We start from the raw sequence: 288358 nt of genomic DNA, 5'->3' as shown, positions 1-288358 counted from the left end.
GCTTCTGTCTATCAAAGCCTGAGCATCTCCTGTTTGGTGCTGGAACAGGGAGAGTTATTTATGTCAATTGAATTCTTTATGCTAATCCATGCATGCATGCATGTATGTGTGTGTGTATATGTGTGTACAAGGGTGGAGACAGCACTGAAGTCCAGTCTATGTCCTCTGAGTCAGGTGTTACCAGAGAGCCCTGCATTGGGTCTTTAGCTTATTCTATCTGATGCAGGCCAGACACTATGAAGAAATCTTAACACAGTACATTTTTCATAGTGCTTTCACATTGTGCAAAATTGAAGGTGGGAGCAAAAGAAGGAAGCAATGAAGAAGCAAAAGAAGAGATCTTTTGAGAGACATCTCAAAAAGTGATTTGGATGTTTGACAGTAATGGAAGAAGACACATTCCCCACGTCTGGGAAGGGCTAGCCTGAGGCTAAGTTGTCAAGTAGTTAGCCTGGTTGTCAGGGGCCTTCTTCCTGGCTCAGTCATCTAGTTGGCTAATCCTGTCTTTAGGCTGTTCAGATTCTTCGTGTTGTTTTTATTCTACTAGCTTTCAGTTTTGCATTTGTCCCCCAGACACATTCCTTGTTCACCATTAAGGTGAAATAAGTTCAATGTTTGAACACTAGTGTATTTGGAGGCAAGAACCTAATAAGATTAGGTCCCTCAGAAATGGTGTTCAGAGCATCGTGGGGAAGGGGAACAGGAATCCCTTTAGAATTGTTGGTCTGTGGGAAGTAGGGGAAGGAGGAAGGGAATGATTCTACAAGTTAGTTCCTTTCTGTTTATTGTAGATGAGAGGCTTCCAGGGTCTGAAATAGGGCCAAAAAAGTGGCTATGTGCTTAACATGGAGGAAGGTTCATATGGAGGAGAATATTAGCCTTCTCTGTGAAGGGAAATTAGGTCATGAGTGTGGACACGAGGGCAGTTGCCCATGTGGTATGACCTAAATGGTAGGAAAGGTCTTATTGAAAAATCATTCTCTTGCTGACCTACTGTGCTGCTGGGAATGCTCACCCTTGTGGATTTAGGTATATTTTGCAAAGCTTATGTATATAAACTCATGAACACATAGGAAATACGGGCTTGGGTTACTTGGTAGAACATGGTTACTTGTAGCTAAGCCTAGGGAATGGAACAGAGGTCTAGTCAATTTTGAGAGGCTAGTGTGTTGCCAGAGGGGGCACATGTGAATATTCTGGGGATGAAGAAGGGATGTGAGGGTTTTGGGTATTTCGAGAAGGAGGAGAGGGGAAAATCATAAAGGAAGAAATATATGAAATGAGGCACTGAAGATGATCTTTTCTAGCTTCACAATTTTCCCAACTTATTTTTTCTGTTGCTATTTTTTTTTTTTTGGCATTTAAATATTTGGGGAGTGGATCACCCTCTCATCCTAAAGGCGAGACTTTAACTAACTGCATGTTAGAATGTATTAGATTGCATTCTATTACATGCATTATATCTCAGGATTATAAAATACATCCATTCACAGTAATGAACTCTGGGCTGATTGTTTATATTAACCAAATGAATGAGATAATTGATAGATATCTTTAAAGTAACTTCATAATACCTAAGGCAAAAGAAAATGGCTCTTTATACTGTGGCCAAGGTTTTAGCCTGTCACATACTTTCTTGGCAAGAAGGAGGGGGTGATTTGTGTATCTTGTAAATTGCAGAATTAAGACGTTATCCATAGTCTCTTCTTAACATTTACTAGGATAAACAGGAATATCTCTGACCATCAGAGTGTTGAGTTAGAGAAATAAACATATTCCTTCTTTCTAATTAATCTGGCTAGTCCCTACAGCAACTTTAACAAGCCATGATACACAGAGAGATGAAACATTCCAATTATTTTTCTATAATGCTATAATCTTTTTACAAGTGCTTCCCTCTGATGTATAATCTCCTAAATCAGACACTAAAGAAGAAATAGCAGCTTTGATTTGACAAGGCTATCCCTCTCACTGAAGGGGGGTGAAAAACAACCCACCAAAACCTTGATTCTCTCAACAGTTGTTAAGTATTCCCTTCAGAGGGAAGTCTTTCTGCCGCTGAGTGCTGAGTACTCCTGCGCTTGATTTGTTTGCTGCAGGGGCCACCACTGATTATGGCATTTGGATTCAGTGACTGTTTTCTTTCTGATGAGCATGAACACAGCATGAAGTGAGTGGGAGTGGGCATGGGAGGAGGAAGCAGCAATGGTGAGGAAGAAAAGGGCAAAGAGAGGAGCAGGAAAGAGAAAAGGGCACCGAAAAGAGGAAGATGCTTGGCAAGGGACCAAACTTGATCAGACCAGCTCACAAAAAGAGAATGAGACAGCCCAGGAGGGGAAATCAGCTGGAGATGGAAACAGAAATCCCAACTTTGAATTCTGTGGGATTTGGGAACTGGTTTTGAGCCGCGGTCTCCTCTTTTCTGGCTGTGTGATTTTAATTGCCGCAATTACTGTTGTAAGATGTAAAAAGAAGAAAAAAAGTGAAAGAACCATGTGGGATCGAAGGCACCATACAAATATGAGTCGTTCTTAGTTATTTTATGGAGATGCCATTATATACGTATAGAGTTAGATTGAGAACAGGAGTGGTAAAGGTTACACTCATTTAGGAAAACTGCAGAGTATACATTATATGTGACGCATTTATCCAAGAGTCTCCACACACTGGGGGTATAAACAGGAAGTAGTTTTGTTTTACTAAACAAATGTTACCAGCTTGGCACTGTCCAACCTTTCTGCTTCGTAGCAAGATTCTTTATGCTCTCAGCCCGATTTCCTAATTTCTTAGACACTTTCTGTCAACAAAGCACTCTCAAGTAAATTGTGTGAGATCCTGTTTTGAGTTTTTTAAAACTTCATTCTCATGAATAAATCAAAGCCATCATCTTCCCCGGTACTTGAAGTTGGATCAGGGGTATGAGGTCCCTACTTCCACAATGATGTGACTATCCCTTGTGTGTCCATCCTTACCATTCACCTAAGTGTTTGCCTGTGGGCTAGTGTGATTATTGGCAGTGAGAGGTCTACACCAAAATTATTCCTTGTGCATAGGTGGTCCCTTCTGGCTGACCCTCATCTGGAGGCTTCCCAACAGAGTCTTCTGCTCAGAGTGTTTGCTTTGCGGCTGAAATCAGCAAGCACTTTGAGGAAATTGCTGCCCCTGAAAGTGTATTTTCTGAACTCAGAAGTGGGAAAAAAAATTTTTTTTCTTGGCTGTATCAATTGTCAAAACCAGGAAAATTGAAGAGAAGAGAAGTTAATTTCTCTGGAGTTTAATGTGTATAGTGGTATGTAAGTGTGTGTGTATATATATATATATATGTATTAGTGTACATATTAAACTCTAGCATCTATCATCTATCTATTTATCATCTATGTATCTATCGTCTATCATCATTTATCTATCATCTGTCTACAGTCTTCCATTTTTATATAAAGCCCAGCATAGAAAATCTTGAAACCCTTTCTTGAGTACAATTTTTTTTCCCCAAATTTCTTTATTTTGAAAAGTGGTAAATGTTTCCTCTCATTTTACGGAAAAAAATCACTTTCATGATGCACAGCTTCTCTTGTAAATTAAAACGTTTTTCCCAGTATTACTGAGATATAATCAACATATAGCACTGTGTAATTTTAAAGTGGACAATGTAATAATTTGATACGTATCATGAAATGGTTGCCACAATAAGGTTAATTAACCCATCCGTCACCTTTGCAGTGGTGGTAAGTTTTCCAGGTATCTTGAACTTAAATGTTTTCTAAGACTTTCTAAGGACCAGCCAATGAATGGAATGATCTCTTTCTGTCTTTCATGCTTTTAGAAGCTTTGAGCTGATGAAAGGGACCCCATGAAAGACTCATTTTTTCTGCTTCTTATCTTGATAGAACCTGCACCTCCACCCTACATGTGGCTATAGTATCAATAATGTATGTCCTCCTTATAAAGTCAAGGAATTAATGATTTCTTTGGAGCCTTGCAGGACAATAGATAACATCTGAGGAGTGAGCAGGCAAGGTTGTCATGCATGTTTTCCAAGACCACGGACTCCAGACACCTTGACGCCAAGACCCCAGGGCATAAGGGACTTATAGAAGACTTACAGAGTACCTGAGCACACGTCCTTGTTGGACCACTTCCTGGGTGTCTGAGAAGACACGTTCACCAGACCATTGTGTTCTGTACAAACCCCAGGCGCCAAGCAAAAGTGAGACTCTGTCTCCATTCCTTTCTGAGTCTTCCCGATATTGTCTGTACCTGCATTCTCTCTATACCTTCAATAAACTCTGCTCTCACTTCATCCTGGCTCCCATTTGATTTCTATCCTGCGTGGAACCAAGGACCCCGTTGGCTGGTCCTGTGGGATCCCTTCTGGGTCCTCGGGCCTCACCTTCCTGCATCAGCTTGGTCTTCCAAAATACAAGAACTGAAGCACTTTCTGTCCATAAAATTGTCTCCGATTTTAGGCTCAGCCAAGAGTTTAAAAAAAAATCTAGAAAAACTGCTTTGCTTTCTCAAGCCCTTACGAAGGCTCCCATTGTTGTGGACTCTCTCCTGCTGCCTCAGCAATGTCATCTTTTTTTCAGTTCAGAATGCCAGAGGCTCCCATTTAGGTGTGTGGCCAAATGTGCCCGACAGCTGCCTCCCCTAAATTGGGCTACAGCAGCTGAAAATCTGCCCAGAGAAGAACTGGGCAGATTTTTGGCTTTAGGGAAATCCTAGAGCAGTTCACAACTTTGCTTCCCCACATGTCTGCAACAGAAGGTGCATAGAATAATGATCAAGTGTTGCTTCCTAGGTGATTTTGCACCTTCTGGACCATGATCTGAGAGAAAGGCTTTTACAAAGTTTCCAAAAACATACATTGTTCTTAGTTTCTTGTAATGAACATCTTTCTGAGGCAAAGGAATCTCTCCAGAGGATGAAGAACCATGGCCTCTGGGCTTGGTTCCAAATATAACTGCAGAGCCATAGAGCAGGTATAGTGTCCTCACCTTTGGAAGATCTAAATCTGGTCCAAGTAGGTAATCTCACCTTCTGACCCTAGGTCCAAGCCTCCACATTTATTTCTAAATTCCTCTGATGTTAATGATTTGCCACCACACTTACAAACTTCTGGGGATAATGGAATGTTCCATCTCTCCCTGTCTAATAAGAAGGTAAAATGATGTTTTATTCTCTTATTAAAGAAGGTAGATCCAGAGTTCTGAAAATAGCACATTCCTGCTAATGGCATCAAGATTGGTCTCTTTTCTTAAAATGTAATGATGTTTTCTTAGGCAAGGATTCAGCATCAGGGATGGTTTTCAGAAACCGCTTCCCTTTGATCATTAAAGTTGAATAATTATTATATACATTCAAATGTTCTATTTATGCTAATGCATTGGTTATAGGGAATGACACAACTATTCAGATTTTGCTGGTTGCACTAAGAATGGAAAAAAGGCCACATTGTGGTAATTCCATTTCATTATTTTTGTAATTATTTCTTCCTCATTAATGCTCTCTGAAACTTCATATTCAAAGCTAGTGTTTATTGAACAAAATTGCTCTTACTAAGGCTACATCATTGTTCACAAAGCCCATAGACTGGGAAACGTTTGAGTATCAACCCACACTATGTTTGTAAGTTAAGATTAATTTCAGCTCTTGGTAAAAGAGACCCTAGCTAAAAAAGTTAGAAGTTTATTTCTCTCTGATGTGGAAATGTGGAGGATGAGACAGTCTAAGGCTGGAATTGTGCTTCTGTTCTACCAATTGTGAGCAGTTCAGGCTCCTTCCAGCATGTTCATCCACTTTTTGTGCCTTATATTCCTCATGTTAATCAATGGCCCAAGATGGTTGCACTGGCTTCAGCTATCAGGTTTACATTGCAGTCTACAAAAAGGGGGAAGGGCTGGGGCATGGGTACATGTCAACTGGCCTTTAAGAAAGCTCCCTGGGAGGTGCAGCACATCATTTTTGTTTAGATCTCATCAGCTAGAACATAGGCATATGGCTCCATATAATGGCAAAGGAGTCTGAGAATTAACACCCCCCCCCCCCTCCGTTTTTTTTCCTGGGAAGCCATGAACTGAGATTAAAAAAACAAAAACAAAAAATGAAAACAAAACAAAACAAAAGAAAACTCACAAAAAATCCAGGATTCTATTACAATGGAAGAGGGGAGAGTTTATTGGTAGTCAGCCAGCAGTCTCAGCCTCATTGTCCTCCAACCTTTGAATGAACCAGAGGGACATGGTTGGGGCTTCTTTGCAAAGTAATCTAAATGAGGCCAATGGAGGGTCATTCATTTTCTGCCCACATTGCTGTCCTGATGGGCAGTTCTTGGGTCTCTGGGGAAAGACATTTCTCCTTCTTAGCCTGAATTTATTATGGAACCCATTCATGCTCTTTAAGATGTTAAAGCTTTGGATAAAATGCAAATGCTCTCTGTGAATATTAATGGACTAACTGGCATGATGTAGTACAAAGAGCACAGATGTTAAAATCAGACAGAACCACATTTAATTCTGGGTCTGTCACTTAATAAATGAATGAATATGGGGGATAAATATGAATATCCTGGCCTCAGTTTTCTCATCTATAAAAGAAGGGTAATAATATCTTACATGTTTTATGTATGTGTGGAGTAAATTATATCATGTTTGCAAAGTTCAAAGCTGGTGATTAAAAATGATTCCTCATTTGCCTTTTCCTATTAGCCAAGAACATAACAACTCTAGTCAGATCCTTATATTACCATAGCACTAGGCTCCAAATGTAACTGATGATGGGTAAATTTTGATAGAGGATGGCCAGAATTATTCTGGGGATGAGGGTGAGCTTTCTGAAGCTTTCTCCATGAGTTGCTATGGTACGAGGTCCTGATCAACATTAGGCAGGATTAAAACTCCCAACTGAATCCAAGAGTGTGTTTATTTTGACATCTTGCTGTGATAGTTTAATCCAGTCATTTCAGCATGGGAACATTTTGATATAATCTGAAACATAAACCACTCGACTTTCACCTTTTAAAAATTGTCAGTCAGTAGCTGAAACTAGCATCTATCTGGAGTGAACCTCAGGACATGTTTGAACAATGGGGTGTGTGTCAGGGATGAAGGTGAGATTCAAGAGTGGAGTCATGGGCAGAGACAGCTCTTGCACACTTTTTTTTTAATAATAAAGAAAAATAGTGCCTTTATTTTTTATCTTGGCTACCGAAACACCAAAACCACCTCTTCAATGAGTCATGTCCAAAAGGTCCTGCTTCAAATGTAGTCTTAGTGCTGAATAAGCATAGTGTTATATCCTGCCTTGGAAAAAGACAGCAGTCTTAAAGAACTTCAGGAAATCATCAGGGAAATGCAAGTACCTGAAGATCCTTCAGAGGAACTTAGAGCAATCAGCATGCTGCATGCCCACTGAGTTCACTGGTAGTGTCCCTGCGCTTTTGAACTTGTGCATCAGCATGTGCTGTGATCTAGGGTGGAGTTGGCCATGGGTGGTTTTACCCCCAGGAAGGACTGTTGTGAAGGATCGCTCCCTTCTCCCTGGTTTACTGCTACCATCTCCGTGCTGTATGTGAGTGCACTGAAGCAATAATGCACTAACAATGCCTTTCAGAGCTGTGTAAATCCTTTCCTTGATAAACTAGGAGCATGTGGACAAGATAAATGCCCTAGAAGGGGGAAGCTATCCAGGGTCCTGAAAAGAAAAGCCCGCTATAAGTCATAATAGGCACGTAGAGAAATTCTGCTTGGAAGAATATTTTTTAGACTTCAGGATTTTGTGTCATATTATGTTTTGCTGTTTAAAAGCCTTCTGTCTGGCAATGCTAAAAATTTAAGAGGAAAGAAAAAAAAAGTCAGATAAATGTGGCTGTATATCCTATCTTTGTTATAATGCAGTGTCGGTTCTCTTTGTGTTGGCTTTGCTGTCCCTAAATAAGGATTTAAGGAGTAAAGTAAGGTAGCCATCACACAAAGAAATATGGCATATTTTTAAAATTACTGATACATGACACTACACTTATGGGGTTAGAACTGAGAAAGCAGTGAAGAGGTGATTTTGGGAAAGAAGTAAGTTAAACTGTCAGCTCTTACCTATGTGTGTTACAAATAGTTCTTAGATAAGATATATCACTTCCAGTGTTGTGTATCATAATTGTGAGGTGTAAATAAAACATCATGGTGGCAAAAAGTCATGTGTCTTTTATGTGGAGAAATAAAAATGACCTATTGTCTACTATAAATTGGGGTGTGGGCATCATATGAGGCAAATGTTAGGCCAAGAAATAAAATATGTGTAATATATGGCCATAATTTTCTAAGTTTTAAATCTCATATGGAAGTTGATCTTAAATGAAACTATAGATTGAATCTTGAACCCTTAAATTAACCATATGAATTTGTTGAATTTAAGAATGAATGCAACAGAAATAAAACCTGTTTTGTTTTTCTCTTTTTCTTTCCTTTGTTTGTTTTGTTTTAACCAGGGAAGCAGTTTGAACTGGATGGAGACTTAAATATATTCAAAATCCAAAGACAAAGAATAAAAAATACCTCTTAAGAGGGTCAAACCATCAAAGTGTTCTTATGAACAGATATCATTATTGAACAGTAGGACAGGAAGAAGCAAATTTCCCCCTCCCTTCTCTTCTTTTAAACCTTTGTAAGTTATTTTAACTATTACAGGTGCGTATTCATTTGCCTCTGGTACACCTGTCAGCATTTAGATTTTCATTCAATTGTCACATGGCACATTTTGCATCGTAAATATTTGCTTAACATGTAACAGATTTCTCATTTCTCTAATATTTGATTTCATCTTGGGCTGCCTTGTTGGTTTTAATTGAAAGTTTCATCGAGTAAATATGTTGGACTCCCAAGTCTAGATTCATCAGTTCCTGGAGGGCACAGCTTGCTTGTGCCCTGATATGCTGTGCTTATTGATTGACAAGCTGAGGATTTAGACAGGTGTTCTTGTAGAGTGAGGGTGGAGAAGATAGTTACAGGAAGAGAGAAATCTGGAAGTTGATGACGTGCCTCTCTTTATAAATGTTCGCATGTGTTGAAGAAATTGGCAATAGATTTGTTTTTTGTTTTTTTGTTTTTTGTTTTTTGTTTTTTTTAGCATGACTGATGTTCAGTTTGGCTTAGACAGAGGAGCCATGTACTGTCTCTGATTAATCACCAAAGTGACTTGCCATGAAAAACAGTCAGTGGGAAGTTGCTGGGTCGGGAGAATGATAACAGAAGAGACCCTTGCATGTCTGTGAAACCATTTTCCATGCGTTCAAACCTTGTCGGAGCCTGCCCTGTTTTTACACTGGGTGAACATTTCTTAGTATCTTCTCCCTCCCCAGGCTAACATTCCCACATTTATTTACAGGCTACTCAGTGCTTACTTACACTGGTGCGCCTCAGGGTTTGGTATTTGGTGCTACATTAGTTTTGTTTTATCTTCCCCTCAAATGCATTGAACTGAATCATAAAATACTGCTGTTAAGACACAGGCACACACAAAAGGAAGGAGCAGGCTTGGCACTGTGAAGCAGGAATGGGGTTTGCCCTGTGCTGGAGCTGGGTGTGCCCACACAGGCAAGCTTGGGCTTCCCCCCAAGGGAGTTGGAGGGAAACGAAGTACACCTGAAATAAAGACTAGAAACATTTTCTAAAACTCCTGGATGAAAGATGCCTAATCCATCTTCCAGCTTCATTTTGTTTCTGTTGGTTTCACTTTCATTTTGTTTTGTGTTTGGTGTGTATATCCCTAATGTGTGAGGCTATGATCAAGGACAAAGCAGTCCTTGCCCATCAGTGTTTTCCCCTGGTTATGCCCTGTGGAATCAGAATGCTGGGCTGATATGGCTACGGGCTTATCCTGGCAGGAAACTCTCCTGGTCTTTGTTAGAGAGAAATCTGTATTTTGTTATCCTCATGTTTCCATGGAAGGAGATGTCTACTTTCTCCCTGCAGAAAGGAGTTGTACTAGCATGACGGTTCTGCCTCTCCCTGGAGCCTCATTACTCAGGCCTCTGCCAAGGAAGAAGAATGACTTATTTTGCAGAGGAGATTGGTGAAAGGCTAACTTCTGTTGGACCTCATCACCTAGGCAACAAGGTGATGGGCTTTACCTGGCACTTTGGACTTTCATTTATGAGGTCGATGCTTTGATTCCCATCTTGTCATTAGTCTTTATATTTATGTCCTTACTCTAATATCTGGGAGAGGAGGGGAGTGATTGTTTTTTTCAGTGTGCCCACTTCCCAGGTGCTGGCCTGATGGCTGCCTAGGGCTGCCCCCTGTTGGTACTTTTCCAGGACTGACCTTCAGTGGCTCCCCGACCATGCTGATTATCAGAATTATCTGGGCTGCCTGTTAAGAACACATATTCCTTGTATCAACTCCAGAGCTAATGAATCAGACTCATGGAGTAAGGTATGAAATTCCCTATTTTGAACAAATCCTGTAGGTAACTATGGTGATCAGCCATGTTTGAGAAGCATCTCCTGAGACTGTTCCCAATATCCTCCTCTACAATTAAAACTTCACTTTACCTTGTCATATTCTTTCAGGTTGCTATTTAGGAACTGCTCAATGATTCGTGTTTGTAGGGACAATTGGTCTAACATATGACTGTTCCAAAAGAGGGTTATCTGTCTGTGTCAACAAAAGACCTTCTGGAGACAATGCTAGAATTGAAAGAAGGATGCCATTCCAGCCTCTGTGTCAGCCTGTGAGACAGGGTATGAGGGTAGCAGTGATAGGAGCCCAATGAGCAGTGTGCAGATCACACCTTACAGGTCACAGCCTCCTGCAGAACTCACACAGGCTCTCAGAGTGTATTTCAGGGTGACAGCCTTTTCTGCCCGTGCTGCTGGACTTGGAACCAGAGAGTAGATGAAATGCAAATTCAAGCACATTTGGGAATGAGCAGTTCGTTCTTTTGAATAGATTGGCATGGAGTAGAAGATGCAGGTGACAGGCCAGGAGCTGGTGACATTCATAAATTATCAGCTCCTAAAATTCACATTCTAACAGGATTATTTTAAAGAAGCTTAGCTCTCTTTGGGCGCATAATGTCTTATTCCTTCATCTTAAGCATTCATGTTTGATAAGAACGATCCCTCATGTAAATTCATTTATTGTAATTCAATCCTTCCTAAATTCCCTTGATATGGAGCTACAGAATGTTACTTTTCTTTTTCCTCTTGAGAAAGGTGCTAAAAATGCAATACTGCCTTATGGTATATGAATTCATCCAAAATTCTTGCAACAAATTCTCTTGCCTTTTAGAAACTCTGTCCCTCTCTAACTTTTTGTCTGCCAAACAAATTATTGTCCACTTTTGAGATTGTATATGTATGTGTGTGTATATATATATACACATATATATGTATATATATACATATATACATAACACATGCATATATGTGAATATAATATTACATATATATGAATTGGATTCAACTAAAGTTCTCCAATTGATCAATTTACTGCCTTCTCCTTGCCTGAATGAACTGACCTTCATGAGTTTGATGCTTTTCAGTCATTTTGTTCCTGCCCATGGGAGGAATGCACCTTCAGAGTGACCATTCTAGTTGACCCCATCCCCCTGCAAATCCAGAATTATGGCACTGACAAGGCTGCCAAGAGATGACCGATGTGAGGATTGATCACTCAACTGCCTGATGCTGACCTTAAAGTTAGAGAGGTATATTGTTATCTTGCCCTGGCAATTACAAGCTACAATTAACGATGATATGCCAGTTAGTATATTCTTGTATTTAGTTTATAGATTGAGAGTTAGGTAAATGTCTGCCAGGCATTTTGAGAGTCTAAGAGAGAGGAGTTCTGTGTGCTTTGCCTTGCTGCAGATAAAGAAGCAGAGGGACTTAATCTGCATGCGAAGTAGTTCTTTCTGTTCTGTTGCACAATTGATGCAATTCAATGTTCTACTTTGTCGATGGTTTATGCCTGGCAAATGGAGCTACTCAGCCTTGGGGCGAGCAATGCTGTATCTTACCAGTGACATGTCTGTAGGAGATAGACCTATTGAATTAGTAGTTGCTATGGGACAGTGAGTGAAGAATTCAGCTGCAAGAAGCAAGCCAAGCAGGAGGCCCTATGTTTGTTCTGACCTCTGCAATCTGATTTAGGACCCACAGAGAAATGCTTTGGTGTTCTAAATCCTAACCTTAGATATTCATTTCTTTGAGATAATATACTATGCTTCAAGGAATTCTGTGTTAACATGGAAAGTGTTTACTCTCTCTAGGGTGTCAAGTTATTGTTATTAACCCTCTCAAATGTATGCTGGTCCTTCACCAGGTGCTAACAGCATCCTGAGTGCTGGGCCAAAGGATCAGGAAGTCTGAGAGTAAGTAAGAGTAGGACACCATCTCTCATTGTATCCTAGAAAAGGCCCCTTGGTGCTTTGGAACGGTGGGCAGTAAGTTGCAGTAGGTGATGAAAGTAGTTGGTATCCAATCTGATGAGCAGATACTTAAAATGGAGTCCTGAAAGGTCTAGGGTTTGTGCTGGACTATTGCTGTTTATAAGTCATTCTCTTGGTTCTTGAGAACCCTGAGCTCGCCTCTGATGCATCCTAGGAAAGGGGTCCTGTGGGAAGGACCTCCATCCTTGCTCCTTGGATTCATGTTTCCTTTAAGCCAGCTTTACTCAGGGATTTTTCATATACCTTTGGATGTTACAGTAAATTGCCATCTGACCATCCTTAGGAATATGAGTTAAAATTTAAAATATCTGTATCTACACTTTTTTTTTACATTGAATATAACTACCTTTGGTGCTGCTCTTTAAATCATCATCATTTAAAATTTTTTTTAAGTTTATGTATTTATTTTGAGAGAACTAGAGAGTGCGTGCCTGTGAGCTGGGCAGAGGCAGAGACAGAATCCCAAGTAGGCTCCATACTGTCAGTGCAGAGCCCAACAGGGGGCTTGAACTCACATACTATGTATGACCTCAGCTGAGATCAAGAGTTGGGTGCTTAACTGACTGAGTCACCCAGGTGCCACTAAATCACACTCAGTTTTAAGTAAAGGGATAGATTAGCCAAAGAGATTGACTTCTAGGATTCACAGCTTACTGGTTTCTAAGGAAAAATTTACTTGTCCAACTACTTACACATATCCAGTTATTATTAAACAATTTTTTAATGTTTATTTATTTTTGAGAGAGAGAGAGACAGAGCACAAGCAGGGGAGGGGCAGAGAGAGAGAGAGGGAGACACAGAATCTGAAGCAGGCTCCAGGCTCCAAGCTGTCAGCACAGAGCCTGATGCAGGGCTCCAACTCACAAACCGTGAGATCATGACCTGAGCCAAAGTCAGACACTCAACCGACTGAGCCACTCAGGTGCCCCACCAGGAGTTATTATTTTATTGACTAATAAACTCTTTTACTTTCTACTGTCTTGTTTGTGGAAGAAGATGCAAACCTTGCTCTTAGGCATGTAGGACAATCTATGGATGCATTGTCCACTCATTCTTAATCCCAGATCTTACATCCAAAATCTTTGGGTCAGTGTACACCTAGCCATTCTGCTTAATGTTTTGTAATTTCATCCTTATAATCTGTATGAAAGGCAATTAAGGGTTTTATATTTCTTTTTATAAGTCTCACGGTAAACAGCAACAATGGATCTTTTCCAGATCATTGATATAATGATATATGCGTGTGTGTGTGTGTGTGTGTGTGTGTATGCATGTGTGTGTTCAATTCTATGCTATACTATAAAAAAGGTAAAAGAGATGGAGTGGAGCAACACAGAGGCTACAAATAGACAAGTCAGTTTTGCTATACACCTGAGAACGGCAAAGGCTCTAAGGACTGAAAATGTTTATACCCACAGTATATTATAAGAAACTCATAAAGTGGCTTCTCCCCAGGAGAAGTCAATTTTACTGAAATTAAATTCTCTATAGTCTGCACTTTGAATTTTTAAAATACGGCCATGTAGGCCTTCACAAATAAAATCACAAGTTCTCCAAAGCAGAAATTAGAAGCTTAGAATGTTACACTGTATGTTAAGTAACTGGAACTTAAATAAAAACTAAAAAAAAGAAAACATAAAATAAAATAAAATAAAATAAAATAAAATAAAATGCATTAATATTTGAAATAAGAGAGAACCTTTTAGATTCACCTAAAACAAAACAATACAAAAACAAAAGCTCATGAATATATGATTTAAAGGTAAATTAAGATGAGATTTATGAATCGCATACTACAAAAGGGGGATAAGAACCTTATGTATAAAAATTTATGGAATCAAGTCAAACTATTGTTCAAAGAAAAATTTATAGTTTTCCACTCATTTATTAGAAAACAAAAAAGATTGAAAACCGATGAGCTAAGATTTCAACTTAGGAAGCTAAAATAGGATAACAAAGTAAATCAAAAGAATGTGGAAGGAGAATATTGATGTAGAACCGTAAGTTCAAAGAAATCAGTATGGATGAATGTGTAGACAATACCAAAATAGAAAATAAAATGTAGGAGATGCTTAATCAGACTACACACTTTTCCTTAGAAATAATAAAATTGTCAAAACTTTCTCACCGTGATCAAACCAAAGAACAAATGGATGGTAAAAAAGATTAAGTACAAAAAAAGAGGATTTATCTGGAGGTAAAGAATATATAAAAAATATAGGAGAACAGGTTTTACTTTGGGTTGAGAGCATATGGAACTCTACAGTCACATCCCTCAGCAACATAAGGAAAGCCAGGGAAAACGATTAAAAAAAAGTTTAATGTCTCTGTGAATAATCTTATAGGCACACAACAAATGAAGAAATAGTTTATTTGAGAAAATCCACTAATACTTTAAAACACTGTGAGAGTTTGTGGCATTTGAACCACCGCCCTCTCTCTCATCACCCCTACCCAAGTTCAGCTAGACAAAGGCTCTATCTGGCTGGGGATGGCCAAGAAGATGGGGCATGTCCTTCCCTCAGCTGTCAATAAAAGCTTACCTGTCTCACTGAAAAGGGCAAATAATTACTATACCTCATCCCCTCTAACTCCAGGCTGAAGAGTTCAAGTTCCTGGTGATTGTGACCTAGGGGTCAGGGGCTCCTTTTTTCCATCTAGCCCCTAGTCACAGGATGGAGGCTCTAACTCAGGAGTAAAGAAATGACATCAGATGGTAACTCAAATGCACAGGAACAAACATGAATGAGAAAAGGTAAATAAAAAGGTAGATATAACAAACCCTGTAAATATATAATTATTCTCCTTTCTTTTCTCAATGTCTCAAGTAGGCATGAAATTATATAAAGTAAGAATTATAACCATATGTTGATGGGTTTGTAATGTATATAGATGTAGTATGTATAACAATAATAGCACAAAAAAGGATAAAAGAGAGTATGGCTATATAGGAGTAACATTTCTATATCTTACTGGAATTAAGTTAGTATAAATCTGAAGTAGATTTGGGAAGTTAAAATGTCTGTCATAAGCCCTGGATCAACCACTAAGAAAATGACTTGAAAAAAATCATTCAAGCAACGGTGCCTGGGTAGCTCAGTTGGTTGAATGTCCGGCTCTTGATTTCAGCTCAGGTCATAGTCCCAGGGTTGTGGGATCAAGCCTCGCCTTTGGCTCTGTGCTGATCCTGGGGCTTGCTTAAGATTCTCTCTTTCCCTTCCTCTCTGCCCCTCCCCCACTCAGAGTGCATGTGCATGTGCACTATCTCTTAAAATAAATAAGTAAACATAAAAAATTATTTATTAAAAAATCATTTGAAGTGCTTGGATGGTTCAATCAGTTAAGAGCGATTTCAGCTCAGGTCATGATCACGGTTTGTGAGATTAAGCCCCATGTTGGGCTTTGCACTGACAGTGTGGAGCCTGCTTGGGATTCTTTTTCTCCCTCTTTCTGGCCCACCCCCGCAGGTGCTTGCTCACTCTCTCTCTCAAAAATAAATAAATATTAAAAAAATTCACTCAAGGAATTAAAATATTCCACTAGAAAATATTCACTTGGGAAGGGACACAGTAAAGGAGAAACAGAGGAACAAAAAATGACCCAAGATACATAAAAAAACAAAAAGTAAAATGGCAGATATAAATCCAATTATAGCAGTAATAACAATAAATGTGAATGAATTAAACAATATGATTATAATGTAGAGATTGCCATCCTGGATAAATAAACATGATCCAACCATACATTATCTATAGCAGAAACGTTTTAGATTCAAAGATATAAATAGATTTAAAGCAAAAGGATGGAAAAGGATGTATGATACAAGCATCAACCATAAGTGAGCTAGAGTGCTTATACTAGCATCAGACAAAATAGAGTTTAAAATAAAAAAGAATGGGGTGCCTGGGTGGTTCAGCTGGTTAAGTGTCTGACTCTTTATTTCAGCTCAGGTCATGATCTCAGGGTCATGAGATTGATCCCTGTGTCAGGCTCTGCGCGGGGCATGGAGGCTGCTTAAGATTCTCTTCCCCTCTGCCTCCACCCCACCCGTGTGACGCACGTCCTCTTTTTCTCTAAAGAAAGCAAAAGAATGTTACCAGAGATAAACAGGACCATTTTATAATGATAAAAGGCAATCTATCAGGAAGTTATAATGATCATAAATGTGTATGCAGCTAACCAAATATGTGAAGCAAAAGCTAATTGAATTGAGTGAATAAATTGAGAATTTAACAATAATTATCAGAAATTTCAAGAACTTACTTCAATCATGAAGAGAAAACTAAATAGAAGATCAACAGTGAAGTGGAAAGCCTGGCAACACCACACACAAAGTAGACCTAACAGACATCTCTAGAGCACTCACCACCCACCTTGGAGTACACGTGTATCTCAAACACACATGGAACATTCTCTAGGATGGACCAAATGCTACACCATAAAACAAGTGTCAATGCATTTAAAAGGACTGCAATCACACAAAGTATATTCCCTGATCACAATGGATTGAATTTGAAAATCCATAACAGAAAAAAATCCTGGGAAATTCACAAATAGGTGGAAATGAACACACTACTAAATAACGAATGGGTCAGTGAAGAAATGTCAAGCTGAATTAGAAAACATATTGAGGGGTTGCCTGGGTGACTCAGTCGGTTGAGCATCCGACTTCGGCTCAGGTCATGATCTCACAGTCCGTGAGTTCGAGCCCCGCGTCGGGCTCTGTGCTGACAGCTCGGAGCATGGAGCCTGCTTCAGATTCTGTGTCTCCCTGTCTCTGACCCTCCCCCCATTCATGCTTTGTCTCTCTCTGTCTAAAAAATAAATAAACATTAAAAAAATTAAAAAAAAAGAAAACATATTGAGATGAATGAAAATGAAGACACAGCACACCAAAACTTATGGGCTATGGCTAACTAAAACAGTGCTTAGAGTGAAATTTATAGTGGCACATACCCATATATAAAAAGAAGAAAGGGGCACCTGGGTGGCTCAGTCAGTTAAGCATCTGACTTTGTTCAGTTCAGGTCATGATCTCGCAGTTGGTAAGTTCAAGCTCCGTGTCGGTCTCTGTGCTAACAGCTCAGAGTCTGGATTGGATTCTTGCTTTGAATTCTTTGTCTCCCTCTCTCTGCTCCTCCACTGCTCTCTCTCTCTCTCAAAAATAAATAAACATTTTTAAAAAATTAAAAAAAGAAGACATATCTAAAATCAATAAACTAATCTTCCTTCTTAAGAAAGTAGACAAAGAAGAGGAAATAAAACCCAAGTAAGCAGGAGAAAGAAAAATAGTGATTACAACAGAAATAAATGAAATAGGGAATAGAAAGACAATAGAGGACATTAACTAAACCAAAAGTTGGATTTTCAAAAAGAACAATAAAAAACACAAATCTTTTTCTAGGCTGTCCTATAAAAAAGTGAGGATGATCAAATTACTAAAATAAAAAATGAAAGAGGAAACATTACTACCAAAATTACTCAAGTATAAAGAATGACAGTGTATGCCAATGATTAGGTAAGTCAGAGATAATGGACAAATTCCTAGAAAGAAAGACACTACCTAAACTGGCCAGTAAGAAATGGAGAGTTTGAATCTAGAAAGAGATTGCAGCAGTGATAAAACCTTTCCCACAAATAAAAACCTGGAAGCAGATGACTTTACTGCCCCCAAACATTTAAAGAAGAATTAATACCAATTCTTCACAAACTCTACCAAAAAGAAGAGAAGGGAACAATTTGTAACTCATTCTATGAGGCTGCTATTACCCTGATATCAAAATCAGACAAAAACACAGAAAGAAAACTATAGACCAATATAACTTATGAATATAAACACAAAAATCTTAACAAAATACTAGCATCTGAGATTATGTGCCATGACCAAGTGGTCTAGAATATAGTCTATGCTGGAGAAACAGTAGGACTGTCCACCAAGAGTCTTATATCTAGCAAAACTACTGCTCACAAATGAACAAGAAATTGAGATTTGATGTTAAAAAAAACTTAGACAATTCATCAAGAGCAGACCAGCCTTACCAAAAATACTAAAGGAAATCCTTCAGGCTGAAATTAAAAAATACTAGGTGGTAACTTGAATCAACATGAAGAAATAAAAAGTACTTGGTGTCATTCACAGCTGGCTTCAGGTCCCAAGTCAGTCATTATTGACTATGCCAGCTGCATGGTGACTTACCCTCTCTCACCTCCTATCCCTTCATGGACAAAGAATAATCACACATGCAAATATGGAACATAACACATGTAAATCTGGGAAAATGCTTGGCACACAGTAGATGTCCAGTAACAAGTGTCAGTGTCTCATTTGTTTTTCTGCTTTTCATGGCGTTTGTGAGGGAGGGTATTTTTCTCCAAGTTCTTGCCTTTTCTCTCCTTCCTGAAGGGCAGGGAAGTTTTCCAGTCTTTGGGCATGTGATGTTTAATTTATTTCTGATGGAGCACAAGGAGATCCTCTGAGGACTGTTCTCTGGGCACTGGGGTCCTTCTTTGTCCTTTGCATGAGACAGGCACTCTCTGCAGCAGCCTCTTCCTCCCTCCACCTCCCGATGGTGTCACCCAGAAGCTGAGAAGCTGCAGCTGCTGTCCTTGGTCTCCCACTGCTCCCCACTCAATCACAGTGGCCTCAGGACCCAGGAGAGCATAGCTGGGCTGGCAGTTGTTAGTGCAATGGGGTCAGCTCCTTGTCTATTTCTCTACCTGTCCTTCAACCCTGCCTGCCTCAGGCGTGCCCTCCTGCACAGCCCCAGCTCCAGGTGGCAGCATTGGTCATCCCAAATCAGAAGACACCTGTCCACAGTGTAGGCTTTTTGGGTCCCTGGAAATTTTGCCTCTGTGATTCTGAAGAAAGATGAGTCTAATTGCACATTGCTTTTTAAAACTCATCTCTTTTCTATCCATACCCTACTGCTTCTTTCATGGTAAAATTTTCATGAATATTTAATGTCTGAGGAGTTCACACATGGCTGTGAGTTATCCAATCTCATTCTGTCTGGAGCTGAGGTTACACAGGAATTCCAAAATGCTCTGGCCTCTCACTGACAAGAGAGTATGAGTTGGGCCAACAGAAAATGGAAGGGCTCCTGCTGATTAACCCTCAACTGTTCGGGCCCCGTTAGAAAACATGTCTGTATGTAGCATCTGTCTAGAGATAAAGAAACGGGTTTGGTGTTTCCTTTCTTGCCAACGTCCTTCAAATTAACCTAAGCAAAGTAAGAGAATGGATCCCTCTGAAAAATTTTGTTATATAACACATTTCTTATTCCGTTGTTTTCACGCTGTTTTTCTCCTATCGGACTGTGAGCTATTCAAGGCCAGGAGCTTCCCTTCTTCTGTGTCTGCAGATGTGTCTTCAGATCTACCTAAAGCCAAAACCTCTCTTTTTTGCTAGACTGCTAGAAGGTTCTAATGAAAGCAGTGGTTTGCTTTGCTAAAAGCTAAGTTGAAAATCTTTTCTTTTTAGTGACTGTTGCAGGTGATAGGAGGACTTTGCTGCTTTATTGGATCTTTCCTAGAGAAACTGAGAGTGAAAATTCTCAGAGCCACTATTCTGAAGCTCACTTCTCTACGTTCAGGCCCCAGGAGGGAGCTGGGGCAGGTGTAAGCAGGATGGCAGAGAGAAGGCTTGAGGAGCTACTTTGCCATCCAGTGCCCACGGCAACCATCAATATTTTATCACTGAGCTCAGACATAGCCTTAGCATTCTTCCTGAGGGGGTGCTCCAGGCAGGCACTACCTGCTGATGGGAAATGGCAGTTGAGATGAAGTCTGCTTGCCAGCTTAGGTGGACTGAGCCGTAGATGTCCTCTAAATCTCCCTTTTTAACTAACTTCAGACTATTCACTCACATTTCTGAGATTAACTCCTTTTGCCGAAATAAATGGGGACCTCTCCAAATCTGAGCATAGTTAGCAGATGCTTTTCTTTAACGTGCATTTACTTTAAAGTGTTACTATTGACTTAATTGAATAATTGTTCAATTGTTATGCTTTGCACTGGTTGAGTTTAATGATCCAGGTCTCGGGGTAGAGAGTTTATTTTCCTTGTTTCAGGAAGTAACTGCACTCAAAAAATCCCAGACTTGCCTATCTCTAGGAGATACTGCCTCTTTGCCTGCAAAACCCCTTCTTTCTCCCCAGCTATCTATACCCCACATATTCTACAAGATCTAGAAGTTTCAAGCCTCACCCTCCTTTCTTGATTTCTCTCACTACCCCAGCTCTCATATGGCTCTCAGTTCTTCCTCCAAAGGGAGCCTGGAGGACCATGCTTGGTTGACCTCTTTGGGGGGAAAAAACTGTAGCTTTTAGTCATTGTATCTCCGGTAGTGCTGGGGATAGTATTTGGCACCTAGTGGGCTTCGAATAAATGCCTGTGAAGTGATTGGGCAGGTATGTATAGAGATTTAGTTTGTCAAATGTTCTTTCACACACATTATTTTCCTATTAAATCCTCAAAGTGTCTCTGTAGGGGAATTATTATTCTAGAAGAGAATTCTGAAGCTCAGAGAGATTAGGTAACTGGTCTGAAGATGCACAGCCAAGTAAGAGGTAGAACTGGGACTCAAATCTTCTAACTCTAAACTATCATTCCTTCTCCTACCTCCCCAATGTCATAGGGCTTCTTAGTTATGAGCTATCAAGCTGTTATATGTCATTCACAGCTATATTCTAGGTTCACATTGTCTGTACATCTAGATTACAAATTCCTTAAGGGTAAAGTAAATATCTTACTTTTATTCTCTCTGCACCTCTTCTCTCATTACTGTAATAGGTTGGAAATTCTAACAGCATGCATTCTGTATTGTCTGATCACTGGATGTCACAAATCACTGTAAGATTAATTTTTTAGACTTGCTTTGCCAAAAAACTGATTTGTCTAATGAGGTCATTAAAAAAAAGCATGAAATATATTCAAAAGAGTATGGAATTTTATGCTGTGATGGCAGTATCTGAGCTGCCTGAGCACATATAAAAAACCATTAAAGGAGCTGGTGTGCTTATTAAATCTTACAAAAAAATTTCCTTTAGTCATTGTAATTGAAAAGACTTCAATATAACACTTGCCTGCCAAGAATCACAGATGATCTAGTGGGACAGAGTCTAATAATAAATTCTGGCACTTAGAGATAGGTCCTGATTCTGTAAAGGTCTCTTGCCCCCTTTTCTGAATAAAAATTTTCCCGGCAAAGGAATAATGGTCAAGTAAACCTAGTATGTCCCCTTGAACTCATCCCCATTATGCAAATATATAAATATATATTCTAAAGTAAAGTTAGTGCTACTTTCTGGGTTACACAATAATTCCCATGATATCTAATGCTACTGGTTAGCTAACCTTTGGTGGTGATCTGGCCTAATTTTGTTATATATGATCTGAAATCATAATCCCATTCAGCAAGACCTGAGGGCAAACCACCCAATGGTTAGTTATTATAAAATCTTATATTTGGGAGGGGGACCAAGATGGTGGATCAGCATGGAATTTGTTTTGCATCTCTCATCTTGAAATGCAGCCAGATCAGCACTAAACCATCTTGCACACCTAGAAAACTGATTTGAGGATTAACACAACAATCTGCACAACCTGAACCACAGAACTTGGCAGGTATACAACGTGGAGAGGTGAACTGGGGGAGAGAGAAGCCATGGAGGGCAGGGAACTGTTTTTGCTTGCAGAGAGAGGACAGAGATGGGGGGAGAGTATGGGAAAAGCACTCTCCCCGCAAAAGCAGCTGGAGAGAAAGTGGAAAAGTGGAAACAGCTGCAGGGATTGAACAAAAAAGGGAGAAAGGAGAAAGGAGAGGGTTTAAATTGCACTAAGACTCTATAAACAGGAGGAGCACAGAGTCTGAAACTCTGCAGGTTAATACCTGGAGGTGCTCTGGTGGGAAGGGTGAATGCCCAGGAGCAGAGAGCAAGGTCTGAGGGGTCTGTGGGCCATACCAGGAGTTCCCCTGCTGGGAAGACATTTGGTAGAGACTGTGCAGCCACCTGACAGGCAAAAGGCCCAGTGGACCATGGAGAACAATCACATTCACTGGTGTTGGAACAAGGATGTTAAGGGTGCCAGATGTGTGTTGTGATTTTCCATAATTCCTGAAACGCTGCTGCTACAAGATGGCATGAACTTTTTCTGGGGGTGGGCTGGCACCCAGCTGGAGTCTCTGGGCATCAGCAGCAGCATGGTCCTGCAAACATTCCTCGGGGTGGTCTGGGACCAGGCCATTGCTCAGCCACACCCTGCCCCAGAAGGTCTGAGTGGGTCAAAGCTACCATCCCTCAGAAATAAGGGGTTGGGAAACACGGCTCCATTTGAGATAAAACTCAGGAGGGAGGTGCCACCTGGCAATCTGATGGCTTGGTCATGGACAGTGTAAAAGTGGGGCATGGACAGAAGCCAGAGACAAAGGAGGGGTGCTTGATTGATGGTCGGGGAGAGCACAGAGTTCCCATACTAGAGACTGGATAGCTGGATGATGCCATTTTCACCCCTCCCATGCATGTGCATACACGCCTAGACATGCCACAGCAATCCACCCCAGTAAGCTAAGCAGTGCCATCTAGTTGAGAACGGAGCCATTAAACTAAACTCTGCCCAACTGAGCCAACAGCATTCTTGACAAGCACAAGTCCCTCCACCTGCTTGATTTATGGACAATGAAGTGCTCATAGCTTGACTTTGGGAAACAAGATGTAATTTCGATCCTACTTCATTCTGTTTGCTGGTCCTTTTATTCAAATTTTTTTCATTTCTTTTCTTATTCTTGAATACAGAAAGAAAAAAAATTATTTTTATTTTCCATTTTTATTAAAAAGATTTCTCTTTAATTTTTCTACTATATTTTTATTTTTTGTAAATTTTTAAAATTCTATTTTACTTTCATCATTTCATTTTATTCTATTTTACTATATTCATTTTTTTCAAATTTTCAAACGTTTTCGTTTTTCCCCCTTTTCCTCCCTTTTTCTTTTGTCTTTTTTTCTTTTCTTATCTTTCCCTTTTTTCTCTAATCTATCAAGCTTCTTTCAACAACCAGACCAAAACACACCTAGGATCCAGCATCCTTTATTCAATTTCTTTGTGTTGTTTTTAATCTTTTAATTTTAAGTTTGTTTTTTTTTTACTTTATTAATTCCTTTTCTTCCTTTAAAATGATGAAATGAAGGAATTCACCCCAAAAGAAAGAACAGGAAGAAATGACAGTCAGGGACTTAATCAACACAGATAAAAGCAAGATGTCTGAACCAGAATTTAGAATCACAATAATAAGAATACTAGTTGATGTTGAAAACAGATTAGAATCCCTTTCTGTGGAGATAAAAGAAGTAAAAGGTAGTCAGGATGAAATAAAAAATGCTATAACTGAGCTGCAATCTCAAATGGATGCCACGGCGGCAAGGATGGATGAGACAAAGCAGTGATTCAGTGATATAGAGGACAAACTTATGGAGAATAATGAAGCAGAAAAAAAGAGGGAGACTAAGGTAAAAGAGCATGATTTAAGAATTAGAGAAATCAGTGACTCATTAAAAAGGAAGAACATCAGAATCACAGGGGTCCCAGAAGATGAAGAGAGAGAAAAAGGGGTAGAAGGATTATGTGAGCAAATCATAGCAGAAAACTTTCCTTACCTGGAGGAAGACACAGACATCAAAATCCAGGAAGGATGGAGGACTCCCATTAGATTCAACAAAAACTGACCATCAACAAGGTGTATCATAGTTAAATTCACAAAACACTCAGGCAAGGAGAGAATCATGAAAGCAGCAAGGAAAAAAAAGTCCTTAACCTACAAGGGAAGACAGATCAGGTTTGCAGCAGACCTATCCACAGAAACTTGGCAGGCAAGAAAGGAGTGGCAGGATATATTCAATGTGCTGAATCGGAAAAATATGCAGCCCAAAATTCTTTATCCAGCAAGGCTGTCATTCAAAATAGAAGAAGAGATTAAAAGTTTCCCAGACAAACAAAAATTGAAGTAGTTTGTGACCACTAAACCAGCCCTGCAAGAAATTTTAAGGGGGACTCTCTGAGGGGAGAAAAGATGAAAATAAAAAACAAAAAAGACCCAAAGCGACAAAGACTAGAAAGGACCAGAGAACACTACCAGAAACTCCAACTCTACAAGGAACATAATGGCAATAAACTCATAGCTTTCAGTACCCACTCTAAATGTCAATGGACTAAATGCTCCAATCAAAAGACATAGGGTAACAGAATGGATAAGAAAACAAGATCCATCTATATGCTGTTTACAAGAGACCCACTTTAGACCTAAAGACACCTTAGATTGAAAGGGGATGGAGAACCATCTATCATGCTAGTAGTCAACAAAAGAAAGCCAGAGTAGCCATACTTATATCAGATAATCTAGATTTTAAAATAAAAACTGTAACAAGAGATGAAGAAGGGCATTATATCATAATTAAGGAGTCTATCCACCAAGAAGACCTAACAATTGTAAAAATTTATGGTCCAAACGTGGAACACTCAAATATATAAATCAATTAGTCACAAACATAAAGAAACTAATTGATAATAATACTATAATAGTAGGGGACTTCAACACCCTACTTACAACAATGGACAGATCATCTAAACAGAAATCAACAAGGAAACAATGGCTTTGAAAGACACACTGGACTGGATGGACTTAACAGATATATTCAGAATATTTCATGCTAAAGCAGAATACACATTCTTCTTGAATGCACATAGAACATTCTCCAGAATAGACCACATACTGGGACACAAATCAGCCCTCAACAAGTGCAAAGAATCAAGATCATACTATGCATATTTTCAGACAACAATGCTATGAAACTCGAAATTGACCACAAGAAAAAATTTGGAAAAGATAACAAATACTTGGTGACTAAAGACCATCCTACTAAAGAATGAATGGACTAATCAAGACATTAAAGAGGAAATTAAAAAGTACATGGAAGCTAATGAAAATGATAACACCACAGCCCAAAACCTCTGGGACGCAGCAAAGGCAGTCATAGGAGAAAAGTATATAGCAATCCAGGTCTTCCTGAAGAAGGAAGAAAGGTTTGAGATACACAACCTAACCTTATACCTTAAAGAGTTGGAAAAAACACAGGAAATAAAACCCAAAACCAGCAGAAGACAAGAAAAAGTAAAGATTAGAGCAGAAAGATGTATTATAAAGCTGTAATAATCAAGACAGGATGGTACTGGCACAAAAACAGACACTCAGATCAATGTAACAGAATTGAGAACCCAGAAGTGAACCCACAAACATATGGCCAACTAATTTTGACAGAGAAGGAAAGGATAGCCAATGGAATAAAGATAGTCCCTTCAGCAAATGGTGCTGGGAAAGCTGGACAGCAACATGCAGAAAAATGAACCTAGACTACTCTCTAACACCATACATAAAAATAAACTCAAAATGGATGAAAGACCTAAATGTAAGACAGAAAGCCATCAAAATCCTAGAGGAGAAAGCAGGCAAAATCCTCTTTGACTTTGGCTGCAGCATCTTCTTACTCAACACGTCTCCAGAGGGAAGGGACACAAAAGCAAAAATGAACTATTGGGACCTCATCAAAATAAAAAGCTTCTTCACAGCAAAGGAAACAATCAGCAAAACCAAAAGGCAACCGATGGAATGGGAGAAGATATTTGCAAACGACATATCAGATAAAGGGTCAGTATCCAAAATCTATAAAGAACTTGTCAAACTGAACACCCGAAAAGCAAATAATCCAGTGAAGAAATGGCAAAAGACATGAATAGACACCTCTCCAAAGAAGACATCCAGATGGCTAACAGACACATGAAAAAATGCTCAACATCACTCATCATCAGGGAAAGACAAATCAAAACCACAATGAGATACCTCACACCTGTCAGAATGGCTAACATTAACAACTCAGGCAACAACAATTTTGGCAAGGATGCGGAGAAAGAGGGTCTCTTTTGCACTGCTGGTGGAAATGCAAACTGGTGCAGCCATTCTGGAAGACAGTACGGAGGTTCCTCAAAAAATTGAAGTAGAACTACCCTACGATCCAGCAATTGCACTACTAGGTATTTATCCAAGGGATATAGGTGTGCTGTTTCCAAGGGGCACATACACCCCAATGTTTATAGCCAAAGTATGGAAACAGCCCAAATGTCCATGGATGGATGAATGGATAAAGAAGAAGTGGTATATATATACAATGGAGTATTACTCGGCAATCAAAAAGAATGAAATCTTGCCGTTTGCAACTACATGGATGAAACTAGAAGGTGTTATGCCCAGTGAAATGAATCAGTCAAAGACAAATATCATATGACTTCACTAATATGAGGAATTTAAGATACAAAGCAGATGAACATAAGAGAAACAAGGCAAGAATAATATAAAAACAGGGAGGGGGACAAAAAATAAAAGACTCTTAAATATAGAGAGCAAACAGAGGGTTCCTGGAGGGATTGTGGGAGGGGGATGAACTAAATGGGTAAGGGGCATTAAGGAATCTACTCCTGAAATCATTGTTGCACCATATGCTAACTAACTTAGATGTATATTAAACAATAAATAAATTTAAAAAAATAAATAAAAAGAAAAGAAAAGAATAACATTAAAAAAATCTTATATTCAACCAAAATATTGCTATTTGTAACTTTAAATGTTTTGATTATTTTGTTGTTGTTGGAGAAACCTAAAGAAGCTCTTTTAAATCTATAATGAAACAATGAATCAATGAATATAAAATGCAGTTCAGGGGGGCTTTCATGGTTTCTTACGAGGTAGAGGCCATCAGGCTAGGGACACAGGTACAAGGGTGAGGGACACTCATTTCACCTTCAAGTAGCTTAGACTTGAGTATGGAGTTAAGACAAACACGTTTTAAAGATAAATTTTGCAAGAGATATTAAACTACAGGGCACTGTAAAGAGGGGAGAGAGATTACAGCCAGTTTAAATAATTAGGATAGACTTCATGAAGATAGAATTCAGACTGAGTCTTAAATGTGAAAGTGGATTTTAATGGCAAAAGAACACCATGAATGAAGCTATGACTTAGGGAGCAGCGAAAAATCCAGTTTACCCAGTCTCAGTATGTGCAGAGAAGTAGTGGTGAATAAGTGGAAATGTAGATGGGGTCATTTTGTGTGGCGAGTCATGATCAACCAGGACTTCGAATCTTTTTGTGTAGACTACGGGATCTTCACTGGACGGTTTTAAACCAAGGTACTGACAGGTGTTGGAAGTCTGGGTGTGATCATCAAAGGTGTTTAAAGAGGGACAATTAGAAGCTTATGGGTGAATAAATTTGGGATATGATTATATAAATTTCAAATATTGAAAGACAGCTTTCACGTCTGGTCAACAGTCAACTTTTGATCCTATGTGGATATTCTCTGTTGGTTCCTCAAATTTACCATTTACCCACTTTTTAATAAATTAAAAAAAATTAAGTTTGTTTATTCATTTTGGGAGAGACAGAGAGTGTGAGCAGGGGAGGGGCAGAGAGAGAGGGACAGAGAAAATCCCAAGCAGGCTCTGCACAGCCAGCGCAGAGCCTGACGCAGGCCTTGAAATCATGAAACGCGATATCATGACCTGAGCCGAAGCCAAGAGTTGGACATTTGGTCAACTAAGCCACCTAGGTGCCCCTACCCTGTACCCTTCCCCACTTGCTTATCCCTCCAGAAACTCACATATATGGCCTGGTGTTAGTGGGTTTGCTTGCTCTTCCATTTCTGGTGTGACCAGTGGAAGGTGTTGGGTGGAGTTCTGGGGCAAGGAGCTAGTGGTCATTGCATTTATTCCCCCTGGTTCCCTCCATGCCATGGCATGGCACAGGTTGGCAGTGGCCAGGTTCTTCCAGCTATAGGACTCATTGGGTTCTGGTAACTACCTCCCATCCCCCCTGCCCATCTTTCCCTTCAGTTCTAGCGTCACAGCATTGTGGGGATTTGCCTCCTTTGTCGGTTCCCTTACTTCTTTAGATTTTCCGTGCTCACCCATTCAGAGTGTGCCATGAGTTTCCCCTGAGACTACCTTTAACTGTTTGAGTGTATTTTGGTTTTAATAGTAACCAAGCTGGGGCAGTTTTCCAGCCTTCCTCAAAATGAGAATCCAAAATTATACACAGGACCTCAGCAGTCTAACTGATGCAGCAGAGTGTGGGGCCTCACTCCCATTAGCCTTTAAGCCAGGTTTCTATTAATGTGCAATTAATTTTCCTTTGAGAGGAATTGTTTGCAGCTAAATTATCAAAGTTTTGTGTCTACACACTGACCTGTGAAAATAGCTTTGGCGGCAAAAATTTCCTTTGTAAAAAGTTTGTTATAATCAGTTTTCTCTGACTTACCACAAAGCCAAGTCTGTCCTAGAAAACTCAAGCTGGACTTGGAGATTGGTGACACATTTGTAATGCAAGGTCAGCTCCACTGGGAAACTCACCTCATCTGTCAGGACAACCAGGGCCCCTCAGGATATGTTTGTGGGGATTTATAGAAGAGTTTGTCTTCATTGTTACCTCTGAATTTTCAAAAGTTTCAAAAGAAGCTTTTTTATTTTCTTTTTTATTTAACTTACATCATATCTCCATTAGGCACAGTAGAATATTGCCACTTGAGGTGTAAATTTTGCCTTTCCTGACCTCCTTTCCCCCTCATTTTGTTCTTGATGCTCCACCGAAAGCTCCTTTCCCACGGAGCTGAGATTTCACCACTTCTACAAAGTTTTCCTTCTGAGGAACATGTCCTACAGTCTTTTGATGTCCCCCATCCCTTGGAATGGAATAGGCCCTCAGTTATTACTTCTAGGCTGGTGGAAGGATATCAAAGTGGTTTGTTTCTTGGATAAAAATAATTTGAAGATGGGAACTCACATATGACTTACTTAATTGAAGAATTGCAGATAAAGTCTTTCAATTTAAGAACAGGAAATATTTCTATTTATATTTCTGTGTGAAATTTCTTTTTTTAAAGTTTATTTATTTTGAGAGAGATAGAGAGAGAAAGAGAGATCGTGAGCAACTGAAAGGCCAGGAGAGAGGGGGAGAGAGAGAGAGAATCCCAAGCAGGCTCTGTGCTGTCAGTGTGTAGCCCGATGTGGAACTCAAACTCACGAACCATGAGATCATGACCTGAGCCGAAACCAAGAGCTGGATGCTTAACTGACTGAGCCACCTAGGCACCCCTCTGTGTGACATTTCTTAGTTGACTCTTATTCAGAGCTCGTCTCCAGAGTATGCCTGGCCTTCATGGATATCTTGTGTCCTCACCCCACGTGAGCCAGGATTGAATGTCATTCCTCAGCATATTTAGACCATTTTGGTCATAAGATCAAATGTGCTGGTCTTGAGTTGAGTGCTGAGTTGACCTCAATTAGCTCCTGTTTTTTTCCCCTTTAAATTATAAACATCTTGAGGGAATGTACCATCTCTTTTTAATCTTGTATACTTGATGCTAAACACAGAGCCTGGCACATGATAGGTATATAACAAGAGCTAATTGAAAGCAGGAATTATGGGCTCTCTAGGATCTGAGTTTCAGTGTACACAAGAATAGCTGGGAAAGCTTGCAAAAACAAAACAAACAAACAAAAAATGGAAGAGCATACTCTTGTATCCTTCTGTGTCCCTTCTCCTCAGGAGATTTTGATTCATCAAGACTGAGGTAAAGCTCCAGAATGTAAATGTTTGAAAATACACACTAGCGGTTATGACAGAGGCAAAAGATAAGAATCATCGATCTGATTTCTCCTAGGAGAAGGAGGGATGCTGGCGAAGCTTGCCTCTGGAATCACGGAAAACTGCAGGAAGCTTCTAGCTTCAGAGGCTATTTTGTTATGAGTCGGTGTTTGGGAATCAAAAGAAAACCTAATTTTTCCCTTAATTTTTCCCAGTTTTAAATCAATCCTTTTGTGAGGACTTGATGAATTGGTCAGATGGCCTAGTATTACAAACACATTGAAAGAAGAAACTATGATAAGAATTAAATAGTTTTTTGGTGAAAATTTAAAATTCTTAAGAGGAACCCAGGAACCTTAAAAGGTTCAAGTTAAGATTTTCCATTTTTCTGGGAAAAGTGAAAATTCCCCCCTTAACTGTTGCTTTTAGTGAATTCTTGCCTTCATGAAGAATTTGCTTGTTCAAGTACCTGCGCCCTCTACATTACTAATTTTCTCATTTTCTGATGGATCTTTCCCAACAACAAAGATGTTAAAGTATCTTACATCTCTTTTTCAAAAGTTATAGTCTCCACTTTATCCTCAGTTAATATTCTATTTTTCTGCTTTCATTTATAGCCAAACTCTACGATAGAAATTTGAAGAACAGTATCTCTGGACTGAAGGGATTTAGCACTGGAGTCATAAACAAAAGAAGTGGGTTTTGGAAAGGGCTCAAAGAAGGGATATGAGTATTGTTTATGTAGGATAGCAGAGCAGCAGTCTAAAAATACTTATTGGACACACTCAGGACCTATAAGTGAGACTGGCAGACAGATCTAGCCATCAGTTGAAGAGAAGAGAGTAAAGAGAGGAAAGGAAGAGAGACAGTATGTCTGTGCTTTTTTCTAACAGCTTGCTTGTGAAGAGAAGGGAAGATAAAGAGACATGCTCAAGGTAACCAGCAGATCAATTTGCAAATTAAAGGGCATTCTCTAGCCTGGGTGAGGACTGGGCCATTGAACTATTTGGAACAAAATGATGTGGTTACTTAATTAAACTGGCTGCATTTGATTGTGTGAACTGCATTCCTATCTTAGTCTCATCGGTTGATTTTCCAATTTTTCTGTTTAGGAGTTGGAAGAGGGATCGTGTATATCTCAGAGAGATTCTCTTCTTATGTTAACAGAATAACATACAGCAACACTAAGCACCTGACATTGCCAAGTTCAAATGGGCCACCATGTGAGGTACTGAGTTGTCATGGTTGATTAAGGGACAGTGAACATTGGTAACCCCTGAGGTCAATTCTGTCAAGTGCATTCTCCTTCCAATGGGACTATAATACAAGAAATCCCACCATTTGAGCCAATTCGAAGAATGTGGTGTTAGCATATAGAATTGTATTAGCTTAGATTTGGAAGAGTTCCTTTAGTTAAGTTAAATCTGTGATCCAGTTTAGAAAACTATTTCACTATCACCGCAAAGCCTTAGTTTGAACTTGCCTATGGGATGCCTACTGATTTTCAATCTATCTTTCTTCATGAGAAGAACCAATTGCCATCTGAGTTAACCGGAGGAGCTTGATGTCACTTAACAAAGGGGAGGGTCCTCAGAAAATGGGGATCAGGCAGTAGGTATGGGAGCCTGGAAGGATTTCTAGAATGTTGTCCAGAGACAATCTACTTGAGTGAAGAATAAGAGTGAGGTGGGGGAGGGGACATTAGCTTTAGTGGTTGGAGAATCATTGAAAGAACACAAAACACACATGTATTTCTTTCATCACTTTGCCCACTTTTTGCTGTGAGTGACAGAGTGCCATGGCTGTGCATGGCGAAGTGCCTGGCACAAAGTAGATAATAAATATTTGATGATTAAGGAACATCTGTTCACAGCACTCCAGCTATTTAAGAATATGTTCCTTAGCATAAAAAAGTCGCAGATTCGATTGCTGGTTTCCTCTCAAGCTCGTTATTCCTGTTATCTCTCCAGCTCTCAGGTACTTTTCTGTGAAATGGATATACTGATCACATGTCATTGCGCATATGTAAATATATACACACCCATATGCATACACTCACTGGTATCTCTTTCTCTGTCCACCTTCTCTCTTTCTCTAATGAGTGATAAAATCATACTTGAGGTGTACTTCCATGAGACACTATTCTAAATATTTCCCATAAACTAACTTCTTTAATCTTCACAACAAGCTGTGTGTGAAGTAACTTCACATGTGAAGAAACAGCACAGAGAGGTTAAGTAACTTGCTCAGCTAGTAAGGAGAAAGCTGGGATTTGAAGTCAGGCAAAGTAACTCTTGAGTCTATACTCAACCACCCTTCCGCCTTTCTGAGTTAATGCATGTAAAATTGTGTAACATTGGGCCTGGCATGATTTCCCCTTTGCACTAATATTACTATCATCTTAGTCTGAGGTTAAACTCTTGTTAAGATCCCCGAAGCTGAGAGGCTGGGAGAGGATGATTCCCACCACCGAGGACACAGACAGCATGTTTTGGAAATAACCTCTGTCTGCTTCTCTAGCATTTGTTTGAGTTTTATTAAACATGTTTATATGACACACCCCCTAGGGAGAAACTCATTTCCTGGGGTTCTCAGTACAGCATCTAGCATAGTACACGCACTTGACAGTTTACTTCAAAGTGATTATCACACTTGTGTTAATCTATCAGCCAGCAAATGACCCCCAAAGATTCACGGAGACTGAACAATGCAATGTTAGATCAATATCATATTTCACTTTGTCGGCAATGGATGTCTGGGATAGCTGGGTAGGATGAGAGTTAAATGAGCTATCGGATTATTGAGCGGGTTCCCCCTGGAGTCATCCTGGGATTCATCAGATATTAACTAGAAGCCGAATTTTTGTTGACCATAGACCCAGAAGGAGATAAAAAGTCTTTTATTTGATAGCTGATAAAGTACAACTTAGGTGCATGTTGTAATTAATGAGAAGTCTTCTGGTGATAAAAAAAAAAAGAGTCCTTCTATATCATGGCAGTAATTGCTAATATGTTTATAACTCCCTCTAACTCTCTAAGCTTTTTGCATGCATTATAGTTCCATAAATCTTCCCTTCCACCTTGTATATTCACACTTGTTATTCTTCCCAGTATTTTTGGAGGAAAAATTAGTTTTCCTGGATAACTCCTCTCCCCTTCTTGCTTTTGGCATCAGATTAGGAAGGTCAGTTATTTAACAAATATTTACATATTCTTTTCTCTGGGTTCCACAGCAGATAGAGTCGAATGAGATACATTACCTATTATCACAGAGCTTGTAGTCAAACAGGGAGAGAGAAACACAAGGAAAGAAATAACTAAATATCTGGGAGCCAGATCTACTTTGTAAAATGACTGATGCTTCAAAAAGAGGAGAAGAGAATGTGAGGTGAAATGATTCACATTTAAATCATGAGGGGAATGTACGGAGGAGGCACTGGTTGGAAAAGAACCAGAGCATGTGTATGTGTATGCTATGTGTGTGTGTGTTGTGTGTGTGTGTGTGTGTGTGTGTGTGTGCCTTGTGTGTCCATCTGCTATGTGTGCCCTATGCCATGTGTGTGTGTGTGTATGGATCTTAGGGGTTCTATTCAATTAAAATGCCTAAGAACTGACTCATGGGCAGAGGGCTATTAGGATAGGACACACCTGCAGTGACAGCTCCCAAAGCTTCATTTTTATTACACCAAGTGACTTTTCTTGCTCACACTATTTGTCCCCTCAGGTCTGTTGTGGCTTCCACTGCAACATTTCCTTACTTTTGGACTCATATTTACAGAGTAGCCACCATCTTGAATGCTGTTATGTGAGAGGGAAAAGAGAGTGAGATTCTTGAACTGGACATTAGATGCTCAGTTGACCAGGAACAGTCATACTTCCCTGAAAAACCAGAAATTGGCTGGAAGTATAATATCACCATGTGCCCCTGAAGGTAGGGAGCTGGAAATATTTGGTTAACAGCGGAAGTAGCAAACTCAAAACTACCACAGAACCTGGAACAGAAAAGTCAGCTGCTAGTGACAGACATTTCAGGCTCTTTTCCCAGCACCAGAGAACAGCAGTGAGCAGTAGTGAAATGGACAGAGGAATAAGAAGCAGGACAACTGGATTCTAACCCCAAACCAGCAGCCTGACCAAGGACATGTCTCTAGGTCAGTTGCCTTATCAAAACCAGTTTTATAGGTTTATAGAATTACAGGATACTGATATTTTGTGGGTAATAAGGGTGAGGAAATGTGTGAGCAGACTTTAGGGTTTTCCTGTTTTCCTCTTCCCTGCTATCGTGAGTGTCTCTTGCCCTACCCATTCAGTTGTGGGTTGTGTTTTCTCCACAGGAAATGAATGAAAAGAGTTTGAGTATTTGTCTCAGGAAGTGGGCAGGCTTGAGTCTTGAGGGACAAGAAAGTATGAGGCTGAGTGAGAGGCCAGTTGGCAGTGGCTTTCATCCCAGGTGCCTTCTCTCCCCTGCCAGATGTGTTTGAACACGTGAGTGGGACATTTCAGATGTTCACAGTGACCGGGTGCACCGGTGGCATCTGGCAAGTGTTTAGTGGGGATGCTAATTGTCCTGCAATGCCCAGGACAATCCTGAACAGTAAAGGATGGTGCCATTCCAAATACCAATAGTTGAGAAACCCCAGTAGGAAAGAAGCAGCTGTCAGCACTGAGTACAGAAGTTCTGTGATTTGCGATAGCTGTCAGTTCCAGAGAGGCTTGCGGTCAGGTGGCCAGATTCTTGAGAACAGGTTTTAGACTTCTGTTTCTACTAGGTAGTGATGCACACAGTGATTGCTCAATTAAATATGTGGTGAGCAAATGCCCCAATTACTGTGTTCCTGGCTCTTGTCTAGCTTTTGCATGACAGTGTTTCTTAAGATAGCTAGAGACTTAAAAGGAAGGTTTAGGCAAATTCACAGATGCTATTCTAACACCTTAAAAAGGACAGATAGGGACAGCTGGGGCATGTCCCTAAACTTTTCTTTAAAAAAAAATTTTTTTTTTCAACGTTTAATTATTTGTGGGACAGAGAGAGACAGAGCATGAACGGGGGAGGGGCAGAGAGAGAGGGAGACACAGAATCGGAAACAGGCTCCAGGCTCTGAGCCATCAGCCCAGAGCCTGACGCGGGGCTCGAACCCACGGACCGCGAGATCGTGACCTGGCTGAAGTCGGACGCTTAACCGACTGCGCCACCCAGGCACCCCTGTCCCTAAACTTTTCAAGTCAGCTCAGGGCAGCTCATGATGCCTCTTGTTTGTGTGTTCCTTGATGCCTGACCCCTACCAGAGACAAGACTCTTCCAGAGGTACAGAGCCTGGTCCTAAGTTTGGGTTACTTTCTGGCTCATATTCTTTGGCTCTTTGCTTGTCTACTATTATCCATCTTCCCAAATCTACTCTTCTTCAATGTCAGGCTCAATTATATTTCAGCAGGGGAACATTGACAGGGCCCTAAATAAACCACAATCTCCTTTAAAATCCCACCTCATTTATCACTGGAAACATTTCTCTAGACTGCCTGTTTTCTTTCTTTTTTTCCCGAAGAGATCCTAAACAAAAGATGAGATTTGTGTTTAGGATAATTTATTCTGCAAGTGGAACGGAAGGTGATGAGAGATAAAAACTAAAAATGTTAGATACAGTCAGTTGTGCTATCACACCTGCTTTGAAAACACAAATTTGTTCCAACACGCTTGAAGTATTAGAGAATGGTTTGAGAACAGTGTAAACTTAGTGTTTGCTTATGCACAGTTCCGTCCACAGCAAACACTAGGTAAATATGGAAACTGCTGGTCTGAGCCCTGGAGGAATACACAGGATAGACACAAGCACACCACCTGGCTCCTACGTTCACTACCCGTGTTCCAAACCACATCTGTCCACACCTGGCCTTTCAATGCTTGGTGTGATTTTTTTTCTTTTTGAGAGAGAGAGAAGGTGCAAGTGAGCCAGAGGCAGAGAGAGGGAGAGAGGGAGAGGGAGAGAGAGAGAGAGAGAGAGAGGAGAGAGGGAGAGAGAGAGAGAGAGAGAGAGAGAGATTGAGAATCCAATGAAGGGCAGAGAGAGGGAGAGAGATAGAGAAGAGGGACTCACGTGGGGGTCGCGTTTTACCCAAAGCAGGGCTTGAGCTCATGAACCATGAGATCATGACCTGAGCCAAAGTCAGATGCTTAACGACTGAGCCACCCAGGTGTCCTCAATTCTTTTTCTCATTTCTGATAGCCTCCTTCTACCACTGCACAAGGACTCACAGTTACAACCCTCCCAACACCTGCATACACAGGCAAACTTCAGGGCTTTCTTAACCATTTAAGATATGTACAACTGTGTTGCCATTTTTGTTTCCTAGCTTCTGTTTATGTGTCACTGACAATGTTTTGGATTGTGGTGCCTCCAACCCCAATTTCTCCACAAGGCCTACAATTTTTATTATACAATATTGCATGGCATGGTGAATTTTAGGAATTCATATGTATATTACAGCAGAACTGACTGTACTTTTGCAATCTGAATTTTGGGATTCTTGGTCAAGGTTGCTTGCAAGGAGGAGAAGGCGGGGCACAACTTTTACTTGATTTGTCATTCCAGGCACCCACATGGCACAATAACAAATAAAGACTGTTATTAACAGAGAACAATAAAGGGAAGGTTTGAGGAAGAAAACCTATGCATCTGCACATGAAATAACTATGAAATTACTCTGTGTAACAGGTCCTCTCTTTATGGAACTTTTCCCTTCATTCCACATGGTGGGGAAAAGAGAGATGACGTTTTTTCTACTTCTACAGGCCTTTCACAAATTTCTCCGTGGAACATTCCCATGGTGAGTTCTTGATTACTTGTTTTATTTGTCTTCAAGATATAATTGGAGTTATAGGAAACAACAGATGTTGGCAAGGATGTGGAGAAAGAGGAACCCTTTTGCACTGCTGGTGGGAATACAAACTGGTGCAGCCACTCTGGAGAACAGTATGGAGGTTCCTCAAAAAATTAAAATAGAACTATCCTACAACCCAGCAATTGCACTAGTAGGTATGTATCCAAGATACAGGAATGCTGATTCTAAGGGGCACATGCACCCCAATATTTATAGCAGCACTGTCAATGATAGCAAAGTATGGAAAGAGCCCAAATGTCCATTGACTGATGAATGGGTAAAGAAGATGTATATACATACAATGGAATATTACTTGGTGATGAAAGAGAATGAAATCTTGCCATTTGCAATAAAGTGGATGGAACTAGAGGGTATTATGCTAAGCGAAATAAGTTAGTCAGAGAAAGAAAATATATGATTTTACTCGTATGTGGAATTTGAGAAACACAAAGATGAACATAGGGGAAAGAAGGAAAAATAAGATAAAAACAGATACGGAGGCAAACCATAAGAGAGTAAACTGAGGGTTGCTGTAGGGGAGGTGAGTGAGGGGATGAGTTAGATAGTGATGGGCATTAAGGAGGGCACTTTTTGGAATGAGCGCTGGGTGTTATATGTAAGTGATGAATCATTGGGTTCTACTTCTGAAGCTAAGACTACACTGTATATTAACTAGAATTTAAATTAAAAGAAAGATATAGTTGGAGTTTCTTTACATATATTTCATATATAACAAAATTCTAGAATAATAAGTGATGTTACAAATAGACTTTAAAAACATTAAGACAATAAATAATAAACACCCTTCTTAGTGTTGGAATAACACCCTAAACTCATATTTTCCTGAAATAATAAAAAAATGAAAGTTTTGGAATAAGCTTTGTTTTATAAATCAAATGAAATTGGGTCCCTTTAGAGAAAAACAGAAAAGTCTGAGAGCTAGAGGAGAGGACAGGGTTTATTTAGGGGTAAGGGATTCTTTCTTCCAGTTCTCTCTTTCTGCTACTCTTGGCTTCTCCTTCTTCTTTCTTGAGGGCTATCATTTATTTGAGCAGGCTGGGCCTTGTCTTCACAGACTGATAAAAAACTCTGTGATTAAAACAGAAATGGCATCAATCTTCCTAGGGAATTTATAATTTATAGATGATATTTAAAAACTAAAGAGCCTTCAAAATTCGAAGGATTGAATTTCTAATGGTAGAATTCCAGACATTGTAACAGGTGTTTCGGAGTCTTGTCTAAGGGTTGAGGGTTTACTAAAATTATAGTTGTTATTAGAGAATGATTCATGTCTTTAAGAAATCTGAAACATGTACAAAACTGGTCAATGGTATTCACTAGGTTAAAGAGGGCAAGTGGGGGGTCATTAAGTCCAAGCTTTTTGAACTCTGGGGATTTCCTTGGTGGGGTTGGATGTAGAGGAGTAGATGGCAAATAACCAGGTTTCAACTTAGATTCATGTGGATTTTACATAACATTTCTTTTGAGATAGTTAAGCTGCTTAAAAATATTTGCAAACCAGAGGCTTAGCCTCACTTTGGTTGGGCTCCTGGCTCAGTGCTTTCTCCATTAGTTGTCTTTTGGGCAATAAGTTCTTTTTAAATAAGAGGACTCAACTACTTAGCATCTAGGTGACTAAGAGAAAGGTTTAGTCTTCAAGAGAAGGAGAAGGAGCTAAGGAACTAATGTTTATTGATTGCTCAGGATAGGCAACTCACTGGGCTGGGAATACTTTCCATTTCATTGTTTCAGTAACATGAGAAAGCAGATGTTGTCATCCCCATTTTGTAGTTGAGTGAAACTGAGGCTCAGAGGTGGAGTGCTATGCCCCAGGTTTCAGGATTTGGGTTTGGCAGTTACAAAGCTTTCCTGGAGTCCTGGCCTTTTGTCTGAAAACAACAACATTTCTTTTACCCCTCACACTATGTTGAGTTGGGAGAAGTTTAGTAGAAGAGAGACAAGGTGTTACTTTGCTGCAAGCTGGCATGAGTCAGAGGCTAAGTTTATTCAGGGAGAGGGTCACTGTTTGAAAGTTCCCTTGGCTCTACCAGGCTCACGGGTGGTGTATCCCACTGCAGTATTATTGCCTCTGGTTTTCATCCCCATCTCTACATGCCATCAGTATTCACGCTGCCGTTTTTCTCCCTGTACAGTACAGACTCACATCTTAACTGTGAGTCAGGCTTGGCTCACTCATTTCCCACCTGAGTGCTTGAGGCTTTCCTTGCTTCTCCATTCCTAGAGAACAAGTCCCAGCATGACAGAGGAAGCAGGTGTCAAGCCTCACGAAGAGGAACTGGCCCCCACCTCTTGGTTTTGGCAGTTATCACCATTTTGTTTCCCTTTCTCCTGTTTTCTCTACCTTTCTTGCTGCTCCTACAGCATCAGATTGGGGTCTGTATCACTAAAGCTTCAACTTTAAGGGCATAAACAAGATCCCCTTTCATCTACAGATAGAAGAAAATGGACGCATGACTGAAATTTACAATGGCATGTTTGTGTAGAGATAGCTCATCTTAGAGAGTGGCTCTCCAAACCCACCTGTGGAGGGAAGGTGGTGCTATCACATGAGTACTGCCCCCATTTCATTGTTCATCTTGGACTAGGAACAGTCCTATGAGTTGTTTGTGGAAGCTTGGGGCTTCCAATGGGTTTTTTTGGGGGGGATGTGAGATGTTTGAAGTGAAGACAGAGTTAAAGAGGAAATTACTAGGATCCACTACTAGGCTGGTAGGATTATTTTCTTATTCCCACCATAGCACCAAGATTCCTTCTGTCACAGAGCCCTGCATCCTGGCCAGGGAGTGGAGAAAACCTTTTTGTACAAGATTTTTCATGGACTAGAGTTTCTGGTAATGAGGTTCATAAAAGCTGGGGACAGTCACTTCCCTTTTATCTTACCGCATTTTACAGCTTCATTTGTGTTAGTTGTTTAGAGATGGTATCCTTCATTTCCCCCATTTGGTAAGGAAATTGTTTTCCTGTGGTTTATTTAAATTTTTTTTTTCAATGTTTTATTTTATTTTTGGGACAGAGAGAGACAGAGCATGAACAGGGGAGGGGCAGAGAGAGAAGGAGACACAGAATCGGAAACAGGCTCCAGGCTCTGAGCCATCAGCCCAGAGCCCGACGTGGGGCTCGAACTCACGGACCGCGAGATCGTGACCTGGCTGAAGTCGGACGCTTAACCGACTGCGCCACCCAGGCGCCCCTCCTGTGGTTTATTTAAACTGGATGTGAAGCTACCAGGCTACAGAGAGTACATAGATAGATGTAAGTGATACATTAGATGTCAAGATGTTGAGGGTGACAGAGTATGTCTAGGGACTTTAAACAGTGCTCTCTGGCAAGTGCTATTTATTGAAAACTGCTAAGAATCTATAAGATGCAAATGGAGTCTCCCACAAAATAAACCTCAAAAGCTCCCTCCTTTTGCCTCTTTAAATTTTTCTAAAAATATTTATTTTTGACAGAGAGAGACAGAGAGACAGAGAGACAGAGCACAAGAGGGCAAGGGGCACAGAGATAGAGATATAGAATCCAAAGCAGGCTCCAGGCTCTGAGCTGTCAGCACAGAGAACGACACAGGGCTTGAACTCACGAGCTGTGAGAGTATGACCTGAGCCAAGTGGGATGCTTAACTGACTGAGCCATCCAGGCACCCCTCCCCTTTTGCCCCTTTTAATAAAGGTGCTAACAGTTTCTTCTGGACCATGAGTTGTACTGTTTACAATAGATACTCCCTGAGCTTTTGTTTGCAAAGAGAGAGTGAAGACATGGCTGACCCTCAGCTTTTGCTGGTCCTTTTGGGTCTCTCTACCACCTTCTCCAAGAGGATAAATGGCTCTCCCCTTGTCGACTAGCCCAGCTTCCTGTCCTTGATCTTCTCTACCCACAACTTTATCCCTAAGCTCACTATTTGTTTGATATGTAGGGAGTAGCTTTGGGAATTTGGAAAACAATTTGCTCCCTTGACACAGCTAGGATTTTAAGATTATTGTTTTACCCTTGATTCAAAACACCCAATTTGAAACTCAGCACTGAGCAATGACCCCTTTATTTTAGGTTGAGTCCTCCCTCCACTGGTTTGGTGTGGTGAGGAATGCTGGGCAATGACATTCACAGGGAATGGAGGACATTTCAGTTTAATATCTCAGTACAGTATTACTGAAACAGACTTTATGAGATAACCACATGCTAATTGGTTACCTCTCAGCTTTCTGAGAGAATCTATAGGCTTCTCTGAATCCCGAGGCGTCTTGCCCTCCAAAAAGGGCTATGCAGTGTTTCTGAAGCTGGAGTAATGTGTGACATGTTCCTGTTAGAGTGTTACTTAAACAGGTAAGGGCAAATTTCATGTGTTTATAGCTCTTGATACTAAAAGAACTAGGAAATGGAAAGAATGTATCAATGTCATACAAGTGATTCACTTGATATTCTAATAACATTCTGAAGAATACTACTAATTTAATATGGCTGATAATATTTTCCTGAAACTAATTCACTTATATGGTGAATATGGCACCGATGGCTGTAGTTTGGGTTGTTTGATATTTTGCATTTGGGAAGACTTTTCTACTGTGAGATGTGAAGATTTAATTCTCCCATTTATCTGGGTTTGAGCTACCAGTTTATAGAATCCATTGGGCCTCCACTTGGACCCAGTGCCTCCTTTTCACATCAAAACTGTTCTGTTCATTTTTTGTTAGCCTGAAACATCACAGGAACCTAAGTCACATTTGTCAAAAATAATAAATAATAATTAAAGGAGATACTAGAAACAAAATACTTTTAACAACATATTTGGTAGAGGATCTGAAAAGCAAAATTAACAATTGTGTAAGAATAAACAGTATTTCCAAAAGCAAAATGCCAACTTAGACTAACATAGGGTAGAAATTGTGTGAGCTTTGTAAGGGAGGATTGGAAGTATCCAGATTTTAGGAGAAGAGGAATCTTAGCCTGGTAACTCTGCACCTTGGTTTGCCTGGTATATAGCAGTTATATACTTTGGTATATGACAGTTTAACTGAGATAATCACTTACAGTGTCCTCTTTCACTCTTAAAATGGCCTGGTTTCAATGGTAAATTTTAATGTCTCTCCTCTTAGCAAATGTCTTAGAACTATCATGAAGCCTTTAGGGGACTAATTGCAAATGAGTATCAAAATCCTCACTCCCTAGAACAGCACTATTCAATACAAATACAAGTCATGTAAATAATTTTAAATTTTCTAGAAGTCTTATTAAGAAAAAGAAAAAGATAAAGTTAACTTAATTTAATTTTTTAATGTTTATTTATTTTTGAGAGAGAGAGACAGAGAGAGGAGAGAGAGAGAGATAGAGAGAGAGAGAGAGACACAAAGTGTGAGCAGGAGAGGGGTGGAGAGAGAGAGACACACAGAATCTGAAGCAGGCTCCAGGCTCAGAGCTGTCAGTTCAGAGACTAATGTGGGGTTCAAACTCATGAACTGTGAGTTCATTACCTGAGCAGAAGTTGGACGCTCAACTGACTGAACCACCCAGGTGTCCTGATGTTAACTTTAATAATACTATATTTGGGGCGCCTGGGTGGCGCAGTCGGTTGAGCGTCCGACTTCAGCCAGGTCACGATCTCGCGGTCCGTGAGTTCGAGCCCCGCGTCGGGCTCTGGGCTGATGGCTCAGAGCCTGGAGCCTGTTTCCAATTCTGTGTCTCCCTCTCTCTCTGCCCCTCCCCCGTTCATGCTCTGTCTCTCTCTGTCCCAAAAATAAATAAACGTTGAAAAAAAAAATTAAAAAAAAATAATACTATATTTAACGCAAGATATCAAAAACATTATCTTTTCAACATGTAGTCAACATAAAATTATTGAGACATTTTACATTCATTTTTTACATACTAAGATTTTGAAATTCAATGTCCATTTTTACTTGCAGTGCATCTCAATTTACCAGGCATATTTTAAGTGCGCAGTGGGTGCATTTGGCTAATAATTACTGTGTTAGCATAGCTATGGAATCTACAGTTTGTTGAACATAATTGTATTAACTGCGTAGTGAACTATCTGTAGCTTCTATTCTATAGTGTGGTTCAGTCATTCTTGAGTCATCTGTTGTTATTATAAAACCAGGTTAAAGAATCCCTCAGCATTAGGACTATTTCTTCATCTTTGGCTCTGCTTTACTTTAATTTAACTTTCAATCAGGCTCTTCTTTCCTAAAGGCAATATGGCTACTAGGAGTTCTAGACTTATTCTCTAGCAGAGTGAGAGTGGTTTCCTCTTTCTCAATAGTTCCGGCAGGTCTCTAAGCACTGAGTCTGATTCGGCCAACCTGCATCACATGCCCATCCCTGATACAGTCACTGGCCCAGAGGATGGGAAATTCTGACCGGTCACATACCTGCCCCTGGAGCTCTAGGGGAGGGGTTAAGTTCCATCCAAACATGATGACTTGTGAATAGGGAAAGCCCTTCCCAGTAGAACCCAGGTGCTATTACCAGAAAGGAAATGCATGCTGAGATGGAAAAACATGGCTATTTTGAGACCTCAAAAGGAACAGGTATAGCCTAGATGATCCAGGGGCATAGCCAGCTTTGGGTAGTTTTATAAGAGCAATCCCCTTCCCTCAACCACAAGAAGTTTGTTAGAGGCCGCCAATGAACCCCCTTCTCTATATTTCTCTAGCAATGGACTTTGGTTACTCATACAGATCATGACATGTGACTAAAATATCCAATGTCAAGGTCCAGTGGGAAGATTGTGATGAATACATTGATTTTGCCACCAAACCAAGGATTCGGAATCTCTGAGGCTGGAAGGGAAAACATCCACTATATCCAGGTTTCTTCGGGATCTCTCTCATATTTAATATAAACACTAATGTTCTGGAAGGACCAGGACATGTGACTATGGATGTTCAACAGTCCACACCTTAAGGAATGGAGACTAGAAGCATCCCTAGAGTCTAAAGGGCAATGGACCCCAGACCAGCCATAAGAATCTGATGGACTTTGGAGTGTGACATGTAGACTGTGACCACAGCTGGGGGTGCCGAAGGAGCTATCCACAGGAGGAGGGGAATTCCCGAGCATCGTGTATTCCAGGGGTTGGTTAGAACCATAACAGGATAGGATGAGCCTGGGCTAAGAAAGGAGTCTTCAGAGGGTCCCTATATGCTCTGTCTAACAAAGCTCTGGGATCCCCATTGTTTTGGTGCTACTTGAGGCCTCAGAGAGGAAGCCCAGCTTTGTGAGTGGCAATCCTGAAGAGGTAGGTACCCACAGGCTAGCAGGAAATCATTATGTCATCTGTTGGGATCGAGGACTTGACAAAACTATACCATTCATGGAGGTCAGCAGAGTTCAGTGCTTTGCATGCATCCTTCTAGAGAATGCCCCACTGATGATGAGAAGATAGTCACTGAAGAAGTTTTGTGCCATGTATACTCTTAATCATCACTGCCATGCAAAACTCCCTCAATAGTGAGTATAGCAGAAAGAACATGGGGCTGAAAAGCAGAGAGCCTGGGAAGGAATCCTGGCCCTGCCTCCTATTAGCTGTGTGATTCTGAGCAGGCCCTTAAAATGTCCTGCATCTCAGTTGTCTCGTCTGAGAAATAGACACAGTGATAATGCTGGTCTGACTTTACTATTCTTGTATCAGTTCATCTATTCATTCATACACTATTTATAGTATCTGCTATGTGTGTGGCACCGACTTAGGCACTGTGTATAAGACAAAAGCAGCTCCTGACCCGAGAGAGGATCAAATAAGATATTAGAGAACAACTATCCCATAAATTTTAAAATTTAATAAACATGTAAAGGGTAATCATGATGATCACATTATATTAATAATTCAACTTTTTATTTTCTCGGATAGCTGTTTATCTCCCAACCTCTCCCCATAAGCATGTTGAATATCCAACATCAGCAGTTTTCCTCCTTTGTAGCAGAGATTTCATTTTCTCTGTCAGTCTAGGCAAGCGCTGCAGTGTTTGTATTTATAATTGCCCCCACAGGCTCCCAGGGCCCCGGGGGGCCAGGCTTGTCAAGGTCGTTAAGAAGCAGCCTCTCTGGCTCTTGTCACTGCACAATCATCAGCCCCCAGAGCCACACAGGCAAATGTGTCATTGATGTGTAATTAATGAAGAGGGAGTCCAGCCCTACATTAACACAAACAAATAAAGGCCTTGTCAGCCATTGGGGTGTCAATGAGACTTTTGTTTTTGTAGCAATATTTATTGTTACAAAATGCTGCTCAGTCGAGCGGGAAGGGAGTGCTTTTGTGGCACTGGTGATGTGGCTGTTTGCAGCGAGCCACAGGGACAGGCATCAGCTGGATCCTTTGATTAATTCAAGGTTCCATGGGCTGAAGTGGAAGAGGGAGCTAGAGGGAACATTCTTCTATTTAAAATGTGTGTGCAGAGTTCCTGATTGTGAGTTGCCCTTGCTTTCTAGAAGCTTAGGGGCTTTTAAGAACTTTTGTTCATTCCAATGATAGGAATTTACTGAGCATTCCCTGTGTATAGGTGATAGAACAGGACGTGGACTGCAAGTTCAGGTAATTTACATGTAGTTGATGGGGACTGGAGTTCCCTGCAGCTCAGGCAATCAAAGATGGAAGGAGTCCTAGAGCTCCTGTTGTCCAACACTCTGGGCAGGAATCCCTTCCATGTGATGACTTCTGAATGCTTACTCATATTTTTCCTGCCTATTGTTAGACCAACAGAGCAATGAGTCACAGCATCTAATCCAAATTCCTCACTTTTGGAAAGAAGATAGAGAGGGGAGGGCAAAGAAAAGTGAAAGTGGAAAACTGACATCCTTCCTCCTCTCTGAAGGCTCGAAGAGAGCTAAAAGCATGAACACAACTGGCAAATCCAAAGTAGTCTTATACTGTATCTATAAACCAAGATCAACTTTAATTCATGGTCATCAGATCACACAGGGTGTGTTGTTTAGTTCTGGGGCATCTTTAGCACTGATCCATATCAAAAATTTTATGCGCAACTTAACCTGTCTCTGAACAAAAGTTCCTGTGTCTCCGGCCTTCCTTTCTGGAAGTCTCTGCTTCCTTTCTCTCATCACACATATTTTTCTACCTTACCTCTGTTCCCTCCTCCATCCCCCCAGTCATAGTTTTTCTGTCTTTCCTGGACTATGGTGTATTGCTTCAGTCACTGCCTTGCCATGAATGTGCCCAATTATCTCACTCCATGGGCCTTTTGCTGCAACTTCTCCATACATTTCCCACTTTTGATCAATTTGACCATCTGCTTCTCTGCTCCAGTTCCCAGATGGCTGGATGCTGTAGATAAGGGTACAGGTGTGGTTTTCAACTTTAGCTAGATTCTCAGTGCTGCTCTCTGATCTTCCTACAAGGTCCCAGTTGGTATCCTCATCTGTTCATCACAGCAGCTCTTATACAACTCCATTTACCCCTCAAATTTATTCTGTGAAAGTGGGCTTGCTTTCTCTTACCATGGAGGAAGTTAAGGCCATTAGGCATGAACTCTTCCATCCCCCTCCTCTTACTGTTACAGATTTATTCATCAGACTCATGTCACAAAGGTGTCTCTGGGTCCTCTCCAAATCAATGATTCTAGTGGGTGCAGTTTATTTGGGAGATGATCCCAGGAAACATCAGTAGGAGAGTGTGGAGTGGACGGAAAAGGAAGGCAACCAATAAAAGTTGTGTTATCAAGCAAGTTTCCTCTGTAAGTTACTGAAGTTCAGTCCTCCTGGGAATTCTGGGAGTCAGAATAGAACATGTGCTTTGAGTTATCCCATTGAGGAATGAAGGATATTTACCCAATCACATCCCATCATTTTTGACAAAAGCCTGCTCCAGGGATCATTAATTTTTCAGAACTCCTAGCCTGATGCAATTACATTCTCTTGGAAGGGTAAGCCCTTGTACCAACTGGTAAAACTTTGGAAACTTTGGGTGATCTACTTAGCTCTTAAATATTCTGTTTTCTCTTCTCAATGTATTATTTAAACAGAAATATTAGACCTTTTCCATGAGGTAATGGTTATTTAGTCCTTGAGAATGTTAGAATAATAAAAATGTCATCCTCAATCAAGCACCTGGTTCCTGCATTTGAAAGCACAGCTTTGGAGAGACTTGTGTGTGTGTGTGTGTGTGTGTGTGTGTGTATGTGTGTGCACACAAATTTGCACATGCTATACGTTTACAAAAGACTACCTATGGCTTGATCTTGTTATGTTATATCTTCTTTGAGGTAATTAGCCACATTCTTTTTTTTATTTTTTAAAATATTTTTATTTATTTTTGAGACAGAGAGAGACAGAGCATAAGCAGGGGAGGGGCAGATAGAGGGGGAGACACAGAATCCAAAGGAGGCTCCAGGCTGAGCTGTCAGCACAGAGCCCAATGCAGGGCTCAAACTCATGGAGTGTGAGATCATGACCTGAGCTGAAGTCGGACACTCAACCGACTGAGCCACCCAGGCACCCCAAACATTCTTTTGCTCTATATCTAATATTGGGGGGAGGCAAATTATGATGATGATAAAATATCCCTGAGAAATAAAAAATAAATTGGAAATATTTTAAAATATTATCTCCCCACATCTTATCTGTCAGTGTGCCCCCTAGTTGGCTGCCCATATTACAGACCATACTTCTGATGGCTGACGTCCACCAGCATCCCAACTAATGTCCAGAACTGAAGTCATTCATGTCTGGCTAAGTCCTTTCTGCTGAACCTGTTAGCACTGAAGCCACTCCATTTTTGAATTCTCCATATCTCTCAAGACTTTAGCATAACCACACTTTGCTTTTGTTTCTACCCTATATTTCCAGATTTTTGCCCTAAGAATTAGTCATGAACTCTTGTAGCTTACACTTACCCCTAAGCCTCTGGTTTCTTTAATGTCTCTAAAGTGTATCTTGTCATCCCCACATCCACTGGGGTAGAGTCCCATCATCTCCTGCCTGGCCCCAAACAGGGACATAAATAGTGAGGCTTGTCATACAAAACACTTTGCCCAGCCCTGGTGCATAGTATATGTTTACCGAGTGCTGCCCACTAAACTGAAGCTCATAATCAGTCTTCCTTCCATTCGCCACCCTGTTCTAAAGCCTGCTTGAGAATAATCTTTCCAAAAGGCTAAATAAATCGCAAAAAATTTTTCCATGCACCCCACTGCTTATATATAGTATAAAGGCCCAACTCCTAAGCACATGCCCGAGGCCTCCCATGAATTGGTTTTTGCCTTTGTCTCCAGCCTCATCTCCTGCAACCTCCTTTTTGCCTATTGTCTGAACACATGGACTCACTGAGGCATCTGGGCACACGCATCCACTGTGACTTCACTGTACTCCCTTCCCTTTGCTCCTTCTGCTCTGTATGCTCTTTCCTCTGCTGTATGCCCAGTGACTCCAAATTGCATTAGAAGCGTGGCTCAGTCACCTCTTCCCTGGAGCTCCTGTGCTCTTCCAGTAGAGGAGATCACTATGCCTTTTTCAGGCCCTCACATGTAAAAGGTGGATGAGGAGAGTATCAACCACATAGGTGGCTGTAGGGGATTAATGATAGAAAGTGATATAAAACATGTAACTCTTCCTGATGCCTAATCAATACTTGATGCATATTAGCTTTTTAAATTAGTACTTTAGAGATCTCTACCATGAAGATCGTAGCCTTTGGTTGTCATGAATGTGCACAGTCCCAAGTGCCTACCAGATATGAACTGTGTTTTACTCATCTTTGTGTCTCCAGTACTTAGTATTATGTTAAATAAGCGAATGAAGGAAACCTATCACTGCTATAAGCTAACACCTACAGATCTGTAGGTCAAAAAAAAATACCCCTTAATTATTTCACTTAATCCTTAAATCCTTGAATTAGGGCAGTGAAACTATTCTGTATGATATTATAATGGGGGATACATGATATTAGACATTTGTCAAAACTCAGACTACAACACAAAAGTGAACCCAAATGTAAACTATGGACATTAGTTAATAATAATGTGTCAATATTGATTCATTCATTGTAATAAATGTACTACACGAATGCAAGATGTTATTCACAGGTGAAACAGAGGGTGGAGGAAAGCAGGGGTATTGGGAACTCTACTTGTGGTTCTGTTTTTCTCTAAACCAACATTGTTCTGAAAAATAAACTCAACTAATTAAAAAAAATAGCTTCATGAAGCAGTGAGGTCCAGTGGATGGTATTACCCAAAGATCAGAGAAAGTGGTGCGAATGGCCCAAAGTCATGGAATGAAATCAGAGATGGGATTGAGGTTTTCTTATGCTGGTTTTCTTATGAGGTTTTCACCTTCCATAGTTAGTACAGGATGAATTTTAATCTCCATTCAACTTTGTATGTGCGTGTGTGTGTGTGTGTGTGTGTGAGAGAGAGAGAGAGAGAGAGATCAAGTAACTTCACCATTGATATTCTCCTTTCGGCACTTTTAGAAAGTAAGTCTTAGGTGGAGTGGAGTTTATTAGGGACTGTATGAGAATACCCTTCACAAGACTAATTTAGAGTCTTTATGACTCAGTAGAGGCTGTCAATCCTAAGTTATTTGACGTTTAATTCCTGCTGATGTAAATTTTATATGACAAATAGTTTCATTTAATTGTGTCACCTCTGGCTTATATACACCATAAAAGGTTTCAGTTTTAACAGCCAGCAACAAAAGAGCCCTGGGTGAGAGAAATAGTGTTGAGAAAACTTGCAAGGGCACGGCTGGCTGGAGAAGGCGGGTGGCTCTCTGGCTGGGGAGATCTCTGGAGGGAGGCTGGACTTGGGGCAGAGGTATACCTGTACCTGTGTGTGTGCTGAGCACCCGGAATGGTAAGGGTGCTACTTCCTCTTGAGATTTTGACTGAATACACTTTTCTTCCAGCAGTTAGTCCACACACCTGTCCCTCCTCTGGCTCATCCTTTCCACTGATGGATTTTACACAAAGGGTATTTGCTTTGTAAAAACTATGGCATGCATTAATAATAATTTCATAATGATTTCATGAAAATTCCCTAACTTTGTATCTTGGTTTCTCTGTATAAAATCACTGTACTTAGGGATGAAGGCATGACTGAATCCCATTAAATAGTAAGAAGCGCTGGCTTGTATCTATGTATCAACAAACTACTTATTGAACATCTACTGTATGCCAGGCTCTGTAGTAGATCCTGTGGAAAATGAGTGGTCTCTGTCCTGAAGGCATTTTCAGTTTATTGGGAAAATCTGACATACCTATATAATGAGATAATAGTAAAAAGCATATATGGGTGCAGGACTTTATGGTTTATTAAGGACTTTCATGTGTCCTTTGCAACAATACTCTCTAGGGGAGTAGAGAATATATCTTTCCCCTATTATTGGTGGTGACTGAGGCCCGTGGTGTGACAGCTGGACTTTCACTTTCCAGAACTGGTGCTCTGTTCTCATCACACTTTGTGCACATGCTTCTATACACACTCTACAGTCTCCCAATAAAATATGAGTTCTTCCAAGATGTTAATGACACAGAATATTACTCATACTCCTGTGTATGCCATTTTTGACAATGCCTTGGTCCTGACGGTGGGCATTTGTAAATTTCTAATTATAAGGAAATCAAAGTAGAGACTGGCTAATATAGGTTCATTCTACACAATAAAATACTTGTTAACATCCCTCGAACCAGACATGTATTTTATTAGGGTACCCTATATGTTAGATGTTTCTCCTTTTGCATGTAATATTCCTTCACAGTACCAACTTTTGCTTATTTAAAAATTTTATCCTCTACGTGAAAGAGGTGATTCCTGGAAAATCTTTGAGAATGACTGTCACTACTTATGCCAGATACCTCCCATGTACTCCACCTCATTCATTCTTCACACTCTTCTGTACTTTTTTACTCTGCCCTCTGCCTGGAGAGGCTGACCTGCATGAACTCTATCATTGGACATTCAGTGCCCTCAGGAGGAAGTGTCCTGTTGGATTTGGCCAAGGGGGATCTGGGTGGGAAATCAGAGGGAGGGAAGGGGGGTGGAGCACAGGTTCCAACTCTGTGAGATCATCTTGACCTGGCTCCACTGCTCCTCTGTAGGGTGGCCATCTCTCCTTCCTGAATCTTCTTATTCTCCTTGTCCCATTAAAACTAGGGGAAGAAACAACTATTTACACAGAAGACACTCCTATTGACAAAGGAAACACCTTATTTATAAACAGTCCCTTTACTCAACCCTTCTTAAATTATCCTAATCTAAGTGTGCCTTTTGTTTCCAATTGGGGCACTCTTTTCTATGGGGATCCTTAAAGAGTCTGAGCACCTTGAAAAGTCTGTGCTCCATACACCTGTGTCTCTCTGGCTTATCCTTTCTAATAATAGATGTTTGTTAAAGTAAAACCAAGCACAATGAATTTAGAAAGAAAACCCAGGCCACATAGAAAAAGCGTATGTGAGATGAATGATAGGGTGTGAGTGGAGGTGGGCAGAGCTGAAGATGAAAGAAAGGGCATCCTTCCAGTGAGAAGTCTCTGTTTCCTGTCTTTGAGTGACTTACAGTGTCCTTGTGGGTGTTTTGAGATACACAGAAAAAAATTTTCCTTGTGAAGGTATATTACTAAAATGCACGTTATATGTATATTGGGGAAATAGAATAGAGTGTAGTGGGAAGAGACCAGGAATAAATTTGTGATTCACTACTTACTAGATTCAATATCCGTTAACTTCTGGAGTTTGGTAGACTTATATGTTCATGACAAACAGGCCTCTCACACTGCTGCGGCTTCAGACAAAGTATAGAATAATCTGGAACACAGCAGAAGCTATAACTCTGGGCTAAAACTTGTCAGGAAATGTTCACTTGTTTTCATCAGCCACACCAAGAAAAAAAAATGGCCACAGACTAAACAGACAAACAAGAATGATAAACTAAGGAACCAATGGGTACTAAAAACAGAGGCTATTTTGGCAAAGCTCATAAGCTCACCTTATGGAGCGAAGCCCATCAAAACAGATGACACCCATATAAACTCCCACATAAAAGAGCAGAAAACCAAGATTAAGCCAAGACTGTGATGGGCACTTAGGGACTCCTGGGTTTTGTGAAAGGCAGAAGTTAGGCTGTACCCCCAGCTGCCTACCAGAAAGTCATGTTTGGGCTGAGTTCAAAAAGTCAGCCCAAAGATTTGGGAGATTTAGGAGGTCCATTCTTCCAGTAATCCCTGGGGCATTCTACAATTTTTTTTTTAAAGGGATTAGAGACCAGTCCTATATATCCCTCGTGAAAACACCAGCCTTCAGCCTGCTCCTCAGCAACATCCCTCTCATCCTTATGTAACACATCACAACTGCCCTTCCCACCAACAACATATGATAATAGCAACCAGAAAAAAAGTACCACCTCCTGTCATGACCATACAACCTTGCCACCAACAACAGTGGCTAACACTTATGAGCACTATGTTCCAGCCTCCATTCTGTTCTTGTTAAATGTAGCATCTCATTTAAACTCAGCAGCAGTCCTATTTTGCAGATTAGTGCCTATTTTTGAGGCAATCAAGGCAGAGAAAGGTGAAGTGCTTTGCCCAAAATCCAATGACTAATAAATAGAGAAGTCAGCCCTACTTTTAGCCAATAAGCTCCACTGGCTTCTGATACCCTACACAAGCTGATCTCAGCACTAATCCCTCCTCGTAGCCTCTTTCTCTATCCCATATGTCCTCTCCCCATATTCCCCTTTCCTCCAATGTTTTCCTTTTCCCCCAATATTTTTCAGAGATAACACACTATGCTAATGCTGTTATGGTGAAATAGTACCTTCACATTTTACTCGTTTGGGTGACAAAAATATTGTACAATCTTCTGCCTGATGTATGTAAATCAAGTCCTAATAAAATTAAGACTATGCAAGTTTGTGTCTGTAAATCAGTTCCTATTAAAATTCATACCACTTTACTTGGTGATTTGATTTTAATAAATCTATACTAAGCAAATAATTAGTCCCCTGAGTATTGTCCCCACCCCTCTAAATCTATTGAAATCTATACATCTATCAAGGCCCAGAACAATTTCCTCCATTTTTATGAAACTTTTAAGGTCACAAAGAGTTGTCTATCCTTTGAATTTCCCTCTCATGACTGGCATTGCTAGTTAGCAACGTGTTCAAATTAAGTGAGCCTTTATGATATCCACAGTGGACCTGGATCAATGTTAGCTGGGGAGACAAAGGCTAAGAAGACATGAACTATGATCTTGCTATGTCACCTATTATCCTTTCTCCCTGACTGGGCTGAGGTCTCTTTGAATGCAAGGACCATTACCGATTTATTTATTTATTTATTTATTTATTTATTTATATAATAATAATTACTACTATTTTTATTTTTATTTAAATTCAGGTTAGTTAACCTATAGTGTAGTATTGGTTTCAGGAGTAGAATTCAGTGGTTCATCACTTATACATAATATATAGTTTTTTCTTCTTGGTGTGGCCTGATGAAAATATGTGAACGTTTCCTGACAAGTTTTAGCCCAGAGTTGTAGCTTCTGCTATGTTTCAGATTATTCTATACTTTGGCTGAAGCTGCCTGTTTGTCATGATGATCCAGGCACTGGCCGAAAGGCTTCTACCCTTCGTGTGCCCAGAGACAGAAGTACCCAGAGAACCTATGTCTAGACTCAAGGTACACATGTCCATTGCAGAATGGGAAACGAGCTTCTCAACTTTGAGTTTTGGATAAAAGAGCCTTCATCCTTAGATGACATTAAGTTGTAGAATACATCAAACCATTATCTGGCTATCATCACCTCAGTCACAAGTTAGTTTATAACATTTACTCCCTTGTAGGTGTTTTAGCAAGACAGGCCACTTCTGACAAAGTGACAGGAGCCAGGAAAAGTCCTGGACCTGCCTACACGGGGAGAGTAAACTATACCACCACAGCTGGGGGCTCTGGAAAACTAAACAAAGTACCTCAACACTCCCTGTTTTGTGGTTCTGTCTGTGGTGGTGGTGGTTGGAAAAAAGAAGCTTGTAAAGGGGAAAATCATTACAGATCTTTGTTGACAATCTTGATCTTACGGCGTTGGGTTATTTATCAATACCAGCAAATCAGTGCAAGAGACTATGGAAAGAAACCCAGTGTGGAAGGGGCAGAGTGGAGATTCCTCATGAATATTCCTTTCATTACCAGGCCATCTGAGGGAAGGGAGTTCAGTGCGCGTGCGCACACACACACACACACACACACACAAATAAGACATATTGGTTGATACCATGATTCTTCCTTTCACAGAACAAAAATGAGTCTCTCATATCTTTCCATTAGTTGGTGAGTTGCCTCAAGTGTTGGTTCACAATTGTTGTTTTGTGGGCTCAGAGGATCTAGGAGTAGGATAAAAATTTATCTTCAGGTGGTAGAGGTATAACCCCTTTGAATATCAACAGAAGAGAAAAAAAAGATTTATTTCCTTTTTAAATATCCATGCTAACTAGACTAACCCTCTCACAGGCTTGAGAGCACTCTTGAAACACCTCTGATTCCAAATTTCTTTTGCCAGTTTTCCTTTCCTGTCTAATCTCACAAACACAAACCCAGCTCACATTCTGCCTTCTCTATCTTTTCTTCTTCTAAGCATACAAATTGATGCTCCTTCAGCTCTATCTTTTTCTGAGTATGTTCCAGTTTGCTCATTTCCTTCTTGAAGTGTTGATGCTCAAACTTAACACAGTGCATCAGATGTGGTCAAATCAATGTTAGCTAAAACTAAAACAATTATTTCCCAACTTTCAATATCATGTTTCTGTTGATGCCATTGAAGATGGCAGCCAAAATCCACAATTGGTTCTTTATTCCCTAAAACTTCTGGGTCTTTCTTCTCTAGCTGCTGCTGGGCCATATTCTTACCCAAGTCTGTTTGCACAGTAGACTATTTAGAGTCAACTCTAGGAATTTACATTTATCTTTGTAAAAGTGACATCTTGTAAGATGCAGCTCATCACCCTAGCCTGTTAAGAGACATTTGGAACTGGATTACAAGAAACTAATTTTCTTTTCATCCTCATGTCATTCATGTAGTTGAAGGCATGGCTGGAAACTCATAAAAATGTTGAAAAAAACATAACTGAAAACACACTCAAGTGCAGGATGGCTGTGCTGATTAGCAAGAGGCTCCTGTCCCAGGCCTAATTCAGGCCCACAGGAACCCGAGCATCACTGGGCACAGGTCTGCTCCCAACATTAAGCTTCCAGCACCTCCTCTACTTGAGCTTCTACTACTGCTGTCCATCCCGACCCTCTTTTCTGTTCTTCTCTGACCCTTTGCTCCTGGAAAGGACTGGAATGTCCCCTTTCTAAGCTGTACTTTTCCTTGTGGATGTCCACATGACTCAAGTCCCCATTAATGTCTTCTATTCCTGGACCACTCTTTGGCCCTGAATTTATATTTCTCATTACTAAAATAATTATTACACTAGCAATAGTTAACATTGCTTGAGCCTTTAATATATACCCTGTACTATGCTGAGTGTATTATATATATTATCTAATTTATCTTCACAGTACCTCTGTGCACTGTTATTATTGCCCCATTTTATAAATTTCAAATCTGAAGCTTAGAGAGTTTAAGTCACTTGTTCAAACTCACCTTGATGTGTTATGGCTTCAATATAGATTTCTCTGAGTCTTTAAAAAAAATTTTTTTTAAACATTTATTTATTTTTGAGACAGAGAGAGAGAAAGCATGAACAGGGGAGAGTCAGAGAAAGAGGGAGACACAGAATCTGAAACAGGCTCCAGGCTCTGAGCTGTCAGCACAGAGCCCGACGCGGGGCTCGAACCCATGGACCGCAAGATCATGACCTGAGCCGAAGTCGGATGCTTAACCGACTGAGCCACCCAGGCGCCCCTAGATCTCTCTGAGTCTTTACAGGTCTCCCCTTTTGGATTGTAAAGTCTTTGAGGGTGGAGAGTAGTTGTAAATTTCTCTATTTTCCTATCCAACAGAGATTCCTTACAGAGTATGACAGTGAACATACACTGGGGCTTAATATGTATGTATTGAATTAAAGAGTAACTTAATGAATGAAACAGATGTTCTACAGTATTCTTTTTCTTCCTGGGAGTATGCAAACATCTGGAGACTGTTTTCAAGGTAAGAGAGATGACAATATATACTTGTCTCAAATACTGCCTGTATTAATTTGCTGGAGCTGCTGTAAAGTACCACAGACTTGGCGGCTTAAACAACAGAAGTTTATTTTCTCATGATTCTGGAGGCTAGAAGTCCAAGATAAAAGTGTCAGCAGGACTAGTTTCTTTTGAGGCCTCTTTTCTTGGCTTGTAGATGCCTGTCTTCTCCCTGTGTTTTCATATGGTCTTTCTTCTGTGTGTGTCTGTGTCCTAATGTCCTCTTCTTATAATGACACTGGTCGCGTTGGATGAGCACCCAACCAATGACCTCATTTAACACTTATTGCCCTTTAAAAACCCTATTTACAAACATAGTGACATGATGAGGTTCTGGGGGTTAGAATTTCAACATATGAGTTTTGGGAGGACACAACTGAGCCCATAACACTGGCAAACAGAATTCAGTGAACATCATGAAGGTTCCAGGATGTGTATTCTTCTTGGAATCTTTCACCAAGTTAGTGCTAATGGATTTGCTATAAGCTAGAGGAAAGATCAATCTTCCCTTTTGACATATTTTTCTCAGCACTTTGATCTTTTCTTTTTAATCAAGTCAAAAGTATTTTAGATATTTGGGGGTCTTTGTTCCTTTTCTAAAAGTAAAATCAATGAAGTTAATAGGGTGAAATAGGGTAAGTCTATTGAATGAGAAGAATCTAATTAAGAGGTGAATTTTTTCATGCATATTGTCTCCTTAATTTGGCTCTCTTTGCATATTTTACTTAAAAGCATTTAAAGTTAACATTTGACAAAGTTGACATGTAAGATGTTGAAAAGTGATTTTGGGATAGGCATGCCTGGATTTTTATTGTTACTCTATTATCAGCTGCCAGGTTGAACCTTATTTCTTCTTAATCTGTCATTTGCCTATGCCAGTCACATATTCAGGACCTGTCAATGTTTCCTGATCTCAAGGGTGCCTAGGGAACAATGGTGGCTACCCTACTCTGAAACTCTAACCTGTTAGCTTAAGTTTCATTCCAGTTAAAGCACAAATTTCTGGGGAGGGTTATACTGAGTTGTTTACATTCTAACCTGACTGAAATCTCTAATTAGGGGAAGGAAATAGAATAACATGAGAATCACCAAAAATAGGCATAGGGGGCCCAGAAATGGGAAACGTGGGGCACAAAAGACAAACTCAGCCACCCTACTATATTGACTAGGGTCAACTCTTCATTAGGTAAGGCCTGTAATATAAGAATTATCACACTCCTCTCTGATGGGGAACAGTAGCTCCTTGAATTAGTTTCCCATTGCTATGTAAGAAATTTACAAATTTAGGGGCTTAGAACAGCCACTTATTATTTCACAGCCTGTCAGTCAGAAATCCAGATTCTCTGCTTATGGTCTCATGAAGTACTAAAGTCATGAGTTGGCTGGGTTGGGTTCTTTCTAGGAGTCTCTGGGAAGAATCCACTTCCAAGTTCTGTCAAACGTCGTGACTGTCAGTCTGAAGTTCTTGTCTTCTTGCTGGGTGTCAGCTGGGTTTTGTCTTCAGTTGTTGGAGGTTGTTCACTTTATGTGGCTCCATCTTCAAATCAGTAATGGTGCACTGAGTCCTCATGTTTGGAATCTGATTTCCCTCTGCCTTCCTTTTCTCTTGGCAACTGGAGAAAGCTCTGTGCTTTTAAAGGCTTATATGATCAGATTGGCTTTATCTGGAAAATTTCTATATTTTGAGGTCAGCTAACTCGGGACTTTAATTACAACTGCAGAAGTTTTTCACAGCAGTGCCTAGATAAATGTTTGAATAATTTGGGGACAGACATTTTGTTGGGGGGTGGGTGGCCTTCCATACTCCTCTTAGTCACACCTTGGCCTAGCAAATAGCATCCTAACCTCTACCTTATGCCTGCATTTACCAAGGAAAGAGAATTAATCTTAGGCTATTCATAGAGTTCTGCAATCTAGTCAGTTGTGCTTCTTGTGGTTTCTTCATGGCTAACATTGTGAACAGTTTGTAGTCACTTTATTTTCTCTTTTAAGACAACCACAGACTTATGGTTTATCACAGACTTTGATTTATCCTATGCCTTGGGACCATCCTGTTGACCAGGATGGGACTTGTGCATAGAAGGAGTTACTGTGTTTTGGAGGCTCCCCTGCATCTCTCCAATTTGTATCAGGCACTGCCCAACCCCTTCCCAGAGAAACTCTGAAAAATGGCAACTCAGACTCTTTTCCTGAGTTTCCAGCTTCCCACTACTCCATAAAGAAAGTCTTCCTACTTAGGTCAGATGCAGTCATTACAATATACTTAAATTGAGCCCAAAGATGTTTCCTGTTGGCCTCAGTTCTGGCACTATATAGAATAAACCATTCTAACAGCTTTTTTTTCCTTATTCTATTTTCTGTTTTGCTGTTTTTCTTTGCTGGGAAGCAGCATATGTCTCAGTCAGCTGAGATTCAGACCATGACCTCCCTTACAAACAAAAATAAATACTGCCTTTCTTAAACTTTTTCCTCCTTCACATCTGCCCTTGACATTCTTTTAATGTATATTTCAGATGGAGGACTGCACAGCCTGTGTGTTTGAGAAAGTGGCAGCTGATGCAGATCACAGACACCTGGAAACCTGCTCAGTGCACCAGGGAGAGTATGTTCTGCTGAGCTCAATGGATTTTCTGTTCACCTTTTGGAAATGGAGAATGCCATGGTTTGAGGGAGGCTATGAGGAATACACCTGGTGATATGTTCAGGATAGGCCTTGTGATTATCCAATATCTGCCTATAAAAAGGCATTGTTAATTAATGGCATAAACCCAGAGATCTTCATCATCAAGAAGCACAAACTTCCATTTTTATGTAGAATGAGGTGAATGGGTTAACCGTGAACCAGAGGCAGAGGTGACCTGGGAAATTTCAGTGCTTACCTGCATCTCAAACAGGCCTTGGAAATCTATCTATCTATCTATCTATCTATTTATCTATCTCTATCTATCTCTATATTATCTATATCTACATCTATCTATATCTAATTACTTTAAACTTATTGTAGTTAGAGTAAATGGCATGCATTTCAGATATGTTCAGGACTGCAGGGGAGGACAAAGATGTCATTCAAGAATATCATGCAGTTGTCAGCTGATGCCACCCTGAGCTTTGAGATGTGAGTAAAACTAACATCCCATTGAACATCCTGTAGGAAATGCAGAGCCCTCACCAAGATTTCTGACAATTCCTGGGAGCTCCCTTGTCATGGACACTCCTGAATCAGAGCACCTGTCCCCCTGAGCCTCCACCTTCCTTTAGTCTCATTTATCTGCTCCATTCCTCCTGCTTTATGCTCATCCAGCTCTAGAGCTCAGCACTTTCCCCTTATTCCCCCCCAAACCATCCACACAAAGCATTTAGAAATGTCACAGATTATGGAAGCACTGCAGAGCAGAGAAGATAAATCATAGTAATATTAATAAATTTAAGTGGGATATGAGATGTCCTTGTTGTTAAAGCTCCTCAGTTCCCCTGTCACTGAGAATTTCTGACTGGTCACTTCCCTGAGGAGTAAGCCATCTGCCATATTTCTTTGTCTTTCTCTCTTCCTTTCTCATGTCTCCTCTCCTCCCCTCTACAAGTTCCCCTAATTCCTGTTCATTTATCATATAAACCATCTAGCTATCATTTTGATCCACCATCATCTTCTAAACTATGGCCTCACCTACTATACCCAAAGGGGCTTTCCTACATAGTTCAGGCTGTCCATAGAATAAACCTAAACACAGGTAATTCCTTTATGGGAACTCTTTAAATCAAACTATCTTCATCCAGTAGACATTATTTATATCCTGAATGGTATTTATTGTAAAGTTGTGTGGCTTCTGGTGCTACAGTTATTGATATATTGGTCTCCCTCTAGACCAGGAGCTCTGTTAGGGTTGAGACCTACTGTGTCTTTGTGTGATTGTGCAGTCCCTCATGGGTCCCCAAGCAAAAGTGATGCTTTGGTACATTAAAACTGACTTGGGTATTATAGAATAGTTGAATCATTATATTGTACACCTGAAACTAATTTAATAATGTATATTAATTATACTTCAATTTAAAAAAGAAAAAATAATCTTGACTTGGTCAATGTTCTCTTTCTGGATCTGCATGGTGGTTATGCATGTGTGTTCACTTTGTAATAATTACTTGGGCTAGACACTTACAAGTTGTTCATTCTTTTGTTTGTGTTACATTTCAATAAATATGCTTTTTAAGGAGAGGCTTGCACAAGATGACCCAGGTGTAAAGGGACAGGCTTGAGTCTGTGGACTCCCCAGGAGGGACGTCCCCCTCAAACTGACTGGAGTGGGTTGGCTGCCTTCCCTAAGGAGGTGGGGCTCTTGGTGAAAGAAACAAAGTCTGTGTTGTCTCCCTAGATCTCTCCTCTATGTACACCCATATGACCATGTGAACCTTCTCTTCTGAGCCCCAGAACCTGGCACATTCTTTACCAACAAGACTCTGTTCACATCCAATTCTCCTTCAGCGAGCAGCATTCATTTAATTTCTTCTCTCAAGAACATTTTTTTTTGGTAGGAGTTTACTCTGCCCCAAGGACTATGGCAAGATAGGTTTAGAGTCTCTGGTTAGAAGTGCCAAGTATTGTGGACAGAATGCCATTTCCAGGGGTTACTGTCTGTTCTGCCTCAAACGGGGCTTCTCAACCTTGGCTGCACTTAAATCATCCAGGAAGTTTTAGAAATTGCAGAGCTTTGAGCCTCCATTTCTCCATTCCCTGAGAGTTTCTATTGTAATTGTCTGGGCACACCAATTTAAAATCTCCCCAAGTTATTCTATGCATAGCCAATGACGGTCTCAGCTGGAAATGGGGACAAAGATGCTGAGAGGTAGGATCCGATTTGTAGCTCTACCTGGGACAAATCCTCCCACTGACAATCAGAGATTCCTGCTCTATCGTGTCATAAATTATTTTACACCTTCTGTTGAATCCCCATCCATGGTCCATATTAGGCTGTGTAGCTAAGAGCAGAGTAGGCTTCTTGAGATGTAAACACTGATCCTCTTTGTCTTTTGCTACTTTGGTTTAAGCAACTTCTAGTCAGATTTTGGTTACTCACAGGTGAGCGGGCCAGGAAACTTGTCCCCATTGGGCTGGGTGAGAAGGGAAGGGTGTGGGGGTGAATGACACAAGGATGCCAGAAGAAATCAGCTGGGCTGCATAGGAAGGTCACAGTGATTCATCATGCCCTCTGGGGTCATTGCAGACTTGTCAGGAAAACATTGGTGTGTTTGTCTGAATTTTTCCAGTAGGTGCTTAGGCTTATCCACTGACCTGCCCCTTATAGCCTTCACTCAGCCATGTTAGCCCTCTCCCCCACTCCTGCAACTTGGCTTGTGGTAGTCTGTTGGACTTTCTCTTTTCTTTCCCTCACCCCACTCCCAAATCCTCATTCACACTCGGGAAGAACTATGCTTTTCCTCCTGAGACCAGCCTATAAACACTTCTTCCAAGAAGCCACTGCATATTCTCCTGGTGGCAATTGCCTTTCTCTCACACCGCTTCCCAGGGCAGACTGTTGGGTCTTCAGCATCCTACTTATTATAATCTGCTGGGAAGTCAGCAGTTAGTGGGCATTTAGGATATTACTCCCGTAACTATTAGTACTACAATGTTACTAATGTTGGTTATACTGTGCTAAACTATTTACTGCCTATTTGTCTCATTTATTTCCCTCAAACATTCTATCAGGTGGGTACTGTTTTAAGTCTTATTTTACAGATGAATAAACCGAGTTTTAAAGATTAAGTGGGTGCAGATATGGGATATCAATCCAGACAGTCTTCACTTGTCTACCTCACTGGCCTGGGAGGTCATAGAGTATAGGAATGTTTTATGAGATTCATGGGTATCTTTTTGTACCCATCACAGTACCTCTTGTTGCTGTTTTTGCATGGCACTATGACCCTGCTTCAAAATATGCATGTTTATTGGATTGTTTCATTTGACTTATGTAAATGAAATATGCAGACTTAGGAAAATATAGCCATCAATACCTGCAGTGAAAATTTTTGCTTGTTTAAATGTAAAATGTACCGTTTTGATCACTGGAAGCAAGGCTGCCTCTAGGGTGTATGGAGCTGAGCAAATATTGTTTTATGGGGTTCCTGTCTAGATAAACACTTTGAGTTGCCCCAAGTTAGCTCCGTTCTTGCAGGCCAGTCTTGTGCAATTCCATTAAAGGAAAACTACTTCAGAGAGCGGGAATACTCTGATCCAAAAGGGAACTGGAGTTCAGATGGGAGCCAGTTGGACTCTACCCCATGTAGCTGCCCTGATCTGGCCCTCACAGTCCCAGTCATCAGAAGGGGACTTAGAAAAGATAGAAGAAGAAGTTCCAAAGCAAGGGAATGCCCTGAGGGGGCAGGGCAGATCCTGCTGGTCTGGGTCAAAAGTGTGACACTGGCTGGAAATATACAATAGGCAAATAATGGTTAAGATAATTACAACAGAAGGCTTGATAGCCATATACCAAACTCTATACTTGGTAGGTACTTAATATATCTCAAGGTAACTTGGTATTATAACCGAATTTTATAGTCAATTTCTTGATTTCTTATAAACTCTGTGACTGGACAAGCAGCTAAGTTCTCCGAACCTGTTTCCTCATGAATATAATGGACAGTGATGGCACCCTGCCAGGGTCATGTGCAGAAGCGCTATTATAACTGTCATAGCCTGCATTTATTGAATCCTTATTGTGTGTCAGGTACTATCTTAGATGCATTGCATGGATTAGTTCATTTACACTTTACAACAACCCAGTGAGGTGTGTTCTTTTATTCTCTTTTTATAGACGAAAAAAATGAGTCAATGGAGAGGTACCCTATTTGGACCTGTGAGTCCAATGCCAGACCCTAAGCACATAACCATCACACCATATCACCTGGCTCAGCTCTTCTCAATGTATGATAGAATTGTTTGAGGAACCATGCCCAGGCACCCCCTTCCTAGCCTAAATTCCAGTTTAATTGGCCCTAAGTGGGGAGCAGGCATCAATTCTTTTTAAAGCTCCCCAGGCAATTCACATGGCAGCCAGTGCTGAGTACTCATAGAGAGCAGGTGTGCAGTGAACTTGTGTTGAGTCTCAGTCAGGGGGACTCAAACTTGACAACACCAGATGAGTAAATGTGCCTGAGTACATTTTAAAACTAAGTACTCCACACATATACAAAATTAGATTTGGTACTTATTAAGCTAATACTTGCCCAGGGTCGTCTTTGTTCATATTGCTGACTTGCTGACTAGAGAAACAAATATGTACAGAGCATCTTTTATTTTATTTTTTTCAACGTTTATTTATTTTTTGGGACAGGGAGAGACAGAGCATGAACGGGGGAGGGGCAGAGAGAGAGGGAGACACAGAATCGGAAACAGGCTCCAGGCTCTGAGCCATCAGCCCAGAGCCTGACGCGGGGCTCGAACTCACGGACCGCGAGATCGTGACCTGGCTGAAGTCGGACGCTTAACCGACTGCGCCACCCAGGCGCCCCGAACAGAGCATCTTTTAAACAGCAGCTGGAGTGGGCAAGGTTGGTGGGGGGCAGTGAGAAGGGGGGAGTGGTTTCTTCTTACCACCAACCACGTTAAGCACTGTGGGGGTGGGTGGGCATAGTGAGAATAGAAAGCTGATTGACTTTTTGTTGTTTTATTACTATTTAAGAATTTTCTCTTATCCTGCCCCATTCACATGTGACTTGGTATGTCACTGCTATTGCTTTTATGTATATCACCAAAATGATAAGCCAAGTATATAGAAAAATAAAATTATTTACTATTTGTATATGTAATGTTTACTATATAATGTTAAGATTATGTTTCTAAGTAGATCATCCATATACTTATACTAAATAAATATGTGAATAAAGTTATATAAATAAAAATATTTCTTGTAACAACCTTTTGAGAAAATGATTATAATCCCCATTATACAGATGAAGAACTTGAAACAGATTAAGTCACTTGCTAAATGCTAGGAAACTAGTAGTAAATAGAAGACATTAGCTGTACATTTACCGTGTGATTTACATATATTATTTCTTATAATTCTTTTTTTTTAAATTTTTTTTCAACGTTTGTTTATTTTTTTTGGGACAGAGAGAGACAGAGCATGAACGGGGGAGGGGCAGAGAGAGAGGGAGACACAGAATCGGAAACAGGCTCCAGGCTCTGAGCCATCAGCCCAGAGCCTGACGCGGGGCTCGAACTCACGGACCGTGAGATCATGACCTGGCTGAAGTCGGACGCTTAACCGACTGCGCCACCCGGCGCCCCATTTCTTATAATTCTTTTAACAATCCTATGAAGAGGTACTATTAGTCGTTTTCCTTTTTTTAATTTTAATTTTTTTAATGTTTATTTATTTTTGAGAAAGAGAGAGAGAGAGACAGAGCGTGAGCAGGGGAGGGGCAGAGAGAGAGGGAGACACAGAATCCGAAGCAGGCTCCAGGGTCTGAGTTGTAAGCACAGAGCTGTCACTACAGAGCCCGACAAGGGGCTTGAACTCATGAGCAGTGAGATCATGACCTGAGGTGAAGTTGGATGCTTAACCAACTGATCCACTCAGGCACCCCCCTTTTATTTTTTAATAAAAGGCATAGGAGAAAGAAAAAAAAATGAATCCGAGGCACAGGATGTCAAAGTAATTTTTTTTTAGCCTCTCCCAACTAGGAAGTGGCTGAGCAAAAACTTGGCCTCAGGCGGTCAGCATCTGACACTTATTCTTAATGCAAATGCCATACCACCTCTTATGAAAGGTAGTAGGAAGTGCAACTCAAGTATCTTTTCTCAGTATACTGCTTCCTCTTCTTTACCCTCTCTACTTTCCTCTTTGATTATTCCTGTCCCATCTTCAACTTCTAGATCTCTGTCAATTGAAGGAAACTAGAATATGCCACTCCAAAGTATGCCATTTTAGCATAAGGAGTATGTTGATCTGAAGGCAGTTGAGAAGGAGAAGATTCCAGAAAAGCTCCCTGCCCTCCTTCTATTTGCCTAAAAACAGGACATGCATTTTCAAAGGTGTCCCTCCTCCCCTCTCCACCAGGAAGGACAAAAGTTAATTACCTGAGGGGACAACTTTAGACTCTTACCAGTCTGGAGATGGGCAGCAGAAGAATCTACATAATGCACTTTCCTAACTTGCCTTTATTTACCATCAGTTTCCCATATATTTACCTCCCTACAGTTTGCCATCCTTGAAAGCCTAGAAACTCTTTCCTTTGTCTTGTCATTTCTCTACAAATTTATTATTTTTTGTTGAAGATGCTACATAAGCCTGAATTCTGAGCTGCCTCTTTGAGTTACTATCCTCTGAGTTTCTCCCAAGTATACATGAGATATACATGTTAATAGACTTGTTTGTTTTACTCTTGTTAATCTGTCTTTTATTACAGAGACCTAACCAAGAATCTATGGTGCATAGAGGAAAAATTTTTCCTCCCCTGTAGAAAATGATGCACACAGCTCATTGTGTTCCTCTTTGATTCTGCGACTTGAGCACTTTTTCCTGGTTCAACCATGGGTACCGCACTCAACATGTCTGAAAGTTGACTCCTGCACTTGCCCTGACATCTGCATTCCTCTTGTGTCAAGAGACTGGCTAATTACATTTGTATCCACCAGTCTGCCACATTAGACTCCCACTTCCCATCTGAGAATTGTTTTACCATCTCCTCAGGGAGGAACGTGGCTGCAGTGCACACATAGCTCGCATCCAAGCCCACCTCTCTCTATCTCCTGGGTGCTTCTTTGCTTCCACCACACTCCTGAATTCTTTCAAAAAAGACTGTCACACTGGAAAGAATTTGAAACTAAAGTTAGGGGCTGTCCTTGGAGAGGCTAGCAAATCTCCCTCTTAGATCCTTTCATCTGTAAATTGAGTGATGTTAAGATCCTGAAGGAGGTCATGAGGCAGAAAAGTATCACAGGCAAGCAATAACCATGAAGAGTATACACTTCCTTGCAGGAGAGGACAGGTGTATTTATTCTGCCTGTCTTTCTTTCTAGATTCAGAGTGAACTGGAGGCCTGGAATTTGGAAATCTCTTTCATTGCATCTGTGTTTGGAATTAAAAAGTTAATAATGATAACTGAAATGGACTAAATTGTGTCCCCCTAAATTGTGTTTATATGCTGCTAACTCCCAATGTGACTGTATGTGGAAACGCCTTTTAAAGAGGTAGCTAAGGTTAAATAAGGTCAGAAAGGTGGGACTCTAATCCAATAAGACTGGTATCCTTATAAGAACATGAATAGAGGGGCGCCTGGGTGGCGCAGTCGGTTAAGCGTCCGACTTCAGCCAGGTCACGATCTCGCGGTCCGTGAGTTCGAGCCCCGCGTCAGGCTCTGGGCTGATGGCTCAGAGCCTGGAGCCTGTTTCCGATTCTGTGTCTCCCTCTCTCTCTGCCCCTCCCCCATTCATACTCTGTCTCTCTCTGTCCCCCCCAAAAATAAATAAACGTTGAAAAAAAAAATTAAAAAAAAAAAAGAACATGAATAGACACTAAGAGTACATGTGCACCAAGAAAAGACCATGTGAGAACGCAGCCACAGGTAGCCATATGGCCTTTGGAGAGAAGGAGATTAGTTTCAGGAGGAAACCAAACCTATCGATGCTTTGGTTTTGAACTTCCAGCCCCCAGAGCTGTGAAAACATAAATTTCTGTTGTTTGAGCCGCCTAATCTATGGTGTTTTGTTACAGCAGTCCTAGTAAACTAATACAATCACTTCTGCACTATAAAACTTATTTAAAAGTGAATGTTTCCTATGTGTTCATTTGATCAAGGCCTCACAGCAGCATGTGTATGAGGAACATTCAAGGCTGGGCTTGGCTATCTGCAAAGCATCTTTCATTATTTCGTTATAAGAAAGAAATGATCACCTTAATTTGCATGCAAAGAATTTTATCACTAATGGCCCAAGCTGCATAAACAGCTTTCATCTTTCTGGAAAGAAAAAAAAATCAATTTTCTTTTTGTACAGCACTTATGGTCTTTTGTGTCTTCTAAGGGGCCTGACCCTTTAAAGAGACTTTGATGTTTGTCCCAATTTTATTTTTGTTATTAAACCTCTCTGCCTGGCAGGGATACTCAGTGGAGGTTTATGCCATACTCTCCCTCTTAATTGGACCTGGTATTGAGTGACAGATCAAATGATCTTAAATTAATAACAATGACAAATTGCCCTCAAATGGCACTTGTACATAAAAGGAAACACTTCCATTAAACAAATGTTATGTCATCAAGAAACCCATTAATAGCTCTGCCAGTGATCAGAGCTGTGTAATTTTTCTCATCAGTGTTAATAACCAGCAAAGTTATAATTGCATATGGAGCTTAATTAAAATTCTGTATCCTATTAATGAGTGTCCATGCTTCAGATCTCTCATCAAATGGAGTACAAAAGTTAGGCCATATTTCTTGAGGTCCAGGTTCTTAGAAGACATGAACAGGTATGGACAGAAATGGATTTGGATTATAAAATCTCAATATGCTGCACTTACAAAGTACTGGATATTAGAGGTGGAATTGGTCTTAAACATTATTTAAGCTAACTTCGGTATTTTATGCTGGTTTTTGTTCACCATATTTGTATCTTTTACAGACAACATAGTATAAATAATAAAGAAAAATTGTCTATCTTCTAAAATAAAACTTTTACTTAGCCAGTAAACCTACTCCCTAGTAAACGTACTCCTTCCGTTTTTACTTCCTCTTACTATCCATTCATATACATATTGTGGCACAGACTGGCCACGTGCTCAACTCATCTACCTTCTCTTCTTCCTGAGCACTCACCCGCATTACATCTTCCAGCCCCTTCATCCAGGTTTGGTCAGGGAACATGTAACTTGTTACTGCCAAAGTCCTTGAGCAGAAGCCATGTTTGTCACTCTTTTTTTTAATGTTTATTGAGAGAGAGAGAGAGAGAGAGAGAAAGAGAGAGAGAGAGAGAGACAGAGTGTGAGTGGCGGAGGGGCAGAGAGAGAGGGAGACACAGAATCTGAAGCAGGTTCCAGGCTCTGAGCTGTCAGCACAGAGCCCCACACGGGTCTTGAACCCACAGACGGCAAGATAATGGCCTGAGCCAAAGTTGGACACTTAACAGACTGAGCCACCCAGGCACCTCCATGTTTGTCACTTTCAAGTGGAGACAGTTAAGGGAGAGTAAGCCTTCTCCATGTCTCATTCCCTCAATCTGCCTTTCACATAAGGATGAGGATTCAAAAAGTGATGGATGCACTTGTTCTAAGTAACTGTGTGGAGTAGAGACCAGCCACCCACCACTGCCCACTGACTTAAATCAGACTGTGATGTTGGTGAGAAATTAAGCTTTATTAGTTTCAACTACTGAGATTTTGAGATTATTTTTTATAGCATGTAGCCTGCCCTAATACATATATTTTTCCTAATTTCAGAGGTAGTTATGATTTTCTTCCTACTTTAAACCATTTTGACTTTACTGGATATAGAGGTTTTTTTTTTTTATTAAAATTTATTTACTTTGAGAGAGAGACAGCAAGAGAGGGGCAGAGAGAGAGAATCCTAAGCAGGGTCTGCACTGACAGTGGCATAGGGCTTGATCTCAGAATGGTGAGATCATGACCTGAGCTAAATCAAGAGTCTGGATACTTAACCTATTGAGCCACCCAGGTGCCCGTGGATATAGAGTTTATACATAGTATACAGTCTTCCATGTGATATAGAATTGTGATTTCAATTACTGAATAATATTACATGTTAAGTGATGTGCCAAATTAACAACACCAATTTTTAAATATTGTGCGCATCATTTCTTGTGCTTTCATCTTTAGGGAATGTCCTCATACATATAACATATTTCCTTAGAATTATGTTGACAAATTAACTTTTTATAATCATGTGTCAGTTTTCATTGCCCCTAGCCATTATAAGAGTATAAGTATAATCAACCTTTCTAAAATTGAGAACATTTGTCCTTTAAAAATTTACTTGAGGGGTGCCTGGGTGGCTCAGTTGGTTAAGCGTCTGACTTTGGCTCAGGTCATGATCCCAGAGTTCGTGGGTTTGAGCCCCACGTCGGATTCTGTACTGACAGCTCGGAGCCTGGAGCCTGCTTCAGATTCTGTGTCTTCCTCTCTCTCTCTTTGCCCCTCCCCTGCTCACGCTCTGTCTCCCTCTCTCTCAAGTATGGATAATAAAACCTTAAAAAAAATAAAAAAAATTTACTTGACATTAAATAAGACTTTGTGTGTAAGTACATTGTATATAAAACATATATAAACACATGATACTTAAAGTCTTCGTATATAAAGTATATACATGTATATATATGTATATATATGTGTGTGTGTATACACACACTTTAGTCACTGTACATATATACTTATACACGTGTTTTATAATTTCTGCCTCTTTAATAACTGGTTGAGTTTTATACTTTCCTTATATGTTTGCGTACACAAACATATTAGCACCTTTTGCATGGAGAATGTAATCCTGTCTACTGGGGAGCTTATAACCCTTCAGCTTAGCAGATGACAGAACTGAGAATAGAGGGCATCATCGAAGAAAGGCAATGTTAAGATTACGACTGACTATCAGAATACAGATCTTATGATTTAAATACAGGGATTTTTCCATTACAGCAAAACCTCCAGGTTTATGAAATATGGTATGTCATTCTGGTCCTTATGACTGTCATCTTGGAAAGAATGATCATGACATAAATAAAACATGCATCTCACCCTGTATCTTTCCCTGTCACTTAATAGACAAGTTGAATTCAACAAAGGCCTCCAAGCACCCAGGGGTACTAGTCTTGGAAGCCAGAGATTATGGCTAAACCCACCCCCACCATCGACAGAACCAAGCCCAACAATGGATTTCAGAATCTAACCTCCTAGGTTTTGTCCCTGTGACATTCATTCAGGGATGGATGAATTCTAGATGAGTGACTTAGTATTAGTGATTGAGTATTAGAAATGGCAGGAAGAGGGGCAGAGGCATATGATATTTGAGCGGTAGTAGGTCATCCTGAAGAGTTTACTTAGGAGAGAAGCAGAAAGATAATGCTGGAAAGACAAGTTAGAGCTGGTATAACTGAATTCAGTAAGCAAATATTGAGTTCTTACTATGTGCCAGGTTCTGCCATAGGTACTGGGTAGATGAAAGGTACATCTGATAAAGGTCTTACCTGAAATACTAATCAAATAAGGGAAAGTACAGTTTAGTGAAGAAGTCAAGAGGTTTTGTAATTAGCCTGAAGTAGGAGACTTAACTCTACATTGTGTAAGTTTGGACAAACTACTTCATTGTAACTTTGCCCATCAGTAAATTCAAGATAACTAGAATATATAGGTTTGTTGGGAAGCAAATGTGGGATAATATATGCAAAGATTTTGATGCACTAGTTAGTGCAAATTGTGCCCACTAAAATGCTAGTTATTATTTTAAAAGTTTCACTAGCTGGGAAGATCTACTGTCAAAGTAGTTATAATACATCATGACTAAATGCAACAGTAAAAACACATACAAAATACAAAGTCAGCCTAGAAGAGACCTGGGGATATTGTTAATATGAAAGTAGATTGAGTTATTGATATGGATTCTCTACCTTTCTGTGACCATGGCCCTCGCCATGTAATTTATTCAGTTCCTGCCATAGTTAAATTAAAATAGTGTCTATTCCCCTGAAAGAAGAAAATCCATTATAGCAATAATTAAAATGAAAGATTTTTTGAAAGTGACAAAAAAATCACAAAATTAAACAGAGATAATTCTCATTAATTTTATGCCAAAATTATTTTTAAGCAGGTGAATGGTGGAATAGCCTGGGACTTTTTGCTTTTACCTACAAATCTTTATTAACAACCCCTCCTCCCCTTTCCACTTTATTATGTGTATGGTCAATGAGTTTCTCTCTTTCACTCTCTTAGGGCTCTTGAATAGATCTTCTTCCTTTTTAATTTAAATTATAGTGAATAGATCATTGCACTAGGAACCAGAATTCCTGGCTGTTGTCCTGCTCAGCCAATGATTTCTGTTGAGTCCTTGGGTAAGTTCTTTTATTGCTTTGGATAATCTTTAACATCCCATCCAGTATCGATATCCATGCATATATCCAACAAATATTTCTTGAGTCTCAACTACATGCCTAAAAATGTCCTGGATCTTGATCTCCTTTTGCAGGGAAAATACAGTCAATAAACAAATAAATTGATAAGTGAGAACATTGTCTGATGCTGTAAGTATTGTGCAAAAAATTAAAATATATTGTGGCATGACTGTGATATGGTTACTGTTTTACATTGGGGGGATGGTAAAATATGGTCTCCTCAAGGAGGTGACATTTCATTTGAGAAGAAAAAAATGAAAAAAAGTGGCCAGCCTTATCAGGATATTTATCAGTATATCAGATATCAGATATTTGTCAGTATATTTATCCTAAGGGACAACTTTCAAGAACTGCTGTAAATATAGGGGATGGTGGGACCAGATGGTGGTGGTGTAAAATCATCACTAAATTGTCAAATAGCTTCTATTACTGAAGTGACTGGTTAGTTCTAAGCTGACTGCTAAAAAGACCAAACAACTTGTACCCAGGCAGGAGGCATTGGGCACTGCAGACTAGCAGCACAGGAGGTCAAATTACAAAGTAGGGCTTGACACACGGAATGGAAGTGAGTATAAATTCTACCACTAGGGTGCAGCATAATCACTTTAAAATATAACTGGAGCATTAGAGAGTTTCTGGCCCAGCCTCTGTATTCTCAGATCAGGAAACTGAAGTTCAGAGAGATAGAGTGATTTGCCTAAAGTCACAAGGGTCTACTCTGCAAGTCATGTCTGGTTCTTAAGAATCACTAACTTAAGTAAATCATGAATCAAGTGTCCGATGGGACTTAGATTTGAGGTGGGGGAAGGAAAGGAGGCTCTAATATTGCAATAGCTGGCTGGAGAGTAAAGTTACCTGCTATTACTAAATTTCACTACTTTTCCATATTCAGGTTCCATCTGAATAGAGCAGAATTATTACAACATTGACACACCAATTGAGAGCCCTAAAACAAAACAAAACACAACAAAACAACAACAACAACAAAAGAGGTTGGGCTAATTAGTTACATGGTACAGCCTAATTCCCACTCGTTTATTCCAACAGATGCGAATCCTGGACCTGATGTGTGACTAATAGGGGCCTCTTACGTACCAGCAGAAAAATGCCAAACTTCTGGAATCATGGTCAGAAGTCCTGCGTTCATTCCCTATGGTCAACTTCAAATCTTTTATTCCCTAGCTTAGAAAATGACAATGTCATTTGTCCTGCTTACCTCATGTGATTATCAAGAGTTAAGAGACTTGGGGGTGGTATATTGTGTATTAAACAATAAATGTAAAAGGTGACTGGATGATATACTAACTTAAATGATTTATTAGCTGGATTGCTTCACTTCTGTGGGCCGCAGTAGTCCAGTCTTTTAAAAAAGAGGGAATTAGATCAAATAAATGCTCAGGCTCTTCCAGATCTAACAGCCTTTAATTTTTATGACAACATAGTAGCCTTACATCCTCGAAAAAGCATCCTCCAGATCTTTCATCTTTACTATGGAGTTTGCCACTGGCAACCCAACGTATCCTGTGGTATCAGAGGGAGGATTTCATCACTGGAAAGTTGCCTTAGTTCATACATATACGATATCATAAGGCACATTTGAATTGAAGCTAGAAAGGGTGTGAGACTTCATAGTATCCTTTTCTGGAGCTGACTGACATGGAACCACAATTTCTAAAGTTTGTGAGAAGTTGCCACAAGTTCACACACACAGCTAATCAGATAATTCCATGATGCCTCTTGCAAGGTTTTAAAATGACCAGCTGATGAACCATAAATCGGACTGGATTTATACTGCAGGACTAGAATCCTTTCTGAGTTCCTGGTCATAGATAACCTATTCTCATTTGGGTTCTCAGGGCAGGATTCTGTAAATCACGGAATAGAATAATTGCTCTGTGAATAGTAAACTCATTAGGAGCCCAAGAGAAATTAAGTCATTCTGAAGGGGGAGATGAATTGGCCAATTTCTAGATATTTCCAAACATCATGGGCACCCTGTCAGCCAGCAGCTCTTAAACTTTTTGTCAGATGTTCACTTATAAGAAACAAAATACAATAAAGACCTTTTTTTTTTTTCATTTGCTCCATTTCAAAAGAAGGAAAAAATCACCTATAAAGGAGTGTTACCATGCAAGTTAAATTGGGGGGAAATTATGTATCTATCTCTTAGCAATGGGAGGAAAGGTGATGCATAATATTTTACTTGCAAAATAGGCAGTAGTCCCCTCTTATCTGTGGTTTCACTCTCCATGGTTTCAGTTACCCACTGTCAATCATGATCTGGAAACAGATGATCCTTTTTCTGACATATTATATTGTCAGAAGGTTAACAGTAGCCTAATGCTATGTCACAATGCCTACATCATTCACCTCACTTCATCTGATCACGTGGCATTTTATCATCTCACGTCATCACAAGAAGGGTGAGTATAGTTCAATAAGATATTTTGAGAGAGAGGAAAGAGAGAGAGAGAGAGAGAGAGAGAGAGAGAGAGACCACCTGCACATAATTTTTACAGTATGTTGTTCTAATTGTTTTATTTTTTTAAAAAGTTTATTTATTTTGAGAGAGAGAGAGAGAATCCCAAACAGGAGAATCCCAAACAGGCTCTGTGCTGTCAGCATGGAGCCCCATGCGGGGCTCGATCTCATGAACAGTGACATCATGATCTGAACCAAAATCAAGAGCAGAAGGTTGAAACTAGACCACTTTCTCACACCATTCACAAAAATAAACTCAAAATGGATAAAGGACCTAAATGTGAGACAGGAAACCATCAAAACCTTAGAGGAGAAAGCAGGAAAAGACCTCTCTGACCTCAGCCGTAGCAATCTCTTACTCGACACATCCCCAAAGGCAAGGGAATTAAAAGCAAAAGTGAATTACTGGGACCTTATGAAGATAAAAAGCTTCTGCACAGCAAAGGAAACAACCAACAAAACTAAAAGGCAACCAACGGAATGGGAAAAGATATTCGCAAATGACATATCGGACAAAGGGCTAGTATCCAAAATCTATAAAGAGCTTACCAAACTCCACACCCGAAAAACAAATAACCCAGTGAAGAAATGGGCAGAAAACATGAATAGACACTTCTCTAAAGAAGACATCCGGATGGCCAACAGACACATGAAAAGATGTTCAGCGTCGCTCCTTATCAGGGAAATACAAATCAAAACCACACTCAGGTATCACCTCACGCCAGTCAGAGTGGCCAAAATGAACAAATCAGGAGACTATAGATGCTGGAGAGGATGTGGAGAAACGGGAACCCTCTTGCACTGTTGGTGGGAATGCAAATTGGTGCAGCCGCTCTGGAAAGCAGTGTGGAGGTTCCTCAGAAAATTAAAAATAGACCTACCCTATGACCCAGCAATAGCACTGCTAGGAATTTATCCAAGGGATACAGGAGCACTGATGCATAGGGCCACTTGTACCCCAATGTTCATAGCAGCACTCTCAACAATAGCCAAATTATGGAAAGAGCCTAAATGTCCATCAACTGATGAATGGATAAAGAAATTGTGGTTTATATACACAATGGAATATTACATGGCAATGAGAAAAAATGAAATATGGCCTTTTGTAGCAACGTGGATGGAACTGGAGAGTGTGATGCTAAGTGAAATAAGCCATACAGAGAAAGACAGATACCATATGGTCTCACTCTTATGTGGATCCTGAGAAACTTAACAGGAACCCATGGGGGAGGGGAAGGAAAAAAAAAAAAAAGAGGTTAGAAAGGGAGAGAGCCAAAGCATAAGAGACTGTTAAAAACTGAGAACAAACTGAGGGTTGATGGGGGGTGGGAGGGAGGAGAGGGTGGGTGATGGGTATTGAGGAGGGCACCTTTTGGGATGAGCACTGGGTGTTGTATGGAAACCAATTTGTCAATAAATTTCAGAAAAAAACAAAAAAAACAAAAAAAACAAAAAAAACAAAAAAAACAAAAAAAAAAAAAAAAAAAAAAGAGTCTAAACACTTAACTGACCAAGCCACCCAGGCACTCCCCTTATTGTTTCATTTTATTACCAGTTATTAGTTAAATCTCTTACTGTGACTGCTTTATAAATTAAAATTTATCATAGGTATGCACATATAGGAAAAAACAGTATATATTGTGTGTGGGTACTATCTGTGGTTTCAGGCATCCACTGGAGGCCTTGGAACATATGCCACGCAGATAAGGGAGGGGGGTAATGTATGTAACAGAAAGTCTAGTTATTTGGAAAATTTTAGTCAAGAATCCTGATAAACATGTTTATCAATTTGCATGACATTAAAAAATACCAATGATGATAGTATTGATAATTATAAAATAAAACTCATAGTATATCAAAATTGGAAAGCAAGAATGTTAGCAAATGAAAACTATGACCTACTGAAGACAGCACTGATGATGCATTGACAATTGTCTTCTAGTATTACTGAAGATATTCATGTATACATTGACATTAGGATCTCCATGGGATTGCCAAGAATTGTTGAGCAGACAGACTTAGCAGAATACTGAATTACAGTTGCTTATAAACTCTTGTAATACCCTAGTTCTTATTTGAATATCAAGTTCTACTAACCCTTAGTAACTACTTAAGAGGTCAGTAGTCATAAGTGTCCTTCACCACTGCAAACTTAAGTCTACTACAAGATTGCCCATCATTCACCTTGGAACTAAATAAAACTTATAGACCCAGGAGGAAAATATCATGGGTGCTGTAGTAGGCTACAGTACTTGATTAATAACTATACTTAATAGTACTGATATGTTTTTTATATGGATGCTTTGGTATTCTGTATAGGACTAAATTTTAGTATAAAATGAATCATATTCTCTCACTGAATCACCTAATTCTAGGAACTGGGGACTCAACTAAGTACTTACCAAAGATTATGTTTTCAATTTAGTAATTACCTGAGATAGAGGGGGGAAGGGACTATTAATAATTATGCTCTAAATGTTGGGAATTTAATAGATGTTTTACACATGCTATTGTGGTTTATGTTTTAAACAATTTTCTGTGATATTTATTATTTTTCATGATTTGTGGATTAGGAAGCAGAGACTCATAAAGTTAATTAAGTTGCTCAAGTCTATACAGCTAGTAAGTTGTGGAGTTTGGATTTGAACAAAATATCTTTTCATTTCAAAGCCTATTCTTTTCACATTATTGCACCACAAAGGTGACAGATATACTTCCCCGACATTAGGACACATGCTTTTCAAACTCTCTGCCATCAGTATGATAGATTAGTCCATAATGTTGCCCATAGTCTGGAGGCCACCATGAACTGTTGAACAACAATGAAAGGCCAGCATTCAAGTTTAGCACATGATGCGAGTTTCTTGAGAATGTTTTTGGAAACAAAATATACAATCCCAGCCTCTCCATGTAACAGAAGGGGGAAAAACCCCAAACAAACCATTTTTCCCCTCTGTCTTCTTTTTAAGAATCAAAGGAATAGAGAACTTGCTAAGTATCATCAACTAATTCTTTGAAAAGAAGCCCAATGAGAGGAACATTTAGTTTCCTGGGGATGTGATAAAAGTTCAAAGCCAGCAGTATCACATTTCATCTCCCCTAATCCCATAGGTCTAGCCCACCCAGAAATGCCACTGGAGAATTCTGTTGCTTTTGAGAGAAGAATATCAAAGAACAGGCAATGAATAAGTCAAAAAAGTGGGGAGAGTCTTTAGCCACTTTGCTTTTAGAGTATGGTGCTTCAGAGGAAGCTCTACAGTGAAGATAGGTGAAAATAAACATCTTGCTCCTATGAGCATAATACCAGGAGCCCTGCCAGATAAATTATGTGAGTAAGTGTCTATAATTACACATGTTCATACATATTCATTCCCATGCTCCTAATTTTGGAGAACAGAGAAGTGAATAAATTGATTAGTAATTTGATTGTATTTGATTCAGCTGGCTCTCTTAAGTGCCTTATAAAGGTCCCAGAATAAGTTTCCACTAATAGAGAATTCAGTTCAGGCTTGAGACCCTGGGGAGTAGTAGACTGACTGATGATGGGGTGATTGAGACATTCATTTATTCAAACTATTTATTTATTCATTCATTCAACATTTATGCCCTACTATACCCAGGTACTGTGCCAGGTACAGAGGACACCTCGTTTGATAAATTACTGGATCTGTAATGTTTATTGTCTATTTTTGTGGGGAAGACGGTCAAGTAATGAAGGCACTGATTATAGCACAATGTGGACAAGTGCTCAAGGCATCCAACATAGGCTGGGCTGGAGTTTTAGGAATGAGTTCCTAAAGATGGAGAAATCTGAGCTGCTTTTTGAAGAAGAACTAAGAGCCATCTGGATGATGAAGTATGGAAGGCATTCCAGTTGGAGGCATAGCAGTGAGAGGGGCTCTGGACCTTAAAGTTCCAGCAATTTTGTTCCATTTAGAAGGAAATGGGTAAAAAAGAGGCTCCACTTGGAGGGAGGAGTCAAACAGCTACTTGTGCTAAAAACTAGGGTGGGGCCTAAAAGGATTTGAAGACAAGGGGTAATATACTAGGTTTATATCTCAGAAAGTTCACTCAGGATTCTGCGTGGAGGGCAGACTAGACGTGGCACAGACTCTGGGCACAGGTGAGTTAGAAAGCTAATGGAGGAATTCACACAAGGAATGATGAAATTCAGAGCTTAATTCACAACAATAGAGACGATAGAAAGGAGGAGAAGACTTGATAGATATAAATAAGGTAAATTTCATAGAACTCAGGGATATATATAAAAAAAAGAATATAAAGGTAAACCATGTTCCTGTTAGGCAATTGGAGGATTACCATTCACGAGGAGAACACAATGGAAAGAACAGTTTTGAGGAAGAATGTGTATCAAATTAATTTAGAAACATGTTAAGTTTAAGAAGTCACAGAATTCATGGTGAGCTGGGACTTAGCCATGGTATCCAAGTGATATAGGACTAGTTTTACACCTCTGTTTTTTTTTGTTTTCACACCTCTGTTCTCTCTATTTGGAATGCTTCATCTTCCTCTTTTCCCCTCCTCCCCAGACAAGCTTATACTTCTGTTTTAAGGGTCAACTCAAATGGTGCTTTCTCTGTGAAGGCTTTTGTCCATTCACCCTCTCTCCACCATGGTTCACTCCACCCCAATCCTCGCTGCCCTGAAAGAGTTAAGTCCTATCTCTCTTTTTGTCCTTATCATAGTGAATTGTCATCATATGCACACGCACTGGTCTGTCTTGACATTTTGCAAGATCCTTGAGAGCAGGGATCCATAACCTGCTCAGTAACCTCAGTTCCTAACAGGGCCTGATACCTAAAGGACACCCAATAAGTGTCTGTTAGATTAAATTCTCTCTCACTCAACTTTTCTCTTTCCTTGAATCTTTTTCTTAATTGGCATTCTATTGTCCCATAAGATGCAGTCATAGCTTTCCAAGTGAGTCAAGAGGGAATTACACCTTGATTCTGATCATCTATTGATGGCTTTATCCCTGAGAAGTGGTGAAGCATGGTGGCACAGAGCTCACACCTGTTTCTCATAGAGGGTAGGAAGAATCCTAAGAGGAGTTTTAGGATAGAAAAAAACATTCTTCCAGTTCACTGGAATTCACTCCTCTGCTTCCAATTCCCTGGTGCAGTGTGCTTGTCAGGCACACATAGTGACAGAGCCCTCAGAAGCAGAGGGAGCTGGAGAGTTCATGGTTGTCATTCAAGGCCCCTCTCTGTACCTGGCCTAGGGAGACTCAGACTCTCAATATCTATGACTACATGGTTATAGCTTAGTGGTAGCCGTCCCCTTACAGAATTTTGACTAGAACTTCAGCGAACTATTAGATGGGAGTCCCAGTCTTCCCTAGCTCCACCTGGCTGCCATAAAGATCACCTGAAGAGGATCCCACTAAGCCCCCAAAGCAAAACAAACCCAACCTGACCCTAATGTTAGCAGCCATCGCAAGTTGTGTCTACACAAAGTCTAGTCTTGGATATTCTGTGCCTAATGATCAAAGACATATAAGTGTAAGTAGGCTCCAAACCTGCCCAGTCCCATAAAGGCATTGAGTCTGCCTAACCCTCTTCTTCTAGTTGGGTTTGAGCTTTTTGAAGATTAGACCATTAGCCAGCTCTGTCTTTCAATTTACCATAGAGGGTGCTGTAATTCTAGGGCTTTAATTTTAAGCTCAACTTGTTTTCTAGGTGGTCCCCAAATATACCTACTTCTTATACCTTGGCCTCATGGCTAAGATTTGTTTCTCATAACAAAGGTATTAATCATCCTAGACTAAACCCACTGACCTTATTTTCTCTTATTGTGATAACTACTTCAGCCTGGCACTCTTGATGTGTTTTTGCTTTCCTGTCTTTGCTTGAATGTTCTTAAGACTCTCACAATTTCCTAGGCTTATAAAAATTGATAATGCTTTTGTGACTTTATTCTTGACTTCAGCATCATTGTCTCCTGTCTTCCTACTCTTAAATTGTCTCACTTTCTTTCAACCACACCCTTGACAGGACTGTTCCTGGGGCTCTGTCAGATGACACCAGCCTCTATTTGCACTAGGACATATTCCCTGTTTACTTGCTCTTCACTATTGCAGGACCCTTTAGCAGGCTGAACCGTTAGTGTCAACACTGGCTTCTTTTCCTTATATATACAGAGGCCACCATTTGTTTCTGACTCATTTACTACCCTGGAGTGTGTGGAATAAAGGTATAAGAAGGAGCAGAGAGGGATTTGTTCTCGGAAGGAGGCAGGGAAGCTGGGTCTGTCACTTCCTCTCTCCCAAACCATGCTAGGCAGAAGCCAGAAGCCAAGCCACTTAGCTTAGGAGAAAGAGAGCATGTCCAAATGATGGACAAAGGCTCTGGAATTGCACTGCTGAGATCTAGTAGCTAGGGCTTCAGGAAGAGGAAGTGTGCAAAGACAACAAGAAAATGGAGAAAACAGCTGAACCTGAAGCAATATAGAGGAGGAGATATTCTGAGGGACAGACATGTGGGTTAACCTTACTTAAGAAGTATTTGCCAAGACCATGTTGAGAATCAGGGCATCACAAACTCACAGAACTTTAGAGCTGGAAAAATTGTGAGATTATGTTAGAGAAGTCCTTGGGGGTAAGGTGGGCAATGTAAAGACCTGAATAAGTAAGGATAATGGCATATGGTGACTGGTGACCCCTCCACACAGATAATTGGTATCATGCAGCAAGTTGGCCTAGTGCTCTAAGACCTTCACATTTTTCAAGAAAATCCAGAAATTCAAATATTATATGAAGAAAACATAGCAAAATCAAAGTATATCTATGGATGTACTCTCCATTTTAAATGGAGCCTGTATTTTAAAGGTGATAATAGCTGAAGCCCAAGGAAGTAGGTGGATTCCTTAAGATCCAGTAATTGTAGAAGGGGAAATAATTGGCTTAGTGTACTGCCTATTCTCCCTTTCTCTAATCCTCTCTCTCTCTCTCCAATCCAGTACAAAATCCAACACCTTGTGGAGATGTGGGGAACATGAGGCATTCTACCCTCTCTCCAACTGAAAACAGTGGAATGGGGACAAAGATCCTCTGTTGCTTCTTGACTTCCTGTTGGCTTGTTCCTGGCCTGAGAGGTTGACCTCCAGTTCAGTGCAGTGAGAGTGGACAGACTGGATCATGTTCTGGCCCTGGTTTAGCTACTAACCTTGCAACCTTGGAAACTTCTCTTCTCTTTGGACCTCATTCTCTTTATATATATAATGAAGCTGTCAGTCTGGTAACTTCCAAGTTCCCCAAGTGAACCCAAGTTTGCTTTAAATATCTTTCTCAATGCTCATTCTGTTGTACTTCCTTCTGCTCCATTCCCCCCTCCCCAGCATCCACACACATATCCTGAGTACCTGATACCCTCATGCTGCTCCTCAAAGCCTGAAACTTACTATTTAAATAAAATTATCCCAATGGCCTTCAGTGGCCTATATTATCTGACCCTTGTTATGGGACTTTCTTAAGTTCTACTCCTCCATTGCCCACTCTGGCCTCCTGGGTATTCCTCAAAGTTACCCTGAGTGTAAAATGTAAAATGGTGAGGCTGCTTGGAAAAGAAATTGACAGTTCTTCACAATGTCAAACAGAGTTACCATATGAGCCAACATACTCCTAGCTTTGCATCCAAGAGAAATTAAAACACAAGTCTACACAAAAACTTGTACACAGATATTCATAGCAGTACTGGTCATAACAGCAAAAAGCACAAACAACTCATGAATGGCTAAAGAAAATGTGTATATCCCTGGAAGGAATATGGTTAGATAATAAATTCGATATGAATGAAATACTAATACATGTTAGAACATGGATGAACCTTGAAAACTATCCTAAGGGAAAGGAGACATTCACAAAAGACCACATATTGTATAAATAAATTTATATGAAATGTTCAGAATGAAAAAAATCTCCAGAGATAGAAGGTAGATTAGTGATTGCCCAGAGCTGTATGTGTGTTGGGGGTGGTGGTGGTGGTGGAGGAGGAGAATGGGAGAATGACTGCTAATAGTTCTAGGGCTTTTTTGGGGATGATGAAAATCTTCTAAAATTAATCATGATGATGGTCATATTATAACCCTTGTGACTATACTAAAAATTACTAAACTGTGTACTTTAAATAGGCCAATTGTATATGTAAATGATATTTTAATAAAGCTGTTGAAAAAGGTAAAATGACAAGTGTTTACATAGGGCTTTTACTACATTATTTCATCGTTTTCTCGGCTGACCAGGAGAGTGCATGGTAGGAACACGGGATCACCTCCATTATGCAGAAGAGAAACCTAAGTTTCAAGTTTAGCTATGTATCCAAGGTCACTCCACTGGTGAATGAATCATCCAAAATGAGAATTTCTGGCTTCCCATTTTATTTTATCCCCTTTCCCGCATGATTTCTTACTTCTTTGCCCTTTTGATTTCTATTTTTAGATCTGGCTTTTGATTTACTTCTGATGAGCCCTTCATTCTCTGTTTGCATTTTCCTCACCACAGCCAGCATTTTATTAATTCATTTATTCATCCATCGCAAAACATGGAGACTTCTCTGTAAGCTGACTGCCAGACATATGAATTACTTCACATTCAAGAGTTTTGAAAATTTCAGAAGTGATGGTTCTTCATGAAAAATACCTTCTGTGCTCTCATTCCTTGTGGAATCAGGGCTATAGTTCTGTCAGCTAACCTATTTGTCAGGAGAGCTAACCTCATGTGGCTTTGTCTGGATGTACTCATTTCATTTCACAGTTTCTTTCCTGAAGTTTTATGTCAATGACACTGTCTAAGCTGGTGAGTTTCATAGTCTGTCATCCATATATCTCTAACACTCCAAAAAACAATCTTCCTTCCTTCCTTCCTTCCTTCCTTTGTCCCTTCCTTCCTTCCTTCCTTCCTCCCTCCCTCCCTCCCTTTTTTTTTTATCTTTTTCTTTGATTTTTATAATGAATATCTGAGGAATGAATAAATTAATAAATAAGTAAGCAAGTGCCAGGCACAAAGGAGTTTAAAAAGGGGACTGGCAAATCCAACTTTTTCATTTAGGAGATCATCTCTAGTGGCTGAGGGGAGGATTGGATATTGGGAAACCAGTTAGGAGCCCCTTAATATTAGTGCCAGCAGTTGTGATTATTTATTTTGATGATCAAAGGCCTTTCAAGATATCAAAGTGCCATTCAAAGCATCAGAAATTCAATTAAGTTTCTTATGGTTTGATTTCTAAGATCACTAACCTAGAAATTGGCCATAAATCACCCACTCACTCCCAGACCATACGAGATTCACTTGTTTATTCATTTATCAAGCAAATATTTGCGTAGCATCTACTCTGTTCTTGGCAGCATGAAACTGGGTATGCAGCAGTGAACAAAACAGGCAAGTTCTGGATACTACAGTCTAGTGACAAATTTTAGATAAGTCAGCAAATAAATATGAAAGTGGATATGTGAATGAACTTTAGTTATGTGGATGGAAACCAAAGGTCTGGATAAGGGAGTAATGGAAAATGAAATTAGCGAAATTAGGAAGGGCAGCCAAAGAAAGATAAACCTTAAATGCCAAATTGAGTCAATGGTGATGGTAATGAGGATGATGATGATGATGATCATGATCATGATAATGATGTGGATGCTAATGTTAATAGTAATGCTTTATCTTCAGGTAATGATGTGACATTTACAAAGTGGGTTTTTCTTTTTTTATACCTGTCTAATTCTTGCTCTTTTCTAAATGAAATGTGCGCAGTACAGTGAGTCATCTACTGTTCCAAAATTTCTAGTGGCAGAGGTGATGGTAGAACACCTCTGGTGATTCACTCTCTAAACAAGTGTCATTGTAGTGCCATTTGTTAACACAAAATCTTACACGGAAGCCTACTCCTCACCCTGATCCTACATGCACACTTCCTTCTAGTCTCTTCTGCCTCCCAAGGCATGGCCGACACAGTTTGGAAACTCTTGCTAAATTTCATGTTCTGCTATACTAGATACTAAGAAACGGATTTGTCATGTAATTCTAACAAATACACTAAATACTCTGGCCTATGTTCAACCTCCTAGTTTCCAACAAACCATTGCTAGAAAAATATAGTCTAAAGAATTTAATATTGTTTGGTCCCTATTGTATTGTGCTGTTAGGATGATTATGAGAAAGAAGGAATCTGAGGAGAACCATCAATACTTTCTCTGTGCTTGGTGAGATCTCACCCTGATCCAGTGATATTATCCTCGACCAAGCTCAGTAAATGCGCCAGCTTTCTCACTGTGCTCAGTAGCACCTCTTTTCTCTGGTTGCTGCATGTTGGCCTATAGTTCAACATTTTGAAATCAAAGTATTTCTTCCATTTATACTCTGCACCTCCTCTAAGAACTGAGTCTCCCACTGAAGGTTCTGGCAGAGGGTCCCCCACACTATTCCTTACATTCCCACAGACAGATGGGACTGTTCTGGCTAGACTTAACCTGATGAGGGAAAAGCAATCTTTTTTAGCCCTTTTCAGACTGGCTTCCCCTCCTGACCCTCTCCTTGTTTGATTCCTATGAACATCGTCTCTTTCTGTCTTTTGTAAAAGTGATTTCATGACATTATTTCCATTTAGGTTCAATGCCACACTCAGACCACTTTAGATGAACTATTCCCAAAGATATCTAGCTTTTCTATCTTTCTACACTGAGAACTCCCACCAGCCAGCAGCTCCTGAGCCCACTGCAAGCCTCCTATCCTCTTATGGCCATGGATATTTATGGCATCTTTGGAACAAGCATAAAACTCACAATTTGTAGAGGGGGTTTTATAGTGGGGACAAGGTTGCTGGTTGCCCACATGCTGTGGACATGTCCTCCATCCCAGTATGTCTGCTGGGTATCTATAAATGTTTGAGAATTACCCCAAAAGTTCTCTGTATTAGATTGAATAATGTCCCTCCCAAAGTTCATGTCCCCCTGGAATCTCAGAACGTGACCTTATTTGGAAATAGACCCTTGAAATGATTGTTTAGATAAGACCATACCAGATTAGGGTGAACCTTAAATTCAGTGACTTGTGTTTTATAAGAAGGACATGTGAAGACATAAAGACACATATATAGAAACAGTGACCAATGTGACAACTGAGGCAGAGATTGGAATGTTGCAGACCTAGGAGTGCCAAAGATTTCTGGCAACCATCAGAAGCTATGAAGCTATGAAGAGGCCTAAGAACCTTTGGAGGAAGCATGGCTCTGACAGCACCTTGATTTTAGACTTTTAAACTCCTGACCTCTGAGAGAATACATTTCTGTTGTTTTAAACCATGCAGTTGGTACTTTGTTATAGCAGCCCTAGGAAACTAATATGGTCTTTTATTCCTCAGAGGCCTTTTTGACCACTCCAAGTAGAGGTGAGAATTTTCTTCCGAAATTACTGGGCTGGTTATTTTACACCCATCCCCATTATTCCCCACTCTTCTATACTCTGTTCTATCCCTTGAGATGCCAACATCTACGAAGGGTATCATCTCCCAACTCCCTTGTTCTCTGGCTTCACTTGGGCTGGTCAGTGGGAGGCCTGAAAGGAGATCCAAGAAGGAGAAGAGAAAGGCATTGGGGTATTTATTCATCTGGCTCCCTTCTTGCTGCAATGAAGTTTTGACTATAGTTTCTTTCTTTACAACCGTAGGTTTTGTCAGTTGGCCCTTTGTCCATAGATCTAGCTCTCAGTTGGGTTCCAGTAATATTGTTACTTCCCCTTGACTCTCTCAACTATAGTGGTAACTGTTGCTAGTCCTGGGTCCTTCAACATTCCTTGTAGATGTTCTTAACCCTGTCCATAACTCTCAAATAGTTTCATCATTAGAAGTTCTAGTCACATATATTTCACAGGAGTGTGCTGACATAGGACCTCACTTTGCCCTCTGTCTAGTGCCTGGAGGACTTTAGAGCACTAACCTCTGCTCCCTCTCAAAGTCTCAAAGACTGTGAACCTTTAACTTATAGTTTCCAAATTTCTCACAGAGACTGTTCCATAGTAGGTGCTTAGTAAGTGAATCAATAAACAAATCCATGAGGATGGAGGCCCTTTCACATTCTGAAGGTATTTGATTTGGAAATTCATCTCATGGGCTCCTAGGAATGGCAGGCAGTGTTTTGAAGATAAATAGTAGAGTTCATTATCTAGATAATTAAAAATAATTACTGCATCCCATTACATTTACAGAGTGCTTATGTGTATATCATGACATTTGACCTTTACCACAGTCTTATGAGAAATAGAAAAAAGTCAGATATTATCCCTCTCCTCAAAACAGGTTGAGAGATTTTAAATAACTCACTCAAGGTCATACTCTTTGATTAATTAACACACTTTAAACATTTTCAGTGTAAGGAGAGATCTATAAACAAAAGCATTTTATTCTGAAACAAACATTGTCCTGTAGCTGGTAAAACAGAGAGCCATCTTTGAAGGGAGGTGTTAATGCTCCAGCATTCATTCATTTTCTATTCACTGGGAACTCAGCTTTTGCCCCCTGTGTTGAGCCCATGGAAGCAGTGGTAGGACACTAGATCATGGTTTCTGCCCTGTGGAGTTCATGCTCTTGTGGGAGAAACAGTGATCACTCAAATAACCACACGAGTAGACTGCAGTTACACTGAGAAGTGTGAGGAAGGAAAAGAACAGACCATTCGGAGCAGGACCTGTGATTCAATCAGGAATCCTATCTGAGAAAATGATGTTGAGTTTCAGTTGAAGAATAAGTAGAAGTTACTGAGTGAGGGGATTAAAAACTTGGATGAAGAGTATTCTAGGTGAGGAAATACCTCATTCCAAAGCTGAAAGGGAGATTAGCCCATCTGAGGAATCAAAACAAGCCTAGTGAGGCTGAAGTTTGATGAGGGCAGGGGAAAGGCATGACCTTGGGATTCTCACAAGCTCCATTCTACCTGGAGGCTCCCACCCTGCTAGCATGAGGTGGAGTGGAAATGATTATTCTCCTTTCTGAATGGAATCCATGCAATGAACTACTGTCAATAAAAAATTTGACAGAATTTCCAGTAAGGAAAAAAAAAGGCTTCAAATTTTCAACTATAGAACATTAGTTTTTATTGTATTGTTGACTCTTGGGGTGTTTAAAAATAAGACCAAGGGACTACACTGAAAATACTAGAAAATTTGTTATGGCTGATCATGTGTTTCATAACTAATTTTAATAAACATAGATGGAATTGGCATCTTAAATGAAAATATTACTGTATCATGTCAAAAAACAGTAGTATTGTAATGAGAAGAATTTGATGATCTAAGAAATATATGTGACATAATAGTTTCTATGTGGTCCAAAGTGGCACACATGTGGCAATGGAGATTAGCAGTTGTAGCAGTCAGGGTTCTGGGGGGAAACAGATTGCCCACTTGAAAGGCTAACTAGGAGTTTAATGAAAGGACTATTTATAGAGGTGTGCACAGGTTTAAGGGAACCCACAAGAGATGGGGAGATGGTGACACATCTAAGTACTCATGGGAACTTGGTGTCACCTGTAGACCTGAAGAGACACTTGTATGTTGATTATATTTTCTTATTTTCTGTATTCTTGATGTTCTGGCATGTGGGGCCTTGATCCTAGAGAGACTGCACCTCCAAGGGCTAATTTTTAGAGATAGTAAAAGAGTCTCCTGCCTTTGATATACAAACAAACCAATCCAGAGCTTGTATACAACAATCAACTCAAATTCTTACTTACTAAGCCAATCCTCTCCCCTAAATCTATCCCCCACCAGGGCCAGGTAATAAACAACTAAGGACCATCCCTATAGCCCAGAGCATGTTGAAATTCTTCAAACTCTCCAATTCTAAATTTACTCAGCATCACTACCTTGCCTCACCCCAACTTCCTGTGAAAACCTCAGTAAAGATTCTGGGCCATGTTCTGCTGTCACCCTCCTCTGCTCCTCATCTATCCTGGCTCTTTTCCCATGTGGCCCTGTGTGGTGTGCATTGCCTTCTGTTTCTAGGATCTGTGAGTGTAAACTTCTTGCATGACAATTATGCCATGTTCACATGTTTCACAATACCTGATTACAACAAGTTCCAAGCACATTTTTTTCAATATATGAAGTTTATTGTCAAATTGGTTTCCATACAACACCCAGTGCTCATCCCAAAAGGTGCCCTCCTCAATACCCATCACCCACACTCCCCTCCCTCCCACCCCCCATCAACCCTCAGTTTGTTCTCAGTTTTTAAGAGTCTCGTATGCTTTGGCTCTCTTCCACTCTAACCTCTTTTTTTTTTCCTTCCCCTCCCCCATGTGTTTCTGTTAACTTTCTCAGGATCCACATAAGAGTGAAACCATATGGTATCTGTCTTTCTCTGTACGGCTTATTTCACTTAGCATAACACTCTCCAGTTCCATCCATGTTGCTACAAAGGGCCATATTTCATTCTTTCTCATTGCCATGTAGTACTCCATTGTGTATATAAACCACAATTTCTTTATCCATTCATCCGTTGATGGACATTTAGGCTCTTTCCATAATTTGGCTATTGTTGAGAGTGCTGCTATAAACATTGGGGTACAAGTGCCCCTATGCATCAGTACTCCTGTATCCCTTGGGTAAATTCCTAGCAGTGCTATTGCTGGGTCATAGGGTAGGTCTATTTTTTATTTTTTGAGGAACCTCCACACTGTTTTCCAGAGTGGCTGCACCAATTTTCCAAGCACATTTTTAGCATGACTGGTAAGGAACTGTTCTTGGAATCCATGGAGAGTTATAGTCACTGAAGAGGGGCTGTTCAACAAGAGCCATGGATTTATGGAGGAGAATGCAGCTGCTGCCCAACCACAGACAGTCTTGAAAGTCAGGAGAATAAATACCCAACCTCTTTTTTCCTACTCTCTGATCTCCTGGCTGGGCCTCTTACAGACAAAAGTCAAATGAAAGCCAGGACCCAATGAAATCCAGATGACATAGACTTGTAGAGGTCTGTCTCCATGGCACAGAGCTGGACAGAGAACAATGGATAATGGATTAAGAAAGCATATGGGTGAAGAACCTGTCAGCAGCCATCTCATGAATTTCAGCTTTGAAGCCTGTTCCTGCTATATAGTAGTACCAAAAGGATTTTGACCATAGCATAGATTTGGCACATGGAAATGCAGTGAGAAGAACAAAACTCTTTATCAATCTGGATGAGCCCTAATGCTCCCTAGATCTCCATTAAAGAGCTAGCTATGTTCTGAAAAAGTCATGGACAGTCCAACTATTTCACCAGTATTTCCATTTCCAATTACTCATGTTTCTGATCCACATTGTTACCTTTCCAGAGCACATGTCAGATGATTGACTTACTTCTTCAAAAACTTTCAAGGGCTGCCCATTGCCTTGAGAAGCAAGACAGCTGAGGTTCTCCACCGGGCGTGGTCCTACACTCAAGTCTCATGTTTAGCCTTTCTGTCCCCTTCCATTCATTTTGTGTGTCCTTGCACATTGAACTCCTCCTTACTTCTTAAGTATGTTGAACCCTTTCAAAGTGAAGAATTCTGAACATTTGCATATGCTATGCCTTCTGTTCAACTTATCTTTTTCAATCTTTTCCAGACAAACTCCTTTCCTGACTCATCTCAAATACTGCCTTCCTTGTAACATCTCTACTCTCTTCCTTCACATAATAAAGAGTTACTCCCCTCTCCCACCCCCCCAACCCCATAGTACTTTGCTCAAACATCTATTAAGAGCACATACAACCTATTATTATTATTATTTAACAAAATTTTTTTAATGTTTATTTATTTTTGAGAGACAGAGTGTGAGTGGGGGAGGGGCAGAGAGAGAGAGAGAGAGAGAGAGAGAGAGAGAAAGACACAGAATCTGAAGAGGCTCCAGGCTCTAAGCTATCAGCACAGAGCCCTACACGGGGCTCAAACTCATAAGCCGTGAGATTATGACCTGAGCCGAAGTTGGATGCTTAACCGACAGAGCCACCCAGGCGCCCCAACAACCTAGTATTATTTAACTAATCAGTTTTTCATTTGTCATTTGTCAGGAAGTTTAAGCTTGTTTCATGATACCCAACAGTGCTCAAGAGTTATTTATTTGAATAGACAAGTGAATTAATAAGTGATTAAATTCACATCTACTTATGAAATATTACAGCTCCACTGAAGATATTAGAGATTTAGCTGGGGATTTGGAGGTCAAGAAGGAGGGAAAAGAGACAAGTAATTAAATATTGATAGACTGACATCCCTCAACATCCATGTGTTGGAAGGCCCTAGGGATTGAGGAAGGGTCAATTCAGGGATGGGAATGAAGTACAGAGAGGAAACCAAGAAGAGGCCAAAGAAGGAGGCTCTATGTTGCTTAGGTCAGCGATATATAAACTCCAAGTAGTTCCTAAATATTTTTTGCCACAGCTATGTTCTACTTGTGTGCTATTAATACTTTTCTTTAAATTGACATACTTTTAAAACTAAAATGAATCATTGAATTCTACTCCTGAAACCAATAATGCACTGTATATTCACTAACTAAAATTTGAATAAATTAAAAAAAATGAAGATCAATTCTACACACACACACACACACACACACACACAGTGAATGAGACAAAAAAAGGAAACAACTTGCTACCGTAACAGAAAACCAGTATGTCTTGCCAAAATCTGAAAGTAATGATAAAAATAAACATAGAGAAACAGAACCACATTGCTAATTTCAAGCTAGACACTGCTGCCTGCTGAAATTCAGAGTCTGAGACCCAAGTTCTCTTAATTAAAAAGATAATTTGGCAAGCCTTACAAGGTATTAAGAACATATATATATTAAATTAATACTTTCTCTTATAAATGATCAGAAGAGTTAAATGTAAATTCAGAAAGAATGACTCTCATAGTGGGAGTCTAGTTGTGTCTAGTTCCCTGTCCACATGCCATAAAAATCAACCTGTGTGCACCCACGCTCTGGAGAATGCTGCTTCTGGATGGTCACTGTCCTTTTCTCTAAGCCACGAGTTATTGGGCTTACTTGGAAACCTCACCCCTGGTGACATTGTTTCTATGTAAAAATGCATTCCACATATCTCAACAACAGTCTCCTAAGGAACTTTCTAGAAAGAGGAATAGTCAAGAAGGTATCTTTTGTATCCTAGCTCCCAGACCTAGAGCAAGTCCTTTGCCTTCCCTGAGCTTAATTTTCTTTAATTGTGAAACATGCAATAGTACCCACCCAATTGTGTCCACAGTGCCAAATTAGTGAGTGTATCTAAAGTGCTGTACAAAATGTGTTGAATGAGTTGGCAGCAGGAAGCCATAGGAAATATTATTTGTTAGTTTTGGATTGCTGGTTTGAGTGACTGGAAATCAGAAACTTTCTCTAATTATTTATTTATTTACTAAGAAATATTAAGAATTTACTAAGAAATACTTAGAAATACTAAGAAATTACTAAGAATTTACTAAGAAATATTAAATGTGTACAGTAAAGTACATACCCATCTTCCAGATGTGATAGTGGTTAACATTTTATCATATTTGCTGCAGAGTACTTTTTTTAAGAACCAAAATCTTAAAATCATAGCTACAGCTCCCTTTGTATTCAGCCTAATTACATTTCTCTTTCTCTCTCTCGCTAGAAAAAAATTATATACATTTTCTATGTACATATTAAGTCATAGATATTTATATTGTATTGCTTTGTGTGTTTTTAAAACTTAAATAAATAGTATCTATTGTATATATTATTTTGGTACTTGACTTTTTCATCCAAAATTTTATTTTTGAAATTTATCTGTATTATCGATGTATCAATCTGTCATTTATTATAAGTGCTACATATTACTCCACGTGCAAATATACTGTGTTACTTATCTACTCTCAGATAGTGGAACCCCCTCACCTCCATTCTTCACTATAATAGACAATACAGAGTGTATACTCAGAATATCACTGCTGTGTTTATTTCTAGTGTGTGTATTTTAGCAGAATTGCTAAATCATAGGATATTAACTTTAACTTCATCAGATATTGCCAAATTGTTTTCCAATTACAACAATCTATGCCTTTTCCTACAAGTACGTAAAAAGAAGAGGAATACTCCTAGTGGAGGAATTTTAGTTAGTGGGGAAGGGAAGGTGCAAGTCACTGATGGGCAGATGAATTCCTTTGACTAGAACATTCCTCTGATTCTCCTTGGTCTCATAATGAAGCATCTTCTACCATGAGTATTATCACTTACACCTTCCCTTTCCTGCATTTATTCAAACTAACATGATGTTTCTTCTTTGCTTCTGTTCAGATAGTTACAGGTGTACTGAATCCCCAGCAGCAACTCTCCCTGAAGACAAGTTTGGAATAATGGGAATGGTTAAGTTCCATAGCCACATAACCAATTGTGGATGTTGCATTAGAAACCTGTTTGTTAACATGGTGTCAGCCTTCTCTGCAACCATGGGAATCCAGGTGTTTTTGGCAGGGTTCTTTAACCAAAGAAACTACCTGTACTTATTGTTCTATAGAGAATGATTTTTCACTGTCAGAATAATAAAATGCATTTAATATTCAGAATCAGGGTTGTTCCCCACTCCCTCCACCCCTGTCCCACCTCACTTAGTGGTCATAACTCCAGACCTTCAGGGAACCTTTTATCTTTGCTCTATATTAGTAGTTCTCAATCTTGGCTGCACACTGGAACCATCTTGGGAGATTTAAAAATATATATTTACGGAAAATTCCCATTGCTGGAAATTCTGATTTAATTGGTTTGGGGTATGGCCTGGTTATTGGGAGTATTAAGAACTTCCTGCGTGATTCAAATGGAGAGCCAGGGTTGAGAACCACTTTTAGATTTTCATGATTTTCCTCCTTTGGTTTGCTTCCACATTCTTAGCTCTCCCACAATATCTTACAAAACATTTTGATTTCTCTTGCTTTGTTTCTTATAAATGAACCTCAATATTTCATATGAAACTTTGTACTTTTTCCAAGAAAATGACAACACTCATGTCTGAATTTTCTTTAGTTCCTATCCCAGCTCTGTGTATGTAGTAGGTATTTAATAATTATCTAGTGGGTCAATATTCTGGAGATCACAGAGTGGCATATTAGTCTCTTCCTTCTGGTTGGAGTCAGCCTTCCATTCCAGAGGGAGCAGCAAGCCAGAAGGTCAAGAAGATAAATTGGTTTTGAGAATGTCAACATGAAAAATGAGAAAACTACTTTTAACAGTTGGAAACCTATTTAAACTCCTAATCCTCTATTAAACCTGTTTGAAGACAGCCTGGAGAAACTGATGCTATAGATACTTGCATTTACCATCCAGATGTACAAAATAAATAATGGAATTTGAATCAGCTGGATAAGCTGCTGAGCCCTAACACCTGATGAGATTCTTTTATTCATTTTTCCCCTGGGAAAACTAATTACAGCAAAATATTTCATCAAACTGTTCCGAAGAATGTTGTAGTTGGTACTGCCACTCTTGGAGAGAGGGAGTTTACTTGATAAAAGGATAGCATCTCAATTCCATTATATTAAGGTAACAGAAACTAGTCATATGTGTGTAGTGGTCAGAGGGGCTGTTATAAATGAGCCTGCAGGAGAAGGAAAATATAACTGAAGAACCACTGACCCAACCTTTGAAAGCATTGTGTGTATAATTGTTAGAAACAACTGATTATATTATATGTACTTGACACTAGGTTGGTAGGTTTAAGATACATATATTTTTTTCCCTTGAATTTTTGCAGTAATCCTGAAAGTCAGGGAACTGTACAAATAAACTGAGACTCAGAAATTACTTGCTCACAGTTGCACAGGTGTTCAGTGTGAGAAGAGACAAAAGAATTTAGCTAATTTACTTCCATTTTCCAAGTTTCCTCTTTTTTGTGGTGGAAAAAAAGAAAGCCCAAGGCTTTCTTAGGAATACAGTACACATGTAAATTTTGTTCTTTTAAGCTACACAAAGGTAAGAGATTGGATTAAGATCCTTGGAAACCTTTAAGCACAACCCTGGGGTACAGGTGAAGGAAGGGCTTTTGTGATCCATGCTTTTTTTTTTTTTTCTCCTCTTTGGGGACTGAGGCACTGATGGAAGGAGATGGAAGGAAATCTCATTTTTACAGGATACTAACCCGGTACTGCATTTGATTCTACCCCTGGTGTTTACAATTCCTGCAACACGGCTCCAGTCTGTCTTGGCCATGGCTGCTTCAAAGTGCCTGCTGCATTCTGTCACCATCATTGGGCTTTTGCTTTATCCCTGTCACTTCACACCTTGATTACAGCGTCAGCCTTCATGTCAGGTCCCTTGATTTCATTTTAGCCCTCCTCTTCTCCATCCTCAGGCCAGAGTCCTCTCTCTTTAATGCCACTCTCTGTCTAGGTCCCTCACCTGCTTCCAAATCTGCACTGGCTCCTGTCACATTTCACTGCTCTGACTCACTTTCAGGTTTGTTTTCTTCTCTGTACACAGTACCTACCTCCCAGGTGTGCCTTCTATTTCAGTCTCTTGGATTCACACTGTTTTCCTGCCCTCTTTTATTCCATCCATCCTCCACCTTTATTTCTAGACACTTCCTCTCATCTCTTTCTTCCCTGCACATAAAAGTCCTACACATTTCCAAATTCCTGTTACACAGGGTTCCTTTGCTGATCCATCCCTCCCTGAACTATACCTCCTCTTCGAATTTGTTTCTTTTTTTTTTTTTTCAACGTTTATTTATTTTTGGGACAGAGAGAGACAGAGCATGAACGGGGGAGGGGCAGAGAGAGAGGGAGACACAGAATCGGAAACAGGCTCCAGGCTCCGAGCCATCAGCCCAGAGCCCGACGCGGAGCTCGAACTCACGGACCGCGAGATCCTGACCTGGCTGAAGTCGGACGCTTAACCGACTGCGCCACCCAGGCGCCCCTCGAATTTGTTTCTAAATATTCTGTCTTCCGTTGTTCTCCATTGTTCTCATTTGTGTTCTTGGTATGTTTTCCGTGGTGCTGAATGATCACTTAGTCAATAAACTTCCAGTGCTCATTGGGAAAAGGGGAGAAGGTGAGGGAATATGTATTTTAAACCCCTGAAATTTCCATATATTTCCCCTCCTTCAACTCAGGAAGAAAAACAATGACCACCACAACAAGGATAATTACATCTGGAATAATTTTATTCTGCCCATCAGTGTTTCAGAAAATGCTCCCCTTCAAGGACAGCTAATCGGCCTAAAGACAGATGACAGAATATGTTGATCTGTTTATTCATTTGGTCAGTGATCCGTGCTCCTCTGTCTTCCAGAACACGAGGCCATTTGACCCAGAATTTCTTAAATAGTACATCATTTCTACACTGATTTGAAATAACCCCTTTATCATCCACTAACATCTAATTTGCCTGAGTTATCTTTCTGGGTTAGCTCTCCAGTAGCTTTTTGACTTGGTTCAATACCTATTAGAGAAAAAAAAAAAAACCCTTTAGTTTTCTTATTCCTAGGGATTTTCTCAGCTGTTTTTGCCTATAAATTTTCCAGACAAAAATTTAAATTTACTATGACAAGTTAAAAGATTCTATTAGGGTTTTTATTGGAATTTTATTAAAATTGTGCACTAATTCAAGGGAGAATTAACATTATCACTACTTACAATAGCTTCATTCAAGAATGCGGTGTGCTTCAGAGTTTATTCAAGATTTCTTTTATACTTTCTGGCACAAAATGTTAGTTTCCTCATTTTTAAAATGGAGGCAATCGAGTCTACCTCCTAGGGTGTTGTGAAGATTAATTGAGATAACACCTGTAGAGCACTAACATGCCCTGCACATAGTAAGTATTCAGTAACTATGAACTTTCATGATGTTTATCAGAGTGAGAATGATGTCTCTTAGTAAAGAGTGGTCATTTGCTTTTATAGTAACTGCATATTTCTCATTTGCCCTAAATGTTTTATGTCCTAATTGTGAGCAGACCATTTATTTTTCACATGATGATTTACAGCTGGTTATTACTGGCATATAGGGAAAATTTTACTTTATTATGCACTTACTTTTAACTGGACAACTTATTAAACTCTTATGGGTTCCATTAGTTTTCAGTGGATGCACATGGATTTTCTAGGCAAAAACTGAAATACCAGCAAAATAAAATGAAATGAAATTTGTATTTCTAATAGTTCTATTTCTTAACCCATTTTTTTTTACATTTTATTTCATTGACTAGAACTTACAGATTAATGTTAAATGAGAGTGGTAATGAGGGTAGGGAATCTTACCTTACCCTGCCGAGAATGTACTATTTGATTCACAAACTGGTGCTCATCGTGCAGCTTGTGAGTGGAATATTAGGAGCTCTGATTTGGGGAGAGGAGAGTGTCCCATGTTCAGATAAATTAGGATAATAAACTAAATTTAAGTATTTTTATTTACTACAAGATTTCTGGAGACAGTAGTCATGGGGTACCTAAGGGTAAAACCATAGTCTGCAGAATTTCTTGAATGCATTCGACACCTATATGACCTTTTGGTTTTTTTTTTTTTTCAGTGCGCATCTATCAGTATCTCTCAAAGCAGTGTCTTGTTGTACACCAGTTTGAAAATTATTGGTCTGATGATTGACTCATTGTTGAGAGTTCCACCGAGATGGATAAGCTTCACAATTCCTATGAAGAGCCTTAACTTCTAATGTTGAAAAGAAGATGTGGATGTGGAAATTTAATGAATGGCTGAGATCTAATGAAAGCTTGCAAGGTGAAATGGTCAAAAGTATGTTTGGGGTCACACTACCTGGGCCTGAGTCCTAGGCCATCTCTTGTCAGTTGTGTGACCTTGAGCAAGGTACTTGACTTCTTACACCTTCCTCATCTGTAGAATGAGGACAGTAATTTTACCTACTTCATAGATTAGCGATGAGGGTCAAATGAGTTAAGGAGCAAGGCCTGAATACAGCAATAACTATATTACAATTTATTAAACATTAAATAAAAATAGGACAATGCATCTAGCCTCATAGAAGATCCTTAGGTATTTTCCCATAATGATGAATGACTCAGAACTCCCATAATCTCAGTATCCCCTCATCCTTCCTTCCCTATTTTCATCCAGAGAGAGGACACGGTGATGAATATGCTAGATTCCCTGTATAAGTTATCCCTGCAAATCTGAGACCACCTTGCTTGAAATGAATGCCAGGAATCCCTACTGTGTACCAGATGACAAGAATGAAAAAAATTTCCATATGATCAAGGTCATCCTATAATGGACTTTCTGTGTTCAAGCAATGGGTTCTACCTAGTTGTAGATCTAGCATTTCTTATCATTGATTTGACATTCTAGAGCTTTACCTATTTTTGGAGGGATTTTGTTTTCAAAGAAGCAGTCACTTCATTTACTTATCCTACTATTTATTTTTCTGGGATTTATATTTGTATTTCTGTTTTTTAAATGTTTATTTATTTTTGAGAGCGAGAGAGAGCACGAGCATGAGTGGGCGAGGGGCAGGGAGAGAGGGAGACACAGAATCCAAAGCAGGCTCCAGGCTCTGAGCTGTCAGCACAGAGCCCAACATGGGGCTCAAACCCACAAACCGCGAGATCATGACCTGAGCCGAAGTCAGACGCTTAACTGACTGAGCCACCCAGGCACCCCTATATTTGTATTTCTGCTTGTACTCTTCATAGTTCCTTTCTCTTGCTTTCTTTAGCATTTTGTCTTTGTTCTTTTTCTAATTTGAGTTCAAGGCATAATTTATTTTCCTTGTTGTTGGCTTACTAATAAAGTTTATGACATTGCCTCTGAACATGGCTTTTACTGTCTGTCCCATTAGAATTGAAACATGGAGTTATTTGTGCTTAATAACCTGTAATTTCAGTGTTTATTTCTTCATTGACTTGAAAATTTTTAGGACAGTAAATGTTTTTGTTTGTTTTATTACTAATTTTTTCCTTTAATATCCATGCGGTCATTTATTTTTGTTTAAAATTTTGTTTCTATTTTATTGAATTGTTGGTGATCATGTCTTGTGCATTTCTGATCGGGAGATTTTATTGAGATTTCCTTAGTGACTGAACATATGACACACATTTTGTAAACGTTCCACAAATTCTTCAATAAAAATGTTTATTTTTCCGGGAGGCATTTGTAATTCTTCCCTTCCCAGCGCCACTTAAATCCAAATTTATTGCCAAACTCTGTCTGATGTACCAAAAAGTTATTGTATGTCAGCCTCTTTGGGAAAACTTTCACTCCTTCTACCTCCCTCTAAGCAGCTACTGTCTCTCTTTTGGTCCACCAGAATCACCACCTTCACTCCTGCTTTGATTCTTGCTCCTTTCCAATCCACTTTGCAACTGTCTGCCATGTGACTTAAAGAACTTATCCGTTTGCAGCCCTCCCCTAACATGCTGTATGTTCCCTCTTTGCATCTGCTCTTAGGACAGAATCATCACCTGAACACACTGTAAAGCTGGCCCCTTTCCTCTGGCCTATCTACAAGCACCTGCCTTCTTTCATCCTTAAACACACCAAGCTTTATCCCCATTCAGACTCATGCCACATTATGTCCTTCCACCAGGAATGGTCTCCCGTGTGTTTGGCTCTGTCTCCTGGCCCTGACCTCATCCTTCTGAGAGGACTTCCCAAGCCACCGTATCTAAAGGAAATCTACCCCTCTCACTCCATATTCTCTTTCCTTGTACCCCATGCTCTTCCCTTATGGAATTTATTGCAATTTGTAATTGAATATTTAATGGTTACTTGTTCAAAGACTATCTCTTCCATCAGGCTGAAAACTCCATGAGTGCAGGAGCTTTATTTATGACCCATAGAAAACCTATTGCTTAGCACAATTCCAATGTATAATAGTTTCTCAAAAATATGCTGAATGGAAGAACAATTTGTACAGAATATAGAGTATGATATGTTTCCCCAAATTTAGTCTTATTATTTTTAGTATTCAGAACATATATCCTTATTTATTTGTTCTTCTTCATCAGTCAAGTACAGAGCAGTAAGTATTAAAGTTCCTGTTACAATAGCGTTTCTGTCAATTTCTTCTCATATTTCTGGCATATTTCACTTTATGTATGCTAAGGCAATGTTGTTCAGAGCATAAGTGTTTTTTTGACCGTTGTAATTTTGTGTGATTTAGGACTCTATTGGTTGTAACCAATAGAATTCTACATGAGTTTGTAGCAGCAGACCAAAAAAGAGGAGGTTTACAAGGTTGCAGGGGAGGAGTGTAGCAAGGCCTCAAGATGTCTGTGTGTGTGTGTGTATGTGTGTGTGTGTTTCCTTTTATGTACCTTTGATTATTTTTTAGGCCTATGAAGACCTTGAACTTGCTCAGAAACAATGTAAATAGATTTTCCTTTGTTTTTCTCAATGACTATGGCTTGGATTCTTCCTACATCATAAACAGAAGGCTGGTGAATATGGCCATTCCAGAAGGGGTTTCGGTGTCCACACTGTATCTTGTCTGTGTTTGGTGAAGTAGCCTCTCTGTGGTCTAACCCTCTATGGGCCTTCTGTCCGGCTAGATTTCCAGATATCACTAAGCCAAGTATCAGTGGCACCTGGCCTAGTGCCCTCCTACCTGCTAATCCTGGCTGCCATAATTGGACAGACCCCTGGTTGGCTTTCCTCAAGATACTATCATTCTTTCCCAGTGATGCTGAAATACAGTAGCAAACAGACACCAAAGAGCCTAACCTTCATCTGTTCTGCAGCCAATTCTCACCTCTGCTCATCAACCCCAATGTTGGAATGTAGTAGGAATGTAATCATGGGGAAGTATTCCTCCCCTTTGTCTCAGTCAAGGCCATGCCCTGCCACTCTGCTGACTTTCTGCTCAATTTAGCACCTTGTCAACCCAGACTCTCTCAGGATTGCACCTCCATTAAAATGCTGCTTTACAACAAAGAGTATTTGAGAGAGTTACCTATACACTATATATGGAAGGTGTCATGGCTGAATGTTGCCTGAGCCTTGTGATCCTGGGAAAAACAGCACAGGTTAACAAAAGTCTCCCCACCTGTTATGCTCCAGAAAGCAGCTTGCTTCAAGGAACCACCCCTCCCTATATAAGATTCACAGTGCCCCCTTGTTTATTATCTATGCTAAGGCCAAGCACAGCTTCTCCAAGTTCCCATTCTTGGCCTCATAAATGATTCTCTAAACTGCTTGTCTTCACTGATTAATCAGAACAAAATGCTTGTTAACCACACTTTAGTTAAGAGTCTTTCCTTCTCTTAGCTCTCAAACCTTTTATCTACCCTCAGGCTGAGGCAGCATGTAGCTCTTCATTAAGGGCCCTTCCATAAAAATAGGCTAGCCTCAGGGTAAAATATTCCATCATGCCACCTTTTCATCTCACTTCCCCACATCCAGTTCTTTGGAGCCTTATTTGCTCTTCTCCATAAAAGAAAAACCCTTTATTTTTTTTTTAAAAATGTTTATTTATTTTTGAGAGAGAGAGAGAGAGAGAGAGAGAGAGACAGAGACAGAGAGCATGAGTCAGGGAGGGGCAGAGAGAAAGGGAGACGCAGAATCTGAAGCAGGCTCCAGGCTCCAAGCTGTCAGTGCAGAGCCTGACATGGAGCTCAAACTCACAAACCATGAGATCATGACCTGAGCTGAGGTTGGACGCTTAACCAACTGAGCCCCAGGCACCCCCCCAAAAAAAACCCTTTTGACCAACCTTTGAGATGCTGGCAGATCTTGTGGCCACAGGTTCTTCCTATTGCAGTAATTCTAAATAAAGTGTCTCCTTACTAAGCCCAGAATTGTTTTCTTTATTTGACAAGGTGAGGAAAAAATGGTGTATAGATAACTCAAAACTCTTTGTTGTGAAGCAGCATTTTATTGGAGATGCAGTCCCGAGAGGGTCTGGGTTTAAAAGGTGCTAAAACGAGCAGAAAGTCAGCAGGGTGGCAGGGGTGTGGTCTTGACTGGGGGAAAGGGGAGCAACCCCTTCCCATGTTGACACACTCTTCAACCCGCTCCATCTGTCTTCTGTACTAAAGCTCCCCCTTTTATACCACCAATGATCTCCACATTGTGAAATTTGATGGACTTTTCTCAGTCCTAATATTCACTAGCTCTTAGTAGCATCTGGGACGTGTGGCCACTTCTTCCTTTCATTTTGGAATGTTAACTACTCTTGGCCTCCAGGAAACCATTCTCTTCTGTGCTTGTTGCTGCTCTTCTAGCAGTGACTTCTGTCTCTTTTGTTTTCTGTCCCAATGCCTAATGTTATTCTGTAGGGCTCAGATTTGGGGCATCATCTCTTGCTTTATGCTTTTTTTAGGTAATATTCATTTCGACGCCTTTAAATATTATATCTTTGTCTATAACCCTCCAATTTCTACCTCCACCCCACATTTCTTTCCAAACCAGGTCCATATACTGGATGCTTGAAATCTATTCTGTCTAAAATGAATTTCAAACTTCAAATACCTCAAATGAACTAATTTTTGTTTTTAGTATATGTCTCTGAAGGTCTCCCATTCATTCCATCCACTTTGTTTCATAATCTGCAAATACACATCCGTCTTTCCTCATCCCTCTCTTCAAATCCACTGCCACATCCTGTTGACTTATGGTCATGTCCTGGGTCAGTCCACTTTTCTCTATTCTCCACTGTCACACTCATACTTCCAGTCACCACTGTCCATCACAAGGGCCACTGCTATAGCCTCCAACTGACTTCTCTCATCATGTCATGTTGCCCATCCAGTCAGTTTCCCATACAATAGCCAGAATAACTTTTTAAAATCCTTTGTTCAAAACACATTAAGGATGCCTCCTGCCCTTGGGTTAGAAACCATAATCTACAGCAGAGTTTTTTCAGCCTCAGCACTATTGACATCTTGTTCTGAGTAATTCTTTGTTGTGGGGCACTGTCCTATGCATTGTAAGAAGTTTAACATATCCCTGGCTTCCACCTACTATATTCCAGAAACATCCTTGGTCTCTCTCCACTCCTCCACCCAGTGGTGACATCAAAAACGTCTCTAGACATTGACAAATGTTCCTTGGGGGACACAATCATCCTGGTTGAGAACCACTGATCTGTGCCTCCTATAATGCTCTGAATAAGGTAGCCCTGTCTCCTCTGCAGCTTCTGATTGTTTTCTTCATGAAATGCCTCATCATTGTCTCTGACACCTGTTTTCATTATCAAAATTCTGCTCAAGGTCTATCACACGTCAGCTCCTTCATGGTTTTCCCAACATACAAAACTATCTCCCAGCAAAATACATGGCTCTTTCTTGTCCTCTTATGGCCTTCCATTTTATACTCTGACTACATCATTTATCATTTTGTGTTCATCAGAATTAATTAGTTAGATACATATTTTTCTTCCTCATTTGAATGAAATACCCAGCATAATATCTGAAACATTTGGAGCATAATACATTTTAATGAGTTGAATCATTTTATCATTTTGTTTAATGGAAAAAGTTGCATCCCTCACATCCCTTTTGCCATCCTCTCTCCATGGATACAGAGATGTACTTAGGAGATGTGTTCCTTTTTGAGCCATCTCTTTTCTGATGGGACTTTCTCTTCTGTCTACTTTTGATTTACTGCCTCCTCCCAAAGATGTTTCATTACCAGTATTTCTCCCTCTAATGCCAATCCTCATAGCCACTTGTTTGGCTATTCTACAAAGTAGAAAAGCCACCAGAAAACTAAGTGGTCCAGGGTCACTTGGCTTCTCTGAGGTGAAGCTAGCACTCAAACATAGTCTACAGTCCATGCTTCCTACAGTGCCTTCCTAACAGATGGTCTATTGGAAAGGACAACTGAGACCAAAAATAGACCTGTAATGGCTTATTAAGAGGCATTTGCGGAGAGAGAGAATGTACTCCACTATGTTCAAAAAAGATATAAAAGCCTTAACTTGCAGTTGTATAAAACTTTTTGAAAACATTTTATCTTACGTCTGCTGCACAAAACATTCCTTATGGCTAAGACTCTCCTCCTGATGCAGTGGAAATACACCTGCTGCTGGGGTGCTGTTTTTGAAGTTTTGAAATGAGCTCTCTGTTTTCCAAAATGCCCCTTCTTGCTAACAAACAGATACCGAGCACATTGCTTTGAGTGCTTTGCTGTGGTCTGTAGCCAAACAGGGGAACTGGCCATAATTTAAATGTAGAATGTCCCTGCAGGAGGCCTTGACTGATACATGTTCGCATAATTTGAAGGAATTAATTCATATATTTGAAGTCTCCTTTAAAGGATTTTCATTGTGTGTGTGTGTGTGTGTGTGTGTGTGTGTGTTTTCTTTCTTTTTTTTTTTGTCAAGAACAGGTTTTGGAAGGGGGCTCTGAGATAGAATGAAAGTACCTCAAGCCAGAGTTTAGAAGAGAGAGAGCAGCAAGACAGGAGAGTGTGAAGGTCCAAATACCTCATTAACACAGTTGAGAGGACCGTGGTTTCCCTAGGGACAGGATGTAAGTCCCTGGGACCCAGTGAAAATTTGCAAGGAAATAAGAAACCACGATTCATGGTTCTCGCTCCAGCTTGAACTTAGAAATAGGAGATCTTACGACATGTGGAAATGCAGGTTCAACCAGACACCTATTTTAGTCTTTTGATGAACTGTTACTGTTGCATTTGTAAACAAGTATCTTTTATGAATATCTTGGCATCTGGAGCCAGAATTTTATATTTGTTAAATCACCACATACAAATAAGAAATGAGTATTAGACTAGCACTCCATTATTTTAATACACTATCTGTACACATTTAGCTTCCTCTTTATTTATCATAATTTGAAAAGAAATATTGTTACTTGCCAGTGGATAGAATTCACCATATATTTGTCACAGTGTTGTTATCCTCAACATCTGCATATGTAATTAAAGAGATGAAAAAATATGATAGGTTGTTGTTCCTCATATATGGAAAAGATAGAATGAGAGGAATTCTTTTTGGAATTGATGAGATGATGTTTGTTAATGGTTTGGAAAATAAAATAGGATTAGAAATGAAGATAGCTGCAAACTTTATTTGAGTCTTGGCCTTTTAAATTGTTGTTGGGAAACATATGCCAAACTAGGAATTTTACAACAGTGTGAACTCACAGAAACTTAAAAGTTAACCTATTAGCAAGTAAAAGGTATAATTATGTGCGCGTGTGCACACACACACACACACACACACACACACACACACTTTCTCTCAATACAGACTACCAGAATTAGGGATTTACAGGTCACTGAATGAGGATATACAGGATATAAAAGGACTTTTCCAAGGTCACACAGCATCTAACTTGATCTCTAATCTTTCCATTTCTCCTGCCACTTTGGTTCTGCTCCTCCTTTGGCCTTGCCATGACTGAAGAAAAAGTGGCTCAAGGAAAGAGAGAGGAAAAGATGGTGCGAGAGGTCCTGGAGTAAAGGATGTGAAGCCAGAATGTGAAGCCTCTACATCCTGTCTCAGCCCCAACTCACTTCCCCTGGGATCTTCCAGTTAAAAGACCCCTGACATAGAATGGGGCTTAGTGCCTCTGTGAGCAGGATTTGGGGTTGGAGGTAGATAAGGTTAGTCCAGACAGAGGATTAAAAACAGTCCTAGACACAGAGTCATTTGATGTCTGTGATCTGTCTTATAGAAAAGACACTGAGGACCAAGGAAGCAGTATTTTGGACACTTTTTTTGGACAAGTCTGTTGCCCCAAGGATAAAGCTTCTGCTTAAAGTGAGTCATATTATTGGTGCCAGTTTACCTCATCTCCTGAGGTGCCTTCCTCTAGCACTCAGTCTTGGTTCCTTTTCATGAACTCCACTTTCATTGGAGTACCCAGATCCCTTGACCTTCTTTCATTTCACAAAGAGTTGGGTACCATAACACAAGTTCCAGTGGGTAAATTTCTTCTGTCACAGTATTTTTCTGTCTATTCTATTGCCTTTTCTTTTTGACTCTTTAACTTCTTGTCTCTATAGATCTACCTTATACATTCCTTGTGTTCCCACAGAACCTTCTTTTAAGAATTAATCAAAGGGGCACGTGGGTGGCTCAGTCGGTTGAGCTTCCAACTCCTGATTTTGGCTCAGGTCATGATCTTATGATTCATGGGACTGAGCCCCATGTTGGGCTCTGTTCTGACAGTGCACAGAGCCTGCTTGGGATTTGCTCTCTGCACCTCCCCTACTTACTCTCTGTCTCAAAATTAACATTAACAAAAGAATTAATTGAAGATGTGGGGCTCATACAGATAACAGGAATTTTAATTTTGAAAGACAGTATTCACCAAGGATTCTTGAAGCCTAGGCCACCCTTTCATTTCTCTAAGGCTGTGGTTTTTAGATAGAGGTGCACATTAGGCTTCTCTGGAGAGCTTTTAAAAAACCCAAATTCCTGGTGTCTATCCAAATCTTCTAAATCGGACTTTGAGGAAAAAAAGCCCAGTGGATTTTGAAAAATGCCTGGAATTAGTTTAGATCATCTGAATTTTACTCCAAGACCAAACCAATTTGTTGGAAAACTGATTACTTGGACTACGTTCTTTAGTGCCTAATAGAATTGCATTTATGAAATTGTTCTTTGGCCTTATCTGCTCAGGTTGAATTGAACAGCCTTATGAAAATTGCTCATTTAAAGTAAATTGGTATTAAGGATATTGTCTACAACTTCACATACAATTTCACACCTGCATTAGACTCCTGGGTAAAAATTTCTTTTAGACTTAAGTGCTGCAATTGAGGTGCGGATTGGTAAAGGAGGTAGAAAAGTAGAAAACAACTATTTTTCATGAGAAACTTGTGTCCTTTGGATTCGGATTCAAAATTTTGTAACTAATCAGGTTTCCCCCTTTTCTTTGTAGTCTACTACAATGCCCTCAGGTCAAGTTCAAGCTCAAAGTAACCTACTTTGTTTTTTAAGTTTTTTTTTTAATGTTTATATATTTTTGAGAGAGAGACAGAGACAGAGAGAGAGAGAGAGAGAGAGAGAGAGAGAGCAGGGGAGGAGCAGAGAGAGAGGGAGACACAGAATCTAAAGCAGGCTTCAGGCTCAGAGCTGTCAGCACAGAGCCCAAAGCAGGGCTTGAACTCACAAATTGCGAGATCAGGACCTGAGCTGAAGTCAGTCACTTAACCGACTGAGCCATGCAGGTGCCCCAATAATGCACTTTTAACAATTGTGTACATCTTTTTGGTGTACATACCTCTGTATATCCTTGGCATCATATTATTTTTCAAATTATATCTTGGGTTTCATTTCTTATTCTCCTTCCATTATTTTGAATTTATTATTGGAAACTGCATTAATTTTTTAGTAAAAGACTAATAAGAAAACACAAACATACACCTAACAGTGATTATATATTTTTTCCTTTTATAAAGTTTGTTATTAGACTTGGGGACAAATATAGACTCTAGAGTTTAAAAAAGTATAATAGATGACAGAAGACAAAACTTGAAATTAGAAATAATATGGGGCACCTGGGTGGCTCAGTCATTTAAGCACCCGACTCTTGATTTTGGGTTAGGTCATGATCTCACCGCTTGTGGGTTTGAGCCCCACATTGGGCTCTGGGCTGCCAGCATGGAGACTGCTTGGGATTCTCTCTCTTCCTCTCTCTCTTTCAAAATAAATAAACTTTAAAAAAAGAAATTAGAGGGCACCTGGGTGGCTCAGTTGGTTAAGCGTCCGACTTCGGCTCAGGTCATGATCTTGCAGTTCGTGAATTTGAGCCCTGCTTTGGGCTCTGTGCTGACAGCTCCGAGCCTAGAGCCTGCTTCAGATTGTGTGTCTCCCTCTCTCTCTCTGCCCCTCCCCTGCTCATGCTTTGTCTCTCTCTCTCTCAAAAATAAACATTAAAAATGTTTTTAAAAATTAAAGAAATTAGAAATAGTATTTTCAAACAAATATCTTTCCTTAATAGATATTTATTATAATATATATAATACATATATATAAATCAAAATATCTTTCCTTAATAGATATATATTATTATTAACCCTATCTTTTAAATACAATGATTATATTTATATGAATACTGTGACTTTTTTCCTGACCATTTTCACTTGCATTATCTGGTTTGCTTTCACAAATTTTCTGTGTTATAACTGGCATTATAATATTTTTCATTTTAAAGATGAAAAAACAAAGGACTTTTGCAAAAGATGTTATAATGTGCACAATTATATATTCATAAAACATTCCAGTGTGTTGGAGACATTCAGAAATCCTGCTCTGGTTCTGCTGTTGATCATTTAAGATCAATTTTGTCTAAAAAATTAATTTAATAATGTTTGTTAAATGCATGCACCATGAATGACATTGTACCAGAGACGATGGTAAATACAGAAAGAACAAAGTAGTCCCTGATCTGAAGACATTGAAACTCAGTTGAGAGAAACATAGGAACATGTGCTTTTAAGGAAAAATGAAACAAATAAATAGCATAATAAAGTCGAAAATTAGCAATTAAAGAAAAATTAGAGTTATGTCATCTTATTAGTTGCCTATCAAATTGATAAATATAATATATACATCATATTCAAAACTGTTAAGGGGGCAGTGATCTGAATGTATCTTAATATGCTTTTGAATTATATATTTTTTTACAAATATTCTGGAGGACAATTTATTAATATATATTAGAAATCTTAAATATGTTCATATCCTGGGACCCAATAATTCTACCTCTATAACTCTAACATGAAAAAATTATTGGACATAAGCAAAGAGTATTTATGAGACTGTTTAAGGCTAAAATGTTTAACTTTATGTGTGCAATCACAGGAAAAAAAAGGATGCATAAATCAAGTTATTCATATTGTTTATCACTGAATTTAAATTTTTTACACATATTGAAATATTCCAAATTTTTATAGGACAGGGTATTACCTGTATAAGAAGAAAAATCCAACCACAAATCTAATTTTCAAATTCTCATTGGAGAAACCAGTTATGAAATCCTATGTAAAGCCAGGTGTCCTGATGTTTAGAAATATCTAATTAGTAGTATCCAATTTTAACTCTGGTTTATTGCAGAAGGAAGAACAAGCAGTGGGGCTGGAGTTTGCATCCACAACCCCCCAGTGCACCTAATGTAGTTAGGGAAATGAGATACTTCAAGGAGAAATCTCTGTAAGGGAAGCTAGTATGTACCACCTTCCACGAACTACAGTGGACTCTGATTTGCTTCTTTTGCCAGAGTCACATGAGCTGACATCAGCCTACATGGGGAAGAGGGACACTATATTCTGAGTGTGGCTGTCAGGCCTCAGCTGCTCCGGCCATCTGTTCTGCTTTTGATTCATATTGTTTGTCATTTCCCCTGTGCCTTTTTTGTAGGCGGCTGTCCAGTGCTCATTTTTAAGTGACTTCTCTGAGACCGGGGGATTGATGGTCATAACAGCATGATTTCAATTCTATTTTACCTGGAGGGCTTCAGTTTCAGAAAAAGAAGTCCAAGTAATATATCAGCAATCCATGTGAGGCATTGAGAATTCAATTCAAGAAGTTAATCAAGTTTTTGTGATCCCTTTGTTCTGATGACCTAGTTAAGTAATTTGAAGATGCTAGAGGGGATACATTTGGCTTGAATATAGACAGAAGGATAGAGACATGGTTTAGATGGTACATAGACTTCAAATGACAGCTAAGTGGTGGCTATTTTTTCTGTCAAATCAGCAACTATATTTTTAGTGTCTTAATTGCTCTCAATCTAATGTTTTATTTAATTAGTGGTTTTTGCCTTTTTCAGAGCCTTAAAGAATAAAAAAGAAATTTTAAGTAAAAATATTCAACCACTTTCATTTATTCATTTGTTCAAACAGCCTGGGCACCTGCTTTGAGGTTGGCTCAGCATAGGATCAGAGGTATAGAGATGGGTAAGGGGCATCCCTTCCATGAAGGAGTAAATATAGACCACTATGAATTTGTTTCTTGACTGGTTAAACGCTATGAGGAGGTATAGCCACCATCTCATTGAGGCAATATCTGTGAAGAGTCTCTGGAAAGAAAAGCACTGAAAGATTTGTTACAGAAGGAGGGAGAGTAAATGAGAAGAGAAAGATGAGGAATTTAGAAGACAACAATGAAATCCTAAAATAGAAAACTATATGAGTTATGACAGTTTTATCACCTGAAAGGGAAATCAGGTGATCATTCCCTTGCTTTTAGGTCATCCAAGAGATAGTTTATTTTTCACTTCCTGGAGATCCCTCTAGAAAGTGTCTTGAGACATCCTTATAACAAGCCATTTAGGGGTCTCATTTGCCCTCTCTGACAAAACATTCTTCTACATGTCCAATCCAACTTCTGCCATGTAAGACCAGAACAGTGTCTGCTAAGACCCACTTCATGCTGTGCAAAACCATTTCCTCCTGTTTGAGAATAACAGCATCCACAAACAGGATCTGCAAACATTCAGTGTACTTTGTGTGAAGAATGCTTTGCATTTTTTTTTTTACCTTATTTAATTCTTAGAACAAGCCTGGGAGGCCGGCATTTTATTATCCTCATTTAATAGATGAGGCCATTCAGACTCAGAGAATTAAGAAACTTGTGAAAAAAAACACTAAGTGATAAGGGACATACTTGGTTCAGGCTGCTCTGACTCAACAGTCATGGTTTAAAGCACAGATTATTTGAAGGGCATGAAGAATAACTGGTTAGTGTTGCTACCATTTGCCAAATATTTCTGGTTCTTTACTCTTCCGAAAAACTGTTCGGATTGTATTTCCTGGCTCCCTTGTGGTACAGTTGGGTCACACAACTAGTTTAGCCAATGAGTTGACAGTGTAAGGTTGTTGCTGGCATGAGATTCTCCAGAATTTCCCCCTCTCAGATAAAAGCTGGCGATGTTCAAGATGGTGACCACTCACTTAATCTTTGTCTCTGAGTCACTGTGAAAACCAGAGACCCCCACTGATCCATGGTGGTCAAAAGGGAGAAACAAATGCTTTCAGTCTTAATCTGTTGTGATTCTAGGAGTGGTTGCAGTAGCATAAATAAGTGTATTCTGACCAGCACAAACTCTAATCTCTCGCACTTTCAAACAAGAAGATCCTCTGTGTGTGTTTCTCTCTCTCGTGCTTCCTCTAGGCACTAAGATCATGACTGAAAGAGTGACTCAGGATTTGCTCTTCTGAGCTTGTATTAAGACCATAAATAGATAATTTGAAAATGACTATACCTACATCATGGAATGAACTTTATACATTTATTGAACAGTTAAGTGTGTATTTATTTTAAGTCCCCATCGAGAAACCCAGTGGTAATTACAGAAATGTCTCTTTGATTGGATCGAGGCAGAAGTGAGATAATTCTATGTGAGCTTTGAAACTACAGAATCACCATTGGGACTTAGGTTATTTCCTGGGACTCTTGTTAAATGCCAATAGCTAAGAATGTTCTAAGATATGATTTCTAAATCTAGACATATTTGGCATTATATAGGAGGAGCTTTTATAGCTCCAGATTCCTAGACCCCACCCCTAGATTTTCTGTCACAGTGTTTGGCAGGAGCCCAGGGAAACTGTATTTTAAAAGAATGAAAGCCAAAAATCTCAACTCCAGAAATCCTCTTTGGATAGTGCTGACCACAGCCGAGTTTGGCTGTTTTAAAATATCCTTCCCTTCAGAACCCTCCCTGCAAACACACACTTGGAGCCCCCTGGATGAGGGCCAGTTGGCTGGAACAGGGTTATGCCTCAAAGTTTTCAAAACATGAATTTCTTGGGGTCCCAGGGAGACAAGCCTGAGGGCACTGGGCAGGAAATAAAGAGCAGAAAGTACTGTCTCCTCCACTCATCTGCTGCATCCTAGAGGGGCTCACTGCATAAAGATGGTTGGATTCCTTGTGGAGCCTTTTATCTTCCCACTGTCGGAAACATACAGACAAAGCCTATGCATATTAAGCAGGAGTTTGAATCAAACAACCAGTGATTTATTTTTTGGAGGGAAGAGGAATCTATTTTATTTATTTGTATTTTTTTTAGCACTTAAGAAAAACCAGGCCTGAAACTGGTAAGACCATTTGGGGAGGCAGAATTGTTCTGGAAGGACTCACACACATGTCTGGGTGACATGCCGCTGTCCATTCAACATGCACCTTGGAGACATGAGGTAGCCCCTAGGAAGTTCCCAGTTCTAATTCCAGGTCACCTTATACACAGATACCAAGCTCTTCCACCTTCTTTTTTCACATCCAAACATCTTTGCAATTTCCTGATTCTTTGATTTCTAGCTAAAGGCCCCTGGTGCCAGGATTCCATACCGTGGCCTTCCCTGTGCCCTGAAGCATGCAGTTGGTTCACCATTATTCTCGAAAACATTGTCCTTTTTTTCTAAAAGATCTTCAGTCTTAGTTATTCACAAATTAAAATACAGAATTAAATGATGATCAATAATGAATGTAGTTTGGACTTAGGGATCCTTGTGTCTTCCCTTTTCTTTGGGAATTATCAACCTTAAAAAAAGTAATCTTATTAAAAGCCTATGACATCTTATTAAAATGCTATGAGGCTGTGTATATTTTCAAGTTTGGAGAATGGAGAGGGAAGGGAGGTGATTTTTTTCCAGGCTCACATGTAGCTGGTGAAAGAAACCAGCTCAGCTGAGTTGTTTATCACACTTACATTGCCCCTGTTCTATTTCACATTGCTCTGGGTATGGAATTCACCTTTTCCTCTTAATTTTCACAAAATGAAACAAAACAAAATCATAAAAGCACTAACAGAACACATTGGTATGTATGGAAAACTTGACTGAGGATTTGGAGGAAATGCAGAGATTGACAGGACCGAAGGGCAAAAAGCTAGAAGTTTGAGGCCAGTTCTCTTATTCTTACAAGTGTCCATTTGTTCCTTAGCCCAAGCTTTCACTTCCTCCATGTTGCCCCACCCTCCCTTCCTTCCTTCCTTTATCCTCTTTTCCTCACCCTTCCTCAAGTTCACGTTCTTTTCCACACAGAACAATTTACCTATTAACATTTGTAGTCTTAGACCCTAAAGGCAAAATCCCCAGGATATCATTTTCTATTCTCAAGAGGGTAATCAAGGTATTTTTCTAAAAAGATACAATTCCTTTTTTCATAGCTGAGAGTAGCTATTAAGAATGCATGAATATATACATAGCCCTGTACAGAATTATGAAATGTAAAATTGTGAAGAAAACTGGGAGCATGCTTTGTCAACATGAATCTCAGGAAGACATGCTGGTCACTGTTCAGGTTGCATGGGAACATCTTTGTATAATGCAGAAGTAAGAATGAAATGATAAAAAAAGAAACAAATCAAAACATAACATTACAGACATTAACTTCACTCTCTTAGTAAATGATACTGTTAGTAATTTTAAGGAATTGATATAAACCTCAAGATACATATAATTTATCTAACACCTGATGGTTCCACAGAGGTGTTTTCTCACCCCTAATCTTATACACAAAGCCAGATCTGAAAGCTGACTTTGATGACTTTCCTTAATACTGTGCTTTTCTGGTTAGAGCTTTCCCTCTCATCGTATGTCCTAAGTTCCAGGGTGGCTGCAAAGCACACTTGCGGTGAGAAGCTTGAACCTCAAAGGACCTGACCCAGTTGCACACTTGCAGTGAGAAGCTTGAACCTTAAAGGACCTGACACAGTTACAGAATTCATCAGAAAGTGTAGTAGCCTTCTTGAACTTGGCAGGTTTGAATATCCAGGAAGTTCCAGTGTGGGGACTAGGGCTTGGCCACAGCAGTACTAGATAAACAACAGTACTCAGCCCCAGGCAGATGGCAATATGGATCTGTTCAGAATAGGAGAAAATTAGCAAATTGCAATGGAAAGCGGGGCCCTACTTTCCCTTGTCCTTCTGAGATAGAAGCCTGGAAAGAGTTGGATAGGGTGTGAGTACCTCAACTATGTGTGCTAGGTTTAGGGAAAGGTTTCCACACTATGAGTTGGAGAATCGAAAGCAGAAAAGGGGACACAGGAGCCCAGCAGGGTGGATGCTAAGTGAAGGCTATGATTCAAAAGTTACTGAGTCTAGTTCCTGTGCACATGGCACAGGGCTCATCACCTGCCCAGTCCGCAGTGGTGGGACTGAGAGGCTAACATGTCCTGTTCAGGAGCTGGGCTGATGGGGCTGACTTGGCAATGACACAGGATGGGGCTTACAGGCTCAGGGACTACAGGAAACAGAGCTGGGGAGGGCAAGAAGTGATAGGGCCCTGAGCTTATTCAAGAAACAGTCATTGGTTGGCTGTCTTCTCCATTTTTTCACTGATCTGGAGTTCTGTGTCTCTCCAGCTTCCTCTTAGCAAGATTGCATTAATCATGCATCCTCTCATCTTGGCTCTAGAAGCTCACCCCAGTTATATTTGTATCCAATTAACCTGTTCTGTCGGTTCTTTAGCTGGTTCATAATTTGCATACCTTTTTTCTTTTTAAAAAAAAATTTTTTTTAACGTTTATTTATTTTTGAGACGGAGAAAGACAGAGCATGAACGGGGGAGGGTCAGAGAGAGAGGGAGACACAGAATCTGAAACAGGCTCCAGGCTCTGAGCAGTCAGCACAGAGCCCGACGCGGGGCTCGAACTCACATACCGCAAGATCCTGACCTGAGCCGAAGTCGGACGCTTAACCGACTGAGCCACCCAGGCACCCCGCATACCTTTTTTCAAATCTCTATGATCTGACTCATGCTATTCGATCTTCCTGGAATGATTTTCCTCCTCCTCTGTTTTCTTCTCCTCTTCCTTCAGGTCCTCCTACACCTTTTTCTTTCTTTTCTCTTCTTCTTCTTCTACTCCCAAAACTCCTAACTATTCTCCAAAGCTCAGCTCAATTTTTACTCATTGCTAGAAGCCTGATCAAAGCCTCTCTCTTAGACTTGGGGAACTAATCCTCTTTTGTATCTGAGAACACCATATTTATACCTCTTCCTTAGCCCTTGACACATAATACTAAAATTATTCTTATTACTGTATTCTTGTCTCCTCCAGTATAGGAATTTGTTCATTTTGGTGCCCTCAGTCTGTAGCATAGTTCATTGCATACATTAAGTGTTCAGTCAATATTTGCTGAATCAAATAAACTACATGGTTATAAAGAAGTGTTTTGCTAGGAAGTTGGAAAGTGGCCTTTTGAATATCTGTACACACAATTCTTTAAAAATAGTTATTCTTTTGGTTTTTATAAAAAAAATTTTTTTTCAACGTTTATTTATTTTTGGGACAGAGAGAGACAGAGCATGAATGGGGGAGGGGCAGAGAGAGAGGGAGACACAGAATCGGAAACAGGCTCCAGGCTCCGAACCATCAGCCCAGAGCCCGACGCGGGGCTCGAACTCCCGGACCGCGAGATCGTGACCTGGCTGAAGTCGGACGCTTAACCGACTGCGCCACCCAGGCGCCCCGACTTTTGGTTTTTATAAAAATGATCATGCTCATTAAAGTATTGAACAGAAAAATGAAAAAAAATTAGTAAAAATTCCATTATCCAGAAAAACTAAGGTTGCTGTTAGGGAAATGTTACATTGACATCTCTCTATGCCTATATCCAGACAGATGAAAATAATTTTATGAAACTGTATGTGATGTATTATTTTAAGTATAATTTTAAATTTGGACTTTATTTGAATTTATTAAAAGAAAGTAAAATGAAGCAGAAAGAATTACTGAATTTTGGATAAATAGTTCTTCATCACAATAAATCGTCATCTCTAGAAGTTCTCTCTCAGTTGAAGGCAAAAATATTAGGAGGACTATTAAAAGTTTAGAAGCATTGTGACTTTTCTTATTATGGATTTCAATTTTATATAGTATAAGCTTCCTGCTATGACAGAAAAGAAAAATGCTTCTCTGACTTGTCTCCCTACCTTTTCTCTCACCACCTCCACATAGCTGTTGGTCATATTTTATTTTATTTTTTTAGACATTAGTGTTTTTAAATCTCTCTCTCTCTCTCATTTTTTAAGTTTATTTAGTTTGAGAGAAAGAGATCAGGCACATGGGCATGTGTGAGTGGGGGAGGGTCACAAAGACAGGGAGACACAGAATCCCAAGCAGGCTCCACATTGTCAGCACAGAGTCCAATACAGGGCTCGAACCCATGAAATACGAGATCCTGACCCGAGCTGAAATCAAGAGTCAGACGCTTAGTGGACTAAGCCACCCAGGCACCTCGAAGATATATAGATTTTAATGTTTTAAGTTTTAAATCCCAGTTAGTTAACATATAGTGTAATGTCAGCTTCAGGTCTACAATATAGTGAGTGATTCAACACTTCCGTACAACATGTTGGTCACATTTTAATGTTCATTTGGTCAGGCACTGCAATATTTCTATACTTTTGAAATTAACTTAACCAAGAAATATCCTGGTGTCAGGTTTTTAAAAAATTACACACATTTTTAAACTGGAGGTTCAGTTCCTTCTTTACTTCAAAGAAAAAAATATTTTAAAATCCTATTTATGAATACTTCTTATTGTATTTGATAGCCTTTCAATCTTAAAATCTCAACTATTCTTATTTGGATAATTTTTATCTTTTGTAAATGTTATCATATTTTGAATTAATGTAATCTCTGTTCTTTTCCCTCTTCATTCATTGTGTGAAAATACATCTGTTCAGGAAATGTCTTTCTGGAAGGACATAATTGTGTCTGTAGAAGTTCTGTGACAGTACCTGAACATCATACAGCCTGGGGTGTGGGTGGAGTTGGAGCAATTTATGAGAATTACAGGCAAAGAGAATGTAGGTTACTAGAAGGTTAATCACACTAGATAGTTGATCCAATGTGACCTTGATTGTGTTACTTAATTGTGTAGACTCCATTTCCTTATTTGTAACATGGAATTAAGACCACATGCTTTATTGTGCTATTATCAGCCAAACTAAGATAATATGATATGGCTGACACATAGTAGGTCTTCAATATATATTAAAACAAAATAAAAAACAACTTAAGTAAGTCTGAGTAGTAAGACACCATGATCTGTGTTTATACTAGATAGTAATGTAACTTTTCTACAAACAAATTTCATTTCTTTAATTTTTGTGTTAAACTTAAGGATTAGCTCAGTGAAAAGTAGCAAAAAGTGGTTGGTGTATATAGTTAATTTTGGAGAGCTAAGGACTGACCTACTAAGGTAATCAGCAGTAGCTGGATAATGACAGAAAGAAGGGTGAATAACAGACCCTGAAAAAGTCCAAATTTGTTTGACAGCTACATCAACATGACAATGGATGTGGAAGTGTTTCATAAAATATGAAGTTCAATAGAAATATTTGCATTAACTCTTCTGTTTTGAGAGATGTCATGATTAGAGAAGAGCAACAGAGATTTGGAATTAGGCAGACTTAAGTTTATGTCTCACATTTGCCATTTTAATAGCTGTCAGATTGCATGCATTTTTAAAAAAACTTTCTCTATCTCAGTTTCCTTTTAGGGAGTATTGGAAAATTAATTCTAACTTTGCTGGGCTGTTAAATTAGTTTGATGTGAAATAAATTCACATTGTTGCTCTCTGTGAGATTGACTCATGGGTCCCAATTCCTTTCCTATGTCTGTATTTCTGTATGAATCTGTAGTTCATTCCTCTAGAGGAGGGTGTTCTCCTCTAGACTTGAATGTGGACTTGAGTGTAGGCTTCTATCTTGTTTTGGCAGAAGACAGGGCACAAGCAGAGACTGCAGATTCACCTACATAATTCTACTTGCCCTCTTGTGCTTCCGTCAGAAGAACTGCCTTTCGGGGCATCTGGATGGTTCAATCGGTTAAGGTCATGATCTCATGGTTGGTGGGTTTGAGCCCCATGACGGGCTCTGTGCTGACAGCTCTGAGCCTGAAGCTTGCTTCAGATTCTGTATCTCCCTCTCTCTCTGCCCCTTCCCCGCTTGTGCTCTCTCTCAGTCTCTCAAAAATAAATAAATAAATGTTTAAAAAAAAACAAAGAAGAGCTGCCTTTGAGCAACTGCCTACTCTTCAGGGTGGGACCCACAATGAAGACACATGAGAGGGACCTGGGGCCTAACCCACAGTGAAGAGTCAAACATAGACTGATAGCCTGAATCAGAGATGCTCAGTTACTCTGAGTTTAAATCTGCTGATCCACATCCACTTGTGAGAGGAAAAAACTCACCAAGATTTGAGAACATTGTTACGTGGTGCTATTGTGGTGGTAAATGACTGGTATTCTGGCACATATCATGTGCTCAACATAAGTATGCATGACAATTTGTATGGTCCTTAGTGGCATTGCTATGACCATTCTGAAAGAGGAAGTTGAGCAAAGCAAGAGCATAAATAGATGGGATAGACAAAGGGTCAGAGAGTGTAGTCAGACTTTTTTGGGCAGATTGCTTTTTTGTGGCATTTTTAAAGATCACAAAGGATGGGGGACCCAGATTTTCATGTTCCTGCAGGTCCCAGAAATAACTTTAAGGGTTACCTAACCCGAATCTCAGAAGAATGGATTAGAATTAATAAGGTTGATAAAGAAGCAAAAATCAACAAGAACAATTGTGTTTCGGCCAACCCGAGGTGCAAGAAAAAGTGCTGTTAGACAATTTTGTAAATAATTTTGCTCTGGGTTTACTCTTTTGATGAGTAGGAGTAACTGATGCCAAACAATTAGAAGGAAGATCTCATCCCTGCTAAGAATTAGATGCGAGTTCAAATCTCATCTCCTCCCTTTCCCTGGTAGGTGGTTTGAGCCAAAGAAACAGATACTCTGAGTCTTATCTATAGCATCTGAAGTGAATGTACGAATTCAACAAGATTACAGCAGTGCTTCACATGGTACGTAGCTTCTCCTAAGGAATAGAGGGTGGTCATCTGTATAATCTTCACAGCAACCACACAGGCCCAATACACCTATAATTGGCCTTCCCTGGCCAACCCTTGTTTTCCTAACTGATGTCTCCAGTGGCCTTCCCACTTTAAATCCATTTGCTTTCTATTTGAAGCCTCCTCCTTTCATGGTTTAAACTCTGAAGCTCCTCAGCACAGTTGGATGTTCTATTGCCTTCTGCCTTGAAAATCCTCCAGAACACACACGCACTCCATAGGTGGCTGCCTCTTCAGTCATTTCTTGTATTTTTTACAGCTTTCTGCCCTGAAGCACTTCTTTGTTTCAGAGAAACTAGATTTAAAAACTGGACCTGTGCCCAGAGAGTTTACACATCTTTATAAAAAGTATCAGGTACTAAATAATGAGTGTGTGAATGACAAACACTGTAAGCAAATTACATAGCAACCTACTCCCTAATGGATTAGAGTATTTTTTATTCCATTTAAATGAATTAAAACACCAATTTCCTGATCCTTCAAGGGTAAGTGAAAATTCCAACCATTTATTTTTATTATTATTTAAATCTGCCACTTGACATCTACTTTAAAAAAAATCATGTATGTTTTTTTGGCCACTTTAAAAAGGGGGAATAATCCGTTACTTAGCCTAGCCTACTTAATATGGGAATGAACAACTGAAATGCATGATTTTGAAAATAGGATTTTGGTGTGAGGATGTATTAAACATGGACCAAATTATGCACTGAGTGGCTGGTGAGCTGAACTACACTAAATATTTTTTTTCTTGTATACGAGTCAACCTTATCTTTTTAGTTTCAGAATTCAATGAAAGTAGAAATATGTTAATGAAGCCTCTTAATGCCAAAAGCAATAGAATTGTATTGAGCCATTAAAACAGAAATTGGTAAGAAATTACTGAGTATGAAGACACTATAGGTACATTCTGTGAATTTTATTCAAAGTTATTCTCCTTGGTGGCTATTAATAGCACCTCATAATTTGGTCCATTTTTCCTCAAAGAGAAAAATTCCCAGAGAGAGAGGCAGATCATCATCTCCTGTATGGCTTCTATACATTTTCTAGCACTCCCTTAAATTGAGAAAATTGCCAAAGTTATACTTACCTGGAAATTAAGGAGTGCTTTGCACCCATAGGACTATTCAAAAATTATATTTTACATTTCTTTTAAGGCTATCAACTTTGAATGTTGAAACAAATGAATAAACCATTATTTCCCAGAACTTTTAAAACCAGTGATAATAGCATAAACAACATGGCTCTTTCTTTGGCCATGGCTAATTTCTACTGGAGGAAATATTTCCTGTCCGGGGGCTAGGTTCATTTAAATTTGAGCCTCAGTTCTATTCACTATGCTTCAAGTTCAAATCATGCTTCTTATATGCAGCTTACCTTACTCGCTAGGAATCTTTATAGGGCTATTTGCCACTGCATTTTTACCTCCGTATTTTCCTCTTTTCCTCTCTCCCACGATACCATTTGCCATTCTTTGTAAGCATGAAATCATGATAGGAGTTTAATGAATGGAAAATACTATAAAGCACATAGAACAGATATTAAAGTGACTGGATTGCAAAGGAATATTGACTGTGCTCACATTACCTCAGGCCATTTGCCTTATTTTCTTATATGTAATCTATCTTCTTCCCTTTGCAGGGCTTAGAAATTCAGCCTTTTGGGGTTGACCTTTGCTAAGCCCACATAGTTCCTGGATTCCTAGAGCTACCCCCATTGTAATGGTTTGGGGATCCTTCAATGTCCAGGCCATGTGCTTCTCAATGTTTATGCTTCTCTGGGCTAGATTAGAGTGCAGATGGGAAACATTTATTCAGATTCACATCAGCAGAACATTCTTCTTTGGCCCTAAAATTCAAGACCTTTCCCCCAAATATATTTCTCATTCAGGCTATCTTCTGTTGATAAATACCTAAAAAGGTAGTTCTCTACCTACCTGCACCAGAATCATCCAGGGAGGCTTAAAAAAAATTTTTTTTTAATTCAAAATCTTGGGTTCTTCCCTATAAATCTACTGAGCCAGAATCGTAGGGAGTGGGCCAGAGAATTGAAATAGTTAAAAGCTCTCCAGGTGATTCCTATGCACATTAGACTGTGCGGATTGCCACAATAAATGGCACCATTAGCCATCCAATTGCTCATGCCAAACTCTGGCAGTCATCCCTAAGATTTTATGTCTCTCACCCTTCCCACTTTTAATCAATAACCTAATCTACAAATTTACCTCTTAGAGATGTCATGATTATAAGAGATACTGTCTGAGACAGTGATTTATAATCTGATTAGGTAGGACGCTGAAGCATTAAATTAATTAATTCCTATGTGAAATTTACACTCTTCCCACAAAACTTAAAGATAAATACTCCTTAGGGGATAAGATGCTGAGTGGTTGAACAAGATGCTAAATCAAAGCACTCAAGGTCTAATCTACCAGATTCCCTCATCCTTTCTGGGTTTAACTCCCCTTGCTTATTATTTCCTGATTATCTCTCCAAAATCTCACACAGACACTGTAACCTTCCTTAATTCCTGTTTTTGGTCAAAAGTCATGGTGTATTTTACTTTAGTACATTAAGGATCACAATGTTAAATCATTTATTTTGCTTCCAGGTGATAGAAACTAATTTTCCAGAAGCTTAAATAACCCAGAACAGTTTTTTTTTAATTTTGCTACAAATTAAGAATAAAATAAATAAGGGACATAAATAAATAAAAGAAATAAAAGACAGAGAATAAAAACTTGAGGCTGATTTTTTTCTTGTAATCATGTCTCATGTTACCATTTGTTTCAATGGCTGCCTGATAGAATCCTTTAATAATGACCATTGTTATAGCTAATGCTTCTGAATGTATTTCTTGGTTTCTCTAGTATTTGCCTTTTCACTTAAAATCTTAATTTAAGGCCCTTTTTTTTGGTTTTCTTATAAATATCCAACATTGATATTTAATTTCTTATAATTAACTTTTTCTTTTTTCTGATTGTAATGTAATAATGAATAATCAGTATAAGTTGAAACACAAAGTATAAAGGTAAAAGGAAAATCAACTATAATTCCATGAAATATGTATCTCTACATAAAATCAGGCTTAAAGAGGACTTGTAAAACTCTAAAGCATTTACGAAGCTCACACAAATCCCTTTTAGGAAAAGTGGCAATAAATGTTTACTAAGCACATACTTTGTGCTGGGCATGTGCTGATCTCTGAGCATTTAGTGGTGAATAATTTAGATACAGATGCTATAGACTCTCATGGCATGTACAGTCCTGAATTTTATTTTATTTTATTTTATTTTATTTTATTTTATTTTATTTTATTTTATTATTCTATTCTATTCTATTCTATTCTATTTTATATTCTTTTGTTTTGGCAGAAGTCACTGTGGACTTTCCATTAAGTGAAATGATATCTTATGTGAACCCAATTCACTTACTCAACAAATATTTATCAAATGCTATTTTAATCAGCATAAATAACACTAACTGCTTAAAAAAAAACCTTAAAAATCTTAGTGGTTTAAACTAGTAAGCACTTTGTTTTTCTGGTTCATGTTTCAATCTGACAGAGGTTGGAGAGGACTCCAAACATTTTCCTGAGGATTCTGACATCTACTTTGCAATGGCACCATTTTTAGCACAGACCTTCCAGGAAAAATGTAGATTATCACATGGGATTGTTACAAGGGCCAGACCTGGAGTGTCTTATATTACATATGGTTACACTCCTTTGGTCAGTCTTATGGCTCCCAACTCAGCTGCACAGGAGGGACTCAGGGAGAGGAGAGTGAAAAGGGACTCTGAATACTTAGGTTTGTCTCTGCCACAGCTCACCAATGTCTATCTCAGTATTTCCCACACAGACAATATTCCCTACTCCCATTTTCTCCCTAAGGAAGATGACCCTAAATCCCATCAAGTCAAGGTTCAAGATCACTGTGTAATGTGCTATTCTTTCTGTCACATTTGCTTGGCCCTCATGTTGGCTTATGGTGTAAAGAGTAAAGAGACAAATGGTCTACAGCCCCCATACCTATATAAAATTGTGGAACAGGGACTGTTTAACAGCAACAAACACTCACAGGCAGATAGGTGATGAATGGGACACACTACAGCCCTTGCTCTGTAGCAATCTAAAATCTCAGCAAATGGTTATTGAGAACACTTCTCATCTTGGGGATGGTAGAAGGAAAAAATGCCCTAATTAGTCTAGGAAGAACTTATCACTGCAAATGATTTTCAACAAGGCATAGAAGTACAGTTTAAAAGCCACCAAAAATATCAAGCCTATATGGGTTGTTGGAAATGGATATCATCTATAAAAATATAGAACAAAGTCTGTTACATAATAAGCATGCATTTAACACGAGTTAAGAAGATCAGTTATATACTTTTGGCTGCAGGTAATAAAAGACTAATTCAAACTGGCCTTAAAAATTAGGAAATTTATTATCTCATAAACCCTGAAATCCAGACACAGTACAGGCTTCAAAGCTGGATTACATAATGTTCTTTCCTTTTCTTTGCTCTGTTGGAGGGCTCCTCATAAGGAAGCTGCCAACTTCAATAGGGCAGCACACTTTTTTTGATCACATACTGTGGTAAAAAAAAAAAAAAAAAAAAAAAAAAGCAAAAGCCTCTGCCTTAACTCTGGAGTGAGTCCATTCTTTACCATCGGTCTGATTGGACCAACTTAGATCGCATGCTTATCCTGGACCCATAACATTCCTCAGGCTAATATGTGCTGATTGGTTTGACCTTAGAATCCACCCCAGAAGCTGAACTGGGCTTCACATTCTGAGTCACATGGGCTGTATGATTGGGATGAGTTGCTGCTAAAAAACCATACATGTCCATTTTACTTACTCTGTGTTAAATATTGTGTTGATTGCTGGACATTTTAAGATATGTGTGACACAAGTTAAAAAAGAAAAAAGGAAACCTAGAAACTTCTATATATTTCTTGTCGAGGAAAGCGCAGGGTGTTCTTGGAATGCATGAAAGAGACACACAATCTGGAGGAGGTGAATCAGGAAGGGCTCAGTAGAGGAGGAACAGTAGCCACAATGGGGTGGGATATGAATGGAGAGGGAGGGAATTCAAGCCAGAGGTGGCATGGGAAAGGCTGAAGAAAATGCAGGTGTCTTAGATTTGCACTATCTGATACATAGCTAGTGGCCATCTGTGGCTAGTAAGCACGTGAAATGTGGCTAATGCCACATGCTGGAATAATAATATTTTGGGTATATTGGGTTAAATACAATATTTTATTAACATTGACTTCATTTGTTTCTTTTTAACTTCCCCCCCCCCCCCTTTTAAGTATGGCTCCCATCATATTTCTCTTGGACAGTGTTGGCTTAGACAGAAATGAAAGTACAGGGAGGGATGTGGAAAGAGGGGTGTTTGGGGCGTTAAGCAGGGGCTGCCTCATTTGGGGTCTTGAATGCTCCGCCCTAGAGTTTAAATGTTATCATTTTATTGTTGGGGAGTCACTGAAGGTTTGATGTGCATCCCAGCAAGTTTACCAGCTGCTTTTGGAGAACGTATCCAAGGGCAAAACAATCGGCAAGGAGCCCGGGAGACAGTTACAGTAATTCAGGCAAGAGGTGGCATGAACAAGTAGCAGTGGGGATGATGAATGAGCAGATTCAAGAAGCAGGAAGGTGACAGAGTCAGCAGAATTTTGTGATTGATTAAATGGTTGGGCAGAGCTGAGGAAGAAGGTAGTATGACTTGCAGGTTTCTGGCTTTGGGTACCTGGGCTCCTGTGTTCAGTGATACAGGAAATACACATAAGAGGAGGCATGTGGGTTAGAGGCTGACAAAATTGCCATGTGGTGGGAGAGGGAAACAAGCAAACAAACAAAAAACAAAAACAAAAGCATGACTTTTGGGAGTGGTAGGGAGTGGGGACTGGTACAGCCTTTTTGGAGGATAGTCAAAATGAGTTGTAGCATCAGTGGAGTTGTCCTTGATGTCTATTATTTATTTATTTTTGTCTTGGGGTTGTTATTCTTCTAAGTTGCTATCTTTCCTGGCATTAGGGATCAAAGCATATTTTTATTCCCCCGGTTTCTCTAATAAGTTAGCTTACACCATGACTTTTATTAATAAACAAGGAATTCGAGTTTCTATGGGTTTCTCAGTGTGTCTCATTATTATTAATGGCAGGTAATTTTAGTTTTTGCTCACATCAGAAACTAAATCATCCCTGTGGCTCTCAGCTTTGCCAGTGCAGTTTTGGCTTGCCACAGCAAAATGCCTGGCCTGTTTCAATTTTCTTTTCAGTTGCTAGCTTCAAAATGGAAGGGGATTTGGAATCTCATTAGTTCTGTGTGTTTTCTTTTGATATATCCTACACTAATATTATGCTCCACTCTACTGTACAGCTACCTATGTTTGCATATATGAATATGATTTTATTTTCCTGGAGGGGTATTGAAAGACAGGGAGGTTTTCATGTCCCTTTTGATGTTTGGAATCGCTGGGAACTGCTGTGGCAGCATCCGGAAACAGAATACATGTGCTCTATGGAGGTTGCTTTAGAGAGTTTGGCCATCTGAGGGAGAGAAGCCGTTTGACTATAATGACAAATTTTCCTAAATCACTTTGACCAGGCTTTTGTTATTTTTTTAAAACCACTAGAAGAGAAGAAAAGCATGGCATTTTCTTTTAGGATTTTGGATAGAGTCGGGTCAATTAGATATACCAGCATAGAAGGGATTCTTGGGGATAAATAGAAAGAGGCTGTTTTATTGATGAAAGACCTTTAATAAACCCTCTTTCTGGGGCTGACCTAAATCCAGCAAATTATTATGTGGCCCTTTATTCTGAAATGAGTCTATTTTCTCTTCAACACTCATAATAATAGTCTCATAATAATCAAGAGGGCTTCTGTGGGCTGAGCAGCTATCACGTGCCAGCCACTTTATATGTATGTATTTTTCTCATCCTTAAAAGCAACTCTACCAATTAGGCATCATTATGCCCATTTTATTATTTTGTTGGATTTCATATACAAATACAGTTTTGTCATAGATGTATGCATCTCTAGCATAGTTTTGTTATTTTTAATTTTATAAAACACTTATAATGCTGAATGTAATCTGTTGGCATTTACTCTTGTTTTCTCAATATTTTATATTATTAAGATTCATTCTTTGTGTGGCTGTGTAATTGTAATGGATACAATTTCACTATTGTGTAATAATACATCCAATGAAAAAAAACCCACAATTTACTTAATTATATTACTATTAATGGTTTTTGCTACCATGAAAAACACTGTCATGAACATTCTTACACATGTCTCCTGACGTACATTTGTGACTTTTCTTTTGAGTATCTAAGAATCTTATTCTCCTATTTGCTATTATTTCTTAATTCTATTTCTCTTATTATTAGGAGAAATGAGAAAACCACATCTCATATTAGTGTGGTTCATTTGTCACAACTGATGGATCAATGTGGATATATTATTTTTAATTAAAGTCCTGTGTGTTTTCTTTCCATATATCCCACACTTTCTTAAAGTCCATAATATACATTAGAGGTCACTTTTTTGCCTTGGGCAGTTTTTTGGATTTTACAAATGTAAGATGTCATGTATCCATCATTACCATCATACAAAATACCTTCACTATTTCACCAATTTCTGGTTTTATTTTATAACTTTTCTTCTAATTTCACTAGGGTTATTTTGTTGTTTATTCTAATTTCTGAAGTTGGTTCCATACCTTATTAATGTTTAGATTTTATTATTTTCTAATACAAGTACATAATGCTGTAAATTTTCCTTAAAAGTCCACTTTAGGTGTAGTCCGTAAGTTTTGATACATAGTGTTTTCATTATTAAGCACTTCTAGGTAATTGTGATATATCCTCATGAGTTATTTAGGTACATTTTTGTTTGAATTTCAAATGTGTGGGAAGTTTTTACTTTTTATAATTAATATTTAACTGATTTGCATTGTAATCAATAAATAGACTGTTTTATAGCTATTCTTTGAAATTTAAGGGGGCTTGCTTTATATTATACAGCACATGATGAATTTATATACAGTTACTTATATTCTTGAAAATCAGGTTTATTCTGAAATAGTTGAATGCAGCATGGTACTTAGTCCATGTATAGGTCAACTTTGTAATTGTATTTAAATATTTTATATAGTTTATTAGATCCAACTGATTAATAAGTGAGAAAGTCACACTGAAATGTCCCACTCTGATGATCAATTTATCTATTTATAGCTTTAGCTCTATAATTTTATTGTTTTTTTTTTTCAACATTTATTTATTTTTGGGACAGAGAGAGACAGAGCATGAAAAGGGGAGGGGCAGAGAGAGAGGGAGACACAGAATCGGAAACAGGCTCCAGACTCTGAGCCATCAGCCCAGAGCCTGACGCGGGGCTCGAACTCCCGGACAGCGAGATCGTGACCTGGCTGAAGTCGGACGCTTAACCAACTGCGCCACCCAGGCGCCCCTATAATTTTATTGTTTTACATATAGAAAACCATCATTAGTTGCATATAAATAATATTTATAATATTATAAATAGTAAATAAAATTATTATAATTTCCATCATGGTGAATGGAAACTTCTATCAGTGTGTAGGTAACTTCTCTATCCCTAATGAAGATGTTTAAAATTTAAAGCCCATTTTGTCTAATATTAATGGACATATGCTAGAATTATTTTTCTTTAGGATGTTTCACCTCTTTTTCCATCCTTTTAATTTCAAACTTTCCAAATCCTTATGGTTCAAGTGTGTCAGTCTCTTCTACATGTATTTTTAGAACCCAACCTGATAATCTCTGTCTTTTAACTGTTGAGCTTATTCTTCTTATACTTATTATAATTATTAATATGTTGGAATTATTTATATTACCTTTGTTTATTGCTCAATTATCCTACCTCTTCTTTGTTTCTTATTCTTATTTTATTACAAGAATTGATGTATATATCTTTACGTAACAGACACAAATTTTTGTATGATATTTATTTTCCCTTTTCTCAAATTCTAGACTATTAATATTTATAGAATTTTAATTCTACATTATTATGGAAATGATAATTGTCCTTTGGTCTTTTTTGACAATTACAAAATGTCTCTATATTAATAATAATTTAATATATAGAGAGCTGTCTTACAACATCTTGATTTGTCCTATTTTAATATTTCCTCCAAAATGTCTTCAATGAAGTTATTATGTATCAAATCTTCTGAAGCCTTCATCTACTAGAGAGGTTTATCTACCCTATTAACACACATACACACACTCATAGACACTCTCTCTTTCTCTCAAATCTGAACAGCAATTTGGCAGAATGTAAAATTCTAGGTTCAGAAGAATTTGCTTTTAATTATTTAAAAATATTTTTTTATTGATTTCTCACCTCTAGTGTTGCTGAGGTCAATATGATCTTTCCCTCTGAAAGTGATGTCCTCTTTTTTCTACAGAGATTTTAGTCTACTTACCTTTGATTTTCTTAAAATTTCCTGTAATATGGTTTTCTTTCTCACTTTTGTTTGACATTCTGTAGAGTGTTCCAGTCAGATGTTCAGAACCAACCTTCCTTCCTTCCTTCCTTCCTCCCTTCCTTCCTTCCTTCCTTCCTATTATTCTGGGAAGTTTAGCTCAATTATCTCTTGAAATATTTCCTTCTGTTTGATATTTTTTTCCCTTCTGTTATTATTCAGATGTCATTACTTAAAAGTTTTGTTTAATGTTTCCTCCTTTTTCTGGACCAGGTCCTCAAAATAAATGTTCCCACCTACTTATCTGTTCTTTTACTATATTTACTCCACATCTCTTACCAATGTACTTACTTACAGTTAGCCAAACTGCAAGATTAAGGGCACAGTCATCCAGACTGCGAAGTCTGCCCAAGACTTCTGACACTAGCTGCAAGTTTACAGTTTCCCAGGGCTATTCTCACTTCAGATATGCTAGTTACAAATTTAAGGGTCACCATGGACCCCTTCAGATTTGATAATTTGCTAGAATGACTTACGGAAGCCAGGAAAGTATTGTACTTATGATTTGTTTTATTGTAGAAAAAGGATAAAAAATAACAACCAGGTAAATGAAGAGATGCAGAGGGTGGAATCTGGGACTAGTAGGCTCCCAAATGCAAAGCTTCTGTGTCCTTAGGGATGGGTTACCACCCTTCCAACTTTGATATGTGATAATATTCAGAGTATTGCCAAGCTAGGAAGCTCACTCTAGCATCAGTATCCAGAGTAATTATTGAGGTTCCATTACACAGGTATTACTGACTGAGTTATTGCTCATATGGTTGAACTCAGCCTCCATTCCTGTACTCCTCAGAAATTGGGCTGATTTCATGTGGCTCAAACTCCAATCCTCTAATCACATTATTGGTCTTTCTGGCATGGACTGCCCCCACCCTGAGTCATCTTATTAGCATAAACTTTCAGTTTCAGGGGCCCATCAGAAATAACAAAGATACTCCTCCAAAAGTTTCCTTGTGTCCCTCTCCACCTCCCACTCACATGGTACTTCATACAGCTCCCCATGCCTCCAAGTGTTTCCCATAGTTGTGTCTGTTATTTCTCAGGTTTCTAAAAGTTTCAGTAGTTCCCTGACCTACCACTGATCTCAGGAGAAGTCAACAGCCTGTGCTAATTCTGCTTCTTGTTGGAAATCAGAACCAAGTGGTAATTTTTGATCCACATCACAAAGATGAGGCATCACAGGCTAAGTTAAATAAGTGTTCAAGAATCCATCACTAGTAAGGAGTTAAAACCAGTTTTCAAACCTTGTCTGACTGAATCCAAAGTCTATGTTCTTTCTTCTCCATTTTTCTGTCTCGAGGAGGGTTTAGACTAGACTGAACATACCTTTCTGAAGCTTTGTAGTAATCAAGTCTTTTCTTTACCTACTGTTAAATAACAAAAATTCAACTGAGAAAATGTGAAGATCTAATTGGCTTTAGTCACCGATTGATGAATTGGGCTGAATCCCATCTAGCAGGTAGAAAGGGGCTCCAAGGAGCCATACAAAATGGAAGACTTTTGTAAGCAGAGATGGGGTAGGACAAGAAACTTACTAGTAAAAGAAAAGAAAAGATTGTTTCACAAGGTCACCTTCCTCTGGGGAAATGGCAGAGGTCTATCAGATTGCCTTACTAGTGCTGATCAGGAAATTACAGGTTGACTGGTTAAACATCATATTCCTGCAATTAAGTCTTGGTTTGCTGTGGTGGCAAGTAACCCCATTTTGGGTCTGTTGTTTGTTTTTTTTTACACTACTCTCATTGTTACCTGAGGAAAAAGCAATTGGTTATGGAATGTCTGCAGAGTGGCAAGCTCTCTGAAACTCTGCAAATGAGCAATTACAATAATAAACAGCAGCATGGCCCCCTCTGTGTTTTCCACAGAGTAAATTCATTGCTGGTTTGTCTGACCTTGAAACCTTGTGATACTGCTTTGTGCAATTAGCAGACTCTAAATGTATATTCAGGTCACATCTGTGCTGAATTGTTTTATTTATGTTGATTGATTGTGGATTATGACACAGCATCCTTACTTATTCAGGGTAAGTGGAGTGAGGAGTTTTAAGGACAAACAGTGAACCAGCTGCAGAAAGGTCGAGAAGACAGAAGAGTGTAATACTGCAACTTGATAATGTAAACTTCAAGAAGGAATTTTTATTAAACCATAAAAAACATCTGTACCTTCTTATGACTGAAAGTTCAGGCTTATTAGGCACTGACTGCATAATGAATTTTTCATACAGTCATCATAAAACTCTCCTCCACCTGCCATGGCTCCTACAGAGGAGCATTTAGTTTATTCCTTACCTGGGAAGTATTTCAAACTTTCCCCTAAATATTCTCTGATGGCCAATAAGAGTTAGTGAATATCTTTAGGGTGCTAGTCTGAAGTAGCTATAGAAAATTCTTACAGAAATTTCAAAAACATTTCTTTTAATTATCATAGTTTTACTTTAAAAATGTATGCAGTTTTGTACTCTATTCCATAAGACAGCCATGTTTGCTTTAATAAATAAAAATATCACCCCTTGCCTAAATCTTGTGGTTTGGGACATACCTCAGTTCTACCAAATTAGAATCACAGAGATACAGACTTCTGCATATTTTTGTGTTCTGACATGTGGCCAAATTGAAAGCCACTTCAGGAAGATGTCTCCGTTGTCATGTGGCTGTGTATATTCCTTGGCACAGGAATGAGCAGTTCTGCTTAAGAAGTGAGGAACTCTGAAGACTGGATTCTATCCTCTAAATATAAGGAGTCATTAAAGATTCGAGGCTACAAGGACAAATCAGAACAGAATTGTGAATATTTCTGATGATACTCTCCAGCTGAACAATGTTGGATATGACACTGTTTTAAGGAGACAGCACAAACCCTGGAAAAGTCTGTGACAATGCAAGTTGTGGCTTTGTCAATGGTAGGCCAATAAATTTTAAAGAAAAAGGGTCACTTTACAAAATTGCCTTCTTCAAAAGATACAGTGATAGTAGCTTGGTCTATTGCTCATCCAGAGATGAAAACAGCAAGAAAAGCCCTCTTTGGCTCCCCATTCCCCCCTGTGCAGTATTGGTATAGTTCACTACCTCAGTCAGCTGTGGGATGCACTTCATGCTGGCTCTTGCCTGTGGTCATCAGGAGAGAGAAAGGGAAGAAAAGAGCAGAAATGCCTACTAGAAAGTAACTTTTTCTAATAGTATCCTCAGTAGCAGAAATTGTTGGTTTCTCTTTGAATATTCATTCCCCAACATTTTTTCTCTCCTCCACAAACATCTGATTTAAGTTTAGATGCCCACCTGTTCCCCACATGACCCTGGGTAAATTCTGATCATAACTTGGTGGTTTCAATCTTTTTTATTCAATGATTTATTTAGGATGTGCTTGTGACCCAATTTGGCCAGAAGCCAAAAGGACAGTTCTCTTTAAGGGTTTCTTCTCTCTCTCTCTTTTTTAAAATATTTCTTTAAAATTTTTTTTTCAACATTTTTATTTATTTTTGGGACAGAGAGAGACAGAGCATGAACGGGGCAGGGGCAGAGAGAGAGGGAGACACAGAATCGGAAACAGGCTCCAGGCTCCGAGCCATCAGCCCAGAGCCTGACACGGGGCTCGAACTCACGGACCGCGAGATCGTGACCTGGCTGAAGTCGGACACTTAACCGACCGCGCCACCCAGGCGCCCCTAAAATATTTATTTTAAATGTTTATTTATTTATTTTGAGAGAGAGTGAGCCTGGGAGGGGCAGAAAGAGAATCCCAAGCAGGCTCTGTGCTGTCAGCACAGAACCTGATGCAGAGCTTAATCTCACAAACTGTGAGATTATGACCTGAGCAGAAATCAAGAGTCAGATGTTTAGCCACTTAATGAACTGAACCATCCAGGTGTCCTAAGGATTTCTCCTCTTTTTTTTTTTTTTTTTTAATTTTTTTTTTTTCAACGTTTATTTATTTTTGGGACAGAGAGAGACAGAGCATGAACGGGGGAGGGGCAGAGAGAGAGGGAGACACAGAATCGGAAAGAGGCTCCAGGCTCTGAGCCATCAGCCCAGAGCCCGACGCGGGGCTCGAACTCACAGACCGCGAGATCGTGACCTGGCTGAAGTCGGACACTTAACCGACTGCGCCACCCAGGCGCCCCAAGGATTTCTCCTCTTAAGCAGGAGATTCCAGAGAACATGTACTTTTTCTGCCTTAGGGTACTGTCTTGTGTGGGTGTAGTGTTTTGAATTCCAGCAGCCATCTTGCTCTGTGGGAGGAGCCAGCCCAGAGGCAAAACTGAGCCACTGAAGATGTTACAGAGAAGGGACGGAAAGAAACTGGGTCCTTGATGATGCCACTGAACCACTAAATCAATAAAACCTAGAGCCCTTCTTTGAACTCTTTTCTTTTTCTTTTTTTACTTTCCTTTTTACTTTTTGGAGACTTTCAGGTTCACAGAAAAATTGGGCAAAAGGTAAAGATCTCCCACATAGTCCCTCACCCTGCTCTCAAAACCCTCCTTCTCCATCAGCATTCTGCATCAGATCGATACATTTGTTACAATTGATGAACCTACAAAATCATTTTTTTGATCTCCTTTTAATCATGGCGCCCATTTAACTTTCACCCTGGTCTCCAAAATCTCCTTGAAGCTACTGAAAGTTATTATTTTATTCTGTTTTGTCTTATTTATTTTAGTGATTTTGTTGCTTTATGTTTCAGTCGTGTGTGTACATGAGTGAATGTTGAGGAAACACTGTGTGATGGAAAATTAGAAGGTCCGGTTGGCAGAAAGGAAATTTTAAATTAGTCATAATTAAGTATCTAAAAATAAACTTCTACTTACATTAAAGGCCATTTGATGGAAAGAACACAGTTCTGTACTGGTGAAATATTTTAAAATGGGATTTTGAAACATTAATAATCAGGAACTGGTCTATCTAATAAAAGGGACAACCAAATGTTTATTGAAGCTTGTCACTGTCAGGCTTGTTGTGTTCTGGTTTATAGGGAGTAAGAAATAACCATTATGAGGGAATTAACACCACGAAATATAAATCTTGCAAGTAATTAGGCAGCTGTATATTTATCAGTACAGAATGTATTTTAATTTTTAATCAGGGCTTTTGTTCCAACTGACAAAATAATGGCTTGTTTGCAATCTTCCACTGAAACAGACTTCCCAAAATGGGATTTGGTGCATCAGTGGGCCCCTGTGTGTTTCATTTGCCATCAAGTCTGATGCATCATGTAATCCCCCCAGTGAGAGGCCCCAAGGAAATACTGTGCTACTCTCAAATTAGCTATGTTTTTCTCATATATGATTCACAAGGTAAATAAAAATGGTCTGTTTAAGCAATGCATTTCTATTTGCAGGGAAATGAAAGAGAAATATTATTACAAAGGTATTGGAATTATTATATGAGGAGCCAGAATGGTTTTTATAGGCCTAGAATGCAGATTAAATCTCCAGAGAAACTACAAAATTGAAGAACCCCATTTGGGATAGTTGTTATCTTGCCCATGGCAGAAATCTTCCTGCTTATCTCCACCTCAATCATGAACAATATGTATGTAATTTAGATGCCAAGGATAATGGGATTTCAAAAACATACCTCTGTATCCCTAGCAATCATTTCCTAAAGAAATATTATTTGCTAAAATTAGTAGATATGAAGATGTCTGTGGAGCATTTGATAAAACACTAGAAGGAGCTCCAGAATTTAATCAGAAAACCCATATATGAATCCTGACTCTCCGGTTTATTAAGCATGCAGCTTGAGTAAGTGGTTTTGGCTCTCTGTGCTTTAGTCTCCTCTTTGGTAAAATGGCAATCATTTTACCTGACCAATAATTTTCTTGGGCAAAGTATTTGAATTCTGACTTTGCCACTCAGTTATTGAGACTTTTTAAGTTATCTCACCATTAAAAAGTTTCAGTTTACTTATGTGCAACATGGAGGTAATAAATCCTCACAAGGTTCTTGTGAGGATTTCTCAAAATCCTGGTAAAACTTTATGGACATTCTAGGAGTGTAATCATGTTTGCTGAATGAATAAATACAGTTCTTGTTTTTAAGAACTCCCATAAACTTTGCTAATGAAAGTACAATAAAATCCATTTTAAGTTGATTGGGGAAATTGGGAGGTTTGTTTATAAGGGATTTAAAATGGTATCTGACCCATGAATAGTTGTTAATCCCATGAGAGACGTAGTCTAAAATGGGCTGGATGATAAATATCTTAGGTTGCTAGATACTATGTATCTCTGTCACACACCCACTTGACTCTACCATCATGGCCCCAAAACTTTATTTATGGAGGTGAAATCCCTGGGGAAGAACGGAGCATGGCTCCCCTGGAGGAATCAGGAGAACCCATGATAATGTTCCTTTTCTTTCTTTTTTTTTTTTTCAACGTTTATTTATTTTTGGGACAGAGAGAGACAGAGCATGAACGGGGGAGGGGCAGAGAGAGAGGGAGACACAGAATCGGAAACAGGCTCCAGGCTCTGAGCCATCAGCCCAGAGCCTGACACGGGGCTCGAACTCACGGACAGCGAGATCGTGACCTGGCTGAAGTCGGACGCTTAACCGACTGCGCCACCCAGGTGCCCCAATGTTCCTTTTCTTTACTGGGAGTAATTTCCATGTGGGAGGGAGAACACTGCCATGTTGGGTGACCTAGATCCAGTCTCTTTATTTCTTTTCACTGAAATTTCCTCCTTGTTAGATGTAAGTAATAACTGTTGTGAGGCATTAGAATACAAAGCCCTGGGGCACCTGGATGGCACAGTTGGTTAAGCGTCTGACTCTTGACTTTGGCCTCATAGTCATGAGATCAAGCCCCACATCAGGCTCCATGCTGAGTGTGGAACCTGCTTAAGATTCTCTCTCTTCTCACTCCCTCTGTCCCTCTCCCCTGCTCTGTGTGCATGTGCTCTCTCTCTCAAAAGAAAAAATATAAAACCCTGTACTAGTGGTAATTATCCTTGGTGGAATATAGTGAACTAACTTGAGTTAAGGGGTGTCAGAAGGGGACATGCTCTCTGCATTCTTGGAGATGCCAAGGGTATCAACAGGAGAAGATCTGCTGACTACTAGCTGTCAGGCCAACTCCCCAGGGGGTGCTCAGCCTGGTCTGTATGCATCCAAAGTTCGCACTCCTGTCACTGTATCACTGATGGTCCATAGCGTAATGGAAATCACCACTCTATCTGGCACCCATCACTAACAGTTGTATGACATTAGGCTGGTCACCTTCCCATTTTGGGCCTCAATTTCCACATCTATAAAAGAATGAGCTGGTCTAGATGATCAAGAGGATTCTGACATGCCATCCCATTGCTCCTATCCTATAAACTGTGTACACTGGAACGTTATTGCCTTTGCAGATCAGCTGATAGGCATGAAGTCCTTCAGATCCTTGAGGATAATCATCCTCTGGATGAGGCCCCAGACAGACTAACTTGTACTGAATTTCATTGTGTAGTGAACAATATCAGTAAAAATTTCCTTTTACAGGAACTCGTGCTACCCATTGTTTCTCTTTTTCCTTATGATCCCCCATAACCCATGCACATTTAGCCCTGCCTTTTTAGGAGCTGGAGAACACATTTCCACTTGTCAACCAGATCTTTAAGTTGAGTTGAAGAGACAGTGCAGTGTGGTGGTCACTGCTATAGACTATGATGTCAGGGAGACATAAGTCCTACTTATTGGTTTGTATTTAGTGTCCGTGTGGTACTACCTTGTCTTGGTTTCATACTAGTAAAATAAGTACAATGCCTACTTCATGGGAAAATTTTGATGATTAAGTGTGACAATAGCAATAAAGTTGTAAGCATATTAACTGGTTCAAAAATAGTGTTCAAAAATAATTAATAATAATTATTACTCTTACTCTTTGGTTCTCCATAGAACATTAAGTTTTTTCTTAGCACCAAGAAGACAGATTTGGAAGATGTTTCTTTTTCCCTCTATTTCAGCTCTCATAACTGGTTGCTTTGCCATTGAACTACCCTCTGAAGGAATGCTCCATCTCCTGGAGCATCGTGGAGAACAGTTGTGACAAACATGGATAAACACCAGCACTATATCATGTGATGGTACCTTGGTGTCTTCATTAGCCACTAATGTGTTAATTAAGCACATGAGGAGCCATGAGGCAGAAAGTGATAATTTTTTTCCCTTAGCAAATCAGATGCTAATTGAATAAAACTTACAGACCTATTTTTAACGGTACTGTGCTGTGATGCAGGGTGTCTGGGATAAAAGATGGGATACTCAGACCAAGAGATCTCCAGGAAGCCTAAGAGATGAGGTAGGAATTGGAGGTTCCAGCAAGGTCAGAGCAGGTAGGCCAGGTAGGGGACTTAGGAAGTGAGACATCCAAGGACAACAGTCAGTCTAAGAGCAGAAGCTGGCAAATTTTGTAATGGATTGGCTGGTAAATATTTTAGGTTGTCAGGCATTATGTGTCTGTTTCACCTACTGGGTGCTGCCATTGTGGCACAAAAGCAGGTACAGAATACTGTGATGAATGGGCATGGCTGCGTTCCAATTAAATTTTATTCATGGACACTGAAATTCTGAATTTTATTTATCCTTTTGTTGTCATTGTTTTGTATTGAAAAATGTAAAAATCATTCCTAGCTCACTTGCAGTATGAAAACACAAGAGTGGGTGGTAGTTTGCTGACCTTTGGTCTACAGAATTTGAAATTGCAAACTACAGAAACCTGAGCAAGATACGACATCCAAAGTGCAAAATAGACAGTGAAAAAATACAACTGTTGGACAAGCCCGGGTTCCTTGGGTATCAACTTGGCAGGTTCTTGCCTCTGACAGAAAAAGTGGCTGCATTTTACTTGAGGGCCCCGACTAATCTTTAAGTGTGGCCTGAGGCCATCAGGATTTGTAGAGGGACCCAAAAGAAAATAAGGACTGCTGATAGACAGGTTCTGGCTCTGGCAGGTCCTGACCTACTTTTTCCTATTATTTCTAAAATATTTTCTTTCAAAGCTACCAGATCTCCTTCTTCTGCTGGTGTTGACATGTGTCCTTTTAAAAAACCTTCTACTGTATTCCAGCTGCCCTTCTGAACAAATGCCCTGAGCCTTTGCTAAAACCCAATTTGCTCTACAAGGGGATTTTGTGTAAGGTGGGTGCACCCTTGGATTTCATACAAGGAAGTTTACTTAGCAAAGAACTAAAGGAGCTCCTGACAAGACGATCTCACCCAAAGTGACTGTGACAGAGCAGACTCTGCTACATGCACATACTGAGTGTTCTGAAATGTCCTCTATTAATTAATTCCATTCTGAAAACCTATGCTTCTCTCCCTAATTTGCATAAAACACCTGAAATTGTGCATCACTGGAGACAATGTCAAGCCTGGATAAATTCAAGCTCCACCGCATGCTGGCTAAGGGACCTTGGACATATTATTTGAAATTTTCCTGATACGCATTTTCCAAACACATTTGGTCATATCCCCTGGTCTAATGATGCAGGTATTTACCGGTTTTTAGAATGTATGAAAACACAGGTATCAGGCTGGCTTAATTAATTTGTATATTCCAGTATGTGTGTGTTTTAAATCATTTGGAAATACATTTTAAATATTACACAGACTCTTTTAAATATTCTCTCTCTCACACACACAGCAGCAGAGGGCATAGGGAGACAAAAGTGTATATGTGACTTCTGATTTCAGGAGGTTATCTCTGAGCGGGAACAGTATCAAACAGTCAACGGAGCCCTGGCTTTCGAGGCAATGAACTAGGACTTGCATGATAGGCCTGGATCCATCCCTAATTAGCTGTAACAGTAGAAAAGTTGCTTAACATCTCCGAATCTTTATTTCTTCATTTTTAAAAGTGGGGATATTAACTCTTGCCCTCATCACAGGATTATTTTAAGAACCCACTGAAATAACGAAAAGTGTTTTATAAAAAGCAAAGTGCTATGCAAATGTAAGTCTTGCCTCATTAGCATCCTTTTCTCCCCTGTGGCACCCTGAAAGTCTGCTTAAAAATTCTAGGGATCCAGAGTTTGGAAACCGCTAGCAGCTAAAATGGCAAACTTTCAAAAAAAGGTAATGGTTCATTGACAGGTGAAATATACTTACTGATTTTTTTTTTACATATATGACTCGGAGACCAACTTCAAAGTGTGCTTTATTAAAATCCAAAAGGTACCCTCTAGGTTCAACAATGGGAGCTTTACTAAATCCAATAAATAAGAGATTCTTCTTATGCAGTCCACAAATATATATCTATTACTTTTCCTTGCATCTGTTAATGCAACAAAATGTCGAGTCACTTAAGCACCAAGGGTTTAAAGCTCCCTTTGATTCAGGGGGAGAAAGGAAAAGCAATATCTCTGCCAGAGTCATGGTTGGGGGGCGGGGTAGAAAATTCCTTCCCAGCTTCTAAAGAAGGTCAGACAACTGGCCAATTTTACCAGAGCAGTCAAGCGGTTAGTTGAACTAATTGCTTCCCTGAAATGACTTTTTTTCTGACCGAATATACTAGACTAGGAGGAGCTTGAGTCCAGAGGGCTGATCTCATATTGCTTGTTTGACCATCTAACACCCAAAGCCACAGGCAATATAGCATATAAAACAAAACAAAACAAAACAAAACAAAATAAAACAAAACAAAAGCCCTTAGAAAAACGGTCCTAGGGTGTGGACAAAATGACCTAAGCTAAGCAGGCAGTCTCATGTCTGACATTAATTTGACAATATTGTGGGAGCCCCCTGACCACCCCTCCAGTGACTGAAATTCTCAGTCCTTATTGTTTCAACTATTTCTTCTGCTCCTTTCTCTCTTCTCCTTCTGGTATTCCCACTCTGTGTATGTTACACCTTTTATAGTTGTCCCACAGTCCTTGGATATTCTGTTCTGTTTTTTCAGTCTTTGTTCTCTGTGCTTTTCAGTTTTTGAAGTTTCTATTGATATATCCTCAAGCTCGGAGATTCTGTCTTCGGCTGTGTCCTATGGAGGGCATTCTTCTTTTCTGTTAACGGTGTTTTGATCCCTTGCATGTCCTTTAGTCCTCTTGTGATTTCCATCTCTCTGCTTACATTGCTCGTCTGTTATGTGCTGTCTACTTTATCCAGTAGAGCTCTTAGCATATTAATCATAATTGTTTTAATTTCCAGCTCTTATAATTCTAACATCCCTGCCATGTTTGGTTCTAAGTCTTGCTCTGTCTCTTCAAATTGTGTTTTTTGCTTTTTAGTATGCCTTGGAATGTTGTCTTCATAGCTGAACATAACATACCAGCTAAAAGGAACTGCTGTAAATAGGCCTTTAGTAATGTGGTGGTGAGGTGTGGAAGGAGGGAAAGCTTTCTATCTTCTGATTAGGTCTCAGTTTTGTATTAAGCCTGAGCCTCTTGACTGTGAACTTCACAAGTGTTTCTCAGTTTTGGTTTTTTTTTTTTTCTCCTCTTTTAGGTGAGACAGGATGGCTACCAGGGGCTGGAATTGTGTATTTCCCTTTTGCCACATAGAAGGCTAGAGCTGACTGGTGTTATTTCCCTTCTCCCAGATCAGTTGGGCTCTGCTAACACCCCAGCAGTTTAGGCTCTGGTTGAGTAGCTTTTCCTGAGGGCAGGCCTTGCTCAGGACAAGGGGGCTCTGTGGTATTTCAAAATGGTTCCCTTTTCCCTCTCCATGCCAGTAACATGAGAGGATTTTTCTCTGCTATTTATTGTGGGAATCTGGTTATGTTCCTGGAGGTAAATTTTACAGTGTTGTGGAAGCCCCTTGTGACTGGGTTCCCCCTGGGGCTTTTAGCTCGCAGACTTGTCCAGAATGCGCCTCCAGCAATTTAGGAATGATAGTTCAGGTTTTCCCGCCTCAAGCATTGGTTTCCCCAGCAGATTCTGCTCATGGGTCTCTGGTAAGTTGTGACTCCCTGAATGTACTTGTCTCCGATCTTGGGAACAGCAATTGGCTCTGTGTCCTCCACAGATCTTGGGATCCTTATGGATCCCAGAACAGTTGTTGATTTTTCAATCTGCTCAGCCTTTTCATTGTTAGGATGGAGAGACGGTTTCTAACTCCTTACTCGTGAGACTAGAAACCCGAAGTCTATTGCTTTATTTTTCATCTCTCCAGTGTTTATTAAGTACTTGTGATATGCCATCATTTTGTAAGTGCTGGGGACGTGATGGCGTAAAAAACAAATTTTTCTGCCATGATAGAGAAGGAAACCATAAATAAGTTAAGTAGATACATATCGTGAACAACGTTGGAAAGAAAAGCAGTCATGCCAGAGGTAGGAACTGGACGGGGAGTACAGGAGGGCTGATTCTGAGGTAGTGGTTGGGGACTGCTTCACTGGGGAGGTGGATTTGTGAGCAGAGAAGTTGCCATCAAGGAGGGAACAGCATTCTAGGCAGAGGAAATAGCAGCTGGAATTGTCTTTAGGCAAGAAAAGACTCAGTATCTTTGAAGAATGCCAAGGAGATATCTGTGGCTGGAACACCGTGACCAAGTAGGAAAGAGAAAGTGGTGAAGAAGCAAAGCTCCAGATCATGCAGCACCATAGGCCAGCTAAGGATTTTGGAATATGTTCTAAGTGTAAAGGGAAGCTAAAGAGAGGATTAATATGGAGGAAAACATTGCAGGATTATATTTTTAATTACCACTCTAGCTCTACATTGAAACTAGATTGGAAGCTGCAGAAACACTGAATACATGTAAGCATTTTTTAAACCTGGGGTGTGTGTGTCTGTGTGTGTGTAAGTATGTTTGTGTATGTGGGGTGAGAACGTTTAAGATCTACCCTCATAGCAACTTTCAAGGGTATAATACAGTATTGCTGACTACAGTAATCATGTATGTGTTCGACCCCAGAGCTTATTCATCTTATAACAGAAAGTTTCTTCCCTTTGACCACATCTCCTTGTTTCCCTCAGCCCTTAGCCCATGGCAACCAATATTCTATTTTCTATTTCTGTGAGTTAGACTTGCTTATTTATTTATTTATTTATTGCTTTAATTTTTTAATGTTTATTTATTTTTGAGAGAGAGACAGATGAGACAATGAGTGGGGAGGGGCAGAGAGAGAGGGAGACACAGAATCAGAAGCAGGCTCTAGGCTCTGAGCTATCGGCACAGAGCCCAACGTGGGGCTCAGACTCACAAACTGCAAGATCATGACCTGAGCCAAGTTGGAGGCCTAACTGACTGAGCCTCCCAGGAACTCCCAGGCTTTTTTAGATTCCACATATAAGTGACATCATGTAGTATTTGTCTTTCTTCATTTAACTTATTTCACTCAGCACAATGCCCTCAAGTTACATCCACATTGTTGCAAATGGCAGGATTGCCTTCTTTATGGCTGCATAATATTCTACTGTGTGTGTGCATACATATACATATATGTACATATGGCACACATATATATGCCGTATTTTCTTTATCCATTCATAAATTGGTAGACATTTAGGTCATTCCCATGTGTTGGCTCTTGTGAACAATGCCATAACAAACATGGGAGTGCAGTTAGCTCTTTGAGATAGTAATTTTATTTCTTTGGATATATACCCAGAAGTGAGATTGCTAGATTATATAATGGTCCTACTTTTAATTTTTTGAGGAACCTCCATATTGCTTTCCACAGTACCAGTTTATAGTCCCATCAAGAGTGTACATGGGTTCCCTTTTCTCCACATCCTTTCCATCACTTGTTTTCTCTTGTGTTTCTCTATTCTACCAGGTGTGAGGTGACATTTCATGGTGGTTTTGATTTGGATTTCCCTGATGATTAGTTAGTGATGTTGAAAAACTTTTCCTGTAGTTATTGGACATTTGTATGTCTTCTTTGGAAAAATGTCTATCCAGGTCCTTTCATCATGCACTGAACCTTGAATAGTGGGTTGGTTTCCTATCTCATTACCACTTGCACAAATAGCGCCACCACCATTCACTAGTCAACCAAGGATAAAACCCAGGAATTAATATTGACTCCTCCCCTTATTTATTTATTACCCACAGCAGAAATTTTGCTGTGATTGGTATTGAATAAGGTACTGAATGATTGCTTCAGACCTCAAGGAATCTAGTTAGTTTTTCCTCTTTGGACTATCTTCTCTTTTTTAACTATATTTGGTACTAACCAGGAGATTGTGTGTTCTAGAGAAAATAATACAGATTTTGCCATCATAAATGACCTTAGTGTAAATACTGTGTCTACCACTGATTTGCAATCAAATTGACATTTTCCTTTCTTGTTTCATTCCTGGGTTTTGCATTTCTAAATTGAAGGAATATCAGTTGTGATTATGTTTAGTTTGAGAGAATAGAAACCTCAAATTATGTACCATAGATATTTTTATCACATGGAAACATGTTTTGAGATAGGAGATCTAGGGATGTTATATGGCTCCACAAAGATGTCGGAGATTCAGGTCAGTTTCAACTCACCTGTGACATGGTATGGGAAACACATTGTTAGGCTCCAACTACCACCTCTGTATTCCAGCCAGCAGATGGAAGAAAGGATAATGAAAAAGGTACCAAGAACACACACCAGCTATCTATTGAGGACATTTTTAAGAAACTGTAACACAACACTTCCACTTTATTTCATTGCCCAGAATTTAGTAACATGACAACACCTAGTTGCAAAGGAAGCTGGGAAATGTGTTCTTTAGTTTTGTGCCATGTGCATAGCTAAAAATTGGGGAGTTCTGTTATTAAGAACATAACAAGAGGAAAAAAACCTCAAATGTTAATAAAGTGTCTGGTTCATAGTATCTAGTTAAATTAGTTAAATTAGTGTTTAATTTTTGTCTTTCTCATCCAGTATTACTTTTCCTAAATCATATTTTCCAGTATTATCTTGAATTAAATTTGTCATGAACCTGGATATATACATTCTTTGTCAGACTGGTATTACGCTAGTTTATGTTTATAAAATTCAACTAATCAGTTAAATAATTATTTGAATAGACTAAAATTTGGCTAAGAATAGGTATTTCAGTCTTCACAAACAGTAAGAAGAAACCAACATTCAAATTATAGGAATAGGTATAAAAACTCTAATGAGAAGTATAGGAAATGAGAGTAGGAGTAGGCTGATTTTAGACTGTATTGCATATGCTTAAAATGTTGTTGGTACCATTAGATTCCTGTTCAAACTCATCCCACAACCCCTCCCTCTATGTTTTCACATAGCTATGCATTACCTCTTATACCTTCTATCAAAACTTGAGAGATCTCATTTGTTCCCCTACCAAAAACTGTTCTCTTCTTTATTTTGAGAACTTAATAAAAAATGATGGGGTACAACTTAAAGCAGTTGGATTCTAGATGGATCAGGCCTTGAACACAAGTCTGAGACAACATGTGTAGAATTCCAGGAACAGTGGCATGAAGGACTTACCGACACCAATTACTCATGGGACTTACCTTTTCCGTGTCAAAGCCAGGCTTATGAAGCTGTCAGGGCAGAGGACCTCTTCTCCATGGGTCTGAGTTTCCACATCTGTTAAATGAGAATTGGACTCAATATTACCAATCAGACTCCATTGGGCACCATTTGCATCATATTCTATGTATCACCCAGATGTGCTGGTCTAAAAAAAATGAAAGGCAAGTGGTATCTATGGAAGTGGGCAACATAGTCCTAGATATTACCTAATATGTAACTGGAGAATGTCCTACTTTGATCAGACCTAGTCCTTTAAAAATCTGTATTAAAATCACCAACTTGTGTTTTGATTGTATTTATTTTGCTTCTATATATTTTCCTGTTGACTTTATGAATTAAACCATTTACTATGCAAGATATGATCTGTGTTTGCCAAGAAAATACTATAACTTTTATTCAATTGGACAAAACGGTGGATGTTTATGATTGTCAGTGGGGTTGTGGTTTGTTCAAAGTAAAGATGAACAACTTTATTAACCATGTGCTGTGTATCAACATTATTGTTATTATTCTAGGTTGTGAGCAGATGATTGATGATTCCTGAGCAGTAAGTAAATATATGAACAGAGTTTACTGTTGTGATAAAATAAAACTTACAGCACAGTTTATCTGACTTTTTATGGAACACATAATCCTTATTGTGTTGCACAGTAAACAGGCATAAATTGTAAACTGTTTACTTTAAGGCTTATGATTAAAATTACTTTTACAAAGACAAATAATGTTTTCAGTTTTCTTGTTTTATTTAGTTTTCTTGTATCTAGAATCAACATCAATGGAGTCTGGCAATGAGAAAATGATTCAGAATGGAGTATCTACCGCTACTTAAAAGAAGAATGTTTGATTCTCTAAGTTCACTATATCTTTAGCTAGAGGAATAAATGATGGCCTTTTCATGTTCCAGAAATAGAAGCAAGTTGTCCAGAATTTTAGTTAACAGGAAATTCACAGGAGAGTGGATCTTAAGATAGAGCTCAGAATGTAGAATTAAAATTTTAAAAAACCTAATAATTGCACTCTTTTCTGCACCTGTTAAAAATGTAAGCCAGAATGATCTGATAATTTGCTACCTGCTTATCATATCCATGCTGGACCAGAAAGGAGAAACACAGTGTAGTGGACAGACCTTATAATGTTAAAAATATTTGCTGCTCCCTCCTTACGAGAGGAATACACTTTCTTCGCCCACTAACAAGGGGTTCAGCCATGTGACTTGCTTAATCCAGAGAAGTATGAAGGAAATGATGTCTGAGCAAGCTTTAGGAGCACCGTGAGGTTCACTATGTTCTCCTTTCCTTTTGTCTGAAGGCTGGCATGTTCCATACATGCTTCTTAGCCTGGGTCCCAGAATAAAGATAACATGGAGTAAAGTCACACAAGCTGCACAGGGCAGGTAACATGATAAAGAAACAAGTCTTTGTAATGCAAGCCACTGAGCTCTGGTATATCAAAACTCTGAGTCATACCAGCCAATATAAAGAAAATGTCCTATGTGTTCCATATTGATATGGGTCAACAAAGGTAGAGATAATTAAATTATACAAACAAGGAGGATTTATGATGCAGAATATGAAAGCTAAGAGTCCAAGATGAAGCACTGTAAGTACAAGTGGGTAAACAGAAAAAAAAATCACAACATAAGTAGCAGCACTTAAATGCCAGGGAAACTGTAAAACAACATAATTAAAATGTAAAATATGATTGGCTTTTACAGAGATGCGCCTTCATTTAATGAACATTTAGGGGACACCTTCTTCAATTGTGGCACTGTGTTAAATCTTTTAAATAATGTTATCTCAGCTGTGCTCAGAGAAATTGATCCCTAGAAATAAATACTACTTGGAGGTCAGAGGAAGGGGAGAATCTTTTCCCAAACGTTTGGGAAAAGCTACAGACTGTATCTCTCTTTTGAGAATTCATAAGACACATAGGAAAGTAAAGCCTTGAGAATTCCTACGCCAGATACCTGTTTTACTTGGTTTATTCCAGTATTTATGAACCTTTTTTGGACACAGTATGGGAAACATGGTCTTGAGGTATTCAAAGATGAATAAGACATTCTCTATTTCAACTCCCTCCCACTTTCCACCATAGGTAGTAGGGGACAGAAAAAAATGTACACAAATTTCACAATGGAACATATGAGTTGGGGTAAGAGGAAATGAGGGGGAGGGGGCTGAATGTGCCCATGGCCAGTCCCCAAACCCCAATTCAGAGCATTAGTGTTGTAGGGGAAGGAGCAGACATTTTTAAATCCTAACTCAGTAGCAAGGGCAATCCTTTAACACATCATCTCTGAGTTACAACTGTCTCCTGACTATTTTGTCCTTCACCTCCTTCATATTATGCTGCCTCCACTATTTAATCTTTTGAAGGCCATAGCTTAATTTCCTTTTCAAAATCTTCTGTGGTTTTCATTCTCTTCAGGATGATATCCATGTAACTGATTGATTTGTAAGAAGTTTGTATTATCATAATACATATCTCTACTTGGGTGACTTTTATTACATTGTCATTGAATTCTTCTTTTAACTATTCATTCATTTAACAAGCATTAACCAAATGTCCTCTCTGTATCTAATATGAAGCTAAGGACTGCGTTTTATAGAGAAAAAAGCTTGGAGCTTGATGCCAGGTTCCCTGCATTCAAATTCAGTCTTCTATTCTCTAGTGATTTAGATGTCAATGACCAAATATAAAAAGTAAAAATAATAATACATGTATCTAGGTATCTTACAGATTTGAAATGATTAATTTACATGAAAAGACTTCACGAGATGCTTAGATCCAAGTAGATGCTCGAACAATGCTAGCTGTTTAATCCAAATCAAAGTAATATAAGATATACAGAGTGGTGGATTCAGTCTTTGAGATTTAAGAAATTTAAAGGCAACCTGAGAAGAAATAATATAAAGGCAAAATCAAATAAGAAAATAAACAAAAACAGAGAAGAATCCAGACTGCACTCAAAAGTATGGGGGTGCCCTTTCGCACATGATAATTTGTCACAGGGTGCTTGAGTTTGCCTTTTGTAATCAGATGTCATGGATTCAAATCTTGATTTCATCTCTTGCTAACTCTATGACTTTGGTAAAATTTCATAAACTCCCTGGGCCTCTTCTTTTCTGTAAAATAATTCAGATAAAACCTCATAAAATTGATGTTGAAATTAACCTGTCTTCATGGAAGATGTAAATCTTTGATATGAATCTTTAAAGAAGTATAGATATAAGATATTTGAGAAGAGCAGGCAGCATCCCAAATGGATAAAGAGATGGGAAGGAGAAAGCATCCATCATGTGCACGCCTGTGGGGGATGCTCTTAGAGCAGTGAGCCTGAGACTCATGGGAAGTGCTGAGAGCCAGGCTATGCCTAACCGAAGAGAGCACGGTCATTGTGGGGTGAGGGCAAGAGCACCACACCAAAGAATGTACACTTGCCATGTTAAGCCGGGAATGAGAAGGTCAAATGCCTGTGGGCCACCCAGATATTATAAGTGAGGGAGGTGTCTTGGGACAGGCAAGAGAATGGATGGTATTGGCTACTGGAACAAACTAGAGACTGACTCACCTCAGGGTGCAATCACTACTCAGCTCTGTATTTATATGCTGCCTCAGTGTGGCCAGATTTAAACTTTTTTAAAAATTAATTAATTTATATTTTTAAAAAGTTTATTTATTTTGAGAGAGAAAGAGAGAGAGCAAGGAAGGCACAGAGAGAGAGGGAGAGAGAATCCCAAGCAGGATCCTCACTGTCAGCACAGAGCCCAGTGACGGGCTCGAGCCCATGAACCGTGAGATCAGGATCTGAGCCTAAATCAAGAGTCAGACACTGACCTGACTGAACTGACTGAACCACCTAGGTGCCCATGATCTTCTGATTTTTAAAAACAATTTTTTTAATGTTTATTTATTTGTGAGAGAGAGACAGACAGAGTGTGAGCAGGGGAGGGGCAGAGAGAGAGAGGGAGACACAGAATCTGAAGCAGGCTCCAGGCTCTGAGTTGTCAGCACAGAGCCGACGTGGGGCTCGAACTCAAGAACCATGAGATCATGACCTGAGACGAAGTCAGATGCTTAACCAACTGAACCACCCAGGCGTCCTGATATGATTTTTTAGAAAGAGCCGGCAATGGTGGAACTTTATGTGGACTTCCAGAACCTTTCATGCTCTTTTACTCCTTCATATCTTTAGGCTTGCCTTTTCTTTTGCTACAATAACCTGCCCCTCCGTCCTCTTTGGCTAAATTCAATACATCCCCCAAGGCTCCTCTCAGAAGTTTTTTGCTTTGTTGAACCACCTCCTTATCCTGAGGGCCTTTATCCTACCGCTGTTCCAGCACTTCCCACATCGGATTACAACCTTGAAGCCAGGAGACCCAGCAGCCTGTGAGCAGCACAGCACCGGGGGCTGTCACACACAGACTCCTAGGGGAGACGAGCTCGTTGGAATTGTGTGCCCAGGCTTCCCTGAGGGCAGGCACTGCCTTACCTTTGTTACAATGCCCAGGACAGCGTCTGACACAGAAAAGTATTCAATGAGCATGTGTTGCCTATCTGTATTGGACTTGATTCCTGAGTAGCAGAGGATGATTAGTTTGCTATCCATCTCTGCTGCAGAGGAAACATGGAGAGGAATCCAGTTTCTTTTCAGATTTAAACAAAAATTGAGCTCAGTTTAGCATGAAAATCACATTTTGAAAATATTTTTACAAAATCATTAAAAAAATTCCCAATTCTCCACTGTCAGATATGTCTGCACATTTTTTTTCTCTAAGTAAATGCTACCAATAACATTTTATTTTATTAAAAAAAATTTTTTTTAACGTTTATTTATTTTTGAGACAGAGAGAGACAGAGCATGAATGGTGGAAGGGCAGGGAAAGAGGGAGACACAGAATCGGAAGCAGGCTCCAGGCTCTGAGCCATCAGCTCAGAGCCCGACGCGGGGCTCAAACTCACGGACCGCGAGATCATGATCCGGGTGAAGTCGGACGCTTAACCGACTGAGCCACCCAGGCGCCCCATACCAATAACATTTTAAAAATGCAGAAAAAATCTCCCCCCTCACACACAAAAATGGACATGGTTATGTGTCAGACAGCTGTAACTATTAGAGGGACATGTTAAGGCTCTATTCTAGTAGAAGTAAATCTGGAGGAAAAAGGGAAAGGGGCAAGGGGCCATGCTGGTGGAGAGTCATGGTTTCCGTGCTAAGAAAGAAGTTTTTATTTTATTTTACTTTATTTTATTTTATTTTATTTTATTTTATTTTATTTTTAATGTTTACTTATTTCTGAGACAGAGAGAGAGAGACAGAGCATGAGTGGGGGAGGGGCAGAGAGAGAGGAAGACACAGAATCAGAAGCAGGCTCCAGGCTCCAGGCTCCAAGCTGTCAGCACAGAGCTAGACGCGGGGCTCGAACTCACAAACCGCGAGATCATGACCTGAGCCGATTAAATGTTTGTTTACTTTTGAGAGACAGCACAACTAGGGGAGGGGCAGAGAGAGAGAGGGAGACACAGAATCTGAAGCAGGCTCCAGGCTCTCAGCTGTCAGCTCAGAGCCCAACATGGGGCTTGAACCCACAAACTGTGAGACCATGAGCTAAGTGGAAGTCGGACACTTAACCAACTGAGCCACCGAGGTGCCCCAGAAGGAAGTTTTTAAATGGTAAGGGGAGTCAGAGAGGGTAACTTGTGGAGGGAAGAGGGTGGTACCCAGCAAATGCTCTGAATGAACACAGAACACTGATTCACCAATCACATAAAGCTTGTCCAATAACACCATCAGTGTTAGCTCCTAGTGGAGCTATCCGGTCCCAAATCCTCATGCTCTCCCTTTTGTTTCATTTCCTTCCTCTCTTCTTCCTTCTTTCCTTTCTTTCCTGCCTTCTTGCCTGCCTCCCTTTCTCCTTCCTTCCTTCCTTCCTTCCTTCCTTCCTTCCTCCCTTCATCCCTCCTTTCCATTATTTCTTCTCTTCTTTCTCCCCTTTTTTTTACTCCACCACTTCTTCCTCACGTTCTTTCTTTCTTGTCCTCTTCTTCATCATCCTTTTTAAGGAATTTTTTTTTTTTTAATTTGAGAGAGAGAGAGAGAGAGAGGGTTAGCGAAGGGAAGAGGGAGAGAGAGAATCTCAAGCAAGCTTTATGCTGACACGGGGCTCTATCCCAGGACCCTGAGCCCAAATCAAATGTCAGGCACCCCTCTTTGTCTTTTTTCTTCTCATCTTTCCTCCTTCTCCCGTTTCTTCTCTTAAAGGAATATAGCTCCAATTATGGAAGGAAGTGGGGCAGTAGAATTCATTTGAGAGTCAATTTTGCCGGGCTGAAACTATTCTAGGATATGAGGGCTAATGATAATTTTAAAATACTATAAGATAAACTTTGGCAGATTAATTATATTTTAATTAATCCCAGTTACTTTTACAGTGATAACAGAGTTTCTATATGTCCTGTGTCACTTTCCTTTAGGCATCTTACATAATTCATAATAAGTGGGTTTAATTTTTAATTAACTATGGTCAATGAGACAGAATTGGCAGTATCTCCTCATCTGCCTTAGTTTGTCTTTTGAAGTAGATTTGAACATAAGGAAACATGTCTTGTTTGGTTTAATTTTATTCATTGATTTAAATTTTTTAAAGGTTCCCATATTCCATGTATTTGGGACAGGGCTTAAAGTATTTTTTATTTTCAGTGATTAATATAACTATTTCCATGAAATTCAATTATTTCCCAATTAAATCAATTCTCTCTAATCTTAGGATGCTAGAATTTCTAGATATTAAATATTCTGTGGCTGTTGTTCCATAACAAATCTGATTAAAGTCCATGTGGGTTGTGAAAGCTGCACATTGTGCTTAAAACTTGACAGTACATATTTTTGTAAAGTGAAGTGGGATGAAAGATAAGTACATGATGAGGTACCATTATACCTGTGATAAAGGGTTTATTGATTGTTCATATTGCAATTGTAATGGAAACATTTCACTTTTAAAATAGTAGTTTATAAAAAACCAACATTACCATTTATGCATGAAGACCTGAGGTTATTAAAATAATTTTATTCTAAAAAAATGGCTTTTCTACTGCACATAAGTTGCATCTATTTTGAGACTCTGTTATAAATATGCCTAGGTTTATCATCTATTTGGTTTTCCAACTATATATAACTATCTAATTTATGTATTACTTTAATGAATTTAAGTCAATTTACATATATACCCTGTAGTTTTAAAAATAAATAGAACTTGTGATGTCATTTCTACCTTGAAGAATTGTATCTTTTGTGTCCTTTCTCTTATTCTTTCTTGTTTAGTGGCTTATACTCCTTAACATTGCCGGAACCTGCTCCTTTACCAGTAAATGGGACTCCTATATACCTAGGGTCACTTATGCTTTATTGGTCTTGATTCATCTCCCATCAGATGAATCGTGAGGTCAGATATTTTGGTAACTACACCCTGGTCCCAGCCACTATCAGGTCTTGTCCCAAGTGAGTCTCCCTGTGAATGTCCTCACTTCTGTCCCATTTTATCCATCCTACTGAAGAGCTGCAGTGAATTTGTTAAAATGCAAATCTGTTCAACTCCCTACCCTCCTTCTGGCAATGGCTTTCTACAGACCTTGGTATGAAGATCAATTGGTTTTTCACAAGATGAGGCCCTATCTGTGATAGCTCTAATCTTTGCTTGGTTCTTTAGCTCTCTCTCTATTCGAGACACCAACCCAGAAACTCAATTCTCTAACCTGCTGCACTTTTTTTAGATTTTCCAGCAAGTCAAGCTCACCTTTAACTCCCAGTCTTGGCATATTCTATTCTGTATGCCTTAAACTATTCCACTCCCTTTAGTTTCACATGTTAAGAACAAAATAAATACACTCCAAGTTTGTGAAAATAATGCCTCTACTTAAAATGTATTTCATTTTTAAAATGAAAATACACATCCATTAAAATTGATATTCCATGTCAATTTACTCATTTTGAATAAGAAGGTTGGATCTACCTGAAGTGACTGAATCATTTTTTTATTCACTCTGACAATTTCTGTCTTTTATTTGGTGCACTTGAATCATCCATATTTAAATTGATTATTGATGTAGTTGCATTAGCATTTAGTATGCTTATAACTTTCTTAAATGCTGCAGTTTTTCTTTGTTTCTCTCTACCACTTATGCTGTCTTCTCTGTTTTTAATTGAGCATTTTATATGATTCTTTTTTTTTTTCTTTTTTTTTTTATAATTTTTTTTTTTCAATGTTTATTTATTTTTGGGACAGAGAGAGACAGAGCATGAACGGGGTAGGGGCAGAGAGAGAGGGACACACAGAATCGGAAACAGGCTCCAGGCTCCGAGCCATCAGCCCAGAGCCCGACGCGGGGCTCGAACTCCCGGACCGGGAGATCGTGACCTGGCTGAAGTCGGACGCTCAACCGACTGCGCCACCCAGGCGCCCCTTATATGATTCTATTTTATCTTCTCTCTTAGCATATCAGTTATACTTCTTTTAAAAACAATTTGGTGGTTGCCCTAGAGTTTACAACTAATCTAAGTCCATTTTCAAATAACACTACACCACTTCATGAATAGTGCAGGTGCTCTCTAGTAGAGAATTCACAATCCCCCTCCCACCACTTCCTTATTACATTGCTATAAGTAATTTTCATACAGTTATTGATTTATAATGATCATTTAAGGGATTATATAATCTGTTAGAATTTCCATCTTTAAAAAAAATTATTTTTGAGAGAGAGAGAGAGAGAGAGAGAGCACAAGCAGGGGAGGGGCAGAGAGGGAAGGTGACAGAGGATCTGAGGCTGACTTTGTGCTGACAGTAGTGAGCAGAATGTGGGGCTTGAATTCATGAACCATGAGATCATGACTTGAGCTGAAGTCTGATGCTCAACCGACTGAGACACCCAGGTGCCCCTAGAATCTCCATCTTATAGATACACAAATTGAGATTGGTAGAGAATAAGAAGGGGAGAAAATGGATTGGTATCTTATAGCTCTTTGACACCAAAAAAAAAGATCTCTCCAAAGTCCTAAAATAATTCCACTATGAACACTTGTAATTGCTATCTCATGGAGACGTGGGCTGGACCACCTCTACTGGCTGAAGACCATTTCCAAATAAATGAATCTACCAGATTCATAACATGGTTCCTCATCAGGATTTGATCACAATCAGCAAACACATGAATGCTCACATGTAAATACACAATTCCTCTCCATTAGACATGAATTCCTTCCAATCAAAACTGGGTTTGCATCATTCCTATGTTGTTTATTAAATTGGTGATTAACTCATCAAAGACCATTATTATTATTATTATTATTATTATTGTTATTATTATTATTATTATTATTATTATGTTTTGTCCCTAAGATTCAGCCACATAGTCTTGGCTTCCTATCTTGTCCCACTGGTCAATTCGGATTATCAAGGCAACTGGTATGGTTCTTGGTAAAGCCCAGAATGACTTCGACATTCCCCATGCCTCATAGAGCAGGCATTGGCTTTACTTTATTCTACATAATTAGAGATATTTCATAAATCTTAAATCCCATTAACATTTCTTGATTTATGCCAAAGTATTCGTTTACAGTGATCTCAGTTACTTTATTAGTCACCTTAGTCATGCTTATTCATTACTCAAAGATTCCCATGTTTCTTATTTGGCTAGCTTCTACAGCTTTAAAAATTTTTCATCTCCCAACTTTTAAAATAATAATTGGTGAGTCCCAAGACTGAGTGACAGAGGTACTCAAGATTTCGTTATTACGTTTACAAAGCAAGACATTGTATATGTGGGAAACTCTGATACCATATCAGAATAAAAGGAAGAATTTTTTGAGGATTTCCTGGTAAAGGGCTCAAAAGAGAATGACTTTAATGATCAATTTGTATATACAGCAATCTTGAAGATGATGTGAAAATTTTAATTGCATAGAAGACACTGTGCAGTTATGACCTCTTTGGAGGCAAATGACAGTAGTGTTAGTGCTTCCCAATGCTGAATAGTTTCAGATGAAATATATACTGATGCTTCAGGGTTATATATACTCTGGAAGAAGCTGTGGTAAAGACTATTGCAACACAGTTCTGTCATTCTTTTTAAAGACCTTCCTTGAGGTTGGGCTTTTAAAATGCTTCAGGTGCAAGAATGGGAAAGCATCCACATATATAGGGAAAGTTAAATGGTTGCTATTGAAAAGCGCAAGCAACACTTCTCTGAATATAAATCATCTTCATTCATTTGCTTATAATGATTTCCTTATTGAAATGACTTCTCTATCTATGTAGACTCTTTATTATCCTTCAAGACCCTGCTTAGACATAACTCTTTGCTGAAGACATCTCCAAATGTCCTCCTCACTCAAATTTCTGTATGTCCATTCACTCATTCATTCATTCATTCATTCACCCACTTATTCATTCCATAAATTTCTAGATCGTTTACCAGGAATTGGGGCTATAAATTCAAATAAGATTTAATATCTACCCTCCAGAAGTTTACAATGCATTCAGAACATACATATACTGAGAAAAATAAGTGCAATGTTTGCCAAACCTTCTATTAAAGAAGTCTTTATGGAGGAGAAGGAGGTTGCAAAATAAAGGACTATTAACCACCTTGGGAACAACAAAAGTGTCATAGAGAAGGAAGTATTTGCGACTATCTTGAGGAATGTGTGCATTTGGCCAGGGCAGTTGAAGCTGTTGGTAGCCTGACTATGTTTCTTTGTCTTTACAACATCAGTGCCTATTGGCTCAAATGTCATTGGTCCTGGCTTTTTGGCAACACCCATGACAGGCTGGAAATGCTGGGAATGAACCATTCTCTTCAAACAGCCCTCAATCATAGATACAAGGTTTATGGTCAGGAGAAAGGTCTGGGATAGAGTGTTAAGTACAGGAGTTTGTGGATAAATACCACACCTCCCTTACCCATGGCTGAAATAACTCTGAGAATGATTGGGAGTTACCCAGGGAGCATAAAGTACAGTTACCTATAGTGTAACTATCTTTATAATGTACAGTTATTAGGTGACTTCTCTTTCCTGTCTCACTTCCCTACTTACTTATATCCCAAATGAACTACTTGTATTCTGTTATGGGATGATTTTTTTAAAAGTAAACTCAAGACTCTCATACCACTATAAAACAAACACATATCAATACTATCTTATTGAAGAATGAGGGAAATGAGGGAACTAGTAATGCCACACTGGATCAAAGGCAGGATTGCCAGATAAAATATAGGATGCTTAGTTAAATTTGAATTGCAGACAAACAATTTATAATTTTTCAGCATAAGTATATCCCAAATATTGCATGGGACCATACTTTTGTTAAGAAAGAATTATTTATTTGAAATTCAAATATAACTGGGTATCCTATTATTTTGATTTGCTAAATATGACAACCTTATTCAAAGAGAATTCAAACGACTACATGTAGATGCCAGATAAGGCATGCTGTGAAATAAATTTACCAATAGATACAAAACTAGTAGAACTGGTCAATATCTATAGGACAATTAGTTTAATTTCACTGCACACAATATACATGTGGATGGACAAGAAAAATTTGCATTACTAACAGTTTTCTACAACTTACAGAGTTGTAAGATAACTTAAAGACTGAGAAAAGTGGAGATGACCTGGGACAGTGTGCTAGACATTTCAAAGACTTATAATCTTTTCTGACAATAGGTATTCTTTTCTGAGAGTCTGCCTCTGAGAGAACACAAACTAAGAAACTCTTTTAGAGAGAGGTGAGATAGTCATCCTAGAAAGTGGGATGGAATGCTGGTTTACTATACAAATCGTATGGGGTATATGGAAAGTTGTGTCTAGCAGTAAGATTATAGTGATGGGTTTGCAGTGAGAAAATTAAGGACCTTGGGTACCATGCTGAGTAGGTTGGCATGTAGCGGACCTGGAGCTATAAGCTATCTGAAGAGGTAACAAGATCTGATTTGTATTTCAAAAAAATCAACCAATCAGTAGAATAAGGATAAATATCAGGGCTATAAAACTGGAGGTGAGAAACAGTGGTGAAAAAGGCAGTAGGTACAAAGGGAGAGGAGAGAGGGGAGAAGAACAAAGAGAACAGTTAAGGAGATGGAAAGGGCAAGAATGATATCTGATGAGATGTGGCATTTGAATTACAAGGAACAGTGTAGGAATTACTATCAGAGATCTGCTTCAAGGATTGGAGTGCTGTTAAATTAACAGAGATAGACTATCAAGTCTTTGATCACAGATACTGAGTTCAGCTTTGTATGAATATTTTCCAATAGGCAGCTAGATAGATGGCTTAGGATCAGGAGAAAGTTATAGGCGAGACATCAATGTAAGAGTTTTAAGTACAGGTTAAACCTCTGAGAGGTGAATGGAATCATTGAGGAGAAGATGGGCAAGGGTAAGACTGTGAAGGGTGGGCAGAAGTACAATACTCATCAAAAGAAATTGAGAAGCAATGCTGGACATTAGAACCAGCAGAGTGTGCTCTAACAGAGCCCAGGAAAAGAGAAGAGAGCTTCAGGAAATAGGGAGCAAGAAACTATGACAAATGTCAAGGGGAGGTATAACAGTAGGAATAGTACATGACTACTAAAGTGATGAATGTTGATTAGCCACTGGGACAGCATTTCCCAAAGTATGTTCTGAGATACTCAAGTTCAGGGTACCACGGTCAAATAAGCTTGGGATCACTTGAATATCATATTCCTCTCTTGTTGAGTTAAAATAAATATCATTTAGATAACTGAAAAATTCTGCCATATTCCCTCACCCCCCCCCCCCCCACACAAAAAAAACCCAAAGCACAGACAAGGATTATGATTTAACATTATTTAGTTCAGAAGTTCCCAATCTGGCTTGCCCATGAAGCATTTTCTGTACTTGCTACCTGTTCATATACTATGGAATATGCTTCTGAGAAGGATGCATTAAAATTAGTGAAGAAATAAGAATACTAGAAAAAAAAGGCAGTAGGTAAAGCATTATAAAACATTTAATATCAGTACTAGTTATAATAATATGTTATAATTATTGGTGCTTGGTCAATATGCCAAGGCCTCTACATAGATTATTATATTTGAATTCCACAATGATCCTGTAAGATGGGTACTGTTATTATCCCCATATTACTGATGAAGAAACTGAAGATATATAAAGAAGTTAACTAACTTGCCCTAGATCATACAGATAATTAATGGCAGAATCGTCTTTTGAACTCAGGCAGTCTGACTCTGAGAAACACTCTGATGCACAATGCTATATTAACTCCCAAATATTTCTGAAAGTTATTCCAAAATGTTAAGAAGCATACAAAAGATGACCTATAAAGTTGAAATTAGAAGGAGATAAAAACTGACCACAATAATCAGACATGTTCTCTTACAAGGGATTGGCAAACTATGGCCTATGATCCAAGTCGCACCTGTCACTTGTTTTTGTAAGACCTGTGAGCTAAAAAATGTTTAATTTTTTTAAATTTTAAGTGGTTGAAAATAAATGAAGAATAATGTTTCATGATACATTATACGAAATCAAGTTTAAGTTCAGTAAAGTTTTACTGGAACACAACCAGTCTCATTTGTTTGCATATTACCTACGGATGCTTTCATGCTACAATAGCAGAGTGGAGTTGAAACTGACTGAATGGCCCACAAAGCCTTAATTAAAATTTTACTCTCTGGTCCTTTACAGACAAAGTTTGCTGACCCCTGTTCTGTAAGAAAGGGCACATTTTCAGGACAAAAAATGAGGGTAGAGATTTAAGGGTTAGGTGCCACAGATGACATTATTATTATTAGGTGATGCAGGGCTTGGGAAAACTGAAACATTCTGTTGAGTTAATACAAGCCTTCTCTGAATGCTGGTATGAAGCAGGTGCGGTTCAGTTATATAGAACAAAAACCATTAAAGACAGCAAAAATAAAGGGGCAGAGGAGCATCATTGTATTTTCAGGATATGAGCATCCCATGACTCAAGGACCTATATTGCAGGAAACACAACTAGTCCTTCTGTAAAATGGACAGTCCTCAAGCCTTCATCTTTGCATTCTTTCTTACCAATAGTCTCTTGCCTCTAATTTGCTTCTGTCTCTATTTTCTCCACAGAGAAGCTCTCTGCTCATTCATCTACCTTCATAAAGTTGCCTCCAAATGGTACTCTACATAACTCAAACATCTACATGACCTTCCAACTTGGCTCCACATTGCAAATGGGTGCCTGTTAAGTAAGTCCCAGAATATGACATATAGTATACTACTCTTTCTTATAAGATTGAAGAAAATAAAATGAAACAACATATTTCAATATTTGTGTGTACATTGAGTGATACACTAGAAAAAGAAGGCAAAGGAATACAAGGCATACAATATGAGGAATACGAGGCATACAATTTAGGGTTACATTGACCTCTGGGAGTGAGAAGTAAGGCAAAGGTATGGGTTGGGGGTAGAAGTAGGTTATTGGCAATGTTCTAATTTTGGAGTTGGCTGCATTGTAGAGGCTTATTATCTTAATAATTTAAACAAATACATGTAATACAATACAATAAAAAGACACATTGCATGAAGCAACAACAGGTCATGACCTAGGAATTACAATTAGTCTAGTTTTGTATATATGTGATTCGCCAAAAAAATGAGACAGACAGAGGAAGGGAGAAATAAGAAGGAAGGAAGGAAGGAAGGAAGGAAGGAAGGAAGGAAGGAAGGAAGGAAGAAAGAAAAATAAAGAAGGAAGGAAAGAAAGAAACAAAAGCTCAGAGATGTAGCTAATACTCCTAGCTATGGCTGGGGGAGAATGAATCCACAAAGAAGCTTAGTGACTGGAAAGAAGAGTAAATGCTCTCTTTAACTTGTGCCTAAGACATCTAGCTTTTTCAGAGTTTTCTTTGCCCTAGTTTACAGATGGGTAAGAGGGGAAAGCTTTGACTGGCTGTTTAAAACATGGTAACATCTTGTCAAAGTCTAAGGGCAAAGTAAAGATGAAAACTAAAATGTCAGGGTTGTATTTATATAAACCAAGTTGAAGTGATCTGAAGATCTAAAGGGAAGGTTAGATATCAACTTAATGATGGATCGTGATGTTAATGCTGGTGTTCATATTTTTCTCTTTCTCAAGTAAAGGTTATTCTGTGATGAATAAGCGATAGAGGATGACCTGTCAGAGATAAGGTTCTGTGTTGGTATCAAATGATTGAATTAGATAGGACCAGAGGCTCCGAAAAACAGATGAAAGAGAAATTGAGAGCTCCTCAAAGAAGACACTCCTCTCAATTTTATAAAGCGACTTTACATATAAAAATGATCCTATGATACAATTGTGGTAGAAGCATTGGAATTTACTATTAAATAGTGCAGCTTTCTCCCAGATTTTTCCTATGTGCCTGAGAGGAAGAAGAAAGCCTCACATAGGCCTGAAATCCAAAAGGGCACTGGCAATGTCTGGAGGGCCCTCGACCGAGACAGGTGTTCATACTAATTGGAATCCCCATGGCCCTAAGCCCCAGTCTTCTCTTACCCAACAGCACTCTGTGCACAGCACACAATATTAGTATGTTAGCAGAACTGGGAAATGGTGTGTGAGGTTTGAGTATAATAACTGGAGAAACAGATGGAAAGCATATCTCTTAGTAACAGAATAAGGCAGCAGTGAATTCTCAAATCCACTCTCTAAAATTGGGTAAATGAATGAAGGTTCTTTTTTTCCTGGCATCTCTCATTCTGTTGATAGCGTCTACCTTTCCTTGGGCTGAAAAGCTTGCTGAAGAACCATTTTGCCTGGCCAATGTTAAATGTACAGATGTCCTGGAAGGGGAGAGAAATGCGTATGACATATCAATTGCTGATACATTCATAAGGATGGCTATCTATAAAAACTGACTTAACAAATTGGAGAAGATTCAGATCAATTTAAAACCTATCCTGGAGCATTTGCATGAAGTAGCCGAGCAGGGTATTCAATGGAGCAGATGGACTCTTGGAATGTGGCAAGTAGCATCTGGTGACAAGTCTCTCCTTTCTCTGACTTCTAGTCATTTTAGTTTTAAATTGGGGCAGAGAAAAGTAAAAAGATGCAAAAGAGTGCCTGATTCCAGGGAACATTGTTGTTTTTCCCTCCATTCAACAGATGCTTGCCTCAGTGATGCCACAACATGGTCAGCAATTGTGTGAGATTAGCTATGGTGATTTCTAGGGCAGCTATTATGGGCACTGAAGTGGTTTTCAAATAGGTAGTAGCATTTAGTCACTGTGTAAGGAAATGTTTAAGTAGCTCAGCAAATATGTCACATCATCTTGTTTAGATGTCCATGAAGGAAAACATAGGACTCATTTACAGCCACTGCTAAAGCTATATTATATAACTGTCAAAGCTGGAGTTGGCTAAAAGGTCTGAGTGGGGGGAACTAAGCTCATTCAGATACATGCTGGAGTAAAAGAATAAAATCAACTGTCAAAGAAAATATCCCATGGGCCATTTGCACTGATTGTGACAGTTTGTCCCTTGTGGCCAGCTGGAGGGAAGCCGCACTTCATTTCTGCCAACCCCTTGCATTTCCCAAGTAGAAATCCTGGCACAGGGTGAATGCCTGTGTGAGGCTGACTTACTTCTGAGACAGAGAAGACTGCCACTAGGGGTCACGGTCCCTGAGAGTAGACTCAGAAGACTACCTCAACTGACAACCTTCTAGCCATGATGCACGTTTTCAACAAACCATTGTGTTTTTCAACAATAGCTACAATCGTGTAGTATTATAAGAGTTGTTTGGGCAAGCAGAGGCATTTGGCAGGTATCAGCTATCAAGGTTGGCAAGGAATAAGGTTTATGAAGGTTAGCAAGGGTGGGGGTTGAGGAGGTTCCAAACAGGCAGACATAGTCAGTGTCTGGGAGATGGATCCATCAGAAACAGAGACCTTTCTTGTGTCAGTTTATCCTCTGTTTCATTTCTTTCCTTCCTGTCTTCCTTCCTTCCTTCCTTTCACATATAAAGTCTAGTCTCATTCAGTGAATATAGAGGAAACTTGGGTATTTATACAATGATTGAGAGAATTTTCCTCAGCATGGTGATTAATTTATAATATCTATAATAGTGATTCGTTCATTGTTGAATGGCTGGCCATGCTGACCTTTGGCAAAAGAAGATTAGAAACTGTCAGGTAAATCTTGCTTCTGAATGAGGATTGGGTAGAAATGTCGGGATTACTTCCCTCTTTTTCAGTGTGCTGGGTATGAATAATTCCTATAGAAGAACGAGGAGGGGTTACAAGTAAACAGGTTTATGTGTGTTCTCCTCTGGGAAATGGTGTCAGAAAATGAGGGAGGCATCTCACTTTTACTTTGTGCACTTTTGTCTTGATTTTTTTTGGGGGGGGGGCCAAGGGTATTCATGCGTTAAAAAATGAATTAGCATCCAAAGTCTGTGAAAGATCTCTGTTCTTGCTGCGATGTTCTTTGCAGGATCAGAGGCTGGTTTTTGTTGTTGTTGTTATTAGTTTTCATTCTCTTTTTCCAACTGACTTTGAAAATATTTATGACACCAAGTGCTCTTAAGGGAAACAGAAAAATTTAGTCTAAAATCTGAATGTAAAGTATTTAATATTTGAGCAACATACAATCTATAATGTTTTTTTTTTAATTTTTTTTAACGTTTTATTTATTTTTGGGACAGAGAGAGACAGAGCATGAACGGGGGAGGGGCAGAGAGAGAGGGAGACACAGAATCGGAAACAGGCTCCAGGCTCTGAGCCATCAGCCCAGAGCCTGACGCGGGGCTCGAACTCACGGACCGCGAGATCGTGACCTGGCTGAAGTCGGATGCTCAACTGACTGCGCCACCCAGGCGCCCCCAATCTATAATGTTTTAAATGCTTTGGTTAGTAGCTTTTCAATCTATAGATGGCTTAAGATACATACATACATGGCTATATTAATCATTTGAAAGTAAATCAGTTAAACCCATTAATTTGGTTTGTGAAATAATGGGAAAAATGCCTTTTTGTTGTGGATTCCCAGTCTTGTGTACTCACTCCAACTCAACAGTCTTCTACTCAATTCCTTGTATGTGCAAAAAACTGCATGAGATATTTTAAGATGAATCAGTTATAAATGCTGGCCTATATAAGTTTACTTCTAATTGGTGGAAAATACAAGATTAAATTGAGTGCTACTTAGAGGTGAAAAACAAAGATCTGTGGGGTGCAAAGGAATAAATCATAGTCCTGAAGAATATCCAACTGAAGATAAAGTTGTTTTTATGTTTTCCTGGAATGGATATTATTCTCACAATGATAACCTCATTGCTTATAATAATAAAATAGTTAAGACTAAAGTTTACAGTCTTAAAGATAAAGACAGCCCTGGGCTGGCTATCCAAATATCTGAAGTTCAGTTTCAGCTCTTCTATAGGCCAACTGTATTGGGTAGATGCTTGTCAATCATTAGGCTCAAGGTTCCACTCTAGTCTCAGGATGGGGCACTGATATGGGTGAGCATAAGTCTAAGGATCATTACTACATCATTGGGCTGTGCTGAAGTTAGTTATGTGATCAAGGGAAGGATTAATGTGATGAGCCTTTGGGTTGAGTGTTCCTCTTTGGAACCTTTTGTAATTCATCTCTATGGTGATTTCTTTCTTCCCAACTGGTATGTCATAAAAGGTTTCAGGGTCTCTTTTATTTTAGAAGGAAGGGCTTAAGAGAGCCAATAAGAATCACAGCCCTTCCCAAGGAATGAGGCATGAAGAGTAGCTTAGTCCTATAGGCTTAGGTCTTTAAGTGAAGCCTCCTCTTTCCTCCATCTTTACCCCAGAATTTTATTCAGCATTGAGATACTAAGTGTAGATCAGAGGACTGAGAATTGGGTGTGGACTGGGAGGGAAAGACTGGACAAAGCCAATGAACTGGCTTTTGATTTCACTTTTTGGCTCATTCATGTTGGGTCAAAGGCTTCTTTATAGCTCTAGTCTAACCAATTAGGAAAGTCTAATATTGTATCAGGCAAACATCTCATTTGAATAAATAAAGTAATTTTGCCTTGTTGATTATCTTTTTATTTTCCTTGAGAACTTGGGGGCAGTGACAGGAGGATGATTGAGGATTTATGTTTTTAGTATGATAAGACTGGCCATTTTTGTTTTTGTTTTCTCTTTTTTAAAGTTATTTATTTATTTATTTATTTATTTATTTAGAGAAAGCATGAGCAGGGGAGGGGCAGAGAAAGAGGAGAGAGCAAGAAAGAGGAGAGAGCAAGAAAGAGGAGAGAGCAAGAAAGATGTAGAGCTCGAACTCACAAACTGTGAGATCATGACATGAGCGAAACTTGGACACTTAACCAGTTAAGCCACCCAGGTGTCCCTGGTTTTGTTCATTCTAAAAGAAATGAGATTGGTTCAGCTCTGACTTGTTTCTGTGTCTATTTGTTTTTTTCTTTTATGTTGTTTTTATACGTATATTCACTCTGCTTTATCACAAGCAGATGCACAAAGGCACTGGTTATAGGAAAATACATATATCCTTCTTGTTTTCAACTCAAAGTCTAGGGATAGCTGCAGGCAACTCAGGAGATTCGTGTACATGTTTATAAAACATTCATAAGACAACTCATTAGCTAATGGGTTAATTAATTAAATGAGTATTTGTTGAGTTTCCTCCATGTAATGCTATCTTCTACATTATGCTTTAACCTTAGAGGGTTTTCAGAAGGCTACAAGTCCCTTGAATTTATATACAAGCTTTGTGTGTTTATCTAAAAATATGAACCCATAAGTTTGATTCCAAAGAGAACTGTAACCTCAAACATGTAAGAACAACTACTTTAAAATCTAAATTCTATAAGGTCACAGGCCTTATATTTTATTTTCTTGGTGTCTACTAGTATAAAAATCAGTAGACAGAACAAAACCCATCGGTGTAGATTAACTGAATACAACAGGCTTTTACTAAATGCTCATTATAATTCAGGTACAATGTTTATATGCTAGGTGGATAAAGTTGAGGGTGAGAGAATGGGAAAGGAGGGGAGTTTTAGAGCTACCTGGGGAACTTATTCCCATCTACCACCTACTAAATCAGAACTTCAGAGCAGGGATAGGTACAGATGGATGAACTACAAACGAGGCTTTCCAGGGGATCCTGTAGGATCTCATTCCCTATCCAGGTTGAAAATCACTGGCTTGGTGGGAAAGATAAATAGATAAACATTAAATTTACTTCAAGATAGGATGAACTGCCTTCTAAAAAGAGATCTCATTAACTAGGAAGCAAAGAACCCTATGCAAATTTCAGAATATCTATAGCTTTGAGCTGGAACTTGAAGTATGAGAAAATTCCAATAAGAACAGAATAATAAGAAATGAAAATGCTGAGCATGGAAGTTTTGATGATGCAGAAGTGAAGGGAAACAGGGTTTTTGGATTTTCTCCTGTTGCAGAGTTTTTAGATAGGGTAAACTTAGTACAGGAATCAGGAACAAATATATTTTGCAGAGTTGTATACAAAGGACTAAGTCAATTAATCTGCATTGGCTGATAATACCTTCATAACCGAGGCAGTCACACCATAAATTTGTCCTCCATTTGTTCATACCAAGTCTACTATAAACAGTATGTACAGTTTGACTTGACTTAAACAAGCAGATGGAATTTCTAAGAGTCAATTTAGCATAATCAGTATGACTTTTTAAAAAGCACAGACATTTACCAAAACTTCTTGATAAAAAAACTCATTGTGAAAAAAGTACTTAGAATTTCTGGAATATCCTGACAGGGCCAGTACTTATTATTGAGGCTAACAATTCAGCTTAAATGATTTCCTGTACCTTGATGCCATTAGCCAGTATTTGGCTAGCTGTATAGTATTTTCTTTGAGAATTTCACTCAAGAAACTAGCTATTGAATACTGTATTGGTTTCCTGTGGCTGCTGTTAACAAATTACCACAAAATTCGTGGCTTAAAACAACAGAAATTTATTCATCTACAGTTCTGGAGGCCAAAGTGGAAAATCAAGGTGTCCACAGGAATGCTGTCCCCCGGGAGGCTCTACGGCAGAATCTGTTCCTTGTATCTTTCAACCTTTGGTGGCTGCTGACATTCTTTGACTCATGGACACATGTCTCTCCTCCATGTTTTGTATTCTTGTCCTTGGTTATCTCTCAAAACTCCCATTTTCTCCTTTCATAAGGATACTTGTGATGAGGTTTTCAATTTCATTGATTTCTGCTCTAATTTTTATTACTTTCTTTTGTTTACTATGGATTAATTTGTTTTTCTTTTTTGTTAAATTTCCTGAGGTGGAAGCTTAGATTATTGATTTCAGATATTTCTTCAGTTCTAATATATGCATTCAATGCCACTGCATCCGACACATTTTGATGAGTAGTATTTTCATTTTCATTTAGTTTGAAATATTTAAAAATTTCTCAAGATATCTTCTTTCATCCCTGTATTACTTAGAAGTATGTTGTTTAATCTCCAAATATTTTAGAATTTTTCCAGCTATCTTTGTTATTGTTTTCTAGTTTAATACCTTCATGGTCTTATGATTTTTGGTCTTTCAGAGTTGTTTAGGTGTGTTTTATAGCCCAGAATGCGTTTTATTTTGATGAATGCTCTCTGGGAGATTCAGAAGAATATGTCGGATGAAGTATTGTATAAATGTCAATGAGATTACATTTTTCTTTCTTTTTAAAAAAATTTTAAAAAACATTTAGTTTTGAGAGACAGAGACAGAGCATGAGTGGGGGAGGGGCAGAGAGAAGAAGGAGACACAGAATCCAAAGCAGGCTCCAGGCTCTGAGCTGTGGGCATAGAGTCCCACGCAGGGCTCAAACTAACAAGCCATGAGATTGTGACCTGTGATGAAGTCGGAAGCTTAACCAACTGAGCCACCCAGGTGCCTCAGGACTATGTTTTTCTTTCTTCACATGCCTTAAGCTTTTGTTGAATGTCACACATGATGTACTGTGTAAAAGGAACTGAGGCAAATAGGCCTTTAGTGTGAGAGTTTATGCTTAGCTGGTAAGGAATAAAGCTGTAATTACTATTTGCTGTAGCTGTGGTATCAGAGGCTAAAATTTCCTTTGATGCCCTTGTTTTTATTTTTCTTGTTGTCCTGTGTTTCCCTAGAGACTCCTTTTTAAATAAAGTATGAGCCTTGCTGTCCTTTCAGATGTAATCACCTGTTATGTAGGAGACCAGTATAGTGGTAAGCTGTGGGGGAGGGGCAGTATAGGACAGTCCTATAATTAGGTCTCAGTGTTTTAGTAGCCTGTGTCCCTATGCTGTGACTTTTACAAGTGTTTCAGTGAACCCTCTCCCTTTAGGTGAGACAGGAAGACTAGAGAGAGTTGGAGTTGGGTAGTTCCCTTCTCTAGGTCAGTTCAGTTAGGCTCTGGTAAAATAGTTTCCCTTGAGAACAGGCAGTTAAGAAGAATGAGCACTCAAAGCTTTTTTAAAAATTGTTACTTCCCCCCTTTTCTGGTAGGAACATGAGGGGATTTTTCTTTGATCTTCACCGTGAAAACTTGGTGGAGCTCTCCAAGATAAAACTCAAGAAAGCATGAGAATCTCCTAAGGCTGGACCCCAGGAGTTTTTATCTCTCAAATGTTTCATCTCCAGTGATTATTCAATTACCTAGCAGACTCCAGCAGAAGCTTTTGCTGCAGGTAAGCTGTGATTATCTGTGCTCACTGCCTTCTCCAGTTTTCAAGGTAGTGGTTTGCCCTGTGACCTCAGTTCTCTGATGGATCTAAGAAGAGTTGTTGATTTTCAGTTTGTTCAGCTTTTTTGTTATTGTAAAAACAGAAGTGATGATCCCAAACTTTTTGCATGTCAGACTGGAAACCGTGTCTTGAGACCCACTTTTTTAGATATTATGGAGTGAGCATATTTATCAGGAAAAAGAGTTATACTTAACAATCTCCAAATTCTCTTCCAGGTCTGAATTTTTTTCTAATTCTAACAAGTTTGCCTGGTAAATTGTGCCCCGTAAAATGGGGTGAAAAACCATTATAATTAATGTCTTGAATATTACAGTTTTGCAGCAATTACAGATGGGGTAGGGGAAAGTCTAGATACAAATCATGAAGGTAATGTCTTAGTTTTACCTCACCACTTGTGTTGGGTCTAGAAAAAGCTGCTTCATGTCTCTGGATTTCAGCTTCTTCATTTATGGAATATGGCAGTTGGCTTACATTGCAATTAATGTTAACATTCTGCTATTCTACAGGATGATTCTTTAAAGGGTTCATAGCAAAAATGTGCCTAATTTATTGCTCACAACTTTGGTTCTCATACATGAAATACTTTATTGGCATTAAGCAAATAGCTATTTAAATGTCAGCAGTTGATCTGGGTACTTTATCTGGCAGCCTTCCATTTTCTAAATGGAAAGGAGAGGTCTTTCTGGTGCTCCCACTTATCTTAAACATGAGATATATAGTTCCTGGTGGTGAACAGATCTCCTGAAAACTAGACAAATTGGCTTCACTTGAGCAAGATGATTTTTGAATAGCTGATTAACTAAAAGGGGAACAAAAGCTACAGATATTAAATTCTGACTTTCAGCAGTGGATACTCAAATTATTGAATTTGCCAACAGATTCAGCTGGAACATGAAAAGTTCAGTCAGTCAGTGGGCTATTTAGGCCATCATGCTCCCCAAACATGGATTTTTTTTCTTCTTCTTTTTCTTCTTCACAGATTTGAATACATTTTTGTGTGAACTGACCAAATAGACTTTCTTTTGTTACCATTTTGGCACAGAATAATTCCAGTACTTCCTTGCATGTAACAAATTTACTTTTGCCTTGTATTTTCATCTTCTAATCAACTCAAATATAATTTACTCAATATGTATGGCATGTCAGATACTATTTAAAGTCTAGAAATAAAGCAAGAAAAAGAGATAGGCCAATCTTCAAAGAGTTCACAGCTCTGTATGGGGCAGGAACATAACGGTGAAGATGGATTTCAAAAGTTATACCAGAGTTAGAGGAACTTATTTGAGAATCATCAGCCTATAGATAGTAAATGAAAACAGGAATGTGGATGAGCTCAGTCAGAGGATAGAACCTTGAGAATCCCCAATATTTCATGTTTCAGTGACAAGAAATCACTACTGAAGAGAAAATGAAGGGAAGTAACTATAGAATTAAAATTTTGTCTTCATTTGGATTCCATAAGAAGCAGACCTCATGACAAGGTTTGAGTGTGCAGAATTTATCTGGTGAATGATCATAGGAAGTCCCAGTAGATGAGTGAGGAGGTGAGGCAGGGAAGAAAAGAAAGCCAGTAAACATTGCGAGTTACAGCTGTGAGTAACTGAATCCCCACTTCATTGTGGAACTCTGTCTATGCTGAGAGTCACTGTAAATATATCTCCCAGAATTGTCTTGGCTGAAGGGTGAAGGAGCTGAAGTATTTGTTTACTAATTGCTGTTAGTCATTGGTTATGGGTGGTTCTTGGGAGTTCTTAATTCCCTGGCATCGCCGGACTATCACATGTACATTAAGAGTGGGTTCCAGGGGCACCTGGGTGGCTTAGTCAGTTAAGCGTCTACTACAGCTTAGGTCATGTTCTCGCCGTACATGAGTTTGAGTCTCACATCGGGCTCTGTGCTGACAGCTCAGAGCCTGGAGCATGCTTCACATTCTGTGTGTCTCTCTCTCTCTGACCTTACCCCACCCCCTCAAAAATAAATTGAAACATTAAAAAAAAAAAGTGAGTTCCCATGGTCAAAGAGAACCCTTAGAACAAAGAATGTCTGCTGATGGTGGATGTGAGTCTAGGCTGTCATGCACAGAAATGTTAAGTGCTTAAGAGCTACGGGTGGCATGTTAACAGCACTTGCTACAGTTTAGTTCTGTGAGAGTTCCAAAGAGAGAATTCCTGGGAGGAGAAAGTAGTAAATAATGTCAGAAAGACTGACAAGTCACATAAGTAAAAGAGCAGAGAATGAGTGATAAGCCAAGAGTAAGGCACTGACAGAAACAGAAAAAGTAGAGATTAAAAAACAAGTGATAGAAAATGAATATTTGATAGAGTAAGATGCAAGACGAGACAGAATGAGGGGGTGTGTGTTTTTAATAAAAATTCAAAATATATACAAAAACAACATAAAATTATAATTAAAAATAAAACCACCTTTTAAAGATGTGATTCATGTATCAGCTTATTTAGGAGACTCCTTGAACTGCCAAGTCTGGCTTAAGTGTCACTTTTTCTTCCTTTCCAGGGCACCCTTTGCTCATTTTTATGATGGGATTTACCACACAGACTCCGGGTTATTTATTTGCTGCTCGTGCAGGGATGGTATCAGGCATAGAGAGAAGTTAGAGCTCCATTTGGTTCATTTGAGCTATAAAGCATTGAATTACTTTGTGCCCAGCAATCTCAGGACACATGAATAGAAACGAAACCAGCATCCTGGGGGATATAAACCCGGTTACGCAGTGTCCGTCTCAAACTGAGGTTAGTTACGTCCTTGATGTTCTCTGCCGACATACTGATGAGCTGTATGGCAGCCCAACATCAGAATACAGGCTGACTTCTGTTGAGCAATTACATTTTTCCTAAACTGGCTCTAGATGGAGATATTCATCTATTGTTCTTTTGTTTTCTCAGCAGTTGAGGTGAACAATATACCCAACCACCAAAAAAAGTAAATTAAAATTATTCCTCATTTTTAAGTCTCTCGATGACTCATAGAAATGATTTAGAATATTATTTAAGGCAGATAAGATATGAAAAATATTTCTGAATTGCTAATCTGGCTAATCTGGATAATTTATTAAAGTGGGACACTGCTACATGTTACCTCTTTCCATCTATGGACATTTTCTAAAGGGGATACAAATCAATTGCCTTTTTATATGAAACAGATTTAATCTGAAATACAAAGGAGTTAAAAACATTTCAATTTATTCTTTAAAATCTTCATTTCGTAAACAATAATGGGAGTCCCAGAGTCAATCCACAATAGGAAAAAAATAAAGCAAAATTTTCAAATGTATTTGCATAGGTTTTGACCGTTAGGTAAGGCTTTAACAATGATTACTTATTATTAATTAATGATTGTTATTATTATTATTGAATATTCCCATGTATCTCTTTCCCGGTAAATAGGTTTACTTGGCACCTTGTGTAGGTAAATTTCAAGCAGGAGAAGAAAAGAAAAGGGAAATTTACATGGAATGTGGAGAGACACCGGGTGATGGAAAGAGAAGGTAACCAACTCCTGACTCAACTAGGAGAGCGTTGACCTGCTTGAGGTTCTGCTTTCTCTACTCTCAAACTGGGAACATTTTTCCTGCTGTATTTATCTTGTAGATTGACTAAGGTAAGAAAAAAAAAAGAGGAAGTGGGTGTGAGAGGGAGGGGCAGCAGGATGGGCCACAGTGCCCATTGACTGCTGCTCCTGCCCAGACCTGTCTGCACCTTCCTCTGCTCCCTGCAAAGCCATACCTGGGTCTGGGTTTTTGAAGTTGAGCTTGATTAACACAAATGCTAAAGACAGATACATGGCTAATACTGGGGCTCCCATCCTGCTGACAGCTTGCATAACTGTGATCAGGTTAGAGACTATGGATTTATCACAGAGACTACTGGAACTTTTCTGACTACTATTTTGAACAAAGAAAGAAGCCACTGAAATTTATATAAACCATTATCTGCTTCCTGAGGTCACTCCGTAGAAGGACTTGCACAAGACTGGTATCACTCAGCTGTACTGCCAGGGACTCCAAAGTTCCTGAGCCCTTTGCTACTCCTTGCAAAGCCATGGCTTTCATCCTCTCAGTGGGCTTTTACTTGTGTTTTCAACCTATGACTGAAATTCTAGCTCCTCTCTTCCCCCTCCTTCCTCCCAGCAGGGGATACAGAATGGCGGGGGGGGGGGGGGGTCACAACTCTCCCCAAATGTGAGACACCTGCTATTGTGTTTACCTCTAGCAAGAGAACTCCATTCTGGGTCTTAGATAGAAATCCCAATATTAGCCAAGAAAAAATGAATGGCTTTCCTGGATCTGTTCTAAAACAGAAGCTACACTTCCAAGAAGGTAAGATGTAGCCTCAGTTAGCAAGAGGCAGGCGTACCGCAGAGTTGAGCATCCTGAAGCCAGCATTTGGTATTGCTACTTTAGGAATGTCAGCAGAATGATTCAGGACCTATCACTTAACCAAGATCAAGCAGCAATACAGGCAAGTGTAGAGTGCCCAGCCCAAATCCTCCCACTAACTAGTTCAAGATTTCACAGAACACTCCAGAGCAATTCTTCAGCAACTCAAGGCTAAATCTTAAGAAGTCTTCTGTGAGATATCAATTCTCTGAGAACAACTTGCTTTTGACCCATGGGGAGGCTAAGAAGATTTGTACCTGAAAGCAGGGCCACAAACAGAAGCAGAAAGGAAAAGACAATGTAATTTGAAATTAAATAATTCCATAAATGACAAATAAACATTTATTTTCTTTTCTCTTTTCCTTCTTTTTTCTTTCTTTCTTTCTTTCTTTCTTTCTTTCTTTCTTTCTGCATTGGGAAGTAGAGAAAGCATATAAAAAACTAAAATGCTGCATAAAGTGTGAAGATCACTCTTAGAGTTCAACCGACTATGTTTCTGGGTGTTTTATGAAGACTGAAGACTGCCTACTACCAAAATAACTTCCATTACAGATTTATTACCAGCTTGTTACAAAAAAAGATGGCATTTATGCATAATGAATCTTAAGGCAAATCATGATTTCAATTAATATAAACTGAGTTAGCTGATAATCAGTTTGATAATTTTAGATAGATTAGAACTGTATTGGTTTTTGGCTCTACAGGTACCTGGTTGCTTCTCATACTCGTTTAAGGAAATCTTATCCAACATAGTGTTGCCATATAGCACACTTATCCAAGCCTTGCGATTTAATGTCTTAGAGACTAGTAGCTTTAGACAATTTCATGTGCTATGCCAGGTGATTAGGCAACAAGAGACTTTCCAAGGTGTATTTACCTTGGACAATTCATCAAGGACCAGCGTCTGGCCTTCAGTTCTGCAGTTAAAAAAAATTTTTTTTAACGTTTATTTATTTTTGAGACGGAAGGAGACAGAGCATGAACGGGGGACGGTCAGAGAGAGGGAGACACAGAATCTGAAACAGGCTCCAGGCTCTGAGCTGTCAGCACAGAGCCCGACGCGGGGCTCAAACTCACGGACCGCGAAATCATGACCTGAGCCGAAGTCGGCCGCTTAGCCGAGTCACTCAGGCGCCCCAGTTCTGCAGTTTTAAAAGATGGACTTTATCAGCACACTTAACACTAGGGATGAATGAACTCAATAACTAGAATTAAGAGACTAATGTAAATTAAGCTGCTACTATAGTAAATTTACAGAGAAAGCTGATAAACAAGCAAACAAAAAATGATTGTGACAGTGTGCTAAAAGATGTTGTATACAAAGGCAGAATTATAATAGCCTGTGAATGTAAACCAGAGTATCCAGAACAGATCCAGCCCAGAAGTAGAAGCTCAATTCCTAGAAATAAGACAGTTGTGGCTCTAACCCCTTGATCTGTTTTCCTGATCTTGAAAATCCAGCTGACTTTTCAGTCCCTTTGTTACATAATCTACAAAAGTGGGCTGTCGGTGAAGCAGCAAAGGTGAAGTTGTCTGTAAGTACAACACACTAAGATAATTAGCCACCGGAGATTGTTTTGTTCCAAGAAGTTCAAGTTTCCTGAAACTCTAGTTGGTGAGACTGTTTTCATGCTTTTCAAGTTGGCATTTGAACTTTCAAGATGAAAAAAACTTTCTTATTTTTACCCAGCTAGGGGTGTGATAGCATTTTATTTCTGCCTTTTCTAGGTTGACACTAAATTAGGACAAGGAGCAGCAGAGTTGAATTGCTTCTGCTTTAGAGCAGACTGGACAAACCTATGTGCCAAATGTAGGTGTATTATTCAAATGCAGTGGGTTTTTGTTTCCTGCACGCTATTTTACTGAGAGGTGATTCGCAGAATGTTAATTATAACACTATTGATCTCAGACAAGCAGGCAGACTGACACACTCGCCTACATATACATGACATTACTGACTGGCACACTTAATTTTTTCTTTTCTTATCACTGTGAATGATAAATTGAACATGATCAGTGCACTGACCCCATCACACTTTTATGGCCTACTGGCTCCATTTGTCGCCTAAAGATCTCAGGGCATATACTGAATTTTCTTTCTTCATTTTGAGTGACATCATCTCTATGTTTACTTTTCTGTGGTCTTGTTTTCTGTCATTTTTGTTCCAATGAACACTTATGACTCAAGGATATGCATGTGGTCACACTGGAAGTTTTGCAAAGTGCCAAAGCAGATGACATTAAAAGTAATTTTGCATCTATATATGTATGTGTGTGGCGTGTATGTGTATATATGTAAGTATTTGTTTACAGTGGTTCAAAGCAAAAAAGCACAATCAAGGAACTGTTTTAGGAAGCAGATGGTCAAAATAAGCATTCAAATAGAGATTGGGGAAAATTCTTTGAATACAGAGTATCTAATCAGAGGGAGTGACCAACAGTAAAATAAGCAGAAAACAGAAGAGAGAATAGCCACAGACATCACATGATTCCAAGTGATTCTAAGTGTCTGCTGCCCAGAATGTATTTCCATGGGGCCAGTGCTTTGGCCTTCTAACGTAGATTCACTTAGCAATTGCACTTCCAGAATATTCTTGTCCCATTGCTGCATTAGAGGAAATATGGGTTCTGACTGTAATTCCAATGTGAGAGTGAGAGATTTCCCTACCACCAAGCAATTCTTGGACACCAGCTGGGTGTTCTACAATTCAATTCAATTCAATTCAATTCTGACACTATCTACCTGGAGATAGCATCAGATCCCACAAGTTAAGGGCTCAGTCCCACAAACACTGTTCTCCACTTCAGATACCAATGGAAAGTACAGGTTGTCACCTGTGCTTCTGACCTGCCAATTACTGATTGGTGGTTCCCATGACCTCTTCCTTGGGTTTGATTAATTCTCATGGAACCCAGGAAACCCATTTACTCGCTAGATGACTGGTTTATTACAAAGGATATTAAAATATATGAATCAACAGCCAGGTGAAGAGATATGTAAGCGAGGTCCAGAACAAAAGGGCTTCTGTCCTCGTGGAGTTTGGGGCCTGGCACTATGGCACATGAAAGTGTTGTAGTTCACCAGTCTGGAAGCTTTCTAAACCCTCGATTTTTTTTTTTTTTTTTTTTTAATGGCGGCTTCATTACATAAGCATGGTTGATTAAATCACAGGTTATTGGTGACTGATTCAACTTCCAGCCCCTCTTACTTCCCCAGAAATCATGGACTGGGACTGAAAGTTCCAGCCTCCTATTCATTGTCGCTCTCCTGGCAACCAGACCCCATGCTTAGGTACTTTCCAAAAGTCATCTCATTAATATAAACTCAGTTGTGGAGTTAAGGCACTTATTATGAATAATAAGACACCCATCTCACCTTTATGGCTCTGAAGGGATTTCAAGAACTGAGGACAAGTGGGCAAACATTATAACAAAAGATTCTCCCATTGCTCTTTATCTCTTAGGAAATTCCAAGGGTTTAGGGAGCTGTGATCTAGGAAGCATGGATGAAGACCAAATCTAGCTATTTTTTTTTTATTATTATAAATCACAATGTCACCGGATGGTTACTTGCAGAGTATTCAGGTAAAGGACACAGATTCAGAATCAGATAGACCTGAACTTGAACATACCACCAAAAGTAATAACTCCGTGACCCTGGATAAATCATTTAATCTTTCAAAGTGGAAGTCTGCAAGCAACATTCAGATCCCTCCCTTCAGAATTGCAGCACCAATTCCCCAAGGTGATGAGACCATTAGCGGCTGGTGGCTTTAAGTTCCCCTCTGTGATCGGCTCTCAGGGTTTCCTATGGGATCAGCTGAGGTCTTTGTTGACACTAATTGCAGTTCACCTTCCTCTGCCTACTCTCCGCACAGTGGCTTTCCCCAGTCAAATCACTGAGTGTAAATATCTGTCCCCGAGTGCATTCCTCCCAATACATATTGCAACTCCTCTTTGAGTATCTGTTTCCTTTCAACAGTATTGACCACCTCACAATTTTGTGGATAAATAGAATAGTTCACACAAAGCATGTCATACACTTCCTGACACAATAAGCAAAAGAAGAAAGAACATGCTATTGTTATTGCTGTAACAAACTGGGGGGAAGGCTCTGCTCTCCTTCCAGGTTTCTCTTCCTGCTGCCCCCTCCTTTTTCCTTCTTTCTCCACTAAGCTTTGCAAAAGGCTGGTTTGTGGCTGCCATAATCTTTCCTTTCCAGGCATTATTCTTAGCTCACTATAAGCTTTTTAGTTTTTAATTTTTATATTTTTACTTATTTTATATTTTTATTTATTAATTTATTTTTTACTTTTTATTTTCCTGTTTAAAACTTTGGTTTCTTTGTGAAAGAAAGCTTAACATTAAGTCCAAATATTGTGTGATCCTTGGCATCTAGGACAAGACAGGAGTACTTCAAATGCCCTAATCACAAGTTCACCTCCTCACTCTGCTCCTGGGAATAAGACTTCCTAGTGAAACATACTGCAAGGCCTGGCTCCCACTGCCACTGGCTGTTCATTCTGTGCCTCATTGCAACTGCCTGGTGGTTGCATGGAGTGCAGTGTCCTTCCCTCCCAGGCTGTAATATACGTGATAGGTAAATTGCTGTCGATCTCATCTGCCCAGTGTCTGTTGTGGGTTTGTCCATTTCCACAGCCCCAAGGCAAGGATCCATTCCTCATCAACAGGTGCAGAAGAGGTAATTAACACACTTCACTGAAAGGAAAGGGCCCTTGTCAATGGCTAACTTTACTGTTATAAACTTCCACCTGTGAGATAAGAATTGTAAACAATGCTCCAGTCAGTTTCAGGATGTGTAGGGGACAAGGGCAGGTGGCCCCAAAATGTACCACTTTGGCATATTGATTATTTTAAATTAAAAGTTCCTTAAAAAAACAGCCAGTACAGAAAGAACACCCTGACCTCCCTTTGTCTCCAGAAAGCAGGAAGTGAATCTCCCAAGTAAAAGCTACCCTCCCTGTACCAGGAGGTAAGACACATTCTTATCACCAGAGATAAGGAACTCAGAGAAGAGAAGGCTGTATAAAGAACGCTTGCTGATTTTTACTATTTTACTACCCCCAACCCAAATCCTGTTTAGAATTCTTTATTAACTAAAACTCCTAAACATAGGTTTTCATTGTCCTGTCAATTCCTCACAGATTTATTGTCTTTTTGTCTAAAAAGTAAAAACTGCCTACTGTCATTGCTTTGGGTTTCAATTTCATTATTGGTCCTCTGTGAAAATATAATTAAATTCTGTTCCTTTCTCCTGTTAATCTGTCTTATGTGAATTTAATTCTTAGGCCAGCTAGACGAACCTTGCAGGGTTGAGGCAAACATGTCTGTATCTGCAATCACACAGGCATCAACCACTGGCATCTTATTTCAACTATTATTCCCTTGGTTACTTCTGCAATTCTTTTGTTACCCAGTCCCCTAAATTCCCTCTCTACCATGTCCCTGGATATTATTGTCCATGCCCACATATTAGGAATTTTGAATGCCTGAAGCTGGCAGGTACAACTTCCAGGGAAGGTGGTAGAGTAGGAGGTTCCTGGGCTTACCTAGTCCCATGGATACAACTAGGTAACACCCACATCAGTCCAAATAACCCAGAAAATGACCCAAAGACTGGCAGAACAGAATCTCCACTGTTAAATGTAGAGAGGAGGCCACACTGAAGAGGGTAGGAAGGGCAGTTCTCTGTCAGGAGCCAAATAGACCCACAGGCCATCCACAGGAGGGAGGGAGCCTTGGGAACAAGAGAGGAAAGAGAAGCAGAGCTCCACACGAGGCACCCCAGGTACAGAGAACCCACAATGGGAAGACAAATATTTAACATTTGGCTTTAAAACCCAGAGGGGCCGTGCTTTGTGAGTTTTTACTATCAGTGAGGCTGAATACCTAGAACTTTAAAAACCAGAGGTCTGGGCTCTGGGAGAGCTGGAAGATGATGGGACACTGAGCCTTCATGCTTAAAGAGATAGCACAACAAAAAGCTTTGCTGAGATACAGCACAGAATCAGCAATTTGAGACACTTGGGGTATACGTGAAGGATATTTATTTAATAATCTCAGAGCATGTACTGGAGGGGAAGGGATCTTTGGGAGACTTGACAAGAGCAAAGGAGCTGGCAGGCACCATTTCCCTCTCCCTACCCCCATCTAAACTGACATCTGTGGGAACCAGCACAGCATTTGAATACTCTCCCCCTTGCTTGCTAACAGTGCCGCAGCCCTTTCATGCTTCTGCAGATCCACCTCCTCCAGCCCTGATGGCCTCAGCAGGAGTTTTCTCAGGCAGCTACAGGTCCCCTCCTGCAGCAGACCAGCACAGATTTTGCTGCCTCACATGCCTGACCCCCGCTTTCTCCTGTGGACATGCCCTCCAACATGCCTTTGGCAGGAGTCCATCCAAAGATATGCCACAAGCCTGGCAGTGTGCAAGCAGCCCTGAGGGGCCGGCACCAGACCAAAGTGCCTCATGCCCCATGGGGAGAGGAATATAAACACACTCAAACCAGTCTCAGTCAGCTCCAGTGGTGGGCTCGAGGCAGACACTGAGGCTGGCTGCAGGCTCTGCCCACCAAAGAAAGATTCTCAGGAGACAATACAGGGAGAGTGCCCTGCAGTTCAGTGCTATTGCAGCTCTGGAAAAGTGATGGTCTGACTCTTCTCAAATCCAAGGTGACCCCATACCAGCCCACTAACAACACAGCGACCAAACCTTACCCCAAGTAGGCAAAGAGGATCATTGCAGACAACTAGACTGAAGGCAAAAGTGGCTCAGCCACAATAGTAGGGTACAAGCAAACACACATAGGAGATACCCCTTTAGTGCCAGGTTCTGGTGAACGGAAGATAGTATACTGCAGGGTACTACAGAACTTCATCTTTACAAAGTCACTACTTTCAAGACCAGGAGGTATAGCTGACTTTCCTAAAACACAGCAACAGACACAGAGAGTTGGACAAAATGAGGAGACAGACGGAATATGTACTAAATGAAAGAACAGGACAAAATCGCATCAAGAGAGCTGAAAGAACTGGAGATAAGAAACATGCCTGATAAAGAATTTAAAGTAATGTTTATAGAGATACTCAATGGACTTGAGAAAAGAGTGGAGGACTTCAATGAGCACACCAGCAAACAGATAAGAAACTTAAAAAAAAGAACCAATCAGAGATAAAGAACACAATAACTGAATTTAAAAATACACTAGATGGAATAAAGAGTAGACCAAGAGGAAGCAGAAGAACAGATCAGCAACCTACAGGACAGTGTCATAAAAAGCAATCAAGCTTAACAGGAGAGAGAAAAATGAATATTAACAAATGAAAATAGATTCAGGGAAATCAGTGATACCATCAAGCACAGTAACATGCACATTATGGGGATCCCAGAAGGAGAAGACAGAGAGAAGGGGGAAGAAAATTTATTTGAAGAAATATAGCTGAACACTTCCTGAATCTGGGGAAGGAAACAGAAATCCAGATCAAGAAGGTACAGAGACCCCCAACAAAATCAACCCAAGAAGGTCCATACAAAGACACACAATCATTAAGTGGCAAGACATAGTTATGAACAGAGAATTTTAAGAGCAACAACAGAAAAGAATACAGTTTCAGACAAGGGAAATCCCATAAGGCTATTACTGGGTTTTTCACCAGAACTTTGCAGGCCAGAAGGGAGTGGAATGGTATATTCAAAATGCTGAAAGGAAAGAACCTGCAGCCAATAATACTCTATCTAAGAAGGCTATCATTCAGAATAGAAGGAGACATAAAGAGTTTCCCAGACAAACAAAAGTTAAAGGAATTCAAATCCACCAAACAATCCTTACAAGAAATATTAAAGGGGATTCTTTGAGTGGAAAGGAAAGAACATAGGCAGAGAAAAGAAAAATAGGAAGCACGAAAGCATTAAAACTAAGTATGTATATAAAAATCAGTCATGGGATTTACAAAATAAAAGGATGTAAATTATGATACCATATACCTAAAACATGGGGGAAAAGGAGTGAATATTTAGTGCTTTTAGAATGGGTTTAAACCTAAGCGACCGTCAACTTAATATAGACTGCTATATGCATGTTATATATACGCTTACTGATAACCACAAATTAAAAACCATTAATAGATATGCAAAGAATAAACAGAAAGGAATCCAGGGATATCACTATAGAAAGCCAGCAAACTGAGAGAAGACAGCAACAGAAGAAAAAGGAACAGAAGAACTACAAAAACAACGGTGAAAACAAGTAACAAAATGGCAATAAGTATAAACTTATGAATAATAAGTTGGAATGTAAATGGGCTAAAAGCTCCAATCAAAATACATAGGGTGGTGAAATGGATAAAAAAGAAAGACCCATCTATATGCTGCCTACAAGAGACTCATTTTAGACTTAAAGACACATCAAGTTGAAAGTGAAGGGAAGTGAAGGGAAAAAATTTATCAGGCAAATGGAAATGAAAAGAAATCCAAGGTATCAACACTTATATTAGGCAAAATAGACTTTAAAACAAAGATTGTAACAAGAGACAAAGATGGACACTATATAACCATAAAGGGAACAATCCAACAAGCAGATACAACAATTGCAAATACTTATGCACTAACCATGGTAGCAGCCAATACATAAAGTAGCTAATAACAAATATAAAGGAAGTAATTGATAGTAATACAATAATAGTAGGGGACTTTAACCCTCTCCCCACCCCCACTTACATTAATGGATAGATCACCTAAACAGAAAATCAATAAGGAAACAGTGGCTTCTAATGACATACTGGACCAGATGGATCTAAGAAATATATTCAGAATTTTCCTCCTAAAACAGTGGAATACAATTTTCTTTTCAAGTGCACATGGAACCTTCTCCAGAATAGATCACATATTAGATCACAAAACACATCTCAACAAATTCCAAAAGATCAAAGTGACTCCATGCATCTTTTCTGACCACAACACTATGAAACTAGAAGTCAACCACAAGAAAAAATCTGGAAAGAGCACAAGTACATGGGAGTTAAATAACATGCTACTAAGTAATAAATGGATCGACTAAGAAATCAAAGAGGAAATGAACAAATGCATGGAGATAAATGAAAATGAAAACACAATGATACCAAATCTTTGGGATGCAGCACAAGGTATTCTAAGAAGGAAGTTTTTACCTATATAGGCCTACATCAGGAAGCAAGAAAAATCTCAAATACTCTAATCTTATACCTAAAGGAGCTGGAAAAAAATAAAAACAAAACCCAAAACCAGTAGAAGGAAGGAAATAATAAAGATCAGAGCAGAAATAAACAAAATAGAAACTGAAAAAATAGAACAGATCAATGGTACCAGGAGCTGGTTCTTAGAAAAGATCCAAAAAATTGATAAAACTTTAGCCAGACTCATTTAAAAAAAGAGAGACAGGACTCAAACAAAATCACAAATGACAGAGAAATATCAATCAACACAACAGATATACAGAAGATTATAAGAATATATTATCAAAAATTATGTGCCAACAAATTGTACAACCTAGAAGAAATGGATAAATTTCCTAGAAGCATTTAACCTCCCAAAACTGAATCAAGAAGAAATAGAAAATGTGAAGAACTCTGACTCATCTGATTTCTTAGGTGAATACAGAAATCTACATTTTCATTAAATATTTTTCAATTTTTAAATATTGGTTCAATTTTGTTCATCACTATTTGGGCCACACAAAATGTCTGTGGGCTATATTCTGCTCATGAGACACTTGTTTGCAATCTGGAACTGAATGACCTTTAAGTCTTTCTCAGTAAACAGCACTGTATTCATTGGGCAGGTGTTCACACATTGGTCCAGAATAATATTATGGAAGTATCTATTTCATTATATCATAACCCTGCTTTGGAAACAAAAATTAAAACAAATCAACAAAAATTCCGGAGCTGCCTGCCCTTTTAACCTTGTAGCACCCACTCTAAGGTCTTCAAAAAAATATGCTGTGTTCATTTATTTGTTTGTATACCTCTTCTACTGTGCCTGCCACCATGCAATCATCTATGTCCCCACTGCTTAGCCAAATCATACCAATCCTTAAGGGTCACTCAACTCATTCAAAGCAAACTTCCTTGATCAGAACAGTCATCATTAGACCACCTTTATTTCAAATGCTTGATGCATTTATAGCTGAGAGAATATAAGTTGCCTTTAAATACATTATCATGAATTAGTCGTACTATCAAGTACATTAGCACTAGCTTTTAAACCAGAATGAGGGCTGGGACAGTTCTTGACTCATGCCATTTTTATATTTCTCAAAGAGCTCAGCACTATTCTTCAGCATTAGGTAACAAATTTTCCTGTCTCTCTCAGACTGCTAGTATATAGAACAATAACTCTAATACTCTACCACAAATGTAGCTGGTTAACACTCTTTAGCATGGGTAGGTGAGGCTATCATAACTAGAAAGCAGCCTATGTCTGGTAGAAGGTTGGGAGTGCAGTATGGAGAAAAACAGTAGATGTCAACAATTGGGTAGATGCCAGAGGTACACCTAGCACATCTTAACAATAACTACTTACTTAATATATAAAAAAGGCAAGGGGGGGAAGAGCCAAGATAGGAGAACAGCATGGAAGTTTTTTGTGTGTCTCATGTCCATGAAATACAACCAGATCAACACTAAACCATCCTGCACACCTAGAAAACGGATTTGAGGATTAATACAACAATCTGCACAACCTGAACCATAGAATTCAGCAGGTACACTGTGTGGAGAGGTGAACTGGGGGAGAGAGAAGCTGTGGCAGGGAGAAGGGGGAAGAAAATTTATTTGAAGAAATATAGCTGAACACTTCCTGAATCTGGGGAAGGAAACAGAAATCCAGATCAAGAAGGTACAGAGACCCCCAACAAAATCAACCCAAGAAGGTCCATACAAAGACACACAATCATTAAAATGGCAAAACGTAGTTATGAACAGAGAATTTTAAGAGCAACAACAGAAAAGAATACAGTTTCAGACAAGGGAAATCCCATAAGGCTATTACTGGGTTTTTCACCAGAACTTTGCAGGCCAGAAGGGAGTGGAATGGTATATTCAAAATGCTGAAAGGAAGGAACCTGCAGCCAATAATACTCTATCCAAGTGGCAGGGAGAAGCTGTGGCAGGGAGCTGTTTTTACATGTGGAGAGAGGACTGAGACAGGGGTGGGAAATATGGGAAAAGCACCCCCTCCACCCTGAAAAGCAGCTGGAGAGAAACTGGAAAAGTGGAAACAGCCACAGGGACTGAACTAAAAAGGGAGACAGGAGAAGGTTTAAATTCCATTAAGACTCTATAAACAGGGGGAATGCAGAGTATGAAATTCCACAGCTTAATACCTGGTGGTGCTCTGGTGAGAAGGGTGAATTCCTAGGAGCAGAGTGAAGTCCAGTGGTCTTCAGGCCACACAGGAGAGGCGGTTCCCCTGCTGGAAGGACACGTGGTAGAGGCTGTGTGTGTCCCCCAAAAGGCAAAGGTGCTAGTGGACCCGGGAGAACAACCATATTCGCTGGTGCTGGAACAAAGTCTCTGGGGGGTGGAGCCTGGTACCAGATGTGTGTTGTGATTTTCCATAATCTCTGAAACGCTGCTGCTATGCTATCTCACGAACTTTTTCTGGGATGGGCTGGCACCTGGCCACAGTCTCTGGGCAATGGCAGCAGCACGGTCCAGCGAACGTTCCAGGGTGTGGCCAGACCCGGCCACTGCTTGGTGATACCTTCCCACAGAGGGGCAGAACGGGTCAAAGCCGCAGTTCCTCAGAAGAAAGGGGCCGGGAGAACAGCCGCATCTGAGATAAAACTTAGGGGGGCGGTGCTGCCTGGGGCTTGGTCACAGACAGTGTAAAGGCAAGGAGTGTACGGAAGCCAAAGGCAAATGATGGTGTTTGCTGATCGGGGAGAGCAGAGTTCCGATACTGGAGACCGGGTAGCTGGGTGACGCCATTTTCACTGCTCCCGTGCATGTGCATACACACCTACAAGCGGCACAATCCACCCCAATAAGGGTAATCAGCGCCATCTAGTGGAAAACAAAGTCATTACACTAAACCCTGCCCAACTGGGCTAACCTTGCTCTTCAGGGACACCAGCCTCTGCCTCCTTAGTTTATGGCCTATAAAGCGCTTCATAGTTTGACTTCTAGGGGAAAATGAAGTAATTTCAATCATATTTCAGTCTGTTCACCAGTCCATCTATTAACTTTTCTTTTTTTTTCTTTTTTTTCTTTTAGTTTCTTTTCTTTTTCTTGAATACAGAAAGAAAAAAATTATTTTTATTTTCAATTTTTATTAAAAATATTTTATTTAATTTTGTTCTACTATATTTTTTACTTTTGTGTAAATTTTTTCAAATTCTATTTTACTTCCATCAATTTCATTTTATTCTACTTCAGTGTATTCATTTTTTTCAAATTTTCAAAGGATTTCCTTTTTTTTTCTTTCCCCCTTTTTCTCTAATCTATCAAGCCCCTTTCAACACCCAGACCAAAACACACCTAGGATCTATCATAATTTGATTTGTGTCTCTGTGTGTGTGTGTGTGTTGCTTTTAATTTTTAATTTTAATATTTTTTAATTTTAAATTTTTTTACCTCATTAATTGCTTATCTCACTTCAAAATTACGAAATGAAGGAATTCACCCCAAAAGAAACAGCAAGAAGTCCCTAAGCCAGGGACTTAGCAACACAGATACAAGCAAGATGTCTGAACCAGAATTTAGAATCACAATAATAAGAATACTAGCTGGGGTCAAGAATACTTTAGGATCCCTTTCTGCAGAGATAAAAGAAGTAAAAGCTAGTCAGGATGAAATGAAAAATTCTATATAACTGAGCTGAAATCTCGAATGGATGCCACAGTGGCAAGGGATGGATGAGGCAGAGCGGAGAATCAGTGATATAGAGGACGAACTTCTTGAGAATAATGAAACGGAAAAAAAGAGGGAGACTAAGGCAAAAGAGCATGATTTAAGAATAGGAGAAATCAGTGACTCATTAAAAAGGAACAATATCAGAATCATAGGGGTCCCAGAAGATGAAGAGAGAGAAAAAGGGGTGGAAGGGTTATGTGAGCAAATCATAGTGGAAAACTTTTCTAACCTGGGGAAAGACACAGACATCTAAATCCAGGAAGCAACAAAAACTGACCATCAACAAGGTATATCATAGTCAAATTCACAAAATAACTCAGGCAAGGAAAGAATCATGAAAGCAACAAGGAAAAAAAAGTCTTTAACCTATAAGGGAAGACAGATCAAGTTTGCAGCAGATCTATCCACAGAAACTCCGCAGGCAAAAAGGAGTGGCAGAATATATTCTATGTGCTGAATTCAGAAAAATGCTCAGCCAAGAATTCCTTATCCAGCAAGGCTGTCATTCAAAATAGAAGGAGAGATTAAAAGTTTGCCAGAAAAACAAAAATTAAAGTAGTTTGTGACCACTAAACCAGCCCTGCAAGAAATCTTAAGAGGGATTCTCTGAGGGGAGAAAAGATTAAACTAACTAACTAAATAAATAAATACCAAAAGAAACAAAGACTAGAAAGAACCAGAGAACACCACCAGAAACTCCAACTCTACAAGCAACATAATGGCAATAAATTTGTATCTTTCAGTACTCACTCTAAAAGTCAAGAGACTAAATGCTCCAATCAAAAGACATAGGGTAACAGAATGGATAAGAAAACAAGTCCCATCTACATGCTGTTTACAAGAGACCCACTTTAGAACTAGATACCTTCAGACTGAAAGTAAGGGGATGGAGAGCCATCTATCATGCTAGTGGTCAACAAAAGAAACCCAGAGTAGACATACTTATATCAGATAATCTAGGTTTTAAAATACTGTATCAAGAGATGAAGAAGGGCATTATATCATAATTAAGGGGTTTATCCACCAAGAGGGCCTAACAATTGTAAAAATTTATGGTCCAAACGTGGAACACTCAAATATATAAATCAATTAATCACAAACATAAAGAAACTCATTGATAATAATACCATAATAGTCGAGGACTTCAACACCCCACTTACAACAATGGACAGATCATCTAATCAGAAAATCAACAAGAAAACAATGCTTTGAATGACATTTGAATGACCAGATGTACTTAACAGATATATTCAGAACATTTCATCCTAAAGCAGCAGAATATACATTCTTCTCCAGTGCACATGGAATGTTCTCCAGAATAGACCAAATACTGGGACACAAATCAGCCCTCAACAAGTACAAAAAGATTGAGATCATATCATGCATATTTTCAGACCACAACACTATGGAACTCGAAATCAACCAAAAGAAAAAAAATTGGAATGGTAACAAATACTTGGAGCTAAAGAATATCCTACTAAAGAATGAATGGGCTAACCTACATGTTAAAGAGGAAATTAAAAAGTACACAGAAGCCAATAAAAGTGATAATACCACAACCCAAAAACCTTTGTGATGCAACAAAGGCGGTCATAAGAGGAAAGTTATACAGCAATCCAGGCCTTCCTAAAGAAGGAAGGACGGTCTCAGATACACAACCTAACCTTACACCTTAAAGAACTGGAAAAAGAACAGCAAATAAAACCCCAAACCAACAGGAGACAGGAAAGAATAAAGATTAGAACAGAAATTAATGCTATCAAAACCAAAACCAAAACCAAAACAAAACAAAACAAAACAAACCAGTAGAACAGATCAATGAAACCAGAAGCTGATTCTTTGAAAGAGTTAACAAAATTGATAAACCACTAGACAGTTTGATTAAAAAGAAAAAGGAAAGGACCCAAATAAATAAAATCAAGAAAAAAAGAGATCACAACCAACACAGCAGAAATAAAAACAATAATAAGACAATATTATGAACAATTATATGTCAATAAAATGGGAAATCTGGAAGAAATGGACAAATTCCTAGAAACATATACACTACCAAAACTGAAACAGGAAGAAATAGAAAATTTGAACAGACCCATAACCAGTAAAGAAATAAAATTAGTAATCAAAAATCTTCCAAAAAACAAGAGTCCAGGGCCAGATGGCTTTCCAGGGGAATTCTACCAAACATTTAAGGAAGCGTTAACACCTATTCCCTTGAAGCTGTTCCAAAAAATAGAAATGGAAGGAAAACTTCCAAACTCTATGAAGCCAGCATTACCTTGATTCCAAAACCAGACAGAGACCCCACTAAAAAGGAAAACTACAGACCAATTTCCTTGTTGAACATGGATGCAAAATCCTCAACAAGATATTAGCCAACCAGATCCAACAATACATTAAAAAAATTATTCACCATGACCAAGTGGAATTTATACCTGGGATGCAGGGCTGGTTCAATATCTACAAAACAATCAATGTGATTCATCACATCAATAAAAGAAAGGACAAGAACCATATGATCCTCTCAATAGATGCAGAGGAAGCATTGACAAAATACAACATCCTTTCTTGATAAAAACCCTCAAGAAAGTGGGATATAAGGATCATACCTCAAGATCATAAAAGCCATAAATGAAAGACCCAATGCTAATATCATCCTCAATGGGGAAAAACTGAGAGCTTTCCCCCTAAGGTCAGGAACAAGACAGGGATGTCCACTCTCACCACTGTTACTCAACATAATATTGAAGTCTTAGCCTCAGCAATCAGACAACACAAAGAAATAAAAGGCATCCAAATTGGCCAGGAGGAAGTCAAACTTTCACTCTTCCAGATGACATGATACTCTATATGGAAAACCCAAAAGATTCCACCAAAGAACTGCTAGAACTGATTCATGAATTCAGCACAGTTGCAGGATATAAAATCAATGCACAGAAATCAGTTGCATTCCTATACCCCAACAATGAAGCGGCAGAAAGAGAAATCAAGGAATCGATCCCATTTACAACTGCACCAAAAACCATAAAATACCTAGGAATAAATCTAACCAAAGAGGGCAAAAATCTATACACTGAAAACTATAGAAAGCTGATGAAAGAAATTGAAGAAGACACAAAAAAATGGAAAAAGATTCCATGCTCCTGGATAGGAAGAACAAATATTGTTAAAATGTCAATACTACCCAAAGCTATCTACATATTCAATGCAATCCCTATCAAAATAACACCAGCATTCTTCACAGAGTTAGAACAAATAATCCTAAAATTTGTATGGAACCAGAAAAGACGCCAAATAGCCAAAGCAATCTTGAAAAAGAAAACCAAAGCAGGAGGTATCACAATCCCAGACTTCAAGCTGTATTACAAAGCTATAATCATCAAGACAGTATGGTACTGGCACAAAAACAGACATTCAGATCAATGAAACAGAATAGAGAACCCAGAAATGGACCCACAGTTGTATGGACAACTAATCTTTGACAAAGCAGGAAAGAATATCGAATGGAATAAAGACAGTCTCTTCAGCAAATGGTGCTGAGAAAACTGGACAGCAACATGCAGAAAAATGAACCTGGACTGCTGTCTTACACCATACACAAAAGTAAACTCACAATGGATGAAAGACCTAAATGTGAGAAAGGAAGCCATCAAAATCCTCGAGGAGAAAGCAGGCAAAAACCTCTTTGATCTTGGCCTCAGCAACTTCTTACTCAACATGTCTCCAGAGACAAGGGAAACAAAATGTACTACTGGGACCTCATCAAAATAAAAAAATTCTGCACAACGAAGGAAACAATCAGCAAAAGTAAAAGGCAACCAGTGGAATGGGAGAAGATATTTGCAAATGACATATCAGATAAAGGGTTAGTATCCAAAATCTATAAAGAGCTTATCAAACTCAACACCCAAAAAGCAAATAATCCAGTGAAGAAATGGGCAAAAGACATGAATAGACACTTCCCCAAAGAAGACATCCAGATGGCAAACCGACACATGAAAAAATGGTCAACATCACTCATCATCAGGGAAATACAAATCAAAACCACAATGAGATACTACCTCACACCTGTCAGAATGACTAACATTAACAACTTAGGCAACAACAGACGTTGATGAGGATGCAGAGAAAGAATATCTCTTTTGCACTGCTGGTGGGGATGCAAACTGGTGCAGCCACTCTGGAAAACTGTATGGAGGTTCCTCAAAAAATTAAAAATAGGACCTACTACCCAGCAATTGCACTACTAGGTATTTATCCAAGGGATACAGGTATACTGTTTTGAAGGGGCATCCCTTCAAATGCATCCCAATGTTTATAGCAGACTATCAACAATTGCCAAATTATGGAAAGAGCCCAAATGTCCATCGATGGATGAATGGATAAAGAAGATGTGGTACATATATACAATGGGAGTATTACTCGGCAATCAAAAAGAATGAAATTTCACCATTTGCAACTACGTGGATGGAACTAGAGGCTATTATGCTAAGCGAAATTACTCAAAGAAAGACAAATATCATATGACTTCTCTCATATGAGGACTTTAAGACACAGAACAGATGAACACAAGGGAAGGGAAGCAAAAATAGTATAAAAATAGGGAGGGGCACAAAACATAAGAGACTCTTAAATATGGAGAACAAAGAGAGGGTTACTGGTGGGGTTGTGGGGGGGGGTGGGCTAAATGGGTAAGGGGCATTAAGGAATGTACTCCTGAAATCATTGTTACATTATATGCTAACTAATTTGGACATAAATTAAAAAAAATAAAATTAAAATTAAAAAAATAAAAATAAATAAATAAAAATAAAATTCTGGAACATAATGGGGAAAATAAAAGGCAAGGGGAAAGGTCATGATTATTTAACAGAGAATCTGAATTCCCAAACAAATTATCTTACAGAAAGTCAAACTTGCCTTTAGAAACATTTTTGTACTTACTAAAATGAAAAAAAAATCACATTGCAAAGAAAAATGTAGGCTTATACAGCAAGTTAAGACCATTATATTTATGAAATAAATCCTTCAAATACTTTACAGAAATTTAAATTTTCACAAAATATATCAAATGTTTACCCTTGTTTGGACAGCTAAAATACTCTGTCAAAGTGACGTTAAAATGGGCTGCAACTGATATCCTACAAATTGTACAAGTGTGTCACTGAGGCTGAGTGGTGCACTGAGGCACAAGTGGTGCATATTACATACATGTGAAATGGCTAACACTGCTGTGCATAGTATTTCTATAAATAGTTTTATCCTATGAAAGTCCTTTAGACTATCTTGAATCAAATTACAAGAAACAGTGACGGAAAATGCTTTGACATTTGGTCAAAGAATCTAAGAATGCAAAAGTTGTAATGGTTTTGGGATTTAAGATTACTGAACATGAGATACAAGTCAAGATTCCTTACAAAATATCTGGATATGGGGAGTTTATGCAAATACTCATCTGGAGAGTACAAGGTGAAGGTATATCACAGAACTCTGATTTCTTTAGGTATATTCATATTGTTTTATTCTGTTTTATCTAGACTTAGATGGAGATTTAATCAAATAATGTTATATTAAGTTTTTCAGTTCTAATAAGCAACTTTAAGAAGAAGTACAATGGAAGGGTATAGACCTTTCTGTACTCGTACTTTTATGGCAAGTTGATTTTTATTATAATGTGATATTGTAATTAACATTATGCTAAAAATAAAATTGACTGCATTATGGTTTTGCCCACAGTATTCAAGTATTTTATTGCTAAAATATTCTAAAGTGAATCCAGTAAACGTTTTCTATTTCCAATTGCCTGAGAGATGATCCAACCTTTTTTTTACCAATTGCAACTAAACTAGGCTCAGAACAGCTGTGTTGGAACCCCTCAAACCAGAGCCAGTCATCCAAAAATCTAAAATGCGAACACTTTCCATCCAAGATAGAAAAACAAACATCCAAAGAAAACCCCACAATTAATCAAGTAACCAATCAACATTCACTTCTCTGTTATTCAAACTAATAGTTCTTTGAAGTTTCTGCCTTTATTATTTACTGATGGTTCCTGCAGTCACAGTTTCAATGTCAAATGGGAGAGTCCCATTGCCCCCCCTTGCCCAGCCGTTTTTTTGGGCAGCAGATTATATTTTTTCCATTTAAAAAATGGCAACATTTGTACTAACGCAGAGTGCTTGATCCTTCTGCACATTCTGTGACTATGCTCTGCACACACTCCTATTTGTCTCTTTTGTCTAGTTACATCTCACTTTCAACTATGAATGCTAATGTCTGCCCACAGAAATAAATTGGAATGCGGGAGCTGGATTTAGAATCATTCTGGCATGTTCTATTTCTTCCATTGCTCAGGCAGTATCTCTCAAGGCCAGCTTTCCACTCATGAGGTGCAAATGTGGAACGCATATTTGGGGGATGTTCCAAGCACTCCACTTCTCTTAGCCATCTCCCCCACCAGAACTGATTATCAACATTGGAGTCTATGTGCTGGCCACAAAGAAAGAATTAAAAAAGAAAAAAACCTGACAGTTCTGTTTGGCTGCAACTGGTACCTGTCAGCCTGTGGGGGGTTGGTGAGAATGCCTGGGGGGGTGGGGGCAAAGAGCAAGGTCAAGTGGTCATTTTATAGCAAAGAAGTCAGTAAACCAGGCTGACTAGTTGAGTGACCTAATTTCTAACTCCCAACTCCAACTGAAACTCTGTATTCATTTAGCAGTTATTTTCCCCTCTTCATCTATTTTCTGATTACTCCAGTTGGTTTTGAGCATAAAAAAAAAAAAGCTTTTTTTCTGGTTAAATTATATACAACTTCTAAGGCAGAATTTGAGAGAGTTGAGCCAGGGGAATTAACACTGAAATTATTTTTATAAGCTTCAACAACATTATGACTCAGGAATAAAGTAATAATTTTAAATGCTTTGAATGTTTTATGAGGAGGAAATGGGTTAGGTACTGAAGGAAGAGTTCAAGAGTTGCCACTTTGCACTGCATTCCTCACAGCTCCTACGTTGCCTAGACTGGTGACCTATAACTGTGAAGGTTGCAAAAAAAAAGGCACGGCATGATGTAGAAAATTGAGATATAAAGGGTATTAGCCCAGGGGATGTGTCAGCTACATATACTCTGGTTATGTCAGCATGAGATGAGATAGATCTGTTTTTCCCTCCACGGTGCTGGGCCCACACGAGGCCTTTGGTTTCTTCTGTTATTGCTTGGGTATCCGGGACTGCCTATTCCTGAAAGGGAAAGCAGTGGAGCAGACAGCAAGCCACATCTGCCCTGGGACCAGGCATTTTGTATGCTGTTCACGGTGCTTCTGTCACAGACTCTGACCTTTCTGCCCATCTGGGACTCTGGACCTGCCTGCTCCTGTCTCAGTGAACTCCCTCATCCTGGACCCACTCTCTTCCTGGACTGCAGAATCTGCCAGGCTTTTTCTGCTCCAGACCGTTTCTCTCCCTGGCTCATTCTGAACAAAAGCTCAGTGCTACTTACCACCCTGTTCTTTTTCTTCAGTGATCACAGGCATGAGGGAGAGTTTAGCTAAATGAACTCGCTAACCTTTATTGGATGTTTTCTGTATACCAGGCACTGTTCTAAATGCTTTACTCATATCAACTCATTTGATTCTTGTGTTGACCATGTGAGGTCCATATTATTATCCCCATGCAGTAATCTGCCCAAGATAATACGGATATTAGGGGTCAGAGCCAAGATTCAAATCCAGATAGTTTGGCTCCCAAAGGCTGAACTCTTAACCATCACAACATAAGGCCTCTGTAAATAAACACCCAGGTAGTAAAATGTGAAAGCCAGAGCAGCAGGTGGAATCATTCAATATTTATTGTATTTGTAATCTGTGCCAGGCTCTTATGCCTGCAATGACAGACCCTAAGTTATACCAGATAACAATTTTACATTCTCTGAGCTTCCAATCTAGTGAACAATAAAATAAAGGACACTGTGATTGCAACTAGATGGAAATGCAGTCTATGTACTAAGAGAGCACAGCGGGAGAGTGAGCAGGTCCCAGGACACAGGATAAGGGAATGGTTTACTGTTGAGGCAGAATTTGCTCTGGATCCAAGCATTCTACTTGGGCATTAGAAGGGAAGAAAGAAGGCAGCAGTTCCAGGAAAGGGACTAACAGAGGGAGAATCTCAAGGGCACAGTGTGTACAAGGGCAGTAGCACATAACTCTGTGCAAGAACTAGAACAGGAGCAGAACATAGAGCTGAGAGGGTAAGGCCAGAATTTAGAAGATCTCATATGCCTGGTTAAAGAGTTTGCGTAAAGATTGAAAGGTGGTATATGTTAGAGGTCTTGAGCAAGCTTCAGGAGGATTGACTGAGCAGTAGACTCTGATATCAATTGCAGCTAGGAGCAACTGAACAAGAGTTAAAACAGCCTCTTAGAGGGTCATTAGGCCATGGGCAAGATGGGGGAGGTGAGCTTGAGAACCATCTGAGAAACAGGGACAAAAGTCCTACTGAGTTGGATATGAGAAGTGAGGAAGAGTGAGTTGTCGGTGCTCGTGAGAGAGAGTGTCCTGGCCCTTCCCCGTTGGTAAGTATCTTTTCCCTCCACCTGGTTTCTCAGCACATCTTACCCAACAAACATGAAGTGCAAGACCTCCACCTCCACTACTCCCTCTTCTGTGACCCTCAACAGAAGGGATAGCCTGACTGAGATGGCTCTGTGATCCACTGTGATCAAACTCTGCTTGGTACATATGAAATTGATACTGATTAGTATGTAGAACACTTTTGGAAAATTTGTGAGGCTACATTTAGAAATTACATTAATTCTTATTGCCACAGTTTTCTTTTTTTTTTTTTAAGTGAGTTTGACTTTAAAAAACATGTTCATTTATTTATTTATTTTTGAGAGAGAGATAAAGAGAGCAAGAGAGAGAGCAAGCGTGCGCAAGCAGGGCAGGGGTAGAGAGAGAATCCCAAGCAGGCTCCCTGCTGTCAGTGCAGATCTCAGGAACTATCAGGGCTGGAACTCAGGCACCGTGAGATCATGACCTGGGCCGAAATCAAGAGTCGGATGCTGAGCCGACTGAGCCACCCAGGCGCCCCTTATCGCCACAGTTCTTTAAAAGAGTCAGGGGAACTCCCAAAGTAGCCTGGAGAGCCACAGCTCAGACAATGATATGCTGAGTTAATTGCTCACTTAGATATTTATTTTATTCTGGAATCGGAGGAAAGGGAGAAAATGAAGTACTCTTTTGAGAAGGGCTTGGAGAGCAGGTATGACATACTGAGTAGCAATGCTGGTTGTGGGTACAGGAGGGGGAATCTTGGAAATGCACCACATGTAAGTCATCCCAACCCAGGTCCAGTTTTTGTAGGATCCTTGGTGTTGAATTCGGTCAACATCTGTAGGGACAACATCCCTTGAATATTTCTGGGGGACTTTGGGAATCTAGCTTTTTTTCTGTGAGAACCTTTTAAAGGAAATGTCAATAACCTTAAAAAAGGTATGGAGAGGGGCATGTGGATGGCTCAGTCAGTTAAGCATCTGACTTTGGCTCAGGTCATGATCTCGTGGTTTTTGAGTTTGAGCCCTGCACCGGGCTCTGCACTGACAGTGTGGAGCCTGCCTGGGATTCTCTCTCTCTCCCTCTCTCTGCCCCATCCGCACTCTCTCTTTCTCTGTCAAAATAAACAAACTTAAATTAAAAAAAAAGTATGGAGATTATTTTGTTTAATTAGTGGTCTTAGGAGACTAGCAGATAGGTTGGACCTCGTTTGGGCAAATTATTTTACCTCCTCCCTTCAAAGAGAAGAGTAGGACCTGATGTGATGGATACATGGGGACTGCCACTTCCCTTAAAGTTCTTCTTTCTAGTATTTCCCTTCCCTTGGTCCCAGGAGAGTGAGAGAATGAGACAGAACTGGATGACTTAAACCTATCTTTCCTTCCTTGACCACAATTTCAGAACATGTGTCCTTCTGGCATAGCCATGTGATAATGGGTAGCAGTTCCAAAGTCATAGAGTTGTTCCCAAAGCATGCCTGGATTCAGTCTGAGGTTGAATGGCCTAGGCATCCAATCCACTGCCCTATTCATGACTGCAAATTGGAATACCAAATGCTGCTTCTTTCATGTCATTTTGTCACATGTCAATCGATATTCTCGGAGTCTGCTGCTTGCCCAACTATCATTCCTTTTATTCAGATGAAAGTCAAAGTGTTAAATAATATACAACGTACAGCCTCCATTGGTTTCTACCAATGAAACTTCATAAAAGAGGCTGATGTGCTTACCTAAAACTCAAAGTGTTATTTAATTTACCTTCACCAATCCTAATAGATCTCCTTTTCCTTCTTCAGGGGTTGCTGAAGTGTGGCTGTATTAAGTTTTATCTCTACATTTGTCTAGTATGAATCAGGTAATGGCCAGCATTGTGTTTATCCTGATTTTCACAACTGATGCCTTATCTTATGAGCAGATGTCAATCACTTTAGAGGTAGGGGCATAAGCAAAACTTGGCAGTGACATGGCAGAATCTTTCGCTCAAGGGCTGGAATCAAGATTCTCTGGGTTGAATTCATCAGGATGTGGCATGGGTAAGAGACGGTAGTAGAGGCCAATGAAGCAAGGTTGTCATATCTAGAGTGCTAGACCTGGTTAGTAGTGGGCCACTCCTCAGTGAACCCAGAAATGTTTCCTCCTTGACTGAGTTTACTGGAAAAAAACTTGTTCCCAATATGTATGAGCCTTACCTTTTGCTCTTTGCACTCACTGTGTGAATATTCAACTTAGCCAGTGAGGAATTTGGAAGAATCATTTTCATGTGTGATTGTTTAAAATATTTTCACATGGATCAATAAGATGGACATGTAACTCTTTAGGGGGTCTAAATCCACAGCAACTCAGAGAAGCCATTTTGCATGATTTATACTGGAATTTATCCAAGGCTGTCCCAGGTCCCAAAGATAAGCATCGTGGGGCCTATGATGGCTGCATAATAAATTGAGCTGAGGATAATAGGAGAGGTCAAATATCAAAAAGCAAACCCCTTATCTACCACCAAATCTCTTTTTTTAAAATGAATCCCTAGAAAGAGGTCATTCTGTACTTTTGCTATATTGGGATTGAGGCTTATTCACCAGTAATTGCACCCCGGAGAGATTTCTTAGCTTCTACTTGGAAACCAGGAGGAGAAATAATTCCAGGTGGGAGGCTTTTCATAGCCCATCAAATCTCCTACATAGGTTTCTTATTCTAAACTAGAAAAAGCTGGTCAGGAAGGCTGTGTTTTACTCTCTTGCCTCAACTTTTTTTAATACTTACTTGGTTTCATATTTGACAAACAATTATCAAGAAACGGCTGTTTGCCTGGCACTGTGCTAAGCATATTTGCCTCGTGTTCCCACTAAATCACTTAATACTTGGAAAAAGATACTCAGACCTTCATTTCAAATATTGGGAAACTGGATTTCAGGAATACATGGCGAATCACAAGGTCACACAGTGAGGAAATGGTATCTCAGGGATTTGAATGTGGTTTTCTCTGAGCCTAGGATTCTTCAGATGGCAAAATGCCATCTCTTTAATTTTATAGCTACATTATAAACACATTTTTATATCTACAGTGTTGATGTCTTTATTTTTGTATATACAAAATTTTACTTTTCATTTTCAACTTTTGAGAACCTAGAAGCAGAAAACATGCATCTTATTGAAAAAAAAAGTTAAGTGCATTTTAGGGGCAGATCTTGATTTGATAAAATATTATCTGATAAATATTAGATCAACAAAATTACACATTTTAAGTGGAATTAACAAGCATAGAGTTTATTCCCATACATTCTCTTTCTTTTAATGTTTATTTATCTTTTTAGAGAGAGAGAGTGCAAGCTGGGCATGGGCAGAGAGAAGAGGACAGAGGATCCAAAGCAGGCTCTGCACTGACAGCAGCAAGCCTGATGTGGAGCTCTAACTTCGGAACTGTGAGATCTTGACCTGAGCTGAAACCAACTGAACCACCTGGGTGCCCCTACATTCTTCTTAATTCCTAAAATATCAACATGGGGTGAAATCCCAGAGTAACTGTATAACATTTTCAGTTGAGTCATCTATGATAAGCACGTAGGCATTTTTTTTTATTTTTAATTTTTTTTCAACGTTTATTTATTTTTGGGACAGAGAGAGACAGAGCATGAACGGGGGAGGGGCAGAGAGAGAGGGAGACACAGAGTCGGAAACAGGCTCCAGGCTCTGAGCCATCAGCCCAGAGCCTGATGCGGGGCTCGAACTCCCGGACCGCGAGATCGTGACCTGGCTGAAGTCGGACGCTTAACCGACTGCGCCACCCAGGCGCCCCGCGTAGGCATTTTAAAAAAATTTTTAATGTTTATTTATTTTCAAGACTGAGAAAGAGAGAGAGAGAGCAAGCAGGGAAGGGGCAGAGAGAGAGAGGGAGACACAGAATCTGAGGCAGGCTCCAGGCTCTGAACTGTCAGCACAGGCTCTGAACTGTCAGCACAGAGCCCAATGCGGGTCTCAAACTCATGAACCGCGAGATTATGACCTGAGCTTAAGACAGAGGCTTAACCCAATGAGCCACCCTGGCGCCCCAGAAGGTAAGTATTTTGATTTTTATTGTTTTACCCTTGTAACCCATGTCTCTGCAGTTGGTTAGTTTAATTCAAGGCAAGTCTCAGACCAAAATCAAGGCACTTACTATCTCATTATGAGACGTAATTAATAGATCATTCCTTCAAATTACTGAAGATTTTGATTTCCAACATTCTCACCTGGTGGGTCTTTAGGATGCCAGATCTCAGACTCTGTATGTAAACACTTTCCTACAATTCCTAGTCTGGACTTTCTGTGCTATGAGACTGTCAAGTTTCTATTTTGCATCTTTCTATTCAAGGAAGTCTCATCCTGTATTTCTAACTTTTTCCTACCCTGAGGGCTCCCCTCCCTGGCCTCACTGACCCACAGACTACTTTTGCCAGGGGAAAAGTGACATTGTCTCTTTTCAGTAAAGTACATAATGGATATCAATTCCTAGAGTCTCCTCATTCATGCAAGTAGAGAATCAGAGCCAAAGTTCTCCTCCTGTGAAAGTAATCACTTGGGATGGCAGAGAACCCCAGAAATCTCCAAATTAAGATGTCTTTCTTGCTGGAGGGCATCTGTTTTTTCTAATGGCATCTTTGGAAAAGTAGGATCTCTCAGCTGCTCTGCCTAGTGGCAATTTCTAGCCCTGCAGCTTTTGCTGGAGCCCTTCTGCCTTAAGGAATTGATCCAAGCTCCCTTGGTCATAGGAAAAGTTATATTATTTTTAGTTCTACCTTCTGACTTTTTTTAAACTATAGAGCTCTTTAATGATAACTGTGAGACCATGCAACTAATTTATTGGTCAGGTTTTTGAAAGTTTCTTTTTAAAGTTGCAAAGAGTTTCACAAGAAAGTAAGCAGGGATATCTCAGTAGCACATATTAAGTTCTTCCCTTGTGCCCTTTCCACCATGTTGTAAGGGAGGGGTCAGCTCCATTGATTCCTTGAATGGAATGAATATTCATTTACTCACAGTTTCCAAGCATTGGGAAATGCAGGATATAACCAAAGAGAAAAATTCCTGCCTACATCAAACTTATTTTCAAGTAGGAAAGAGAGACAATAAAATAAATATGTAAAATATGTACAATAATAAATGATAAATCAGGGAAATTGTGAGTGGGGGACCATGTTCTTTAGCCCCTCCTCATCCTCAGTCTCTTCAGATAGTGTTTGAACTCAGATTACTGGGTATAACGGACACTGTCTTCTGCCGTCTATCTAATATCCTTACTCCCTTGTTCTTTACTAACAATGCAATACGACTCAGTTCTAGTCACGAGATACAAGCAAATGTTCCTGAGCTGGTTGTCTCAGAGACTTTAGAGAAGACTCTCTATTTCCCTTTTGCCCAGAATATGGACACAATCTCTGGAGTTGCAGCAGTCACCTTGCAATCATGAGGCAAGGTCATGCCAGAGATGGCAGAGCAGGAAAATGGAACTCAAGCAGCGGTATCAGCCCTGACAACCCATCAGCCCTGACTACCAGGTTTTCTCAGCACCAATACAATGCATGACCTCCCTGGGGGACTCTACCTACAGTGTAGCCTCTGCATGTGGGGCACAATGCACCACAATTCTAAAGGCTGCAATATATATGAGATTCTCTGGAATTGTGTAACACTGCAGCACTGTTTTTTGTGTGTATGTGTGTGTCTTAAATAATCCTTTGGTTTATTCACAGTTGTATTATTACATGCAGCCAAACACAACTTTAGGGTTAACAATAGCTGCATTTCTTCTTCTGAACTTTTCTTTCAGGATACAGAGGCACAAGCTCAAATTGAGTCTCAGGACAATTCAAGTATCTTATATGACAGTTACACAAAGTGAACTGTAATAGTCACTCTTTTAGTATGATTCATCTGTCAAGTTAATTTTCTTGCCAACCCAATATCTTCTAGGAACCCAATTTATTCAGAGAGGAGAATTAAAGAAAGGATGAGGTTGAAATATTAGACTTTAAGTCAAACATTAGGGCACATTCAGAATTCTGTCTTATATTGTATAAATTCAAGGGGTGGTATCTTAAACAGGTTCAAGGGTGGCTGCCCCTCAGCCCCATATCTAAGAGCTCACACACCTGTCAAGACTATTGTCTGGAATCTAGAATCTGTGTCCATTGTCTCTGAACAGATTTGGCCTCATATGTCTTGCTTAAGCCATTGCATTTTCCTTGCCCTTGATCTCCTTATCTTCATCTATTCTTCCCTCTAAGTAAGTCTCCATATTACCACAGACTTCCCTTCCTCAAAGAAAATCACATTTCCTATCACCTTCTTTCTTGAAAACTTTCTTTGGATAAATGCTGCCTTCTGAATGAAGTCCAGATGCCTTAACATGGAGCACTAGGCTCCTTTTGTTATGGCAGCGTTTGACTTTCCAGCTTCAGTTCCTGTCACTCAACAAATCTTGACAATTTCTGAATACACAGTGCCATTTGTAATTTGGACCTTTCTTTATGGGTTTTCCTTCTGTAAGAATGTTTCTCTTCCCCTCAACTTTCTATGTTCCCCTTGCTCTTCTGTCAAAGCTCAGCAAATAGAACTATGTCTGAAGTTTTTCCTGATTTATGCAGACAGTTGTTTATACCTTACCCTTCATTATTCTTTACACATCACTTGGTACTACTTCATAACAACACATATTTCATCCCATTACAATGATCAACTATTATTTGTTTATATCTCTCTTTCTATATTATGTATTCTTAAGGGTTTATGTCCTTGTCTTATTAACCTTTATATCACAGTTTTTAGTATAAGTGCTTGGCAAATATGAGTTTTCCTAACATGAGTTTAATTTTTTCTTTAATTTAGAATTTAATCTAAGTACTTGTCTCAATCATAAGTGACCTGGTTAAAGCAGAGACCAGAATGAAGTAACCAAAAATTCCAAATGCAAACTTCTAATTATTTGGAATCAGAGCCAAAGCCTTGAATTATATTGGAAATTACTAATGAGGCCATTAGTACAATAGAGACTTTGAGCTGGATTCAGGATAATATCAGTGCACAACATAACTATCAACCAATACGTGTGGATATATCTTTATACACCTAATGGCATAAAATATATCTTAATATGTTTTGTTACTAACCAAAGCAATAATATTTTATGAGATTATACTGTACAAGGGTACATATTAATTTTCAGTTGGCTGGGATAAGAACTCATCTAATTTGATTAGATGGCAGTGGTATAAACAATACATAGTGATATCAAGGGAGCCTATTGTATTTAATGTTGATGGATGCTAACAACATCAATTCATACATGGTTCCAATTGCAGTGAGTAGGAACATTGCTTTTAGGTGCAAACCTATTAATAAATAAAACTCATTATAAAATGTCATCCAGTGGGCCTATCTTTCCCCATTGGGGAAAAATACAGCTAATGCTTATATGTGACATGTTTGAGGGAACTGAGCTAGGAGACACATGAATAATTACTGTGCTCTGTATTAGAAATTCTCAGGTTGCCATGAGAAAGTGGAGCCAGAAGGACACTGCTTACACAAAATTTTATACTGAGTAGTGGCATTACTCTATTCTGTCTCTGTCTTTCTCTCTGTCTCTCTCTCAAATAGGCATTTTGTTTGTGCCCATTGTGTTTGAATGGGCTATTAGATTGTCTGTACTTTAAAATACATCAGTATAAGTTGTGTAATACATACTTGGGTGAGAGAATCAACTTGGCACCAAAGTAATTGTTTAACACTTGATATATCTTATTCAAATCCACATTCTAATGGTGGTTCGTGACCATTTTAAAGATCCTAATCAGGAGTCTACATTTTAAAGGAGGCTCAAACTGGCACTTCAGTATCACCATCCAAATCTGCACTAGCCTCTTCCTAATCAGTGTAGTTCAGAGAACAGTAACAGGCATTACCTATACACTTGTTAGAATGTAGAATCTCAGGCCCTCAACCCAGATATAATGGATCAGTCTGCATTTTAACACAACTCCCAGTGGATTCTGTAAGCATTTAATTTGAGTATCACTGCACTAGGCAATTTGTTAATTAGCATATGAGATGTTAGAAATAATTTTTGCATTGGTGAAATGAGTAATTATCAAACATGTGGTTTGTTAGAAATATTATATGGGTACCTCTGCTCTTGATGGAATTTGGGGAGCCCGGTAGCTTTCTGGGTGGCACTCCGAGATGAATCTAGGACTCACTGGGTCTTGTGCCCCCGACTTAACATTAGATTCTTGCATCTGCTCTGACTGCAAGGTTAGCTGGCCCTGCTGTCAAAGTATTGTCACATTTACCTTGGAATGAAACTTCTTTGCAAGGTGCCTGGCATTGTCTACAAGAACAGGGAATGAGGATGTCATATGATTCCTTTTGTACTTGCTTGTTTGTATGTGTTTCTTGGTTTGGAAACCGCCTGGCAGTTTGCTGGATATAATCTGAAACTGGCTCTTCTATGCAGAAGGCAGGGAGAGACAAAGAAAGAGGCAGCCTGCTCCAGATTGGTAGGTGGCAGGTTTAAAAATCAAGGGAACTATGAGACTTGTTTTAGCCCCAAGACAAGTAGATCTGTGCACTCACAGGCCAAATCTTAAAGCTTTATATAGAGGCCTACATTGTGTCTAGTCACCCCCAGCCGGTCTTAATACCACATCACCATCTCAAGGCTGTGTCCTTGGGGTAGCTTCTGAGAGTGAGAAACCAAGCAGAATGTACTTTCCAAGGACAGGGGAGGGAGTGAGGAGCCTCTGATTGCCTGGGCCCACTCATGGGTCAGCTGGTGGTCTGTGCTCTTAATGACCCCCCACAACAGTGTTTATAAATGTGTATGTCTGAGACTTCTTACATTATAACATGCTACCTGGTGGTGAGCACACTTATAATCCTAACAACCCTGCCATCTTGATATTGGCACCTATTGTCTCTTCATTTTTTTGGAAATCCTCCTGGTTCTCAGTATGATGAAACTTTTTTTTCCTAAACCTGTAACTTTTTGTGTTACAACTTTAGATCTTTTTAAACCTTTTTAGCTGAAGATCTATGACACCATTTCAGTAGAAGGAAGGGTGTTGCCTCATTATTATCAGGTGGCTATAGAAACCTAGGTTCCTTAGTCTTTGTTGACACATGAGTCTTATTACTGGTTGGCAGGCTGAGAGTTCCAACACCCTGTGTGGTTTTATCAATAGTGCACTGGTGGTAGTCTCATTACTGTCGGTGACTATGAAAGTCTTGTCTCTCCACTGGTCTCTTCTGACTCTACCTGAGCAAAGAGAGGGCTGGGGCATCTCATTATTGTGTTTGGGAGGGGGTTAGGGGGTGGAGGCACAGGTTTCCCACTTCGTCTACAGTGTGGATAAACACCAGAGATTGTTGACTCCAGACTTCTAACAAGTTCACTATAATAAAACTGATTCTAAATAAGAAAGTCGAATTCTCCAAATGAGAGGACGCATCTGAAATCTTTGAGAAATCAGATCTAGTAGAAAATGGAAGGGGAAATATTCCTTATGATTTTGTTCTGGAAACTCTGCCTTTCCTGTTAACCCTTACTTAACATGTTAATCCTTACTTAACATTCCCCCATTTCCTCTATTCTGTGCTTTGTGTATGTGTGTTCTTCTGCATTGAGGACTAAGCAATTGTATTCTTGGGAAGTTATAGTAGTTTCTCAGAAACATTTTGATCTCTCTGAAAGAAACTGCTTTTGCAATGCTATGTCTGCATGCTGTTCTCTCCTTGCATTGTAGCTAAGACACAACTTCATATGGGTGAGTACATCTCTGGAAAAATTCTCTTCTACCAATTTCCCTAGCCCAGACGGCTCAGTTGCAGAAAGCTCATGGTACATTGCTCTTGAAGAAAAGAATAAGTTTTATAAGAAAGTTCAGGTCTTGACCACATATTTTCAACAGTCCTAATTTTTTTTTAAATTATGAAGTTAATTTTCCTTCTGCTTAATGTCAATTAAGTGCATAGACTGATACTGTTTATGGAAATTACATATTTGGGCTACAGATGGAGAGAACTTTCGACCAAAGCTTCCCCTTATCTCATGTGCAGTTCTCACAGGGCAGAATCAAATTCAGGAGGCAGCAAAGGAGATTAGACTCTAAGATGCAACAGTATTTTAAGGGAGATGTCAGAAACTATCGATGTTCATATTCTAGGACAAAAAAAAATATCAATCCATAAAATAGATCCAAGCATGAAGGATTTGAAAAAGGCTACAAAAGCAAGTACATGGACAAAAAGGTTATTTTTGCTGAGGAAATATGACAAAGTGTGAGACTGTTGTCCACGTGAGACACTAATTCTCTTTCCAAATCTTGGTAAGACTTAATTGTGATCATTATTACATTTCACTATTCTAGAAGTAGTATTACAGATAATATCCATTTCTGCCATATCATCTAGAGGGATCTGTTTAGAATTTAGTTTGTGAAAAGCAATGGTAGAGAAATGGAAAAGAGTGGCAGTTCTATAATTTCTAAAGAACTGTCAACAACAAAGGAAGAGAAACTTAGAAAAAAGCTCTACATTTTCCTGGTAAAATTGCACTTTGTTTTTTTACAAATATTTTCTTAATACACTCCTTTATTTCTCCAGCCATCTTGTTTTCCCTTTTCTTTCTATTTCAGAGAGATTGTTGGTTGTGTGGAAAAGAGGTGGGGGGAGAGACCCATTACTGAGGATTCTCAGCCTTCCACATTTGGTTCATGCCATGTTCCTCTGGAGGCAATTTCTCCCTTAAATGTACCTCTTATGCTGTATTAATACATTGTGTCAACTGTCTCCTGCTTTCCCATTTCTAAATATCCTGCATATATACCCCTGCCTAGATCACTTCAAGATGAAATGGTCTTCCTGGGGCTGTACATGAACAGCACATACTTAGGATCAAAACGCAGGTGAAGAATTTTAATATTCAGGGTTTATGTGTGTAAGGAGCTAAATATGTTCACTTTTTTCTTCATGCTTGAAATATAACTATTTTAAGAGTAAATTTCGATGTTGGTGTCTTTCATGAATTTTACCTGATACTGAATGTGGTTTTAGCTCATTCTTCATTTCTAGAATTTCTGTTTCCATTTTACCACGGATTATTGCTTCTGTCCCATTTACTCAGATTTCCCTCTAGTACTGCCAGTCATCCATAGGCTTAATCTCTCTCCTTTGTCTCTCTATCATGTTTATTATCTATCTCACTGTTTTCATGGTTTTCACTTGATTCTCAGAGAGTTCCATAAGTTCTCTGTTACATGTTAGGATGAGTGGGCATGGAAAGGGGTCACACTATGCATAGCCCCAGCCAAATTCTTATGTAGTGGAAACCTGTGGTCAAATCTAGCTTAAATGAGGAGAGAGCTTCTCTGACATGCACGTGGTGGATTTCTTTCTGCACGTTATGAGGCAGGTGGTAATTCTTATTTCTCCAAAGGAACTGAATGAAAAACTGTAAGTCCCAAACTGCCCTGTTTTCACTGTCTTTCCCTGTGTCTTCAGCTTCCTATGTCACCTTGACACTCAAGCATGCAGGGGACCACCCTCCTCTTGAGATGTACAGTAGAAGGGGATGGAAGAGGGCAGTGTCAATCTCTGGCTGCCTCAAAACATAGGCATTTTGGTGTTGTTTACATTTGGCGCAAGAACCATATTTTTAAGGAATGCTGTTAGGTTGAAATGGTCTTTTTCCTGTACAAGTCAGCTGTTCAGTTTCAGGCATCAAAGCCTGTGTTAGAAGTCAAAGATGATGTTTTCCAATACAACCCTTTCTGGTGATGTAGTTAATAGAAATACTTGGATCACCTTACTTTTCTTCAAAGCACTTATTTCCACCTGTAATACTAGTTTATCACTTGTTTCTCTGCCTATTGTCTCTCTCTACTTGAATATAAGCTCCCTGTAAGCAGGGAATTTGATTGCTTTGTTTACTGCTAGATTCTTAGTGCCTTGCACACAGTAGGTATTCAGTAGACGTTTGTTAAAAATAAGGACATACCCATAAATTGGAGAAGACAAAGGTGATTATCAGTCTCTTTACTTCCTTGACTCTATATTTCCAATATATAAGTATCTAAAGTTGAGGATGAGTGGTTTAGGAAGGGAAGGTAGATGGTTTATTATAGAGCATATTGGGTTTCAGGTGCCCAAAAGACATCTTCATGGAGATGTCAACTGCAAATTTAGATTGAAAAGCTGAAGCTAAAGGGATACTTTTGTGCTGAAGGACAGACTGAAAATTCATTAGCATCTATGTAGTATCTGGCATAGGAAAAACAGTAGGCAGATTTTGTAGTATGAAATGATCAGTGTACTGAAGATTGAATTCTTGACACACTAATATGGAACTTAAAGAAAATATTTTTACATAATTATGGCCTTCTAAGTAAAGAACACTAAATAAAAGAACAAACATTGGATGTTACAGAGTGATTGAATAGAGATTTCCATAGATAGAGATTTATCTCCAGGAGTATTGTTTTTATATTTTAAAAGGGGATAAAATCCCTGAGGCCATCTGTTTATAATTAAAAAGATTGTAAAACAGTAGGGAGCAAAGATTTATCTCAGTCTTTCTGGAGGGAGAGTGGTAGCTTAGTGATAGTTCCTATAGGAGCTTCCAGATTCATAATTTCAGGATTCTTCTCTGTGGTACCAAAGAAAAAATTATCTATGCATGCAGGGTTATATCTGGCCCCCATTAGCACCTTGAAGGGAGGTACTGGGGCATGGGGAACCAACACATTTGTTGCTGTAACATAATAATACTATACCTTTGATAGAAAAACCTAATGTTTGATTTCAGGACAAAATAAATACTTTAAAAACATTGACTAATATTTATAAGGCCATTGAGAGGAAAAAAAACATGCAGATGATTGAGAACGGGAAAAGATGGTATCTTAGAAGGTAACTGAGTTTTCAAGTATTTGAACTCTCAAGTAGAAGACAGATTTAATCTAATTTTAATCTAGATCATAAAGAGCTGTATAAAGGTCAGTTGTTTCACATTATTGGGAAGCAAGTTCTGGTACAAAAAGGGAAAGCATTTTTATCGAAGTTTTCAGTAATGGACCATAGTCCCCAAGAATTTAAGAAGTAATATGTTGTAATGAAAAGAACAGTAGATGAGGAATAGGACACTTCCTGGGATTTTTTTTTTTTAATACTCATAGCCATGGTTTTTGGGGCACATTATCATATTTGAATCTCTGTTTCCTCATCCTTAATCCATTTAACAGGCCTGTCCTGAAGATCAATCATGTAAAAGTATTGACATACAAAAATTTATAAGTTTATAAATGCCAAATGAATCTGAAATAAAGTATCCTGAATTAAAGTATTAAAGGAGAGACAAGGTGGCCAGTTCTCAAGCCATCTTGGATGTCTGACATTCTGATGACTCCAACCCCAGGTATCTCCTCATGGAAGACACCAGTGGGGACCACCCAACTGAGTCCAGTCAACACACAGAACCATGAGAAACAATAATAAATTGTTGTTTTAAATTGAGGAGTAGAGCTACATGAATATATAGAGAGATATATAGATAAATATGTATCTTAGTGTATTTCCTGTGTGAACTGGGAATATATAAGAAACTACACCACCTGAAGATTCCCAAACCCAATCATCTGGATATGTTTTGCTAAAAGTATATCCTTTTTTCTTATCTCAGAGTTATTTGTAACTTTTTAAACTTTATGTGCTCATTTTTCCCAAGCTTCCAACACAATTCTCTGTGGAATAACTTCACTGTGACTCCAGCTACCTGAGAGGACATAATTCAGTGTTCCTTTCCAAAGCAATTTATGGTTACCAGGGATGTGCTGAAAATATATTGCATAGGGAGAACACCTGGGTTCCCCTTATAGTATTTTCTTTGCTTAAGAAAATAGAATTATGTAAAGAAAAAGAAATATATGTTCTCATTCTTTGAGAGGGGACATAAGCACCTGAGAATTGCATGAGAATATGTCTTACTTTTGAGGAAATGGCCCAATTTGGGCATCCTTTTCCTAAGATTGAGTGCTGATGTTATTTCACCATGGGACATGGTTTCTCAGCAAGGAGGTATGTGATAGATGTGTGTGTGTGTGTGTGTGTGTGTGTGTGTGTGTATCTGCCCTTAACTTGTCAAAATGCTTTCACATATATTAATAAAATTAGAGTATTAAAGTGAGTAAGAATGTCAGACAAAAGCAAGTCTAATTTCTTCATTTTCCAAATAAGGACAATGGAGGGTAGTAGGTAAAGTGATTTGCTCATGGACATTTAGCTAGTTGGTGGCAGAATCCAGATTCTTCAGTTTCTGTCCACTTATCATTTCTGTCTTGGGAGACCCCTCTGGTAAATACGGCAGCATTTGTTTGTCTAGTTTTACAATGAGTGAATTAAGGAAGGATATCATTATGTTTGAGTGATTTAATTCAGGTCAAACAGGTAATTTAAACCATAACCCCAAACACTGCTAAGACCCTTTATCATCTCAGCAATTCCATTCCTAGGCATATAAGGCAAAAAACAGAACAGAACAAAACAAAACAAAACAAACATCCACATGAAAACTTGTACATAGCTTTCCCATCTTGCAAGATGGAAGGCGAAAAAGCTGAGAAGCCAGATACTAAGGAGAAGAAACCTGAAGCCAAGAAGGCTGATGCTGGTGGCAAGGTTAAGAAGGGTAACCTTACAGCTAAAACATCAAATAAGGGGAAGTCCCACTGCAGCCAAAACCCTGTCCTAGTCAGAGGAATTGGCAGATATTCCTGATCGGCTATGTACTGGAGAAAGGCTACGTAAAAGAGGAAGTATTCAGCAGCTAAATCCAGGATTGAAAAGAAAAAGAAGGAGAAGGTTCTTGCTACTGTCACAAAACCAGTTGGTGGTGACAAGAATGGTGGTACCTGAGTGGGTAAACTTCACAAAATGCCTAGGTATTATTCTACTGAAGATGTGCCACGGAAGCTGTTGAGCCATGGCAAAAAGCCTTTCAGTCAGCCTGTGAGGAAACTGCGAGCTAGCATCACTGCTGGACCATTTTGGTCATCCTCACTGAGTGCCACAGAGGCAAGAGGGTGGTTTTCCTGAAGCAACTGAGCAGTGGCTTGCTACTTGTGACTGGACCTCTGCCCCTTACTCGAGTTCCTCTGCGTAGAACACACGAGAAATTTGTCATCACTTCCACCAAAATTGATATCAGCAGTGTGAAAATCCCCAAACACCTCACTGATGCTTACTTTAAGAAGAAGAAGCTGCATAAACCCAGACACCAGGAAGGTGAGATCTTCAGCATGGAGAAAGAGAAATACGAGATTACAGAGCAGCGCAAGGTTGATCAGAAAGCTGTGGACTCGCAAATTCTGCCCAAAATCAAAGCTGTTCCTCAGCTTCAGGGCTACCTCTGCTCTATGTCTGCTCTCATGAATGGCGTTTACCTTCACAAATTGGTGTTCTAAATTTCTTAAAAAGAACCTAATTAAATAATGGATCTATCAAAAAAAATTTGTACATAAATGCTGACACCATTCACAATAGACAAAAAGTGAAAACAACCCAAACGTCCACCAACTGATGGGTGGATACACAAATTATGGTATTTCCATGCAACGGAATATTATTCAGCAATAAGAAGTAATGAAATAGTGATATATTCTACAACATGGGTTAGTTCTGAAAACATTAAGTATAAGAAACCAGATGTTAAAGGTCACATATTGCATGATTCCATTTATATGGAATATCTAAAATAGGCAAATCCATAGAGTCAGAAATTGGATTAGTGGTTGCCTGGGGCTGGGGGTAGTGGGAGAACAGGGTGACTAATAAAGGACATGTGGTTTACCTTTGCAGTGATGAAAGTGTTCTAAAATTGATTGTGGTAGTGACTGCACAACTATGTCTGTATACTGTTGGAAAATGTCATCAAAAAGACATGACTGCTGATTAACCCATGAGCCAGACCTGGGCACTTGGAGGCACCTTACCCACTCCCCTCTCCTTGGAATGTGGGTTCTGCTTGCTTTTCCCATTCCCAGAGGCTGCTTCAAAGACAAATCCTTGGGATGGTGATGTCATGTTGGAAACACTTACATGGTATATGTGACTGAGCCTCGTTAGGGCCTCTTTATAAACTTTTAAGATTTGGAGGGCTCATGCAGGAATCCATTCGTCTTGCAACATCCCAAGACAAGTTTCATATGCAGGTTCCCTTTGATTATTACAACTGCTACCTATTAATCTAGGAGTGGCCTACCTCTTTCTTTAGTTTCTTCCTGCCTTCTGTTTTTGGGGACTAGTTACAGATTATACCTTGGAAGCTTCTGAGAGGGTTGCAAAGCAACATATATGATTAAATTATTTTCTTTAAATGGGTCAACTTTATGGTATGGGAATACCTCAATAAAGCCCTTATGAGAGAGTCAGAGAGAGAGAGAGACAGACAGACAGACAGATAGACAGACAGAGGGAAAAGAAGACAGCTCTTCATCATGATCAAGGAAGCCAGGATTGAATTTAAAAATGGCACATTCTACAATACTGAAATATGACAGCTGGATAACTCCACTAAAGCGAGACACAAATGAGTTAGTTAAGATTGTGATTTATTCCTGACATAGGTCAGATTTGTCAAAAGCAGTATTTTCTAAAGTGTGGTAAGCATTGTCTTGATGGCACACATGATGATATTAAGGAGTACTCAGATTTTAATTACTATGAAATTAATTAATTGATGTGGATATTCCATTTGTGGTGGTAATATAAAATTTTCTTTGAAATTTATTAATCTTAATTAAAATAAATTAATCTAAAGCAACAAAAATATACAAATAATTATATAGCTGGAAAGAGGATATGGTAAAAAATTATGAAGATGGTTCATGAACAATTCACTTTTGGGAAACTCTAGTCTAGAGTAAACTTCTCCCAATACTCAGATTATTCTCCAAACTTCTTCAAGGTTAGTGAATTTTTGGTTACCTAAAGGGAGGATTAGGTGTGTGGGGGTATATGGCTCGAGGTCACCTGTTCTGAAACCAGGGGGCACATGGCTTAAAATGGCAAATCAAAAGTAGCTCACTTCTATGTGAAAGACTGTATCTCATATTTGATTCAGTGATACAGTGAAAAAAATAAGGGCTGTTAGTTCAAAGAACTTGGATTTGAATATTTGCTGTGTGAATTATTAAGCTTTGAACACATCACCATATCTCTGACTCCATGTCTTATGTGGGAAATGGAAATACTAGGACTTATTTTAATAGCATGGTTGTGAGGATTAACTGAAAAACCATGTAAGTGACATATCTCATCTTACATAGAGTACATAATTAAAGACTGGTTTCCTTACTTTCATTGTAGGCTATACAATCACATTCCATGGAACAGAGTGGAAAGTTGATTGGCTGTGTCATTTTGTCAAGAAGATACATGTTAAGGCTCTTGTAAGGGTTGAAGGGTGATCCCCTCTGGTCTTTCCAAGTCAAGTGCAGTTATTGGTCAGTCACACTCCAGGAACAATTAGCACATTCTCTGGACAAAATTCACTTCCTTTCAAAAGATTTCTGTTTAACTCTGCCATTCTGATTACAATTCTAGACTCTTTGGTTGTTATGCAGAGAGAGTGTGTGTGTGTGTGTGTGTGTGTGTGTGTGTGTGTGTATGCATGGTGACTGCATCTTCTCTGCATAATGACTAGAAGATCATCCAGGGAAGCCAGATACTTCCTACTAGAGGAAGCTGATCACCAAGAACCTGGTAGTTTAGAACACTTATAGATGGAGCAGAAATGACTTCCTCCTAAGTACCATTGTATCTTTCACATAAATTACATAATTGGGTCTTTACTCAATATGCACTATGAGGAGATAGAGAATGGGCTTTGCAGTTTTACATACTTGCATGTACCTGCTCTAAGTTTTACTGGCTTTAGGACCAGTACAATCATTTGCTTCTCTTAGTCTCAGAATTCTTTTTGATGAAAAAAGAAGATAAAAGAAAGGGAGAGAGGGAGGAAGAAAGGAAGGAAGGAAAGAGAGGAAGAAAGAAAGGGAGGGAGAGAAGAAGGAATTAAAGAATGAATGAAGGAAAGGAAGGAAGGAAGAAGATTAATATCTTTTTGTGTGTGTGTGAGTGTGTGGATAATGTCTTTTCCACCAAAATGTGAGAATAAATAAAAATGAGGTAATTTGGGAGAGAATTAGAGTAGTCACTTTGTATTTTTGTGCCTTCTATTCTTCCCTCCTCTTCTTTTGACTCAAGTTTGGAGGTTAAAAGCACTTGTTAAGTAACTAATCTACTTAGATATGATGGGTAGAGATTACAAAAGCCATAAGGGCATAGTTCTTATCATTGAAAACAACTACCGCTTAGATTAGACAAAAACGTGTTTAACATAAATTGCATTGTGGAGCAATGGTCAGGAACTGTATGTAAAAGCTAATAAAAATCCTTATAAATAACACTGGGAAGCTTCTACTGAGAGGATCTTCTTTCTCCTATATCACCTCATTACAGTGACATTTCAGTCAATATATTTTTGACTTGATGCATGAGTGGCTTTGTTCCTAAGGCAGTGAATACTGTTTCACCAGCAAACTTGTCATACTTAGAGAAACAGCAAGATGGGGCTGTATTGTTATTGTCACTTTATAGTGAGGGAATGAAGCCTCACTGAGGTACAGTAACCCACTCAGAGTCATATAACTAGGGAGGGAGCCCCCAGAATCTGCTCTATGCAATCCTAGAGACTACTCCTTGTCACCGTGTGTCACAGCCTCCCCAGGTAGGTTGTCTGGCAGATGGCATGTGTGAAAGGCATTCTGCCGGTTTTCAGAAATGACAGGATAAAAGCCTTAGTAAGTTCTGAAGGAACAGACATCATGCACATAGATCAGAGGCATGGGCTAGCTAAGGTTGCTACTGGAGCACACTTTGGGGGTGGCACTGATTCCAGGTTTAAAAGAGCACAGCACGTGTTCAAAGAGCAAAGCCTGGGTGCTTGGTTCTGAAATAATTAACTTTCTTTTGTTTTTCGGTTTGAGCAGACAAAAGGGACCCTGCCATCAGCTTCCTTTTTCTAACTCTTATTAAAAACTCTGCAATTACAGCCCTCTGGGTTAATATTCCTGCCCACATGCACATGGAGACCAACTCTTTCCATTTGTTTGTGGAAAAGGCCATCATGATGTGAAGTAGGGAAAATGTTAATAGTCTCTATCTTTTGAAGAGCGATCTGTTTCTGAGAAACCATCCATTACATCTTGAGTGTGATTTTCAGCATAATGCTGAGAATGTATGGTTTTTACTGCTTTTTAAACTTTTGCAAGATGGATACTGTTTAAAAAATACTGTGATAGGGGCGCCTGGGTAGCTCAGTCAGTTAAGCATCCGACTTCGGCTCAGGTCATGATCTCACGGTTTGTGAGTTCAAGCCCCGTGTAGGACTCTATGCTGACAGCTCAGAGCCTGGAGCCTGCTTCAGATTCTGTGACTCCCTCTCTCTCTGCCCTTCCCCTGTTCACACACTCTCTCTCTCTGTCTCTCAAAAAATGAATAAATGTTAAAAAATTAAAAAAATACTGTGATAAAAGTGCACATAGGGAAGGGTGGTGTTTGGATTCTGTGTGGTGAATGTTGGGGGTTTGTGGGGTTCTTTCTTCAGTTGAAAGCTGATCTAGGCAAAGTAATACTTTGGATACATACAAGTTTGTCTTTGGGGCATCTCTTTCTCTCCTTTTTGTGAGCCTCTCTCTCCTACCTCCTGGAATCCCATTCCTTCATGAAATTGCTCAAGCAGCTTACTCTCTTGGATTTAATTCACACGTCAAACACTGTCCTCTGACACCAATATGCAGGGCTAGGGGTTCAATTTTGTAGAAAAAAGAGTAGTGAAAAAAATCTCCATTTCTCTCATCTCAAGTGGAGCAAGCAGATCGGACTTTGTTTTTTTAAGTTTATTTGTGTTGAGAGAACAGAGATAGCATGAGTGGGGCAGGGGCAGAGTGAGGCGGGGAGAGAGAGAATCCCAAGCAGGCACGGCACTGCCTGCAGAGAGCCTGATGTGGGGCTCAAACCAACGAAGCCATGAGGTCATGACCTGAACTGCAGCCAAGAGTCAGACGCTCAACCAACTGAACTACCCAGGTGCCCCAGATCTCAGGTTCTGCTACTTAAAGCAGGGTCCTGGGACCAACAGCATAAGCACCACCTGGGAATTTGTGAAAAATGCAGAAGTCTGGGCTCCACCTCCAACTGAATGAATCAGAATCTGCCTTTTAACAAGATTCTCAGGTGATAAAGGTTGAGGAAGGTCTGCCCTGGAAACCCGCTGGTTTTCATGGGAGAGAAAATCCAGGTTGGGATTTCCTAAGTATCATGTCTCAGCACAGTATACTAATACCAGATGATCTTAATACTTACTAGAGTGCGAGGTTGATTTGCTCAGGTTTAGGGTTAAGTTGAATAGGCAGTGATAATCATGAAAATACTAACATTACTACTACTGCTACCAGCTGCCATGTTTGAGTGGTTATTATATTGATACACTGGAAGAGTTTTCTCATTTTTCACCATGTTTCTATGAGGTAAGTACAATCTGTGTCTCTGCTGCGCATGTGGAGAAACCAAGCTTCAAGATATTAAGGCCACACAGCTGGTGAATTAGAGATTAGGTTGAAGCCCAGGTGATCTGGCTCCAAAACCTAAAACAGTATTTTGACCGTGAACTTTTAGAATTCTGATCTGATTTATGAATTTTCAAACCAGAAATATAACAGTTAAGTTTTCACCAATGAATCTGACACAGAACCCCTTTTTGGAGTGATGGAACAACTCTCTAGATTCTACAGAACCTCTGGGAGCTGTCTCCTCTTGTCATAGCTTCCCAGATGATGATGGACATAGGGAACATGGTGGGGCAGGTAAGTGGGCACTTTGCATGTAACTTTGAGGCACTGAAAGGCCCAAAAGTCTCTGACAGGTCTGTGATCAGTATGAAGCTCTTGCTACTACATTCATTTTCTTTCAGCCCTGGAAAACATTTTATGGTAAGTTCTCTGTTAGGTCTCCAGTTAGCAGCAGACCATAGATTTTTCTTTCTGAACACAGTGATGAGCCACAGTGGGCTTTTCTCAAGCTCAAATTTTATTTCAAGTTTCATTCTTTAAGCTTCAAAAGTGGCATAACTTCTGCTTTCTGCCTTGGGCTCTATAGTCTGTTTCTTCCTCCAGATTCACATGCTACCCTCCTCCTCCTTGCTCTGGGCCCCCAGCCTCTATGGATGGCACTAACAGGCTGCTCTTGCCCTCTGGCTTATGGTTGGATTTGGCCAATGGGTAACGACACGTCAGAGTGCAAAGGGATAGAGAGGTCAGGTTACTTATTTACTTGGTTCTCTGCCTGCTGGGCGACACTTTCAGTGCATTTTTGCAACCAGATGTCACAGCTCCAGTTGGCAGTTCTTTCTTACAGCTGCATATTATCCTAGGCTCCCTCAGGTCCAGGGGTGGGAATGGACCCTGCTCCTCTGGTGAGTCACTGCCCCTTGTTGGTTTCCCTTCATTCCACCCATTCATCTGCAAAAAGTCCTTTATTAGACTCTGCTCATCTTTACCATTTGGCCATGCCATTTACTTTCTGCTTGGACAGCAGAATGATATATAAATCAACATATAATTGGGTCTACTTAAATTAAAATGAAATTTAAGTTATTTTCTTATTACATTGTGTTACTTCTTTCTCATATATTCCCCTATTTCCTGAATCTTTCAATAAAATCAGTATTCCAGAAAATGTACCATGTTCTTCCACTGACTTCTTCCAGGTATTTCCAAGAGTAGTATGAGCAATCTAGATGGAGGATGCTGTGAAACTGATACGAATGTTCACACCTGAGAGACAAAAATAGAACCAAAATCATAGCCTTGAGACGCTAATTTCTTCTAATCAGAGAAATGGAGGATGTGGGTCACTGTCTCGGATGAAAACCCTTGTGAATCATTGCAGCGGGGTGAGAAACAGCGTAGAGACGATGGGGAGATGGGGAATGCTATCAGGAAGACTCCTATGGAGAAAAAAATAAAACAAAATAGCTGCCCTGGAAAGTGCCTATGGCCTCAAGCAGGAGTGAAAATGGAATGTAAGGTGTAAGATGTTTCCCTAGTTGTGAGAGATGTTGGTGTTAAAGCATCTCTGAATCCACATGGTGGCTGGCAGAACACGAACACCTTTTCTAGAGGCAAAAGACATCCGGATCAAGTCAGACATGTTGCCGGTGCCAGCATTGGAAAGGAGGAAAGAGAACTGATGAGAGACTGAGAGGCCTTTTGAAGAAATGGAGGAGAAGCTAATGAGAGCCTTCTCTGGAGCACCAGGGTTGATGGAGGGAATGCTGAGGAAATGGCTGCCTGAGCTCAGTGGACTAAATAAATCCCCCCCACCCAAGATGGCAGGTGGACTCTTTGTCTTGTTGATAAGGATGACTGCCAGGACAGAGATTTTGCTCTGAAGCCAAAGAAAACGTGAAAAATGGGAGCTAGAATTTCTTAAGCAGATATTGTGCCAGGCTCTTAAACAGAGTAGTCTCATGTTTATCTTCTTAAAGACATTTTTTCCTTTTAATTTCATACAGGAGGAAACCAAGGCTCAAAATTTACTAGCACAGGGTCACAAAACTAGTAAGCATGAGAGCCACACTCAAATTCAGCTGGCTACAAATCTGGAGCCAGATGTCCTAACTTCCTCGTAAGGCCCAGAGAGGGTCACTTCCCTGCCTCATTGTGGATGAAGGGATAAGCAGAAAGCAGTCAGCATAGGGTTGGAGTGGCAATAATTCAGACAATTAAGAAAAACTGATTCATACACCCACAGCCTGAAGGAAGAGGTCTATGAACTGGAAAGAGGAAGAATTGAGGAACTCCCTGAAAGAGACAGTTTTAAGCTAGCCATCTGTGGCCAATGAAGTGAATAAGGTGAAAGCCCATATTTTAAGCTTACATTAACCATATATATTATTCAGTCAGACCCCACAGCACATCCCCCCCCCCACACACACACTCCAGCAAATCTCAGCTGAATATCAGAATGCATTTAAAGCACCAGACCACAAAATGACTATATTGAGAAAACTGATCCCAAATTTACTGTGCATGAAAATCACCCAGGAACGGCAGTTAAAACTGACTCCTAGGCCCCATCTGATTCATTAGGTCTGGACTGGAGCCCAGGAATCTGCATTATAACAAGCACCCAGGTGACTTGGATGGAGATTGCTCCTCTGCTTGAAGCACTGGCTTTGAAGCGGTTTAATTTGAAATCTGACCTAGGAAGTGGTCTCAGTAGGAAAACAAGGATATATGGCAGAAACATAAATGAAACTAGTCATTAAGTGTTGTTTAATATAACTCTGGACTTTTTCTCATCAATTTTTCTGCTTAGGCTCTATACCATTGTCCACTCACTCTTGGACCATTTAATAGACTTTATTATTGAGGTTCCTAAACATATTCTTTTTTTTTTTTCTCACTACTTCATCTAATCTGATATATCCTAACAGGTAACTTTTCCATACCCATTTCATAATGCTATTCTTTTCCCCAAAAGTTCAAGTTTTCTTCATGATTAAGGGATAAAGGCCAGTATCCTTGCTGTGGCATTTAAAGTTCTCTAAAATCTAGCCCTCCTTATCTTCCAGGATAATCTGTATCCTACATAGAATAAGCTTGTTTCCTCTTCTTTAGCAAATACGCTCTGAGCAGCCATTCTTCCATGTACTAGCTAATACTCCAGTTACGAGGAACGAAACTCCTCATTCCTTCTACCTGATGGAAGACAGAGGGATGTGTGAGGACTAAGCAGTGGTATGCTGGTATAAGGTTAACAATCAGCTCTCTCTGGGGAAAAAAAGGTCCTGATGGTTAGCATTTGTCAATTTCAGTGGTGTAAATAATCTCATTACAGCTGATTTCAAGCTAGAGATATGACAGCACTGAAAGTAAGGCCTGGAAGTTCTGTGCACAGGTGGACCCCTACATAAGCTAACCGGAACATATCACTGGGACGAGAGGTTACTCCCTTCTCATTTCACACACCCCAGTCATGTCTGGCTGTAGGAGAAACTCGACACATCTTTTTCACAGTGGTTGGAGGGATGACTAGTCTACATGCAAAATTGGTTCCCAGGGCCTGGCTGGTTTCTGGCCTGATGGCTTCTGTCCTGGGTAGCACTCAGAGTCCTGCCAGCAAATGTTGACATCTAGGTGGTGAATGATGCATTCTGCACTCTTGGTACTTTCAAGGCCCCGAACCCCTTCCTCATCAGCTGACTTGCTTCACCTCAGACTTTGCTGGGGCTACAGTCTCTGTGTTATGGTCCATGTGGCTCTTGGCTCATGCTGGCCTCCCATAATTGCTTCCCCACTGCCGGCCTATCGTTCTCACCTCAGCCATCTTCCAAGTACTGATTGGGTGCAAGCAGGGACTTCCTGATCCCCAATCGGGGTGGCTGAGGACACTCTGGCGGCAATATGAATGATCTTCTCTCTGTGTAGTCTCTGCCTTTATTTCTTTTCCACCATATAGATAGTGCCATGCTAGTCACAGAGATTGTTAAAGAGAACTTGAAAGCTCCCCGGTCTTCCTCATCAAGGAATGAGTGCCAGTGGTCTGAAGTCCCCTAACCTGTTTGCTGTTTGCTTGTTTCTAAAACCACAGCAGCATTCTTTTTCTTTTTATTTATTTATTTATTTATTTATTTATTTATTTATTTATTTATTTATTACTTTTTTTGTTTGAGAGAGAGAGAAAGAGAGGAAGAGGGAGAGAGAGACATAATCTTAAGCAGGCTCCATGGTCAGCTCAGCACCCATTGTGCGCTCGGTTCCACAACCCTGGGCTCATGACCTAAGTTGAAATCAAGAGTCAAATGCTCAACTGACTGAGCCACCCAGGCACCCCTGTGGCATTCTTTACCCCGACTTTCAACTTAGAGTGGTTAGCAGGGTTCAACTCTTCTCCTCTCTGTCCTTCCCTATTCTCCCCTGACTTTTATTTTCCTTGCCAAAGGGCTTCTATTTCCATTTCCTTTTTGGAAAATCACCTTTCTTATATACTGAGTTCTCCCTGCACTATAGGAAGGACATATGAACAAACAAATACACTATTTATTCTCTCCACAGGTGCAAACAAAGGTAGAAGAGCAGCAAATAACAAAATGACATTGAGCTTTGACTCCAGAATGTGGAGTCAAAATGATGGAGTCTCCAGTCTCTCAAAGTTTCTTCCATTAATTGTTCTCAGGCTGGCATATACTGTCTGTCATCTTAGATGGACCAAGGTGTGCGGACTCAGGGGTACCAATCCCACCGCCTTTCTTTCTGCTGCACTGATGCTACTTTTGTCTTTTTCATGGGATTCAGTTATCAGGCTTTTAGGCTTAAATTAATATTCATGTTTGCAAGATTTCTGGTTTTTAAGATTATAGTAGGAAAGAGGTCAGTTTTGAGATTCCAATCTGTCTGCCGACCTTTTGTCTACTCACCACTTTCTCCTTCTCTGGCATAAGGAGCTTCATGATTTAACCTTAATGGTGACAGAGTAGGCAGAAGAACAAGGGGGAAAAATCTCCTACCATTACTTTAATACTTTTGAATATTATGTTAGTTCACAGTTTCTAATACATCGTTGCTCTCCTCTCTCCATAGGAGGAGTAGTGGTATTTTATTATTGGGTGTAGCTTCTCTGCTCATAGTGGGGAACTGACTTTGTGCTTTCTCTTTTATTTCTTGTACCCAGGGGTGGTGCATATTCTTTTCCTTGCAGGAAACACCCTTAGGTGATAGTTTCCAGAAGAATCCCTTCCTCTCCATTATGGCTAAAAAGGAAGTGAGATCAGGTCTCTACTGAAGACCTGTTTGTTGCTAATTTGAGGGGTAGGAAGCCTACATTGGCACATTTAAGCATATTTGACCTCAAACTGCATCTGGGGGCAACAGGTACTTGCTCACATATATTATTTTTTTTTTTTCCTTTTAGGTTGTTGCTCTGTGGCTGTATATACTCCATGGTCAGGGTTCTGGAAAGGAGGAGGGTTATGTGACAGTTCTTAACTCTAACATTTCCCACCATGGGAGTCTTCTTTCTTTCTTTGTTTGTTCTAACTTTTATATTTAATCAAAGATCAGCTTAAATCCCAATTTATTTGTCAGCTACCCATCACCTATTTTAGCCTGTATTTCAAGCTATTCATCAGTTTGGTTCACTGACCTGATAGCATGCTTTTGAAAGTAGTGATCTTGTAATTCTTTGTATCTCACTACATTTGGCGTAATATAACCTTTAAATAAATTTTAATTAACCAATTAATAATTGTACTGCATTTGATATTTTATAAGCTCTTATTCAGAGGCTCTTCTATATATTTAAGCACTTTACATACTGGAAATCTACATTTCATAGGATGCATAGCTATCTCAGGCAAGGGATCTGCCTCTGTAGAGACAAGAGACAAGAGACAAGAAGAATCCTGGCTGTATTGCTTTCCAATGCTGTCATCATGTCCAGAGTCCAAGTTCTGAGACTCAAGGGCTTGAAACAGAACCATAGATGAGTCAGCAATTACCCTGATAGCAATTCTCCCAGAGAGAAAACGTTGAACAACTGGAATGACTTGTCCCTTCAGGGTCTTAAGTATTTAGGGGGGTAATCTTCTCACTGGGTATTTCTAAATTATTTAAACTAAATTGGCCTACCCTGTGGTCTTTTCTCTCCACAGGATTTGAAAGGCTGACTATTTCCTTCTCACAAGTGGGTAGGTTTATAGCTTAATCAAAATGACAATTACCTAAGGCATTATGCCTATTATAAACCACATCCATTACAGGGTCACCAAGGCAGGGAAGAGGGAGTGGGGAGGAGGAAGTTCAGGCTGCTAGTGTAACTGGAAAGCAGTTTCTCTTTGTCTTCTATACTTTCCCCTGAAGGTTAGAAGTGAATCTGCCTTTGGCGTAAATCATCCTTCCCAGAGGCACTCAGTGGCCCATTTCTGGGGTCAGTATGTAAGCATGCTAGTTCTTCACATCTACATATTTGATGACACATCACAACACGACACAACAGCCAGGAATTCAGGCTGCCTTTGTCCTCCATGCCTCCAGATAATTTCTTCCGTGACACACAGGACTTTCATTATTTTGACAAGAGGAAAAATAGTGCTGGGATATGCAGACATTCCAACATTTTAGCAGCTGTTTTATTTGGGATTTATATTTTTCAATGTGGAAGCTCTAAAAGTGGTATTGAAACCAATGGGTAGATGTTGTACTGAGGCTGTTTTCAGTTTTATGTAACCATTCTACCAGGCCATGCCTGCATGGATAGGTACAATCAAAGAGATATGAGCAGTACATAAAATTTTTAATGACCTTAAACTTTGACTCAAGAATTGACTAGAAATATGGAAGCTCCAGTCTCTAAAAATGTCTTCTCTTAGGGTTATCAGGTTGGCATATAATGCTCATCTTGGCAGACCAAACTACCCTGTTTAAATACTAAGCCCACTCTGTGATATTTCTTTTTGCTGTACTGATGCAGCAGAAATAAGTTGATGTTATTTTTTCTCTTTCATGAGGTTATTTGTCACTTGCTCTCTAGTCACAATGGTTACTAAAATCAATCTTCTTGCCTTAGATGGTTATGGTCACTTTAATACTTCAATAATTAGATTAATTCTCTATTATTCCAAGACTGTGTACTGCCCCTCCCCTATGGTGATTTGGACATACTATTTGCACATAAACTTTTGCATAACAAATTAGGTGAAGTGAAGTGAGGAGAAAACTGGCAGAAGGGAATTTTTTTTTTTGAGTCCTTAAAGCAGGGAGCAATTTATCCCCTAAATGAGATCTTCATTCTCTGGGAGGCCCCCATGGCTAAGCTCATTAAAAAATAGAGCTATAAGCACATCATAAACCAGGTAAAAGGTCTCAGTTTGATCCTTGGAAAGATGCCAAAGTAGAGAATCACAAAGGGAGGTTGGGGACCAAGATGAGAAATCTGGATCTACCTTGCTCTGTGGATATATTTCTCCAAATTACAGTGAAAAAATGCTTAGAGACAGAGCTGTATAGATAGAAACTTGGGTTTTCTTTTAGGAGATCACCCTATTCATTGGTTTTGAAAATAAAAATTGTCCCTTCTGTAAAGACCTATAGAAATGAGATGGGAGAAGATGAAAATAAAGTCGTGCTTATATTTTAATAAAGATAAGATGCACTGAATTCTTAAGCTACCACTGTGAGAAAAGGAACAAGGACATGAGCACAGAATAAGTACAAAGACAGAAGATAGTTTAGGGGCCATCGCTGGGGACATATGGATGCACAGGAAGTGGAGTGGGTTTTTTAGAATATACACAAATTAAAGCTAAATAAAGTCATGTTTTTTGCTGTATAATGAATGGATTTAGATATCCTATTAGGGGAGAGGAATCAAGTATTGGTGCTGAGATTCTTTTATTTTTTATTTTTTTAACGTTTATTTATTTTTGAAGGAGCAAGAGACAGAGCAGAGAGAGAGGGAGACACAGAATCTGAAGCAGGCTCTGAGTTGTTAGCACAGAGCCCGATGCAAGGCTCGAACTCACAAGCCATGAGATCATGACCTGAGCCGAAGTTGGAGACTTAAACAACTGAGCCACCCAGGCATCCCTAGTGCTGAGATTCTTGAAGAGGATGTTTTTATGGCTCCTTTAAAATAATTTAGAAGAGAGTGATGCAAATGCTTGTTTGTTCTAAGCTCTCTGGGGGCTACCTGAAAGAACTGGCTCAAAGGATTTGTTTCTGTTTGCCTAACTTGGAATTCACTCAGAGTGGAAAAGCAGTAGATGTTGCCCAAAGACATTAAAGGGAAATAGAAAACCTACAGTTACTTGGAACTATACATTATGGGTGAGACATACAATAAATATTCTAAAATCTGGGGATCAAACAGCAGAAGAGAATTTTTTTTCCTGAGAAATCAGGGCATTTAACTGCTCCCATGTATACTTGACAATTTATAAAGCCACACACATGCCTAGGACTTGATGCATGCTCAGAAAAGATTTGTGAAAACCCTAAGCTGCATGTTTGGCTGATCTCTAGGCTCAGAGCAAGCAGGAAATTAAGGCTAAGGCAGAGTTGTAAATGGTCTGCCTAAGTAGTACTGCCTCAAGACAGAGACAACCTGCAAAGACTGGGAGAGATTTTTTTTTTTTTTTAAGCTCCTAGTATTCAAGGAAATCTCTTTCAAAATACTAGCTGAAAACAAGCTAAAGGAACAGCTTTCAGTGATCACACCTGGAAACAATATAACCTTTGCAAAAGTAGATTAGAAAAGTCACTAATCAAGTGGATGACTGGACATCTGTGAAACATCCAGAGCAAATGTATTTAATGATGAAAGACTGAAAGCTTTCCACCTAAGATCAGGAACTAGACCAGTATGCCCACTGTTATTAACCACTGCTATTTAACATTGTACTGGGAATTCTAGCCATAAAAAATTACTTCTGAAGTGTATGGAAATTTGGATGTTGAGAGGGACTTCTTGGGTTATGCATCTATTACAGTGTTTGACTTGGGAGGTGGGTTTACCGTATCAAGCTGTGTCCTTGTGATTTGTAAATTTTTATATCTGTATTATATTTTAATAAAAACATTAAGACATATACCATTGAATAAAAAATTTAATGTTGCCACTGTATGAGATTGTATTTTGCTTCTCATATTACTGCTTCCCTATCTTTGGATTAAATAATAAATCTATTTTTAATGGAAAATAATAAAAAATATAGAAAAGCTTACATTAAGCCTCAAGTAAATGGACAGTAAATACTTTTTACAGCAGTTACTTTCCCATGGAGAACCTGTGATACGTATGGCATTTCTGATTTCAGCAATAAAACTCTCACTGGAGGTTGCTGATGTAAACTAGAGGAAAGCTCTGATCTGATGATTTTACATTATTAGCCTGGCTGTTTCTTTATTGTTTTATCCCTCTATAATTTTGTGAACATTACAATGGAGAAATGACTCTTTATTTCCCAAAAGATGTCTTACAAATCATTATTTATTCATTCATGTATGCTGATTTTTTTTTTTTTTTTACCATTACTATCTGAGACTCTGAATGTGTGGAAAAGAAATCTTACTATTCATATTTTGGTTCATTAAATTTTGTCCTTTAGGTATCACCTTTGACATTTTAGAAAGCATTTCTGTTTTCTGTCAAGAGTATGATAAATCCAGAACCATTCTGATATTTTCTTAGCCACGTCATGGAATCAGGTACTTTCCACGATTCCCACTGATTTTCCCAGTTCCACATATTTGGCTGCTTAACCCAACTTTTTTAGCATGAGGCTTCATCAGCTATTAAGGCTTTCTTCTAACCTGATAATTTACGAAAAGGAGACCAAAGGAAGCCAGTATGGGGGAATTACAGAAGATCTTTGCTACTGTAATATGGAGGACAGATCAGCTGAAGCCACGTAACAGCAGAATTCTATCTCGGGAAGCATCACAAGAGCAAAGTGTGAATGTTGCTTCCCAGACTCAGAGTTGTGCTCATTCTGTACAGGCAGCCATTTTGGTGGAAGCAATGGGAATACACTGACGGTGAGATTAGCATTTCGTTATTTCAATAGGTAAGAGCCCACAGGGTAATTTGGCTAAGGTCTATATAAACGAGCCATTTCACAGCAAGCCACAAAAATCACTAGCCAACTGTAATTATGGGTCTTAGATGGTAATATGAATATATAGTAATGTGAATATAATGTGATTCACAGCATATTAGTTTGCTAGGGCTGTCATGACAAAGTACTACAGACTTGGAGGGTTAAACAACACAGGTTTCTTTTCTTATGGTTCTGGAGGTTCGAAGTCCAAGATCAAGGTGTGAGTAGGTTTGGTGTTTCCTGGGGCCTGTCTCTTTGGCTTGCCGATGTCCCCCTGTGTCTTCATCTTTGTCTGTCTGTGTCCTAATTTCCCTTTATCGTAAGGACACCAGACATGTTGGATTAGGGCCCATAATAATGATAATATTTTAAATTTACCTCTTTAAAAACCCTATTTCCAAATACAGCCACATTCAAGGTACTGGGGATTAGGACTTCAACTTATGAATTTGTGGGGGGACACAAGTCAGCCTATAACACTGTAGTACTCTCCTAATCTTAGGTGTATTGACTTGCAACCAACATATATGTAATATCATCACATTCTCAAGTCCATGCTCTCCAAGTGCAACTAGTTTAGCCGGTCTTTCTGAGGTGAACATGGGTGTGAAATATAAAAAAGAAATGGAAGCATATGATAATACCCTATGACTTCTTTGCAGAAGGCATATTAACATTCTAGTGGAGTTTTGTAGCTAGATATATTTTAATAAGCCTACATATTTGCAGAATTGTAAAAGCTGGTTTTAAAATATCAGTGTTACTAAAGCACTGCTTTGCCCCTTTCTCCTTTGTTCAGTAATATTGGAACATATGCTAATGTAAGAGGATATTAGAAATTAATGACCCTCATAGTCAAAGTGAATAGGTTTGAACTCATCCTATTTACCATCAAATCTGTTCTTTCTTTAGTATGACCTGTGTCTTTTAATGATAATACCAGTTAACTGTCGCCTAGTGTTATTACAAAATGTGGCATCTTTGACTTTCTTCTTTTCTTTCTCCTTGTTATAATACAGCGATTGGAGACAAACAGGTTCTGGGTTCAAAATCTAGGTTTGCCGTTTAGTCTCTGTGACCTTGACATGTTATTTATCCTCAGACTTTACTTCAGTTTTCACAGCTGCAAAGTATGGGACAGTAACAGTCCCCATTTCATCAAATTGTTGATAGAGTCAAATGATAAAATGGATGCATGGTAAATATTACTAATCATTGTTATTATTGCTAAGTACCACTGCTTCTACCTCTAAATTTTCTCTAACAGCTGCACATTTCTCTGTGTTCATACTGCTCCTGTCTTGATTGAGAACTAGTCTTCTTGCTACACTGAGATCTTGGAAATCTAATGCAATCCACTCTTTTCACCCACTTTTATTCCTTATCTTATCCTGTTCCCTCTATAAATCGTCAATGACTTCAAATTATCCAGAAAATGAGGTTTACTTGTCTTGAGCTGGAATTTTAGGCCCTTAAAGTCTTGGATGAATGTCTCTTTTCAACTCTCTTTGGTCTCAATCTGCTCTTAACCTATTGTGTGATTTTGAATCAGTCACTAGACTTAGTAGTAAGGATGCCTACTCTCAAGATTTATTTTGAGGATTATTTAGTTTAATTTATAGAAGTTCTGGCTTTGAGAACTCCATTAACCAGCAGAATGGCTTTGGAAAAACCAGTGAACTTCCCTGTGCTTTATTTTGGTAATCTGTAAATTGACATGGTTCTAAAACATAAGCGTGCACAAGAATCACTTGGAGAATTTATGAAACATGGAGATTCTAGCTCTTATTCCAGAGATTCTAATAACATAAAAAATTTTTAAAGTTCAAGTATAGTATACAATAAGTGTACAAAGTACACTAATAGGTGTACCTCTTGATTTTTTATGTGCATATTCTTCTATGAACACCATCCAAGTTAAGAAATACTGTATTTCTAAGCAACCTAGACATTTCCCATGACTTCCCAGTCTATGTCTCTTCCAGAGATAGCCACTATTCTTACTTCTATCATGGTTCCATTTTAACAATCTACATTAGATGAATTTTGGTGTTCCCTTTAGATCTGGTTTTACCTCATTCTGAATTTCTAATTCAGATGGAGAAGTACTTTGAGTAAGTTCATATTGTTATCCCCAATTTAGATATTATTTAGAAAGAAAACAACAGAGGAACTTCCTCTCCTTTGATTCTCCATCTCCCCAAACCTTCATATTCTTATTCTTCAGCTCTCTAGTGGTTCCTTCCCAAGCTAGGCTAGAAATACAGAGAGTTAAAGTTAAAGGTCAGGAGTTCCACACCCCATCTCTTACAGCAACTCCTTCTGCAGCATCCTTGGCAAATGGCTTTTTACCTCTGCTTGAAACTTCCAGTGCCTGAGACATGATTGCATGACATTATTGGATATTTTTGTTTGCTAGAAAGTGCATTCATATGTTGAGCTTGATAAAATATTTTTTGATACATTTGATCGTAGTTATACCCTTTAGAATAATGAAGATTATTTGGTCTTTTTTTCCTATGGCAGCCGTTCCAATACCTAAAACAGTTGACACATACGGCCTAAGATTTTTCTTCTTTGGTGGCTGGGATTAGTTTTCCCAACACCTTACCGGATCATGCCGTGGTTTTCAAAAACCTGACTCTGAGAGGTACTATGCAGTTAAAAGTCGTAATAACCTACCAGGAGAGAAATTACACTTCACGCTGTAATACAACTGTTGAAGCAATAATGTATTGGTTTTACTCCACTGGTACATACAGAACAGCCTATACCTCTTCCCTTCCCTCAGGACCAGCTTTGTGGACATACAACCTATGCAGCATCCCTGATCTCATGCCTACATGGTCCCTATGCTTGGTTTGGTGTTCTGCTATTGCTATCTTAAAATTCTTAATATATTTTGGGAAAAGGGCCCCACACACATTAATTGCACACATTAAAACACATTACACAGCCAGTTCTGCCGTTCTGTTTGTATTGCATTTGCTAATGTTCTATATATTTTGATTTTTCTTCTTTAATAATGCTTCCTATAACTGCCATTAAGAGTGTATTATATTTTCCAGGCCTTTTTACTTATTTCACTTATTTCAAAAAGCTTTTCCTTAGAGCAATGCAAATAGTTCAGTATTATAATCACACTCATGTTATAGATGAACAACCTAGGGCTTAAAGAAATTAAGTGAATTGCCAAGTTTTTATAGCTTATTAGTAAGAAAGCTAGGACACAACTATGTCTCCTGACTTTAGTATCTCTCCTGCCCATTTGCTGGAGCCATGCTATATTCCCTATTTCCAGGGTTCAGGTTGGATACTCTAATTTTACTAATTTCCTAGGTTCCTATAGTTCCCCTTTTACTTCACTCTCTCAGCTTCATGCCTCCACTTGACACTGTGTATTGCTGACTCATATTTAGTCTAGAGTTCCATTTGCTCCTCAGGTCATTTACCCATAATTGCCTAGTCCTTTCTTATCTAATAATTGAAGCTTATTTTTCTACCCTAAGTGATTTACCCTGAGCTTGCATTTTTAAAAAAGTAATCTCAGGTTAATTTTGAGAAAATTCCAATGCAATCTCATTTTTTCCTCCCTCGGTTATAATTCTGATCTATAGCTAATCTCCAGATCATTAAGGATGTTCCAGTAATTGGAAAGAAATCGCCATGTTTTTTTTTTTTTCCATTAAGTGCTCATCTAACTTGTGAAGGGAAGTTAAACTAACTTAAGCTGCTGAGACTTGCCTTATTTGACCAAAAAGAAATCCAATGCAATTCTACGAAAATGCAGCTTCATTTGCAATTACATTAGTCGGGGGAAGGGAAATGGAGAGTATAATGTAACAAGGTTATAATGACTATCTTAATATGGCAAGGTTGATAGTGGCACAAAACCTCAGCATTGGTGTTACCGCTGCATACTCCACAGACTGATCGCTTAGCATTGTGGGCTGTCTCGCCTGAGGAAAACTGTGCAGCTGGTGTCTTTGTCTTCTGGTGACAACTCTGACTCAGTCTCTGCCTCCTGAAGAGCCCAAGCTAAAAATATGCATTTTCATATGCAGTGCTCACCACCTGAGGTAGTCTACTGGCATTATTAACTAATTCCTAGAAGATAAAAATAAAAGGACTTGACTGAGATTATTTAATTGTCCTTATATCTGTAACACTGCCAGCCAGCTAAGGACTACTACCACTTGAATCAAGTACCACTGACCTAGAAATGAACTGAACTGGTAACTTCTATACCAGTCAATGACACTAATCTTCCCCACTGAAGAGTTCAAAACATGGGCACTCTCCTTGTTCACTCCTGTTACTTTACCCCCACATCCAATCAAACAACTATACCCTGTGGCTTCTATCTCCAAATACACCCCAGATGATTCCCGCTCGCCATTTCCACAGCTACACCTACATAATACACACTATACTCGCATGCCATACACTACACTTATCCACTAAAACTCATCAGCACTGCTTCTCACCTGGTGTCTGCAATAAACTCTTAACTGGTCTCCCTTGGCACCTTTATAAGCCATGTTCCACATGGCAATGAGACTGGATTTTTAAGAATGCAAATCAGATCATGTCACTCCTCTCATTACAACTCCATCCTAATTCTGCATCCCTTTATTCTGTTCTTCTTTTAAAAATTGCTCTTAATACCATCTATATACTCCCCACCCCCTTGTTTTATGTTGTTCTTTTCTTTCTCTCCACCCCAACTTAGAATGAAAACAAGGGGCTTCTGGTTTTGGTCATTTCCCTATCCTTAGAAGAGTGTTGGCACCCAGCGGGCACTCACAAAAGATCAACTGAATAACTGAACCCTCAAGCCAGGGCTGAAATATAGCCCATCTCTATTTTAGGCCATTCTCTTCAATACCCCAGTGATAACTCCAAACCTTGGCAAATTCTGGCCCCCTTACTGTTGGCCTTCAGGACTGGCATCTCCTCTGCTTATCCTGTTGGTTTGGATATAGCCAGAGACCTCACTTTGATTAGAGCCTGGCTTCCCATCTTTCCCATATGCCTCTTCTGCAATATATCTTCAGCTCTACAATTCTAGGAGGAATTATCCCTCCTATCTGATTTCAGCCTCTGATTAATTGGGCCTTCTTGTCTTTCATTTCCCTATCTCCAAGGTTGCCTAGATTGCTATTCCCAGCTTCCACTGTTCTAGCTCCTTCCCTGAGTCAACCAGTACTTATAAGTCCTCAGCTACCTGTTAAACCCTGTAGGGTTTGGTGGATCCCAGGTGGACAGTGCGTGGAGCGACTAAGCCAGATGAATGTCTCCGTCTGATCACATAACATATGCAGGATAAATGTTTCCTCCAAGCTGAGATTTGCAAGTCTTCACTGCTCAAATATAAGCACTTGTTTTTATAAAAATAGTTTGCATATTTGTGCTCGCTGAGTCCACCTATGAATCTGTGATGAGAATACCATTGCTTGGCCCCTGGAGAAAAATCGAGCTGTATGTGAATTATTCCCAACTGTTCTCTGATCTTAAAACTTAGCAGTTCACTTAGAAGTCAAAAAAGAGTGCAATAAGCAGCTGGCAAAACAATCGTAATGGCAGAGATGGGATGTTGAGCACAACTTTGGCTGGCATTTTCAGGATTTTTAAATGCTTGGCTGCAACTGTCACTTCCATAAGGATTTCACGAAGATTAATAATGTAAGAAAAAGGCCATATTTCAAGTAACTGAACACAGTAACTGTTAGGACTTTTTCTGGCAAAATAGAGAAGAAATCTGTCTCCTTGTATGTCTGTACCTATTTTTATCCTGTTTTTCTTCTTTAACAATCTGTATTCTGTTGTCAAGTATATCTCAATAAGTTTGCATTTCTATTACCATTATATCATGGTAATGATAATAATATACAATAATATATACATGTATGCAAACATGCAGATACATATACATGTAAGCTTGTACATATGTACAATATTTTGTAGGGTTATTTTGATGATAAAAAATAATGTGAATAAATGAACTGGACTAGCAAATGTACTATAGGAGGTACTCAATAAATATTCGCCATTGTCATTGTTTATTATTATCATTTCTATAAATAATGAATACATGAAAATAGATAAGGAAAATCAACTTCCAGCATGACAGTGTGGGGAGCTCCACTGTCCTGTCTCCTAGTGAAACTGGTAAAAACTATAAAAAGCCAATTATTTAAAAGCCTCTGTAAAATGGTCCTAAGGGCAAAAAGCAAATAAACATCAACTCAAAAGAATCTTTAAAAAGTCAGTAAGAGGGACGCCTGGGTGGCTCAGTCGGTTGAGCGTCTGACTTCGGCTCAGGTCATGATCTCACAGTCTGTGAGTTCGAGCCCTGCATCAGGCTCTGTGCTGACAGCTCAGAGCCTGGAGCCTGCTTCAGATTCTGTGTCTCCCTCTCTCTCTGCCCCTCCCCCGCTCATTCTCTCTCTCTCTCTCTCTCTCTCTTTCTCTCTGTCAAAAATAAATAAACATTAAAAAAATTTAAAAAAATAAAAAGTCAGTAAGAGAGGTAATAGTCTGTAGTATTTCAATCAACAAATTCATTCCAGCTCCCCAAGAAAAATACTTCTCTCCAGAAATACACAGCTGAGAACACAGGACTCCCACTCCCCTAATGCATCTTAGGGCTTTCTTAGGGTGCTGGGCATCAGTATTCTTAGCCTGCCCAAGCTGAGGCTAATTTCCAGGTGAATGTGGTTTAAAAAGATGAGGGTTCCCTTCTTAGCGTAAGTCCTAAGGTGATTCAGATCAGTTAAGAAGTATATGGTAAACCCTAGAGCAATCTCTATAAAAATGACTCAAATGAAAAAAAAAATAAATGACAATGCTACATTAGAAAATATTCATTTAGTGTTAACAAAAGCAATAAAGGAGAAACAGGATAAAAAAGACACATCATACAGAACAGAAAAGGTAAAATTGCAGACATATATCGAATTACAGTTGATTCTCATTCGTTGTGATAGTTATGCTCTATAAAATGAATGCTAACTCTCCTGCTAGCTCTAAACAGAAAACCCACTGCCAAGAACAACTGAAGTTTCTAAGGGAAAGGAAGTATGTAAAGAGAGCAAGCCTGGATGGTCTATCTACATCCTTGTTACTAAAGGTGTGATCTGCAGGGTAGCAGCCCCTGGGAGTGTGCTCGAAATGCAGAATCCCAGGTCCCCACTCTGGAACTACTGAGTCAGAGTCTGCCTCTGAACAAGATCCCCAGGGGGTTCCTGTGCACATTCAAGAAAGCACTGGAGGCTGTACAGCTAGGTTGGCTCATGCTCGAGGAAGTCTGTGTGGGGAGGGGTGGAAAGGAGGACAATTCCAAGACCCCCTAAGAAGCAATAAATGTTACATGGTTCTGACAAAGGTTTCAGTCTGCAGGTGGGTATTTTCTTGAGGATTCATGTGGCCAGACATCAGTGATTTAGCAGAACGATTTTGTCGAGACCATATTCTAACAACACAAACCTTGTTTCATGTTATTTGAACATATTTAGTTAAGTCAATATTTAGTGTTCTTTACTTTTTTAAAACTTTTTTTGTCCCTAATCTCTCATTTTTATGGCACTAGGAGAGAGAAGGCTGAACCCTGCATCCTAAAGGCTAAGCTGTTTCTCAGCTCTTTCTGTCCTACCTTGTGCTTATGTATGGAATACTAACGTTTCCTCTTTCTAACATATGTGGTGGCCATTGCAAGTATCAATGTAACGATGTTTGTAAAAACGCTTTGAAAACTGTAACTGTTGCTAACTATTTTTAAACCCACATTTTCCTTTTCTTCCATCCTAATGATTGGAGATGAGTTAACAGTCATGGTCTTCCCTTCCTAAAGAGCTCTTCCCATATATGCGTCTGTCTGCGTTATGTGTGTCCATTCACATGAGCAAAGTAAGATACTGAAGCTCACGGCGTGATTATAGGTTAGTAGTAGCAGGATGCTAGTGTTTATTCCCACTTCCTCCATCTTCACATTAAGCATTTCCATCCTACTACAGGCTTGATAATGTTTCCCAAACACTACTGTTTGCAGTTACAATCCTTTGCGTTTTACTCTCGCTTCCAGATCGCTGTGTCTCTGCTCCAGTCTGGAACGCACACTGGGGACTATTTCATTTGTGGCGCCTTCCTGTTCAAGCCTTTGGATGGTTTCTTTTTCACACCACACAGAGCTAATTTTGTCATTAACATTTCAGGAAACACACAGTGGCATTTTAAGTGAAATACAAATGAGAAAACTCTGCTGTTCTTAGTTACTCTTTTCTCCCAAATTTGAAAAGAAATCACTATCAAATTACCCGAGTCGTATTTATCTTTTTTAAACTGCCTCGGTTGTTGTCATTATTCTGCCAAACTCTCTATTTCTAGCCCCTTAGACAGAAATTATGCCCCTTTTGGAGTAACAGTGGGGGGAAAACTGAAGCATGATGTATTTAGAGGAAAAAAAATTCCATGAGGCACAAAGAGAATTACCTCCCTTAGCACTTGGCACATCCTCCTGCTTTGTTGGCTCTGGTAGATGTGAATGTGTGAATCCATGTTGCACCCACACAATTTCTGGATCATAGTAATCAGTCAACAGAAGTTGATTGGCCAACTGATTGATGAAGAAAACCTTCATTTAACTAGAATTATAGATGAAGATTACGCTCTTAATTCTTAAAAGCTAACATTTTATTGATTTTTTTTTTTTTACTGTGTGCCAAGCACTCTGGTAAGAACATGAAATGCATTCTCATTCAGTTCTTTCCCTACTCAACAGTCCCCTGAGGTAGTGACCGTTTCTATAGCTAATTTACCGGAAATGGACCACATTGGAATATGTGAAGAAGCAGTTAAGCTTCCACATTGAGTATTAAACCCATTAAGTATTAATTAATTTAGTCTTAATTAATTAATGGAATACATGGGAACATATGTTTTATTTCATCAGGCAAACCTTCCCAGCACAAAATTAACCAGCAATTATTAAGCATTTATAGTGTGCCAGGCACTATGATGTGATTTACATAATTATTTCATTTACTTCTAATAATTGTCTTATGTGGGAGATATATTATTAACATCCCCCTTTCGTGGAAGCGAAAGCTGAAGCTAAAAATGTTGAAGTGACAAACCTAAGATTAGAAAAATAATAATGGGGTTGGGCTTGGCAATCAGGTTTGAATGCTTAGCCCACATGGTAGGAGAACTCAAGTCCACTGTAGAGCTCGCCAGTGAATCAACGACACTGGCAAAAGTCACCATCTACTTGCCAGCAATCTCCTTTGAATTCACTTGCTTTTCTGGGTGAGGAAAAAGCCGGGGAGTTGTCACCAGATCTGTGGCCTGTAGGACAACGGAGCAAATGTCTTCTAGGGGAAATGATTTTACAAATAGCTATGTATCCTGTTTTATTTTTCACTTAACATTATAAGGTAAAATTTTCTAATGTTATTAAAAAGCCTTAAGAAGCCTAATTTTCAACGGTTGCTTGAAGTTTTAAATCAGGTGATTGTACTGTAATGTAATTATCCATCTCCTTTTTATCGACTATTTATTATTTCCTTTTTCTGTTATTTTACATAATGCTGGAATAAGCACCTCTTTACACAGAACTCCCTCCACACCCCTGATTTACTTATAATGCACAAAAGGAAGGTACTGAGAAGTGATTTTTAGAGCTTATATATTTTATTTTATTTAAAAAAATTTTTTTTAACGTTTATTTATTTTTGAGACAGTGAGAGACAGAGCATGAACAGGGGTGGGTCAGAGAGAGGGAGACACAGAATCTGAAACAGGCTCCAGGCTCTGAGCTGTCAGCACAGAGCCCAACGCGGGGCTCGAACTTACGGACCACGAGATCATGACCTGAGCCGAAGTCCGCCGCTTAACCGACTGAGCCACCCAGGCGCCCCTAGGGCTTATACATTTTAAATCTCTTGATGCACATTGGCAAATTTCCTTCTAAAAGTGCTGTTCCAATTTATAGCAAGCTCAGGAAGTTCACTATACCCTCATATCAGGTACAGAATTAAAATAAGAGAAACCTTCGCTAATTTTATGGGTGAAAAACCCCGTCGCATTATTATAATCTCTATTTGATTAATTGTAAAGTGAAATATTTTCCCAGTATTTACCAGCCACTGACTATCCTTATTTGACAATTTTCAGTACCCATTTTTTGCTGTGGTGAGATTTCACTGCTTCGTTTGTATTCCTTATCAGGGAATTCAAACTTTTGCCATATTTCTCGTAAATATTTTTCTAGTTGTTGCCTCCTGCCTGGAGCAAAAACAGAAGGATGTTGCTGAAAGCCAGGGAGCAGAAGTGGCCTTCAACAAAGGAGTGACAGCAGTTTCCACTGCTACAAAGGCAGCCAGCAAGATAAGGTTTGGGTGGTATCCACTTTTATCTCCACACACTGTAATGGATGATAATAAAGCTTACATTTTGCTTCAGATCAGGTAGGCAATAATTTACTATTGTTCATTGAAATAAAAGTGGTATATCACTTTAAAAAAACCTAATCTGTCCGGTAGTGGTTAAAAATTAAGTAAGAGTGCACATATTCAATACTACAATGGCAAGAACTGTCCTGCCTACATCCACCCTCTAACAGGATAGGAAACTGAGGTTCGGGAGAGACATGTATGATTCTGGTCCAAATAATGTAGATTATAATCAGGTTTCCAGTTTCAAGTCTCTGCAAATATACCATGCTCACTCACTCTCTTGCTCAAAACAGTTCAAATGGAAATATTTTCCGATTAAAGTAACAATAATAACAATAGCAATAATACAAATTTTTAATCTGGTGCATTAGTCAGAGTTCTTTAGAGAAATAGAACTGGGGCACCTAGATGGCTCAGTGGATTGAGCAGCTGACTTTGGCTTAGGTCATGATCTCACAGTTTGTGAGTTCGAGCCCTGTGTCAGGCTCTGTGCTGACAGCCCAGAGCCTGGAGCCTGCTTCATGTTCTGTGTCTCCTTTTCTCTGTGCCCCTCCCCACTCATGCTGTCTGTTGCTCTCTCAAAAATAAATAAACATTAAAAAAAAATTTTTTTTTAATTTAAAAATAGAACTAATAGAATGTATGCATAGATTGTGTGTGTGTGTGTGTGTGTGTGTGAGAGAGAGAGAGAGAGAGAGAGAGAAATAGATTTATTTTAAGGAATTGTCTTACACAATCATGAAGGCTTGGCAGGTCTAAAGTTTGTAGGTTAGGCAGCAGGCAGGTCACCCAGGGAAGGTTGAGTCACAAAACTGCCTGCAAGAAGAATTCCTTGCTCATGGCAGGTCAGTCTTTGTTCTGTTAAGGCCTCCAACTGATTGCCAGAAGCCAGCCGCTCACACTATGGAGGGTAATTGCTTTACTCAAAGTCCACCAATTCCAATGTTAACCACAACCCAAAAACCTTTACGGAAATATCCATAATAAAAAAGCTAGGCACCAACAAAAAATTAACCATCACACCTGGTGAGAAGGTTAATCAAATTGTAACTAACCTTAAGATTTTTGTTAGTTAAGGTTTTATTTTCACTGGGATATATCTCATTAAGACATGTAACAGCTTTCTCTCTCGTTCCCATTCCACTTAAAAATTTATTTTAAGGGGTGCCCGGGTGGCTCAGTAAGTTAAGCATCTGACTTCAGCTCGGGTCATGATCTCACCACCCATGAGTTCAAGCCCCACGTCGGACTCTGCGCTGACAGCTCAGAGCCTGGAGCCTGCTTCAGATTCTGTGTCCCCCTCTCTTTCTGCCCCTCCCCTACTCACGCTCTGTCTCCCTCTCTCTCAAAAAATGAATAAACGTTAAAAAATTTAAAAAAACATTATTTTAAGTTGCTATCATTCTTCTGTACTTTCTGATCTTGCCTATGACCAAGCTAGGAGGTATAGACTATGTGGAAGGAGGGGGATGCTTTTTTCACTGGGTTCTTAAGAAGTTAGTTTCTGTAGAGATGTAATGATGCTACCGTTCTCTATTCCCCTGGGGCTTTTGTACCTTTTCATTTTGAGTTCAGCAGCCACAATGAAGTTAAGATGATGGATGTGAAATGGAAATTTTCTGGTTCAGATACAATTATACCCTTTTCAGTGGCTTATTTTTTAATTTTAGTAAATATTCATTTAGCAGCCTCAGGTAGTAGAACTAATGATTACAATTTTGCCTCAAACAAAGAAGGAGACAAATACTATAATTATATAAAGTACAAATCAAATCACCTAATTAAATAGAGAAAGAAAATCTGCAATAATTACCGGGTATAGGCCAGTTAACAATGCACAGAAAAGGACCCATAATTTTAAGAAATACACCGATGCCTGATTTATCAAAAAGCAAATGCAATAAACAAGTGCACTTTAACTTAAAATAATACAAGCTTCATGTATAATAAATAAACTCAAATGACTCCTCAGGTGTCAGATTGTAGACTTTCTTGTCTGTATTTCTTCAGAGAATTAAAAACAATATTTAAATTTCATGTTCTGGGTGCTAAGAACATTAATACTTAATTGTGAAAATTTAAATACTTCTTTGTTATATCCAAACTCCAGGAAGCCTCTGTGGTTACTGCCAGCCCATAAGAGCTACATTTTGTGCAAATCTCAGCTCTTAGGCATTTGGTTTATTCCATTATCTTTGGCACTATGTTTGACATATATGGCTTGCTCTGAATGCACAAGTTATTTCCCATAAGGGCTGACTCTACCCTGCCCAAGAAGACTCTACATCTATCAGAAATAGAAATTGTGCTTTTCATCTTTACTGTCTCTTTCCATTACTACACCAATTACTTAAAGCAGTAGTCATTCAGTATGTGTGTGTATGTGTGTATGTGTGTGTGCCTGTGTGTGTTCATATAAGTATCATACTCTGCCTCTTTCCAGTAAAGATTGAAGGGTTCACACCAGAGTGTTGCTGGAAGCATTTCAGAGCCCACTTCTTGGCATTATGTAATGCACTAATCAGACTGGATTTTTACCACATCTGAGGTGTTGGTTACAAAATCTTGATAAAGATATGACAACTATCAAGATGCTCTGTATTAACAACACAAATTACATTCCAAATTCTTATGCCTTTTCATCTTTATCTTCTTAAACTGTTAAAGAGAATTTCCATCAAGAACTCTCACCTTTTCAGAGGCCTCACTGCAGGGGACTTCAGGATTTCCATTATCTTCCTTACTCCTACTTGCTCCTGCTCAGTGGGTAACCTTAGCCCTAACTTCACTGAGAAGATGGCCAAATTCAAGCAAAATGTTCCCTAATTTCTTTACTGTGCACCTCAGAATCTTCCTGTATCTATACTCTTCACAGTTTTGCCTTGATCCTATTGGGTACAACTTTCCCCCAGATCTTGCTCTTCAATAAGGTCTTCCATCATTAGTTTATCCTTCTTCATCCATAAACTTACTTAGGTCTCTCCCATCCTAAATCGGTTCTAGTGCATCAGGTTTCACTTCCTTCTCTTTCTGTAACGGCTGGAAGTCTCCTACTACTTACGTTTCTTATACTCTCTTAGTTACCCAACCCACCTCCCCCTTTTTGGTGTATGTCCCATATTTTTTTCCAAAATTGCTCTCTCAACACTTTCCAGCAACTTCTAAATGAATCAAACTAATAGCCAAATCACGTGATTATTTTCCACTTCCTAGCCTCCTTGAGTTCTCCGCAACATTACAGGCTATTTTTAACATTCCATGCCTAAAATGTATTCTTCTCTTGGTTTTCCTACAATGACCTCCTGGAATGTTTCTTACCCCCTCTATCATCACCTCTCTGTTTCCTTCACTAGCTCTTCACTCAATTTTGTGGTCTAGTGGGAAGAGCACCAGTGTTACAGGCTTTACTGGGATTGAACTTCAATCCTGGTTTCTTCATAACTCATTTATTATCCTGGAGATTTCTTATTCTCCTTGGTTCTCAGCTTTAATAGCTGTAAAATGGGGGGTGGGTGTAGTTCACACCACTGGGTTTTACCTGTGCTCTACAGCCTTAAGAATCCCTTTCGCATTTCTCAGTCACCACATGATTCCTATCTTCATTTCAACCACAAGAGCCACATTCTAATCTGGTTTATGTATTGGGCACCCACCTGGATTTCCATCACTAGGGAAAGAGGAGTCTGTAAATGCAAAAACTTTGGACAAGTGAGTTCAGTGACTGTTAGTCTGTATGAGTTGATAGAGACCATTCCCAAAGGTAAAGTTTGATAAAGGAAAATATGCCACGGGATGGGATAAAAGGGATGCTGCACAAGCCATCTTTTGGGATGGTATTCAATATGGCAGCTCATGGTGGTGCAGGAGTGGGAGGTGGAGGTAGCATCTGGACCAATGAAAGCACTTTCCTCTTGAAGTCCTAGCATTCATCGCTAAGATTATATTTTGTTCTAAATGTTATTTTCTGGAGTTGATGTGAGAATTATGTAAGATAATATTTTTAAAGCATTTAGCACAGCACTTGGCACACAGCCAGCAGTTAATACATTTATTTGCTTTAAGTTCTTTCTCCGCTACATTGAGGAAATGCCAACATGCACTTTTCATATAGTGGCCCAACCACATTCTGCTCAAATATATTAATAGTCTGAATTCTGCCACTCATTGTGCAAAATCAAAACATAGAAAAGTGGTTCTATAATCAGGAAGGGGCACCAAGAGAGGCATTTAAAATTGTCTAGCTATGAGAACCACTCTCTTAGGTTTCAAAGAGTGAAAAGGAAAAAAAAAGCACAGTCTTGTTCCATTAGATTTCTGCCCTTTGAAAGTTGGAGAGGTCAGGGGTTCTCTGAAAGCAGGGCACCTGAACTTTGGAAGCCCATCTACAAAGTTTCTATTTGAAAAGCCACAAAGATTGCACTTCCCCCTCTCTAGAGGGACACTTCCTCCCTGAAGTAAAATTCTTTGTTTTATACCACATCATGCTGGGCTGGGAAGATAATACTTGTGATTGCTCCTATATGTATTTTCCCTGCAAATTGCTGCCAGTACACCCCAGTTCTGTGCAGTGAATCATTATTTTGTCACATCACAAATAGCAGCAGCACCTAGCTGATTCCACTTAAAATCAAAAGAATGAAACACACATACACACACACACCAGGAACAAAGCCCACATCTCAAACAAAGCATTAAATGTCCCTGAGATTCCTGCAGCAGGCTTGATGTTCTTTTTATGCAGAGAAATGGAGCCACAGTCTGCAATGCAGTATTGGCTGTTTTCTTGATTTGCTTAGGTTAGTTGTAAAGGAATTTCTGCTCTTGCTGTGCATTTAAGTGTGAATGACAAAGAACAGGAGAACAGCTGTGCCCATTAGCACTTTCCTCAGGCACCGACTCTTCAAGTTGGGCACTAAGTTTAAAACCAGTGCCCTAGTCACCAAAGATGCTAAGAACATTACTTCTTCCTCTGCTAAATTCTATTATGGTCACTATAGTGTGGAATATGTCACAATTTTAAAGTCCCTTACAGTTTATTAAGCACTTGCACATATAATATGCTGCCTGGTCCTCATAACCATCCTGTAAGATAGATGGGCAGGATTATGCCCTTTATTTTCAGATAAACATACACAATGACTCAGAAAAGTGTTTTGCTGATGATCACAAAGCTAGGAACAAAACAGTGATGGAATTCAAAACCAACGGCTCTATTTTTGAATCTGGAGTTTTGATCACTAAAGCTCTTATTTCTTCTACGGGATCCTCTGCAAGTAAACAGGCTTCTGCCAAATGGTGATGTGATGCTGAATTCACTCTAGGCACCCCCCTTTCCTTCTCTTCTCAACATCCAGGACCCTCAAGCTGACCATCTCTCCCCTACTCCAACACACTGGACTTTGTGTTCTATTTCTTGGGGTGGAGGATGAGTCCTTGTTCAGCTCTGCACTTCTCATGAGTGAGGGGCTGACAAATGATTGATAGTGGCTGTTATGGATACGTGTGTGCCCCCAAATTCCTGTATTGAAACCCTAATCCTTGATGTGATGGTATTTGGGGATGGGGGCTTGGGGAGATAATTAGGTTTAGATGAGGTTATAAGAGTAGGGTACTCATGATCAGGGGAGTGCCTTTACAAGAAGAGACACAGAGCTTTCACACTCTCTCCCTTTCTCTCTCCCTCCCATGTGGGGACACAGTGACAAGGCAGCCATCTGCAAGCCTGGAAGAGAACTCTCTTCAGAACCAGACCATGCTAGGGTCCTGATCTCAGACTCTTAGACTCCTGAACTGTGAAAAGTAAATTCCTGTTGTTTAAGCCACCCAATCTGTGGCATTCTGTCTGGTTGCCCGTGCTGATAAGCAGCTTCATGCATTTCCTATCCTGGTGTGTGCATTTCTTTTGTAATAGGAGCTCATAGATGTACAGGCTTTAACCTAGAGCAATGGGCATTGGCGGCAGTGCAGAAAAACACACAGTCTAGTGAAGTGTAATGCTGGTCTGATCATCCTGGGATCTTCCGTTGGCTCACATAATAAGTCAGAGTTCCAAGGGGAGAGGACTGTCAGCTACTGCCTTTCAACTGCCCCCTCCTTCCCCATCACAACAACAGCTCCCAGAGAACTGAAGACTGGTCCACAGGTGAATGGAAACTGGTCAAGGAGTGTTAGTCATGGTTCAGTCATTTTTTTTTCCAGTCATTTTTAAAAAAGTCTTGTGAATATGTGGAGTTATTTTCTCCCTGGACTTCAGTTTCTTCACTGGTAAAACCAAGAAAGTTAAACTAACTCATTTTGTAAGCTTTCTTCTCTTTTGACAGTGGACTCCTATTTTCAAATGTAATATAATATAGGTTGTCAATACATAAAACAGATACATACTGTGCTCTTCTGTGTTAAAAAGAGTGACCTGCTAAGGGAGAGGGAAATGGCTATAAAGGAGAAGGAGGAGATATGTACATGAGGGAGATTTTCACTTATTTTTTTGTGTGTGCATCCAGTTAGCCAACATTTAATAAGCTCCTTTTGGATAGTATAGTCAAGGATGCAAAGATATTGCAAGACCCTGTTCATGTTCTCTGGTTCGGTAGGGAACAAGATACAGGGATCAATAACTAAAACATGAGCGGAAATAACGTGCACAGCTAACGTGCTGGGACAGTCCAGCAATGAGAGATGAGAGACAATGAAGGGGACAGAGACAGAGAGAAGGGCAGTACCAAAGGATGTAGTTGGTCTGAACCTTAAATAATTAAAAGGCATATAATTCCCTGCTTATGGTCATTTTTGAATAATGATTTATACCTTAAAAGAGGTGAATGAAGGGGGCACTACATTATTACCTCCAATGAGGCTGTGTGTATGTCCAAAGATCATCCCAGACCATCTGTAGTGTCTCTCCTAGTTCTTACTCAGATTCCCAGAAGGACTTGCTCCTTAGTTATCTGGATTAGCCATCTCTATTGATCAAATTTATCAAGTAGCAGCTAATCTCTCACACAGAGACCTCCTTTCTTTCATTATGCCCTAAGAAAATTCTCCCTTCATGGACCCAGACCTGTAAGTGGACTATTGTAGCACCAGAGTCTGATTGTATTTTAATTAACTCAACTAAGCCTTCCTATTACACTCAGGAGCAGAGGTTTGGAGGTTAATTTAGTTTCCTTAATTACAATGATAAGGCCAGATAAAAATTCTGATATAGTATAAGTTAGTAGCTCACCTGCTTAATTACCCAGGGTTGCTGTAATATTTGGTATTCTCTTCTTACTGAACTCCAGACTCATTAATGACACCTCTAGATGCAGTATTTACTCTCCATATAAAGTTGCTTGCTGATTCCAGACCTGAGTGACTCATGAAACAGATGGGTTCAGTTCCAGAGAGACTCTAGACCTGTGTTGTGGTCACAAGGTATTCTTTTCATCAGGAAATTTTGGAACACCTGATTAAAAAGAGAAACATACCTTCTTTGAAAATGCCTGTTTAAATCCTCTGCCCATTTTTAAATCAGATTTTTCTTTTTGGTGTTGAGTTGTATAAGTTCTTTATATATTTTGGATATCAACCCCCTTTCAAATACATCATTTGTAAATGTCTTCTCCCATTCAGTAGGTTGCTTCTCTGTTTTGCTGTTGGTTTCCTTAACTGTATCAAAGCTTTTTATTTTGATGTGGCCCCAATAGTTTATTTTTGCTTTTATTTCTCTTGCCTTATGAAAAGATGCGCAACATCACTAATCATCACAGAAACACAAATCCAAACCACAATGAGATATCACTTTGTACTTGTCAGAATGGCTAAAATAAAAAAGACAAGAAATAACAAGTGTTTGCGAGGATATGGAGAAAAAGGAAACCTTGTGCCCTGTTGGTGGGAATATGAATTGGTGCAGCCACTTTGGAAAACAGCATGCAGGTTCCTCAAAAACTTAAAAATAGAAATAGCACATGATCCAATAATTCCACTATTGGCTATTTACCCAAAGAAAATGAAAGTACCAATTCAAAAAGATATATGCACCTTTATGATTATTGCAGCATATGGAATGCTACAATATGGAAGCAACCTAAGTGTCCATCGATGGATGAATGGATAAGGAAGATGTATACACACACACACACACACACACACACACACATAGAGGAATTACACAGATATAAAAAGGATCAGATTGTGCCATTTGTGACAACATGGATGGACCTAAAGGATATTACGCTAAGTGAAATAAGTCAGACTGAGAAAGACAAATAACCATATGATTTCACTCATATGTAGAACCTAAAAAAACCCATATGAATAAGCAAATAAATAAAAAGCAGAATCAGACTTATAAATACAGAGAATAAGTTGGTGGTTGCCAGAGGGGAGGGGGTGGAAGGATGGGCAAAATGGGTGAAGGGGAATGGGAGATACAAGCTTCCAGTTAGGGAATGAATAAGTCATGATAATAAAAGGCACAGCATAGGGAATGATAATGTAATACTGTTGTGCGGTGACAGATGGTAGTTACGCTTGTGGTGACCACAGTATCATGTATAGAGAAGTTGAGTGACTATGTTGTACACCTGAAACTAATATAACATTGTGTGTCAACTATACTCCAGTAAGAGAATTCTTAAAAAGAGAAAAATGCAAGAATTTAAATAGTTACCACTTGCTTATTCAATTGTGTCTCCTTGGGACCTCTCCTGAACTTGAGAGAGATGAGGTAGGGAAGGGGAGTTTCTCAGCTTCAGCACTACTGACACTTTGGATCAGACAATTCCTTGCTTTGGGAGACTGTCTTGAACATTGTAGGATGTACAGCAGCATCCCTGTCCTCTATCTACTACTTGCCTTTAGCATTCTTCCCTCACTTGTGGCAACCAAAAATGTCTCCAGACACAGCCAAGCATTGCCTGGGACAAAAAATTGCCCCAGCCAAGGACCACTGGTTGTAAGGGTTTAGTGTGTGACTCTGCAGTTAGATTGCCTTAAACCTAGGTGCCCCTGTCTAGGGGCTGTGACCTTGGGCACTTAAACTCTGAATTTCCATATGTGTAGAAAGAGATAAGGGCACCTATGGCATAGCACTGTAGTAAGAGACAAGTGAATTAACAAATTAAAAGTTCTTAGAATTGTGCTTGGTGCACAGTCAACACTGATAGAAACTATTATTCGTATAATAATGTCCTCCAGATGAATCTCCATTTTGCAGATTTACTTCTTTATAAAGACAAGAATAATCATAAAAAACAGGGCCAGAGAGTTGCCATTCTAGGGTCTATAGCTGGTCAATGTCAGTCTGGTGAAGGGTATATTCCAGCTTAGAGTCAAGCTTGATTTGGCTATGGACAACCTTCCCTTTGCCCCTCAGCATTTTCCTTTAAAGAAGAACATCACTTATGCCACAGGGTTGTATTATAAGGATTAAAACCATTCAGTATTAAGACCACAAAAACAAAAAACTCCCACCTGCCCCTACCTGCTTACCCACCTTCCCATCCTTGTCTTTCTTCCTTTTTCCTTTCTTTCCTTTTTCTTTCCATGTCTGAATATCAAAAGCTTTGTTTTTATTGGTTCTTATTCTTAAAGAGGAGTGATTCTCAAACCACTTGAGAGCTGGTTTAAATACAAGTACCTGGGTCCACTTTCAGAGTTTCTGACTCAGTAGGTCTGGGGGTGGCACCTAAGAATTTGCATTTCTAATTCATTTCCAGGTGATCCTTATCCTGATGCTCCTGACTGAGGACCACTCCGTAAGAACTAAAGTCATAGTATTTACATAGTAGAACAGTGGTTCTGAATCTTAAGCATGCATTAAAATCCTCTAGACAGTTTTTAGAGACACATTGCTGGGTCCGCATCCCTGAGTTTATAAGACCACACATCAACAGAACCAATGCTTTAGAAAGGCTCTCAACTTGAGCTACACGTTAGAATCACCTGGGGAGTTTCAAAAATAAGTCCTAAGGCCCAAGTTCCAACCCAGCCCAATTAAATCAGAATCTCTCTGTAGTTCATGAGGCTTCTCAGGTGATACCAATATGCAGCCAAGGTTGAGACATTGTTTGAAAGCAACTACAGAGATTTACAAAATCTGGGAGAGGGAGAAGGGAATTTGAGGATTTCATACTCAATATAATGGATGCTAAACAGAAAAAGCAATTCAGAGCTTTGGGTACTGATGTGATGAGCATATATTTGGTCCTATCTACCTTGGATCAGTGACATAAAGAATCACAGGTTTTGGGGGTTATAAGAGACTTTGCAGTGTTCAGGTAGGAAACTTGGAAAATTCATGGCAATCTGAGGCTAAAGGCAGAAATAGCTTTTTAAGTGATCAGATAAAGGCACAATCATTTAGGACATTTTTAAAAACAATAAAAAAGTTTTTTAAGGCATTCTTAGACTTTGATAGTTAGATAGTCTTGGTTTTCTATATTCTTTCTCCTGATCCCTGTTGAAAGACGTAGAGGGACTTGACTCTAAGTAACAACCCTGACTGTTTAGTGATTAGGCCCATTATCCTCAAATGGAAAAATTATGTCTTTAATTCTTCTAAAAGATTTCTGGAAATGCCTTGCTCCTCTCTATTCCAGCATTACATGGACTACTTGATAAGAGATAAGTATACCTGAGTGTTCCTCAATCATACAGCCATTGAAACCAGGAGCTTGGGTGAGGAGGACTAAGGAAGCAGTATAATACTGGAATGAATATAGAGCAGCCTGAGACTAGGACTACTACTAGGCATGTCATTAGACCATGCCACTGGGGCTTTGAGATCAGAGAAGAGCTTCGAGCCTTAATGGAGACTAGGGTTACTGGGTGAAGACAAAGACGGTGGCTTGGAACTGTGTCTGGCCCTGATGGACCTATTAGTGGGTAGCTGTGATCAGATGGTACTGTGTTGGCGGTGCCCACTCCCAAGAACTTACCCCATATCTTTCTGGACACAAGACATTGTTCTAGTGAGAATGATAAAAGGCTCTCTCCTCACCCATAATTGTAGCATTTAATTAGTCTCTTTAAAAGTAACCTACCCTGTTTTCAGATGTTACCATCTCTTAAGCAATGTGAGAAAAGCCTGTCTAAAACATAAAACCAGTCAATATCACATTCAAAATTCTTCCCCACCTCCATCCCCACCAGGTCTCAGAATGGACCTCCAGATCATTCAGGTCTCTCCTATGCCATTTTGGGTTTCCTGGAATTGGGAATTCCTGTAACTTGCCACAACTTCTTTCCCCCCTCATTTCTTGGGCATTAATCCCATTACACCTCCATTTGACCATGAATGACCTTACCAGACTCCTCAGGTTTTCTGAGCAGGTTCTTCTGCAATTTGGCTGTCCACTCCCTTCTCCCCCACTCCTGGCACCACTCTGATAAATCCATGTCTCTGATGGTTAACGTGAGAAGGCTTGGTTTTTGTGTATCTAATTCAACTGCATTTCTTGCTAAAGCTATATGGGCTTTTTGAACTTCTTGCAGCAGGAGAGTGGTAAGGAGTCAAATAATAAACGTATCAATGAGAATTCTTCTCATGTCCTAAAAGCAGTTGTTCCCCACCCCCGCCCCTCCCCCACCTTGCATCCAAGAAGTAAAGTTAGTTGTGCTCATTAGTGATAAATCTTGAAGGCAGGATGATTTTCCTATTTGAAAGTTAGAGAGCAAGACTCAACTTAGTTTCTAGTTCCTGCTTCCCACAGGAACAAGGACATGTAGAGAAGGCACAAAGCAAACATTCTCAGATCATGTTCTTAGCAAGTATAAAGGGGCTTCAGGTCCTACTTTAATTTAAAGTGAAGATTTTGATAAGTATTTTTTCCCAAAGGACCAATTTTGAATTCCATGATTATTGTAGTAAAATTAGTCAGACATCATGAAAAAGTAAAATAATAATTGCAACATGTGGTTTTAAAGGGTTGAAGGGGTTTGGTTATGCAGTGGTTTTCAAACAGGGTTCCTCAGAGCCCTGATGTTACAAGAGGTGCCTCAGGGTGGGGAGATATGATAGAAGACAGGTCGGGGGTAGCATTCTATTGCTTTGTATCCCCACCATTTCAACAGAGCCACTCTGCTTTGTGTTCACATGTGGGACAACTTAAACAGACTTACATACTTTTTATGGCTTTATGATGCCGATTGGTAAATTTATTTAAGATTAGATTACTGGCGGCCATTTATATGACAGGCATATCCCTGAGCAGTAGGACTGGCATTTCTTCATGGCTAGTAAATGCTGGTCTGGCCTGACGGAGATGCCCCCTCCGAAAGAGATGAATGTGGTACAGGGAGGGAGGAAGAGGGATCCTCAGCCAGCTTCAAAAAATGAGCCAAGTGAGTCGGGTTTAGTTTTCTGATACTTTATCCTAATATTGGCCACAAGAACTCATATTTCACAAACATTTTAATTAATTTACAATTAGCCACATTTAACACCATCTCCATGTTTTTATAAATACAAAGACCCATGCCCCAGGGAGGATAAATGACATGCCCAGGGTCACAAGTTTAGAGATGAGATGAAGCTTCTCTAATTCCTCATCCAGGGTTCTTTCCTCTACAATACTGATTAAAACCAACTTCAGAAGCTGATGAGTTCTTGTTTCCAACATACTTTTACATAGAAACTCTGTACACAAAATGTGAAATGGTCGAAATGCTTTAGATGAAGCTGAGTTGGGGAGGAGGCTTTTGATCTTACCTACTTTATCCCCATCATTTTCTCTCTCTGCCTTCAGCAGCAATCCTGGGGCTCCCATGGATCACGATTGGAAAATGACTATTCTGGGTATGGTATTAACAGCTGGAGTGCAAAGGCCTGTAGATCTTCTTCCTTTCATACCTATTGCTTATGTAAGTAATACTGGCAGGACTGAATGTGCTAGACTTTCTACCCTAAGACCTTGCAAGGCAAAATATTAAAAATAGATGTTTTGCTTTTAATTTGTGGTATTAAGTCCAATGAAAATGGTATGACATTTACTAGTAGCTTAATGGCCTATTAGGTGGACATTTTATTGCTTGCATAATTATGAATTATATCCCACGTACTTTAAGTCCACATGGAATCCTCATTTACAACATTGTCACACTTGTCCAAACATTCCTCTATAGAAAAAGCATAAAATCTAAATATTATGTGAAATAAAAACATGATTAAATCTCTGTTCCATAATTAATTGAAAGATGATCCTGTGTAATGTCACTATGATTTGTATGGAAATACTTAACCCACAATTACTCTATCAGGTTAACCTAAAAGACGTCTGTTCTCCCAATATTCTCCCTTTCCCTCCCTCTAACCCACTGGAATAATGCTCTTCTGCTGCTTGGCACACTCAGGTTTTTAAAGCACTTTAAAATATATCTTTTAATATAACATTAATGGCAGGTAAAACATGCATTATTATTCCTTTGTAACAAATAAAAAAAACCTGATGCTTATAGAAGTGAAATGAATTGCTAAGGTCACATAGAACAATACATTAAAAACTGAAAATAAGAATTCTTGTCTCAATTTCTAGTCCTTTTATCTCTTCTGTTCTATCAAGTTATCAGTCAGAGACCCAAGTTAGGGACCACCTTCCGGAGCATCTTCTCTCATGCTTTTTTACTGCACCACGGGGGATGGTGCTGTATCTCACTGCCTAGGGAGGCAGGGCTAGGGCACCAAACTGCCTTTACAAACACAGCCCTGTGAGGAACAGGTGCTGAGCAAGCAAGAAGGTGACCACGTTGGCACTGCTCAGCTGTCTGGAAGTCTAAACAATATTTTGTTTCAAGTCACATGTGGGCTAAGCGGGAGGTGGGAGTGAGGGGAAGACAAGGGCAAGTCTCCTTAAGTCTATGTCTTCAAGACACAAGTTTCAAAGCAACATTTGAGCCCTGAAAAATCCATGTCCTCTGGCATAATTCTGAATCTCAAAAAAGGGTGAAAAATTTCTACTTCATGGATACTAAGGCTGTTTGTCCTTTTAAATGCCAATCAGTCAACCCAGTGAATGCTTACTTTTAACAGGTATTTATTGAGTAACTACACTGTGCTCAGAGCAGTCTTCAAAAAGAGATCAGAAAAAATGTAAAAGCAGACAGTTTTATGACTATAGAATCCATGTAGACTAACAACACTTTATCTCAGAGCAACTTTATCCTAAGAGAACACCCGTAAAAGATGAATGCTACCACTGGAACTAGATTCATCAGGCTGCATGCCTCCCCTTACCCCATTTACATACAAAATAAGTAGAATGAGGTGGGGGAGGGATTTGAAAAATGGAAATGGGATAAGTGGGAACAGAATTTAATAACTGGTTAGAATATAACTTTTAATGCCTTATCGATAAAACATGTTTTTGTATGCGTGTGTGTGTGTGTGTGTGTAGTGTAAAATATTGATTCCCTCTCTCAAAGTAAGTAAAATTATTTTGAGGACATTGACAGTACACACACACGCATGCGCAGCCTGTGAAATAGAGAGTATAGCCAGCATAACCAGTGCTTCACACTGGTAACCATGGCAGGAACTGAGTGATATGGGAAGCAGTGAGGGACCCTGGAGCCTAGCTTGCACGTCTGGGACACATGGGCCACTCACTGGTGACAGCAAGCACCCTCACTTCCTCAGCTCTTACAGTTAAACAATTGAACAATTTAAACCACTTAAACAGCTGTACTTTTATTATTTTTTCAACGGTTAGGAAAGAGCTGGGGAATCTTTGGGGGAAACCTTGCCGTGTTTTAAATACATTCTTACTTTCATCTCTAGTATTTTTGTCAGTCTTCTGATGTGATACCCGTTCTTCCTGAGGTATTACTTTTTAGAATTCTCTAACATGGGCTTTAAGGTAAACCAGACTCAATTGTTTTTTTTTTTTTTCTCACCTCAGGCTTGTCATCCTTTACAGCAAAATCACTTCCCTGTTTGTGATGAGTGTTATTCACTAATAGAAGTACTACCGCATGCTGATGTTGGATAACAGGATTGAAATAACCCAAGACAAAATGAGGAATGGTAAGCAACTATGGGGAGGAGGAAGATCTGCTTGCACTGCATTGAAGGACATTTTCACAAAAGTCAGACGATGCATCGGTTCACTTATTCTACAGGAGGGAAAAGTCACCACATCTATTATTCTTCACACTCATAACTTGTACCATGTTTCTAGGCCATAATGAGAAGAAATAAAATAAATCAAATTATCATTGATAGGTTTAACAATGACTGTTTGGCTCCAAAAGAATTTTTAAAAAGTGGCTCTTTTTTTTTTTTTTTTGGGAGAAAGTTTTTACTCTATCAACCTTTGAGAAAATGGATAATACCAGAGTCTCATTAGAATGATCATAGCCTATTTTGTTGTTTAATTTAGCTTTGTTTCTTCAAGGTAGGCTTTCCTGACCTAATTCACCTTGATGATTATAATGTATTCTCCCAGTATTCTTCTCTTCTGTGTACTTCATTTGCATAGCCTCTGTCTGGGGAAAACAAGTGTTGTTGTTGGTGGTGGTTTAGGAAAACTCAGGAACATTATTGTATACTTCAAATAAAGAACATCCTCTTTCCTCACTGGAAATCTGCTAAGCATGCGTGGCACTCTCACCTGTTTAGAAAACATACTGGGGAGGGGTGTCTGGGTGGCTCAGTTGGTTAAGCGTCCACCTTTGGCTCAGGTCATGATCTCAGGATTCGTGGGTTTGAGCCCCGCATCTGTGCTAACAGCTCAGAGACTGGAGCCTGCTTCCCTCTCTCTCTCTGCTCTTCCCCTGCTTGTGTTCTATTTGATAAATAAATAAATAAATAAATAAATAAATAAAACTAAAAAAAAAAAAAGGAAAGAAAACATACTGGGGATGTTTTAACAAAATGCAGAATGCATAGTTACAGCTAGAGGTGAACACAAGAAAAAGTCAGATGCTATCTGAGGGATACAGTGTAAAATCTGGGGTAGGAGCAGTGGACCCAAGATTCAAAGATCAAGTCCATGCCTGGTCAGGCACATGCAGCATTGTTGTGAGCCATACCTGGGGCCTTGTGCTGGGTCACGTTGAGGCTAAGGTAAAGCCTGTGATCCACCAGGCTGCTGCTGTTTTGTTGTGATGAAAGTGTTTAATAGCCTCATTTAATGGTTTAGCATGTCTAGAGAAACAGGAAGAAGTTGAGAAATAGAGAAACAGGAATGTGGAATTTGGGAGACATGAAGCAAATCACAGGAAGGGTAGAGTTACAGTAACCAGCTTGGAAGCCCCCAGTGGGCAAGTAGCTGTAAAGACATAAGTTGTCTGAGGACAGTGGTAAAGATTCAACAACTTTGAAACAAATAATTATTGAATATCCACTGCTGTTAAGAAATAGGTTGTAGGAAAAAAAAGAGGTAAGGAGGCAACATGGCGGCTTAGGAGGACTCTGGGCTCACCGCACGTCCTGCTGATCACTTAGATTCCATCTACACCTGCCTAAATAACCCAGAAAACCGCCAGAGGATTAGCAGAACGGAGTCGCCGGAGCCAAACGCAGACGAGAGGCCCATGGAAGAGGGTAGGAAGGGCGGCGAGGCGGTGCGCGCTCCACGGACTGGCGGGAGGGAGCCGGGGCGGAGGGGCGGCTCGCCGGCCAAGCAGAGCCCCCGAGTCTGGCTTGCAAAAGCGGAGGGGCCTGACGGACTGTGTTCCCACAACAAGCGCGACTTAGCGTCTGGGAGGTCATAAGTTAACAGCTCTGCTCGGAAAGCGGGAAGGCTGGAGGACAAAGGGAGGGAGAGCTGCTGAGCCCCCTGACAACAGAGCTCAGTTTGGTGGGGAACAAAGGCGCTCGCCAGCGCCATCTCCCCCGCCCATCCCCCAGCCAAAATCCCAAAGAGAACCCGTTCCTGCCAGGGAACTTGCTCGCTCCGCGCAAACACCCAACTCTGCGCTTCGGCGGAGCCAAACCTCCGGCAGCGGATCTGACTCCCTCCTGCTGCCACAGGGCCCCTCCTGAAGTGGATCACCTAAGGAGAAGCGATCTAAGCCTGACCCTCCTGCCCCCGAGCACCTTGCCTACCCACCCCAGCTAATACGCCAGATCCCCAGCATCACAAGCCTGGCAGGGTGCAAGTAGCCCAGACGAGCCACACCACCCCACAGTGAATCCCGCCCCTAGGAGAGGGGAAGAGAAGGCACACACCAGTCTGACTGTGGCCCCAGCGGTGGGCTGGGGGCAGACATCAGGTCCGACTGCGGCCCCGCCCACCAACTCCAGTTATACACCACAGCACAGGGGAAGTGCCCTGCAGGGCCTCACCACGCCAGGGACTATCCAAAATGACCAAGCGGAAGAATTCCCCTCAGAAGAATCTCCAGGAAATAACAACAGCTAATGAGCTGATCAAAAAGGACTTAAATAACATAACAGAAAGTGAATTTAGAATAATAGTCATAAAATTAATTGCTGGGCTTGAAAACAGTATACAGGACAGCAGAGAATCTCTTGCTACAGAGATCAAGGGACTAAGGAACAGTCACGAGGAGCTGAAAAACGCTTTAAACGAAATGCATAACAAAATGGAAACCACCACAGCTCGGCTTGAAGAGGCAGAGGAGAGAATAGGTAAACTAGAAGATAAAGTTATGGAAAAAGAGGAAGCTGAGAAAAAGAGAGATAAAAAAATCCAGGAGTATGAGGGGAAAATTAGAGAACTAAGTGATACACTAAAAAGAAATAATATACGCATAATTGGTATCCCAGAGGAGGAAGAGAGAGGGAAAGGGGCTGAAGGGGTACTTGAAGAAATCATAGCTGAGAACTTCCCTGAACTGGGGAAGGAAAAAGGCATTGAAATCCAAGAGGCACAGAGAACTCCCTTCAGACGTAACTTGAATCGATCTTCTGCACGACATATCATAGTGAAACTGGCAAAATACAAGGATAAAGAGAAAATTCTGAAAGCACCAAGGGGTAAACGTGCCCTCACATATAAAGGGAGACCTATAAGACTCGTGACTGATCTCTCTTTTGAAACTTGGCAGGCCAGAAAGAATTGGCACGAGATTTTCAGGGTGCTAGACAGAAAAAATATGCAGCCAAGAATCCTCTATCCAGCAAGTCTGTCATTTAGAATAGAAGGAGAGATAAAGGTCTTCCCAAACAAACAAAAACTGAAGGAATTTGTCACCACTAAACCAGCCCTACAAGAGATCCTAAGGGGGACCCTGTGAGACAAAGTCCCAGAGACATCACTACAAGCATAAAACATACAGACATCACAATGACTCTAAACCCGTATCTTTCTATAATAACACTGAATGTAAATGGATTAAATGCACCAACCAAAAGACATAGGGTATCAGAATGGATAAAAAAAACAAGACCCATCTATTTGCTGTCTACAAGAGACTCATTTTAGACCTGAGGACACCTTTAGATTGAGAGTGAGGGGATGGAGAACTATTTACCATGCGACTGGAAGCCAAAAGAAAGCTGGAGTAGCCATACTTCTATCAGACAAACTAGACTTTAAATTAAAGGCTGTAACAAGAGATGAAGAAGGACATTATATAATAGTTACAGGGTCTATCCATCAGGAAGAGCTAACAATTATAAATGTCTATGCGCCGAATACCGGAGCCCCCAAATATATAAAACAATTACTCATAAACATAAGCAACCTTATTGATAAGAATGTGGTAATTGCAGGGGACTTTAACACCCCACTTACAGAAATGGATAGATCATCTAGACACACGGTCAATAAAGAAACAAGGGCCCTGAATGAGACATTGGATCACATGGACTTGACAGATATATTTAGAACTCTGCATCCCAAAGCAACAGAATATACTTTCTTCTCGAGTGCACATGGAACATTCTCCAAGATAGATCATATCTTGGGTCACAAAACAGCCCTTCATAAGTTTACAAGAATTGAAATTATACCATGCTTACTTTCAGACGACAATGCTATGAAGCTTGAAATCAACCACAGAAAAAAGTCTGGAAAACCTCCAAAAGCATGGAGGTTAAAGAACACCCTACTAATGAATGAGTGGGTCAACCAGGCAATTAGAGAAGAAATTAAAAAATATATGGAAACAAACGAAAATGAAAATACAACAATCCAAACGCTTTGGGACGCAGCGAAAGCAGTCCTGAGAGGAAAATACATTGCAATCCAGGCCTATCTCAAGAAACAAGAAAAATCCCAAATACAAAATCTAACAGCACACCTAAAGGAACTAGAAGCAGAACAGCAAAGGCAGCCTAAACCCAGCAGAAGAAGAGAAATAATAAAGATCAGAGCAGAAATAAACAATATAGAAACTAAAAAAACTGTAGAGCAGATCAACGAAACCAAGAGTTGGTTTTTTGAAAAAATAAACAAAATTGACAAACCTCTAGCCAGGCTTCTCAAAAAGAAAAGGGAGATGACCCAAATAGATAAAATCATGAATGAAAATGGAATGATTACAACCAATCCCTCAGAGATACAAACAATTATCAGGGAATACTATGAAAACTTATATGCCAACAAATTGGACAACCTGGAAGAAATGGACAAATTCCTGAACACCCACACTCTTCCAAAACTCAATCAGGAGGAAATAGAAAGCTTGAACAGACCCATAACCAGCGAAGAAATTGAATCGGTTATCAAAAATCTCCCAACAAATAAGAGTCCAGGACCAGATGGCTTCCCAGGGGAGTTCTACCAGACGTTTAAAGCAGAGATAATACCTATCCTTCTCAAGCTATTCCAAGAAATAGAAAGGGAAGGAAAACTTCCAGACTCATTCTATGAAGCCAGTATTACTTTGATTCCTAAACCAGACAGAGACCCAGTAAAAAAAGAGAACTACAGGCTAATATCCCTGATGAATATGGATGCAAAAATTCTCAATAAGATACTAGCAAATCGAATTCAACGGCATATAAAAAGAATTATTCACCATGATCAAGTGGGATTCATTCCTGGGATGCAGGGCTGGTTCAACATTCGCAAATCAATCAACGTGATACATCACATTAACAAAAAAAAAAGAGAAGAACCATATGATCCTGTCAATCGATGCAGAAAAGGCCTTCGACAAAATCCAGCACCCTTTCTTAATAAAAACCCTTGAGAAAGTCGGGATAGAAGGAACATACTTAAAGATCATAAAAGCCATTTATGAAAAGCCCACAGCTAACATCATCCTCAACGGGGAAAAACTGAGAGCTTTTTCCCTGAGATCAGGAACACGACAAGGATGCCCACTCTCACCGCTGCTGTTTAACATAGTGCTGGAAGTTCTAGCATCAGCAAACAGACAACAAAAGGAAATCAAAGGCATCAAAATTGGCAAAGATGAAGTCAAGCTTTCGCTTTTTGCAGATGACATGATATTATACATGGAAAATCCGATAGACTCCACCAAAAGTCTGCTAGAACTGATACAGGAATTCAGCAAAGTTGCAGGATACAAAATCAATGTACAGAAATCAGTTGCATTCTTATACACTAACAATGAAGCAACAGAAAGACAAATAAAGAAACTGATCCCATTCACAATTGCACCAAGAAGCATGAAATACCTAGGAATAAATCTAACCAAAGATGTAAAGGATCTGTATGCTGAAAACTATAGAAAGCTTATGAAGGAAATTGAAGAAGATTTAAAGAAATGGAAAGACATTCCCTGCTCATGGATTGGAAAAATAAATATTGTCAAAATGTCAATACTACCCAAAGCTATCTACACATTCAATGCAATCCCAATCAAAATTGCACCAGCATTCTTCTCGAAACTAGAACAAGCAATCCTAAAATTCATATGGAACCACAAAAGGCCCCGAATAGCCAAAGGAATTTTGAAGAAGAAGACCAAAGCAGGAGGCATCACAATCCCAGACTTTAGCCTCTACTACAAAGCTGTCATCATCAAGACAGCATGGTATTGGCACCAAAACAGACACATAGACCAATGGAATAGAATAGAAACTCCAGAACTAGACCCACAAACGTATGGCCAACTCATCTTTGACAAAGCAGGAAAGAACATCCAATGGAAAAAAGACAGCCTCTTTAACAAATGGTGCTGGGAGAACTGGACAGCAACATGCAGAAGGTTGAAACTAGACCACTTTCTCACACCATTCACAAAAATACACTCAAAATGGATAAAGGACCTAAATGTGAGACAGGAAACCATCAAAACCTTAGAGGAGAAAGCAGGAAAAGACCTCTCTGACCTCAGCCGTAGCAATCTCTTACTCGACACATCCCCAAAGGCAAGGGAATTAAAAGCAAAAGTGAATTACTGGGACCTTATGAAGATAAAAAGCTTCTGCACAGCAAAGGAAACAACCAGCAAAACTAAAAGGCAACCAACGGAATGGGAAAAGATATTCGCAAATGACATATCGGACAAAGGGCTAGTATCCAAAATCTATAAAGAGCTCACCAAACTCCACACCCGAAAAACAAATAACCCAGTGAAGAAATGGGCAGAAAACATGAATAGACGCTTCTCTAAAGAAGACATCCGGATGGCCAACAGGCACATGAAAAGATGTTCAGCGTCGCTCCTTATCAGGGAAATACAAATCAAAACCACACTCAGGTATCACCTCACGCCAGTCAGAGTGGCCAAAATGAACAAATCAGGAGACTATAGATGCTGGAGAGGATGTGGAGAAACGGGAACCCTCTTGCACTGTTGGTGGGAATGCAAATTGGTGTAGCCGCTCTGGAAAGCAGTGTGGAGGTTCCTCAAAAAATTAAAAATAGACCTACCCTATGACCCAGCAATAGCACTGCTAGGAATTTATCCAAGGGATACAGGAGTACGGATGCATAGGGCCACTTGTACCCCAATGTTCATAGCAGCACTCTCAACAATAGCCAAATTATGGAAAGAGCCTAAATGTCCATCAACTGATGAATGGATAAAGAAATTGTGGTTTATATACACAATGGAATACTACGTGGCAATGAGAAAAAAATGAAATATGGCCTTTTGTAGCAACGTGGATGGAAGTGGAGAGTGTGATGCTAAGTGAAATAAGCCATACAGAGAAAGACAGATACCATACGGTTTCACTCTTACGTGGATCCTGAGAAACTTATCAGGAACTCATGGGGGAGGGGAAGGAAAAAAAAAAAAAGAGGTTAGAATGGGAGAGAGCCAAAGCATAAGAGACTGTTAAAAACTGAGAACAAACTGAGGGTTGATGGGGGGTGGGAGGGAGGAGAGGGTGGGTGATGGGTATTGAGGAGGGCCCCTGTTGGGATGAGCACTGGGTGTTGTATGGAAACCAATTTGTCAATAAATTTCATAAAAAAAAAATAAAAAAAATAAATTTAAAAAAAAGAAAGAAAAAAGGAAGTATAGATTTAAAAAAAAAAAAGGAATAGGTTGTAGGGGCACCTGGGTGGTTCAGTTGGTTAAGCGTCCACCTTTGGCTCAGGTCGTATCTCGAGGTTCATGGGTTCGAGCCCTGGATCGGGCTCTGACAGCTCAGAGCCTGGAGCCTGCTTCAGATTCTGTGTCTTCCTCTCTCTCTGCCCCTCCCCCACTCACACTCTGTCTCAAAAATAAATAAACATTAAAAAAAAATAGCTTGTAGATCCTGACATAGTCTCAAAGCCTAAGAAGTAGAAGGTCAAGAACAATAATAAGGCACTCAAAAGGAAAGACGGTTGGAGCCTGAGATGTAGAATGTTGAGGGCCAGAGAGAGATTCTTCTAGTGACTAAATGAAATACTAACCTGGTAGAAGTTTTCAAATATGTGACTTTCTTTTAATCTGGCAAAACAGTCCTCCTTAGAAATTGTTACTCAATCTTTTTTTTTTTATTTTTTTATTTTTTTTTTTATGAAATTTATTGACAAATTGGTTTCCATACAACACCCAGTGCTCATCCCAAAAGGTGCCCTCCTCAATACCCATCACCCACCCTCTCCTCCCTCCCACCCCCCATCAACCCTCAGTTTGTTCTCAGTTTTTAACAGTCTCTTATGCTTTGGCTCTCTCCCATTCTAACCTCTTTTTTTTTTTTTCCTTCCCCTCCCCCATGAGTTCCTGATAAGTTTCTCAGGATCCACGTAAGAGTGAAACCGTATGGTATCTGTCTTTCTCTGTATGGCTTATTTCACTTAGCATCACACTCTCCACTTCCATCCACGTTGCTACAAAAGGCCATATTTCATTTTTTTCTCATTGCCACGTAGTATTCCATTGTGTATATAAACCACAATTTCTTTATCCATTCATCAGTTGATGGACATTTAGGCTCTTTCCATAATTTGGCTATTGTTGAGAGTGCTGCTATGAACATTGGGGTACAAGTGGCCCTATGCATCCGTACTCCTGTATCCCTTGGATAAATTCCTAGCAGTGCTATTGCTGGGTCATAGGGTAGGTCTATTTTTAATTTTTTGAGGAACCTCCACACTGCTTTCCAGAGCGGCTACACCAATTTGCATTCCCACCAACAGTGCAAGAGGGTTCCCGTTTCTCCACATCCTCTCCAGCATCTATAGTCTCCTGATTTGTTCATTTTGGCCACTCTGACTGGCGTGAGGTGATACCTGAGTGTGGTTTTGATTTGTATTTCCCTGATAAGGAGCGACGCTGAACATCTTTTCATGTGCCTGTTGGCCATCCGGATGTCTTCTTTAGAGAAGCGTCTATTCATGTTTTCTGCCCATTTCTTCACTGGGTTATTTGTTTTTCGGGTGTGGAGTTTGGTGAGCTCTTTATAGATTTTGGATACTAGCCCTTTGTCCGATATGTCATTTGCGAATATCTTTTCCCATTCCGTTGGTTGCCTTTTAGTTTTGCTGGTTGTTTCCTTTGCTGTGCAGAAGCTTTTTATCTTCATAAGGTCCCAGTAATTCACTTTTGCTTTTAATTCCCTTGCCTTTGGGGATGTGTCGAGTAAGAGATTGCTACGGCTGAGGTCAGAGAGGTCTTTTCCTGCTTTCTCCTCTAAGGTTTTGATGGTTTCCTGTCTCACATTTAGGTCCTTTATCCATTTTGAGTGTATTTTTGTGAATGGTGTGAGAAAGTGGTCTAGTTTCAACCTTCTGCATGTTGCTGTCCAGTTCTCCCAGCACCATTTGTTAAAGAGGCTGTCTTTTTTCCATTGGATGTTCTTTCCTGCTTTGTCAAAGATGAGTTGGCCATACGTTTGTGGGTCTAGTTCTGGAGTTTCTATTCTATTCCATTGGTCTATGTGTCTGTTTTGGTGCCAATACCATGCTGTCTTGATGATGACAGCTTTGTAGTAGAGGCTAAAGTCTGGGATTGTGATGCCTCCTGCTTTGGTCTTCTTCTTCAAAATTCCTTTGGCTATTCGGGGCCTTTTGTGGTTCCATATGAATTTTAGGATTGCTTGTTCTAGTTTCGAGAAGAATGCTGGTGCAATTTTGATTGGGATTGCATTGAATGTGTAGATAGCTTTGGGTAGTATTGACATTTTGACAATATTTATTTTTCCAATCCATGAGCAGGGAATGTCTTTCCATTTCTTTAAATCTTCTTCAATTTCCTTCATAAGCTTTCTATAGTTTTCAGCATACAGATCCTTTACATCTTTGGTTAGATTTATTCCTAGGTATTTCATGCTTCTTGGTGCAATTGTGAATGGGATCAGTTTCTTTATTTGTCTTTCTGTTGCTTCATTGTTAGTGTATAAGAATGCAACTGATTTCTGTACATTGATTTTGTATCCTGCAACTTTGCTGAATTCCTGTATCAGTTCTAGCAGACTTTTGGTGGAGTCTATCGGATTTTCCATGTATAATATCATGTCATCTGCAAAAAGCGAAAGCTTGACTTCATCTTTGCCAATTTTGATGCCTTTGATTTCCTTTTGTTGTCTGTTTGCTGATGCTAGAACTTCCAGCACTATGTTAAACAGCAGCGGTGAGAGTGGGCATCCTTGTCGTGTTCCTGATCTCAGGGAAAAAGCTCTCAGTTTTTCCCCGTTGAGGATGATGTTAGCTGTGGGCTTTTCATAAATGGCTTTTATGATCTTTAAGTATGTTCCTTCTATCCCGACTTTCTCAAGGGTTTTTATTAAGAAAGGGTGCTGGATTTTGTCGAAGGCCTTTTCTGCATCGATTGACAGGATCATATGGTTCTTCTCTTTTTTTTTTGTTAATGTGATGTATCACGTTGATTGATTTGCGAATGTTGAACCAGCCCTGCATCCCAGGAATGAATCCCACTTGATCATGGTGAATAATTCTTTTTATATGCCGTTGAATTCGATTTGCTAGTATCTTATTGAGAATTTTTGCATCCATATTCATCAGGGATATTAGCCTGTAGTTCTCTTTTTTTACTGGGTCTCTGTCTGGTTTAGGAATCAAAGTAATACTGGCTTCATAGAATGAGTCTGGAAGTTTTCCTTCCCTTTCTATTTCTTGGAATAGCTTGAGAAGGATAGGTATTATCTCTGCTTTAAACGTCTGGTAGAACTCCCCTGGGAAGCCATCTGGTCCTGGACTCTTATTTGTTGGGAGATTTTTGATAACCGATTCAATTTCTTCGCTGGTTATGGGTCTGTTCAAGCTTTCTATTTCCTCCTGATTGAGTTTTGGAAGAGTGTGGGTGTTCAGGAATTTGTCCATTTCTTCCAGGTTGTCCAATTTGTTGGCATATAAGTTTTCATAGTATTCCCTGATAATTGTTTGTATCTCTGAGGGATTGGTTGTAATCATTCCATTTTCATTCATGATTTTATCTATTTGGGTCATCTCCCTTTTCTTTTTGAGAAGCCTGGCTAGAGGTTTGTCAATTTTGTTTATTTTTTCAAAAAACCAACTCTTGGTTTCGTTGATCTGCTCTACAGTTTTTTTAGTTTCTATATTGTTTATTTCTGCTCTGATCTTTATTATTTCTCTTCTTCTGCTGGGTTTAGGCTGCCTTTGCTGTTCTGCTTCTAGTTCCTTTAGGTGTGCTGTTAGATTTTGTATTTGGGATTTTTCTTGTTTCTTGAGATAGGCCTGGATTGCAATGTATTTTCCTCTCAGGACTGCTTTCGCTGCGTCCCAAAGCGTTTGGATTGTTGTATTTTCATTTTCGTTTGTTTCCATATATTTTTTAATTTCTTCTCTAATTGCCTGGTTGACCCACTCATTCATTAGTAGGGTGTTCTTTAACCTCCATGCTTTTGGAGGTTTTCCAGACTTTTTTCTGTGGTTGATTTCAAGCTTCATAGCATTGTCGTCTGAAAGTAAGCATGGTATAATTTCAATTCTTGTAAACTTATGAAGGGCTGTTTTGTGACCCAAGATATGATCTATCTTGGAGAATGTTCCATGTGCACTCGAGAAGAAAGTATATTCTGTTGCTTTGGGATGCAGAGTTCTAAATATATCTGTCAAGTCCATGTGATCCAATGTCTCATTCAGGGCCCTTGTTTCTTTATTGACCGTGTGTCTAGATGATCTATCCATTTCTGTAAGTGGGGTGTTAAAGTCCCCTGCAATTACCACATTCTTATCAATAAGGTTGCTTATGTTTATGAGTAATTGTTTTATATATTTGGGGGCTCCGGTATTCGGCGCATAGACATTTATAATTGTTAGCTCTTCCTGATGGATAGACCCTGTAACTATTATATAATGTCCTTCTTCATCTCTTGTTACAGCCTTTAATTTAAAGTCTAGTTTGTCTGATAGAAGTATGGCTACTCCAGCTTTCTTTTGGCTTCCAGTCGCATGGTAAATAGTTCTCCATCCCCTCACTCTCAATCTAAAGGTGTCCTCAGGTCTAAAATGAGTCTCTTGTAGACAGCAAATAGATGGGTCTTGTTTTTTTTATCCATTCTGATACCCTATGTCTTTTGGTTGGTGCATTTAATCCATTTACATTCAGTGTTATTATAGAAAGATACGGGTTTAGAGTCATTGTGATGTCTGTATGTTTTATGCTTGTAGTGATGTCTCTGGGACTTTGTCTCACAGGGTCCCCCTTAGGATCTCTTGTAGGGCTGGTTTAGTGGTGACAAATTCCTTCAGTTTTTGTTTGTTTGGGAAGACCTTTATCTCTCCTTCTATTCTAAATGACAGACTTGCTGGATAGAGGATTCTTGGCTGCATATTTTTTCTGTCTAGCACCCTGAAAATCTCGTGCCAATTCTTTCTGGCCTGCCAAGTTTCAAAAGAGAGATCAGTCACGAGTCTTATAGGTCTCCCTTTATATGTGAGGGCACGTTTACCCCTTGGTGCTTTCAGAATTTTCTCTTTATCCTTGTATTTTGCCAGTTTCACTATGATATGTCGTGCAGAAGATCGATTCAAGTTACGTCTGAAGGGAGTTCTCTGTGCCTCTTGGATTTCAATGCCTTTTTCCTTCCCCAGTTCAGGGAAGTTCTCAGCTATGATTTCTTCAAGTACCCCTTCAGCCCCTTTCCCTCTCTCTTCCTCCTCTGGGATACCAATTATGCGTATATTATTTCTTTTTAGTGTATCACTTAGTTCTCTAATTTTCCCCTCATACTCCTGGATTTTTTTATCTCTCTTTTTCTCAGCTTCCTCTTTTTCCATAACTTTATCTTCTAGTTTACCTATTCTCTCCTCTGCCTCTTCAAGCCGAGCTGTGGTGGTTTCCATTTTGTTATGCATTTCGTTTAAAGCGTTTTTCAGCTCCTCGTGACTGTTCCTTAGTCCCTTGATCTCTGTAGCAAGAGATTCTCTGCTGTCCTGTATACTGTTTTCAAGCCCAGCAATTAATTTTATGACTATTATTCTAAATTCACTTTCTGTTATGTTATTTAAGTCCTTTTTGATCAGCTCATTAGCTGTTGTTATTTCCTGGAGATTCTTCTGAGGGGAATTCTTCCGCTTGGTCATTTTGGATAGTCCCTGGCGTGGTGAGGCCCTGCAGGGCACTTCCCCTGTGCTGTGGTGTATAACTGGAGTTGGTGGGCGGGGCCGCAGTCGGACCTGATGTCTGCCCCCAGCCCACCGCTGGGGCCACAGTCAGACTGGTGTGTGCCTTCTCTTCCCCTCTCCTAGGGGTGGGATTCACTGTGGGGTGGTGTGGCTCGTCTGGGCTACTTGCACCCTGCCAGGCTTGTGATGCTGGGGATCTGGCGTATTAGCTGGGGTGGGTAGGCAAGGTGCTCGGGGGCAGGAGGGTCAGGCTTAGATCGCTTCTCCTTAGGTGATCCACTTCAGGAGGGGCCCTGTGGCAGCAGGAGGGAGTCAGATCCGCTGCCGGAGGTTTGGCTCCGCCGAAGCGCAGAGTTGGGTGTTTGCGCGGAGCGAGCAAGTTCCCTGGCAGGAACGGGTTCTCTTTGGGATTTTGGCTGGGGGATGGGCGGGGGAGATGGCGCTGGCGAGCGCCTTTGTTCCCCACCAAACTGAGCTCTGTTGTCAGGGGGCTCAGCAGCTCTCCCTCCCTTTGTCCTCCAGCCTTCCCGCTTTCCGAGCAGAGCTGTTAACTTATGACCTCCCAGACGCTAAGTCGCGCTTGTTGTGGGAACACAGTCCGTCAGGCCCCTCCGCTTTTGCAAGCCAGACTCGGGGGCTCTGCTTGGCCGGCGAGCCGCCCCTCCGCCCCGGCTCCCTCCCGCCAGTCCGTGGAGCGCGCACCGCCTCGCCGCCCTTCCTACCCTCTTCCATGGGCCTCTCGTCTGCGTTTGGCTCCGGCGACTCCGTTCTGCTAATCCTCTGGCGGTTTTCTGGGTTATTTAGGCAGGTGTAGATGGAATCTAAGTGATCAGCAGGACGTGCGGTGAGCCCAGAGTCCTCCTAAGCCGCCATCTTGCCGCAAGTCTTTTTTTTTTTTTTAATTTTTTTTTCAACGTTTATTTATTTTTGGGACAGAGAGAGACAGAGCATGAATGGGGGAAGGGCAGAGAGAGAGGGAGACACAGAATCGGAAACAGGCTCCAGGCTCTGAGCCATCAGCCCAGAGCCTGACGCGGGGCTCGAATTCACGGACCGCGAGATCGTGACCTGGCTGAAGTCGGACGCTTAACCGACTGCGCCACCCAGGCGCCCCAATTACTCAATCTTTTGATATAACCCAGAGAGTCTCAACCAGTTATCTTTACCTTCTTTCAAAGGCACAAATTAATGACACTGTCACAAGGTTCCTACAGGTTTCGCCATCTACTGTTCTCAACCTTGTTCATTTTTCTTATCTCAAGGCTACATTCAGACGGAATCACTGATTTCACATGAAATGCCAAAAATGCACTATGAAAAATCTGGTGGTGTTTTGCTAAAGGTAATCCGCTATTTACTCTGATGCTCAGTGCACATGGGTGTTGTCACTATGAGAGAAGCTGGAATGTTAATAGTGAACGTTTTCCTGGACAGGAGAATCTGGAAACTCCAGTAGTCTGTCAAATCAAGCAGAGCCAGGGCATATTTTTATGATTCTGTGGGAGTTGTGCAATGCATCTGTTCATGCAGGATCGAAGCAAGCACCCTTCACTCCCCCAATATTTCAACTGAGATCGTTTTATTTCCCTGATAATTCCTTGCTTTGAGACAATCAGGTGTGATATGTATCCTCATTATGATTTTATGAAGCAGTAAATGCCACCACCCCCATCTACCAAGAGGCAGCGTCCACCGAAGGGTGAGACTTAGAACCAAACTGTGTTTTTGAAACACCACAGGAAATATATCACTGGTACGTTCGGCTCCTGTTGCAGATTCTGTCATGCCTGAAGTCCTAAAATGTGACGCTTTCTGTTGTTTACAGCGCAACAGGAGAAGCAGTGGAGGCACGCCAAAGGGCACTGTCTTCATTTTTAAGAGTGTTTGGTTGGGAAGCTTTTCCTCTGCCAGGGGCTTTGCTAGGGCACAGCTAAGACTCTCCAAGGCTGTGAATGAAAGCCCTGCAGAAGACAAAGAGTGGAAATGAGGGCAAGGAGGGTCGTGAGGGCTGGCCTCGTTCAAGCCTCAGACTGACCCACAGGATCAAGAGGCCTAAGACCGGAGGCAGGGAACAGAATAAAAACTAAAGTTTTGAGCAAATGAGACATACTTGTTAGTTGGCTATTTTACAGAATCTTGGCTGAGCAAGGCTGTGTACAATCATTGTTATTGTTACATTTGATAATTAGTGTCATCTTTAGCTTACTGATAAATGTGATTAATGTAGTCTATGCCTACCTGGAAATGAAGCCTAGCATTTAAAAAAAAAAATTTAGAATATTTGGGGGTTTCGGTAGAAAAAAGGTTTTTGTTTGATTCTGTCTAGTAGCGATGCGATCAGGCCAAATCAAGTCGCTACAAAGTTAGCAGTTAGATAACAGAGGCTCACTGTTGCATACTGGATGATTCTCTTTAGTGGTTTGGAGCTTGGGATTAGGATCCATAATACGTCGATTCGAATCCTGGCTTTTCTGCTTCCCTGCTGTGTGACTTTGGGTAAGTTACTTAACCTCTCTATTTTGTTTCCCTATGTATAAACTGAAAATAACAATAATACTCGAGGTATATTGTTTTTGTTTTTTTACAATTAAATAATATAAGGCAGATAAAGCACTTAGCACAATATCTGACACTTAGTAAATGATTTGTAAATGTTATGAATGTTATTAACAATTAATATAAGGTAAACATTATTAGTTTATTTTTAAATTTATTTTAAATTTTTATTTAATTTTGAGAGAGAGAGAGAGAGAGAGAGAGAGAGAGTATGAGCAGGGGAGGGGCAGAGAGAGAGGAAGACACAGAATCTGAAGTAGGCTCCAGGCTCTGAGCTGTCAGCACAGAGCCCAACACGTAGATCAAACTTGTGAACCGTGAGATCACGATCTGAGCCAAAGTTGGATGCTTAACTGACTGAGCCACCCAGGTGTGCCAAATATTATTAGTTTATAAGTCAATCAATTTAATAATTAATTCGAGAAAGTATCCTAATTACACAAATACTAAAGTAGGAGACTGCCAAAGCTATTTGTCTGTTAAGGCACTGTCTACAGTGAATCAACCACAGAACTATGTAAATCTCATAAGTAACAACACTTGGTTCTGTCTCATGTACATAGCTTTGTTGTTGTTGTTTCCTAAAACAGTGCTTTTTTTTTTCAAGTGTTTAGTTAAATTTCAGTTGGTAAACATACAGTGTAATACTGGTTTCAAGTGTAGAATTTAGTGATGCATCACTTACATACAGCACCACTGCTCATCACAAATGCCTTCCTTTGGGCGCCTGGGTGGCGCAGTCGGTTGAGCGTCCGACTTCAGCCAGGTCACGATCTCGCGGTCCGCGAGTTCGAGCCCCGCGTCGGGCTCTGGGCTGATGGCTCAGAGCCTGGAGCTTGTTTCCGATTCTGTGTCTCCCTCTCTCTCTGCCCCTCCCCCCTTCATGCTCTGTCTCTCTCTGTCCCAAAAATAAATAAACGTTGAAACAAATGCCTTCCTTAATATCCATCCCCCATATAACCCATTCCCCCTCCCGTGACCCTCAGTTTGTTCTCTATAGTTAAAGAGTCTGTTTCCTGGTTTGCCTCTCTTTTCCCCTTCCCCAAGTTCATCTGTTTTGTTTCTTAAGTTCTACATATGAATGAAATCATATGGTATTGTCTTTCTCTGACTGACTTATTTCACTTAGCATAATATACTCTAGTTCCATCCACATCATTGCAAATGGCAAGATTCCATTCTTTTTGATGGCTGAGTAACATTCCATTGTGTGTGTGTGTGTGTGTGTATATATGTATATATATGTATATATATATATACACATATATATACATATACACACACACACACACACACACACATACCACATCTTCTTTAGCCATTCATCAGGCAAGAGACATTTGGGCTCTCTTGATAATTTGGCTATTGTTGATAGTGTTGCTATAAATATTGGGATGCATGTACCCCTTTGAATCTGTATTTATGTATACTTTGGGTGAATACCTAGTAGTGCAATTGCTGGATTGCAGGGTAGTTCTATTTTTAACTTTTTGAGGAACTTCCATACTGTTCTCCATGTGGCTGCACCAGTTTGCATTCCCACCAATGGTGTAAGAGGGTTCCCCTTTCTCCGCAACCTCACCAACACCTGTTGTTTCTTGTGTTGTTAATTTTAGCCATTCTGACAGGGGGATGTGATCTCATTGTAGTTTTGATTTGTATTTCCCTGATGATGAGTGATGTTGAGCATCTTTTCATGTATCTCAAAACAGTGTTCTTTTTAATTTCTTGAACTCTAACTTTCTTTTTTTTTCCTTTTTTTTTGATTTAACTTTATTTTTTATTTTTTAAAATTTATATCCAAATTAGTTAGTATATAGTGAAGCAATGATTTCAGTAGAGTCCTTAATGCCCCTTACCCATTTGGCCCATCCCCCCTCCCACAACCCCTCCAGCAACCCTCAGTTTGTTCTCCATATTTATGAGTCTCTTCTGTTTTGTCCCCTCCCTGTTTTTGTATTATTTTGTTTCCCTTCACTCATGTTCATCTGTTTTGTCTCTTAAAGTCCTCATATGAGTGAAGTCATGATTTTTGTCTTTCTCTGACTAATTTCGCTTAGCATAATACCTTCCAGTTCCATCCACGTGGTTGCACATGGCAAGATATCATTCTTTTTGGTTGCTGAGTAATACTCTTTTGTGTATACATACCACATCTCCTTTATTCAGCCATCCATCGATGAACATTTGGGCTCTTTCCATACTTCGGGCATTGTTGATAGTGCTGCTATAAACATGGGGGTGCATGTGTCCCTTTGAAACAGCACACCTGTGTCCCTTGGATAAATGCCTACTAGTGCAATTGCTGGGTCATAGGGTAGTTCTATTTTTAATTTTTTGAGGAACCTCCATACTGTTTTCCAGAGTGGCTGCACCAGCTTCCATTCCCACCAACAATGCAAAACAGATCCTCTTTCTGCATCCTCGCCAACATCTGTTGTTGCCTGAGTTGTTAATGTTAGCCATTCTGACAGGGGTAAGGTGGTATCTCATTGTGGTTTTGATTTGTATTTCCTTGATGATGAGTGATGTTGAGCATTTTTTCATGTGTCGGTTGGCCATCTGGATGTCTTCTTTGGAGAAGTGTCTATTCATGTCTTTTGCCCATATCTTCACTGGATTACTTGTTTTTTGGGTGTTGAGTTTGATAAGATCTGTGTAGATTTTGGATACTAACCCTTTGTCTGATATGTCATTTGCAAATATCTTCTATCGGTTGTCTTTTAGTTTTGCTGATTGTTTCCTTTGCTGTGCAGAAGCTTTTTATTTTGATGAGGTGCCAGTAGTTCATTTTTGCTTTTGTTTCCCTTCCCTCTGGAGACGTGTTGAATAAGAAGTTGCTGAGGTCAAGATCAAAGAGGTTTTTTGCCTGCTTTCTCCTTGAGTATTTTGATGGCTTCCTGTCTTACATTGAGGTCTTTCATCCACTTTGAGTTTATTTTTGTGTATGGTGTAAGAAAGTGGTCCAGGTTCATTCTTCTGCATGTCACTGTCCAGTTTTTCCAGCACCACTTACTGAAGAGACTGTCTTTATTCCATTGGACATTCTTTCTTGCTTTGTCAAAGATTAGTTGCCTATATGTTTGTGGGTCCATTTCTGGGTTCTCTATTCTGTTCCATTGATCAGAGTGTCTGTTCTTGTGCCAGTACCATACTGTCTTGATGATTACAGCTTTGTAGTATAGCTTGAAGTCTGGGATTGTGATGCCTCCTGCTTTGGTTTTCTTTCTCAAGATTGCTTTGGCTATTCGGGGTCTTTTATGGTTCTATACAAATTTTAGAATTATTTGTTCTAGCTCTGTGAAGAATGCTGGTGTTACTTTGATAGGTATCATGTTGAATATGTAGATTGTTTTGTGTAGTATCGACATTTTAACAATATTTGTTCTTCCTATCCAGGAGCATGGAATCTTTTTCCATTTTTTTGTGTCTTCTTCAATTTCTTTCATCAGCTTTCTATAGTTTTCAGTGTATAGACTTTTGCCCTCTTTGGTTAGATTTATTCCTAGGTATTTTATGGTTTTTGGTGCAGTTGTAAATGGGATAGATTCCTTGATTTCTCTTTCTGTCACTTCATTGTTGGTGTATAGGAATGCAACCTATTTCTGTGCATTGATTTTATATCCTGCAACTTTGCTGAATTCATGAATCAGTTCTAGCAGTTTTTTGGTGGAACCTTTTGGGTTTTCCATATAGAGTATCATGTCATCTCCGAAGAGTGAAAGTTTGACCTCCTCCTGGCCGATTTGGATGCTTTTTATTTCTTTGTGTTGTCTGATTGCAGAGGCAAGGACTTCCAATACTATGTTGAATAACAGTGGCGAGAGTGGACATCCTGAACTCTAACTTTCTTGAAGTCAAAGACAACATCTTACATCCCCAATGCTCAGAACTCAGTGTGTCATTAAAAAATGTTTCCGGGGGTGCCTGGGTGGCTCAGTTGTTAAGTGTCTGACTTCAGCCAGGTCATGATCTCGTGGTTCATGAGTTTGAGCCCTCCATTGGGCTGTGTGCTGACAGCTCAGAGCCTGAAGCCTGCTTTGGATTCTGTGTCTCTCTCTTCCTCTGCCCTCTCTCCACTCATGCTCTGTCTCTCTCAAAAAATGAATAAACATTAAAAAAATGTTTCCAATGCACTGACTATGAGTTGCCATAGTTTTACACTAGGGACTTTGGTCATTATATCTAGTCAATAATCACATGAGTAATGTTGTAGAGCAGCAGGGTTTATATTCTTTTTAGATGGCTATAAAAGTGAAGATCGTTGCTTTGGGAAGACACTCGCACAAATTTATTATTTTGAGAGAGTTTACACTAACACTAGATTCTGAAATTGCAGAAATTATCAGTCTCTTTACCATCAGGATCCTACACATTTGTCCTTTTTGGCTTCTTACTATTCTTTGCTTTATAGTTTATTATTTCCAGATGACAGGTCTTATCAGCTTGGAACTGGAAACACATTAATTATTCTTTTTAATGTTCAAATACCAGATCCTCAGCACAGTGAGTATCATCATGGCTCCAAATGGCTTTTGGATAAATGCATGATCAAACAAAGGGGTCTGCATGCGTTTTCTAATTCATAATGTGGGCATTTAAAAATCATGGAACCTCATCAACCCAGGCCACACCAAGAACTTCTGTTGTAAGCCCTTTCCTAATTTCTCCTTAGGTGGTCTCATCCAGCTTTTCATAGCTTTGTCTATGAATGCACATATGCACAGAAAGATTTCCCCCATTTTCTTAATTAAAAACAGGGCAGGATGCATGCTAATCACTTGTGTCCTACAATTTAGTAGAGAAGATGTACTTAATCCTCTATGGACAAATCTGCTATTTGGTGGGCCAGATATTCAAGCTGGGTAGGACAATGCAGATTGGGAGTTGTGTGACTTCTCTCTGATATGGTGGCTCACTGCATACTTCTCGTCCTCTTTCTTAGAATCTTCGTCTAGTTCATGGTCTCCTCCGGAGACTAGGAATTCTATCCTAAATCCCATTTGACTAGAACCCTGGATAGAACTTGAAAACTGCCTCCAGAGGCTCAGTCTCTCTCTAATCTGTTCTTTCTACTCTTGGAGACCTGGTGTGAATAGACCACGCAATGAAGTTACACTGCTGGTCTCCACTTATCTGTATGGATCCTCAGGGGCCAAGACTTCTTGCTTTTCTTTGCCTTTATCTGCTTGCCAGTTTCACAGTTCAAATATAAACAATCACCTAAATCAGCATCTCCCAAACATTAGTCCATAAAATGCAAGCTCTGGGAGATGCTAATAGATGCCCTTTCATTATTATGTTTGAAAAATAATTTTTCTCTCTCTTGAAGAAACATATTGTGTGGTAGTACATTAAAACATTGTCTTTTTTAGAGAAAAAATGTACTCGTTTAATTTTGTTTAACTTACAATTCTAAGGTTTATTTGAATCTGGAACATTTGTAAAATTGAAAATCTTACATTAGGTCCTATGAAATAGTGTTCTATCAAACACCAGTTTGCAAAACGCTGGACTAGGTCATTAGGAATTCAGCTATCTCTAAGGGATGACTCTTTGATCCTCAGGTTAACCACCCATGGGTTCCTTTTCTCTCAACCACTTCCCATGACTAGCTTCCTGAAAGTCTCACCAGCGCCTGCTATATGCACATAGGTCATAATCCAATGCTTTTGGCATATTAAGACTTCATCTTTCCTAGCTCCAACTGCTCCTCTCCCTGGAAGGTTTTTTTTTCTTTTTTAGGGAGAGGGAAATTTCTTCCCTTCACAGTATTTTCAGCTATTCAGCTTTCTAGGGGCACTTTATATCTGCTACAAGACACTTGTTCATCTTCTAGCTTTAGAAATATTTTCAACATGGCAACTAAAATCACACCCTGAAAATTAGAGCTTAACTATCATCTCTTCATGTCAGATCACAAGTACAAGGCAGGCCCTTGGGCTACACTTCTGTTATATGACATGTCAGCAAGGCAACTTGTCAGTCATGTACTCCCAATAATGACATTTTATTATCTAACAACTCTGAGTAAATCTATCACAGACGCTCATTTGTACTTCAACCACAACTTTCATCCTGGCACCGTGCAGTGACATTTACCCAATACTTGTTGTAGGCAAATATCCTGCTGAACTATTGGTTTTAAAGGTTGTGTTATAGCCCCTTTCCAGCAAGTGATCTTTTAGAGCAGCAAGGTTGCCTATAGCTGACTTGTTTCTCTGTGCTTTGGAGGTTGTCCCAGTTTATTGCCATTTCTTCTGTTTCGCCTAACAAGAGCCTCTGTGACACGTGCTCTCCACTTGGAAGACAAGAAGGTTCAGATGCAGAGAGTACATCTCACTGAAATCACACAGCAGGAGAGAAGTAGAAAGATGGACAGTAGATTCCTGGATTCTGGACCAGAGTCCATACTGCTCCATATCACAGTGTTTTTGAAGTGGCCCCTAACTGAGTGAATAGTTTAAAGATATTGAAAAATGAGCCATGAGAATATATTCCTACACATCCACGTTAGACATTTATAAGCACTTTAATGGATAACAATCCGAGAAGAAATTGTTCTCATATTCCAGGATAGTAAATTGGGACACACACACAATTATATATATGTATGTATAATCAGACTTCTATCCCCACTAGTGTATCTGACATGTAGCTAGTGGTCAATATATGTTACCTGACTGAATGACTAGATGATTGCTGTTACCTAGTTGACTGAAACTTCATGGTCCCAAACTTCATAACACTCTACTTCTATCTGTACAGCATCTCTATTTTCCTTTCCATTGTCTTCATCAAACAAAAACACATCTCCCTCTGAAAAATGTAAGAGGGGATTGGTTTACAGCAGATGCTGAATATACAGAGCTGACCACTTCAAATGAAGGGAAGGGAGAGGGCTTTCCAGTGATGTTTCTGGGTAGCCCAGTAAATGCAAATGTAGCATACAGTGTAGACTAGAGTAATGCCAGACCTGCAGGTGGACAGAAATCATTAAGGTAAAATTTCATAGTTGGAGATACAGATCATTTGAGGAATCCCAACTCTGGATTTAACTTCTCTCTTTAACAGGTGGAGTGGAGTGAGTCTTTACCATCAGTTATAGGTAGACAGAGGTTTTAGGGGAAAAAAGAGGAAGAGAGGCAAGAAGGCAACTAGGAATTAGGACAAACTGGGAGGAGGATAGTACAAGCAAGGTAACCCCATCGTTTGTTTTCTGTAAGAAGTGAAGGAGAAGAGAAAGAAAGGAAGAAGAGATGAAAGGGCCTGGGGTATCAGTGGGTGCAAATGCAACGGTAAAAACAGGAAGTAGCATTGGTTGAGATGACTCTGAGGCAGGCACTGATCTCTGTGACATCACACAGTGTTGTACGGCCTTTGGTAAATTACTGGACTTGTTTGAATCTGCCTCTTTATTAATAAAAGAGTAAAACAACACTTAACTCTGAAATTTGAGGAATGAATTTGTACATAACAACAACAGTAATAGTTACAAGTAAACATTGTTGTATAGTTGTAGTACAATATTTACTGGGCACCTATTTTGTGCAAGGCCAAGCACTTTACGTGGAGATCTTCATTGACATCTTGCAGCCACTTAAGAGAAGGTTCTGTAATTAACAATTTACAGATAAATAAAATGAAGTTTGGACAAGTTAAATGTGCCATCCAGGCCACACAGGTGTTAAATAATACAACTGGAACATAAGTTCAGTCTGCTTGGCTCCAAAGTAAACATTCTTAACCAGGAGACCGTATTGTATTGCTTTCTCATTAAAGAATCTACAAGGATTGGTTAAGAACAAGGGAATTTGACCTACAAAAGAAAGAAAGAAAGAAAGAAAGAAAGAAGAAAGAAAGAAAAGAGAAGAAGTAAAACTTGACAAGAGAGAAGGAGTTTTGCAACATTGGGAGACTATGCAGGGTGGGCCAATACTCATGACAGTACTTCTAATGGTAAAGGAAGAAAAATATCCCTACAGAGGCATGGAAACATAGATCAAAGTGATTCTCAAAAAGAATAGCATTACTTTGGAGCTCAAATTAAACTATTTTTAAAAAGTTCAGGTTGGGCATTTTCCTCTGTCACATACCCTGTTAGTACAGCTATATGAACAGGTGTGTCCCCCGCATGAAGGTAGGCAGGAAGGACAGCCAGGGTGGCCCAGAGTCCTACATAAATAATCACACATTACAGAGTGATTTCTGTGACCATGCATCTACAGAACTGCACTCCCAGAACACTGGAATGACAGAAGTTCTTTTGGGGTTGTACACTTGACTGAGTAAAGTGGCTTCCAAAGAAAGTTTAAAGTAATTCCAACGTGTATCTTTTAGAAATGATTCTTTTCTTGGAAACCAAGGCAGCATTTCAGACACTTCATAAAGTTCTTAAAGGGATGGAATGAGATAATGTATGTAAAGTGATTATTCCGGCACTTTCTTCCTAGCTATTCTTCAGTAATCGTCAACTGCCTGCCTCAGCATCTTCCCCTTAAAGGGCAGAAAGATTCACATTGAAGGAAATGAGATCAACTTTAGAGATTGCAACTTTGAGGTCAGGACAAATGAATTCATTTGGGATGAAACCAAGAAATCTTTGCTGTAATTCAGATTTCTGAGGTCAAGACCTCAACATCAACCCAGAAATTGGATTTACTTTTGAGAAATACACCAGGCATGGAGGAGCAAACAGTTTAGAAGAATTTTGTAAAGAAAACTTTGTGACCTGTTCTGCCAGATTCAAATCAGTTTTAGTTAATTTATTCGAGCAAAAATGAACCCAACAAACATGAATTTAGTTAATGATGGTTCTAGTGTAAAGTTAGGCTTCTGTCAGAAGTTTAAATTGGTTCCAGTCGTTTGGGTTCGTCATGCACAAATGCCCATGAACTTTAAAATAACGGCTTGGTATGTTTACATAGGTTTTGACTATTTTTTTTATACATTTATTTTTGATAGAGAGAGACAGCATGAGAAGGGGAGGGGCAGGGAGCGAGGGAGACACAGAATATGAAGCAGGCTCCAGGCTCCGAGCTGCCAGCACAGAGCCTGATGAGGGGCTCAAACTCACAAACTGCAAGATCATGACCTGAGCCAAAGTCGGACGCTTAACCAACTGAGCCACCCAGGCGCCCCAGGTTTTGACTAATTTAAACCAATTCTTGTTTACTTTAAGTTGTTCCCATTCTTTTAAATTAATTTGGTCTCATCCAGGCCAAGTTAAACCTATTAAAACCTCCTGAATCAAGTGAACCACATAAAAAAAAGTTTTCTTTGGTTCAAAATGTTTTTGAAACTTCATGACGAGCTTAAAACTTTTTGATCTGTTCTGATTTCTTTTTATTTAGATTACACTGCTTCTGACTGGGTAAAACCAGTCATAACCAGGCCTTATCCTGTTCAGACTGGATCAGATCCATTTAAAGGAATTTGCCTGGTTTATGATAAGCAGCCTAATGATGTGTTGAAATAAATGCTGTTATTAGGTCCCCACATACAATAAAAAAAATGAGGATACAGTCAACTAGGCTTCTAAGAATAGATAGGAAAAATGGAAAAGATAGTCATAAGATGGTCATAAGAATGAACAGAAAATAAAACAAAGGCAAATAGTCCAGAAGAAAATAGTTGAGAGAATCTAGCTTCTGCTAAACAAAGGTGCCATAGCCTGCTGGCCAGCTTCACAGGAAACAGATGTGTCAGAGACAAGAAAAGGAAAGGTAAAGAAATCAGTAATATTACTCAAGATGATGAGTATAGGAGAAGTCAACCAAAACTCAACCATATTATATTATATATATTTCAAGAATATTTACAACACAAAGAAACAGAGTAGCTAAAAATCAGAGCAGGAAAAGTAGAGGAAAAGAGAAGCTAAAGAGGGAGTTCATTGTAAACACTGAGGATTTAAATTAATTCAGAAACATGGTTAAATCACAACTGAACACCAGGGTTGAAAACACAGAAGTCACTTAAAAATCACAGGCTTTTGATGTATTCAAAAAGGCTAGCAGACAAAAGAGTGCATGCAGTTTTAGCATGTGAAATAAGAAAAAATAGAGAAAAATGTGTTTTATCTGTGAAAAATACTGGGTTGATAGTTTTCACTGTTCAAATTGCAGGCAGATAGGATTTGGTTCCAATCTCCATTAGGACCCCACTGTCCTGCTATAAGCTGGACCTACTGAAACACACCATACCTGAATGGAACATGCACCATTGAAAGAGGGGAGAAGGTAGGGGTCTTGCTCTGGAATATCCCACCCCCAGTCCATCTCTTCATGCCTGACAATACTGCCTCCCCTGACCAACATGTATGATATGCACAAGCAAGCCAAGTTCCTAAAGCTGCCAACTTCCCTCTCCTTGAGTCCAGATGGGCACATTCTGTTTTCCACTGGTATGATCATTTAGATGCTGTCTTTGTTCCCTCCTTTGGCTTTTATAGGGTCTATGAGAACATTATAGCACACATAGAAGCCCATACTAAATTCACTCAACAATCCTTAAATGATAGCTAATAAAGCCTGTCTTAACACAGGCTGAACAGTGAAATGTCTCTAGTGAGAAAAAATGTCTCCACAACAGGATGGCCTTGGACATTATTACTGCCTTCCAGGGAGGCACCTGTGCCATTATCCAAGTAGAATGTTGTGTATTCATACCTATGAATCTGCTAATGTAACATCTTTATTAAATCACATGATAACAAAAGTGAATGCCCTGAGTGATTCAACCCCCAGTCCAGGTGACTTAATAAATCAATAGTTTAGAACACAAAACTCTTGTTAAAAAAAATATTTTAGGAATCACTATCTTAATCTGTGTTTTTGCTTACTTTTCTTACATTATTGCTGTGGCATCTGTCTCCAGTGTGGCCAGATAGCAGCCAAATGAGCCACCTCCACACTAATGAAACCCCTTGCTGATTACTAACAACACATTGTGGGACAGGCGGGCATATAAGATTACAAGAGCCAGTCATGAGGGTTGGAGTGTCATCAAGAATATGTGACTGCTGGTTGACCCGCAAGCTGGACCCAGGTAATCAGAGGCTCCTCACCCACTCCCTTGTTCTTGGATCGTACATTCTACCCATAATTCCCCAGCTGAAGCCATTTCAAGGATGAGCCTTGAGAGAATGATTTGTAATCTGGACGGATATGTGACTGAACTTGTTAAGACTTCTGTATAAACTTTTCAGATTCCTACAGATAGATGTGGAGATCTACTCATTTTGCAGCCACCTAAGACAAGCCTCGGAGGCTTGCTTATTGGAACTGACACCTACCAATGTGGGGTGGCCTGCATCTTTCTTAGCTTTCTCTTGTCCTCCACATACAGGACCAGTTTTAAATTTCACCTGGGAAGCTCCAGAGATTACCAACCAACACAAGCACTCAAAAAATCATGTCTTTCTCTGATGTGTGGGCAAGATTAGAATTAGAATAGGGCAATTATTAGAATAGTGTTGGCATATACTAGGTGCTCAATGCATGCTTACTTAAGAATGTGTCAGTAAAGTTAGTCTAGCATATAATTTGGCCTATACTGGGTGCTCCATGCAGGTTTGTCTCCTTCTTCTGTGTGTGGGTGTGTTGTGCTTGAGTCGAATCAATTATAAATTAGATGCTAATGAATGCGTGCTCTCTTCTCCCAGTGAGTGAGAAATGCCATTCTAGATTAGTGTGTGGCATATATTTGGAGCTCAGTGCTTGGCTTGGTTTAACCTAAGTGTGAAATGTATGAATGCATTCTTCATTCACGTAAGAATAAGATTGTACTAAGAATCTTGCCTGGCATGCACGGGCATTTAATGAATGTATGCTCCCTTTTTCCTAATTGTGGTTTATGTTGTATTAAAACAGTGCTTGGCAATACCAGATGCTCCTTGCATGCCTGCTTTCTTCTCCTGAGTGAGTAAATTGTACTAGAATAGTATCCGACAAATATTAGGCACTTAGTAATACTGGCATCATTCCGTTGATTTGTGGGTGATGTGCTAGAAAAGTTTCTTTCCCAATGTGGAAGTAAACATTAACTCGAGTAGTGTCTGATAAATATCAGGCACTCATTGCAGGCATGTTACCTACCCCTATGTGTGAATAAAGTACTAGAACTACTGGAATAGACCCTGAATATTCTGGTGGTTCAGTGCATGATCATTTCCTTCCCACTGTGTAAGTAATGTTGCAGGAATAACACCTGTGGCACGTACGAAGTTCTTGATGCATGCTTGTTTGTTCATCCTTCACGTGAGAAATGCACTGGCACACACTAGTTGCTTCATCATGCTTAGAAGAATGCCTGGCACACACTAGTTGCTTCATCATGCTTATTTTCTTCTCATCTGTGTGAGTAAGGTTACATGCCATATATTAAGTCCACAGTGCATGTTTGTTTTCTCCCCATTATGTGTGACTCAAGTTGTACTAGACTAGAATGTGCCATATGCAGTTTAATCCATGCAGGTTTCCTTTCCCCTAAACGTGTGTAAGAATGCCCCAGACTGAGGGTTGATGGGGGGTGGGAGGGAGGAGAGGGTGGGTGATGGGTATTGAGGAGGGCACCTTTTGGGATGAGCACTGGGTGTTGTATGGAAACCAATTTGACAATAAATTTAATATATAAAAAAAAAGAAAATTAAATAATAAAAATTATTTTCCATGAAAAAAAAAAAAAAGTATGCCCCAGAAGAGTATGTGACATATCTAGGGCAATCAATGCATTTATGCTTCCTTCCCCCCTACATGTGACTTAATTGTTAGTGGAAAAGCAGCTGGCATGGATGCTCGTGTATGCTGGTTCCTTCTCCCTGTTAGTGGGTCAGGTTGTCTCAGAATTATTCCTGACATATACTCGGTGCTCAATTCAATCTTACTTTCTTCCCCTATGAGTGAGTGATGTTTTCTAAAATAGAACCTAATACACACTAGATACTCCATGAAAGCTCATTTCTTGTTGCTATGCTTAAGTATGATTGTCCTAGAATAGTACTTGAGATATACTGCATACTCTATGCATGCTCAACCCCTCCCCATCAGTGTGAGTAACATAGTAAAATAGTAATAGGCACATATTAGAAGCTCAATGCATGCATATTTCCTTCCATTTATATGAGTAAATTTGAATTACAAAAGGACAATATATATGTATATATGGAATATGCTAAAGGCCTAATATATGCTACCTTCCTTCCATATATGTGTGAGTAACAATACACGAGGATATTGATTGCCTGGTCTATACCTGGTGCTTCACGCAAGCTCATTTTTTCCCACAAATGTGAACAATGTTGTGTTAGAATCATACTTCTTTTTTTTCTTTCCTTTATTTTTATTTTAGAGAGGGAGAGAGAGAGGGAGAGAGAGCCAGCCAAGAGAGAGAATCTTAATCAGGGTCCATGCTCGGTGTAAAGCTCAATTTGGCTCTCCATCCCATGACCCTGGCATCATGACCTGAACTTGAGATCATGACCTGAGCCAAAATCAAGCGTAGGACACTCAAACGACTGAGCCACCCAGGTGGCCCTGGAACCACACTCCTTAAACACAGAGTTTCCTCTGTATTTTCCTTCTCTATGTTTGAATAAGGCTGTAGTAGATCAGGGTCAGGTGTATACTAAGGGCTCTATCGTTGGTAATCCCCCCCACCCCCACATGTACAGTTTTGCTTGAATAGTACTTGGAATTACTAGCAATTTAGTGCATAATTTCTCTTCTGTCCTATGTGTTAGTGATGTTGTAGTAGAAGAGTGCTAAGTAATACTTTGTGTTCCAGGAATACTTGATTCCTTCCCGCAGGTGAGGCAATGACGCAGTAAAAATCATCTAGCATATATTAGGTATTCCATGCATGTTCCCTTTCTTACCTACTTGAGAGTAATGTTGCACTAGCGTAGTATGTGGCATATACCAGGCACTTGATGAAGGCTGCCTTTACTCACGTGTGAGTAGTGATTTTACTAGAATATTACCTCGTATATACAAGGTCCTTCGTGCATGTTTATTCCATTCTACTCAAGCTAGAATACCATTTGACTAGAATAACTCCTGGCACACAACAGTCAATTGATGCATATGTGCTTTCTTTTTTCCAACGTGTGTTATGTTGTGCTAAAATAGTGCCTGGCATATGATTTGCACTTAATGTATGCTCATAGCATTTCCCAATGTGAGAGTGATAATGTATCTGAATAGTGTCCAGCATATAATGGACACTAATTGCATGAATGCTTGCCTCCCCATATGTATGAGTAATGTTGTAATTAAAAACAACCTTGCACATGCTGCTGGCTCAATGCATGTTTTGTTCTTTCACATGATGCGTGAGCAATATTTTACTGCAATAATATCTGACATATATTAAGTGCTCCGTGCCTGTTTATATGTTTTTCTCTTTATGTGGGGGAACGTAGCACCAGAATTGTACCTGGCATAAGCTAGTTGCTCAGTTATACTTGTTTTCTGTCACTTGTGTGTGAATAATGTTGTATTATAATAGTGCTGTCATGTAGTAGTTGCTATACATCCTTGTTTCCTTTGCTTATGTGTGTGCAGTGTTGTATATAATAGGATCTAGCATTTACTAGGTGCCTATTGCATGCTTATTTCATTCAGCGACATATGAGTAAGTTTATAATTAATAGCACCTTGCATATACTAGGACTCAATGCATGCTTACTTAATTCCAGTCTGTGTGAGCAATGCTATTCTCGAATAATTCCTGGCCTATACTACGTAAACTATGCAAGCTTGTTTTCTTTCACTATCTATGAATAATATCGTGCTAGATATTCCCTGGATGACTTTATACGATCAACTCATGATTTTATTCCTTCACTCATGTGTGGACAATGTTAGAATAGAATAGAATAGAATAGAACCTAGCATACATTAGGAACACAATGAACACAGTTTGTCTTCCTTCTATATACAACTTATATCATACTAGAACGGTATCTGTCTCATGCAAGAGGATCAATGCATGACTGCATCACTCCTACTATGTGTGAGTCATGTAGTACCAGAATGTATTTTCAGGTACTATGCTACTGTGACAATTTTACTGTCATATGGAGAAAGGAAGTAAGTATATGTGTAAGTAATGTACTACAATAGTGTCTGTCATATATTCAATGCCCCGTGTGGTTTTGTTTCCTTCCACTATGTGTGAGTAATGTTGCACTATGAAAGCACCTGGTGTATAGTAGGGCATCAATGTATCTTGCTCCCTGTTCCTATGTGTGAATTTGGTAAAGTGCCTGGCGTATACTCAATACTCAATGTATTCTTTCCTCTTCTTTGTGAGTAAAGTTGTGATATAATACTTACTGGCCTCTACTAGATGCTCACTGTATCCTTGTTTACTTTTATGTTTGAGTAACGTCCTAGACTGGTGTCTGGTAATACTAAGTGTGTGAGGCATGCTCCTTTCCTTTTTCTACGTGCGAGGTAGGTTGTTCTAGAATAGGGCCTGGCAAACATTAGGCATTCAACATACAGTTGTATGCTTCCATTAATTTCTAACTGAAGTTGTATTTGAATATTTTCTGGCATACACTTGGCAGTTAATGTGTGTTTATTTCTTATACGAATGACACTGTATTAGTATAGAGCTAAGCATTTAATAGATGCATGCTTACTTTTTCCTATGTGTGAGTAGTGCTTTACTAAAATAGTACCTGATTTATACCTTATACTCTGTAAATGCTTCTTTTGTTTTGTTTTTGCCCTTTGTTAGAGTATTATCTGACTAGATTATTAGCTGGCATGTATTAGGTAATTAACATACGCTTACTTTCTTTTCCCACTGTTACGTTGTACTAACGCAGTGTCAAGCATATACAACGTGCTCATTGATGGCTGTTCCTTTCCCCTCTATGTGAACAACTACGTGCCAGGACACTATATGCCTTGTAAAAGGTACCTATGGACGGTTGCTTCTTTTAATCTATTGTGAGTAATGTTGTATCTGGCACATTTGAGGCACTCTGTGAAATATTGTTTCCTTCCCTGTGTGTGTGAGTAGTATTGTATTAGATTAGTGCTTGATACACTTTTGGCACTCAATGCATTCTTGTGTCCTTTGTTCCGAGTGAAGTGGTGCTAGATTCCTGGGTGGCACCAAGGAGACACTTAGTGCATGCTTGCTACTTTCCCTCTAATAGTAGGTAGCATTGTATTCAGCTTCTGCTGGTAGAACCAGGTGTGCCAGTCATGCTCATTTCTTTCTCGTTTCAGTAAGTCTGCGTGAGAATTGCATCTTGCGTATATAGGTGACTCGTTTCCCTCCCCTGTATGTGAGTGTTGTTGTATTGGGATGGTTCCCTGCATTTATTAGACGATAACGCTTGTTTCTTCCACCTGTGTGTGACATTGCATTAGACTAGTGCCTGGCACATATGAAATGCTTAATATTTTTTTTCTTTCTAGTATATGTGAGTAATGTTTTCCTAGATTAAGACTTGGCATATAGTAGGCATTTCATGCATGCTAATTTCTTTCTCCCTGTGTGCAAGTAATGTTTTACTAGAACATTGTCTGGCATATATTAGGTGCTTCATGCAGCTTTATTTCCTTCCCCCATCTATAATTAAGTTTATACTAAAACTGGACCTTGTATACACAAAGCACTTAATGCATTATTTTTCCTTCTCCTTGTATGTGAGTAATAATGAATTATAACAGTACCTGACATGAACTTGTTATTAAATCCATGCTCCTTTCTTTCCCTTATATGAGGACAATATTTTCCTGGAATAGGGTCTGGCACAATTTGGCATTCTTTCATGCTTTTTTCATTCTCCAATATATGAGTTATATTGTGTTAAAACAGCACCAGGCATATACTCCTTGAATGTTCGTTCCCTTTATACATGAGGAATGGCATACTGGGATAGTGCCTGGCATATACTAGCTGCTTCCTGCATGAAGTTTTCTTCCTCTCTGTGGAAATAAGATTGTACTAAAAAGCACCAGCCATGTATTGGATGATGAATTCATGCTTGTTTCCTTCTCTCTGTGTGTGAGTAATACTATCCATTATAGTATTATAATCATGCCTCACGTATTTTAGGTGCTCAATGTGATCTTGTTTTCTTACTCCTAATTATGTGTAATGTTACTCTAGAATAGGGTATGGCCTATCCTAAACTCTGAATTTATGCTCATTTCCTTCCTCATGTGTTAATACCACGGTGATAGTGCAGTGGCATATACCAGGCTATGGAGGCAGGCTCATTTCCTTCCTTTATGTGTAAGTTTGTCATAGAATAGTATCTGACACATACCAGGCAATTAATGTGTCTTAAATCTTTCTTCTTCCTATGTGTGAGTAATGTCATGCTGAAATATTTCCTGGTATGTACTGGATGCTTCATGTAGACTCTTTTCTTCCTCCTTGTATGGGAGCAATATACTAGAAAAGTCCTTGGTATCTAGAAAGCACTCGGTTTCCAGTAAGCCCTTGTTTCTGTCTAGGTATGTTTGCAAGGTTTTAATATAAAAGGAACCGGTACGTGTATTCGTTTATTTTGGCCTGTAAGTGAGTAACGTATTAGACTAGTGGCCATGATATATGAGATGTTCAAGCATGCTAGTTCCCTTCCCTTGTATTTAAATAACACCATGTTAGATAACACCTGGAATATACTAGACAATTAAAGCATGCTTGCTTCCTTACTTCTGAGTAATGCTGTACTAGAACAGGGCTTGGAATGCATGCCAGGAGCTTAATCCTTCCTTGTTTGCTTCCCTTACGTGTAAATGATGTTAAACTAGAAGACTGCCTGTAATTAGTGCCTCATGCATGCTTCCTGCCTTCCCCTATGTATATGTAATTTTTACGAGAATAGAAAGTAGCCTACACTAAGCGCTCCACGCAAACTCATTTTCCCCCCAAAATTCCATGTAACTTTGTACCTAGAATTTATTAGGCATTTCATGCATGCTCATTTATTTCCATGAATGTGAGAAAAATATACGAGCAATTAGACTGCCGTGTACTGAAACTGAGTGCATACTTACTTCCTTTCCCCTTGAGTGAGTAATATTGTATTGGGATAGTGCCTGGTGTATCTTAGGTGCTTCACGCATGCTGTTTCCTTCTACAAGGATTAGCAAGTGCTACCGAACTTGCTGATGTATACTGAAACACTGGGTTTGCTTGTATTTGGTGTGTGTGATGCTGGAGCTAGTGCTGTGTATGTGAGGCATCGTGTTCAGTATGTGGTGTATGGATTCCTGGGTTAGTGATATTTCTGAGACGCGGGTTCAGCTGTTTATAGTGTGTGATGTTGTATTCGTTACTGTGTATGCAACACACTGTGCTAATAACTGTATGGGGGGTACCTGGGGGGCTTAGTGGGTTCAGTGTCTGACTCTCCATCTTGGCTCAGGTCATGACCTCGTGGTCATGAGATCGAGCCCCCTATCGGGCTTCATGCTGGGTGTAGAGTCTGCTTGAGATTCCCTTTCCCTCTCTCTCTGCCCCTGCCCCACTCACACTCTTCCTCTGTCTCACTCAAAAAATAATAATAACCGCATGAGACACCATGTTTACTGGTGTGTGATATATGCGACAGTGTGTTTCATACTGCATTTGAATCATTGTGTTTTTGTTGTGAGTAGTTGTGAGACGCTAACCATGTGTGATGTATTCAGTGATGTGTGTAAGCTATTGATTAATAATGTGCGTGTGACACAGCAATTAATAATATTCAGTGGGTGTGCTAATCTCTTCAGTGATGAGTTTGAGTCACCATGAAAAGTATGTGAGAGACACTGTGTTTACCTTTACGTGGTGTGTGTGACACTCGGTGTGGTGACATGTGAGTGAAGCACTGTATCTATTAACATGTATGAGATACAGTTTTAATGATACCTGGTGTGATACCATAGTTATGAGAGTATGCGATATCGCTATTATCACACACAATGTGATGTAAAAATGTTTTAAGCGGTGATGTGCTAAGTAGTGTGTGTATATATGTGTGTGCACGTGAATCTCTGAGTTTACTGGTGTGCAATGTGTGTAGATTTTGTGAAGACAACTGTGTAGAGACATTAAGTTTAGTGTGTGTCATCTGCGGCCTTGTGTTTAGTGATGTGTGTTTGAGATACTGTGTTTACTGAGGTTTGTGTGAAGTACTCTGTTTAGCTATGTATGTATGAAACATTCCTTTCAGTTGTATGATTGGGGTATGTGTGTGTATGATACGTGTTCAATAGTGTGTGCACGAGGCACTGTGTTTCGTGAGGTATGTTTGAGGCATCGTGTTTAGTGATTTCTGTGTGAGACGCTGTGCTTAGCGGTGTGTCGGGTGGGATGATGTGTTTGTTGATGTTTGTGCGAGGCACAGTGCAAAGTGATGTGTGTATCAGTCACTGTGGTAGTGGTATGCGTGTGACAATTTTAGTGAACCATGTGTGAGATACTGTCTTTACTTATCTGTGTGTATCTGAGGCACCATAATGTGTTTAGTGATGTGTGTGAGAGGCACAGTGCTGTTCAGAGGTTTGCAAAATATGCACTTAACACTTTTAAACACATTATATCAAACATGCATTGCTACCCAAACCAGTACCTGTACTGTTCATTGCTAACCACAGTGTTTTACACATATATGACTATACATAGTTACACATGCACTGAGTACTAATAAATGTAGTGTGTTACATATTTAATACAAAACAAAGTAGCATATGCACCAAATATGGGTAAATGTCGTCTTTCATAAACGTATCACTACACGCAGTTATATACACATGCCACCATTAAACAGTGTTTCAACATATTTCAACTTATCTCACTAAATGAAGTACAGTTCACCCTTAAACAACATAGGTTTGAACCACATGGTCCACTTATATGCGGGGTTTTTTTTCAATAAATACAGGGAAGTACTATAAATGTATTTCTCTTCCTTATGATTCTCTTGATAACATTTTCTTTTCTCTAGCTTACTTTATTGTAAGGATACAGCAGATAATAAATATAATACACACAATATGTGCTAACTGGTTATGTTATCAGTAAGGCTTCCAGTCAACTGCAGGGAATTAGTAGTGAAGTTTGGGGGGAGTCCAAAGTTTCTATGTGGATTTTTTGACCGTGGAGGGGTCGGCACCCCTAATCCCCACATTGTTCAGGGTCAGCTGTATTACACATGTACACACTGCCAAACACAGTGTTAAACACAGTTCTTCCACATATATCACCAATAAAGAAGCATACACATAACATTCTGCTAAACAGAGCTGTTCACATGCACAACTTCATATGCGGTAACACACACGTATGTCGGAAACAGGATTTTAATCTATGTCTCTAAAAAAGGTCTAAGTACCATCCAGTGCTAAATTAAACGGTGCATACATCTATCTCTGTGCAAGTAACTCATATATTTAACGCTATTCAACAGTTTCCACATGTATCACTGACAAAGCAGTACATTCACCACATACTACTAAACAGCACGTTTCACACATCTATCACTCAACACCATACACGACTAAACACAGCGTCACACATGTATATCATTAAATGCCGTACCATACACGCCCTGTACCTCTAAATGGTGTTCAACTTTCTATCACTAAATACAGTGGTGCACATGCCAGGCATCACTAGATACAAGCTTCTGACAAGTGACATTAAACACAGTAGCACACAGGGGCACCAGGGTGGCTCAGTCGGTTAAGCGTCCAACTTCAGCTCAGATCATGATCTCGCAGTTTTTGGGTTTGAGCCCCATGTCGGGCTCCGTGCTGAAGGCACAGATCCTGGAGCTTGCTTTGAATTCTGTGTCTCTCTCTCTGCCCCTCCCCTGCTCATGCTGTCTGTCTGTCTCTCTCTCTCTCAAAAATAAATAAACATTAAAAAATTTAAAAAAAATTAAAAAACAAACAAACAAACAAAAAAACACAGTAGCACACACACCAAGCACAACAACTAAATGCAGGGCTTCATGCAAATAGCATCGAATGGAGTAGGGACACACACACCAGACTCCGATGAATATAGTGCCTCACGTTCACATCATTAACACGAGTAGCACACAAAATGGGCGGCACTAAACGGTGTCTCACACATAATCACTAAACAGAATAGAACACCCCCCAGGCATTTCTAACACAGTGCCTGACATATCTTCATGAGACACACTAGCACACACACAGCACCCACCCCAAGGCCACACATGTATCACTAAACAGGGTAGTGATCACACACTGTTTGGCACAGTGCCTCACAATGTTGCACAATATTTCCACACCAAGTAACATACCGCCTGGCATCATTTAAAAATAGCGTCTCACGTATCTATTACGAAGCAAAGTAGCCAATTCACCAGGCACCCTCAGAGGGTCTCACACATGTGTTACTGACCAAAGTAGAAATGAGGCATACTTGAATCAGAGCCTCTCACAAATGTATCATTAATCAGGAGCACACAACCGCTTACTAAATACTGTCTTATACTTACGTTAATGAATAGAGTACCAAAAATCGCCACGTAACTCTAAACAAATTGACTCGTAAAATATAAAGCAACATTCTTTCAAACACATATCACTAAATACGTCGTCATGTACACCACATACCTCTAATCCTGGTGTCTCACATACACACTACTAATCAAAATTCCTACCACGCGCACCACGAAATGCATTATCACACCCCACATAACACAAAGCAAGTGTTTCACACATAAAATCATTGAGCAGTCTCACATACCTCACACGATTAAACGCAATGTAACACACATATATTCCTAAATACAGTAAAAAAAAAAAAATAAAGGCACCCCAGGCCATTAACACAATGTCTTACTCGTAGATCGGGTACACCCGGGCACTACCGAATAAGGTATTTTATGAAATATCTCTCAACACGTTGAAACACCTACATGTTCCCTGGAAACAGTGTCTCACACATTTATCACTAACATAGTGGTATACATTCTGGACACCACCAAGCACAATCTCTCATAGTGAACACTAAACAGAGTAGCACATACACAAGCAGCATGAAACACAGTGTCTCACACATGTATCAGTGAACATACCAGCACACACCCCGCTGAATCCAAATCCTCACACGTGATTCAGTACTTGCAGCAGCAAGTGCCAGGCATCGCTAAATATTGTATCTCACATAGTATTGCTAAACTCGGAGCAAACACACTTGGAATCCTTAAGCACAGTGTCTCCCACATACATCCCTGAACAAAGTAGCAAGCGTGCCAGGCACTATTAAACATAGTAGCTCACACACGGCACTGAACACGGTAGCAAATACCAGGCATATCTGCACAGTATTTTTCTTCTGTATAGTCGAACATAGTAGCTTATACACCACGCACTACTAAACATAGTCTCACGCATGTATCACTGAAACACTAGCACACAAATCAAATGTTATTAACACAATAGCTCACAAATATATCACTAAACAACGTATCGCAGAAAAATAGGCACTCTAATGTTCTGCACAAGCATATCACTAAACATAGTAGTGTGTTCACCAATAAACACAATACCTCACACGTATATAACCAAACACGGTGGCACACATTTCTCCAAATAGAACATCACTGACACCAGTCACCACTGCATAGATGGTCTCACACACGTGCTGGACACATATCACTATCACAGGAGCATGTATACCGCTGAGCCCAAAAGTTCAGACATATGTCATCAAATGGATAAGTACAACCTCACTGTAACACTAAACACAGTGTCTCACATAACATTACTCATCATAGCACCACTCACTCTTGTATTTATTTAACTCGGCATCTCACTTGTATATAGCTGACAAAGCAGCAAATACAGTAGGCATGACTAAGCACAGCATTTCACTCATATATCACTAAAGAATGCAGTGAAGAGATAACCCAAATATCACTAACAGAGTACAGTTTGACTCCCATCCCTGGCACTCATCTGCGGTTTTGCTTTCCATGGCTTCAGGTAATTGCAGTCAACCACAGTCTAAAAGAAATGATTCTCCTTCTGACATATGGTCCAAAGGTCAATAGTAGCTTGCTGCTCTCTTACAGTGCCTACATCACTCGCCTCACTTCATCTCATCACCTAGGCATTTTATCATCTCACATCATCACAATAAGGTGAGGATAGTACAATAACATGTTTTGAGAGAGAGACTGCATTCCCATAACTTTAGTACAGTATATTGTTAAAACTGTTCTATTTTATTAATAATTATTTTTGTCAGTCTCTTTCTATGCTTAATTTACATATTAAACTTCATCTTAGGTGTGTGTGTATAGGAAAAACATAGCATACATAGGGTTCAGTTGTATCTACAGTTTCAGGCACCCACTAGGGGTCTCAGAACATATCCCCTATGGATAAAGGTAGACTACTCTACACACACACACACACACACACACACCAGGCACTTCAAAATATAGTGTTTCAGACATTTATCAATGAACACAAATTTCCACATACTAGCCACAGCCAACACAGTATCTCTACAAACAGGAACAAAAACCATGAACCAGTAAAGAGAATATCACACACATAAGCCACTAATCATAGTAGCATAGCAACAACCAAATGCAATGTCTTACAAAACTTATTAAGCAATGTGGTACACATACCTAGCCACACTAAACACAATTTCAAATTCATATACCACCTAACAAAGTAGAAGACACACCAGGAACCTATTAAAAGTGTCTCTCACTCTTAAAAACTGAGAACAAACTGAGGGTTGATGGGGGGTAGGAGGGAGGGGAGGGTGGGTGATGGGTATTGAGGAGGGCACCTTTTGGGATGAGCACTGGGTGTTGTATGGAAACCAATTTGACAATAAATTTCATATATTTAAAAAAAAACCATTTGAGGACATTGTTGGAGAACAAGATGTTTACAAAGATAATCCTAAAAAAAAAGTGTCTCTCACATAGATATCTACACAGAGTAGCATACACAGGAGACACTGCTAAATAGACTGCTTCACACATATACCACTAAACACAATCAGAGGACTGGTACACCAATGGGAACTCCTGCTGGCCCCCCAACATTTAAAGGTTCTAAACACATCTGAACTATTTACTTTAGCTTGGAAGAATAAAAAAGTTGAGAAAGTAAAGATGACAATAAGAAATCTGACTTTGAATTGCCAGGGGTGATGGTCCAGCAGATTAATCAGATTAGGATTGAAGAAGGTGCTAGGGTCCCTTAGCCTGACCCTTGCCTGGGGACTCAAGGCCACATATACATATATGAATAAAATAATGGAGGGTAGAAAAGAAACTTGTCCTGGTTCCTTGGCGTAAGAGCCCAGTGCATTGTGATTTCAAAACCAGCTGGTGAAGTCCTAACAGAGATCTTAGTTCAATTGGGAAGATATGGAGATGATATGATTGATGAAATTAAGGGGAAAATTTGGAGAAAAATTTTTTTTTAAATTTTCAATTTTTATTTTAATTTCAGTTATAGTTAACCTACTGTGTTAGATCAGTTTTAGGTATACAATAGAGTGATTCAACAACTCCATACATCACCTAGTGCTCGTGACAGCAAGTGCTCTCCTTAATCCTCATAACCCATTTCACCCATCCCTTTACCCACCTCCCCTCTGGTAACCATTGGTTTGTTCTCTATAGTTAAGAGCTGTTTCTTGGCTTGTCTCTCTTTTTCCTTGTGATTGTTTGTTTTGTTTCTTAAATTCCACATATGAGTGAAAGCGTATGTATTTGTCTTTCTCTGACTGTCTTATTTTACTTAGCATAATGCACTCTAACTCCATCCACATCATTGCAAATGGCAAGATTTCATTTTTTTTGTGGCTGAATAAGATTCCATTGTATATGTATATTGTATCTTCCTTACCCATTCATCCATTGATAGACACTTGGGCTGCTTCCATAATTTGGTTATTTTAAATAATGCTGCTATAAACATAGGGGTGCATGTATCCCTTTGAATTAGTGCTTTTCTATTTCTTGGGTAAATACTTAGTAGTGCAATTACTGGGTCATAGGGTAATTCTATTTTTAACTTTTTGAGGAACCTCCATACTGTTTTCCAGAGCGGCTGCACCAGTTTGTGTTCCCACCAACAGTGCAAGAGTGTTCCTTTTTTTTTTTTTTGAAAATTTGGAGGAAAACTGTAATTTTTGAACACGTTATATAAAGCAGTTGTGTCTTTTGTACCTGCATGCATTATTGGGATGGCTATTATGTCTCATTGTAGAACACTTCCCCTACCTGGAATTATAGATCAGAACGGATGTAAGTTCACCCTCCCGCAAGTATATACAAGACATGCTCGATAGAAACCTATAGAATTGTCTGAACTCCATACAACCAAATAGGTTGTTGTTTTGAAGTGGTATAGAATAATTGGTGGAAAAAGGGGAAATTACCATTCTAATTAGTGACACGTTACAAGCTGGACTGCTGGTTCCAACATACTCACTGGACAATAATTTTGTGTGACTGATGAAAAAGGCAGAAGGTCCATAGAGACTGATAGTAGAAAATGAAGGACTGAATAACATAGTTCCACTTATGGCATTAGGAATCTCAGGTATGGTTTGAACAGTGCCAAATGAAATAGAACAAAAAACACTAAAGGAGACTGGTATTCAATGGCTGATCTTGTAAATACTTTTTTCCCAATACCAATCTCTAAAAAAGTCAACCA

At 39.5% G+C, this 288358-nt stretch overlaps 1 long non-coding RNA gene and 1 pseudogene across 1 annotated transcript; one reads left to right on the top strand and one right to left on the bottom strand.

Annotated features, from left to right (window-relative positions):
- Window positions 1–142437: 142437 nt before the first annotated feature.
- LOC125162561 (uncharacterized) lies at window positions 142438–268834 on the bottom strand. The gene is made up of 3 exons (XR_007151085.1): window positions 268767–268834; window positions 239480–239701; window positions 142438–142513 (listed from the first exon to the last, which is right to left on the bottom strand). It is a non-coding gene; the product is annotated as an uncharacterized LOC125162561 (long non-coding RNA).
- On the top strand, window positions 205684–206546 carry LOC125162560 (60S ribosomal protein L6-like; annotated as a pseudogene).
- Window positions 268835–288358: the final 19524 nt, after the last annotated feature.

This window comes from Prionailurus viverrinus, chromosome A3, assembly GCF_022837055.1.
Source record: "Prionailurus viverrinus isolate Anna chromosome A3, UM_Priviv_1.0, whole genome shotgun sequence".
Classification (NCBI taxonomy): domain Eukaryota; kingdom Metazoa; phylum Chordata; class Mammalia; order Carnivora; family Felidae; genus Prionailurus; species Prionailurus viverrinus.
This window is presented reverse-complemented; position numbering and strand designations above follow the sequence as displayed.